The 285,567-nt window shown below is 43.6% G+C and overlaps 9 protein-coding genes and 3 long non-coding RNA genes across 35 annotated transcripts; 4 read left to right on the top strand and 8 right to left on the bottom strand.

Annotated features, from left to right (window-relative positions):
• Nucleotides 1-46,508: 46,508 nt before the first annotated feature.
• LOC102692892 (B-cell translocation gene 1, anti-proliferative) lies at nucleotides 46,509-52,428 on the bottom strand. Its single transcript, XM_006633050.3, has 2 exons — nucleotides 52,045-52,428; nucleotides 46,509-49,532 (listed from the first exon to the last, which is right to left on the bottom strand). The coding sequence occupies exons 1-2, from the start codon at nucleotides 52,187-52,189 to the stop codon at nucleotides 49,156-49,158; spliced, it is 522 nt and encodes a 173-aa protein (XP_006633113.1). The 5' UTR covers nucleotides 52,190-52,428; the 3' UTR covers nucleotides 46,509-49,155.
• A 51,004-nt stretch (nucleotides 52,429-103,432) lies between these two features.
• LOC107077944 (uncharacterized) lies at nucleotides 103,433-109,568 on the bottom strand. Of its 2 annotated transcripts, XR_001478918.2 has the most exons (5): nucleotides 109,321-109,568; nucleotides 108,573-108,698; nucleotides 107,621-107,768; nucleotides 107,076-107,298; nucleotides 103,433-103,886 (listed from the first exon to the last, which is right to left on the bottom strand). It is a non-coding gene; the product is annotated as an uncharacterized lncRNA (long non-coding RNA). The 2 variants fall into 2 exon arrangements; XR_001478917.2 differs by having other exon boundaries at nucleotides 107,621-108,698.
• A 1,317-nt stretch (nucleotides 109,569-110,885) lies between these two features.
• LOC107077958 (uncharacterized) lies at nucleotides 110,886-121,423 on the bottom strand. Of its 3 annotated transcripts, none has more exons than XR_011190132.1 (6): nucleotides 121,291-121,423; nucleotides 117,886-118,063; nucleotides 116,887-116,955; nucleotides 114,578-114,875; nucleotides 113,651-113,738; nucleotides 110,886-111,549 (listed from the first exon to the last, which is right to left on the bottom strand). It is a non-coding gene; the product is annotated as an uncharacterized lncRNA (long non-coding RNA). The 3 variants fall into 3 exon arrangements; XR_011190133.1 differs by lacking the exon at nucleotides 121,291-121,423 and adding an exon at nucleotides 119,413-120,697; XR_011190131.1 differs by lacking the exon at nucleotides 121,291-121,423 and having other exon boundaries at nucleotides 117,886-119,291.
• Nucleotides 114,647-175,398, top strand: stab2 (stabilin 2). Its single transcript, XM_069192912.1, has 69 exons — nucleotides 114,647-114,733; nucleotides 115,920-116,047; nucleotides 116,454-116,569; nucleotides 119,271-119,356; nucleotides 120,629-120,698; nucleotides 121,877-121,972; nucleotides 123,380-123,502; nucleotides 124,270-124,466; nucleotides 126,782-126,915; nucleotides 127,789-127,922; nucleotides 128,288-128,370; nucleotides 130,582-130,731; nucleotides 132,453-132,596; nucleotides 133,077-133,139; nucleotides 133,826-133,942; nucleotides 134,478-134,531; nucleotides 134,838-134,918; nucleotides 135,038-135,190; nucleotides 135,652-135,711; nucleotides 135,978-136,073; nucleotides 136,691-136,777; nucleotides 137,296-137,407; nucleotides 137,956-138,136; nucleotides 138,527-138,620; nucleotides 139,184-139,342; nucleotides 140,447-140,542; nucleotides 141,736-141,831; nucleotides 143,250-143,297; nucleotides 143,549-143,685; nucleotides 144,122-144,233; nucleotides 144,482-144,559; nucleotides 145,533-145,631; nucleotides 146,369-146,476; nucleotides 147,917-148,048; nucleotides 148,179-148,307; nucleotides 149,145-149,201; nucleotides 150,714-150,809; nucleotides 151,597-151,792; nucleotides 151,900-151,995; nucleotides 152,129-152,174; nucleotides 153,659-153,735; nucleotides 155,251-155,376; nucleotides 155,977-156,050; nucleotides 156,542-156,613; nucleotides 157,357-157,476; nucleotides 158,209-158,256; nucleotides 158,637-158,720; nucleotides 158,871-159,017; nucleotides 159,196-159,336; nucleotides 159,656-159,715; nucleotides 160,150-160,326; nucleotides 161,869-161,958; nucleotides 163,531-163,677; nucleotides 164,183-164,236; nucleotides 164,791-164,917; nucleotides 165,061-165,210; nucleotides 165,640-165,744; nucleotides 166,336-166,443; nucleotides 167,248-167,441; nucleotides 167,744-167,885; nucleotides 168,153-168,286; nucleotides 169,202-169,367; nucleotides 169,923-170,029; nucleotides 170,399-170,518; nucleotides 170,899-171,048; nucleotides 171,620-171,733; nucleotides 172,958-173,089; nucleotides 173,574-173,681; nucleotides 174,715-175,398. The coding sequence occupies exons 1-69, from the start codon at nucleotides 114,647-114,649 to the stop codon at nucleotides 174,772-174,774; spliced, it is 7,665 nt and encodes a 2,554-aa protein (XP_069049013.1). The 3' UTR covers nucleotides 174,775-175,398.
• Nucleotides 160,314-172,963, bottom strand: LOC138240845 (uncharacterized). 4 transcript variants are annotated; one of them, XR_011190127.1, is made up of 7 exons: nucleotides 172,170-172,963; nucleotides 171,546-171,721; nucleotides 171,252-171,411; nucleotides 170,855-171,165; nucleotides 163,398-163,724; nucleotides 161,767-161,981; nucleotides 160,314-160,394 (listed from the first exon to the last, which is right to left on the bottom strand). It is a non-coding gene; the product is annotated as an uncharacterized lncRNA (long non-coding RNA). The 4 variants fall into 4 exon arrangements; XR_011190128.1 differs by having other exon boundaries at nucleotides 160,320-160,425; XR_011190130.1 differs by lacking the exons at nucleotides 160,314-160,394; nucleotides 161,767-161,981; nucleotides 163,398-163,724 and adding an exon at nucleotides 165,139-165,322.
• A 1,200-nt stretch (nucleotides 175,399-176,598) lies between the features above and the next one.
• Nucleotides 176,599-199,251, bottom strand: nt5dc3 (5'-nucleotidase domain containing 3). The gene is made up of 14 exons (XM_015351973.2): nucleotides 198,840-199,251; nucleotides 197,307-197,491; nucleotides 196,236-196,310; nucleotides 193,495-193,550; nucleotides 191,993-192,083; nucleotides 186,808-186,945; nucleotides 185,820-185,880; nucleotides 184,743-184,845; nucleotides 184,196-184,297; nucleotides 183,141-183,222; nucleotides 182,532-182,618; nucleotides 181,857-181,997; nucleotides 178,592-178,656; nucleotides 176,599-178,030 (listed from the first exon to the last, which is right to left on the bottom strand). The coding sequence occupies exons 1-14, from the start codon at nucleotides 199,099-199,101 to the stop codon at nucleotides 177,769-177,771; spliced, it is 1,710 nt and encodes a 569-aa protein (XP_015207459.2). The 5' UTR covers nucleotides 199,102-199,251; the 3' UTR covers nucleotides 176,599-177,768.
• A 1,957-nt stretch (nucleotides 199,252-201,208) lies between these two features.
• Nucleotides 201,209-217,732, bottom strand: LOC107077953 (tetratricopeptide repeat protein 41-like). 5 transcript variants are annotated; one of them, XM_015351942.2, is made up of 17 exons: nucleotides 217,319-217,731; nucleotides 216,273-216,317; nucleotides 214,952-215,799; nucleotides 214,313-214,502; nucleotides 213,526-213,770; nucleotides 212,354-212,517; nucleotides 210,790-211,252; nucleotides 209,861-210,100; nucleotides 208,918-209,104; nucleotides 207,868-208,040; nucleotides 206,790-206,920; nucleotides 206,413-206,596; nucleotides 205,891-206,038; nucleotides 205,008-205,154; nucleotides 203,908-204,041; nucleotides 202,685-202,811; nucleotides 201,209-202,610 (listed from the first exon to the last, which is right to left on the bottom strand). In XM_015351942.2, exons 3-17 carry the CDS (start codon nucleotides 215,739-215,741, stop codon nucleotides 202,106-202,108), a joined length of 3,828 nt encoding a protein of 1,275 aa, XP_015207428.2. In that variant the 5' UTR covers nucleotides 215,742-215,799; nucleotides 216,273-216,317; nucleotides 217,319-217,731; the 3' UTR covers nucleotides 201,209-202,105. The 5 variants fall into 5 exon arrangements, with proteins under 5 accessions (XP_015207428.2, XP_015207431.2, XP_015207433.2 ...); XM_015351945.2 differs by having other exon boundaries at nucleotides 206,790-206,917; XM_015351947.2 differs by having other exon boundaries at nucleotides 213,544-213,770.
• A 19-nt stretch (nucleotides 217,733-217,751) lies between these two features.
• On the top strand, nucleotides 217,752-225,026 carry hsp90b1 (heat shock protein 90, beta (grp94), member 1). 2 transcript variants are annotated; one of them, XM_015351951.2, is made up of 18 exons: nucleotides 217,752-217,924; nucleotides 219,001-219,106; nucleotides 219,766-219,907; nucleotides 220,013-220,129; nucleotides 220,425-220,756; nucleotides 220,996-221,107; nucleotides 221,198-221,329; nucleotides 221,422-221,538; nucleotides 221,645-221,782; nucleotides 222,046-222,123; nucleotides 222,283-222,348; nucleotides 222,494-222,763; nucleotides 223,062-223,307; nucleotides 223,588-223,724; nucleotides 223,822-223,900; nucleotides 224,022-224,177; nucleotides 224,382-224,468; nucleotides 224,756-225,026. In XM_015351951.2, exons 1-18 carry the CDS (start codon nucleotides 217,876-217,878, stop codon nucleotides 224,780-224,782), a joined length of 2,391 nt encoding a protein of 796 aa, XP_015207437.1. In that variant the 5' UTR covers nucleotides 217,752-217,875; the 3' UTR covers nucleotides 224,783-225,026. The 2 variants fall into 2 exon arrangements, with proteins under 2 accessions (XP_015207437.1, XP_015207436.1); XM_015351950.2 differs by having other exon boundaries at nucleotides 224,753-225,026.
• Nucleotides 225,027-227,190: 2,164 nt separating this feature from the next.
• uqcc6 (ubiquinol-cytochrome c reductase complex assembly factor 6) lies at nucleotides 227,191-230,507 on the bottom strand. 4 transcript variants are annotated; one of them, XM_069192908.1, is made up of 3 exons: nucleotides 230,404-230,507; nucleotides 229,321-229,514; nucleotides 227,191-227,431 (listed from the first exon to the last, which is right to left on the bottom strand). In XM_069192908.1, the coding sequence occupies exons 2-3, from the start codon at nucleotides 229,426-229,428 to the stop codon at nucleotides 227,336-227,338; spliced, it is 204 nt and encodes a 67-aa protein (XP_069049009.1). In that variant the 5' UTR covers nucleotides 229,429-229,514; nucleotides 230,404-230,507; the 3' UTR covers nucleotides 227,191-227,335. The 4 variants fall into 4 exon arrangements, with proteins under 4 accessions (XP_069049009.1, XP_069049010.1, XP_069049011.1 ...); XM_069192909.1 differs by having other exon boundaries at nucleotides 230,199-230,466; XM_069192910.1 differs by lacking the exon at nucleotides 230,404-230,507 and adding an exon at nucleotides 230,087-230,170.
• Nucleotides 230,508-234,749: 4,242 nt separating this feature from the next.
• Nucleotides 234,750-249,540, top strand: LOC102682644 (G/T mismatch-specific thymine DNA glycosylase). 3 transcript variants are annotated; one of them, XM_069192900.1, is made up of 11 exons: nucleotides 234,750-234,892; nucleotides 235,252-235,319; nucleotides 238,442-238,590; nucleotides 239,289-239,515; nucleotides 239,811-239,880; nucleotides 241,129-241,264; nucleotides 244,229-244,311; nucleotides 245,138-245,232; nucleotides 245,554-245,725; nucleotides 246,029-246,157; nucleotides 246,271-249,540. In XM_069192900.1, exons 2-11 carry the CDS (start codon nucleotides 235,264-235,266, stop codon nucleotides 246,414-246,416), a joined length of 1,263 nt encoding a protein of 420 aa, XP_069049001.1. In that variant the 5' UTR covers nucleotides 234,750-234,892; nucleotides 235,252-235,263; the 3' UTR covers nucleotides 246,417-249,540. The 3 variants fall into 3 exon arrangements, with proteins under 3 accessions (XP_069049001.1, XP_069049000.1, XP_069049002.1); XM_069192899.1 differs by having other exon boundaries at nucleotides 235,248-235,319; XM_069192901.1 differs by lacking the exon at nucleotides 235,252-235,319.
• A 156-nt stretch (nucleotides 249,541-249,696) lies between these two features.
• Nucleotides 249,697-268,915, bottom strand: glt8d2 (glycosyltransferase 8 domain containing 2). Of its 7 annotated transcripts, none has more exons than XM_069192903.1 (12): nucleotides 268,828-268,915; nucleotides 265,908-266,078; nucleotides 264,600-265,463; nucleotides 256,866-256,906; nucleotides 255,753-255,845; nucleotides 254,221-254,401; nucleotides 253,628-253,745; nucleotides 253,346-253,430; nucleotides 252,931-253,043; nucleotides 251,569-251,735; nucleotides 251,237-251,349; nucleotides 249,697-250,545 (listed from the first exon to the last, which is right to left on the bottom strand). In XM_069192903.1, the coding sequence occupies exons 4-12, from the start codon at nucleotides 256,882-256,884 to the stop codon at nucleotides 250,373-250,375; spliced, it is 1,062 nt and encodes a 353-aa protein (XP_069049004.1). In that variant the 5' UTR covers nucleotides 256,885-256,906; nucleotides 264,600-265,463; nucleotides 265,908-266,078; nucleotides 268,828-268,915; the 3' UTR covers nucleotides 249,697-250,372. The 7 variants fall into 7 exon arrangements, with proteins under 7 accessions (XP_069049004.1, XP_069049003.1, XP_069049005.1 ...); XM_069192902.1 differs by having other exon boundaries at nucleotides 264,618-265,463; XM_069192904.1 differs by having other exon boundaries at nucleotides 264,724-265,463.
• hcfc2 (host cell factor C2) lies at nucleotides 268,896-282,399 on the top strand. 2 transcript variants are annotated; one of them, XM_069192897.1, is made up of 16 exons: nucleotides 268,896-269,097; nucleotides 270,681-270,829; nucleotides 271,600-271,760; nucleotides 271,966-272,174; nucleotides 274,989-275,073; nucleotides 275,592-275,698; nucleotides 275,964-276,164; nucleotides 276,956-277,138; nucleotides 277,572-277,654; nucleotides 278,156-278,240; nucleotides 278,718-278,788; nucleotides 278,897-279,013; nucleotides 279,769-279,954; nucleotides 280,306-280,588; nucleotides 280,871-280,937; nucleotides 282,257-282,399. In XM_069192897.1, exons 1-16 carry the CDS (start codon nucleotides 268,896-268,898, stop codon nucleotides 282,288-282,290), a joined length of 2,223 nt encoding a protein of 740 aa, XP_069048998.1. In that variant the 3' UTR covers nucleotides 282,291-282,399. The 2 variants fall into 2 exon arrangements, with proteins under 2 accessions (XP_069048998.1, XP_069048999.1); XM_069192898.1 differs by lacking the exons at nucleotides 277,572-277,654; nucleotides 278,156-278,240.
• The last annotated feature ends 3,168 nt before the right edge of the window (nucleotides 282,400-285,567 follow it).

Raw genomic sequence — 285,567 nt, 5'->3', positions numbered from 1 at the left:
TTGGTTTGGGGAATATGTCAAAATCCCATGCCCAGAGAACTTCAGATAGAGTTCGCGGAAATGCTCAGTGGACAACCCAGGCAGGGTAAGGATCAGCATTTCCAAACTACTCAGAGAATTTTTATTTTCAGGGATGGATTTTTAGCCCAATTCAAGTTGAAGAAAAGTGGTTTCGTGAAAATCGCAGAAAATTTTTTTTCAGAAACTCCGGGGTGCCTGGTGGTCGCGGTGCACCACGCGACAGTTGTATTCAAAAACCGAGTCACTCAGATCACACGAGCACCCAAGCATGCTTGAAACTCATTCAAATGCAAGTGCTTCTATCTGTTGTCTTGATTGTTTCCCACTCATTCCTTTTGGTTTGGGGAATATGTCAAAATCCCGTGCCCAGAGAACTTCAGATAGAGTTCGCGGAAATGCTCAGTGGACAACCCAGGCAGGGTAAGGATCAGCATTTCCACACTACTCAGAGAATTCTTATTTTCAGGGATGGATTTTTAGCCCAATTCAAGTTGAAGAAAAGTGGTTTCGTGAAAATCGCAGAAAATTTTTTTTCAGAAACTCCGGGGTGCCTGGAGGTCGCGGTGCACCATGCGACAGTTGTATTCCAAAACTGAGTCACTCAGATCACACGAGTACCCAAGCATGCTTGAAACTCATTCAAATGCAAGTGCTTCTACCTGTTGTCTTGATTGTTTCCCACTCATTCCTTTTGGTTTGGGGAATATGTCAAAATCCCATGCCCAGAGAACTTCAGATAGAGTTCGCGGAAATGCTCAGTGGACAACCCAGGCAGGGTAAGGATCAGCATTTCCACACTACTCAGAGAATTTTTATTTTCAGGGATGGATTTTTAGCCCCATTCAAGATGAAGAAAAGTGGTTTCGTGAAAATCGCAGAAAATTTTTTTTCAGAAACTCCGGGGTGCCTGGAGGTCGCGGTGCACCATGCGACAGTTGTATTCCAAAACTGAGTCACTCAGATCACACGAGTACCCAAGCATGCTTGAAACTCATTCAAATGCAAGTGCTTCTACCTGTTGTCTTGATTGTTTCCCACTCATTCCTTTTGGTTTGGGGAATATGTCAAAATCCCATGCCCAGAGAACTTCAGATAGAGTTCGCGGAAATGCTCAGTGGACAACCCAGGCAGGGTAAGGATCAGCATTTCCACACTACTCAGAGAATTTTTATTTTCAGGGATGGATTTTTAGCCCCATTCAAGATGAAGAAAAGTGGTTTCGTGAAAATCGCAGAAATTTTTTTTTCAGAAACTCCGGGGTGCCTGGAGGTTGCGGTGCACCACGCGACAGTTGTATTCCAAAACCGAGTCACTCAGATCACACGAGCACCCAAGTATGCTTGAAACTCATTCAAATGCAAGTGCTTCTATCTGTTGTCTTGATTGTTTCCCACTCATTCCTTTTGGTTTGGGGAATATGTCAAAATCCCATGCCCAGAGAACTTCAGATAGAGTTCGCGGAAATGCTCAGTGGACAACCCAGGCAGGGTAAGGATCAGCATTTCCACACTACTCAGAGAATTTTTATTTTCAGGGATGTATTTTTAGCCCAATTCAAGTTGAAGAAAAGTGGTTTCGTGAAAATCGCAGAAAATTTTTTTCAGAAACTCCGGGGTGCCTGGTGGTCGCGGTGCACCACGCCACAGTTGTATTCCAAAACTGAGTCACTCAGATCACACGAGCACCCAAGCATGCTTGAAACTCATTCAAATGCAAGTGCTTCTATCTGTTGTCTTGATTGTTTCCCACTCATTCCTTTTGCTTTGGGGAATATGTCAAAATCCCATGCCCAGAGAACTTCAGATAGAGTTCGCGGAAATGCTCAGTGGACAACCCAGGCAGGGTAAGGATCAGCATTTCCACACTACTCAGAGAATTTTTATTTTCAGGGATGGATTTTTAGCCCAATTCAAGTTGAAGAAAAGTGGTTTCGTGAAAATCGCAGAAATTTTTTTTTCAGAAACTCCGGGGTGCCTGGAGGTCGCGGTGCACCACGCGACAGTTGTATTCCAATATTGAGTCACTCAGATCACACGAGCACCCAAGCATGCTTGAAACTCATTCAAATGCAAGTGCTTCTATCTGTTGTCTTGATTGTTTCCCACTCATTCCTTTTGGTTTGGGGAATATGTCAAAATCCCATGCCCAGAGAACTTCAGATAGAGTTCGCGGAAATGCTCAGTGGACAACCCAGGCAGGGTAAGGATCAGCATTTCCACACTACTCAGGGAATTTTTATTTTCAGGGATGGATTTTTAGCCCCATTCAAGATAAAGAAAAGTGGTTTCGTGAAAATCGCAGAAATTTTTTTTTCAGAAACTCCGGGGTGCCTGGAGGTCGCGGTGCACCACGCGACAGTTGTATTCCAAAATTGAGTCACTCAGATCACACGAGCACCCAAGCATGCTTGAAACTCATTCAAATGCAAGTGCTTCTATCTGTTGTCTTGATTGTTTCCCACTCATTCCTTTTGGTTTGGGGAATATGTCAAAATCCAATGCCCAGAGAACTTCAGATAGATTTCGCGGAAATGCTCAGTGGACAACCCAGGCAGGGTAAGGATCAGCATTTCCACACTACTCAGAGAATTTTTATTTTCAGGGATGGATTTTTAGCCCAATTCAAGTTGAAGAAAAGTGGTTTCGTGAAAATCGCAGAAAATTTTTTTTCTGAAACTCTGGGGTGCCTGGAGGTCGCGGTGCACCACGCGACAGTTGTATTCCAAAACCGAGTCACTCAGATCACACGAGCACCCAAGTATGCTTGATACTCATTCAAATGCAAGTGCTTCTATCTGTTGTTTTGATTGTTTCCCACTCATTCCTTTTGGTTTGGGGAATATGTCAAAATCCCATGCCCAGAGAACTTCAGATAGAGTTCGCAGAAATGCTCAGTGGACAACCCAGGCAGGGTAAGGATCAGCATTTCCACACTACTCAGAGAATTTTTATTTTCAGGGATGGATTTTTAGCCCAATTCAAGTTGAAGAAAAGTGGTTTCGTGAAAATCGCAGAAAATTTTTTTTCAGAAACTCTGGGGTGCCTGGAGGTCGCGGTGCACCACGCGACAGTTGTATTCTAAAACCGAGTCACTCAGATCACACGAGCAGCCAAGTATGCTTGAAACTCATTCAAATGCAAGTGCTTCTATCTGTTGTCTTGATTGTTTCCCACTCATTCCTTTTGGTTTGGGGAATATGTCAAAATCCCATGCCCAGAGAACTTCAGATAGAGTTCGCGGAAATGCTCAGTGGACAACCCAGGCAGGGTAAGGATCAGCATTTCCACACTACTCAGAGAATTTTTATTTTCAGGGAAGGATTTTTAGCCCAGTTCAAGTTGAAGAAAAGTGGTTTCGTGAAAATCGCAGAAAATTTTTTTTCAGAAACTCCGGGGTGCCTGGAGGTCGCAGTGCACCACGCGACAGTTGTATTCCAAAATTGAGTCACTCAGATCACACGAGCACCCAAGCATGCTTGAAACTCATTCAAATGCAAGTGCTTCTATCTGTTGTCTTGATTGTTTCCCACTCATTCCTTTTGGTTTGGGGAATATGTCAAAATCCCATGCCCAGAGAACTTCAGATAGAGTTCGCGGAAATGCTCAGTGGACAACCCAGGCAGGGTAAGGATCAGCATTTCCAAACTACTCAGAGAATTTTTATTTTCAGGGATGGATTTTTAGCCCAATTCAAGTTGAAGAAAAGTGGTTTCGTGAAAATCGCAGAAAATTTTTTTTCAGAAACTCCGGGGTGCCTGGAGGTCGCGGTGCACCACGCGACAGTTGTATTCCAAAACTGAGTCACTCAGATCACACGAGCACCCAAGCATGCTTGAAACTCATTCAAATGCAAGTGCTTCTATCTGTTGTCTTGATTGTTTCCCACTCATTCCTTTTGGTTTGGGGAATATGTCAAAATCCCATGCCCAGAGAACTTCAGATAGAGTTCGCGGAAATGCTCAGTGGACAACCCAGGCAGGGTAAGGATCAGCATTTCCACACTACTCAGAGAATTTTTATTTTCAGGGATGGATTTTTAGCCCAATTCAAGTTGAAGAAAAGTGGTTTCGTGAAAATCGCAGAAAATTTTTTTTCAGAAACTCCGGGGTGCCTGGAGGTCGCGGTGCACCACGCGACAGTTGTATTCCAAAATTGAGTCACTCAGATCACACGAGCACCCAAGCATGCTTGAAACTCATTCAAATGCAAGTGCTTCTATCTGTTGTCTTGATTGTTTCCCACTCATTCCTTTTGGTTTGGGGAATATGTCAAAATCCCATGCCCAGAGAACTTCAGATAGAGTTCGCGGAAATGCTCAGTGGACAACCCAGGCAGGGTAAGGATCAGCATTTCCACACTACTCAGGGAATTTTTATTTTCAGGGATGGATTTTTAGCCCCATTCAAGATAAAGAAAAGTGGTTTCGTGAAAATCGCAGAAATTTTTTTTTCAGAAACTCCGGGGTGCCTGGAGGTCGCGGTGCACCACGCGACAGTTGTATTCCAAAATTGAGTCACTCAGATCACACGAGCACCCAAGCATGCTTGAAACTCATTCAAATGCAAGTGCTTCTATCTGTTGTCTTGATTGTTTCCCACTCATTCCTTTTGGTTTGGGGAATATGTCAAAATCCAATGCCCAGAGAACTTCAGATAGAGTTCGCGGAAATGCTCAGTGGACAACCCAGGCAGGGTAAGGATCAGCATTTCCACACTACTCAGAGAATTTTTATTTTCAGGGATGGATTTTTAGCCCAATTCAAGTTGAAGAAAAGTGGTTTCGTGAAAATCGCAGAAAATTTTTTTTCTGAAACTCTGGGGTGCCTGGAGGTCGCGGTGCACCACGCGACAGTTGTATTCCAAAACCGAGTCACTCAGATCACACGAGCACCCAAGTATGCTTGATACTCATTCAAATGCAAGTGCTTCTATCTGTTGTTTTGATTGTTTCCCACTCATTCCTTTTGGTTTGGGGAATATGTCAAAATCCCATGCCCAGAGAACTTCAGATAGAGTTCGCAGAAATGCTCAGTGGACAACCCAGGCAGGGTAAGGATCAGCATTTCCACACTACTCAGAGAATTTTTATTTTCAGGGATGGATTTTTAGCCCAATTCAAGTTGAAGAAAAGTGGTTTCGTGAAAATCGCAGAAAATTTTTTTTCAGAAACTCTGGGGTGCCTGGAGGTCGCGGTGCACCACGCGACAGTTGTATTCTAAAACCGAGTCACTCAGATCACACGAGCACCCAAGTATGCTTGAAACTCATTCAAATGCAAGTGCTTCTATCTGTTGTCTTGATTGTTTCCCACTCATTCCTTTTGGTTTGGGGAATATGTCAAAATCCCATGCCCAGAGAACTTCAGATAGAGTTCGCGGAAATGCTCAGTGGACAACCCAGGCAGGGTAAGGATCAGCATTTCCACACTACTCAGAGAATTCTTATTTTCAGGGAAGGATTTTTAGCCCAGTTCAAGTTGAAGAAAAGTGGTTTCGTGAAAATCGCAGAAAATTTTTTTTCAGAAACTCCGGGGTGCCTGGAGGTCGCGGTGCACCACGCGACAGTTGTATTCCAAAATTGAGTCACTCAGATCACACGAGCACCCAAGCATCCTTGAAACTCAATCAAATGCAAGTGCTTCTATCTGTTGTCTTGATTGTTTCCCACTCATTCCTTTTGGTTTGGGGAATATGTCAAAATCCCATGCCCAGAGAACTTCAGATAGAGTTCGCGGAAATGCTCAGTGGACAACCCAGGCAGGGTAAGGATCAGCATTTCCAAACTACTCAGAGAATTTTTATTTTCAGGGATGGATTTTTAGCCCAATTCAAGTTGAAGAAAAGTGGTTTCGTGAAAATCGCAGAAAATTTTTTTTCAGAAACTCCGGGGTGCCTGGTGGTCGCGGTGCACCACGCGACAGTTGTATTCCAAAACTGAGTCACTCAGATCACACGAGCACCCAAGCATGCTTGAAACTCATTCAAATGCAAGTGCTTCAATCTGTTGTCTTGATTGTTTCCCACTCATTCCTTTTGGTTTGGGGAATATGTCAAAATCCCATGCCCAGAGAACTTCAGATAAAGTTCGCGGAAATGCTCAGTGGACAACCCAGGCAGGGTAAGGATCAGCATTTCCACACTACTCAGAGAATTTTTATTTTCAGGGATGGATTTTTAGCCCCATTCAAGATAAAGAAAAGTGGTTTCGTGAAAATCGCAGAAATTTTTTTTTCAGAAACTCCGGGGTGCCTGGAGGTCGCGGTGCACCACGCGACAGTTGTATTCCAAAATTGAGTCACTCAGATCACACGAGCACCCAAGCATGCTTGAAACTCATTCAAATGCAAGTGCTTCTATCTGTTGTCTTGATTGTTTCCCACTCATTCCTTTTGGTTTGGGGAATATGTCAAAATCCCATGCCCAGAGAACTTCAGATAGAGTTCGCGGAAATGCTCAGTGGACAACCCAGGCAGGGTAAGGATCAGCATTTCCAAACTACTCAGAGAATTTTTATTTTCAGGGATGGATTTTTAGCCCAATTCAAGTTGAAGAAAAGTGGTTTCGTGAAAATCGCAGAAAATTTTTTTTCAGAAACTCCGGGGTGCCTGGTGGTCGCGGTGCACCACGCGACAGTTGTATTCCAAAACTGAGTCACTCAGATCACACGAGCACCCAAGCATGCTTGAAACTCATTCAAATGCAAGTGCTTCTATCTGTTGTCTTGATTGTTTCCCACTCATTCCTTTTGGTTTGGGGAATATGTCAAAATCCCATGCCCAGAGAACTTCAGATAGAGTTCGCGGAAATGCTCAGTGGACAACCCAGGCAGGGTAAGGATCAGCATTTCCACACTACTCAGAGAATTTTTATTTTCAGGGATGGATTTTTAGCCCATTTCAAGTTGAAGAAAAGTGGTTTCGTGAAAATCGCAGAAATTTTTTTTTCAGAAACTCCGGGTTGCCTGGAAGTCGCGGTGCACCACGCGACAGTTGTATTCCAAAACTGAGTCACTCAGATCACACGAGCACCCAAGCATGCTTGAAACTCATTCAAATGCAAGTGCTTCTATCTGTTGTCTTGATTGTTTCCCACTCATTCCTTTTGGTTTGGGGAATATGTCAAAATCCCATGCCCAGAGAACTTCAGATAGAGTTCGCGGAAATGCTCAGTGGACAACCCAGGCAGGGTAAGGATCAGCATTTCCACACTACTCAGGGAATTTTTATTTTCAGGGATGGATTTTTAGCCCCATTCAAGATAAAGAAAAGTGGTTTCGTGAAAATCGCAGAAATTTTTTTTTCAGAAACTCCGGGGTGCCTGGAGGTCGCGGTGCACCACGCGACAGTTGTATTCCAAAATTGAGTCACTCAGATCACACGAGCACCCAAGCATGCTTGAAACTCATTCAAATGCAAGTGCTTCTATCTGTTGTCTTGATTGTTTCCCACTCATTCCTTTTGGTTTGGGGAATATGTCAAAATCCAATGCCCAGAGAACTTCAGATAGAGTTCGCGGAAATGCTCAGTGGACAACCCAGGCAGGGTAAGGATCAGCATTTCCACACTACTCAGAGAATTTTTATTTTCAGGGATGGATTTTTAGCCCAATTCAAGTTGAAGAAAAGTGGTTTCGTGAAAATCGCAGAAAATTTTTTTTCTGAAACTCTGGGGTGCCTGGAGGTCGCGGTGCACCACGCGACAGTTGTATTCCAAAACCGAGTCACTCAGATCACACGAGCACCCAAGTATGCTTGATACTCATTCAAATGCAAGTGCTTCTATCTGTTGTTTTGATTGTTTCCCACTCATTCCTTTTGGTTTGGGGAATATGTCAAAATCCCATGCCCAGAGAACTTCAGATAGAGTTCGCAGAAATGCTCAGTGGACAACCCAGGCAGGGTAAGGATCAGCATTTCCACACTACTCAGAGAATTTTTATTTTCAGGGATGGATTTTTAGCCCAATTCAAGTTGAAGAAAAGTGGTTTCGTGAAAATCGCAGAAAATTTTTTTTCAGAAACTCTGGGGTGCCTGGAGGTCGCGGTGCACCACGCGACAGTTGTATTCTAAAACCGAGTCACTCAGATCACACGAGCAGCCAAGTATGCTTGAAACTCATTCAAATGCAAGTGCTTCTATCTGTTGTCTTGATTGTTTCCCACTCATTCCTTTTGGTTTGGGGAATATGTCAAAATCCCATGCCCAGAGAACTTCAGATAGAGTTCGCGGAAATGCTCAGTGGACAACCCAGGCAGGGTAAGGATCAGCATTTCCACACTACTCAGAGAATTTTTATTTTCAGGGATGGATTTTTAGCCCAATTCAAGTTGAAGAAAAGTGGTTTCGTGAAAATCGCAGAAAATTTTTTTTCAGAAACTCCGGGGTGCCTGGAGGTCGCGGTGCACCACGCGACAGTTGTATTCCAAAATTGAGTCACTCAGATCACACGAGCACCCAAGCATGCTTGAAACTCATTCAAATGCAAGTGCTTCTATCTGTTGTCTTGATTGTTTCCCACTCATTCCTTTTGGTTTGGGGAATATGTCAAAATCCCATGCCCAGAGAACTTCAGATAGAGTTCGCGGAAATGCTCAGTGGACAACCCAGGCAGGGTAAGGATCAGCATTTCCACACTACTCAGGGAATTTTTATTTTCAGGGATGGATTTTTAGCCCCATTCAAGATAAAGAAAAGTGGTTTCGTGAAAATCGCAGAAATTTTTTTTTCAGAAACTCCGGGGTGCCTGGAGGTCGCGGTGCACCACGCGACAGTTGTATTCCAAAATTGAGTCACTCAGATCACACGAGCACCCAAGCATGCTTGAAACTCATTCAAATGCAAGTGCTTCTATCTGTTGTCTTGATTGTTTCCCACTCATTCCTTTTGGTTTGGGGAATATGTCAAAATCCAATGCCCAGAGAACTTCAGATAGAGTTCGCGGAAATGCTCAGTGGACAACCCAGGCAGGGTAAGGATCAGCATTTCCACACTACTCAGAGAATTTTTATTTTCAGGGATGGATTTTTAGCCCAATTCAAGTTGAAGAAAAGTGGTTTCGTGAAAATCGCAGAAAATTTTTTTTCTGAAACTCTGGGGTGCCTGGAGGTCGCGGTGCACCACGCGACAGTTGTATTCCAAAACCGAGTCACTCAGATCACACGAGCACCCAAGTATGCTTGATACTCATTCAAATGCAAGTGCTTCTATCTGTTGTTTTGATTGTTTCCCACTCATTCCTTTTGGTTTGGGGAATATGTCAAAATCCCATGCCCAGAGAACTTCAGATAGAGTTCGCAGAAATGCTCAGTGGACAACCCAGGCAGGGTAAGGATCAGCATTTCCACACTACTCAGAGAATTTTTATTTTCAGGGATGGATTTTTAGCCCAATTCAAGTTGAAGAAAAGTGGTTTCGTGAAAATCGCAGAAAATTTTTTTTCAGAAACTCTGGGGTGCCTGGAGGTCGCGGTGCACCACGCGACAGTTGTATTCTAAAACCGAGTCACTCAGATCACACGAGCACCCAAGTATGCTTGAAACTCATTCAAATGCAAGTGCTTCTATCTGTTGTCTTGATTGTTTCCCACTCATTCCTTTTGGTTTGGGGAATATGTCAAAATCCCATGCCCAGAGAACTTCAGATAGAGTTCGCAGAAATGCTCAGTGGACCCAGGCAGGGTAAGGATCAGCATTTCCACACTACTCAGAGAATTTTTATTTTCAGGGATGGATTTTTAGCCCAATTCAAGTTGAAGAAAAGTGGTTTCGTGAAAATCGCAGAAAATTTTTTTTCAGAAACTCTGGGGTGCCTGGAGGTCGCGGTGCACCACGCGACAGTTGTATTCTAAAACCGAGTCACTCAGATCACACGAGCAGCCAAGTATGCTTGAAACTCATTCAAATGCAAGTGCTTCTATCTGTTGTCTTGATTGTTTCCCACTCATTCCTTTTGGTTTGGGGAATATGTCAAAATCCCATGCCCAGAGAACTTCAGATAGAGTTCGCGGAAATGCTCAGTGGACAACCCAGGCAGGGTAAGGATCAGCATTTCCACACTACTCAGAGAATTTTTATTTTCAGGGAAGGATTTTTAGCCCAGTTCAAGTTGAAGAAAAGTGGTTTCGTGAAAATCGCAGAAATTTTTTTTTCAGAAACTCCGGGGTGCCTGGAGGTCGCGGTGCACCACGCGACAGTTGTATTCCAAAATTGAGTCACTCAGATCACACGAGCACCCAAGCATGCTTGAAACTCATTCAAATGCAAGTGCTTCTATCTGTTGTCTTGATTGTTTCCCACTCATTCCTTTTGGTTTGGGGAATATGTCAAAATCCCATGCCCAGAGAACTTCAGATAGAGTTCGCGGAAATGCTCAGTGGACAACCCAGGCAGGGTAAGGATCAGCATTTCCAAACTACTCAGAGAATTTTTATTTTCAGGGATGGATTTTTAGCCCAATTCAAGTTGAAGAAAAGTGGTTTCGTGAAAATCGCAGAAAATTTTTTTTCAGAAACTCCGGGGTGCCTGGTGGTCGCGGTGCACCACGCGACAGTTGTATTCCAAAACTGAGTCACTCAGATCACACGAGCACCCAAGCATGCTTGAAACTCATTCAAATGCAAGTGCTTCTATCTGTTGTCTTGATTGTTTCCCACTCATTCCTTTTGGTTTGGGGAATATGTCAAAATCCCATGCCCAGAGAACTTCAGATAGAGTTCGCGGAAATGCTCAGTGGACAACCCAGGCAGGGTAAGGATCAGCATTTCCACACTACTCAGAGAATTTTTATTTTCAGGGATGGATTTTTAGCCCAATTCAAGTTGAAGAAAAGTGGTTTCGTGAAAATCGCAGAAAATTTTTTTTCAGAAACTCCGGGGTGCCTGGAGGTCGCGGTGCACCACGCGACAGTTGTATTCCAAAATTGAGTCACTCAGATCACACGAGCACCCAAGCATGCTTGAAACTCATTCAAATGCAAGTGCTTCTATCTGTTGTCTTGATTGTTTCCCACTCATTCCTTTTGGTTTGGGGAATATGTCAAAATCCCATGCCCAGAGAACTTCAGATAGAGTTCGCGGAAATGCTCAGTGGACAACCCAGGCAGGGTAAGGATCAGCATTTCCACACTACTCAGGGAATTTTTATTTTCAGGGATGGATTTTTAGCCCCATTCAAGATAAAGAAAAGTGGTTTCGTGAAAATCGCAGAAATTTTTTTTTCAGAAACTCCGGGGTGCCTGGAGGTCGCGGTGCACCACGCGACAGTTGTATTCCAAAATTGAGTCACTCAGATCACACGAGCACCCAAGCATGCTTGAAACTCATTCAAATGCAAGTGCTTCTATCTGTTGTCTTGATTGTTTCCCACTCATTCCTTTTGGTTTGGGGAATATGTCAAAATCCAATGCCCAGAGAACTTCAGATAGAGTTCGCGGAAATGCTCAGTGGACAACCCAGGCAGGGTAAGGATCAGCATTTCCACACTACTCAGAGAATTTTTATTTTCAGGGATGGATTTTTAGCCCAATTCAAGTTGAAGAAAAGTGGTTTCGTGAAAATCGCAGAAAATTTTTTTTCTGAAACTCTGGGGTGCCTGGAGGTCGCGGTGCACCACGCGACAGTTGTATTCCAAAACCGAGTCACTCAGATCACACGAGCACCCAAGTATGCTTGATACTCATTCAAATGCAAGTGCTTCTATCTGTTGTTTTGATTGTTTCCCACTCATTCCTTTTGGTTTGGGGAATATGTCAAAATCCCATGCCCAGAGAACTTCAGATAGAGTTCGCAGAAATGCTCAGTGGACAACCCAGGCAGGGTAAGGATCAGCATTTCCACACTACTCAGAGAATTTTTATTTTCAGGGATGGATTTTTAGCCCAATTCAAGTTGAAGAAAAGTGGTTTCGTGAAAATCGCAGAAAATTTTTTTTCAGAAACTCTGGGGTGCCTGGAGGTCGCGGTGCACCACGCGACAGTTGTATTCTAAAACCGAGTCACTCAGATCACACGAGCACCCAAGTATGCTTGAAACTCATTCAAATGCAAGTGCTTCTATCTGTTGTCTTGATTGTTTCCCACTCATTCCTTTTGGTTTGGGGAATATGTCAAAATCCCATGCCCAGAGAACTTCAGATAGAGTTCGCGGAAATGCTCAGTGGACAACCCAGGCAGGGTAAGGATCAGCATTTCCACACTACTCAGAGAATTTTTATTTTCAGGGAAGGATTTTTAGCCCAGTTCAAGTTGAAGAAAAGTGGTTTCGTGAAAATCGCAGAAAATTTTTTTTCAGAAACTCCGGGGTGCCTGGAGGTCGCGGTGCACCACGCGACAGTTGTATTCCAAAATTGAGTCACTCAGATCACACGAGCACCCAAGCATCCTTGAAACTCAATCAAATGCAAGTGCTTCTATCTGTTGTCTTGATTGTTTCCCACTCATTCCTTTTGGTTTGGGGAATATGTCAAAATCCCATGCCCAGAGAACTTCAGATAGAGTTCGCGGAAATGCTCAGTGGACAACCCAGGCAGGGTAAGGATCAGCATTTCCAAACTACTCAGAGAATTTTTATTTTCAGGGATGGATTTTTAGCCCAATTCAAGTTGAAGAAAAGTGGTTTCGTGAAAATCGCAGAAAATTTTTTTTCAGAAACTCCGGGGTGCCTGGTGGTCGCGGTGCACCACGCGACAGTTGTATTCCAAAACTGAGTCACTCAGATCACACGAGCACCCAAGCATGCTTGAAACTCATTCAAATGCAAGTGCTTCAATCTGTTGTCTTGATTGTTTCCCACTCATTCCTTTTGGTTTGGGGAATATGTCAAAATCCCATGCCCAGAGAACTTCAGATAAAGTTCGCGGAAATGCTCAGTGGACAACCCAGGCAGGGTAAGGATCAGCATTTCCACACTACTCAGAGAATTTTTATTTTCAGGGATGGATTTTTAGCCCCATTCAAGATAAAGAAAAGTGGTTTCGTGAAAATCGCAGAAATTTTTTTTTCAGAAACTCCGGGGTGCCTGGAGGTCGCGGTGCACCACGCGACAGTTGTATTCCAAAATTGAGTCACTCAGATCACACGAGCACCCAAGCATGCTTGAAACTCATTCAAATGCAAGTGCTTCTATCTGTTGTCTTGATTGTTTCCCACTCATTCCTTTTGGTTTGGGGAATATGTCAAAATCCCATGCCCAGAGAACTTCAGATAGAGTTCGCGGAAATGCTCAGTGGACAACCCAGGCAGGGTAAGGATCAGCATTTCCAAACTACTCAGAGAATTTTTATTTTCAGGGATGGATTTTTAGCCCAATTCAAGTTGAAGAAAAGTGGTTTCGTGAAAATCGCAGAAAATTTTTTTTCAGAAACTCCGGGGTGCCTGGTGGTCGCGGTGCACCACGCGACAGTTGTATTCCAAAACTGAGTCACTCAGATCACACGAGCACCCAAGCATGCTTGAAACTCATTCAAATGCAAGTGCTTCTATCTGTTGTCTTGATTGTTTCCCACTCATTCCTTTTGGTTTGGGGAATATGTCAAAATCCCATGCCCAGAGAACTTCAGATAGAGTTCGCGGAAATGCTCAGTGGACAACCCAGGCAGGGTAAGGATCAGCATTTCCACACTACTCAGAGAATTTTTATTTTCAGGGATGGATTTTTAGCCCAATTCAAGTTGAAGAAAAGTGGTTTCGTGAAAATCGCAGAAAATTTTTTTTCAGAAACTCTGGGGTGCCTGGAGGTCGCGGTGCACCACGCGACAGTTGTATTCCAAAACCGAGTCACTCAGATCACACGAGCACCCAAGTATGCTTGAAACTCATTCAAATGCAAGTGCTTCTATCTGTTGTCTTGATTGTTTCCCACTCATTCCTTTTGGTTTGGGGAATATGTCAAAATCCCATGCCCAGAGAACTTCAGATAGAGTTCGCGGAAATGCTCAGTGGACAACCCAGGCAGGGTAAGGATCAGCATTTCCACACTACTCAGAGAATTTTTATTTTCAGGGATGGATTTTTAGCCCAATTCAAGTTGAAGAAAAGTGGTTTCGTGAAAATCGCAGAAATTTTTTTTTCAGAAACTCCGGGGTGCCTGGTGGTCGCGGTGCACCACGCCACAGTTGTATTCCAAAACTGAGTCAGTCGGATCACACGAGTACCCAAGCATAATTGAAACTCATTCAACTGCAAGTGCTTCTATCCGTTGTCTTGATTGTTTCCCACTCATTCCTTTTGGTTTGGGGAACATGTCAAAATCCCATGCCCAGAGAACTCAGATAGAGTTCCCTGAAATGCTCAGTGGACACCCCAGGTTGGGTAAGGATCAGCATTATTACACTAGTGATAAAGTGATAAAGGTGATAAAGTGACTCCACTTTTCTTCAACTTGAATTGGGCTAAAAATCCATCCCTGAAAATAAAAATTCTCTGAGTAGTGTGTAAATGCTGATCCTTACCCAACCTGGGGTGTCAACTGAGCATTTCCGCGAACTGCATCTGAAGTTCTCTGGGCATGGGATTTTGACATGTTCCCCAAACCAAAAGGAATGAGTGGGAAACAATCAAGACAACAGATAGAAGCACTTGCATTTGAATGAGTTTCAATCATGCTTGGGTACTCGTGTAATTCGACTGACTCATTTTTGGAATACAGGTGTCGTGCTATGCGCCCCGACTGCCTAGGGTGCACCTTTACTACCTACTTCCTAGGGTGCCAACTGAACATTTACGTGATCTTTATCTATGTCTCTCTGGGCATCGGATTTTGACGTTTTCCCCATATCTAAAGGTATGAGTGGGAAATAATCAAGACCCTTGATCAGTGCTCTTAAGATCGCTATAAAAATTAGATTCAATAAAGCTTGAAGACAACTTTTGATCCGACCGACTCATTATCGAGATTCAACTATCATGCGGTGCACCGCTCCATCCAGGCCCCTGGGAGTTTCCGAAAAAAAAAATCATAAAGGAGGTAAAAACCACTTATTCTAAACCTGACTTGGGACCCAAAATCCAGCCCTGAGCTTAAAAATTGTCTAAGTAGTGTGTGAATGCTAAGCTTAACCCTACCTGTGGTGTCAAATGAGGATATCCGCAATCTATATCTTAGCCTCTCTGGGCATCGGTTTTGGAAAATATTCCCCAAATCTAAAGATCTGAGTGGGAAACAATCAAGACCGTTGATCAAAGCTCTTGCAATAAAATTAGATTCAATAAAGCTTGGAGACAAGTTTTGATCCGACCGACTCACTTTTGGGATTCAACTACCAAAAATAAATTTCAGGTAGGATAAAAAAATAATTCATCCTAAAGCTGTCTTGGCTCCCAAAATCTGGCGCTGATTGCAAAATGGTCTATGTAGTGTTTTACATTCGGTCTACGAAGCCCTCCAGTCATCAGATTTCAACGTTCCCCAAAAACTAAAAAAATTGTATGAATGAGAAACAATTGAAACCATTGAGGAAAGGTGTTCCATATTGATTAGGTTTGATAATGTTCCAACTTTTGATCCGACCGATTATGTTTTGGGATAGATTTACCAAATGGTGCATCCTGCCTCTAGGCAACCATACGTTTCCAAATAAAATGTTTCACATACAGTAGGAGCAATACATCACTCATCCCTAAAGCTGTCTTTTTCCTGGGTTTTGGTGGTTAGACATAGCACCCATACTGGGTCTGTGTGCAGTGGTGGTTCCCTTTTTTTGTGACGGGCATGGCGGCCACTCGGGCCAGCTTGCTGCCTTTCTTTTGTGTTCGGCTGGAGTATAGGGAGGGGTTATCCTGGGACCACTCGAGTGTTCTTTCCCGCTTAGATTTTTCATGGAAGCTGAATTGGGAGTATAAATTGCGGATATGAACTGTCTCATTACCTGGCCTAGGAACCAGGGTTTTGATGTAAGCTTTAAGCCTGCTGGTTTGTTGCAGGAACTTTGGGGTAAAGTATAAAATCAACTTGTAAATAGTATGAATAGTAATAATAATAATAATAATAATAATTGCTTACACTTATATAGTGCTTTTCTGGACACTCCACTCAAAGCGCTTTACAGGTAATGGGGACTACCCTCCACCACCACCAATGTGCAGCATCCAGCTGGATGATGCGACGGCAGCCATAGTGCACCAGAACACTCACCACACATCAGCTATTAGTGGGGAGGAGAGCAGAGAGTAATGAAGCCAATTCATAGATGGGGATTATTAGGAGGCCATGATTGGTAAGGGCCAATGGGAAATTTGGCCAGGACACCGGGGTTACACCCCTACTCGAGAAACGCCCTGGGATTTTTAATGACCAGAGAGAGTCAGGACCTCAGTTTTACGTCTCAGCTGTTTATGGTATAGTGTCCCCATCACTATACTGGGGCATTAGGACCCACATGGACCACAGGGGTAAGCGCCCCCTGCTGGCCCAACTAACACCTCTTCCAGCAGCAACCTTAGTTTTTCCCAGGAGGTCTCCCATCCAGGTACTGACCAGGCTCACACCTGCTTAGCTTCAGTGGGTTGCCAGTTGTGAGTTGCAGAGTTATTTGGCTGCTGGAGCTTGGGCAATGTTAACAGTCATAAAACCAGCAGACAAGCCTAGTGCAAAAGTAATTATGGACAGGGATGATTACCTAATTGAGGCAAAAAGACAACTAAGCAATCAGGAGCATTCTGTTTTGACTTCCAGTTGAGCTTTTTATGTTTGATTGGAATATTTTAGAATTGTCTTTCTAACTTCACAGTAATTATGTTGGGTTTCTTATATTTTGGTCAGCTTTTGCCTTTATAATTATATTTTTTTCTGTAAAAATGGCAAAATACTGTAGCTGTATGTAGACCTTCAATATAGCACTATTTTTATTCCTCATTATCAGGAAAATTGTCGTACAGTAGATAAATTGCTGAATTGGGAGTTGGAAAAACTGTTTTAAAAGACAAGTTATTTTGTTTCTTGTGATATATATAGTTTGTTGTGGTGTGTTTTGATTTGGCTGCCCAAAGAAGAGCAAAATGCCTGATAGGGCTAATAGCTACTGTTGTGGTCTATTGCATTATTGCTGCCAGGTTTTTGTTATTAATGTTATTTTTTTTATTGCTTTCACTTCTGTGAAAACAAATTCAATGGTTGGATTTAGAGAAGATTAGAGATTACTTGCATGTGCAATACTCTGTGAAATTATTTTAAAATATGTTATTTATGAAGATGCAAGTTTAACTTGAGGGTGCTGTAACCGCACTGAAACACTGTACAGACAGGGGCGTTTGCAACATTTGCAGAGGTCAAGATCTGAACCCTTAAAATGTGTATTTGACAAAGGTTAGTGTAGCTGGACAGCACTGTGGTGCAGTGGTGAGAATTACTGACTCATAGTGCTTGGGTTCTGTGTTGCCTGTGAGTAGATCTCTGGAAAGCCAGGGAGAGCTGTTTTTAGCTAGACAACTTCACTGGCCACCCATCAACATGGAGCATTTCACCTTGGATACCCTGCTGGCAAAAGCAGTCCTATCACACTGACAGAGCAGCAAGCTTTGCCAAAGTTGCTCTGAGGAATGGGCATGTTAATTATTCTGTGTTTTTTGATTGGAAGCAAAAAGAAATACATGTTAACGGGAAAGTTCATCTAAAGCTTTTTTTTCTGTGTAGAATAAATCAAAGAGATGCATTCTTTGTGATGAGGGAGAATGGTATACAGTTTGTGAAGGCTTCTAAAGGAGTGCAGAACCAACGAGGTACTTTTTAATAAAGCATAATTTGCCAAGGGTATTGAAGCAATTCAAAAGAAAACCAAGATAAGCCATGTTAACTATAAAAATAAAAAAATCAGACAAACAGAAAATCCTACAAAAGACCAGGCATCTCTTAACAATATGTTAATTAATAATAATTGCTTACACTTACAGTATATAGCGCTTTTTCTGGACAGTCCATTCAAAGTGCTATAGCTAATGGGGACTCCCCTACACCACCACCAATGTGCAGCATCCATTTGGAGACAATTTAATTACAAATTCTGTCAGCTTTGTCATGTAGTGACAACATTTGGGGTATAAAGCAGCAGTTTTCTGGCACAATATCGACTTTGTTTATAATGGTGGGTGTCTTTGTCCAGGTTTGTGTTTGTCTTTCTTCTCATTTCTATGAGCTTCCCCTCTAATCAATTCCAGCCAATTTGTCTGCCAAAATAGTGTGATAGTTGGCAATCAGCAAAGATTTCTTAAATTATATTTAATCAACGCAATATTGCAGCAGCACCCCAAATGGTATTTAATAAAGGGGACACCCTGAGGCTAGAACAGCCCCAGGGCAGAATACTGCTGTTCCTCCTCTGAGTGGGAGGTAAAACTAGATGTTTCCCCTGCAGCCCAGAGAAATCACTGTCCACCAGAGTGTTGAATAGTCCCTCACGATACTGCACAAAGATGTTGCAATCTTAGCTCATTTGGGTTTGGCTCTTCTGCAAGTAGTTAACAACTGTGACAGAACAGTCTGTCACTGTGGCAGACGGAACATGTTAGGACAGAGATGGCAGAAGTTAACGGAGCTTATGTTTTGAAATGGCACAAAAGAAACAAAGCATAGTGTAGAATGCCACTACCTTACCTCTGAACAGCACTGCATGAGAGGAGAAGCCAGTGCCTACTTGTTTGGAGGGGTCCTCAGAAAGGTCAAAAGGTTGCAAACACATAGGAGACTGGTTATATGCCTGAGAGCTAGGGGAACATACCATTGCTGGAATGCTGAGAAGCGAGGTTATCAGAGCCTAATGTTATTGCTAAAAATGGTAACCAGGTAAAGAACATCTAATGAATGTCTGTCCTGTGTATTGTTAAGGGTTTCATGTATTTGTGTGTCCAAGTAGTCTGGACTACTGTGCTATATGTTGTTTGTCTTGTGAATTTTATGTTTAACACCTATTGTATCCGTAATGGTACAACCCAAATCCTATTTTAAGGGTATGTTGAGCACTAGGGTTTGTTGGGAGTCAGAAGTTGGTTGTGGTAAGTTAGGAGTTTAGAAATAAGAGCAAGGTGTGAGTGGATATTATAAAAAAAAAAAAAAAAAAAAAGATTGTTCCTTTATTTATTGTTTTTATACTTGGTGAAGAGACCCAGTGAGTGTTTGTGTGGCCAGCTGCGTCAACTTCACCAAAACTGGCCTTTTGGTTTGTTCGTGTGCTGACTTGCCATCGTGTGTTTTGTTTTCTCTCTGTGAACAAAATGTCCTACTGCTAACACTTCCCACACAGGAGGTGTTTATGTGACAACAACAAGAAAGCTATGTCCATTACACAGTGGTGTGCTGGTGTTCCTTTGTGCTACAGCAGTGTCGGGAGTGGAACAGATCACCAGCACAGAAGAGACGGAAGAGCAAAGACAGACAGAGTTCCTGGAACCTGGCCGGCAGACAGACACGCTGGCAGACATCATGCCACAGGTTGAAGAGAGTGACCCAGCTTTCCCCCACCCTGCAGAGCTGTGGCCGCTCAGTTGTGGCTCACTTATGGCAGTTTTACATATTGTGTATAAGAGGCATTCTAGGCAAAGACACCCACCATTATAAGCATAGATAAAGTCAATATTGTGCCAGAAAACTGTTGCACCATACCCAGATTTTGCCACTCCATGACACAACTGACATTTTAATTTAGAAATGAACATATGATGTGTAAGAGGCACTCTGTATTCAATTCAAAATGTTACCACTGGGGGGAGCTGGTCATCTCCCACTAGCAGTGGAGAGCAGCGTGGCCTGCTCTTACTAACAGCGTTACTGACCACATTATGAAACCGATACTGATGCTCTGGAATTGGTCGGTAGAAGGGGACCTGACTGTTCTAGTTCCAGTCAATCAAGATCTTGTCATCCACTTAAATCTGGTCTCAGAGATTCCTGTGGCACTCTGAGAAGTTGTTGAACAATTCTCAGGCATTGTATGACTAATATCTGCATAGGCTCACAATAATGGATCTTGAAGTATTCATAGAACCCACATCAAGGTTTGGTCATTTTGGAACTCTTGTGTTGGTTGTTGTTGCTCTCTTTGTTACTCTTTCAGCTTTCCTTCCTTTTCTGTGAATGACCATGGCTTTGGTCACCTTGGCCTGCATGACAGTGACTGAGCTTTTATCAGTATTCTTAGACACCTTCCCATCAGCAGCTATTCTGTAAAAAAAAAAAGAAGCTGAAGAAGCTCTGTAACAGATGAATGTTTTATTAAGATCTTGCCTTTTGTTGATAAGAAGTTGAAGAGTTTTTAAATTACAAATTATTTTTAAAGTTTAACAAACAAAAGTTTTGTTCAAACAAAACAATTTTATGGCTGAAAGAAGTTAAGTGCAGGTTTTGCTGACATAAGTATGATACTAGTTCAGGTGGGTAGCTGCGTCAGCATGCGTAGGCTGCAAAGGAACAAGTAATAGGTTTATTCCATGCTGAAAAAAAGAAGAAAGAGAACACAACGTTTCGGCCGTGGAGCCTTCTTCAGGTGTGAGAGAGACAGGGCAGTAGGCAAAGGTAAAGTAGCGGGAGAACAAAGGTTGGGAGGGAGGAGGAGTGAGAGGCGGGAGCAGGGGACAGAAAGAGAGGCCAATCAAGAGGTGTGAAGTCAGAATGGGTGCAGAGAGGTGTGAAATGAAACTTCCAATGAATGGAGAAAATTTAAAAGAACAGTAATCTGTCGTTAAGGGAAGGGAGAATGTGTGATCCTAACTGCAGAATAATTTTAGTTTCGGTGGTCTTTCTGATGTATGAGTTCGGAAAACCGTCTTTGAGAACACAGACGGAGAGATTAGTGTGGTCGTGGCCGTCAGAGGTGAAATGAGAAACAATGGGCTTGGAGAGATCTTTAATCTTCACAGCCCTGACGTGTTCTCTGAAGCGGTCTCCGAGTCTCCTTCCTGTTTCTCCAATGTAGATGGCTGGGCATTTACTGCAAGAGATACAGTAAATAAGGTTGCTGGAGGTACAAGATGCTGTCTGGGTGATCCGGAATTGTCCTGAGGGGCCTTGAATGAGTGTGGTGGTGGCTGTGTACTTGCAGGTGATACAGCGAGCTCTGTTGCAAGGGAAAGTGCCTGGTGTGGATGGTTGTTGAGGGCGGTCAAGGGAGCTGTGAACAAGGAGGTTACGCAGATTAGGTGGTCGGCGATATGAGATGATAGGGCGATCAGAAAAGAGGGCCCCAATGGAGGGATCATCCTGTAGGATGGAAAAATTCTGGTTAATGGTCCTGGGGATAGGAAGTGTGTTAGGGTGGTAAGGAAGCACCAAGGGAATGCGGTTGTTACGGCGGGAGTTCCTAATCGGGTTGATGGTCCGGGGGGTGTTTTTGGCTCGGGCAAGGGCCCTGTCAATCACACTGCTGGGATATCCTCTGTTGATAAAAAATGAGTACATTTCGAGGGCTTGGTTCTCGAAGTCGATGTCGTCGCTGCATAGTCTTCGTAACCTAAGGAACTGTGAAAAAGGAAGAGAGTTTTTAGTGTGGTTGGGGTGAAATGAGCTGTACAGGAGGTAGCTGTGTGAATCCGTGGGTTTGTAATAAACTGAAGTGGAAAGTCGGGGGTAGTTGATAGACAAGTGGATGTCTAGAAACGGAAGAGTGGTGGAAGATATGTGAACTGTATATTTGAGGGACGGGTGGAAGTTGGTGAAATGGTGCAGGAAGAACTCGAGCTGATTGTTGGAGCATGTGGCGGCACCGACGCAATCATCAATATATCGTTTGTAGAGGTCAGGGACATAGCCAGTGTAGGAGGCGAAGAAGCGTTCTTCTACCCAGCCGACAAAAATGTTGGCATAGCTGGGTCCCATTCTGGTGCCCATGGCAACTCCACTGACCTGTTGGTAAAAAAGATTATTGAAAGAGAATGCGTTCAGTGTGAGGACCAATTCTGCAAGGCGTACCAGGGTGTGGGTGGGTGGATCAAGCACTGTGCGTTTGTCCAGCGTGTGCTTGAGTGCTGTAAGGCCGTCATTATGGGGAATGACGGTGTATAGAGATGTGATGTCCATGGTAAAAATGTGGCATTCGGTACCCTGAAATTGGAAATCATTGAAAAGTTGGAGCGCGTGGTTGGTGTCTTTGATGTATGAGGGAAGATCTTCAACCAGCGGTCTCATGAGGCTGTCGAGAAAGGCTGAGATGTAAGTAGTTGGACAGTTACATGCTGATACGATGGGGCGTCCAGGGGTGTCCGGTTTGTGGATTTTGGGGAGGAGGTAAAATTGAGATACCTGTGGATGTTCCATGATGAGCCGGTTCGCCTCCTGGGGGAGCTCGTTACTGCTGATAAGAAGGGAAATGGTGGATACCACTTCCTTTTGGTAGTCAGTGGTAGGGTCCTGTTGGAGAGGGAGGTAGGCAGAAGTGTCAGTTAGTTGTCTAGAGGCTTCAAAGATATATAGATCCTTACGCCACACCACAACAGCACCTCCTTTGTCCGCTGGTTTGATGACGATATCATCCCTGTTGCGGAGAGACTGGAGCGCCTGATTTTCTCCTTGGGTGAGGTTAGACCTATGTTTACTGGGTATAGAGAGTGCCTTGGGAGCTTGATTAGTGCATTGGTTAATGAAATAATCAACTGGTGGAAAACGGCCGGAGGAGGGAGTCCAACAGCTCTGTTTGGGATTAATGTTGTTAATGACATCAATAACCGGGTTGTTATCAGCTGCCTGTGAAGAGGAATTGTCGGCAAAATGTGCTCTGAGACGGATCCTGCGGTAAAAGCGGTTAAGGTCGACATTGGTCTGGGGGATGTCCAGCTTCCTGGGAACTGGTACAAAACTGAGCCCTTTGCTGAGGAGGGATCGCTCGTCCTGTGAAAGGGAAAGGTCAGAAGGTATGGTGACAACAAGGTTAGGGTTGGTGAGGGTGTCCGGGGTGTTGATGGTTTTCTTCTGTAGAAGATGACTGAGTTTTTTGTCCTTCTCTGTAGTGAGAAACTGGTAGAGTTTAGAGTTGAGAGATCTAATGAGGTTAGTTATGAAGGGAAGATGGTGTGGAGCTGTCAGCCGTAGAAATTCCTTAGCCTCACACATTATTATTATTATCAAAATTATTATCTAAAAACAGACATTCGCGTCATCTGGATCAGCTACAGTACATCGATGACATAACATCGTTTCTTGCTCCGATCATGGAGGATGATATCCGGTCGCTTTGCTCCAATGGTACGATCGGTGTTAACAGCGGTTGTCATACATGATGGTGATGTTCTCCGTCAGGCTGGAGATCGTACCAGTAATCAGGCACTGGTAGGCCAAGCTCCTGAAGCACTGACCAGTACAGGCAGGTACAGTAGCTAGCTATTCTATTGTGCTGATGCATATATTCTTTTGCCACTATTATTATTATTTGGTTTAAATCATTATGGTCTGAATAAAAACTAAAAAACTATAAAACTAAACTAAATAGCTGCAGACACACCAGCCCTCAAGAACTACTACATGATACAAGAGAAAGGATAGGACTGAGGTAAAGGTTGACATGACAGGAATTAAAGTCATAATTAATTATGATCTCCTGCGCCACTTCCACCAGATCTGCCGCCAGGGTGTCCCAGAAGCAGGTGTAGAATTCCTTGGGGAGTCCGTCCGGCCCCGGCACCTTGCCATTCTCCATGGACAAGAGCGCCGCCCTCAGCTCCTCGGCCGTGATCGGACCCTCCAAGTCCTCCCTCACCTCCTCCGGTACTCGTGCCGTCAGCCCCTCCAGAAAAGCATCGCCTGCCTCCACCTCCGTCTGCTTTTCTGAAAAGAGCTCCGTGTAGAAAGCGGTGGCCGCCTCTACTTTGTCGCTCTCGTCCAGCACTTCCTCTCCATCTCCCCGTCTCAGGCTGTGGATCACCCTCTTTTTCTGGGCTCCCCGGACCTGGTTGAAGAAATAGGAGGAACAGGTTTCATTATTTTCGTAATGCTCCCTCTGTGCTTTGACGAGGAAAGCCTTGGCTTTCTCCGTGTGCAGTCTGCGGAGCCTCTCCTTCAGGTCCCGTGCCCGGGCTGAATTGAAGGCTCCTCCCCCGTTAGCCGAGCTGTACTCCTCCCAGCGCTTAAAGACTATCCCAGCGCTTAGTGATTGTGTGGATCCATCCTGCCAGAGCATTTTTTCATAAGTGGAGGATCATTAGAAATACATTTTTGGAAGTTTCTGGATTACAACTTTGACAGGCATGTTGGCTTTTTCCTGCAATTCAATGTGATATAAAGTACAAGGCTGAGACATTTGGGGAGTCATGTGGGGAGTCATGTGCAGATTTACATTACTGATACATTTTCTTGAGTATGCAAAAATTTCACTATCCTTAAAAGTGAAAGTACATATAAATTCTGTTTAATTTTTAATTACATTAATGCCACAAAACTGAACACTGTGTTCAGCAGTTAATAATTCAGACACTTTGGGTCAGACTTCTTATATGCCTGTAAAACAAAACAAGTCTGCACATCTTTGTCCTACTATTTATTTAATTTAATTTTCTTTCAACAGATTATATTCAGGAATCCTAGGAAATCAATTCTACCTCAGCTTTAACTGCAAATAATACAATCTGAGTCTATCCCATTATAACAGCTTTATCTTTTTCTGCCAAGATGTTAGGGTAATAAATGTTGCACTGGGAAGAATAAAAAAAGACCAGGTGAAAACCACTTTCAAGATTTATTTTCTTTTTTCTAGTTTCTCTTACTTCTGTCTTTCCATCAGTGAAGTCTATATATATCTTGTGATAACTGTGCAGGTGCAATTGCTTGAAGAAGTATACTGTATCATTATACAGAAAGAAATGTGCGGCATGCTGTTATCATATAGACTGCCTCCTTTTTAACTGGTGGGGATCCTGCTGTGTCTCAGGTCTTGTTTCAACACTGCATGTTTCTCTTATTCCAGTGTGCAAAGAAAAAAAAAGTCAAACAAAAAAAGGAAAATCTGTTTGGCTTGCATTTTAGAGAAACTACAGAATTCAAAATCAAAAACAGATTTCAACATCAAGTGTTTGAGAAAAAAGGTGTGGATTATCTTGATGTAGATTTAAAAAAAAGATAATCCTGAGTGAGAGATTTAAAAAGGTTACAGTCATGTCCACTCCTTACTTTTGTTCAAGTGTAAAGCTGTGGTTAAGAAAATACACGCTATAACTGAAAACAGCACACTTACAGGATAGCCGAAGATTTCCACTGTGCAGATGTTAGTAGCAAGCAGGAAAGACTGTATATTTGTAAACGTCTGTATTCCTGGATGTGGGTTTACTGTCTGGTGGGAAGACAGGTGGCACAACAGGAAGTCGAAACTATGACTAAGATCAAAGGTGTCTTTTAAATGTGTCTTTACAGTCCGAATTTCTCAGAGCGGTTTTTAAATCTCGGTAACAAAATAATTAATGGTATCACAAAATTTTACCAATTTCAAATTAGGTGTCGCAAGCAGCCACGATAACATTCTAACATTTAACAAAGGGTTTAGCGTTGATCCTAACAATCTTTTTGAACTTGCGTATATATATTAAAGAATGCCTCACTCTCGAGCATTTTGCTTTTCAGAACATAGCGGCCGCACACACAAAAAAAAGTTCGGATCAGCAGAAAGTCAAACGGTTTCTTTTTCTAAGGGATATTCAGCTAGCCAAGAGACGGGTCATAAACAATGGGCATTAATGTTGGTCCTATTGACAAGTTTCTCGACAAGACTCGGTGATGTACTGTATGATCGAATGAGTACAGGTTGTGCAGCGATCATGTCTCTGCAGAAATGTTTCAATGAGATCTGCATGCTGAGTTAACAAGTAGTATTCGTCAGCAAAACCGTCCTGAACTTGATACGTTGAATTCAATTAATTTGCACTCATTCAAATCAGCTGTTCAGGTGGCAGCGCAGCAAGTCCTCCTAAAACACAAGTCCTGCTACAATTTTTCTTTTCGGTGTGATTTACCATAAATTAAACACCAATCATCAAGCAGTTTTGCAAAACTTGAAAATGAATACGAGTGTATTTGAGTTGGTTGTTGTTTTTTGGGCAATACTTAGATACAGCATCTAAAAAACATCACAGTATTTTTGTGAAAATATTTACAATTAATACAGTTGCGAAATTCGCTTGGTCTACAATGTGATAGGACTGCTTTTGCATCACCAGACGTTTTGTTGCTGCGTTGTGAAACAAAGACTATACCAATAGGGATCTACATATATACTGAAACTCGCTATTGTGATGTAAATCGGAGGTTGTACCGGGTACTGTGCACTTGGTAGTTTCATCGTGGTTTAAAATAAACTAATCATTGCCGATTTATTATAACCTCGAAATGTAAAAACAGTGTTATAGTTCCTCTTTAAGAGTAGTAGCTGAGCAGTCGCCATCTTGTTTCTGGAGCACCTGATGCTAGAGCGCCACCTGGCCGTCAGGGGGAAAGCTGCTCTCTCCTTCCTCATTCCCTCTGGTGTGAACCCTGTAGGGCAGTCCCCTATAAACGTCAGCATGGGAAACCAGAAAAGTCGAGTCGTATATCGAAAAGACGTATAAAGTGAAATTTTTCTGCATAAGAGCAGTGTTTCACGAGGAATTACAGCAGCCGGAAGGTTGGGAGAAATTAGAATCGTTTACTGGGATGTGAAGACTTGGTTTAACCCGCCTGGCTGAGGGCCAACTTCACGGCCTTTGGACTGGGAGGATAGGACCCCCATGTGACCAATTAGGCAGCTGCAAAGGTGGAGAGGGGGTGGAGGAGGGATGCGGAAAACGAACGAGGAAGAAGAGCGGGTGACGTTTGGTATATATGGAGACCGGTTGCTTACGTCAGGATTAGTGGGAATTGCAGCAGCTGTGTCGAATGAGCTCGGCTGCCTTCATTCCTCCCGAACTTTCATTAAAAACTCCATAAATATGGAGGGATCAGAGCCATAAAAGCGTCAACTTTGCCTGGTGACTTCAAGCAGGTGGCTTTACTCTAAGAATTAAAGGTGTAGTCGGGTTAGGGACCATAAACTAGTCTGTGTATTTCACTTGTAGCAAAGCAATTACAGTACAGAAAGTCCTGTTATAAGTCCAGGATTTGTAACTAAATAGTACAATGTATAGTGAAATAACTTAGAAAGGAGAATTAATTTCCATTAGGGAAAATGTAATTAGCTTGAGATATATTTCCAACATGTGTTTATGTGTAACAAGTGTTTATACTGTAACACAACAGGGGTTCAGGCAGGCGCCCTTTGCCGCATTAGGTCGGCCCCACACTGTCGGGGGCTTGAACCCGGGACTCCCACATCACTCAGCAGGGACCCAGCCTGGTGAGCTAAAGGGAGATCTCTCTACAGCTCAGTAGCTGTAGTCCTGCTATCACAGGGAAGGGCGGTGACGTCACCTGCTCTGGTAACCGGCTCTTACACAGTACCTGTCGGCCGTAAGCGTTACAATACAATCAATGTACCTATAACCCCTACTGAACAATAGCGTCACCCTCTCCTTTTTAATTGTGGGCTCATCAAAACCAACAAAGTCATTCGCTGCTTCAGGATAGACTTGTTCAAACATGTAAAGTTATTTCTCAAACCTTGATCAACTGGTTAGATAAGTGATGCAGCGCATGATGAGAAGAACTCAGCTTTAATTTTGGAACATAATGATTCATAATTCAGGTTTTATGGATCAGCATTGTGTACAAGAAAAAAAAATTGTTGCCCTTGGTAATATATTTTTCAGGTCTGTTGTTACTGGGTTTTGTTACCTTGAAGAATGACAAGCGTCTGGGGAGTGTTTGTGTCCAGTTTGTCGATTCGTCAACGATCCAAGTGAAAAATGAGACGTAGCAGGGCGACTTAAAGTAAATATTGAATTCTATTCCCGGAGAACCAATGTTATAATAGGCATCCTGACTTAAGTTTTAGACAGAGGAAAATAGTTTGAGAAAAAATAAAACAAATATATGTACAGTAAGTATGCACATATATTGGTAATTGCTTATAAAATGTGATTGTAAATAAGGGGCTTTTGGTTATTTTGTATTTGACCTTGTTCAGCAATAAGAAACTGAGTCCAGCTTTAGGGAAGCAGTTCTGTGACAGAGCAGCAGGAAGGCAGACCTGCAGGCTACACCATTCATTTATAGCTTGTTTGCACAGCATTTATTTGTTTTGCCTGTGGAATTCACTATTCTTTGACTTTTTCTGAACTCTGGAGAACCCTGGTCTGTAAAATAAAAAGAAAATCTTTTTTTAAATAGAGGACTACTCAGCTGACTGCTGTAGCATCCAGGCTAAAAGGAGGATCTTTGAAGAACCCAACAACAACTACTCATGCACACATTTGTAAATGTGATAGTATAGGGTACTTAGAAGGCTTTTATACACTTTGTTTTAACATTCAATCAACTTATTAATACAAATTAATAAGAAATAAAATGTTTCAATACCATTTCTGTACCATATATACAGTACAGTATATCTGGTAGCTGGAATGAATAACCCTTAATATGATGACTGTGGCAAAGTGAAAAAACACTGCGCCTTGAGCTCCTTCAGTCTGACGTGATTTCTGTGAGGGCAGAGCAACTGAACCTGCAGAGGGGCAGTGCTGTGTGTGATTTCCACTATAAAGCAACAGGAAGTGAACAGTTGAATAAGATCAAGCCTGATCAAGTGTATCACTATCCCAGAGTTTTTATTTGGATCAGTAGGTTCATCTTGTCTCATTGGGGTGTCTGTTTTCTGTGTCTGATTGTCCTGTAGTGGGTTACTTCATTCCCTAATATGGGCATAGGGATCAGATTACATTTATTGCTCACTTTTAAAAATGTAATACAAGCTACATGTAAGTCTGTCAGATACTTATACTGTGTGTATAAGACAGTATGATACAGTTATTAAACAATTACATTGTGCTGCAAAATAATAATTACTACAGTGTTAGCTAAAGTCATTATTTGTGTAAATCAGAATGAGTTTCCCCATTGTCTAAAAACATATGACTTTGCATAAGTATATTAGTAATAAATGTTTTATAATTTTGTTCAATTAAATGCAATTGCATACATTCCTACTAGGTAGTCCACAGGTGTGTAAATCTTTGCTGTAAAGTTCAATAGTTTGGTTAAATCCTAATGAATGTGAAAGAGAGACTGAGAAGAAAGGCTAGAGTAAATAAGCACACAGTATCTGTGCAGATATGGACAGGTGATAGAAAGGCGGGTGTTTTTTGACTCGTGCAGGGATCTGCATGAGTTGACAGACTGTATAACGGCACACAACCAGGTCTGTGAAAGCACTGTCATTACTGTTAGAGCTGTCAAAATATTTGCCAATAACAAGCCTTGGGTGTCTAAGGATTAAAACAAATGTGTTTAAATGAGCAAATATTTGTTTTTTTTTAAGGGAGAAGCCGCTGTTGTCAGGGAGAAAAACAAGGAGTCAAGATCAAAAATGAGGAAGGCTAAAAAGGATTTTAAAGACAGAGTTCAGAACAGCAATCTGTGTCAGCAATCCTAAACAAGCTTGGAAAGGGCTTAATGTAATGATGGGCAGAGGGGGTGGGAAAACACAGAACTGGAATTGTGCTGTTAACTCATCCTTTGAAAGAATTGATTTTTTAGATAAATGTAATGAGATAATTGAGGAGATTCCCATGCGTTCGACTATACAGAGGTCTATACACTATACAGAGACAGAGGCTGTTAAGTGTCTCTCCCAGACTAAGCCACACAAGGCATTTGGCCCAGATGGTTTGAAAGGAAAGGTGCTGAAGGTGTGTGCGAATCAAGTTAGGGGTATTCTAACTCAGTTACTTCTTGTATTGTACCATATATGAGGAAAGTTTCAACTATACTTGTACTTAGAAAACCTAAGGCCTAAGTATTAAGTGTTGTGGAATCTTTACCAAAGAAGAGCCAGGAAAGGTGTTCTCATACACTCAGTGAGGCATTTATTCACATTGTGCAATAGGGAAAAACGGCAACCACTGGTCTGTGCAGCAAGTGCGAGCTGATTTTCCAAAGTAAAATAGGAAAAGGTCCCTTATTTTATACACTTAGCTGATGCAACACCTCAACTTTTTTACTTCATTATGGTTGGTTAGTAATACAAAGACAGGCGAGACAGTAATTTTCCAGTCCTTATAGGTCTTAGCCTTGAAGGACAGAGAAGACAGCTACGTGCAGTTTTGTATCTGCCTTTTTTGCTGGGGCAGAGATAAACATTATTAAAACATCCCATGCCCTTGACTCGCTGGGTACAATCACACTTTGTTCATAGAATCCAGCTGCTTTTACAACACAGCTCTGCCTATAAACGACATTTTTAGTATAAAACACTTTTCTTCAGTAACTTTCCATTACATTAAGTTACTTTTGACACCATATTGGCTAAGTGCATGGTGAGGGTTATTTGTAAACATCTTACTCTCTCAATTGCAAATCATCTGGATCCCTTGCAATTAGCTTATAAAGAAGGAAGGGGTGTTAATGATGCAGCTTTAACTTTAGTAAATGTAGTTGGTGGTGGTCATCTGCAACAGCATCAGGCAAGGTCACATGCCTGTCAACTTTAGTTCAGCATTTAATACGATCCAGACCCATGTACTTTTGGAGCAGCTGTTGGATGTTAATGGAAGGTTTTTAAAATAGATTAAGGATATTCTAACATTGCCCACGGCGAGGTCTTATGAACAATATATTTTCAAAAGTATTCAAATAATGTTTTAATTACTATTGTTTACCAGGACTGTGTTTTCTCACCTTTACTATTTTCTATCTATATGAATTAATGAAAATGTGGGACGCTTCTATTTATTAACTTGTACAGAGGATATGGCTCTAATAGGATTGTTTACTGGGGATGATAGAGAAGAGGTGGAGAATTACTTTGAACAGATACAGTAAGTAAACTGAAAAGGTAGTGTCAGAGGAGCATGTTGATTAAATAAAAGATCTGGCACTTGTGACAGTGATATGTTACAACTCTCTCCCTTCTTAATCAACCTGTGGAGGTTGTTCAAAGTTTCAAATACCTAGAAACAGTAAGAGATAAACGTTCAAACCTTGCAGAAAAGACCAACTAAGTTATTAAGAAGCATCTGGGTTTACAGAGAGAGAGAGAGATTTATTCTGTTCTGTTTGTTTTATTTATTTCGGTTTATTTAGTTTGTTTAGGTTGTATTCTGTTTAGTTTTGAAGGCAGATTAATCTCTGTTTTTGGCCTGTATAGGTGTTATGTAAGAGTTAAATACTTAGTAGCAGTATATTTTACTATAAATGGAAAGAACAAAGAAGTAATAAACCAGCGAATGTATATCAGCATTGGACCTTGTCACTCTGGATAAGGATACTTTGATAAGGTGATATAAAATGAAACAGAGCAGTGATTAGTGATTAAATTCAATATTATTTTTTTACTGTCACATTATAATTTAGGTACACGTAGATGTAGAGCATATGAACATACTACTCTTATCTTTCATAAGGTAAACGACACTTATTACATTATAAAAAACTACTCTTCTCCAGGGAATCATAGTTTTATTAGGAGTAAATTTAAGCTAGTAGTGCAAACATACAGTAGTAGAAACATAAATAGTATGAAACAAAAAAGATATCAATAAGTAAAATTAAATTATTTTACACTTTCAATTACTGTGACTAGCTACTGCTCCATTTGTCATTCATTAACATTAATGTAGAAATGTTTTTAGTAGAAGCCTTTATAACTGCACTCAGCTCATACCTAGACCAGTTCATTGCTAGACTATGCCCTATGTTATCACTAACCGTGGCTGAAAACCTGATCAACACATTTGTGTTCTCCCAAATTGACTACTGTAACACACTACTCGCTGGGGTATCTAAATCTACATTGAACAAACTGCAGTATGTCCAAAATTCGGCAGAAAGAATCCTGACCAGGTCCAGTGCAAGTGATTACATTACTCCTATCCTGGAGTCCTTGCACTGGCTTCCAGTCAAATTCCTTGTGGCCTTTAAAATCCTTGTGCTCACCAATTAGGCTCCAATTAGCTTGGAACCTCAATATCTGTCATAGCTATTATCATCCTATTCCCCACCTCGCAACCTTCACTCTTCTAATTCTGGTCTCCTATCTGTCCCCCAAGCCCGTCTACACTCTAGGGGTGACAGGGCCTTCTCCTGTTGCGCCCCAAAGCTCTGGAACTCTCTCCCCAAGGATACCAGAGAGTCACCTTCTCTAAACTCCTTCAAATCCAGACTCAACTGGTTCCATTCTTTACCCCTCTGCTCCTACTAAGTACCACCATCCACGGTCTCCTCTGTATATTGTAATTGTGTTTTATCTTGTGTATTCTTTTTATTTATTGTTGTTGTCATTCTGTAAAGCACTTTGAGAAGACACCTTTAAAGGCGCTATATAAAATATGTTATTATTATACCTATGAATATTATTTTCAGTATTAACTCCTGAATTATTAGATAGTATTTTCTGAGGACTATCTACAGTATTTCTTAATGTTAGAAGTAATGATTATTAAATTAAATGCAATAAAAATAGTTCCCCAAATCTGTAAAGTAAAAAAACTATCCAAAAGGACGCTAAACCTCTTTGCATTAAGGAGGGGACCCACTTTTTCCAACATGGAAGTGCAGCACATACTGTACCTGGGTAGCATGTGGCAGCCATTCTGCACCAGAAACCTCACTATACACCACACCAGGTGTGGGGTAAGATGTTGTTTCACCAGTGTACATAAAGGAGTGCTTAATGAGAATGGACTACATAAGCGCAGAGTGGGATATCGCCAAGACACTGGGGTTCATATCTCTACCCTTGTAATTCACTGCTCCATATCCGTGAAGGCAGGACCTTGGTTAGTGTCTCTTCCATCATTGGTTTGGAAAGTCTGGTCCAATGGGAAGAGTGTCACCTACTGGACTACCAACACCATGCCAGATCTACTGGCCCTGCCAGTTGGTGTTTGGAAAATAGTGTTCTCATTTTAGTAAGGGTGAACACATACATTTTTCACAGAAATATTTTTGTAGCGTGGTGCTTTATTTCCTGAAATAAGTTTATTTACTTTCCCACTCATTTTGCATAAAAGAATTGAGTACAAATGCTTCGTGTTTTTTGCAGTTTTTTTAAAGATAAAGCAATCAGTATCTGCTTAAGATAAGAATGAACTTTAAAAAAAACAAGAAAGGGTTCACTTGATGAGAAGTAACAGCAGGGAAGGGGAATTCTTGGGGATGGGCGTGCTCATGACATCGCTGCTGGCCTGGTCACAGGGGATTCCCCTCGCTTCCCTCTCGGAGAACTGTAACAGAGGCCACTGTCTTTGTTCAGAGCTGTTCCTACCACTGAAAGAAGATCAGCGCAGGTTTCAGTCACTTTATCAGGAAACGCTCCCAGTCCCGCAGATCGTATTATACTCATGTTACAAATACCTTCCCAAACGTTCATCATATAACATTTTCTCCAAAACAGTTGTATTCACATGCTCAAAATATTAATGGTTTCTTAATGAAACACACTAAAATGGTGGAAATTGTTAAGATACTGTAATGTCAGTATTTAGGGATTTTCTAGTGTGTGTTTTCCTGTTTTCAGTACCTCCACTGGAATCCTTAGGATGTGGTGAAAGAAAAAAATAATTTGTTCAGGTTTATTCCTAGCACAGTTTACTTTCAAAGATTTACAGTAGCTGGATTGGGTTGGGGTCAGGGTTACTTTCCTTTAACAGCTGTATACCAAATGTTTGTATTTAGTTAGTGTGTCATTTCTGAATAATTTCTAGCATTACTTCTATTACTTTCTATTAGACTTCATACTTTGCCGTTAAACTAGGTCTCAAGAAACATTTTGTTATTGTGTTATTAGAATACGTAACCAATATTGTGAAAAAATATGATAAAAAGAAATTAAAACAGTAAGGAAAATTAAAACTTAATGTTTCAAACACATTCATCCAACTAGGTATGCATTTGCTGCTCTTTTGTGAAAAGTATTTTGATTGTGTAGAAAAAACAATTTCGGGCAGCATCTCCTGAGGTCTTACAGTAGTACAAAACCACTGCTGGTGCTGTCATTAACAATATACAAATTAAAGTAATGTTTCGTTCTCGTGTGGCAAGGATTGCTATGGAATGAGTAAATGGCCTCTTTTTTCACCATTTCAGTAATCATCCTAATAAGGCTCTTGGCGTATCTGAGCAACAACATTTCAAGAGCTCCCTGTGTGAAATTTGAGGGCAGATTTTACGCAACTCAACAGTGAATATTGTCAGCCTAAGAAATATCTGTATTATTGGATCTTAAATTAAAAACTAGTAATATTTTTAAGTACCAGGTATAACTTTGTAAGATCCAGTGTAATATAAAATTAAATGATTGGTCTATTTGTGATAAAACTGTAAGGAAAATTAAAACTTTACAGCAGATAAAACTGTTGTTAAACATGTAGCCCATGGCAAAAACAGGAACTGAGCTAATGATTCAGAATCCCAGAGTTCTCTCTCAGTGACAGTAAACTACTTCTGTGTTAACTTCGGGGCTTTTAAGGATGAGATAAGCCTTTGATGAAACTCCAGTGAACAGGAGAATACAATACACAGTACAATATGCAACACACAATACACACATCTTAACATCGGTTTTCAAATTAAGCACTTTTGTTTAAAAAAAAAGAAAGAAATATGTTGCTTATCTGTTGCCATTCGGCTGAACCTGTGACATCACATGAGTAAGCAATCTAATCTATTCACTCCGGCAGCTCATGTTTTGTGTATTCTGATTTTTTTCTATGTATACTGTAATTACACTCAAGCCACTCATTCTTAGAGATGGGCCTCAGCTTTCATAAAGTAGCTTCTAGTGAAACAGTAGCTTATTCAGTTCCAAATTAATGTGACAGCGCGTTGAAGTTTTATTACTGTAAGTATTGAAGATTCATTCAAACGAGAGAGATAAAATCACTTTATTAGTCATATACAATTCCTTGCATTAGGGATTTGTCTTTTCGCATGCCCCAGCTTGCTCTCCAAGACAGAATAAAGACAAGAGGAGAATGCTCAAAGTGGGTGATGTAATTAGCAAATTACAATGGGGTTTTGTACCAGGGCGACTGTTCTTCCTAACTTTCATCAGTGATCTAGATTATAATATAATCTGTAAATTAGTCAAATTTTAGATGGTTCCGAAATGGGAGGATTAGGACACGTTATAGAAGCAGCAATACATTTTTAGATAAAATTCGGATAACGTGAGTAATCACCTGCCAGACGATGTTTAAAAAAGTGCAGAGTATTACATGTACATCCAAGCAGCAGAAAAAAAAATACGAAATACGTAATGGAGTGAGTTAGAAGAGGCTACGAATGACAAAAATCAGATGTGTAAGCAGATGTATTCTAGGCCAGGTACACAACTCCAATCCTGCAGGTCTAGAAACGTTTCTCGTTTTTTTCCACCTGAGCCCTGATTACCTAATACAACTGATTATTTGCTTAATTATAAAAGCTGAAGCTTTTCCCTGTTCTTAAGAGCCTGAGGATTAAAGTGATCTATAACATCTGCTGGGCAGTGTCACTTGAGAATGTTCTCAAATCTAAGGAAGGCATAGAATTTAAATCGCAGGGTGTTGTGTTAAAATTGCACCATGCTCTAGTAAGAGCTCATTTATAATATTGTGTACAATTTTGATTACCATTTCACAACAGAGAAAATTGCTGCTTCTGACTGCTTCTGAACATAGAAGAGCAAGCAGATAAACCCCTTGGTTTAAAGGATTACCCTGTACTGATCGGATAAAGGTATGGAAGCTTTGTAGCATGGAACAGAAAACGGTATGAGGAGACCTGTTAAAAGCATTACAATCCTCAAAGGCACTGACAACTTAAGCCCAGTCAACTTTTTTAGAATAGGGAAATATGAACCCAAAATACTAGTGGAAATTAAAATACAATTAGAATACAACCACCTTATTGAATCCAGTACCCTGACTTCTTTAAAGCATTTCTTGGACCAACCTTACTGCAAAAAGGGCTAGATGACCCAAAAGGCCTCTTCTTGTTTGCAATCTTTCCTGTGTTGTATATGAAATGAAGCTTGATCTGAGAAGCATTAAAACACAAGACCCAGAAGGGCAGTAGTTTAAAAGTTTCATGTCCTTTACATGATTAAGAGAAAATATTTTTGCAATTAACAGTTTTCTGGAGATATTTGAAAGTATGCATTATCTAATCAAGACAATGTCTTTATATACTGTAATACTATTTGAGTTTTTTTGTGTAGAAAGATAAACATTATGGATCTATAATGGTGTAAGTGGTGTGGTGCAGGACAACAGAATAACGTCCTGATCTCATGTTTAATTTAGCTTTAATAAGAACACAGAACGTCCGTCAGAATCTTAGAGCAGAAAGCAAGAGTCTCTGTCTTGATACGCATAGCTCAGAGCTTCTTCAGAAGGAACAATTAATTATGAGAGCTGTAATAGTACGTAGCTCTGTTGCTTCATTGCTTGACGTAAAAAGGCCAATAGGAAACAGATGTTTGAGGAATGCTATGAACCAGTGCTCAGAAACTAACAGCTGTTAACGCCTTGAAACTCAGAGCCATCTGGGACCGGTTTGGATTCTATCTTAATAACTACTGGCCCTTTAAAAGAGCACTAGGGTAAGATTAAAAATTACCAACATATCTAGCTGCCTTTCTTGTTTAGCTTGTAAATTTAAAAAACTGGAATAGTTTTATGTAAAAACTGCCAAATGCTTAAAGAGTAAAGCCTACTTCATGACAACATCAATAACAACATTAATAATAACTAATACATTCAGATTTACGTTTTATTTATATGCTCTTTTCAAAAAACATTTAGCACTGTACAATAGTACATGTACAAAACACAACAGATTTTAAAGAAACATACTAAATACACCAAATAAAACCAAGTTTTACATGCCATGACAGTAAAAGAAACATGTACAGTACATACTGTATGTATCAGAGGCTACTCATGTGTATGCTGGTTATTTTATTTTTGCTTTGTAGTTGTCAGGTTTAATCTGGAAAAATAAAACCCTTTCCTTAATTATTAATTTTCTTGATATTCTATAGGGAAACAGCAGATGTGGAATGGCAGGATTACCCAGCTATCAAAAGTTTTTAAAATTATAGCAGACAGAATATTACAGGTGCAGGGGCAATTTGTTTCTTAAGATCAGAACACATTCTCACTATATAAAACATATTCAGTAACAAGTATATGTTAAATGGAAGTAAAAGTCCATTGTCTCAACAACCAAGCGAAAAGACAGATAAATATACGAATATATAGTTTAGGCATAGAATTTAAATAAAAAGATGTTATGTTATAATTGTACAATGCACTAGTAAGACCTCATTTAGAGCGCTGTTTACGATTTTGTTCAACACATTATAAAAGGATTACTGCTGCAATGGAATCAGTCTAAAGAACAGTGTCTACATGCTGTACACATTAAGAGAATGTCCTACACTCACAGGCAGAAGCAACTGAACCTTTGAAGTTTTAAACAAAGAAGACTGAAAGGAGTCCTGAATTCTCAAAGCCATAAGTAAAACCAAAGCAGTGGACATCTTCAGTATAAACAGGAAAAGAAAAATTAGAGGACATGAGTGGAAACTATATGAGAGTGCATTTAGTACAGAAAAGAAAATACTTCTTTGCACAAAGTGTTGTGGGAATCTGTAACAAGCAGTAGGAAGCAGGAGGATGAGAACCTTGGATCATTATCCGCTAATTACTAAACTGGCTAGATGAACTGAGAAGTCTTGTCTTGTTTGTAATCTTATTTTATTATGTTCTGAACCAGTGATTGCATAAATGAAATCTTAAAAACAGTTTTATGATTCATACACATAATACGATTGTATATCCTGGTGGATGAATTAAACAATTTAAAGCCTTGAAGGTTTTGTAAATCTGTTATGCGACTCTTGATCAGATGTGTAAGAGAAGTTAAGAATGATCATCCGTTTAATAAGAAGAATAAAATAGCCCAGATGTCATCACCACCATTTTGCAATGTTGGTGTTCTCAACAGGACTACAACAGAAGCATTATTCCTCCACATCTTGAACACTGCTCAAGAACAGCTGATCAGCTGTGCTTTAAAACCCTCAACATAAGTGCTGAGATTTAGGTATGTCTCACATTGGTGGCTTAAAAAGACAGAGCTCTGTATTCACTGTGCAGAAATAGGCACTGGGCTTAGCCATGAGCTCAAATGTCATGTTGACACCAAAGCAGATTGCCATCTGCAGCCAGCCTGACTCACCACCAGCAGCAGCCAAATGCTGGCTTGGTGTCTGGGAATTTCGATTGCTTTCTAATCACAACTTTATTTTAATTGATGCTGTGAGCAATATAACTATTTCACTGCCAGCACAAATTCTCTGCAAACTCCAAACCAAGGCTGTGTGCACCGTGTGGTTAGTTAAAAATTATATTCTGTCTAATGACATACTTTCTAAATTTAAGTTTTGGTGTCTAATGGATCCTTGATCATGAGAAGTGGCTGTATTATTATTAATACAGACAGTTCTGTATTATTATTCTGTAATATTGTTTAAGATGCCGTCTTAAGGCTTAATATGCATTATATTATAAGAAAACTTGCTAGTGAAAGAAGGCCATTTGATCAATATACCACCTGTTTGTTTGCTTCTGTCCAGAGTCTATCCTGACAAGCAATAGGTGCAAGGCAGGGTACACTCTGGATGGGACGCCAGTCCATTGCAGGGCACACACAGACACAAACATGCATACACTCATACCAGGGCCAGTTTTCCCAGAAGCCAATCAACCTACAGGACAAATACTGTACGTATATCTTGGGACTGTGGGATGAAACCAGAGCACCTGGAGGAAACCCATGTAAACACATATGGTGGAGTGGTGGCACTGTGGCTCAGGATCTGCGCCTGTGGCTGGAAGGCTGCCGGTTCGTATCCCGTGGCCAGCAGAGGAATCCTACTCCATCAGACCCCTGAGCAAGGCCCTTAACCCCAACTACTCCAGGGGCACCGTATAATGGCTGACCTTGTGCTCTGACCCCCAGGCATCTCTCCCTGTCTGTGTGTCTCATGGAGAGCAAGCTGGGGTCTGCGAAAAGACAAATTCCTAATGCAAGAAAATGTATATGGCCAATAAAGTGATCTTATCCTATCACACAAACTCTACACAGATAGCACCCCAGGTCTGGAATTGAACCCAGGGCCCCAGTGCTGTGCCAACCGCTTGCTTTTTTCCCCGTAGATAATTGATTCACAAGAAATCATCCAGTGGTCTTTTGAAAGAAGTCAAGGTATTGGCTTCAACAAATGTCAGATTGTTGTTTCATACTTCGACCACCCTTTGTGTATGAAAGGGTCCCCTGTACTCTGTCTTAAACGCATTTCCATCTAGTTCCCACTTCAGTCTCGTCTGATTCTTGTTTTGCTGATGCTTCCGATGAATCCATAGGATCGAGTTTGTGCTTTTGTCAAAACTGTTCTACTGTTCTAGGCAATGTGGGAAAGCAAATAAAAAGCAAATAACATATTGCTTCATATAAAAGCATAGACTTTAACTCAAGGCATGCTAAAATTGTATGACACGCTAGTCGTCATTTATAATATAGTGTACAACATTTGTCACCACAAGATAGATAAGAACCTGCTGCTGTGGAATCAGTCCAGAGAAGTGTAACCATGTGCAGTACATACCAGGGGCTAAGCGAATGACCTATGTTGACAGTCCAATAAACTGAACCTTATTAGTCAATAATTGGGAACTTGATACAAGGAAATGATAAAACGCACCAGAATGACCGAGGGATCATGAACCAGAGAGCACAAGTGGAAACTACGTGGAAGAACGTTGAAAACCAAAAACGATATTTCTTAACTGGAAAGGATGTGGTAGTCTGGAACAAACTGAGGTCCTGCTGTTAAAACTGGTATCCTGGCTTCTTTCAGGAAATGGCTGGATAAGATCCTTGGAGAAATTTACTACTAACTACCAGACAGGCCAGATACATAACATTCAGTGTTGTTGTTTTTCTGAGTCTCCATATCTGCACATGCTATCGGTAGCTGTTGTCTAAGTACTGTATATGCTTCCCCACAGACAACCCACTATCTCTCTCTCCATCTCCATCTCGCTCATACTGTGCGCTCATTTGTGTGAAGCAAGCACTTTGCGGTGTCTTCACGGCTCAACAACAGGAAACAGCTGAGCCATTCTGAACATATGTTGGGTTTTCAGTTAGCACAGAACAAAAGCAACACAGCAGCAACAACAACAACCAGGTATCAGCTGACTTGCAGCATCATTTACTAGCAGTCAGCTGGAAATAGATCTTAAAGCCACTTTGCAGGACCTTCAGTTCCTCCTCAATCTCTGCTGCCATCACAGACTCAGACTCGGGCTGAGAGAGCCGGACTCCATTCAGGAAACAGCTATATCATTTACAACAATGTTATTTTCTTATTTTAGATACAATTCACTGTAATAACTCCAACTTTATTGGACACTCCAAATCCTAAACTCCAAAATGTCAATCTTTAGACATCTCTCTGATATTTTATTGTTTTTTTTTTCCACAAGCATACTTTCTGTGTGAAAATCTTATCAGGTACCTGATTAGTGTACCTTAATAAATTATACCACATGTATAGATAACAGAAACAGATAGGAACCAAAATGTTAGTGAGGATTTTGAGAAAAGGATCCAATAATAATAATAATCAATTTAATGTATTTTACTGTCTAAACAGGATACATCCAATACAATAATGAAATCGTTTTTTTATTAAGTCTGAAAAGCTTATGAACATATTTTATTAATTTTAAGTTGATGAAAATACTGGAATCATTCAGTGGATAAAGTGCTGTCTCAAGAAACACAAATAAATTATGCTGTTGAAGCCACTGTAATATTCTTTTTGTGAAGTAGCAGACAAGTGAAAGTACTTAAATGTTTAAATCATAATTATTTCATTTCTTGATAGTTAGTTTCTTGAGCATCTTATGTCCCATTGTCTTTTGTACCTTTCTTTCGATTTTAGATTTTGTTTTTCAGTTTCTCCATTGTAGCTGCTCTGGTGTTGAGTCATCTCTTCCAAACACGTTTAGAAAGTCAAATCTGAGGAAACAAGGCTCTGGCCCAACAATACCAGCAGCCTTTGGCACAGATTTATAAAATAATCACATATGAGAGGATAGTATAGCTTCTTGGCCTTCACCAAACATCAAATTCCAAAAACACTTTTATAATAAACAAACCAAAAGATAGATGAAACAAACATTTTAATTGTATGACACCAGAATGGCAGTGCAATCAGGCATCATCCCAGGTTATTTAGCTATGAAAGCTAACTGACACACACAGAAGCCATTTGAGTTGACTTTATCAATGACTTTGATGATTTTGAATACGTGAATCAGGTCTTCTCATAGTATTCTCTGTTAAAGTTAATATATATATATATTATTATAGCCTGTCAGTAAAGGACATTCCATTAAATCTAGTAGATCTTTTCTGAACTGATTCTGTTGCATTATAGAAGTTAAGTAACATAAAATCCCCTGATTAATATTCTATACCTTTACTATACATCCCGACATACTATATGCCTTTTACTGCTTCCCTACATTACCTAGAGTCGGAGAAAAATGTGCCAACATAAAAACCTGTTGTCCACATGGTTAGGATCAGTGGTAGAAGATAACGCACTCTCCTTAATCACCCTGCATCAAGAATGGGCAATCCTGGACCTGGAGAGTCAGTGTATTTGCAGGTTTTCATTCCAACTCATCTCTTAACAGCCTTTTAGCAGTTCAGACACATCCTAATTAATAAGACAGGGAGACAAAACTAATTGAAACATATTTGGCGTAACTGCCCTTGGCGAGGGAACGGCAGCCTGCCCTTGAAGACTGGACCGTCCTTTCTTCATGAGGAATGAGCCAGGGAGCTGCTGTCAGGGTGAGTAAGGGGGTCTGCGAGGGAGAAGTGGGGGTGAGTCAGGGGGTATCTGTGAGGGTGAGTGAGGGAGGCAGAAGCACAAATAGGAGGAGAGATATTATGAGTAGGATTATGGGATCTGGAATTTCACCTCCTTCTTAGGGGGAGAGATATTAGATGTAGGATTATAGGATCTGGAATTTCACCTCCTTCTTAGGGGGAGAGATATTAGATGTAGGATTATAGGATCTGGAATTTCACTTCCTCTTTATGTTTTAAAAACATCGTAAATCAGCTCATTATTGGATTGATGGGGTTAATTTAACCACTTCTTCCAGCTCTTCAGATGCTTCTACTTTGAGGGGATCTAGATAACCTGCAGACACACTGACCAGCCTTGCAGGACCAGGACCGGACACCCCCACTGGACATGTACATTGTCATGTTCTATTCTATGTCTAAAGCTACACTATCCTGTGATTTTGTTTCTCTTTATTTGATTCTACTTAAGTGAAAATAACTCTCAGCAACTGCTCTGTAAGGCAGAGGCATTTCTAAGACTTTCTCAGACCAAAAATTGATTTTAAGAAAAATAAATAAAACAAGAGAAAAGTGAAAAGACAGACTGCTTCCTGATTAATGTTCGCTAGATCACCTACAAGGAAGAATGTCTAAATGACAAATAATCAAGATGCACTGAGGAAGACAAGTGATAAAACCATTAGAGAAATGTGATCATAATATGGTAGGCTTTAAAATATACTTTTTTAGTGTACATGCATCTTCTAGCCGCTTTTGCAAATTCAGGATTGTGGAGGAGCCAGAACCTATTTTAGCAAGCAGCTGACGCAAAGCTCACCAATCCATTGCAGGGCAGACGCACAGACACACCAGGGCCAATTTTCTCAGAAGCAAATTAACCTACAAGTATGTTTCTGGAACTGTGGGAGGAAAATCCTACAAACACGGGGAGAACAAACGAACTCCACACAGATAGCAATCCAGGTCCAGAACTTAACCTAGGACAACAGGTAGCAATGTTAACCACTGTGCCACCGGACTGCCTGTACCTGTACATATAGAGTCCAGATCAAAGGTTTGCTATTTCTAGAAGGCAGCTTGTGAAGGACTAAAGAAAGTTACCCTCCCCCGTGAAGACTGACAATTAATTTTTAGCTTTATTTACATTTTTGGTTCATTGTGCAACTTGGGGAGGTAGATATTTATTGTATATGTTAAAACCACTTTCAAGAGTTTTAAAATGGCAAACCGTTCCTCTCTCCTTCTTGAACAGAGACAAGATCAAGGTGATGCGTGTTCAGCAGACTAATGACAATGGCCTCAGGCTACTGAACGACATCACAGAAGAGGACACAATTGATTTTTGCGGCCTCTTTCCCTTTGTAGTCCCTCTCTCTGTGTCAGGAGCCAAGAGGGGCTCGGCTACGATTGTTTCGCCCGCAGTATTGTTGTGAAGAGAAGAGAACTGCATAAACCAGACGGAGTAAAAGTCCAAATCTATTCAAAAGAATCTCAAACGAATGAAAACAATTTTCAGGCCTAGAAGCGTTACATTAGCTTTCAGGGAAAAAAAACCCTGGCACCAACACCTGAAAAACACTGTAATTAAGACAGCTGCAAAGCCTTAAGTTATTTTGCATAACTGCCACCCCAGTTTAACTGGATTTCGTGACATTGCCAGGGCATGCCTGCTTAAAAAGCAGCTTGATTTGGGCTTGACTACAGACGCTTTAATAGCACAAAACCAAAGACAGAAGGTACCTACCGTATGTCAGGTCATGATCCTTCCACACAATTCAGTGCAAAATGTATTTTCCTTGGGAAATTCTTTTTTTAATTTTATAATCTCCATTAAAAAAAGTCAAATTATTTTACTTATTTTCACATTTTGAATCAGTCGTATTCGTGTGCGAGATTTCAGGACTCTCGTGCCAATCTAAATTATAGTAATGTCTGTGTGTCTATGACTATGTTACACAATGGATTTGAAATGTGACTGCACTCATTTTCCTCTGAAACATTTTTAAGGGAATACAATTGTTTTCATTTTTTTTTCCTGCTGTTTTGCTAGGAATCTCACACACTGCTTTGCTTTTTCAAGAAAATAAAACTTCCTTTTTTAAATGTCACTGAAATGAGTCACTGAAAATAAATTAACATTCAAGAGACACATTTTCATTTATTGTACAATTCATATTTATTGCGACACTGCCACTCAAGGTGTAAAGGTTTAAGCTGAATTGTGTTTTTGTAGAAAAGGCAACTTGAGAGGCAGATTCGTTTCATCTATTTAAATCTTGAAACCTGATCTGAAAATCTGGATTCAGGATAAACGGATATATTAACATTCTACAGTTTTGTTCATTACATTATTTTAAGATTGGTTAGAATGGTTGTTGAAAAAAGGTTCTGAAATCCACTCTGACTCCGGTTATATTTCAGGGGTTACAAAGTTTGGTTTTAGTGGATACCTGTCCTTTGCGTTTTTTATTCCACAGGATTTCTTATTTGACATATTTTTGAGGCAGATATTTGCCATTGCTTTTAGCTCCTAAAAGTTGATTGGGTTCCGTAATTATCAAAGTTGTAGCAATTTCTGAGGTTCAGAACCACCATCATCATTGTTTTGCCCTAAAGTAACAATTTGGACCTTTGGAGAAGGGGATTCACCGCTGTAGCATTTGATCCAGTCACTGGTACTGTTTTTTTTATTTTCTTCCAGCTGATGCAAAGGTCATAACTGTGAACCAAGTTCATCTAAGATTGTTTTAAATTAGGAGCTTACAAAAAGAATAGTCACACATTGAAAATATTCAGAGTGAATAAAATTCAGAACTATTTTGTCGATAGGGTGATTGCCATGCAGACAGCAAGTACACTCTAGGGAGTGAGAATTCCATCATCGAGAAAAGACCATGCCTTAAGGATGACTTTAATGGTGTTACCTCCACCTAACCAACCTCTTGTGATTCCTTCCGTATGACTTATTCAACAATTGTCAAAGAGACACAGATGTGGGAATTGGCAGAAGACCTCAGTATACAGGAGAAATTCTTCCATGTTAATGTTCAGCTGTTTTAGCCTGGTCACAATGAATCATGTCAAGTTTCACACTCGGGACCTGTTTTCCACAAAACCCAGCTGTATCTGCAACTAACTTTTGCTGTGCAGAAACAGCCCATTGGGGGTCCCTCACTGTGACAATCTCGTTATTTAATCATTGCATATGGTTGACTGGCTCTGGTCAGATCACAGGTGCTTCCTGTCAGTTAGTAGTTTGGCTGGAGAAATGGTGAACAGATGGACCCTGTACACCCTAGCATTTTCACATTGCGAGATTCCTGCTGTCAACATTCCCAGAACACATTCAGTGGTCTCACTGAGCTGCACAGCGTAAAGTCCGATTACCCACATATTTTATGATGTGAAAATAAAAAGGTTTCACCTTACAAGACATCAATAACATACTCTACATAATATCTAAAGTATCAGTATTGGATCAAATTTTAATATACTGGCACTGAAGTTCTACAGCGGTTATGACAGTTAAAAAGTAATGAATCAGCAGGGTTAATTTTCCCCAAATGAACCAGCTAGGAGGTTCATTTTCCCCAAATGAACCTCCTAGCTGGAATATTTAACTTACTTAGCATGGAAGCTGTCGCCAACAATTCTGAGAATGAATATGGAAAACCAGTTCATAAAGAGGGCAACATACCTGAACCAAAAAAACTACTGACCAATCTGCTTACTTCAGTTACTGGCAAACTTATACAAATTATAGTTACAGCAAAATTAGACTAACTTAGAAAATAATGGCATTTTAAGTGACAGCCAACAGGGATGTTGTTAAAATTGTATAATACTGTACTAAGACTTCATTTAGAACTCCATGTGACCATGTTACCTAAAAAGAGTGCTGTTTTGAAATTAGTCAATAGAAAAGCAAACTGATATAATCCTGGGCTTAAATGTTGCACACAGACACCCTATAAAGACCTGAATCTTTGTAGAGTGCAAGCTGGTCTTTGTCTTCAACGGCAAAGACCAAGAAGGCCAGATTCATGATCGCAAAATGCACCAAGCTGACTTCTGAATTCTGAAGGTTGACTCAACTGAATGGACTTCACAGAATCAACAGTGAATACAAATCACAGAATACCAGTATAAACTACATGGAAATGCATCTAAAACTGAGAACAGGAGACCGATTTTTATTTATTTTTTTATACAAGAGGTCGTGAAAGACTGGAACAAGCTACTGACCTAAGTTACTGAGTTTCCTCAGGAAATAGCTAGATGAGATACTTGCTTCAATTACCTACGAGCAACCACACTGGATAGATGTGCAAAATGGACTCCTCTCATTTGTATCCTAGGTTTTCAAAAGGTCTGAAGTATTCTTCAGAGAAGCAAAAAAGGACTGTAAACGACCTGGTATTAAATGTTTTCAGAATGCTTTTGATGTTATATATCCACAAGGACAAAATGACCCCTTCAGAGTGGATAAAAAGTGTGGGTTAAAAAAAAAGATCAGATGCACCACAAAAATGCGAAGATATGAAAGTTTTATTACAGAGGAAAAAAATCTCTTCCAAAATATAGAAATCTGTACAACTTTCTCACAATTTACATTGAACTGTACAAATTTACAGCAGTTCACAACATATCTAAGAAAATAAAAACAGACAGTTCACAAGGAAGAAATGCTTTGTCTTAACTAGTTTAGTTTAAAAAAAAAAACAGACAAGATTCAAAGATCATGAAAATTACCCAGATTTACCAAAAGAACTTACTTTGGTCCTTGCTAGCACAATGCATTGACAACATTGGCCCCTATGGCTTGAGTTTGGCAACATCTCAAAAATCAGGTTACAGAGTACTTGAAATGAGTAGGTGGTATATGCCATGACCTCTACATCCAAAAGTGAAACCGACATAACTCTACAACCATACACAACTGCATTAATACTTTTTAATGTACATTTAGGAAAGATGGACAGGTTAAACCTTTTACCATAAATGAAAATACATTATGCCTGTTAAGAGCCCTGTCAAGATATTTTTAGGTCTCAATTCGGAATGGATAGCATGTTTGCATATTCATGGTCAATGAACCAATGCGTTTATAACAGTCCACATTTAAATTTTATATTAATCAGTTATAAATCCCAACTATATTCAACTTGAGCAGGTTAACAATGTAAAGTAAAAGTGATTTAACATTTACAGATGTAAGAAAAAAATCTCCAAAAGAAAATTAATCCCATAATAACAGCACTAAAGCAAGTGTCCAATATAGATTTCTTTAAAAGTCCCCCCCCCCATTTGGATCTGTAACCTACAACTTATGCCACTTGTGCCATCTTTTCTGTCACCATTTAAGGCAGGCTGTAGCACAGGCTTCAGTAGGAGTATTGTCATGAACACAGGACTAATAATCACAGGTACGGAAACATTTGCCACTGACTGCTGAAGTCATTGTTAGAAACTTCGAAAAGTACCCAAAACCCAACTTGTTGCTATAGGGTTTTTCCTAGAGATCCCAGTTTCACATTGGTTATTGCAGACATTTTTATATTATATTAAGAGGGAAAAGAACAAGCTCAGTGCCTGCTGAATGCTCACTACAATCAGTGCAGTTATAAGAAAAGCCAGGTCATAGCTGCCCTTATCTGGCCAAAGGCTGACACTTCTGACCAAGGGGTGTGGAATGTGGCACCACACATTCTGTCCGAGAATTCACAGTCTAAACAGATGCACTTCAGCGACAGAAGAAGACCAAACACCTTCATTAATGTCTCAAAGGGGCCCAGGGCTCACATTAGTGTAGCCACCCAGCGAAACAGTGAAATAAAATGAGGAAAACAGCCCTCACAAATATAGCTCTTCATGCACCTCCTACACAAATTTGTCCCGCACATGACAGTGACTCAGAAGTGTGATGAAACCCTGGAGCCTGGCTCTCTGCCAGCCCCTCCTCTCTGCTCTCACTGGTGCCTGGACAAGGCAGCCTGAGAACACAGCCCACTGTTAAAGAAACCCTGCAGCAGGAGCCCCTTCTACTGCACTCAACCCCCAGCTCTCTCCTACCCCGAGTGCATGCACAGGAAGAAGAGAGTTGTGTACAGCACTGACTGAAAACATCCTGCTTTCGTGGCAATTTGACTTTAAAACTTTCCTGCAGCACCTCAATCACTCCACTACAAGAGCTCTACCCCGTGAAAAGCCAATCTCTGTGTATCTCGCAGGGAGAGGAGGAGTTTATTTCAAATTGGAAACAGAGGAATATTAAGCAAAACAGAAACCCTAAAATACAACTAAATCCCCAACTAGAAGGAACAATACAACAAATTTACGAATGGATTGTATAGTAATAGTAAGTTGTTTTGTCAAGCCTGGCCCATTTTCCTAAGTAAAAGGTAAAGGTTAAAACAATTCTACTATATGGAAGGTAAGGACTACTAACCTGTTCCACAGTCTGGAGGTCCAAGTGCACTCAAGTAACCATAACACTTCACTCTACCCGGGTTAAGGGGAACACCAACACACAAAGAGGTGGGAGATGCACACTAGACTTCTGAACTAGATTTAAAATCAGGGTTACAGGTATGCTGACATACGGGCATGAAAAGAACTGGTATTAAATCTCAGAGTAACAGAACTGCTGAAAAATGCACCATCTTCATAAATCATGGCAGAATTTAATCTATAGCAATCTTATATACACAAGGAACATTTCTGATTGACAGTATTCTGTAACTAAAGACAAAAGCGAAGTCCAATTTGTCCCAGGTACAAATGACCATCTGTGGTTTACGTACTGCACGGGAAAAAGAGGTTCTTCAATGACTAGTTGAAGCATCTAGGAGCGATGGGGTCACTCTCTGACCACAGTACAGAATACCTGCAGGATTTTTAAACCCGTTTTCTTTAAAAAATAGATTTCTCGACAAATAAAGGTATAGCAATATGCTGCAATGAATTCCTTACAAAAGACGACGTACCAAAGTGCAAAGTCTACAATTGTGGCAATTAGGCAATACCCCCCCACCCCCCTCAACACCACGAAAGCTGCATCTTAGATCTTCATAGCTGCACCACGAGAGTCCATGATCCTCTCCCCAAGGGAGCCCTCAGAAAGTCACAAAACCTCCGAGTTCTCTTCAGCTGGCATCTCCCCCGTCAGGCGGAGCCGCTAGCCGGACACCGTCATCATGGCATAGGATTTGGAGGGACTGGCCCCTCCCAGCAGCAGCTCCTCCTTGCAGCTGATCCGACTGTCCGCCATGGCCAGTCCGCCGCCCGCGGGGCCCTGGGCGCCGCTGCCACCGGCCGGCGGCGACTCGTAGAGCACGCAGATCGACCCGTCTTCCCCGATGCGGTAGGACACCTCGAAGGGGTCCACCCAGAGCGTGAGCTCGCTGGGCAGGAGCCGGAAGAGCTGCTGCGCGCTGAGCCCGACCCGCTGGCCCGCCCTGCCCACCAGTGGGTCCATCTTGTGGTTGATGCGGATGCAGCGGTAGCCGGAGCCCTTGCAGGGCCTGTCGGGGAACCAGTGGTGCTTGTACTGCTCTGTGAAGAGAGGAGAGGAGACGCTCTTGATCGGGATAACGCTGCCCGCCCAGTTACTGCTGCCACACGAGGAAAATAAAGCCAGCTCTCTCCGCCCCACACCTTGTTGTTATTAATTAAAACTGAACAAGAATCTTCACAGGTCTTCAGCGGCAGAGGACACCGCAGGCAATTCCTTTTGGACTTCTGAATCAGGTTAAAGGTTGAATTCGCAACTTCGTTTTGTGGTCGTAGGTACAAAAACGCCCCATTTTTTAAAAATCCATTTCAGTTGCGACTCATTTTACCACGACGGGATACTGCAAAAACACACAGCAAACAAGGACTGTCTGAGCTGGCTTTCGTCTATAAGAGAGATGAGCAATGGTGCTTTCATCAGGTATGAGAAAGCCCACGCGCATTTTTAACAGAGCGCATGTCCAGAAAGAACGCAATGATTAAATTCCCCAAGCCTGACTCTCTTATACATGTCTTAAAGTGATTTCTGAGTAAGTACAAATAGTTTTTTATTTACTGATAGCCTGCCAACTGCACTGGAAAGCGATATACAATAATACAAATGAAACTTATATACAAGAATAAAAACTACACAAGCATAACTACAGAAACACTACAATTTGAAAGAATTTGCACTGAATGTACACCTACCAGTTAGCCCTGACAAGAGAGGGCTAACTGTGACTAACACAGAAAGCATAAATTAAAAAGGGAGCTCCTCATCTCGAATGGAAACCGTTCGCCTACTGCCTGAAACTCTCACCATAGATTGTCTTCACAGACATGCACCCCTGTGAGCAATACAGTCTTTACTGGGCCTTTGCTGCTGGCTGCACCTTCGGAAACCAACCTCGAAAACCGAACTACCAGAAAGGCAAAGGCTGCACTGAATTCCAGGAACTCCTTTAGGGAGCAGTAACGCCTTTCAAAAAAATAATCTCACTGTACAACGACCCCAAAAGAAAATATGCTACATTTTTTACAAAGGGTCAAAGCCTATACATCTAAACACCACACAGATAAACAGTCAGTCCATAAACGCGTCTGTAAATAACGCTGATACTAACAGGGTGCAAACTGCTCCAGGCAAATTGTGTACTACATTTCAGAGAACCGTTTAAAAAAACGTATCTAGGTACATTAAGCTCGTCTTAAAGGTTTGGAGGGAGGCTTGATTTCTGCCGACGAAGCAGTTTACAGACGGGATCACAACTTTTCTACTTATCTGCGCAATCGAGGAGACATGAGCGGAAGCACAGGGTTCCGCGTTCGTGTGATCAATATGATTAACCCTTACCCTCCTGCCGCGGCCTCTGGGCTCATTTGTCAATCCTAAACACATACAAGCTTGCTACACGTTCAAGAGCGGGGTGAAAACGGGGCGGCTTTCTGTAGAAGTCTTCAAACAATCAAGGCGGCCGAAAATGTCCCCTAATGCCAGGTTACGATAAATATGGCCGAGCTTGCTCGGGACACTTGTGCCAGCGAAACCGAGCAACCTTCTGAAACAAAAATCAAAGTAGCTTGAGCCTGAGCTGGGAATTCAGTTTCACGCGTTATTACATTTCGATTTCGTAATCAGGAAAAACCCACCGCAGCGGCTAAATAAACTCATGCGTCATCAATTTAGCCTCTAGTTTCATTCCAGTTTCTCGGTCCTCCGTCGATTCTGAAATAAACACCTGATGCGACACAACAAGCTGCTCAGCTCGGGGCACCCAGGAAGAAACTGGGGCACAGGCTAATTAAGCAATTACAGCAATATAACAACGAAATCCCGCAGTCTCTCCAGAGCTGTATAGCTCACAACCGTGAAATTACAGTGAGAAAAAAAAACATTGCCGTAATATTAATCCACTTCTCTTATTTCCAGATCAAACACAAAATGGCCAGTCGCGTCTTAACCATAGAGAAACTCTGGTAAATAAAGGGCTACTTAAACAATAACCTGACATTTTAATTCTTGAAAACTGCTTCCGTCTGGATTATTAAAAGGGTCCTCCGGTAATATTAAACCTCCTTGTTTTAGATTTTGTCAATCGGTGAGCTAAGTATTGACGGAATTGTCAATCCAGTCTCACTAGTATTCACAAAAAAAAGTAACATCTAAGATCGACGGTTCATTTTTATAAAACTTCTGCTCCTTTCTGGTCTGGTCTGCTGGTCCGGAAGCAGCGAACCGAGCCCGCCCCGGCTCCGGAGAGACACTGCACCGCCACAGCCCGGGCCGAGCCGGGGCGACCGGGACGGACGGACACGCACACGGTGGACCACAACGTGGTTGTGCGCTGTTCCCGGGGGGACGGGCCGGGCCTCCACTGCTGCAGGCACCGCTGACACTACCACTATCCACACGGGCGAAGCGCAAAGCAGGCTTGACTCGGACTCCACCGACAAGCTCGGCGCCGCGCCGTCTCCCTGCGGCAGTGGACGCGCCACGTCGGCGTGGCTTGTGCGCCGGAGAGCCGAGCCCCGGACCCGGTTCGGTCCGGATCCGGCCCGGCCCGGCCCTTACCCGCCAGCAGGTCCTGCAGGCTCTGGCTGAAGGTCTGCAGCTGCCGGTCGCTCACGAGCCCCCGGGCGCGCAGCAGGTGCGACAGGAAGCTCGCGGCCGCGCTGATCTCCGGCAGCATGCTGGCCCGCGCGCACAGGGGGTGCATCAGGAGCGGAGGCGCCGTCCCGGGTTCACTGGGACCCCGTCCTCTCCAAGCCGAGCGCAGGTCCTCTTCCTGCTACCGCTGTCCTCTCCAAGCCGAGCGCAGGTCCTCCTCCTCCTGCTGCTGTCCGAGAGCGGGTTGCACCGCGCAGGGCACTTATTTCCCGAGGTTGGAAAGTTTGCCAGGGAGATCATGCGCGGAACGGGGTCGCTGTGTTGGTAAACAGAAGACTCGGGCTTGCAGGGCAGGCTGCTTTATAGCGGCCGGCCCCCAGCCCTGACGTCCCGCAACAGCTGGGCGGCCAAGCCTATCCGGGCAGCGCAGGGAGAGACGCCACGACGAGAGGCGGAGCTGTAGTGAGCATTGCGTCTTCTATCCCAAAATAAACCGTGAGCGGGCGGGTGGGGATTAATGCTGCGCCGCGGGTCAGCAGGGAGCGGGCTGTCCGGCCATGTTGTGGTTGTTCACCGATAACCTGTTTTCTTCCTAGCAACGATCGGCCGAGTTTCTTAAACTAACTAGCTGTCCGGCCATGTTGTTATTCACCGATAACCTGCTTTCTTCCCAGCAGCCATCGGGCGAGTTTCTTAAACTAACTAGCGACTGAGAAAAAAAAACACCAAAACAAATACGCCACACGAAAAGAATGCTCTCCTGTCGTTTACAAACAGCGATTTCCTGATATTCGATGTTACCCGGCTGCTTCTCCGATTTCCCTACGAGACAATGGCGATGAAATTCAGTGACATACAGTATACACGCCAGACATAAGCCTATCGTTGTCTCAGTTTTCTACGATCAAATATGTCTCTGGTCTATATGCGTTTTAGCAAACGAAATACGTGCATTCTACATATGCAAATGACATTAAAATTATACCTCAAGGGCGAGCTGTAACATTCTTTTGTATTATCTTTTAGGTAATAGACTTTAGATTTATTTAAATTTATTTTTTATATGTATATGTGTACTTTCTAAAATTCAGAAACATATTCTGATCTGTTGATCTGTGTTAAATGTGAGTGATAAATGTTTGTCCCTTTGATAAATGCTTTCCCAGTGTATTCATGAATTCCTAATTAAAGTAGTACACACAGAACGAGCTGAATGTCAAAAGGCTTCACGGGACCCGGGGATAATAGAAATTGAATATGTATGTACAGTATGTGGGCCGATGAATGGGACAGACGTCACAGACCTTCTTTGTGAAAGGACTGAGTGAAATTAACATAATTTCAACATAACATTCGACATAAACAGCATTAAACGTCTGTAAAGCAAAAATAAAAAAAAAACAAGATGTCGTCAACGCAGAGCATCAGCGTATTTCATAACTGCGGAAGAAATTATAAACGTGCTCCTTATGGATATATGAATCCTGATTAAGTACACAATATATAGTCAAGTGTAAAAAATATTTTAGTTTTTTTTTAATTTATGCAATTAACACCAAGCAGGATGTGAAGTCATAACACCATAAGAAACATTTTCATTGAAAAACGTATATTGTGTCAAGGCATTGTCTCCTGAATTCCCCTTGAGCAGTGTGGAATACATCCGTAAAGCAATACATTGTGGACTTGAACAAAGAAGAGCACGAGGGAACCTCATACAAGTGTTCAAAATCCTCAAAGGCCCTGACAGATTCAGCACAGTGGACGTATTCAGCGTAATCAATGAAACATGAACTGGACGACATTAATGAAAACGCCATGCAAGTACATTATAAACCAAGGCCACAGGGTATTCTTTACACAAACAATTGAGGGAGTATGGAACAAGATCCCCAGCCATGTGCTTGAAGCTGACTCCCTTTTAAGAAATGGCGTCAATACTCTTCTATTTGCCAGATGGGCAAATGGCCTCTTCTAGTTTCTAACCTTTCTTATGTTCTTACTGTGGATTAGAATGGAACTGTGAAGCTGTGATCCACTGTCACCTCTCCCGGGCCCCCTGGGTTCACACACATGTCAAAACCAATAAAAAAATATTAGCGGTGAATCATCACCACACTATTCATCAATAGATGATGAAATCATCTGTAAGAGCAGAACATGTGTATTTGTTAATGTCTGTGTTCCTGTGACCTATAACTGAAGTGTTTCTGTATGTTAAAGAATTAGGCCCAGACTATCATAGGCTATATTCTAGCCACCTTTTTGAACTGAAACTGGGTCCACATACAAATAAAGTGGAACCTTCAGCAACAGAAAATAATAAATTTCTGCTTTGTACATTTTAGTTCAGGTAGTGTACTGCTTTGTGTCTTAAGTTCATAGTTATGTCCTCCTTCCTATTGTCTTGTCTCATGTCTGGAACCTACATAAACAACCAGAACAATTTTCTGGTCAGTTCCTGGAAAGTCAGATCTTTTTTTTTTCAATTTATTTACTCAAACTCAAAGGTTTAGATAGCTTTAATTAATGTTTTTATTTAAAGCACAGATTAACAAAACTGGACTGTGTGTCTCATAGTGGAACTGGTTGTGTTCATAGTGTTTCAAGTAGAGAGCTGTGTCAGCATGTGTGAGCTGCAAAGGAACAGGTAAAGGTTTATTCCCTGCTAAAAAGACACAAGGTTCGGGCTGTGGAGCCTTCTTCAGGCGTGCGTTAGTAGTGTGTTTTTATTTTATTCTTTATTCCACTGGAAATGAAGTTGCAGCAATTCTCCTTCAAACACACATTTGGATCCTTGGAGCAATTTCTATCAACCTGCCTGCCACTTCTGGTCAATTAATTCTCTCTCATTTTGTCAGTCCTTAGTGAGAGCCATCACCCCCCCCCCCAACTTAAAAAATCTTTATGATGAGGTGGTAAAGGAGGACACACGTACCCATGTATGCAGTGCTGCTCTACATTCCTTACATCTACTGTGGGTGTAGAAGGAACCAAGTGTCATGAAGTGTTAATCAGGCCCTATGCACACAGCAGAATCTGGATGGGAGTGAAACAACCACGGGGGAGAGAAGACTAGGAGTGGGGCTGGTAGACGAACAAGGGGGGAGTGTCGACGGTGCGCTGGTGCTCAGGGGGCCGTGGTCCGGGCGCAAGTCCAAAGGGAGTCCGAAGGGAAATCCAGAGTGGGAGCAAAAGTCCAGAACCGGGTAATCCATCCGTGACAGACACGACAAAAGTTAAAAACCGGAGTGGGATCCGGTGCACGGTCAGGGAAATAAAAAGGGGGTAACGGGAGCCAGGCGCTCCCAGCCCCGGACCCAGATGATCAGGACCCCATTGCGAAGCCGATGCCGTCGGGCCACTCCTGGACCCACTGGTAGGCGGGCTTCCGGGTGTCCGTCTTCCAAAACTGAGCCCGGAATGGTCGGAGTATCTGGCTTATATACAGTAGGGAGGGGCTGGAACAGGAGGCAGGTGCAAGAAATCAATGAAAACGGAAAAGAGCCGGAGCACCCTTAAGAGGAGGGACTCACTACGATCATGACACCAAGGGTGTTTCACTACACTGACAGGCCGGCAAGCTCATCCTGTTTTTGGCGTTCAAATGGCTTCTGTCTGCGATTTGATTTCACAACATCCAGGAGAATATCTGACTCAGTGTGGAGGGCTTGGAGCTAAAAAAATAAACATTCACTACAACAAAATAAATAATGAACACTTAAGCTAAACCAGGCCAAAAGCAGCTTCCCAACAAAAACTAGCTAGCAAATAAAAAGCAATTTGGCATGTCTAGAAGATGTGTTAGATTCTCCAAGAAAACACTGCATAATTAAAATAACCAGTTGAGTTTTAAGTGATGTGATATGTGAAACAATAATACACAATAATACATTCAGCAATTTTTCTGTCATTGCAAATGAACAATTTCTAATGAATAGTGTTGCTGACTGGACTGAAAACAGAAACCTACTGTATAGTATCATAGGAAACAGCACATCTACATCACTTGTTACCATTGTTCTATTCTAACACACTGCTGACAAAGTTTATTGAAACAGTCCTGATCAAACAGGTCTGAACTGACTGGAAACATCACTGAACAGTGGATATTGAAAAAGACAAAAGTATCTACATTGATCACAGCGTGTGAGAATATAAACGTATTGAATTTCTGTTATCAAACTGTCTCCGTGCTCCTGTAGTTCAGACGAGTCTGTGGTGGCTGTCCGGTGGCATTGCACTTTGTGTCAGCAAGAAATGTTTTTCATGCATGTAAGCCAAATATCATTGTCATTTGTTAATAATAAACTGCGTTCATAGCTTCCTTTTCCATCTTGTGTGAAATTGACTTTGGCCGAGTACTCAAACAATACCAGACAGGTAAAAACTAAAAACAAGAAAATCAGGATTGGTTTGTCAGCAGAAGCATTTGGTTTTCCCTTTCAGCAAAACATTGATAAATTGCCTCTCAAATTGATTTTCTATTGAACTGAACAGCTTGCCCACAGTTTGCCCAAAGAGGAAATGGGGACCTTTCCTAGAACTACAAAAGGCACTGAAAGAAGGAAAATGTCTGTGGTCTGTGTTGCACTAGAAGCACCTTGCATCACTGCCATATTACTATGAAATGTTACACTGAAGTAGATATAATATGAGACTGATGGTATTTATAGCATTTAAAAAGAAATGAAGACTTTGATTTTCGCCTGCTAATCTTGAGCTGCGATGGGGTATGTCCCCAGATGGGGCGGTGAGCCACTCACAGAGAACTCGTAGGTCTCATGAGCAAGAGCACAGGGGAGAATAAGCTAGATTTTGATTGGTGGTGTCACCTGGCATTTTCCCCTGGTTGTGCCATCTTGAAATTCAGCTGTATGGCACATGGTGTTCTGCATTCTAACAGTAGATCTAGATGGAGGAAGTAGCACGTGGTTGGTGGGGGAGAGAGTACTGCTCTGTGTTAATGTTGACTCTGATGTACGTGAGCTCAGCTACAGCGAAAGACAGTAACCACAGGACACAAAGAACACTGTGTTCTTGGCAAGAGAGGTTTACCATAGTCCATTGGAAGGACCTGCTGCATTGACTAATAGTGATTAAAGGAATATAATGACAGCAATATATAAGTGTCTTCAATAATAAAGTGTTCAGACACCCACTCAAACCCCCACTATACTGCAAAAATAAAACCAAACAGCCAGAACACAAAACTATTAGTTTAATCTGATTTTAAATGAGATAATACAGTACATCAAAGACTTAAAGCTTCTGAGATCATATCCAATGCTGAGTATCATGTAATACTGAAATAAAGTTGCTGTCTGTGTGACCTATCTACATTCCGAGTATAAATACATAAAAATAAACAAAATAAAATTTAAATTTAATATATTTCATTAGGTTGGTTCTGAACATCCTTTAAATTTCAGTTGTTCCAACAAAACAAAAGTTTGCATTCTGAAAGATGATATCTTTACTCTGGGATTTTAGCCCTGCTTTGGCAAAATAATAATAAATACTTTAAGTCATCCGAGAGCAATTCCCATTTACAACGATAACCGGAAAAAATATAACCTATTTTCTAAGGGCATTTTCAAAGTGTTCCCGTTATTAGATTGTCTTTCACATACTCTTTTCCTTTTGGGTGCTGTTGAAATCGACTGGAGTCAGAGTGGTTTTCTTTTGCTAATGAAAGCAGTGTCTTTTTCGTGCCTTTCTGTTCTTTGTTTGTTCTATGATGTGAATCCTTAGAGTTACAGCCATACAGCCTCAGATGGAAGGGCCTAAGAAAAACACATCAGACAAAAGAGAACAAGAGGCCTCATCTGACTCGCTATCCAGGTATTTTCTAGCCAGGATCGACTGCTATATTTTTCCCAGAAGACCTTTTTAGAAATTACTATGGTACATCCAGGCTAATATGGAGAAACAATGTAATTTATTACAATCAAATTCTTTAAAGGGTCCTTCATTCTTCATTACCTCTCTTTTTATCTAGTTAAGAATATCCAGTTGATCTTCCTCTCATATTACTGTGAGATGTCTTTCTATGTTGGCACGGGACACCCTTCCTCTAAAATGGTCTTCAATCCATGAAACCGAGCAGAAGACGTAATGAGCATCCAGGACAACAGATACAACTTCCTTTCTTGCAATGCAACCTTTCTTGTATTGTTATTTTCTTCCCACAAACAGCAGTGTTATCATTTTGCAAACCGATCTTGTCATATCAAGCTAAGGATGGATGAACTGGCTGGTCAGTACTGGGAAAGGAGACATCTAGGGGAAATAAGGCTGGTGGTAGTAAATCAGTAGGGGGCACGCCTCCCTCTGGACCAGCTTTCCCAACCAATGGTGTAGGAGATGGCATCCTTTGGATGAGACATTAAGTCAGGGTCTTGACATTATAGGTGCTAACCCTGGTCAAATCCATTCCAGGCTTGAAGAATCTGGGTTCTCTAAGTTTCCATCTTTAATCAGTTGGTGAAGTAATTTTTACTGTGAGTTGTGGGTCTGCTGGTGCATACTGGCTGCCACATGTCACTCTAGCAGAGCCGTCCTTCACTGGTGGGTGAAGTGGACCCTCAGATCATGTCAACTGCTTTGAAATTTTTCACAGAGAAAAGTGACATTTTAATGCAAGGGAGGGTTAGTCTGAACTTTGCCATAATACCAAATTGTTCAATCATTTATTCCTTTAGTCCTTTTTAATCGCTTTCTCCTTTTAATTCTTTAACAGATGAAGACATTGAGCTACCTATTATTTTAACTTGAAATGTGTCACTTTTTAGAATCCAAAATAACATGTTAAAGGTCTAAATAGGTAATTAGGAGATTAATAAGGTGGTGAAAGCCCACTGTCAATCATGCTATTACCATCAATAAATAGATAATTGCATGATCAAATTAATCATTTTTACAGGATATTGCAGAATAAGACACTAACTTGCATTAACACTTGCACTTACACTTGCATTAACAGTACTGGCCCAAGTGGGGCTTTAGAATATGAGAACATAAGAAAGACACATTTCATTAAAGACACATAGTAATGGGGTGGAGCCGTGGCTCTGTGGCTCAGGATCTGTGCCTGTTGCTGGTTCAAATCCTGCAGCTGGCAGCTGGCTGAGCAAGGCCCTTAACCCCAACTGCTCCAGGGGTGCTAAACAATGGCAGACCCTGCACTCTGACCCCAGGCTTTCTCCCTGTCTGTCTGTCTCATGGAGAGCAAGCTGGGATATGTGAAAAGATAATTCCTACTGCAAGAAATTATAAAGGGTTAATAAAGTGATGTTATTATTATTAATAAAAATACCAGAAAAATGAAAACCATTATGATGGTGTAGAGGTTGTGAAAGGGCCATTAGGTACAGTATCTTGGAATTATTATTCTGTAAACCTGCCCTTGGTGGGTCTGCTAACATTAATTGGGAAGTACCAGTATAATTGCATGCTAAAAGGCAGAGTAATGAATGCGAACTATTCATCCTGGGTCAGAGTAAGGCAGGAAAGAATTTAAGGCTGCTTGTCGCTCGACTGAGACTGCTGAAAACGTCAAGTATAAGTTTTCCTTTGATTTGCTGTCTGTCAGAGCCCCCTCAAGACTCATTAACAGAGGACTCCTTACCTTGCTCAGCGTGGAGTTTGAGCTGTAAAGTGCAAAGAACTAAATTCAGTGCAAACTGTCTTGCATACTGAGCAAACATTATTGCATCCTGTCATAATAGGAAAAAAAACTTTAAATTTGATATTGCATTAATCAGGTTGATAGTTTTCTTTTCAGTAAGACCAATATCATCTTATATTATTCAATTATCATTTTTATACCATAGTCATTTCAGGGTGTCTGGGTAAAATATTTCAGAATCCTTAAAGCTAAAGAAGAAAACATCAGGCTGTGTTTTCCATTGTTGGTGCTAGAAACAAAAACAACTGTGGCTGAAAACTAAATACAATCATGGTGTGTGAGGCAGAACATACAGTACTTACGTGTACAGAGACAGATAAGACGAACACACTTATAATAATTCAATTATTTTAATCAGTATTATGAAAGCAAAAAAAGAAATGTACCCAGGTAATGTAAATGTAAATAAGGTAAATAAATGTAATGAGGGGCCCTGGAGGACGGATTTGTGCAAAACACGAGTGTGAAGGAGAGAAGAGGCTTACGTACAGCACTTATAATTTCTTATAATGTGAGGAAATGGCATCAGGAATGATTACAATTTAGAGCAGCTGAGACTGTTGTTTTCCCTCCTCAACGTTTGGTTGTAGGCTACATTTATAGATTGTTTGTCCCAACACATTTGGCAACCCTTAACCCTCACTCTCGATGAAAAATAGCCCAAACTTATACAATGAATATTACAGGTCAAATGCAAGCCTGTATCTTGCAGAGGGAACCTGAACCCCTCAGAAAATGTCTGTTCTTTCCTCCATAGCTCTCTGCCCTGACATGCAGAGCCACCTTGCATGGATCCAGTAACTGCTACAGATGTGGAGGAGTGTTATGAGCTTTCAGAGTTCTTTATTCTCCGTTTTACACTGAAAGTCAAACAATGGATTTGAATTTAATTTCTACTTTGCAAAATAATAATGCAATGAAAATGCTATAGCCTGCTATTCTTTGAGTTTTATACTGTGTCAATGGTAATCGCTTATCAGGTGTTCTTCTAAATTCCAAACCATCTGAGATCTGTCATTGTATAAGATATGAATGTACTTCAGCGTGATCAGAATTTGTGATTATATAGTTTTACACTCCACTTTGACATCTGTTGCATCTATTTATATTGAAATAGATCGAACAACAGCGATAGATTATCCTACACAAGCTGGAGACTTCAAAATTATTCAGTAATCACTTGAAGTTTGAAAACAAAGATGGACAATGAGCATCACTTGCATGAATAGCATTCGGCTTTCTCCCCCTTTCATCATATCATGTCTCTGTTACCTTTGCCTAGTGTGAGTCACAGAGGTGAAACTAAGATAAGATCACTTTATTGGCCATATATAATTTAATGTATTAGGAATTTGTCTCTTCGCAGACCCCAGCTTGCTCTCCATGAGACACACAGACAGGGAGAGAAGCTTGGGGTCAGAGTGCAGGGTCAGCCATTTATACGACACCTCTGGAGAAGCTAAGGCCCTTGCTCAGGGGTGTAGGAGTAGGATTCCTCTGCTGGCCACAGGATTTGAACTGGCAACCTTCCAGCAGGTGCAGATCCTGAGCCACAGTGCCATCGCACCGCCCCACTAACTAACAGGTTAGTGGTGAACCTCCTATCACCAGATAACCGGAAAAAGAATAATATCATAATTGAAAAAATACTTCTTACACACTCAGTTGCTTTACATTGCTCTAATTATTATTTGTTTGAGAAAATCAGTATGAGTATGATTCTGTTTTTTTTTATTAAAATTTTCTGTCCTTCCTCTTCTGGGTGCTGCAACAACTGCTGTTTTTGCATTTGTGTTACTTAAGTATTGAGCAACATATGAGTCAAATGTGAGCAGCAGAAGAAAACATACTGTATCATGTCAAAAACCAAGGAAAGCTGGAGCTGACTGGAACAGGAGACATCCTGCATCTAACCACCGCAAGCTTAACACCATTCACATCTACAGTTAGTGAAAGGATATACTGAACATACAGGCCCTCCAGAATTATTGGCACCCTTCATAAAGATGAGCAAAAAAGACTATGAAAAAATGTCTTTGTTGTTCATCAGCTTGATCTTACACTGAAAATATGAGAGAAATCTAACCTTTCAGTGAGGCAAAATCATTCAAAGAAAAAAAAGTGTAATAAAAAAATAAATATTTTTCTCAAAAAACACGTCACAATTATTGGCACCCCTAGAAATTCCTGTGAACAAACTCTAATTGACTTACAGTCCCATTCATATTTTATATTTTTTAAGCACATCTGAGTCTTTAGGAACTCCATGACTTTCTGTTTCACTGGGGTATAAATATGAGGTGACATGCAGGACGAACACCCTTAGTCATCCATCAACATGGGGAAGATCAGAGAATACACAAATGAAATGAGGAAAAAGGTTGTTGACCTTAATAAATTCCTATTAAGTGGAATTAAAAGTGTTATTTTGTTATATTGTTATTAGAAGGAATTAAAAGTCGCTTCCTACACTGGCTATGTCCCTGACCTCTACAAACGATATATTGATGACTGCGTCGGTGCCGCCACATGCTCCAACGATCAGCTTGAGTTCTTCCTGCACTATTTCACCAACTTCCACCCGTCCCTCAAATATACGGTTAACATACTGTATCTTCCACTACTCTTCCGTTTCTAGACATCAACTTCTCTATCAACTACCCCCGACTGTCCACTTCAGTTTATTACAAACCCACGGATTCACACAGCTACCTCCTGTACAGCTCATTTCACCCCAACCACACTAAAAACTCTCTTCCTTTATCACAGTTCCTTAGGTTACGACGATTATGCAGCGACGACATCGACTTCGAGAACCAAGCCCTCGAAATGTACTCATTTTTCATCAACAGAGGATACCCCAGTAGTGTGATTGACAGGGCCCTTGCCCGAGCCAAAAACACCCCCCGGACCATCAACCCGATCAGGAACTCCCGCCGTAACAACCGCATTCCTTTGGTGCTTCCTTACCACCCTAACACACTTCCTATCCCCAGGACCATTAACCACAACTTTTCCATCATACAGGATGATCCCTCCATCGGGGCCCTTTTTTCTGATCGCCCTATCATCTCATATCGCCGCCCACCTAATCTGCGTAACCTCCTTGTTCACAGCTCCCTTGACCACCCTCAACAACCATCCACACCAGGCACTTTCCCTTGCAACAGAGCTTGCTTTATCACCTGCAAGTACACAGCCACCTCCACACTCATTCAAGGCCCCTCAGGACAATTCCGGATCACCCAGAGGGCATCTTGTACCTCCAGCAACCTTATTTATTGTATCTCTTGCAGTAAATGCCCAGCCATCTACATTGGAGAAACAGGAAGGAGACTCGGAGACCGCTTCAGAGAACACATCAGGGCTGTGAAGATTAAAGATCTCTCCAAGCCCATTGTTTCTCATTTCACCTCTGACGGCCACGACCACTCTAATCTCTCCGTCTGTGTTCTCAAAGACGGTTTTCCGAACTCATACATCAGAAAGACCACCGAAACTAAAATTATTCTGCAGCTAGGATCACACATTCTCCCTTCCCTTAACGACAGACTACTGTTCTTTTAAATTTTCTCCATTCATTGGAAGTTTTATTTCATACCTCTCTGCACCCATTCTGACTTCACACCTCTTGATTGGCCTCTCTTTCTGTCCCCTGCTCCCGCCTCTCACTCCTCCTCCCTCCCAACCTTTGTTCTCCCGCTACTTTACCTTTGCCTACTGCCCTGTCTCTCTCACACCTGAAGAAGGCTCCACGGCCGAAACGTTGTGTTCTCTTTCTTCTTTTTTTCAGCATGGAATAAACCTATTACTTGTTCCTAAACTTTATATAGTAAGAAGGAGCACACCAAAACTTTTCCGAAATAACCACAGTAAGTGATTGAGTATCACAGATGTTGGAAAGGACGAACCGTTGAATGACAGGACAGCGAATAGACCCTATGCATAGCGGCGAGACGGGGGTTAGCCCGGGCTCAACTGTTCGGGGAATGCCGCATAGAAACCTACGCCTTCAGGTAGCGGACATGAGGCGACCTGGTGCTAGGCGGGTCTCGGGACATCCGAACGTCAATGCCGAGCGAGGCAGAATAAGTGACCCGGAAATATATAGCCCAAGAAAAGAGGGAAACCGGAAGGACAGCAAAGCAGGAAACTAGGGACAGGACAGAGTAGGAGCGCCCTCCGGCTGCAGAGGGCGTGACACTGAGACTTTGATGCAGAAAACATTTATAAAGAAGGTGGGATATGGTTGTGTACCTTATTTTCTATGTTTAGCTACCATTACCAGCTACTGTATGTGCATTAGATATATTCAATTTATACTCATAAACTAATTTATTTAATGTTTGATGTTCATCAACATTATTCTTCTTTTGTTATTATGTTCAGCTACCAAAATTACCCTTTTAGATCCGTAAATGGATCTAAAGATGCACAGTAGAGAAACAACTGTTTCACTAACATTGAACGCACCACATGTGCATCCTATCGATCATCTTTGGCCAGTGACCCACACAGCGAAACCACACACACGGTACTGAAAGTTGACACGCGTTCTGAGTGGCTGCATTGATAAATCCAGACACATGTGTCTCAGTTTGGGCTGTAGGGTATGACATTTCTTCCATATTCCAGTCAAACCCACTAAGGGAATAAGCAACCTTTACAATTTTGGTCTTGTGGATTGTTATTGAATGATCTTGTCTTGCATTGCGAAATAAAAAGAACCTTTTCTTTAACATGTGACTGCTTTGTGTGTCTGTTTTACCAACACCTAGCTATCAACATTTCTACTTATGACACCAAGGTGTGTAACACGGAGACTGTTTATTGATTTGTCACATCCGATTGTCTGCAGGCCTGGGATGAGCTTTGACTGATTATCTGCTACGTTTAGACTCTTTTTCCCATTGCATCATTGTGAAATAGTTTCCCCTAAAACTGCTCCCTGATTTCATGGATTTACTCTCTTATAAGGATCCTGGAAAGCATACTCTGCCTCCCTTACAAAGACAAAACCTACACAAACAATATTATCAAAGCATCATACACATTATATAAACAAGTAAACAGTGAATATATGTTGTATATGCACTTGAATCCCAGTACAATAAGTTCTATAAATCAAAAATAATTTATCCTTAATATATATATTAATATATAATAATATTTAATCCTTAAAAAATAATATTATAAAGAGTTACAATTTTCATTTTTGCCTACATACAATACAAACCTTATGAACCACAATCCTATGCTTTCCGTCAAAGGGAAGCCATCAATCAGAGAATACAGAGCAATGTTCTCTTTAAAGCTTCTGGGAAAACTCTTCTGACACACACAGACACACAAGCCTTCACACAGATTCGGCAGATGGACACCATTTGCCTAACTTGAGAATAAACACTCGCCAGGTGTGTATATAGAGCTAAATGTCTGTACTGGGGTAGACATGTGGCTCATATGTTTTTGTTCACGTCTGAGAAATTCAGAGCAGTAAAGGAAAGTCCCCTTGGGTGGCATGCAATGAGAGAAAACAGAAAATGTGTTTTTGAAAATGGAAATTCTCAAATATACTAAATACTTACAGGAACATACAGATACAGGAAACTAGATAATTGAACAAGCTGGATGGATGATTCTGGTAGTATTGGGTTTGTTCCCAAATTCTACATCCTCCAGGACTATGCCTTTCTGCTCTCCAAAACTGACAGGAGTTATTCTTAGAATCACCCTGCACATGAGATCTCTGTGGGAGAGCCATCTCCACAGCTGAGTGCCCTCCAACCTGGTGTCTGTCCTTCCTCTTCTGCTGGGATGGAGTTGATGTGACAGTGAGCAGGGGAACGGCTGCATGGCGGTGAGGAGACCATGCTTTCCAGTGGAGGGGGAACAAGGCAGGACAAGGGGCTGCAGAGCCATGATTGCAAACAAAGGGCTGGAGCAGGAGGATCTGTTGTGTGTTCTTCATGCACGATCAATCAGCCAGTCAAGCAAGTTTGGGACTCACCTCCGTCTTTAAAACCCATATATTGAATCCGAGACTGGGGCAGACTTTCTGGCTGCTACACACGCATTAATGAGACACTGAACAAAGCACTTGTGTTTCACCTGAAGAAGCACAGGACGTGTTCTGACATGCAAGGGCAGTGCTAAGGCGGGACTAGTCCTCAGTTGGTTAGTTTCATTCCAGCATGTTATTCTATCCCTGAGGGAATTGAGGCAGTAATTCAGAGAGAGCTGGCCGGGTTCCTGGGCAGTCAGAAAGCTCTTTGGCCTTGAACGAAAATAAAAGGTCTAAAAAAAGAAAAGTACAGAAAACAGGACATGAATATGAAAGGTCATAGTTATTTAGTAAAACATTGACTAAATTTAGCCAAAACAATTCCTTTTGCTTAATTTCTTCATTTCACCAGTTCTTTCATGAACATTATTTCTTTGTGGTTATTTTTCTTTCTTAACACTCTATAACTTCATCCTGACTTTCATCTGCAGGTTTAAATAATTATTTTAAGTGTTTCGAAAACACTTGAAATACATTGCTGTATTTCAAGAGATTTGGAGTGAGGCACAGAGCAGATTCAACTGCCTACTGTATGTTATTATTATTTGCTAAGCCAACACTCTTATCCAGGTGGCTAATAATATAGAAAACATACATTATGTGTAAATGCAAGGAATGATCTTGTGTGTAAAATGTATAATAAGTAACATGACAATGAAGCACAAATTGGACAAGCACTGCAAGTGTCATGCCAACAAGATATCAATCTAAAACATTTGTTGTAGAGCAGTAATGTAAGCAAGTTGCAGGTACTGTATACAGTATATGGATATTTATGCTTTGTTTATAGTGAACAAGTACAAGCAGCAATTTACATGACAAGTTAGAGTAATTTAAGTCTTTGGTACAATACTGAGAGTTCCTGAAAACTTTAGGTGTGAGCTGTAAGATTATGGGTGCTGTTTAAACAGGAGTTTTGTGAGCAATTGTTGAAAGGTATACAGGGACTGAGCAAGTCTGATTTACGATTAACTGACTCCATTCCTGAGGCACAAGAGTGGAGAATGTACAGGCTTCGGATGTGAGGGAGCACTTTTCTAAATACAATTTGATCGATTGGTTAAACAATGCACTGTGTTTTGTAAGTGAAAGTGTGTTTTTCCCAGAGCATCAGAACAGCTGGAAAGAGTTGTACGCGCGGCACCCAAGATCATCTGACTTGATTTTACCTCTGTTGCCTCTATTTACGAGAAATACACCAAATGGAAAGCTCAGAGGGTGTCCACAGACCCCATCGTCCAGCCAGCTCCCTTTTTATACCTCTCTCTTCGGCGAGGAGGTTCCAAAGCTTCAAATGTTGTTCTGCTCAGTTCTGAAATATCTCCATATCTAGAGGTCTTTAGGCACGTTAGTAAGTTGGCTGTGCAAGTGTAATATGTGTGTTTGTTGAAATGGCAATAAAGGTATTTACTTGGTTCTTTATAATCCCATAGTACTTTCTTGACTGGGAACAAAACCCCCAAGTATAAAATCCCTGTGATACGTTTAAAAGTCAAGGGCAGTTTAGAGTAGCTAATCAAACCTAACATGCATGTCTTATGGAGGTCTTATGAAGGTGGGAGAAAACCAGCAAACCTAGAGAAAGCCCTTATGAACACAGGAAGCATGCAAACTCCACACAGACAGGTGCCTCAAGCTAGAATGAGTCCATATCACTCTGGTGATATGGAGTGGTAGTTCTGAACAACATGGGCAGTATTGATTTCATTTAGAAAATTTTCTAAGTTTTCACATAGCTTCCAGTGTGTTTGCTAAATTCCAAATCTCATGCTTTGGATTTACATTTAAAACAACTGAAATCATTTTGAAATGAGTCATTATAGTATTTCCCTGAGATACCTGTGATTGTGGTAGATTTTTATTTCAGTTCACTGAATGAAATCCATTTAATTAAATAAAGTAACAAATATTTTGGGGTACATTGTATATAATATCATGTAGTTTTGAGTGTACATCGTTTCAATCTTTCCATATGGATCTTACAAACTTGGTATCAGAGTTCCCTGTTACCTGTATGAGCTCTCAACAGCACACAGTAACTGAGGTACAGTATTGTATACAGTATTTACTTACACTGTTTTCAGTACATTAAGGACATCCATTTGGACTGGACAGCCAAGAGGGGTTTTATTCTTTATATACTGCACAATGAGGTAGAGTGCTAATATGCAGTATCTGTATTGTTTTGTCCACTAGTATGTTAGTAGGCGTAGTTCAGGCACCAATAACATGAATCCTAACAAAAGCACAGAAATGTATACAGTCTAAACACAGTGACTTGCAAAGTTATTTAGACACTTCCTGTGGTGTCCCATTTCATTTATAAATTATAATTATAAAGCGATGCATACACATTTCTTTAAGAATTAACATTTTATTTAAAAACCGATTCCTTAAATTGATTAAACTGAAAACTTCTAAGGGTAAGATACGTTACTGTAAATATGACTGTAAAAACAATTTCTGCCCACATGTTTGGCAGATTAGCTCAAGCTCTTTCAGGTTCTTTGGGGATTGCTTATGGACAGACAATTTTAAGTCTATCCACAGATTTTCAATAAGACTAAAGCCAATAAGTTGATTCTGCCTTTCTATGACTTTCTTTCTTATTTTTAAGCCGGTCCAGTAAAAAGCTGGGCTTGTGCTTTAGATGATTTTCTTGCTGGAAGGAGACTTTTTGCCCCAGTTTTAGGTGTTTAGCAGGCCGAAAACAGTTTTCCGCTAGTACTTGCCCGTTCTTTGCTCCATGAATTTTTCCATCTTTGGTTTTTAATTATCGTTGCTTTTTAATGAGCTTTTTATTGACTTTCTTTGAAAGCTCCTTAGTCTTCATTGTTGAGCCTTCCGAGAAATCCACTACCTGACAAAGGAATCTCGCAGAGGTTATTTTATTGAGAAATCATGAGACCCACTATAATTGTACCAGAGGTCATTACATTAATGGTGTGGCTCATTAAGGTAATTCTGTGCAGCTAAATTAGGTGGGCCACAGCAGAAGGTTTGATTATTTATGCAGCCATAAGGCTGTTCCATTTTTGTTTCATTCTAACGGCCCTGGGTGGCACAGTGGTGCAGTGCTTCGCAAAGCTGGGGCCCGGGGTTCAATTTTGGACCTGGGATGCTATCAGCATGGAGTTCATATGTTCTCCCAGTGTTTATGTGGGTTTCCTCTGGGGGCTCTGGTTTCCTCCCACAGTCCAAAGATGGGCTGGTATTGTCACAGATGTCGGAAGGCATGCTGTGAAATGGCCAGGAGAGCAATAAAGACCGAATGCGTAGCGGCAAAAGGGGGAAACACGGAGGTTGGCCCAGGCTCATGAGGTCAGACGATGTTGGGTTGAAACCTGTGCCCTCAGGTCGTGGAGGAGATGACCTGGTTCTAGGCGGATCTCAAGGAATCTGAACCCTCAATGCTGAGCGAGGAGGAAAGATGACCCAGAGGTATATAGCCCCACACAAAGACACACTTGAAGGACAAGAAAAGCACAGGAAAACTGGGAACAGGATAGAGCAGGAGCAAGGACTGTATAGGTATTCCTGCAAGGCACTGTATAGGGGGTAAATACAGTAAGCAAACCAGAAAATATTTTTTTAATGCTAACTGGCAAATAAACATCTGCAGCCTGGCAATTAATTAGAAATATCAAAATAGGAATTACACATTATTTATACATGACATCTATTAAAACACAGGCAACAAAAACTTTACTTTTACAAATATCATACCGAACATCAAAGTGGTTTGCATAAATACCTCAATGAGAACAAGCTGAAGAAAAGAACATCTTCCACAAGCAGACACACATTCCATATATACAGCTCTGCACTTCCTGCCTGCGCCTCTTCTCTATCAAGCTCCATGTTTCAGGACACTCTGATCATAACAGAGCAACAGGGGGCTTTCTGTAACAGACGTTCCTGAAAGTTTAAAAGCAACTCAAAGCCACCCGTGGCACCTGCACTTTGATGACCTATCACAAATGTGGTGGCCTGGAAGTGCAACAGAATCTGAATATGGTACAACAGAAGGACTGTTTTTGCAAACAGCCCAACTGACAGTGACACACCTGTGTCATAGTATCTTCCTGCAGAGATTACCGAGGCTGCTGCTGGCATGAATCTAGAAGACTGTTGGGCGTGACAGGGTGGCCTTGCAGACACACCACAGCTCGCAAGTGATGCTGGTAAAAGATAGTCATTCAGCAAAATGTTGTATTCAATAAAATTTCTAAAGCTTGTGAAAATAAAGTTAACTAGATAAATGCATTAGCCTGTTACTGAGCCTCTGTCAGAGCTGTATGTCTCATATGGTAATGATGGCAGCCTTAGAAAAACCCAGTGTTCTCTTCCTCAGGAAATGTTTAATCCTACAAAAACTACCAAGGCAACAACTGACTTAACAATCAATTAATTAATGCACTGATGGTTTTGAAACAGTAATAGCAGACCTTAACTCCATAATTTAATATGGTGGTGTTATGTAACAACTTAATGTTGGAAATGATGTAAGAACTCATTTTCTGAAATTGGGTTGCAGTGTTCTGAACTGTGCTTAATTACATTTACTCTGCAGACAACATGTTCTTCATTCTGAAGTTTAGAATAGACACTGGAGAAAACTGATTGTGTTCTCTATTGTAGTAATAATACAATGCTATTTGTGAGCATAACCAACTCAAAGCACTGTATTCTACAAATCCTATGGAGATACTTCTGTACACAAACTCTTGTGGGAATATGGAACTAGTTTCCAAGCCATTTTGTTAAGGTTCATACCCTGATTCTTTCAAGAAACAAATGGATAAAATCCTCGGATCAATTAACTACTGTACTACCAAATTAGCTAAATGTCCCTTTCATTTGTAATCTTTCTTATATTCTTACTATTTGATTAACAATTTGGAAGGAGATTTTACAATTTTTACAATTGTTTTAGAATACGTTAGGGCTTTGCACAGACATCTCAGGTTTTTGTCTTTTAAAGCTTTGCATGAGTAATTTGTTTTAAAAGTTTTGAACTACCCAAGAATCACAAGAAAAGCATGCAGATAACAGTTGTGGGGTCAAAGTGCCTTTATTAAAAACAATCACACAATATGATATTGTCTTAGTGCTTTGGTGTGCTTCAGAGTAATGTCATAAAACCTGTCAAAGTCACTTAGAAATGTGGAATTCATGAAAAAAAAAACAATGTTTGAGAGAACTCTACCTATTCCCTACTCTGCAGATAATGATTGTTATATTAGGTCACACTTTGAAGTGTTTTAAATTATCTAAATGCAAAAATAGGAGGACATTTCAGCTAGAAGAGACTGAACTGGTTGCCCTTCCAGTGACTCATTCCGATTTTCTCTTCCAGCACTGTGCTTTATGGGTCTTACTTCAGCAGAATATGAACTCCAGACTGTAAGAGCCTATAATTCACTTACAAAATGAAAAAATAAATTACGTTTTATTTTTACTTATTATGTTGTTGTTTTTTATGGGATCCATTCACTATATCCAAATTCAAGAATACATCTAGCCTAAACTGAGTACCTTAAAAATCAAATTTAAATATCAAATAGAGTACTTGTTCTCAGAAGAACAAGCAGAAGAACAAGCCTACAGTATAAATGAGTCTAATCTCATCACCACCCTTGCCAGTTAAGGAAATCACTCCAGAAGCTTATGGCAGAGCCAGAGAGCACAGATGCTGCTCCTGTTGGAAGCAGCTTAACCTGCAGGAACCATCTTGAGTACAGACCATATTTTGATGTGGATCCAGGAAGGCCACAGGATAACAAAATGAAAGCGAATATGACAACAGAGTCTGAGGTGGCTGGTGAAAGACGGAGAGGCTCCTCATCAAACGTTTTTCCCTTTGTCATTCAATGGGGGTTGGGATTCATTACTTATTTTGACTATTAAAGTCTAGGGAAGGTGAAGAGATACAGTAGGCCAGTGTTGACATTTCAGAATAGATAAAAAAAATTAAACCCTTATAGCATATGTAGAAAATATAATAACTGTAGTAAAAATCTCCTGGGCACAATGAGGAACAGTTTGGGATTTAAGAGATGGTCTGCGTCGATACCACTGAATGTACATTAATGAAGGAAAATGGAACTTTGAACTTGCAAGTTCAGTAGTTGTAGTCACTGTACAGTATTTCCTCTTAATTAATAATAATAATAATAATAAACTTTATTTTATATAGCGCCTTTAAAGGTGGCTTCTCAAAGCACTTTACAGGATGACAATAACAATAAATAAGAAGACTACAACAATAAATAAGAAAATTTCACAAGACAGGACACAATTATAATTACAACAATACAACAATAACAATAGAGGAGACCGTGGAAGATGGTATTAAGAAGAGCAGAGGGGTGAAGATTTTGAGGGGTGAAGAGAATTATTGCTTTGATTGGGTGTGATCTGTGTGCAGTACCTTTATCTGTCTTGTGCCCACTGCCCCTGGCTGGTTTGGTTCTGTGCTGTGCCATGGTATTTTTCATAAGCAGAGCCTTCACAGTGTTTCCCACCTTACAGTGTATTCCTAGATTAGGTTATTGCTGCCAGTACAGTATGTAACACTCTGCTCTTGTGTACATTAAATGTTATCTGTCGGGTGTTTATCCAGTCCATTTGAATTTCAGTGCACTAAATCACAAGTGATAATAATTTTATTCAATAGTTATGACAAGATTTACCAGGCATGCATATGGAACATAGAGTTTTTGACCAACCAAAAAATGATAGAGTATGAGTCCTTCCAGGTTTAGGCACGTTAAATCACTGTTTCCTAAAAGACTAGTTGTTGTGAGTAACATTTGTTTCTGTGGGCGTAGATGGACAGTGAGGAGCTGACCGTCTCTGATATGTTAGGGGCCAGCATGCTCTATCACTGGACAGAGATGGTGTCTGGAGCATGAGGTGAAAGTGTAACAGTCACCATGCACGGTATTCAAAAACATGAAATGTTTAGGTTAAATGTCAGAAAACATTAAACTTTTTCTTATGAAATGGAAGAAGTTGCTGGTGCTGGTTGAGAATCGCAACTTTGAGAAAACAAAATCTAACACAACAGTTTCAAAGCAATTGTCTTTAAGTAATTGTCATGACAAACATTTAGCTGTCATGCCCTCTATACAGTAAGTACTGTAAGCAGCACTGAACCAGCTCTAGGCTGTCATTAATGGAAATTACCTAGAAATCTCTATTGCATCGGAGACGTACAGCCCCCGTACATTGTTTTATTATTCATTGTATTCTTATCAACTTTGTTTTTCCCTGCTCTCTCACTTCCACCTCATACACCGATGTATTTTTTTCTTTTGAATTCACTCATACTTTTTGTTTCAGAATGTGATCTTAGAATCCTTATTCTTTTTTTCCATTGTTTTCATATTCGGGTTTGCCTCAAAGGCATCTGCAGGGTTCAGGCATGTGCCAGCTGACTAGTGCCTTCATGTTTGGAAAGACCTCTTGGCATCTAATCTTTATAATGGGATGTAGTCTTCTTTACACTAGGAAATTAATCAGAGACACATACTGTAATATTCCTCACACTGATGTCACAGGTTGAAGCGGTAGGAAACTTCACTTTATACTGTAATTTACTTAGATGCTGTAGAAAATAACAGACAATTAATGACAGCTAATGATTCTTCCAGTTTTACACTTCATAGTTTTATCGTTTTATTGTGTCTTCTAGTTAATTAACAATTTGAAATTGTTCGTGTGCCCTGTGTGTCCTAGGAAACCGTCTGTGTTTGCAAAGATTTGTGCACTCGTTCATAGCCATTTCCCTAGCTTTAGACTTAGACCTCGGAGCTGTGCCTACAGCCACAGTTTATTGTGAGACGCTGCAGTGCTGTGTCTTAGCTAAATGACTGATACAATAATTGTCTTAACTCATTAACAATAACTTTATTGTTATTATTGATTCAATCCTGTGAGGATCAGCTAGCTTTCCTATGTTATAAGTAATTCATGGCAGAGTTCACCTGCACTCCTTGACATCAAATGTACAAAATTCGAATTTTCTTTGTACTTTAATGTGTGACATGAAATATGTTTAAATGAAAAGATTTTCCACTATGATATTATTTACAGTTGGTTATGTTTTACCTTTTGGCAAAGGAATGTTTCATACTGTATATAGGGGTCTAGCAGTTTTTCCTTTACCTTAAAGGGTTTTTCTGACCTGAACTGCAAATGATTGCTTTCATGTGGGTTCATCGCTATCAAATCGAGTGAAAGTGAAGTTTATTGACCGATAAAAATTAAAAGCAGCTTGAAGACCTGAAGACGTGAAGACAGCAGGGAACAGATCGCAGTAAGGGTAAAAATTCAGAACGTGGAGGCATCGATTTTCTCAGTGCCAGTCCTGGTGGCTGCTGCTGTTGGATGGATATGTGGTGCTTCTTGGGATGGTGGAAATTCTGTGACAAATTCAGCACAGCAGGACATTCAGAAGAGGCAGTGAAGCTTCAGCTTCCTCCATTACCCAGCAGTACAGTTGCCCACACGTCTCAGCATCACTTCTCTGATAAGAACAGGTCTTCTTTCTTACGAGAAGCAACATTCTTACAAAGCAAAGTAGCATGACCTTTCATCTTCCACATAGTGTGCCTGCGCACATTTTTGTTCACGTGTGCCAGTAAAAGGTGAGGTTAACAGCAATAACAGAATTACAAACATATAATAAAGTTTAAAAAAAAAAGCTATTTTAGTTTTAGGTACAGTATATACTGAAAAAAAACCTCAAAGCTGATCATAAACTATGAAACGCATAATATACTGTAAAAAACTTTAAAGCATGTTATATGAATGAAGATGAACATATAATTTGAAGTGTTTTGTTGTGTTTATGTGCAAGAAGACAGCAGCAACATACTTTGTGTTTTGATTTGTTCTATTCCTTTTCAGAATATGTTGCAGACTGGTAGTGCGGATTCTATCTTTAATAACACAGGACAAGCAATGACAAGACACAGCAGTTGAATTGTCCGAGCCTCTTAGAACTCTGATCTTGTTGATAAAAATATATTTTTTTCTCTATACTGCCAGGGACTGGATTTAATTAACAATATTTCAATATCTGTACATATGATTCTTCACAGGACAGGTTCACTACAATGAAGAATCCATTTCCATGCTGTTTTTTTTTAAGTACTTGCACTTGAAGTGATATTATTGACTTCCTAATTAAAATTAATTCAGTCAGTTCATTCTAATCTAAAAGAAAGTGATGGATCGTGAAAACTGCTTTTAAATTTTCTATTTCTTCCCACACAGCCACAACCTGAGGGTGGGGAGATATCTGAAGTTTTAAAAAAACACTATGTCATCTAGCATATAATGTTCTTATACTGCTCAGCGATCTCTAGTTTTACTCTACAGGGCTCTTTATTATTGTTTGTGCTCAGTTTTCTGAGATACTTTTTTGTTGACTAACATAATGTTATCAAATATTCTTCTTCTTTTTCAGAAAGTTAATCTGACTTTTGAAAAGCCTCTGAAGGGGTCTCTTCTGCTCTCTGAGCTTGTGCACACAATGATGAGCAGCGCACTACCCTGTTTTTTTTTAGTTTAAAAAATTCAGCCAAGCATTACTCTCATACTGTATGTGTACATGCTTTTAAAAAGTTAAATATTTAACAATTACACAATGGATTAAACATGCTTATACTGTATCACAATAAAATCAGTCAGGAATAATTATAATAGGATACTTGGCCTTTTCAATTATTACCTTTTTGAACTGAAAACAGTGCAGCTCATACTCTTAACCAAATATTTCATTATCCCAATCAATAGAAATAGTAGACAATAATAATAGTTAGCAATTTTCAGGCATAAATGAATGTCTACAGAAAATCCTGAATTTTGTATGGTGTCAAGGTCACATAAGCATTTGTTGTGTAAAAGTAAATCTTGTGCTTCTTTAATCTTTAGCTCTGTGCTCATTGCTCAACATTAATGCTAATACCACTTCCTTCTTCTGTCCTGGCTCTGTGGCTCCAGTCTGTGGAGTTCCCCTTGTGCTTTGAAAAGGTCTCATCTGTAATCTATAATTCCCAACTCACCACAGTTCTCTTTCTGTTTTACATACACTGTAAATATCAGCAAAGATATTGTTTATTGAAACTACAGCCCCTACTGACCTTTAAGTTCAGATACATACTACTGAAAGGAATCTGAATATTAGAACAGGCTTATGTGACCCCTGTTTTTGTGTCTTTGTTTCGCTATACTGTTGCAAGCTCAGTTCAATGAAAAACTCAAAATTAAAAAATAGCACCTTAATGTTATTGTAAGTTGGGAGAGTTCAATAGATATTCTGGTCATGTTTTAAAAAGATATCACGATATTTTTCTTTGTTTGAGGCCATGGAAACTGTGTTGAAACATTTCTGATTTTGTGAAACTTTTCTAGATCAACTTTGTTCAATTCTTTATTGACAACAGACAATGCTGCAGAGTTTTCAATGCTACACTTCAGTGGAGCTTTCTCTATGCACAGAACTCACAGAACATGCTAACTGAGACTTCTAAGAACGATGACTAGAAAGTTCCCTTTCAACTCTGTATTGATTCCAGATGTAACATTAAAATAGGATACATCGTACTTTCCTCCACCTATGTCTATAAAATAAGTTATAATAAAAATGTGAAGTTTTGTAAACAAATGTTGTAGTGTGGTCTATGACTGAAGAATTCATGCTTTGTGTGCCAAGACACAACTTAAAAAGATAAAATACTGACAGAATTAAACTATAATCCCAGAAACAAGTAATCAACACATAAATGATGTGTGACATCTTCAGTTATTCCATGCTGAAAAGAAAGAAAACAAAACATTTTGTCTGTGAAGCCTTCTTCAGGTGTGAAGGTGTTTCAGGTGTGAAACGTTGTTTTCTCTCTTTTCTTTTCAGCAGGAAATAAACCTATTACTTGTTCCTTTGCAGACTATGCATGCTGACGCAGCTCCCCACCTGAACTATCTTCAGTTATTTTGGGGTAACAGGTTGTCCAAACACACAACTGCACACAGCAAGTTTGCCCAACACGTCTGTGGTGGAAGGTCTTGGGAACTCTGTTTAGTTACTACAAAACAGCTCTGCAGATACCATTGAAAAGCTGGCATGCTCCAGCTGGTGGGAAATTAAACAGGAACAGTGGCATAATTTACTAGGTCCAGTAACAGTAAATACTGTATTCCTACATTCACCCATCGATTAGCAAATCTGTCAGGGGAGGAAAGGGGAGAAATTATCCAGAAGATTTATCACTTTTGAAAGCTACTCTGCTGTTCTCTGTTTTTAAAATATAGCATGGATTTCTTCTGAAAGAGTAGTGGAAGGTGTTGGCGACTGGAAGACATGCTGTATCCGGAAGAGTAGCCTGACATGGGCTTCCGCTTCCTGGGCTTGGCTAGATAGGATCGAATTTTGAGCTGAATCACTGAAAGGAACAGGAATATTCAATTCAATGCAATTTCTTTTTATATAGCGCCTTTCACAATAAGCTTGCCCCCAAGGCGCTTAACATTAACAAAGAATGGAAATTGTATTCTTTGTTATGTTACTGTTCTTTATTGTGTCAGTTTAAAAAAAACACATTGCAAGGCATTGCTGTGTCGTGCGATGGTTGTTGTTATACAACCATCCCTCTAACAGGTCCACAGAGCAGAAAATAACCATTGAATGACACTGAATCAGTGCAAGACTAACTTTCACAGACATGCTTTGGTAGGAAATATGCATTCATTGGCTTCAATCTGACTGAATATTAATAAATAAAGGGCACTTTTATACAAGTGTAGTTAAGTTCATGACTGTGAAGAAGGGGGGAATCCTGCTGGGATGATTCATTTTCTGTTTCTGAATTTTAATTTCCAGAGAGGAATTTGACATTATGCAGCAGACACAGGCAGTTTATAGACACAGGCACATAAATCAGTTATTGTACTGACTCTGCCCTTGACATTATACATGTAGATCAGCTCAGATAATACCTACTTAGTTTCCCAGTATAATATGGAAACTTGTTTAATTGTCAATCTGCAATTAACAATTGCAAGATGTTTGTTGTCAGTTCATTGTTATCTCCTTTGGGAGGAAAGCTGCCAATGAGCTGCAGATATTTCCTTTTTATGTCTTGCTGAGGTAAATTTGTGTTTTTAAAACACATCAATGTACAGCAGCACTCACTGCTGCCATGCTAAACCAAGAACTGAACCAGATTGTCTCGCTCACAAGAGAAATTTTAGAAAATATTAAAAGAAAACTTTGGATTATAATTTAATTCCTCTTCTATCCAACCTATTTTCCAGCACACAACATTTCAGATGATGAACAATAATTTCATAACAGAAATAAAGAGGTCAGCAGATTAGTAATATGATCATTTGTATCAGTGGTCTAGATTCTGGTATATGGCAGTTCGTAAAAAAAAGTCAGCTTTTCAGAGGTCACCAAAGTCGGTTGATTAACAACCACTATGACAGATGCAAAGAAATGTCAAACAAATTTAGATAGAATTCAAGACTGGGGAAGCATCTGTCAGATTAAGTTTATTTTTAGACAAGAGCGGGGCGTTACATTCAGGTAGTGTCACGAAAGGTATGAAGAATCCTACGCAGGTCGGGTAATGTACGAATCCAATAGGGCAAGACGAAATCGCGTAGGCAGGCAGTGTCGAAATGCCGGAAACTGAAGAAAGGGTTCGAAAAGAGGTGAGGAGCTCATGAAAACAGTAAACTGTTTGATACCAAGCTGTGAAATGCGGGTTGAGGACGGTTTAAATAGACGGTGCGGTAAGACGCGAGAGACGTGATGGAACGAGCAGGTTGTCCGCTGTCGTTTTCGGGAATGGGGTCGGGCAGGTGTCTGATTGACTGAGGTCGTGGGAATGCGCCGTCAGAATTAGAAAGGTTAGGTGACTGATTATGTGAGAGCGTGACAGGTAGCAAAAACAAAATTACAAATCTAGAATGACAAACACTGTTCTTAAAATGTATTTGTCACATCTTGTGGGGGAAAAAGCAAACAATGTTACCATACAGTGTAAAGGGATTCACCCTAATCCAATGACTTCCTTTTTTTGTAGATTTACAAATGATATATATATACACATTTTTAAAGTTAATGTAGTAATTAGAAACTTAAATTTCCAAACACTTTATGGGTGAAAAAAAGCTAAACTCCAGTAAAAACGTAATAAATAAAATCTAAAATAACATCAAAAACATAAATACTGTATCTTCAAGTTGTCTTTTATTGTCTTTTATTTAGCTGAATTTTAGGAAGAGGAAGAGCTTTTTCAGTTCCTTAACTTTTTTTATAAAAAGCCTACAAGAGATTTCACAATTATATCATCTTACATAAGTAAATATCACCAGAAAACACCTAAAAAGTGATGGTGATTTTTTTTCTAGAATGTGAAACTTACTACGAGAGTATTTAGATGAAAGAAAATTTATTCCTGTGCTTAAATGGCAAATTGCCAGTTACCCAATAATATAAGATTTTTTTACTTCCAGTTATTCTATAATTCATTCCTCTTCTTAGAAGCTAATGACATTTCAGGATCAGTGTTACAATAAGAATGTGGAACAAGAAATTTCACAAAACTCCACATTTTTATACAACTAAATTTTTACAGAATATGTATCATTTTTCCTGGTTCTCACTGTAACAAATAAAACATATGTGTGTGTGAGGCCCTCTGCAATGACCTTTCTTTCAAAGTGATTAATGCAAAATCACTAATAATCAATTAACTGATACAGAAGGATGGACAACCTTTTCCATTTGGATTCATAAATCAATTGCAGAATTTAAAACTGTTTTACTTTAATTTTTTACAATGTTATTTTTAAAACTTTAAAAATGTTTCATCTTTGTTTTTCCCAAGCACCAACACAGCCCAGACAGTCCATAATGCCCCACATCAGTGTATACTGGCACTGTGCCTTTATATAAAATAGGTGTGTCAAAGCAGACAGGACACAGTGAAACACAAAGTCTAAACATCAAGATATGATACTGTATGATATTATTTTCACTGCATTCCCTATGTGGCCTTTTAAAAGAATATCCTGCACTGACAGTCAAAAAGAAGGGATCCTTTTGAGAGTAATTGGGCAGTAAATATGCTAATAAGACATTTTCATAAAATTTAAGATAGGTGAATTCCTGGCAGATATAATTTAATATAGACAAATGTGGAGCATTGCATGTAGGTAACAAAACATAAACTGTAGATACAAAATGGGAGACACCAAGCTAGAAGAGGCTACTTATGAAATTATCATATATTTAATATACAGTAGTTCAGGTGGGGAGCTGGATCAGCATGCATAGTCTGCAAAGGAACAAGTAATAGGTTTATTCCATGCTGAAAAGAGAAGAAAGAAAACACAACATTTCGGCCTTGGAGCCTTCTTCAGGTGTGATATATTTAATATTCAGGTGTATATATTTAATATATAATAGTAATACAGATTATAATTATAAATATTGACACATCATTTACATAGTCTAAACAATGTTGGAAAGCAATTTAAAGAACACAATGTTATGATATACAGTATACATTAATACAGAATATCATTCAAAGGATTTTGTTTTAAAATTTACACGCTAGTAACGCCTAATTTGCAATATGGTGCAATGCACAATCGTTTCACAAAGTTATATAGTAAAAATATTGCATTTCTGAAATCAGTCCGGAGACGAGCAACCAGAAAAATTCCAGAGCTTGAGGGAATGTCCTACACTGACGTGTTTTAGTCTTGAACAGAGAAGATAACAAGTCTTCTCTGACACAACTGTTCAAAATCCTCAAATGCATTAACAAAGTCAACACAGGAGGCACCTTTTCACCAAAAGGTTTGTAGAAGTACGGAACAAACTGCACAGCCATGTTGTTGAAGCTCATACCCTGGTTCCTTTCAAGTACAGGTTTGAGAAGCTCTTTAAATCAATTAGCTACTAACTACCAAATAGGCTAGATTGGCCGAATACACTAAATGTGTTTCTTAATCCCTAAATCCCTAGCTGGAAAAGTTAGATGTAACAGAGAATTACCCCCAGTGAATACTAAAGAGCATATGTACAGTATAGACCTGTGGCGAAATGGAGTGGTGCAGTGCACGCTGGGAGCCCACGCTACAGTATGTTGGATTCAGTTCTGCTCACATACAGTAGTTGTATATCTCACAAACTAGCTTCTCAGAGGTGAGGTGCATACCTTTTAAAATGTGCATTTTTCTCTCATAGCCACTGCTTTATGATCTCATATGTCTTACATAACTGTATTAACTTTACAGTACATTAAAACTGCTTTAATGTTATTTTTATATCAAACTTTCTGATTGATATCCTTGCACTGCAGCTCAACAATACTGAGTCACACTTGCTCGTCACATTCAGCACTGGATCTAGATACTGTAAAATCGCCTGCTGTCCTGACCTAAGTACCTTTGCTTACTCAGCCCTTTGCTCTATTAATCAGCTCTTGCCCGGTGTCGGCAATAAATAGCTTCCACCACAAGAAAAATGGATAGCCATTCTGCTAAGCAGATCAGCTCTTTCATGGCTGGGATCGACAGCATCGCATCAGATGAACTCTGACCTGCAGTTACATGATCCTGTTTGGTGATAATTGGTGTATGACACAAATGCTTCTATGGCTGTTTTTATCCAGGGGCTGTCTGAAGTGTTAACAGCTCAACAGTTGGCATGACCAATACATCCTTTACCATGTTGTGTGCCTGAGAGGCAAACTGCAAACACTCCATCAACACAGAGACACAATTGCCTTTAAAAGAAATGTCTCTCCCTCTCTCTCTTCTCTGTCGCTGATCCATTACAATCTCACTAGGAAATGCAGTTTCATATGATAAGGCAGGGGGTCAGCTTCACAGTAAGTTTCAACATTCTCCCTAGTGCAGCACATGATGGAGAATTCCCTTTTCCTAATATCAAAGTTGAGAACATACAGCCATTACACTCACCATGCAACTGGACTGCATATGAAGGAATAAATTCAATTCAAGCTTTATTGTCTCTTTGGGAAAATTTGATTTACAGTACACTCCTGACATAACAACACAATACCAGACAAAATTTTACCAACCAAGAAGTCAATGCAACAATGTTACCGCATGATAAGGAAGAAGATAGTTATGATACATTGTTTGAAAGAAATGATGTTTATTGCACAAGGAAGACACTGTTCATGGCCTCTGCAGTGGGTGTGTCTGTCTCAAATAGGCGTTTGATAAACCACCCCAAATAAATACCTTTTTGCCAAAACCGAGCTGTATTTTGTTGATTTTGTAGAGTTACAGATAATTTAAGAGTAAAATTTGTTTAAAAATCTTTAAACCTGTGTTTCTCTTACTCATTAACAAATGTTTTCTGAGAACAGACAAAAATACAATAATTTCCTGGAATGCTTCCAAAACAAACAAATTCTTTGTTGCAGGTGTTTTCCAGCCAGTATTTTTAAACAAGCTGAGTAGTCCATTAACCTGCAGCTGTTAAATTTTACCTTAAAAAAACTTACCTTAAAAAAACTCACAGCTCCGTGTGAGTGCTGTACCAAGCCTACTGTCTGGGTGGGTTGCTTATTGTGACTGTTTATTAACATTATGTAGATGACCTGGAATTGCTTCTCCTTGTCTTGATATGTCAAGTTATTTTGGCAATGGTTATCACAATTAATGACTTGGAACCTTAAAATCACAATGATACTACTACAATGTGAAATACATAGAATTTCTTGAGATTATTAGATTTGATTATTGCCCCAAACTGCATTTTGGATAAAAAGAATTGCATTAATGGAGTAAACAAACGACCTGCACAATTCTGAGCTCAGATTTTCCCTTCAGGTAGAATAGAGTATGTATCCCAGAGTCTCCATCTGGAATCTAGGATACCAGAAACTGGACAAAACATTGTTATTTACAACGGAAGGATCTTTTTTATCCTGAGATGTGTACCCTTTGATATAGCATTTGAAAGAAGCAGTATGTCACAATCTTCATTCCTCGTCTTAAGGGCTCTCCAACCCTTTTGTATTTTAGTTGATTAGGGGCACCTGCCCTCTGTTTTGTGTCTCATTATTTAAGCCTGGCACTCTCCTTATTCTTGGTTCAGCATTGGGAAATGGAGGCCCGGAAGCCCGCCTACCAGCGGGTCCAGGAGAGACCCGACTGCATAGGCTTCATCACGGCCTCCTGACCATCTGGGACCAGGGCTCGGAGCGCCTGGCCTCGATACCATGGTTTTTAATCCCTGTTCCTGTTCCAGATTTTAACCTTGTTTGTCTTGGATGGATCTCCGGGTTCCTGGAACCTGGACTGCCCCCCAAATTTCCCCATTGGACTGTTTGGACTGGTTCGCGTGCGACATGCCCCACCGAGCACCAAACCCCCGTTGTCACGCCCCCGGTCTGTCAACCCGTCCTGATCCTCTACGTCTTTTCCCTGTTGTCCTTCTCCACTTACTTCCGGATTATACCGTCTGCATAGGATCCTAAACTACACTTCACGGGAGCCTGGACCGGCTCACGTTACAAAGTATGAGTGAAGTACCTTATTGGAGGGGACAGCAGCTGTAGCTCATGCAGGAGCGAAACCCACAAACGTCAGCCTAGACTCCAGTGTATCAGGGGACACCGATACACTGATAAACAATTTAAAGAACAGTCTTTTAAAATACTGTGAACTGTTCATGGCTTTTCCCACTGGGGCATTGTCACCAGCCAAGTGACCTAGCTTGGCTTAAAAGAAAAGAAACTCCCACAAGCAGTCTTCAAATGCAAACAAAACTGGATTTATTGCCAAAATAAAAATAAGGATAACAAAAAAAAACAGGTGTACTCTCCACACCTTTCCTCCAAGGCACCCTCCTCCATACTGAGCTCTCCAAGTCCCTTTTATAGCCCCTCCTCTTCTAAGGACCATCCTCTTAAAGGGACTCGCTCACATTTTTGTTAACAGAGATGGGCAGATTGATCAAAATAAAGTATTTAACCATCCCAGAATAACTTATAAATGTTAACAGAGTCATGCAACTGATATATATTCACTTAAACAAAACAACTAACCTTACATCGGTTATTTATAGATGGCTCACCAGTAACCTTTCCCTTTAAGATCATTTGTGTGATACTACAAACAGGAAAGGTGACTGGTGGCCATCTTGATCAACACAAAACAATACAATACTCCAAATGGGGAAAACACTGCAGTGCTTTTAGGGAAACAACAAAAGGGTAAGTATCATTCACACTTCATTTGTATCACATACACTCTCTCAAACATACCAGAAGGGTAATGGGAAGTATTGGAGTATTTCACATTCAGAAAGAAAGAAAAAATAACAGGCACTCTGTCACAGGCATGATAACAATTGGTAACAAGTGTTACAGAACACTTCAATTTCTATACTTTTCATCTTTGTCAAATGTCAGTACTTCTCATATGATTAGGAGGAAAAATGTACAGGATTGTTTCTCCTGACTCTGCAACGACCCCTACTGTACAAAGCTCTAAAAAGCCATGTGGGCACCACACTGGCTGAAGCCCACAAGCTGCGGACATAGGGCAACTTGATGCTAGGCGTGCCTCTGGGCATCCGTCTTCTAATGCAGAGCCCTGAGCTTTGGGGGCACGGGGTTTAATTAACGAATGGAAAAGGGGGGCAGGTGAACGTGATAATGAAACTAAAATCCAAAAGGGTCGGAGCGCGCTCTAGAGGAGGGATGACGATCGTGACATTTACTGAATAGTGCAGGCATGAGGATTCAAATACGCAGTGTTTCAAAGGAACGCTGATGGAGAATGAAATGAATGAGAAGCTGTATGACTTGATATGAGAGTAATATGACTGTATGCCAGCAGTTCTATCACCCTGCAACTCGCAGCTGGCAGCCCGTTGGAGCACAGCAGGTGTGAGCCTGGTCAGTACCTGGATGGGAGACCTCCTGGGAAAAACAAATGTTGCTGCTGGAAGAGGTGTTAGTGCGGCCAGCAGGGGGTGCTCACCCTAGTATAGTGAAGGGGAGGCTATACTGTAAATAGGTGCCGTCCTTCGGATGAGACGTAACACCGAGGTCCTGACTCTGTGGTCATTAAAAATCCCAGGGCATTTCTCGAAAAGAGTAGGTGTGTAACCCCGGCGTCCCGGCCAAATTTCCCATTGGCCCTTACCAATCATGGCCTCCTAATAATCCTCATCAGTGAACTGGCTTCATCACTCACATCACTTGCTTCATAGCTGATGTATGGGGAGTGTACTGGCGCACTATGGCTGCCGTCACATCATCCAGGTGGGGCTGCACACTGGTGGTGGTGGAGGAGGGGAGTCCCCATTACCTGTAAAGTGCTTTGAGTGGAGTTTCCAGAAAAGCACTATATAAGTGTAAGCCATTAATTATTATTATGACGCAGGTGATGGAAAACAAGTTAGTGAACAGCTGGCAGAACAGCCACCATACCCTACCTACTGTAACTTGTTTGAGATAGGAGCTCTCTGATGGGCAGTGGAAGACACTGGAGTGACCTGGAAGAGGAGCCTAAGGTGAACTGTCCTGTTGCAAAAGTAGAATAGAAGCCACTAGACAGTTATCACTTGCTAGGACTGAATCTGAATGGATGAGAACAAATTCTAGAGAGACTGTCTGGAATGATGTGGTGGGGGGGGGGGATTGAGGGCCAACACCACACCAGTTGGATACCAACAGAGGGAGGAACCCATCTCTGTAGCAGCCTGGGCCACAACAGGGGTGTGGGCTCCAGGCATAGCGAGTGCTGTGGATAGGGAGCCAGTGACTGTGGTGACTCTTACAGGGACAGTGAAGAGGAGCTCTAGGGAAATTGAAGAGACGAAAAAATGAAGACAGGCATGTCACACCCTCTGCAGCCAGAGGGAGCTCCTTCTCTGTCCTGTCTCTCATTTCCGGTTCTTTGCTGTCTCATTTCCGGTTCTTTGCTGTCCTTCCAGTGTTTCTCTCTTTCACTGGGACTATATATTTTCGGGTCTTTCAGTCTGCCTTTGCTCAGCATTGACGTTAGGATGTCCTGAGACCCGCCTAGCACCAGGTCGCCCCACGTCTGCTACCTGAGGGCATAGGTTTCTATACGGCATTCCCTGAACAGCTGAGCCCGGGCTAACTCCCATCTCGCCGCTACGCATAGGGTCTTTTCGCTCTCCTGTCATTCCACGGTTCATCCCTTCCGACATCCGTGACAGGCAGCAGCCATAGGCTCAGTGGGTTGGACACTGAACCAAAAACAAAGAGAAAAAAGGGGGGAGGGAAAGAGCAGACCAAACAGGGAAACTGTAAGAGGGGGATGGGTGTAGAAACAGCTGTTCTGGAGCTCCAGGGAAGGCTGATGACAGCAGGAAGGAAAGAGCACACAGCACGGCAGGAGCAGAGAGTCAGTTTCCATGATGAATTTGAGGACGAAGAGCAACTTTTTTGGCAAGAAGTTCACTGTCCTGGTAAACACGATAAAGGTAGGATCTTAGAAATGCTGAGCACAAGAATTTCTGACAAGATCAACACACGAGGAGCAGAAAAGCTGTCCAGGATGAGCAAAAGTGCAAGATTACAATGTGACCTCCTCCCAGACTTCTGTTTAGCAACACTGTTTGTACCCATACAGCTGCAGCACTGCGTAACCTGCTGAGGGGTATACACAGCTGTGCCTCATCCTGAATTTCAACACAACCCACACTGCTGCCAGGTTTGCACCCAGCCTTAAAGCTGGGTTCAGCCACATGGTGAAGCTATGGAGCTGGACAGCAACACTGTACAGTGAACAGCAAGACAGAGGTGCTGCAGGACTGTAGCTCAGCCTAATTCAGCAGCAGCCAGAGGTTGAGAAACTGTTACTCTTTACACAATTTGCCATATAGTAAAAAGGTGGATTTTGCCCATGCACCCAACCATTGTTGCTTACTATGCCCTGTCAAAACTGAGATACAATACGAGCAGTCATTTATTTTAAATGAAGACCAGATAAGTTCATTTTTAAGCTTACTTACTGCGATACTAAATCCATTCATACACACAAAAATTGTTTCTTTCTTCCACTGTAGCATCTTTTCATAAAGATAACCAAATAAAAACATGGTTCGGTAATTTATATTCATATACAAATGGAAAAAAAACAACTGGACTGAAATGAAACAGGGCATAATTTTGTTGATATACTTTTGTTTTGTAACACTGTCAAATGACTCTCAAAACATGGCACTGAACATGACACAAAAACCTTTCAGCAGAGACTGATAGTTAATAGAACACCACTCAATCCTTGTTGCATTATAATGTTAATTTAATTTAAATTAAAGCAGGACATGAATAATTAGCTGTCAGGAAAGATCACAATTAAGACAGATAAGCACAAGAATAGGAACATGTGGTTGACATGGCTGATTATATTCCAAGATTACTTCTCAGTAAACAGACCATTTAACCTTATCTGTAAAAAAGGATAAAACTCATCAAACTGCATCAAATTGTATCATGGAAAGTTACCAAACTTGAACAATTCCTTTCACTAATAGCTGCGCAGGCTCCTTTTGATATACATGCTTGATGGCTTGCCCCATGTCTCTTGCGTCCATGTTTCAAAAATAGATCTAATGCAGAGGGTTAACATAAATTTATCGTATTTGATAAAAGAGAACATAGTGTTACAAATGGGAGAGTTACAGAAATAGAGTATAAGCAGGAATTGACCAATTCCTGCTAAATCAAAATTCATTTTTATTTCTGCCAGAATATACCCAAGACGTTGATATAGTTGGGGGCAGATGGATTCTTTGTTCTCTGTCACAGCTTTGGTGAAAAGAGTAGTAATCCCAGCACACTTGGTTACATAAATGTTAACAATGACAATACAAACACTACACTGCGCACAACACAAACATACAATACACAAGTTACTATATTTGCAGTATGTACAAAGCATTTCAGAGGCCTAATATCTTAATCACTCTGAAACCCCAGACTGCTACCAAGTGTTAGACTCTTTAATAATACCTACAGAGGACAACAATACAAGTTACCATCTAAATAAAACAATCCACTATACCTGCAGTTAAATCTCCCTCTCTGCAAACCCGCATGCCACAAAATAAATAGGAGCCTACCTCTCTATTCTAAAAATGTAACCCTAAGCAGGAAAGGCTGTCTTTAACAGAGGTATTATTGACTTGGAAAAACAAAGTTCCCTAAAAACACAAAATAGCCAGCTCTCTCTAGCTAAGTTCAAATACTTATCAGGTTTTGCTCAGATTATGATGAAGTATTGTCTCTTGAGTGGTGCAAGCTTCAAGTTCTAGCTCCTCCACTTCTCTCACTTTTGTAGTCTCCCCTTCTTTCTCTTCATTTCCTCTTCTTTTCCCTTACCTCCTGTGTCTTTCTGGACTGTTGTTTGACACTAAATCGTTTATCCACAACCTGCACAATGCATTGATTTTTAATGCAATTAGTTGTGTTTACTCTATCAACTAGACTTTTTGTTACTCAATCCTTGTCGCATACATCCAAAGACAACTCAGTTAAGTTAAAATAAACAAGCATTGTCTTCAGATTTGGAATGGAATCATGGGGAACGTTGGTCCACCTGTGGATCCACAGTTATTGTAAGCGATCTGCTCCTTGTCACCTGTTACTGTATGTGTGACAGGTTGAAATAGTTTGAGGTACTAAATGTATTTTAATCCATTAAGAGTTAAAAGTTTAAAAATGGTTTAAAAGTTCTGAACACTGGCCAGTAAGGATCACTTCTGTATTAGGAGTTGATCTGCAATCGACTTGTCCAGTCCATGCTGCTAAAGCAGTTTGCAATTGATTAGTTTTGCCTGCCCATAAATTATAGGGGGAACTTGCGTTTTCTTCATTCATTCATTCGTAAAGCGTAAGTGGCTGATTTATTAATCATCTCCCCTTTTCAGGGGGTGCAACATATGTGCTGAAGTCATTCAAGGGCAGAGGAATCAGCAGAGGACCTCTGAAAACCTGGAAGGACAGGACAGGTTGTGGTGCTGCACAAACCTAGAGATGAAACAGGGAAGAATCAGAATTAGGTAAAGTTCTTTTAGCAAGAGGATACATTATAATTATTCAACAGCATGCCCCTGGGATTGTGCTGAGAATTTGCCTATCATCTCTCTGGCCTGTAGCCAGAACTGCTTCCCAGCTGAGTGGAATTGTCCAAGCAGACGTTCCACAAACTGCTGCTCATGACTTTTAATTACCTTTAGGGCAAAAACTGACATATGAAAGAGTAACAGCGCAGCATGACAGAAGTAATGATTTTCTGTGCTTTTATTTCAGAAACTAGGAATAGGAATAGTTCCTCCCTTCCATCCTTCTATTACAATAACGAGCTCCAGGACCAGGGTGCTTTTGTCTCTAGTCATCCTTTGGACAAGAACAGGCAACACAATAGTTATTCAAGACCCAAATGGGATAAAACCAGGTTGTAATTTAACAACAAAATAGCAGCTTGGGCTTGTGTTGCAGCTGTATTAAACATTTTTAGAATTCAAGTGTTCTCTCATGGCATAGAATAAAAATGCAGTATCAGTTTAGTGTGATTCAGTCAACAGCAAGTGTCTAAAATAAGAAACGCACACTGATCACTGAAAGAAAGATTAAATAATGTCTGTTATGTTCTCTAAATTTTATGAAAATACTTTAAACATAATTTCACATACTGTACATTTCAAACGTCAACACAAGTGTTTTTGTATGGATTTCTCCATTTTACATTATTATTATTATTATTATTATTATTATTATTATTATCATTACTAATGCTGATACGGCTATTATGCTGCTATTACGTGTTGGGGATTCACAGCATACTACTGCAAATCTGTCTTTTAAAAATAAAAAATCTACAGGTGAAAAAAGGTAGATTGTCTGATGTTCTTGGGAAACACAGACACGTTTTTACTCCAAAGTGTTTTAAACATAATATATAATATATATAATCATATATTTGTGGTGTTGCAGTTACTGTAAATGTGGAGCTCCGAGTTAACATAGCACCTAGTTATACAAGGCCAATTTTGCCATTAAGTTTATCATGTAAACATGGTGGTTAGGCTGTTACTTGGCTCTGTTATATTAACTGTATCTTTGATATTTTGTAACAGGCCTGGAATGACTCACATAAAACCTACATGCAACAAATTGAAACACTGAAAGTAAATTTAAGTTGCACTTTTAAAGGGAAGTTTGGCACTTCTTGTTTAAAAAGGAAGATGTATCCATACATATCAATACATTTGGAAGCTCATCTGCTTTAGATGACTGATTTTATTCATGACATGATTTGACATGGGACACATAATTACTGTAGTTTTCATAAGCTGTTTTTTTTAATTAAGCAAAAAAAATGCATCTATTCAAGGCCTATAGTTCTTAAACATGAAATAATCTGCAATTTTAAGCTTTTTGCAATCTGCACTATAATTGTATCACACATAAACCTATATTAAAAAAAGTGTTTTTTTCCAGCTAGTCAGTATTAGTGTCGGAGCTGTCGTTGTCCTTCTGTGAGGTTATAATCAGCTGGCCCCGGCACTGCCCATCAATAACCCTGCTTCTTCTAAGAGGTTCACATTCAAGCAGATTCAGCAGAACTGTTGATGGCTTCTAATTTAACAACCCTCCTCTTGTTGCTGCTTCACAATAGGTCATGGAGTCTGGCAAACTATCACATGTTCTTTCAGATTAACTATTGTCTTCTGTCTTATAAAGCAATGGAGTCACTAGTGTAACTAGATCACTGGGTCATAGTGCACTTCAGAGATTTTGGTCTCCAGCACAGCTACTAGACAGCTGCTGGCTGACAAGTAAATCAGTCATTTTCATTTCTTACAACATGCAAAGCTTTGCAAATACAGTCTGCCTTTGTGTTGTGCTCATTTATCCAGGTGTGTAAGAGCATGCTCAAGTTCCACTGCCCAGCCCTCTTGGCTGCATTTCTTCAGCTTTTCAATGATGTAACATAGACAGGCTGATTGTCTCTCCAACAACCCATCTTCTCGAAAAGGACACATGATCGGCACACCATTCTAAGCAGTTTCGTAAGCCCAGGACTTGGAAAACCAGTCTGCAAAAAAAGGTCCATGGCGCTGCGTGTTAATCCCACAGACAACACCTGCAAGTAAAATATTTTAAAGAGAAAATGTTTTGGAAAAAAAACGCAAAGAAAAAGGTCACACAGAACACTATTGTCATTTCAAAAATATAAAACATCAAAAACGTCACGGGTCAGCTCGTCTGTTACAGATCTCCCCCACTGCCAGTGCCAAACAGGTCATTTTGATTTGCCACAGATGTGTTCTCATTTTGTCTCAATGTATAAATTCTTACATTCTTAAAAAAAATGAAAAATAAAAAGTTCTGTTCTGAAACATTTCAATAAATAAGAAAATATAAAAGTTTTTTTTTTATACGTCAGTTCATACTACAGTAGGCAGGCAAGACAGGAAAGAAGGAGAACAGCTTCCTTCGTTCTGAAAGGTCCAGCACAGGAAACAGACAACAGAGGCCAGGATGGCAAAACTAACCAGAATATGATATAAAAATGAAGAAATAAATCACATTTCCTTCTACATAATTAGTTGTCTGTTTATCTCTCTGTCCTGAGCTTGGAGCCCAGAGATACACTCTCTTCTCAAACTTCTGTGTGCCCTTTGACAAATGAAGCCCACAGCTGCCAGAATAAAATCACCAGGGACACTCTGGAGCTGTTTTGCAAGCTGAGGTTAAATAAACAAATCTTGGCTTTTTCTGGAAAGGAAAATGTGGAGCACTAGAAAACCTCTGATTTAACTCGTTACAAAATCCAGCCAACGGCGAGAGAACACATTGTCTCAACGGGGTAATTTTTTCAGATGTATTTATTGAAAGTTCCAAAATGATTAACCTGTTCAACTCCTTTTTTCTTCAGTATCTCACCTTTTTTATATGTGATTTGCATTACACAGGGTTTGGTCATTTGGAGTGAATTTGTTTATTGTTCATCACAGGCATGACAATTTTGAACAGTGCCAGTTCTGACCCAATGGGATGGCGTGGTCACCTGAAGTGCAAACATATAAAACATTTTCAATCACTGTATCATACCCTGCCTACTGTAATATGAAAATATTCATACCCTTGCACGGTTTTCACATCTCATTGCTTTAAAGTTTTCAGTCATGCCATTTTGAAGAGGCTGTCATGTAAAAAAATCATTAGTATGAAAGAAAATGATAAAAGTCATAATTGCATAAGAAATGAAACCCACTGCTGTGGCAAACCTAAATTAATTTACAGTGCCTTGCGAAAGTATTCGGCCCCCTTGAACTTTTCAACCTTTTGCCACATTTCAGGCTTCAAACATAAAGATATAAATGTTTTATTTTATGTGAAGAATCACCAACAAGTGGGACACAATTGTGAAGTGGAACGAAATCTATTGGATTTTTGAAACTTTTTTAACTAATAAAAAAATGAAAAGTGGGGCGTGCAAAATTATTCGGCCCCCTTGCGTTAATACTTTGTAGAGCCACCTTTTGCTGCGATTACAGCTGCAAGTCGCTTGGGGTATGTCTCTATCAGTTTTGCACATCGAGAGACTGAAATTCTTGCCCATTCTTCCTTGCAAAACAGCTCGAGCTCAGTGAGGTTGGATGGAGAGCGTTTGTGAACAGCAGTTTTCAGCTCTTTCCACAGATTCTCGATTGGATTCAGGTCTGGACTTTGACTTGGCCATTCAAACACCTGGATACGTTTATTTGTGAACCATTCCTTTGTAGATTTTGCTGTATGTTTGGGATCATTGTCTTGTTGGAAGATAAATCTCCGTCCAAGTTTCAGGTCTTTTGCAGACTCCAACAGGTTTTCATCCAGAATGGTCCTGTATTTGGCTGCATCCATCTTCCCCTCAATTTTAACCATCTTCCCTGTCCCTGCTGAAGAAAAGCAGGCCCAAACCATGATGCTGCCACCACCATGTTTGACAGTGGGGATGGTGTGTTGAGGGTGATGAGCTGTGTTGCTTTTACGCCAAACATATCGTTTTGCATTGTGGCCAAAAAGTTCGATTTTGGTTTCATCTGACCAGAGCACCTTCTTCCACATGTTTGGGGTGTCTCCCAGGTGGCTTGTGGCAAACTTTAGTCGAGACTTTTTATGGATATCTTTGAGAAATGGCTTTCTTCTTGCCACTCTTCCATAAAGGCCAGATTTGTGCAGTGTAAGACTGATTGTTGTCCTATGGACAGACTCTCCCACCTCAGCTGTAGTTCTCTGCAGTTCATCCAGAGTGATCATGGGCCTCTTGGCTGCATCTCTGATCAGTCTTCTCCTTGTCTGAGCTGAAAGTTTAGAGGGACGGCCAGGTCTTGGTAGATTTGCAGTGGTATGATACTCCTTCCATTTCAAGATGATCGCTTGCACAGTGCTCCTTGGGATGTTTGAAGCTTGGGAAATCTTTTTGTATCCAAATCCGGCTTTAAACTTCTCCACAACAGTATTACGGACCTGCCTGGTGTGTTCCTTGGTCTTCATGATGCTCTCTGCGCTTTCAACAGAACCTTGAGACTATCACAGAGCAGGTGCATTTATACAGAGACTTGATTACACACAGGTGGATTCTATTTATCACCATCAGTCATTTAGGACAACATTGGATTATTCAGAGATCCTCGCTGAACTTCTGGAGTGAGTTTGCTGCACTGAAAGTAAAGGGGCCGAATAATTTTGCACGCCCCACTTTTCATTTTTTTATTAGTTAAAAAAGTTTCAAAAATCCAATAGATTTCGTTCCACTTCACAATTGTGTCCCACTTGTTGGTGATTCTTCACATAAAATAAAAAATGTATATCTTTATGTTTGAAGCCTGAAATGTGGCAAAAGGTTGAAAAGTTCAAGGGGGCTGAATACTTTCGCAAGGCACTGTATGTGCACTAAATTACCTTAATAAGCTAGACAATTAGTGGAATCATCTCTGTCTCAGTTCAGTAATAATAGTTCTCAAGCTTTCAGAATTAAAAAAAGATCAAATTAGGGATAAAGTTGTATTAAGGCATAAATCTAGAGCATAAAACCATAAAAACATTTCAAAGAGATCCTGAATTTTACAATGGCAAAGACAATGATTAAGAAGCGGGAGGCACCCAGACACTGCCCAGATCAGGTTTTCTTTCCAAACTGAGCAGCTGGGAATCTGGATAGGGATTCAGTGACTGAGCTGGGAGGAACTCTCCAAGAGTCAACACAATCCAAAAAGTGGGTTTGTATGGAACTGCAGCTCAAATATTGCAGGGGACTTAAAACAAGAAAGTGCAGTTGATACTGCAGATACCTGTGTGTGGCAAGAGGTCACGTGGTCAGTTGGAATAAACTTGTAACTTTCTGGTCAAACTGCAAAGCATTACATCTGACACAAATCCAGCATACTGCACCACTCCGTCAACACCACCCCTACCGCCAAGCAAAGTGGTGGCAGAATTGGGTTGTAGTTCTGCTTCTCTTCAGCAGGGACTGGGAAGCTGATTCAGAATGAGGAGAACACTGATGAGCAAAATACTGATAGAAAAAACCTGCTGCAGACATGGGATACAAAGCAGGACAATGACCCAAAGTACAAGGCCAAAACCATACCGGAGGAGCTTAAGAATAAGATAAGTGATCCAACAAGCAACCAAAATGACTCTGAACAAAGCTGCCAGTATGAATGGGGAAACACCCCTAAACTTAACCCATCCAGACAGTCCAGTGAGCAAAGGTAGTAAAGACTTAAAACACTGGGTCTCAGTCCTTTTCAAGGCACTGTAAATGCAAGGGCTTATTATTTCTTTATATAGAAGACTGCAGAAACAGACTGTTTAATATCCAATTGTTGCTAACAATTTAAAGTACGTTCTATTCATTAAAGTTTTAAGCTGGACTATGTCTGTCTGCAGTGCATTGTAATCACTGGATAATGGCAAAGCATCTTGTATACATAGTCATTAAAGTTAAATAGCTTTGAACAGTTTAAAGTTTTTTTTTACTCTTACGTTCTGTAATGAAACTAACTGGTGCTAAAAATGATCTACTACATGGCTGGACTTTTTAATATCGATGTATCAAAATGCAATATTGTTAAAGATGTTTGATGCTATGGAATTTTCCATTTCCTTAGACATATTTTTCAAAAGGCATTCAATAGAAATTTCAGTTTTCAAAGAAAAGTCCGGAACAAGTTTTCCGGCTGTTTTGAAGTCACTACCCTGGCTTCTCTTGGGAAATACCTGGATGACATCCCGGGATCAATTAACTACCAGACAAGCTCAAATTCCCTTTTCTTGTTTGTGACTGCTCTTATGACCTGCGCCCAGTTTTCACATCTGCACACATACAGTACATGTAGCTATAATACAACTCCAAACTCCTCGTGAAGGATTCAATCTACCAGAAGAAGACATACAGGGAGGGAGCAATTAGTGCTTTTAGTGTGTGTTGGGGGTAGAGAATGAATGAGTGTCAGTCACAGTGCTCTTGGTTCGACCAGTGTTCTCAATCGTCTGATGTGACATGTGTGACTAGATTAGTAGGAGCAGAGGTAGCCCTATTAATGCACTCTTTCCCCATCTGTACAAAAATGACATTTTCAGTTCCACTCACATGCAGCCCAAGATTTCCAAGCCAGTGTCCACATTGCTGGCCTCCAGCAGCACAGTGAAGAGAAGTCGTCGTTGTGGCAGGCAGGGACAGCCCAGGACCAGCCGCGCTGCTGCAGTCAGATCCTTTGCTCCAGGACTGGGAATGAAAACACAGCGGAGCCAGACGGTCCTTGTGCTGAGTGTCAAGCGTGACAGAGTGCGAGTAGCAGCAGAGGAAATGGCGACGAGACTGGAACGCCAAGACATTATTCAATTCAATTCATTTCAGTTTATTATTTATATAGCGCCTTTCACAACAAGTTTGCCCCAACCCCAATTAGGAGTGCTACATTACGGTCTATGAGCCTCATTTCAGACACAAATGTTGTGTTGTTTACCGTGTATTTTTATGGTATACAAAACCAAGGACAAAGTAGAAAGATGTAATGAAAGCACACTATTTTTTCCTGTGGAGTAATTAGACTGTGGCTGCAATTGGGTCTTTGACAGAATATGATTCCTTGACGTTTCAACCATCTTTCATGATCTCCAGGGTTACAGCATTAATACAAATTTAAAGATAAACTTAATAGCTTTACATTCCACATAGATCCGATTGCCGGTACTTTTCACGTAGGGGCACTTAAAGAGAGAACACAAACTGTTTCTGCCTTTTATTCCAGAAACCTGTGAAATAATTATACATTTCATCAGAAAATCAGGCTCTCTGTACTTAAAATTTGAATCACACTACATACAGTAATAGCGAGAGGGATTTCCTCCTCCTGTCAGTTCCCAGCTCCCACCTGTCTGCAGGTATAGAGGATGCTGGCAGGGCTCACTTGCTGCGGTTCCCACTATATTCAATTTTATTGTCCTAACCTTACCATTCCACTCGTCTCCTGTTGTATTAATACCTAATGCAAAACAAAAATCTTTAGTGCCCTGGATAAGAGAAAAAGATACACAGTCAAGTATGGCACAATACTTGGTGTATGAGAAGCCATAATGAGGATTATGGTCTCTCTGAAGGAAACACGGAAACTGTAAACAGTAGAAACTGTTGGTCTGTCTGATGTGGCAATGTTCAAGAGGGTGCTTTTGAGATTTGCGTAATTACAGCAGCTGGAAGATCATACAGTATGTCAACAGCAGCAGTTAGACACACAGCAGGGTACAGAAATGCCGTTTGTTCTCCTGAGTTGGATTTGCTTGTGTTTTACCACCACACCAAGATGTCAGGAAAGACAGGGCAAGGGTGCCCCCTGCTGGCCTGTCTTGGGTCAAGAAATATGAGGAAACTCCTATTTCTTTTAAACAGAAGGATTTCCCACTCTCTCCCTGGGCACCTTTTTCTACAGTTTCATTGATAGTAAAGTACTTGTTTTTCTCTCAGGAGGCCTCATGAGAAGATCTGGCTCTGACTGTCCCGAGGACACTAGATTCACCAGGAGCACCCTGTCAGCGTGGCTCCACCATGGAGGGTAACAACCCAAACATGTAACACACCTGGGTCCTCTGGCTACAGATAAGCATAGAATAAAAGTAGTGTTTTAATGGATCCATTTTCTTAACAAGTGCCTGTATCTTTGGGTCTGTGTCTCTGATTTTAACCCCTAGGAATTACATTTTAGTATTACATATTAGAATGTGTATATTCCTAATGTAAAGTAAGACATAAAGTGAAACATTCTTAAACTTATGCTCCTCCGTGAAATGTTTTGCTGTATCAATACATAGTGAAGCAGAAAACACCTCCCATTTTCTATGCAATTTCCTCAGCTGTTAGGGATGTTGCATCACTAACCACAACGCTCAGATTGATGTGTACAGAGATTGCAAAACAGAGTTAGGGGTCTGGTCTTGATTTCCAGCACAGAACATAACAACAATATCAAACTTCCTTCTCCATCCCCAATGGTTATGCTGCTAACGCTGATTGTGGGATTTTTCTGTGTTTCACAGACGGGATGTCTTTTAGCTTCCCAGCAGTCAGCATGGAGACATACTGTATTTTGGATTTTTAAAAAATATTAATCCAGAGAGGATTTACCTCTGTGTCAACGTAATATTTTTATAATGCCTAAAAACCAAAAGCACTTTATCGCGGAGCAAATCCATCCTCTCATTTTAACATAATTTTCAAAAAAAAACTAAAAAGTCGGATTTTGTGTTCCTTGAGGGGGATTATGGAGATAATGTTGTCTGTCTGTTATTTTTCGTTGGTTTCCATCACAAACAGTGAAAAAGACACATTTTTTTATTTCATTTTCTCTGAGATTCCCTGTGCTTATTTTGAATCCATTTCTCTTACATCAACAAGCAGCAAATTAATTTTTTAACTAAAATTCAAGAGTGGACAACCAACTGGCATATTACAGTATGTTTAAATTACTGTAGTCAAGTGCAGATATTTGCATGCAGACAGTAAAGCAAAAGTAGTAATAATTATAAAAATAATAATAATTGGCATAGAACAGGCTATATATGAAAAGGTTCAGGTGGGTACTACTGCCTACTGTCTTTCTGAGACCTGAAGAAGGCTCCACGGCCGAAACATTGTGGTTCTTTCTTCTCTTTTCAGCATGGAATAAACCTGTTACTTGTTCCTATATATGAAAAAGACTCACTGTAGGTGTTTATGTTGACACAGCCTTTGTATCTTCTTATTGTTATGGTTAAACAATTAAGCACAACGATACAGTAGGTCACATAGTTTGAAAGTTAATTTAATTTAAAGTTAATTTAAAGTGTTATTGTACGTAAAAGTTGTATAACACACTAGTACATCATCATTTAGAATATTGTGAACAATTTATGTTATAGTAAAAATACTACTTCTCCAGAATCAGTCCAGAGAGGAGCAAACAGACACATTAAGGGAAAGTCCTGCATTGACAGACTGAAGGAGCTGAACCTTTTCAGTCTTGAATGGCAAAGGCTATGAGGACACCTGTGTTCAGAATCCTCAAAGGCCCTGACAAAGCCCACTTGGCAGACCTCATCGAAATGGACAGTGGCACACGGACCTGAGGACAAACAGTAAGTAGGTGAACATTTCCTGAAATTGAGCGAAGGAGGCACTTTTTTATACAAACTGGTGCAGGAGTCTAGAAAGGTTCACAAACCATGTGGTTGCAGCTGTTTTCTTCCAAGGAAAAGATAGATAAAATAAGATAACTTTATTAGCCATACAAAATTTTTCACGTACCCCCGCTTGCTCTCCATGAGACACAGAGACAGGGAGAGAAGCTTGGGGTCAGAGCGCAGGGTCAGCCATTTATACAGCACCCCTGGAGCAGTTGGGGTGAAGGGCCTTGCTCAGGGGCCCAGTGGAGTAGGATTCCTCTACCAGCCGCTGGATTTGATCTGGCAACCTTCCAGTCACAGGTGCAGATCCTGAGCCAGAGAGCCACCGCACCGCCAGATGAAATTATTGAAATGATTTACAACTAACTACCAAGGTGGCAAAAAAGATTTAATGGCATCTTCTTTGTAACCTTTCTTAAGATGAAAATTCTTGTCTGAACTGCATTACCCAGAAGGCTATGTGGAATGATGTATTATCCTCAGTCACCTGACTGGTTGGTGTAATACAAAAGGTCAGGTGATAGCTAAAAAAACAGGAAGCAGAGGCTTAATTAGGCAACATCTGTTAAAAACAGAGGGCAGATCCTCAGATATACAAGCTGCACCTGGGGGAAAGGAAAGCCACAATCTGAGCAGCGACTGGTGAACAGTTGTTAGTGTGTTGTTGCGAAGGTATATGATCTCATATCTTACCTGTCCAGAGAGGGAGAGGCAAGCTGGTCTGAGGCTGACAGGTGAATCAGAGGAAAGGCAACGACAAGAGATCAAGCTCAATCTGCATTCCATAGTGCCCATGCCAGAAACAATTGTTAATGAAATTCCAAGGGAAAAAAGACTAAGCCCGTCTCTCACTCATTCCTCACACTGAGGTACAAATTAGATCAGCCTTTTCATCTCTGCATCAGCACCTTGCACTAGACCCATGGCTCATCCCATAATTCCGTGCATTTACAGTATATACAGTATATGTCAATAAACCTGAACTCGAATAGTGTCACATGTGGTTGTTTACTCTGTGCTCTTGTATTTTAATCATATTTACAAAAGAAAAAGACAAACATTAAACAAAAAAGTCAACTTTTGACAGTTTTCCAAGGAATTTCCCTAGTAGAAGTTTCAATAGTCAGGCCTACAATCACTCAGGTTGTGTAACAGCAGCACACAGATGAGGACACACCACAAAGACTGAGACAGGACTGGGTGCTCCACTGTAGGTGTCAGGATACATACCTTCAGCTACACCCTCAGCCCTCCTGATGGACAGGCGAGCCTCCATTTAAACTGAAGCTGAGGCCAGATCTGTAACTTGAATTAACAGGCTGGAACACACAGACTGTGGATTTGTAACTGTTAAGAAAAAAATACAAACAATATACAAATTAAATTAACAAATGTTTTTTTTTTTCCCCAACACATATAAATGCAAAGAAATAGAAGCTGACATGGTTCTTTGGTTTGGAATGACAAACCTAACAGGTAAGTAAATAACAAAGCTGAATTCATCAGAGGTCATGTGATGAGAATGTGCAACAGTTCTTTGTCACACCTATTTATCTTCATGATGAATCAATGCCTTTTAAATTGATAGGCCTGAGTGTTTCAGTGGTGTTAGAAAAGTAAACTTTAGACCACAGCTACAGTACCTGTTCTGAGTTGTACAAAATAGGCCTACAACTCCTGCTGTGATGTACCCCTATTAGATTTACTGCACTGACCACAAAATGGTACTGTATATGTGCAAAGGACTGCAGAAAAAAACGTGTAATAATCACATTTTGTAGCAACAGGGGAATTTAGTTAAGACTTTGAAAAATTAAATAACAGCAAAACAACTAAAATGTACAATGGCTGTGACAATCTTTTTTTTTTAAAGAATCCAATGCCAGTCAACACGCCAAATACCCACACAAAAAGAGTGCATACAAATTATTGTTTAAACACAAAAATTTAGCATCTGTTGATAAAGTAGTAGTTTCCTGAGGTCAGGCTTCTAAGTATGCCCTTGACTCCACAGGCCCTGCCACATCTACACACATGAAAATACACAGGGTTGTGGGGATTTGTTTAAAAATCAATAAAAAATACAATGACTTTTCAATACCTTTTTGCAACACAAAACTTTTGCCAACACTTTTTTATATCTCTGCCTGTGATGTGCAGTAGCTATTTCGCTAGGTTTACCCTTGTTTGTATTTCAGAGACACCTAGCACTGGAGTAAGAACTACTCTATTTTTAAGCCAGTTTGCAACATTCTGTAAATCTGATACAGCCCAGTACCCTCTAGTGGCTAATCGTTGTCATGGTCACACATTTTCATCCCCAGGCTTATTTTGACCTTTCACTGTTGCCTTAACTCTCTCTCCTCCTCTACCTCCTCCACTGCTTAGAGCCTTTGTATAATCTGTGCTCCCTCCCTTTCCTACTCACACCATAGTTCCTTTCTAGCAGAATGCTGTTGTCTTTTTAAAAAAAAAACATCAGTCCTGACCATGCCTCACTCAGTTTCTATTCTAAGCCCTTGTTCATTCTGCACAGGGCTGCAGAGCTCTGTCTAAGCTGGCCCTCTTGTGTCAGGAGACTACCGTCTCCAACACTTCCACAACTCTGACACAGCCTTAGGATTCACTCCGCCTGTTGTCTAAAACAACCCTGCAGACAGGCTAGTTAATGAGAGGGCCCGCTGGGGGAGGGATGCCGACCGTGACACACCTAGGAGAATGACTAATTGGATTCCTTCGTAATATATAATATATAATATAAATGGAATCATTTCAGATAAAAAGTGGCACATGTATACTGTATAAATGCATGTATTATTATAATTGTGAGTAGTGTAGTCTACTGATTCCACTTGGGGCAATGCAGGTTTTGTGCTTTGCTTCTTTTCTTGTACTGTGTTGAAGTATTTTATTAACTTTACATTTTATTTAATAGTGCTCTGTTTTATGTATTTGTGAACTCCTGTTTTGATAGCTGGAGCCCATCCATCTGATGAAAATGCAGTGTCACATAATGTCAAATACAAGTTGCTCATTTAAATATTAACTTAAATTATTAGAGAAAAAGAAGGACAGGAAAGATACATTTAGTGTAGGCTTCTGTCCCTCTCGAAAACAAGCACATACAAACAGCTGGAAATGAGACCAGCTGGCTATTCCTGCTCAGTAAAAGCATTGCTGTGTTATGTCTATAGGAATGCAAAGATTAGTGCTCATTGTATTTTTCCCTAATGTTTTTCCTATTCCTTTATTCTTCCCTTGTAAAGGTATTTCACCAGTAAAGATGTAAGAGACATGATTAGAGCTCTCCACTACTGACAACATTTGACAGAGGGCCGAGAGCTCCTACCCAGCTGGGGACTTCGCTGTTGTACAAAGGAACTTTACCCACTCTGCTCCAGCAGGCTCCGCTGTGAAACGAGGTATTAAATTTGAATTTGTACACAAAGACAGGTCATTGTGATCTCTGTATGTCACTTCAGATAAAAATGCCAGACAAGTAATCGTCGTATTGATCCAAGGATCTCATCCAGCCGCTTATTGAAGGAACTTCTTGCGTCACGGCGTCTTCTACCCACCCACAACTCAATCTCAACTCAGGATTGCTAAATCGATTTCTGACTTGTTAGAGCCAGGTGGGGCTGCACACTGGTGGAGGTGAAGGGGATCCCCATTACCTGTAAAGCACTTTGAGTGGAGTGTCCAGAAAAGCACTATATAAGTGTAAGCAATTATTATTATTATTATTATTATTATTATTATTATTATTATTATTATTATTATTATTATTATTATTATTACTTAAAAATGCAACAGCAGTACACACAGACCATACACTGTGGTGCATTTAGGTTTTCAGAAGGCTTTCGCTAAAGTTCAACATACAGTAAATGATTAAATTACAGGTAATAGGTATCAAATCAAATCAAAGTTTATTTATCAAATGCACAACAATACAGTGTGCAGCAGTAGTTACTGGCAATGAAATGTCTTTTCTGCGAGCTCACAAAAATCACAGAAATCACAAGAACACAAAAATCACAAAATTGAGGTTATGAAAATAAGGTTACATAATAATAGATGTAATAGAAATGGAATAAAACTCAATATGAGTAAAGCTGCTATGTGTCCATGGTGTATGCAACATATACAAGTAGTGCAGACTGTGTGTCCATGTAGCCATTACAGGTGATTTGCTAAAGGAGCTGCAGGTTGGCTGTTTAGCAGTCTTATTGCCTGGAGGTAGAAGCTGTTCCGTAGTCTGTTGGACTTGGACCGAATGCTTCGATACCGTTTACCGGACGGTAGGAGAGAAAACAGTTTGTGACTGGGATGACTGGGGTCCTTGAGAATGGACCTGGCCTTCTTCAGACATCTAGCTGAGTGGATCTCCTGGGTGTTTGGTAGCTCGCAGCCAGTAATGAGCTGCGCTGACTTCACCACCCTCTGCAGTACTTTGCGATCCCAGGCGGAGCAGCTCCCATACCAGGCAGTGATGCAAACAGTCAGGACGCTCTCAATAGTGCACCTGTAGAAGTTGGCCTGGATATGTGATGGCATGCCAAACCTCTTTAGCCTATGGAGAAAGAATAGGCTCTGCCGTGCTGTTTTGACCACGGTGTTGGAGGTTAAGTCCTCTGATCTCCTCCCTGGTGTTTTCTATAGTCCACAATCATATCCTTAGTCTTACTGATGTTTATATTCCATACATACTGTATATGAAAAATCTCAAAGGCATAAACAAAGTTAGCTCGTCAGAATCAGCAGTGAAATACAGATCACAGACAGAAACGGAGACTGCTTGGAAAGGAATTCAAAACCAAGAACAGGAGACACTGATTTACACAAAGGGTTGTGTAAGTATGAAACAAACTATCCTCCCATTATTCTCAAGCTGTTACAGTGGCTTCTTTCATTAGGGAGACAGTCTTTATTATCCCCAGGGGCCAATTTGTTTTACAGCAGCAAACAAAATAAAGAAAAACACACAAATAAACAACACACATACTGTTTACATGTCCGAGAGAATCACCTGCTGAGCAGGGTGAGGTCTAAATGAAAACTTGTTTGTTTTCAGAGGGTGAAGTCAGTAGCAGTTCAGAGGGGAGTAATCGGATGTTCTTAAAGGAAGAGTGCGAAGGGTCCTCTGGAATGGAATCAGCTTTGCGTAAACATGTGACTGATAAGATGTAGGGCCAGAAGATCAGTGGTCGTGACCTTCTGACACTGTCTGATGACACTCCCCCATTCCTGCCCTCCTCTGATTCAGATTCGCAAACCAGCAGATCTGTGTACACGTTAAGGCAGTTTCAACAATGACTGGTAAAATATGACCAACAACAAATTATCAGCCTGTGGTTCTTTAAGCTTTCTTAAGGACAATAGAAGCTGTTGTCCTGTTTTGTAAATGGAATCAAAGTTTACCTCAAAATGTAACTTGGAACAGTCCCTAAAGACTTTCAATTGTTCCCAGTTTTTAAATCACTCAGAGATTCTCAAATACATTAGCAACTAACAACCTAACAAATTAGATGGGCTGATTGGCATCCTCTCAGTTGTATGTTTTATACAGTATATGAACAATTGCCTCCTGTTTTGAGTTCATCCTCTCAATTTTCATTTGTGCCCCTTGGCCCATGATCCAGTGTCAGCACTGAAGTAGTATTGTGGGTTGAAACAGAAATGTGCTGTTGTGCGACAGGAGATGTACTGTACAGTGCCTTGCGAAAGTATTCGGCCCCCTTGAACTTTTCAGCCTTTTGCCACATTTCAGGCTTCAAACATAAAGATATAAATTTTTTATTTTATGTGAAGAATCACCAACAAGTGGGACACAATTGTGAAGTGGAACGAAATCTATTGGATTTTTGAAACTTTTTTAACTAATAAAAAAATGAAAAGTGGGGCGTGCAAAATTATTCGGCCCCTTTACTTTCAGTGCAGCAAACTCACTCCAGAAGTTCAGCGAGGATCTCTGAATGATCCAATGTTGTCCTAAATGACTGATGGTAATAAATAGAATCCACCTGTGTGTAATCAAGTCTCTGTATAAATGCACCTGCTCTGTGATAGTCTCAAGGTTCTGTTGAAAGCGCAGAGAGCATCATGAAGACCAAGGAACACACCAGGCAGGTCTGTAATACTGTTGTGGAGAAGTTTAAAGCCGGATTTGGATACAAAAAGATTTCCCAAGCTTCAAACATCCCAAGGAGCACTGTGCAAGCGATCATCTTGAAATGGAAGGAGTATCAGACCACTGCAAATCTACCAAGACCTGGCCGTCCCTCTAAACTTTCAGCTCAGACAAGGAGAAGACTGATCAGAGATGCAGCCAAGAGGCCCATGATCACTCTGGATGAACTGCAGAGAACTACAGCTGAGGTGGGAGAGTCTGTCCATAGGACAACAATCAGTCTTACACTGCACAAATCTGGCCTTTATGGAAGAGTGGCAAGAAGAAAGCCATTTCTCAAAGATATCCATAAAAAGTCTCGTCTAAAGTTTGCCACAAGCCACCTGGGAGACACCCCAAACATGTGGAAGAAGGTGCTCTGGTCAGATGAAACCAAAATCGAACTTTTTGGCCACAATGCAAAACGATATGTTTGGCGTAAAAGCAACACAGCTCATCACCCTCAACACACCATCCCCACTGTCAAACATGGTGGTGGCAGCATCATGGTTTGGGCCTGCTTTTCTTCAGCAGGGACAGGGAAGATGGTTAAAATTGAGGGGAAGATGGATGCAGCCAAATACAGGACCATTCTGGATGAAAACCTGTTGGAGTCTGCAAAAGACCTGAAACTGGGACGGAGATTTATCTTCCAACAAGACAATGATCCCAAACATACAGCAAAATCTACAAAGGAATGGTTCACAAATAAACGTATCCAGGTGTTTGAATGGCCAAGTCAAAGTCCAGACCTGAATCCAATCGAGAATCTGTGGAAAGAGCTGAAAACTGCTGTTCACAAACGCTCTCCATCCAACCTCACTGAGCTCGAGCTGTTTTGCAAGGAAGAATGGGCAAGAATTTCAGTCTCTCGATGTGCAAAACTGATAGAGACATACCCCAAGCAACTTGCAGCTGTAATCGCAGCAAAAGGTGGCTCTACAAAGTATTAACGCAAGGGGGCCGAATAATTTTGCACGCCCACTTTTCATTTTTTTATTAGTTAAAAAAGTTTCCAAAATCCAATAGATTTCGTTCCACTTCACAATTGTGTCCCACTTGTTGGTGATTCTTCACATAAAATAAAAAATTTATATCTTTATGTTTGAAGCCTGAAATGTGGCAAAAGGTTGAAAAGTTCAAGGGGGCCGAATACTTTCGCAAGGCACTGTAGGTTAAAATCAAAACTGTAACACACCAGCCTATTCCTTTGTCCATTTAAATATCCAAACTTTAGCTGTGGTTGTTGACATTTATGGTATGGGTTACACTGTCATAAAATGTTAAATCAAGGGAACTATTTTATAGAAGAATGGCAACATTAATTCACAAATTGATAAGAACTTTGATGGTACTATTTAGTGTATCTTGGCTAGCTCTAAATCCTCATCTAGACTCAGTTGGTCAGTGTTTTCTACTGAGCTTCAGATGATGTCATGACAGAGGATGGAGCAGAACATAATCTTCACAGAGCAGGACTGACACTCAAGGAAACAGATATTCAACTCAGAGGCAGTAACAAGATGAAGGTCTTCTATGTTTCAAAACAACCTTTATATTGGCTCTGTCGCCCCTGTATCAAACACACATTGGTATTGTGATCTGCGAAAGATAACAGTGTGGTGTGTCACTATTAAACAGACGCTGGAATCTCTTTTTAGGGCTCTGAGAAGCAGGACTAACAGGAGCCTGACCAATCAGTATTCTCCACTAATGCAACCATTCTTCTAAGTGTTGAAATAATGGACTGCGTCTCCAGTCACGTATCGATTTATTGTCATCATTGAAGCGCAAACAGCTCAGAACTATGTAATTCGAAACACTCTGTTTTTTTATACAACCAAAAGAGGCTAATTCACCAAAGATGTCAATGCATTATTTTTACAGACCTCTCATACCGACTACACATTAGAAGAAAAACAGAACATTTTATGTACATGCTTAGGGTTTATAAAGCTTTCTCTGTGATAATTCAACTAATTATTAATAATTGTTGCAAAATACTGTTTCTCAGATAATGCTATTCTCTTTTACCTGGGTCAGCTGCATGATACATTTTCCTGTCTCTAATCATTATGACTCGTTTGTAAATGAAACTTTTTGCCCCCTGTCTATCAATTGAATTTCCCCTGAAGTGCGAATCCCTCTGAAGAGAGGGCCTCTGACTGACAGCTGCTTTCATGCCTGGCTCTGGCATTTGCTCCTGGGACCAGAACCTGGAATTCTGATACTTTGAGATATCAGATTACAATAATCACCACAATTACAGCACAAGTACACATTTTGTTCTTTCCTTTATCATACCTGGATTGAGAGTGACCTTTAGGAGTGTAACTGCGTAGCAGTTGGACTAGTTGTGCATGCTGGCAGATGTCACACAGGCAGTTAAGGGTCACACAGGCTCCACCTGATTTAGTTTTCTGGTGGCCCTGATCTCCTCTGGGGCCGTAGTAGTGGCACTGCCCTCCTCCAGAGCCCTGACTCTCAGGTGTGCACAGGTAAGGAGGTCCACAGCACACTCACGGAACTGCCAGAGTCAGAAACAGGGATGTTTTGCATGTAAATACTGCAATACCCATGTAACATCATTCCTAAAAAGAAGCTGATTGGAGTATTCCTGCCCAATGTGCACAAAAACTGGGCTCTTCTTAATGTTTTGGCTCATGCTGTGACACCCACAGCTTTTCTCTGAATAATTGTGTATCTAAAAAATGTACAGGCCTCTTACTTATTAAAGACTTTGTAGGGTAATTAAAATGTATTTAGAGCTAATATTTAAACAGTATTCATTCGTCCTTGTACTCCATTTAGCATAAGCAGGCATGCCTGTCACAGAAGTTATGAATCACCTGCTCTCTTGTTTTTGGTCTGTTGTTTCCTTGTTGGCTCTTCCTTTCACTCTGTTCTTCCTTTCCGTCAGTCTGTTCCTCATTGTGTTCAGCAAACCATGAAAACCTAGACCAAGGCCATACTCCAAAGAGAATTCTTTAACTTTCACTACAGTAGATTAAAAACAAAATAATTTATTTGATATACTTATGTGTATCAGGGGTGATCTACAGTACTTTGTTGTACTTATCTATTAAGCCTAGGTAAGAAACATGGGATATGACTGTTGGACGGTCTTATCTTACATTAAGTGATATTTAAGCTGTGAATGGTTCCTGCAAACCGAGACAGAGGGGCTGTGCTCTGCTCTTATCTACAGTACCATGGTAAGAAGGAAGGGATATCCAGGATGTTTTAGTTTATTTCCTCCAACTGTTTCCTGCCTCCTTCGACACTTGTTCAGCTGCATAGTGAGGGGCCCACAGACAGACAGCTCAAACTGATATTTAATATTTTAAACTCCAGCAAGCTCATGTGAAACGGGTCATCTAAACAATGAGTTATCTACAGTATGTTTCTAACAGCTCCCTTAAACAAAGAACACACAGAGCTCTGAAAACAAGTGGTTCACTTTTTCCAGGAAGCCTAATTTTAAACAAGTAATTTGACAGACCGCAGGGCACGTATTTATTACATGATTGCCTATTTCTTTTATGGAAACAGCAAACAGAGCAAAGGGCCACAGCGTCTATTTGTGACTCCAAGAGACAAAACATGTCCTCTTGTAGCTTGGAATAGATCTTCTGAAACCCTCAAAAACTTCTAAAGCACTCAACTTAATGATCGTCCTACACTTTAATCAGGGACTTCAATCATCTTACATTCTGACAGACCACCATGGAAATATGATTCCTGTATATCCTTTAATCCAGCCAGTCCTCATCTATAACTGAGAAATTGTTTTTCACTCACCCTGACCTAACTGCTACAGAGACCTCACCCAGTTACTTCTCCCTTACTCAAACTCTCTCCATCCTTTGGGACCAAGTGCCAAACAATAAATCCCCACCACTTGTTCACAATGCAGCAGCACGGATCCTAACAAAAACAAGAAAGAGAACACATATCACCCCTGTTCTGAAAGAACTTCACTGGTTACCTGTATTATCTAGGGTAGATTTTAAAGTTATTTTATTTGTTTTCAAGTTCTAAACGGCCTAGCACCTACAGTATGTACCTTACTGAATGTCTGTCTTTATACGTTCCTATATCTGACCTGAGCAAATACTGGCCTTCTGCAAATACCACATGTGAAATACTGTACAGAAAGAGTGGAGAGGCTGCTTTTTGTTTTTATGCTTCTAAATTACGGAACTCACTACCACTTTTTATTAGGCAGTCAAGCTCGGTACATTGTTTTAAAAAACATTTGAAAACATATCTTTTTAATTTAGTTGATAGTTCTTTGTTCTTTCTTTTTTATTTATCTTTTATTTTTCTTATTGTTCTGTTTTTATTACGACTTTCCTCATTTCTATTTATTTATTTTTCAAGCATAAATTGAAATTTATGTTGCTTTATGTTTAACTGTGTTTTCCTTTACAACTGAAAGCATATCTCTTAATTTTAAGATTTTATTTTTGTGCTTGGTTTGTAAAGCACTTTGAGCTGCAATATGAATGAAAGGTTCTCTATAAATAAAGTTTAGCATTATTATTACCTCAGGAAGGAGAAACACGGAAAGTTTGTCTTGTACTGTATTTTTCGTCCCCTTAGCGTGCTTTCGCATGATCTCCCTTATACCGTATCAGTCTATTCATGCTTTAGATAGATACCTTATTGATCCTGTGAGGGAAATTGCAGTGCAACAGCAGCTTAGCACAGTCAACACAGCATAATGTGAAATGAAAATATACAATGATACAATACATACAATACTGTAAGTATAGTCCGTGAGAAGTGGACTTAAAAAAAGCGTTGCTCACAGCACAGAATATAGAAAAAACAGAACAGTACACAAAAAGTTGCATTGCACATTATAAATATATAAATATATATTGGGTAAGTAATTAATCAGTTTATATCAAGAACAATAGCATTACCTTGCGCAGGGCCTGAAGCGCATGGCCATAAGAAAATCTGATTTTGAACAGTGGAAGTAGGGAGCAGAAAGCAAAGTACATGACAGTGTAGATGTAGGTGCTTCAGGACCACTCCTCCCACCCAATCGCGCAGGAGGTTTGACCCCCCTCAAGCCCGTAGGAGCTCCACCCCAGGAGGCAGAGGAGACACACAAACACCAGGCTCTGACAGACCCTCCTTGTGCTCGGCACGAAGGCTCTGACAGGCCGACAGACGACACTGTACCTCTCAAAGGGCAGGACAGTCAACGTCCACAGGGACACAACACCTGGGGTAGGCAAACAGACCCTGCAGCCCCAGTCAGGCGAATAAAGTAATAACAGTCGATGGTTTCATTCAGGATCTTCGATGTGTTTCTCCTTATAGGACTTGAGAGCCAAGACAGCAATGTCACGCCCTCATCCAACCAGATTCCCACACGGAAGTGCACTCGTGCTACACTCCAGCTCTGAGCACTTCTTCTAAACGACACTGTTCCTGTCAATCAACCAACCATGATACTCCATACTATCAACGCACCTTCCTCCTCTCACGATATTTAAACCCTTGAAGACCCTCTGGTCTTTGCCTGGTATTGGTCGCCCCTTTGGAGCTCCTACCTCGCTGTCTATTTCTAGTCTTCTAAATAATTTATGGTACAAACTATGGAGCTTGCCCTTGACAATGTCTCTCGCCTAGCCCTCTCCTGGATTGGAAGCTATCTGGTCGTTCCCCTCTGTCTCCTGACCACCTGAGGTACCGCACAGGGTCCATCCTCCCGATTGCTCTACAGGTCACTCGTGACAAACACTGCTTCACCACTGTTTTTTTTTCCAGTAGTGAGCAGGGGCCCACATTTTTTTTTAGAAAAAATCAAAACTCTTTCAGAAACTATGAAATTCCACTTTTTTATGTTCTACGTTTTAAATCCATGCATTCATTACGAGAGAGCTTCTTATTCATGAGAAGGGTTGTGGAAGCACAGGCACAGAGAGGACTGTACTCATGACTGAGACCAAACTAGTGCTGGCTACATGCTTTCAGAGACACTAGTTGACCTAGCCAGGCAGTTATTGGAAAGAACATACAAATTCTACATAGAAGGTCTACTGTGTGGAAATATGATCATTAACTATAATGATGAGTGCAGAGAGAAGCTGCGAGGCAATACTGCTACCTGCTGTGCCTTTAGAGTAAAATACTAAATTGCTATATGCTATAGCCAAATGTGTGATTAACACTACAGTGCATTTTTGCGGCAAAATTGGAAATACTTAATTTAATAAATCACACACTACTGCAATTGTAGGGTTGGGGTCCGTATTGTTTATTAGAGATTCCGTAAATACCAAGACAAAAGTGGTGCCTAAATGAATGAAAATGCTAGCATTGTCAGCAGCAACAAATCGAAGCACCAGCCTGCCAGTGATTAAATAGTATGTCTGACGTGCAGAGGCAATTTCCACTTGAAGTGATGTCCCCTCAAACTTTTGCAATTTCTCTGGAAGTATAGACAGAAGAGATCTACTTTAGGACTTAAATTCAAGCTAAATGTGATTTTAAAACCACAATGTGTGGATATGCTGGAGTGTCATGTTTTTACAAGAAGATTTCTATCAAAATCTGAAGCCCCTCAATAACTAACATTGTAGTCAGCCATTTAAAAATAAACCTCAACACAGGTTGCATTGTGAAGTGGGCAGGTACTGCTGACAACCTAAACTAGCCAGCCAGTCAAGGAAAAAGAGCAAGAAAACTGCACACTGACAAGACATTGCAGAGAATTGCATGTCTTGCTGACCAGATTTTATATCTCCAAACCAGAAATCTGCAATAAAAAACGAGACACTTATAGTGAACAAATTCAAACAACATAAGAACCGAAAGAAGCTTGCAAATGAGCAGAGGTTATTCATCCTATCTTGCTCACAAGGTATGTTTGGAGCTACAGTACCCGAAACTTGAATGTCCTTATCGTGTGTTTATGTTGATATGTCATTTACCACTTACAGACAACATGAGGAAGCAAAACAAAAAGGCAAACAATGCTAGGAATATAGTTAAAAACATGGAAGTCGAATCAAGGGATGTTATGTTGAAGTTATGTAAAGCACTGCTAAGACTTTGTTTAGAATACTGTGTACAATTTAGGTCACCGCGTTATTGAACAGATGTTACTGCTATTGAATCAGTCCAGAGCTACCAGACACATCTCAGGGAATAAAGGATTAAGCCACACTGACAGACTGAAGGAACAGACCACAACGAGAAAACAAAACTGGGAAGAAAGCTTTCTGAATCCTAGCTTTCTGGTGCTGGAAGTGTGAACAGAGTGATATAGTAATTGCCTCACTCCTGTTAGCACTGTGTGAGTGGTGTGAACATTTCTTATCTGCGTCAGTCTGTGCACTGCTCACTGTCTGCTCTCACCCCAATTCAAACAGATGTTTGAGATTTTAACATTTTGGCTATATAAGCAGGGAGTAGGTCCACATAGTGTCAGACAGCAATTTTGTATCCAGATTTATATGTTTAAGACGTCGATAATGACACCTGTTGAAAAGAAAGTCTGAATAAGTCTTGTTGTTTAAGATTTGGTATTTATTTTCTTCTTTGCAAAATAATTCAGCACTAAATAAGATCAACAACAAAATTAGAATATACTCCAGTTTTACTAATGCCGTTCATTTTATATATGTATGTTGATTCACTCACTGTCTTCATCTGCCCTGTACTTGAAAAATATTATTTGAGACAAGAACTAATTTAATCTGCTGGCATAGACAATACTAACGAACTCTTCATGGAAAACATCTTACTCATTGTATGTTTGTCACCCCCTAGAGGGGTTTTCATAACTGTACTGCAGTGGACGTCTTGAGAAATACAACATCTTTGGTTATTTAGAGCCTTGTCTCCAATGTGTAAATGTGCTCAAACCTTAAATCTGCTCCTTTAAGACTTGTAAAAGGTTATAAAAGTTGGAGAAAGTTGGATGGAAGGAGTAACTTATCATATCTTTTCACACATCACTGTATATAGAGGAGTCAATCAAGGAGGAAAAAGGGGTAAACTGCCTATGGGGTCTAAAATGGCAACTTAAATCTCTCACTAACCATCCCAGCTCACTCTCTCTGCACTCCCCTGTCACACTAACCATCCCAGCTCACTCTCTCTGCACTCCCCTCTCACACTAACCATCCCAGCTCACTCTCTCTGCACTCCCCTCTCACACTAACCATCCCACCTCACTCTCTCTGCACTCCCCTGTCACACTAACCATCCCAGCTCACTCTCTCTGCACTCCCCTCTCACACTAACCATCCCAGCTCACTCTCTCTGCACTCCCCTCTCACACTAACCATCCCAGCTCACTCTCTCTGCACTCCCCTCTCACACTAACCATCCCAGCTCACTCTCTCTGCACTCCCCTCTCACACTAACCATCCCAGCTCACTCTCTCTGCACTCCCCTCTCACACTAACCATCCCAGCTCACTCTCTCTGCACTCCCCTCTCACACTAACCATCCCAGCTCACTCTCTCTGCACTCCCCTCTCACACTAACCATCCCAGTTCACTCTCTCTGCATCCCCCTGTCACCCCAGTCACCGTCTCTAAGCTGATAGTGTTTAATAATGTCAGAAACTAAAACTCTTCAAGCAGGTGGATATCAAGTCACCTGGTGGTTGTGGTTCTGTGATAAAAGAGCCTAAATGCCTGATTTCCTGGTCTAAAACACAGCTGTCTGCATGTAAATAGGAGACCCTGTAATATTTCTTTGAAGACCATTGAATAACTGGGACCAGTTAACTGCCTGACCGATGGAGAGGGCAGACCACCCAGCCAAATTCTACAGGGTAATGCACACCACAGGGAAGACAGGAAGGAATTCAACTGTTTTTTCTCATAGACAGGGAAGCTTCTTACTTCATAACACTTTTGTGCAGAAGGGCTCCCAGTTCTGGTCCTAGAGTCCCCAGATGAATCCCCAGATGAATGGGACCAGCAGATGAACCTGCACAAATGATGAATTAGACCTTCCCAATTATTTTCAGCTAATGAACAGTTCTAAATCTGACATTACAGATATTTTGGAATAGCTTAAAACTTAGATAGTGCCCAATGACTTTTATTGACATTTCCGATGAATAATAATAATAATAATAATAATAATAATAATAATAATAATAATAACTCTCTATTCTTAATCCCAGAGTTTTCAAACAATACAGCAGAAGTACATCTGCTTCTCCCTGTGGGCAGTGGGAGCACAGCCTGTCCTCTCCTGGTAGCCTGGTCTGCCTCTGTGACCCATTTTATTTGACCACATACTGTAAAAACACCTGTCTTGTGATATCAGAAGGGCATTTCTGACATGGCAATAACTGTTATGTGTCTTATCAGAACACAACAACAGTCAACGTAAGTAACAACGTAACTCCTCACCAAGAAAAAACTGCACCATGATGGAATCCTGCTTTTATCTAGTGAAAAGGTTTAAGCAGTATGAACGTTTTCTTTTTAACACAGAAAGAACATAAAAACAAATGAACTCATTATCTGTGTCAATAATGGCTTGAGATCAAGTCCATACCATCAAAAACACAGGTTCAGGAAAGTCTTAAGACATCTGAATATTTTCAATGGCCAAATTTAATTTATGTCCCAGGAAATCCTGCTATTCTGTTCTCTAGAAGTTGCACAGGTTTGTTTGAACAGAAAACAGGCACTTTTGGTTTTTCTTCCTGTCTGTTGGAAGAATCTGGAACCCAGGGGGTTGAGAGATTGGAGGGTATCTGGCACAGGAAAGCGAGGAGGATATTAAAGGCCAGAGGCTAGTGGACCAGTACTCACAGTCTGGCGCAGCTCCTCGGAGTCTCTGCACCACAGCGCAAGTCTGCAACCTGAGGAGGTACTTCAGCAATGGACCAGAAACGCAGATTTCACACTGTTCTGTATCTGGCGTTTTTATTATGGTGGCTTTTCTGTTCGCTTGCAGATGGTGTGAAGGTAGGCTCAACTTTTTTGGGGGTTTGAATGAAAACCAGGGTCTCCCAAGGCAGCTCTGAAAATGCTTTGTTTCAGTGGAGCTTGTATTCTTTCATCAGATTAATTTCGGAGTTTGTTCCTCCTTTATCCTGTTTACATTGGACTGCAAAAACACAACACTGTCTTGAATAAATCATCAGCATCTAATTTTGAGGCATGTTAGTGAAAAGTTATGAAAGATACAAGCACTCCTTTTACATAGTGAATGGAAAATCAAGTAGGGAGCTGCATCAGTGTGCGTAGGATGCAAAGGAACAAGTAAAGGTTTATTCCATGCTGAAAAGAGAAGAAAAGAAACACAACATTTCGGCTGTCGAGCCTTCTTCACCTGAAGAAGGCTCCACAGCTGAAATGTTGTGAATGGAAAATAACTGATATAGAATCTGATTTATCTTCAGTCAGACCGATATTCATTTTTACCCAACAAAAGTGTAGTAAGATATTCAGGAGATGCTACAAATTAAGTGGTCAATTTCATTAGTGTCAAACAATAAATAAATGTGATACAGTAATATTTTCACCTGTGCCAATGTCTGAGCCCGTTAGCTTGTTTTCATTTTGCTAGGGTTCAGGCAGGACATAAAGACAGGCATCTGTTTTTCTTAATTTAGGAAAATTGCAACCAATATTGTGAACACAGCAGGGAGACTTTCTGATCTGGTCTCCCACATTTTGCTGCTGCTTTAATTAAAAGGCACTACTCTGGAAACGAAAAGGGAAAACATCTCTCCTTTGAGAAAAAACCTGCAGTGTTACTGTTAAAGACCCCAGCAGGGTTGTCAAAACATTTTAATTTGCTAGTTTTGTGGTATTAATGTTCTCTGGTTTGTGACATTATATGTTTTAAAAGCAAGAATGTTTAAAATAATAACAATCTTCATCATTAACAGTTCATTTATAGATGTCTTTGTCCAGGAAGAAATTATAGAATTCAAGTTACAACAGTATTCATACACTTCAGAAACAGTACCCCCAAACCCTGCCTGAATAAGAAATTTAGCAGGTGCCGTGTGATTAATAAATTGCTGTAACATCCGGCTTTTATCAGACTGAATTAGAAAATAAAACTGCAATTAATAAGCAGAAAAAAATTGATGATGGTCATATTGTCTGTTCCTGCAAGTTTAACAATGTCTGCTATAAACAGAACAGGTGTGACAAGAAGACACTGGTGATGACAAAATCCGAGTGCCGTTCCTGCATCCTCAGCGCAAAGGTAGACTGTCCAGAGGGGTACAAGAAGATCTCTACAGGCAGTGGGAACCCAGACTGCAGGTGAGGCCAGGGCTTGCAGGAGACCTACAGCAAAGCCCCTTTTGAGCCAGGCAGGCAGTACGTGTCCCAAATATCAACTGAATGTTTCACTGGTTTTTCAGAGAAACGGGGAAGAGGAGGTTAAAGAAGCTTAGCCGTGAAATATTTGAAAAAAGGAGTTCTGAAAACACTTTTATTAGCATCCTTAGCTGTTCAGAAAGAAGGATTCAGTGATTTGTTTCGGTATGTTTCTGATGACAGCTGTGGATAAAGACGTCTACATGATCTTTCAAAAAGCTGCACATATTGCAGAATTTATCGTTTGCCTCGGAGACTACAATCAGAAATTACAGAGTAAATATTGACATGGGATCTACTGTACATGTTTTTGAATAACTTCGCAATTCATCTGTTTGTGTGCTCATAGGTACTTATATTCAGTGAATAACTACAGCCTATCGCTCCCAGGCTGTAGTCATATTTGCATCAAAGAGGTTATGGAGCCACAGTGCTGTCCTGGATACTGGGGGACCGACTGCATGGGTAGGTACACCAGGAACATCTGTTAGGTGGCTGCTTTGGGGCACAGCATTATTCTTAATCTTATACTGTACCTACTGTATTTTAATTGGAAGCAAGTAAATTCTGATAACTTTGCAAATCAGATCTGATCTTGCCAGTCCTTGAAGAAAACCGATGTATCTTCTTCAAAGTCATTGGCACGCTGAAATGGGGGTATCGGTGCAGAACCCAGCTGGTGTGTTAGTTTGCAATAGAAACAGTACATTATGTCTCTCCTGTGTGTTATGTTCAACTGTGTGTGAATGTGAATGAGCAGGAGAAGCTGTCTGTTTCCTTGCCTGCAAAGATGACCTTCCTCACTTTCCTGTATTTCCTTTTCATTCAACATTTCTCCTTCATAATTGCAGCTGCGAAGGCAATTAAAAAAAATCTGATTTATTTAGTGCAGGTTTTCAGTCAGAATCAGAACCCTTCAAGAAATGTTATATTTAAACATCACATAAATAGTAAAAAAAATATTTTCTATTTGGTTCTTTCTTTGCATTCTGTAAATAAAATGTTATTAAAGAAGGTAACCTGTGTTGTCAGCCCAGAAAATTCTGAAGTACAATGTAGTCATGATAATTAAATTAAAACTATTTTAGTTCTTCAATTTCTAATGCTTAAAAGAATTTAAACAATGGTTCATTTTATAATTTGAATTATTGAGGTTAAAGCCTGAATAAATTATCTATATATTTACAGTATATCACAATTGTTACATTTCATATTAAATACTGTGCAGGCATTTCAATATCTACTGAATCTGCAGAACTAAACCAGGTGTGATTTCATCTAAAATGTAGAGAGAGGTTTATAGGAAAAATGAAAAGACATATATTGAAATAAAAGGTAAATAAATTACTGTAATACACAAGATCTAAGTAAAGAAATGAGTAGAGAATGTGAAACAACTTTGACTGACAGACTTTCAAAAAGGAGAAAAAAGTTAATTGAAAGTATTGGATGTGGCGAAACAATAAACAGTTGTTGTTAAAATTTGGTTTGATTTTAAAGAAAAATAAACTGATAGGAATCGCAATGTAATTGAGTGTAAATAAAAAAAAACATTGCCTGATCCTTGAACAGTTAAACTCCTGCCAGACTGTAAAGAACAGACCAGAAATATGAAGTTCTTCAAAGTTTATTTTAAATCATTTACTTAAAAATTATTAAAAAAAGACACAGATACATCACTTTGACAGCCTAAATAGGAAAGTTTTAACACAAGACAAATGTCCTCTGCTTTGAGTGACCTGTATTGTTCTTTATGCCATTGTAATGAAGCACACACTCACAGAGGGATCTTTCAGAGGATACAGTACATGCCTGTAAATCCCAAAACAGATATTCTTCCTTCCTTCACAGTAGAGCACAGCAACCGGCAGCCACCTCCTGGAATGTGCTGACAGTCAGGATTTGGGGTCATATAGGTGTTTCCTCAATGTATCACTTCAGTGATAAATTTCAGCCTTTCTGTACAGATTCACAGCATGGAAGTAAAAAAAGTTCAGTCATTGTATTGCTGTCACTAAAAATGTCTGTGATCAAAGAGCCAGTGGTGAAATCTGAATACTCACTTCAAAGAAAACTATGATAATACTAGAGCACAATCTTTGTTATGAACAGGAGGTGTGTGATTATGAACTAAGATAAAATTAGACAAAATCAAATTCTCCAAAGATTAGAAACGCCAGCTCTGCAGGCGGAAACATGAGGCTCGTTCGTACAAAAGATTAAACACTCTCTTGGCATGGCTTGACACCCTGCTCTTCTCGGCCTTCCTCTCATTGCTCTGCAAGTGATAAACTGCTACTAAATTAATCTTTACTAGATCAAAACCTTTCCATCACTGTGTAACAGCAGAACACTTCCACGGTGTCTGTTAGACAAAAAGTGGGTTTCTTCGCAGCCTTGGTTCCTCCAGATAAACACTACATATCTTTAGTGCATTGGTTAATTAACGATGGAAGTGATCTTTATCAATTAATCAAGTAGTAATTAAATATTGGCATCTATCATCCGCCTGTCTCTAGGCTAAGGCACAGGGCTAATGCATTCTGAAATTGCTAGTCTATAAATGTTGATTTTTCACTGCTTAGACATATTTGTTTTTCGTTACACCTTCAACTGCAAGTTTCTTTGAGGACCTAGGACGGCCATGGATATTGATTCTCTCGCACATTCTGTGCAAAACCCAGAAACTGCTGACTCCAAGATCAGACCTGAGATCCAAAATTGGAGCTCTGGAACATTCCGTCTTGAGGAATTAGTTTGATGGGCTTCCAACAAACACAACCGCGGTTTTCAGAGGATGGAAGGAAGGAAATGCAGCAGAGTGCTTGAATGTTGAGAAAGACTGATAAAAGGGCAGAGAACAAAGACCCCATCAGCGAGAGAGGACTAGCTATTTCTGTCAGGCCTTCACAGAGGTCAGATTCTTGGTTATTGTGAGTGAGAAAGAAGAAAATGGATATTCTGGGATTATTTCATGGGCGTTCATGTGGACTGGTGCATAGTGACTCTCTAGAAGCATTGTAAATGTTGTCATTTAGCTGTACGCTTAACTCTGTGTATGTTATCACTGTCCTTTTATATGAGAGATTGATATAAACTGTGTATCAATTCCTTTCCAAACACACTGTAATTTAAAGGAGCTTCTTTTCCCTGTGTCCTGATGCAGAATGCCCGGAGAGAGCCGAGACACCCTGCAGTAACAGGGGGGTTTGCTCTGATGGCCTGTCCGGCAATGGAACCTGCAGCTGCTCGGTACGTCTTTCAGGACCCACTGTGTCCTCGAATTTTCTTCGGCACGTTTTTATTACCTGCATCTTCTCCGCCATCTTCTGTTTCACCTTACTTTCAGTAAGTGGTTCACAGTACCTAGAACACTGTAACTGGCACACAGTAACACACGTTAACTAGTTAAGCAAGAAGGCACGAGAGGCCGCGCTATCTCGTGAATATAGTCACAGTTAAAAGGCGTTGTTAACTGTGACTATATCCACGATATAGCACAGGCCTCAAGTGCCTTATTGCTTTTATTAAACGGTCCCTAAATATGCGATTGCTGTATAGAATGGATTTTAATTTTTAAAAAATTATTTAACACGAAAATTAAGCTGTTTAGGTTCCTCCGTCTGAGAATATAGTCCCTCGTTGCTACGCAACGCAGAAACACGGCCAAAGGTAACATTCAGTAGCGAAAAGAGGACATTAGCTAGCCAATATGATAATAAATGACTTGTTTTTTTGTTTATTTCTTTAGTACTCTTATTTGAACATTTCCATTGATCGTACAAGCATTGAAAAACTGTCCAGTCCCTAGTTCGTCAGTCATTTTGGTTTTCGCTGGCGCTGGTGTCGGTGCCTATCAGGATATCACTCCAGCGCTTTGTCATTAAAATTGGGTTTCCAATAACACCGTAGCGAACTCTCGCTATAACTATAACAGACATAATCTCCCTTGCTTTTAACCGAGCGTTTGATAATTTCTAAGAATGAGAATGATTAAAACTACGCAACACTATCATTCAACGAGAGCACAAAAAATCACAAGGATCCTCAATAGCACAACAAAGACAGCAGAAGAAGATACAGTACACGTATCAGATACCTGAGATCCAAGCTTTCTTATCTACGCTAAGAAGTAATCTTTAAAAGCCTATGCGATTGATTTGATTGACCGTAATTTATCGGTCAGCGCATTTATATTTCTTTTTCACACAGTAAAAAGTCAAAATTCCTTCCAGGGTGTGCGTAATCAGAGAATATAGCACGGCTTCGAAAGCGTGTCAGCCAATCCGTTTTATAATACATAGTAACTATTACACTGTAACAGGTACAAAGTAATTACACAGTACCTAGTACATTGTAACTGGCACATACTGTAGTAACTGGTACACTGTATCTAGTGCACAGTAAATATATCACTGTAACAGGTACAAAGTAATTACACAGTAACTGGTACACAGTGAATACACAGAATGTCCTCTTTCTCATGTATAGTAGCTCAAAACTCTACCTCCTTGTCTCTTTCAGGCAGGTTTTGGGGGAACTGCTTGTGAAACCTGTGTCGACAACAACATGTACGGCGCTAACTGCAGTTTAGGTAAGAAGGTGCAAAGCTTTGATGTGTTTTAAAAACATGCAAAGCAATGCTCAATGCCTCTTCCTTCGGTAAGCTTTGTTAGCCATTCCTAAGAAACATAATACAGGTTGAGAATCCCTTATCCGAAATTCCTGGGACCGAAAGTGTTGCGGATTTCGGATTTTTTTTTATTTCGGAATATTTTTATATTTGCATCTATAAAATAGGACAGCTTGGGGATGGGACCCACGTCTAAACATGATATCCATTTACATTTCATAATATAGCGTATACATTTACCCTGAATGTAGTTTTATATAAAATTTTAATATTTTTTTAACATAATACCATCAGAAAGGTAAGATATCAGTCTCCACCTACGATGTCATGTTTTGATTAAAAGGTTACAGTACACGTACGCCATTTGTATTTTATTTTTTACTATACAGGTATTAAACAAAGCATTGAATATGATTACAGCTAAATAAAATGAAAACTGAAAAAGTCATCATTTTATTTTTAAAGTAATGGACAAGTAATGACGCTAGTCAAGTTACACTCATACATGGAGGTGAAATTCAGATCTCACGTAAAAATAACGTTTTGTACTTACTGTACAAAAAAAAAAACATGATGATCACTGCTTCCAAACTTGAAGATGAACGCAGCCCCAGACATTACAACTACATCAGGTCCGAGAAACTTGAGGGAGAGGGTACGTCATCGATGACATCACAGTGAGCTGAAAGGTTAGTTATCAGTATCCACCTACGAAGTTGTGTTTTTATAAAAAGGTTACAGTACATAAAGCTTTTGTATAAAAACAAAACATGGAATTCGATTACAGGTAAATGTAATGAAAACTGAAAACGTCAGCATTATATTTGTAACGCAACAATTCCGCTAGTCATGTTACACTCATACACTCACTCGTTTTATGTGGAGGTGGAAGAGACGCACAACAGCTGTACGTGGTGGTACCATCCCGCACTTCGTGGCGTGTCATGTCAGCATTCAAACAACTTTCGGATTTTGCAGGTTTTCGGATTTTGGAATTTCGAATAAAGGATTTTCAACCTGTAACTGCAGGATAAAAATCAAACAGGACAATGATATTCTTTGTCTCCGTTCTAATTATATTTGAAGGAGAAGCCTATTCAGTAACAACAGTTTAAGACACTGTTTTCTCCATTCTGCAGCTTGTATCTGTTTGCATGGACTTTGCAACAGTGGAATGAAAGGCGATGGGACATGTACGTGTTTCTCAGGGTACAAAGGCCGATACTGCGATCAGCGTAAGTCCTGGGATGGGAACTTAAAAGATGATCATTTTTATGAACTATGTGACCTACAGTACTGTCCAGAGACCTTTCCATGATCTTCCATTTTGATATTTTCTCAACTGGCTCTAAGACTGATTGGTTATGTTCTTGCGTTGTTTGTTTTATTACATACCCGCCACATTTGAAACTGCCAGTTGTTTGCAACTTGGCTTACAGCTCCAGCTCCTGTACGTTACTGAGAGAAAGCCAGAGCCATTCGGCCTCGAACAAGCTCCATGTGCCTGGTGTCACAGGGCCACTGCTGCGCTCGGGAGCCAAGGAGGAGCTGACCAGCCAAGGCCCTTATGAGCCCAGAGATGCCCTGATGGAGTCGTGGTCACAGTGTACAGACATAACCCAGGCTACACCCCACAATGCCTGGACCCCAGGGCTGAACCAGTTCAGAGCCCGCTTTTATCTTGTCTAACCTACTGACAAGAACAAGAAACCTTAAAAAAAACCTCTTGTCCAGGTCCCATACTTCAGACATATGAGCCCAGGGAATTTGGAGAACAAGTTGTTAGAAGCGACAACATAAGCTTGAGGATTAATGCAGAAGAGCAAAGTCTTGTAAGGTCAGGTTAAGTAACATATTTTATAGGCACAGAAGCTATGGGATTTTCCAAAATTAGACAGGTATAGTAAGTGTCAACTCCGTAGTTTTGGCCCAGAATGATATTTACTGAAATCATCACGCATTGTCCTTTTTGTTGTAAAGTGGGATTCTGGATTGATGGTATAAAATAGATGATTAATGAGATGAGACCATTCAGCCCACCTGGCCCATTTGGTTGTTAGTAACTATGCCAAGAATCTCATCCACCCATATCTTAAAGGAGCCCAGGGTACTGTCTTCAACTATATGGCCAGGTATCGTGTTCCATACTCCCACATCCCTTTGGGTAAAGAAGTACCTCCTATTCTCATTTTTAAATGCACTTCTACATAGTTTTCATTTCACTGCCCTCTGGTTCATGTTTCTGAAGAAATCTGCTAGGTTGACTGTATTGATGCCTTTTCAAATGTCAGATCTCTTCCTACACTTCTCTGTTCCAGACTAAACAGATTCAGTCAGTGTTTATTCTGTCAGTGTGGGACCGTTAATCTCACATTCTCATATAATCTCATAATCTCATGAGACATATTAACTGTAATCTCATAAAATATTTCATATTAAGTTATTCTGTAGACATTTGTGATTGCATTTTTAACAGAGGTCGGAATATTTTAGCAACTTATTGTTTCCCCATTTGTTTTCAAGTTTTTTTTCCAATTTGTTTTAAAGGTTTTTTGATCCTGTTCAGGATCCTTGTACAATAGGAATCTTTTCAAAGCGAATCATGCGGAAATGTGATTTGGTCCGTTCCTCTTGCTCCTTAGCCATCCCTGAATGCGCAGCTCTGCAGTGCTCGGAAAACGCCAGGTGCATAGAACACGCCGGCACCGGGAAGCAGCTGTGTCAGTGTTTGCCAGGCCATCGGGGAGACGGGACTCACTGCACACGTAAGTGCTCAGCTGACAACCTGTATTTGTCATGATCATCATCCCTCCTCTAGAGGGCGCTCTGCCCCTTTTGTGTTTGTTTCATTATCACGTTCACCTGTCCCTGGATTCACCGGTATTATTTAAACCCGGTGTACCGGAAGCTCGGGGCTCTGCACTGGAAGGCCCACCATGCATTAAGTCGCCCTACGTCCGTGGCTTGAGGTCTTAGGCTTCCGATAGGCACCCTGACCCAGCTGAGTCCGGGGCTCGGAGCGCCTGGCCTCGTCATGGTGCTTTTAACCTCCTGTTCTGGATCCCGCTCTGGATTTTAACCCTGTCTCGGATCACCCGGTTTTTGGATTTTGGACAGCGCCCAGATTCCCCCCCTTGGACAGTCCTGGAGTTGTTCACCTGCGCTCCCCCCTTGCACCTGGATCACTGTCGGCACCGCCCCCTGTTCGTCATCCAGTCATTCCCTCACCGTGTTTTCCCTGTAGCCCTTCTCCAGTCTCTTCCGGATAATATTGTCTGCACAGGGTCCTAAACTACACACTACACGGGAGTCGGGACCGGCTGCCGTGACAGTATTGAGGATTGCAGTGAATGAATAACTCTGAAGCTCCCCCACTGTGATCCGCTGAACTGGTGTGGGCTCTGTGGCAATTTATTGTGAAGTCAGGTTAAGGCAAAGTCCAAGCCATATGCTGTGACGATCACCGTCAAATTAATTGGATTGCTTGAATTATTCAGATTTTCATGTTTTTCTTTTGTGACTTTTTTTCCAGCTATTAATCCCTGTCTGGAGAAAATATGCCATTCAAATGCTATCTGTACCTACCTGGGGCCGAATCGCCACAGCTGCACCTGCGCCGAAGGGTACCAGGGTGATGGGCAGGTGTGCATGGCAGTGGACCCCTGCCAGGACAGCTTTGGGAACTGCCCTCCTGACTCCACTGTGTGTGTTTACGACGGCCCTGGAAAGGTCTGTCTTCACCCCTCTGTGTCTGAGCAGCACTGTGTCGATTCATCAGTCTAACCTGAACCCCTCTGTGTCTGAGCAGCTCTGTGTCGATTCATCAGTCTAACCTGAACCCCTCTGTGTCTGAGCAGCTCTGTGTCGATTCATCAGTCTAACCTGAACCCCTCTGTGTCTGAGCAGCACTGTGTCGATTCATCAGTCTAACCTGAACCCCTCTGTGTCTGAGCAGCTCTGTGTCGATTCATCAGTCTAACCTGAACCCCTCTGTGTCTGAGCAGCACTGTGTCGATTCATCAGTCTAACCTGAACCCCTCTGTGTCTGAGCAGCACTGTGTCGATTCATCAGTCTAACCTGAACCCCTCTGTGTCTGAGCAGCTCTGTGTCGATTCATCAGTCTAACCTGAACCCTCTGTGTCTGAGCAGCTCTGTGTCGATTCATCAGTCTAACCTGAACCCCTCTGTGTCTGAGCAGCACTGTGTCGATTCATCAGTCTAACCTGAACCCCTCTGTGTCTGAGCAGCACTGTGTCGATTCATCAGTCTAACCTGAACCCCTCTGTGTCTGAGCAGCTCTGTGTCGATTCATCAGTCTAACCTGAACCCCTCTGTGTCTAAGCAGCACTGTGTCGATTCATCAGTCTAACCTGAACCCCTCTGTGTCTGAGCAGCACTGTGTCGATTCATCAGTCTAACCTGAACCCCTCTGTGTCTGAGCAGCACTGTGTCGATTCATCAGTCTAACCTGAACCCCTCTGTGTCTGAGCAGCACTGTGTCGATTCATCAGTCTAACCTGAACCCCTCTGTGTCTGAGCAGCACTGTGTCGATTCATCAGTCTAACCTGAACCCCTCTGTGTCTGAGCAGCACTGTGTCGATTCATCAGTCTAACCTGAACCTCTCTGTGAATGAGCAGCACTGTGTCGATTCATCAGTCTAACCTGAACCCCTCTGTGTCTGAGCAGCTCTGTGTCGATTCATCAGTCTAACCTGAACCCTCTGTGTCTGAGCAGCTCTGTGTCGATTCATCAGTCTAACCTGAACCCCTCTGTGTCTGAGCAGCACTGTGTCGATTCATCAGTCTAACCTGAACCCCTCTGTGTCTGAGCAGCACTGTGTCGATTCATCAGTCTAACCTGAACCCCTCTGTGTCTGAGCAGCTCTGTGTCGATTCATCAGTCTAACCTGAACCCCTCTGTGTCTGAGCAGCACTGTGTCGATTCATCAGTCTAACCTGAACCCCTCTGTGTCTGAGCAGCACTGTGTCGATTCATCAGTCTAACCTGAACCCCTCTGTGTCTGAGCAGCACTGTGTCGATTCATCAGTCTAACCTGAACCCCTCTGTGTCTGAGCAGCACTGTGTCGATTCATCAGTCTAACCTGAACCCCTCTGTGTCTGAGCAGCACTGTGTCGATTCATCAGTCTAACCTGAACCCCTCTGTGTCTGAGCAGCACTGTGTCGATTCATCAGTCTAACCTGAACCCCTCTGTGTCTGAGCAGCACTGTGTCGATTCATCAGTCTAACCTGAACCTCTCTGTGAATGAGCAGCACTGTGTCGATTCATCAGTCTAACCTGAACCCGTCTGTGAATGAGCAGCACTGTGTCGATTCTAATTCTAACCTGAACCTCGAAAGAGGGAGAGAGATCACGCATCCTCTACCTCTGCATTGAGGGAGGATGTTGAACAAAATACTCAAGACTTAGGAATTAAGGTATTAAAGATGTAACCGTAATTAAAATTGAAAATATTAAAATAATGTCTTCATATTTTTAAAATATTTTAATGTTTGGGTTTTGTCTTCATTGTCTTTCATGAATTATATGCATATGTTTATTATGAATTAGAACGTTATTTCTATATTTCTCAACCTGTTTTCTTGAATTCTGAGAAATTGTTCTACTTGCCTGGCTGTGGTTATTTTTACTTTAAATTTAATAATTTAATTTTATCTTGAGTGTCAGTTGAGAATTCAGTTACACAACCTTAATTCTAAAACATCCTTTCAGTCCTGTTGTACTAGCACTACTGTAACAGTTATGTACTGTATTCTGAATAAAATAACTGTGATGTTATTATTCAAGCAATCCTTGAAGAAATAATATATATATACTGTATTTCAAGGGAGATTAAAATGCAAAAAAACAATGTCAATAGTGGTTTAATTTAAAAAAATAATTGAGATGAAGAGAAATGAAGATTCAGAGTTCAATGACAGTCACAACTCTATGACATGAATGATTATTTTTAAACCTTTCAAAGTAAGAAATGCTTTCCTCTTAAAGAACTACACAGTTTTTGTGGTTTTTCTTTCCAGTCTCACTGCCAGTGCAAAGAGGGATTTGAACATCTGGAGCCAAGAGTGGGGTGCAGTCTTGTAGACATCTGCCTGTCAAACAACACCTGCAGTAAGGATGCTAGCTGCATGACTGCACACCCAGGAGATATTGTGTACGTTCTCTTGAAGATTTAAACAGATTTGATGGGGCCGTGAAAATAACTAGTATTACAAGATTAATTCCAGGGTTACAGTCCCAAGATTCACAGGGAATGGAAAACAGGCCTATTTGCTCTGAAATGTTCACTTTCACTGTGAAGTGAAGTACAGTCAGGTACAGCAGCAGTTATACTAAAAGCATTATAAATCATAGTGTCATACAAAACCATATGAAAACAAAGCAAAGTGTTGTTTTAAGCAAAATGAAGGAGTCTGAAAACTATCGGTGAAGATTTACACAGTGATCCAGTGATCCTCACTATTCCTGGTGGATGCAGGATTGTAGTGAATTTGAGAGACATTCCCATGTGATGTTCCAGATTTAAAGATTAGGATGAAAATAATGCCCATGAATTATTTTAATTCCCGCTCTTACTTTGTGTTCCATCTCTTAAGAGGCTGTGTAGCTTTTTGTTTATCAAGACAGCAACAGAGAAGATTTAAGTCTTTTTCCTTCGTTTTGTTTGATGGGATATTGCTTGACCTGTGCACCTACATCTCTCTACTTTTTGGGTATGAAAGTATAGTAGGATAGGCAGCTCTATGTGGTCTTTCCCATAGTTTTTTTTTGTGGTGGGTGTGTGATTCGACTGTCTGAGGGACTGGGGCTGTGTGATGTACTGTACAGGCGGCTACAGGTTCATCATCCATCAGAGGGAGAGTTTCTTCATGAGACACACTGAGCAAAGCAGCATTTTTACTCAGTCTCCTGCAGAACCTGTAAGCTCTTTAATCCCACTCTGAGAGGTGATCAGTCTATAAATCACATCTCCTTTCTAAATCTAAAGGTTTTTCCCGTCACGGAGTTCCCTCTGTGTCCTCTCCAGGTGCACATGTAACGAGGGGTATGTCGGAGATGGAAAGACCTGCTATGGAAACATTATGCAGAGGTTACGGGAGCTGAATGCAGAGCCTGGCGGAAAGTGGACAGGACAACTGTCCAGTGCCATCACACTCTTTGGTACGCAGGCTCAGTATGGGCCATCTGTTCGCATTGTGAGCTCTGAATGGCTTTGCAGTTGTATTATGGCTCTTTGTTTTTTGAAGGCTAAGTTTCTAAATGTCTTCAGTTTGTCATTCTCTAACTCACTCGTACTATCAGTCAAGGGCGTTGTTATCCCAGGCTGTGCACCTCATTTTCTCTCACTTCCTTATTTGCACATATTCAAGTCTAGCAGATTGCAAGAACTGCATACCCTAGAACTGAAAATCATCACATAAGAAAGCAAAGCTGCTATTTTTCTTTCTTATCAGCACTTCGTGTATTTTGAGATTTTAAGGAGTAGAAAATGAGGCACTCGGTACACTTTATTCTCTCGCCCTCAGACTCATCCTTGTCGTGGCCGCTGACTTCCCTGGGGCCCTTCACCATCTTCATCCCTACAAACAAAGGCTTCAAAGGAACATCTGTAAGTGCTGCTCAAAGAGTACGTCCTCCTGCTGTGGGGCAAGTATCCCAGCTCCAGGTCCTGCTCCCGCTGCGGGGCGGGTATCCCAGCTCCAGGTCCTGCTCCCGCTGCAGGGCGGGTATCCCAGCTCCAGGTCCTGCTCCCGCTGCGGGGCGGGTATCCCAGCTCCAGGTCGCCCTCCCGCTGCGGGGCGGGTATCCCAGCTCCAGGTCGCCCTCCCGCTGCGGGGCGGGTATCCCAGCTCCAGGTCCCGCTCCCGCTGCGGGGCGGGTATCCCAGCTCCAGGTCCCGCTCCCGCTGCGGGGCGGGTATCCCAGCTCCAGGTCCCGCTCCCGCTGCGGGGCGGGTATCCCAGCTCCAGGTCGTCCTCCCGCTGCGGGGCGGGTATCCCAGCTCCAGGTCCCGCTCCCGCTGCGGGGCTGGTATCCCAGCTCCAGGTCCCGCTCCCGCTGCGGGGCGGGTATCCCAGCTCCAGGTCCCGCTCCCGCTGCGGGGCGGGTATCCCAGCTGCAGGTCGTCCTCCCGCTGCGGGGCGGGTATCCCAGCTCCAGGTCCCGCTCCCGCTGCGGGGCGGGTATCCCAGCTCCAGGTCCCGCTCCCGCTGCGGGGCGGGTATCCCAGCTCCAGGTCCCGCTCCCGCTGCGGGGCGGGTATCCCAGCTGCAGGTCCCGCTCCCGCTGCGGGGCGGGTATCCCAGCTGCAGGTCGTCCTCCCGCTGCGGGGCGGGTATCCCAGCTCCAGGTCCCGCTCCCGCTGCGGGGCGGGTATCCCAGCTCCAGGTCCCGCTCCCGCTGCGGGGCGGGTATCCCAGCTCCAGGTCCCGCTCCCGCTGCGGGGCGGGTATCCCAGCTCCAGGTCGCCCTCCCGCTGCGGGGCGGGTATCCCAGCTCCAGGTCCCGCTCCCGCTGCGGGGCGGGTATCCCAGCTCCAGGTCGTCCTCCCGCTGCGGGGCGGGTATCCCAGCTCCAGGTCCCGCTCCCGCTGCGGGGCTGGTATCCCAGCTCCAGGTCCCGCTCCCGCTGCGGGGCGGGTATCCCAGCTCCAGGTCGTCCTCCCGCTGCGGGGCGGGTATCCCAGCTCCAGGTCGCCCTCCCGCTGCGGGGCGGGTATCCCAGCTCCAGGTCCTGCTCCCGCTGCGGGGCGGGTATCCCAGCTCCAGGTCGCCCTCCCGCTGCGGGGCGGGTATCCCAGCTCCAGGTCCTGCTCCCGCTGCGGGGCGGGTATCCCAGCTCCAGGTCCTGCTCCCGCTGCGGGGCGGGTATCCCAGCTGCAGGTCCTGCTCCCGCTGCGGGGCGGGTATCCCAGCTCCAGGTCGCCCTCCCGCTGCGGGGCGGGTATCCCAGCTCCAGGTCCTGCTCCCGCTGCGGGGCGGGTATCCCAGCTCCAGGTCCTGCTCCTGCTGCGGGGCGGGTATCCCAGCTCCAGGTCGTCCTCCCGCTGCGGGGCGGGTATCCCAGCTCCAGGTCCTGCTCCCGCTGCGGGGCGGGTATCCCAGCTCCAGGTCCTGCTCCCGCTGTGGGGCGGGTATCCCAGCTCCAGGTCCCGCTCCCTCCTCTGGGACGCGACAAGACTTGGGAGCAATTCTTCTTATTAACACGGCGCAAGCCTTGGGCACAACAACATGGCGCATCGCTGGCATGATCTTCATGTTCAATTGTTACTATTATTCATGAACACTTTTATTCTAGGTGGTTTATAGTTAATATAACAGGCTGCAAGAATGATTGTAAATCCTAGAAAGATGCAGAAAGTACGTGAGCAAACAACAACAAACTTTAACTGCCTAACCTTGTGGTTTGTCTACCAGAGTGTGAACTGGAGAGCTTAGTCTGGTCTTCCCAAAGTTCAGAGCTGGTTCCCCTCTGTCGGACTGAAAATATTGTCCTTATTGTATTATCAGAATGACTTCCGGAATATTTACAAATCTTCCTACTGAAATAGCATGAACAGGATGTCAGCAGTTAATATATTGTATTTCTTGGCATCAAAAGTTGGAATAGGACCAGTATTTATTACAGTCCAGGAGCAAGACTGCTCATGAGCTCAAATTAGAAACAGTCTTTCCTTGATGATTTGGTGCATCCAGTTATTGAGAAAGTTGTTTCATTACTGTAAATATTTTTATAGAAGTTGCTTGAACATGTACAACTTACCACGGCTTTCGAGACTGAAGAACTCTTATTATTTCGGGTGCTGTATTTGTTTCTGCAGCTTAAGACGCTTGTGTCTGATCAGCTGAATGCACGATACCTCTCCAAGCTGCACATGGTTGCGACTGAGCTGAGCTACGAAACGCTGAAGCGAGGCGACATCTACTACACCCTGACCGGCAAGTCGGGAGAATCGGTGATGAACGAAGAGGTAATCGTGGGCACAGCTCGAGCATCAAGGAAAAGCATGTTATATGTTACCACTTCATCATGCAGGAATGAGTCTCACCACTGCATTTCTTTGGGTTTAGAAAATGAGTCATAATTGCCTTCCTTTGAACGCCATTCAGTGCAGCACTAACGCCTCTAAGCAGCACTTTGAAAGAGTGAAAAGGCGACTGGCCCAGGTGACTGCTTGCTTCTGCATCAGCCTGGCCTCCAGACAGCGTTTTAATTGTAAGCTTACGCAGCTGCGCCTCTTGGACTATCTACTGTGTTTACACTACTTTTACAGGCAAAAATATAATTTGTGAAGGAATCTTATGTTTAAATTTAGAATCCCAGTCAGTGGTCTCTCACTAAACCCAGTGTTTGGGCACTAATGCAGATTTATTCAGCATTATGGGCCAGTGAGAAAGTATCCACACACTTAGCCTTCTACCTTGTAAAGAGTCCTGGAGAAAAGCTACAGCCTGATTGATGTGTAAGCTTATCAGACCCTTTCACAGATTTCAGCTTGACCATATGTCAGCAATGTCATGGATGCTAATCACAAACACCGGGTGCATACTGCTGTCTCTTCCACTTCATGCCCTCTTCCACTCTCTGCAGCAAGGAAGGAAGTGAGGAAGCTCTCCATGCTCGGCTGTGGGCCATGCTTCTTCCTGTCCTCTTCCTTTAAATGAGTGGCCTGTTTGTATTGGAAACCAATATGTATTTATTAAACATGTCAGGAAATGAGAGCACAAAAACAAGCATGATGATGGAAACATTTACGCAATTGCTTACATTACACGTGTGAAGACGCAAGCACAGCCTGATAAGTTGATTTTAAAAGCTTGTTAAGTTTTTAAAGTTATTTAGAATGGCAGTGCTGAAAGGGGGCTATCACTAAGCACATTAAGCTCAATAGCGGCCGGTAGCACAGAGGAAAGTTGCTGGAATTGTATTGAATAGAATCAGAATCAGAGTAAGACAAAGCAGCTGTAAGAGTGGTTTCTTATGAACAAAAAGTGTGTATTAGAGTACTCATCCTTTGCAAGTATTGCCCAGGTGTTATAGCTGCTCCACGTGAGACAGGCCTCTGTAAAATGTTGCTTTACAAAAGTGCAGATGTCTCAGATCTGGAATCAAGGTGGTCTAGATATATTAGAAATGAATCAACGGCCATTCAACGAATCTAGATAGTTTGATTAACTTATCTAATTAGGTAGTTACTAATTAATTTGCATGTCACATCCAGGCATTTCATTAAAGAAACCAGGGTATTGGCTTCAACAATATGTCTGGGTTCCAGATTCCCACAACTCTTCATGTAAAAGAAGGTGTCCTGTTCTTGGTTTTAAATGCACTCCCACATAGTTTTCACTTGTATCCTCTCTTATGTGCTCCACTGATAATTCTACAGACATCCACTGCGTCGCCTTGCCCTTAAGCTCTGGAATGCATCTACAGCCATTGTTTTTCCCTGGAGTGCTTCTAGAGCAGCAATATCTTTTCTGTAATGTGGTCCCCAAAATTGTATGGAATGGTCTTTCAAGTTCAATTTGTTTTAAAATACTGTGCTTTTAAGTAAATATACTGTCTAGATGCAAATGAGATGTTAACATCAACACCAAAGGTTTTCATTAGTCGCCTCTACAAGTTCAGTGTTTCCCAGGTTGTATCTTTAGTTTCTTATTGCTGCCTGCATGCAATTGTTCTGTATTCAAGGACCAACAAGTGAAAATCCGGATCCATGGGAGTAAGAAGAAAGCCAGCATTTTGCAGGGCGATATTGTGGCTTCCAATGGAGTGATCCACATCATCAATAAGCTAATGGACAGCGTAGAGCCCACTGTGGAGAGTAACAAAGAGGTCAGCCCAGTTTTCATCTTCAGAGAAGTGGTAGCAAAATACTGTTTGTTTTCAACTGTGTCTGCACGTTTGCATTTGAAAAACATGCATCAGTACATTGAGAAATGAAGAAGCCGTGCCAATGAATCTCTAGTGGTGATAACAGACAGATGCTGTGTGTGAGAGTCACATAGATGCTTAAACCAAAGTGGGCAATCAGGAGTTGATTGGTCCTTTGATTGCTGCCTCAAATGCATCAAGTCTAATGCATGTTGATGTTGTCATGTACTGTATGCTTAACACATTTTTATTTCCACATCAGTATTGTTTTAAAATTAACTTTGATGTGATTCAGCCCTGCTCCATCCAGACATTAGGTATTCCCTTGCTCTTTTAATATCAATATGAAAATAATCAAATCTACTTGCAAGGAAAGACTTACTGGACTGTACATGCAAACAATCTCTGAATATTAATTTATCTTTTATTTAACCTTTATAGGAGAACCTACTGACGATAGTTGCCAATAATGGAAAATTCAACAAATTCAGATCATTATTACAGGTAACTGGATTGAATCCACAATAAGAATTGTGTTTTGCAGCAGTGATTAGATGAAGGACTGAAACAAGCAGCTGTTTGTTGATCGGACAAATACTAGGGTGCACGTTCTCTTGGGGATGCTATGAGCTACTAGTGTGGACCCCAAACAGGACCTGCCAGTAGAGACGAGTGCTTTTCAGATATTAATTCACAAAGCAAACAACTAAAGGCATGTTACATTTTTCTAACGTGGAATATCTGACACTTACATCAATGTTTAAAACTAGATTAAACTCATGTCTTATACTATTGTTTGTATTTTACATATCTTCAACAATCTTAAAAGCTTAAAATAAGTTTTATTTTTGTTACTATGAACAACCAGATTTTCCCCATGAAAAAAGATTCCACATATAATCCAGGCAAAAAGAAAAGAGCAAGAGGAGCAAGGTGATAATACTTCAGACAGATACTGAGGTGTCAAGCCATGCAGAGTCTTATAGGTGAGCATGAGGATTTTAAAGTCCACATGGAAAAGAACAGAGCAAGAGGATGCCTGTGTGTGAAAGGTCTGGTCCACAGTGAGACCTGCAGCAGCTAGAACCTATGTCTTCAGCTGCCCTATTAGCCCAGGCTCGGAGTGGGCAGTGACATGAACTGCCCTCAGTCCTCTTGTGACTAACGCACTCTGTGGCTCTCTGGTGCAGAAATCAGCCATTGCTAATCTCTTGGAGGGACCTGGACCAATCACCATTTTTGCACCAACTAACTCAGCTTTGGAGAGCATGAAAGAAGGAACCCTTGAGTACCTGCTTTCTCCTGAGGTACAGTACTGATGTCCAGTCCCCTGTGGCCCAGGGAATTCACTTCAGAGAAAGTTCCCTCTCTACCGACTATTGCATTTACAGAATGTCAATTAGAAGCTGTGTTTTCAAGTGTACAAGGATATAACTTACAAGAAAAACCTACTATATGCTTAAAAATATATCCCATTGCTTACAAGTAGGATTCCTCCTTCAACTCTAAATATTTTGTTATTTGTTCGCTTTTCCAGAGCTCAGTTTCTACTGTTGCAACTGTGATGATCTGCAGGAACATTCTCTAACAGCTCATGTGACACAGGTGTAGCATTCAGGCTCATGTTGTATCAGAGACGGCACCTGTAGTTCCTATTAGTCAGTCACTGACCTCTGCTGTAGCTTGTTATGATCTAATTAAATTAACTCAATAGAAAGGTATGCTTTCAAAGTTGTTTGTCAAAGTTGTTATTACTCTCCAGTAAGCACTATGTTTATTTTTGGGGTGTCCAGAAGAATTATGTTATATTTATCTATATGATCTGTTTTTGTTCCATCCTAGGGTAATAATAAGCTTTTGGAACTAGTAAGAAATCACATCATCCCATCAGTTGAGGTATTTTTGAAGCTTATCGTCTTTGTCTCCCTTCCTACTGTACTGTATCTCTTCATTTATTCACTGTAAATTCAGTGTCCACATTTCATTAAACTTACTCTCTTTTTTGTGTTTCTGGAGAGGCTGCTGTTGTAAGTCTGTAATAAGTCTGTCTCTACTAAAAGCTATTCTGAAGCATTGCTATCTGTCTAGTACAGTCTAATGTCTGGAGATTAAACTGGCTGGAATATACTCATATAGAAATAGCCTTGTTGAAAAAAAACGCCTTCTCATTTTTTAAAGTAATTGTTTTTTTTCCACCTGTAGCTGGAAGTTGTCAGTATTGTGTCCTCTCCCCGTTCAGTCACCATGGCCAGCCAGGTTTTGACATTCAACGTCAGCAGGAATGTAAGTGTTTTCATGCACGTATTGTACTGTATCAATAAAGGGCCTCATTCCAGCATTTCACATGTGGATTCTTCGCACTAGTCATCATTTCCAAATAATTCCTCCTGGATTCTCAAAAGGGACAAATGCTTGTAAATGGGGAGGTGATCCTGGAGGCAGACGTTGAGGCGAAGAATGGCCGACTCTACTCGGTGGACGGAGTTCTGATTCCTCCCTCTATTGAGCCTGTGTTGCCCCACAGGTGTGACATCTCCGAGTCCAAGATTGTCGCTGTGAGTAGTGGCTCTGCCTCACGCATTCTGTATGATGAACAGATCGGACAACTGTAGCAGAATTAAGGTGTATTCCAGACAGCAATCTTCATTTTAACCTACTGTACAAATAAAAGGTTCCGATAACGTACAGCATATTGCAACATTTTTAATCTATATGGATTAAAAGAGATTACTGCATCACAACTATGGCTTTTGTGTTGTCATCTTTTTGCATTGGTGTCTCTACACCATCATTTCCAGGATACAGATTGAAAAATTCAATTATGATATTTCATAATGGTATCTAGACATAAGGTATGTACTGTACATGTGATACCATATTACATATGGTATGTAATGCATGAAATCATTCAGGTTCATGTTTTATAGGCTTGATCTTATATTGGTGTGCATAACAGGTTTTGATAGTTATGGTCTGTGTTAATATATGTGAGTTTAACTTGGCTGTTAATCTTCAGGGACAATGTGTCAGCTGTTTGAAGGTCACACGGACTTCCTGTGCCTCAGGGGAGGCTACAGTGAGTACAAAAAAGATCTGAACTTGTTATAATGGCTTATAGTTCTTTAAGAGGGTCTGTCTTTCTTGATTAATTTAGAAATAAATCCCAGTGTTTTTATCAGCAGATAGTTTGGAGCCTTAATCATTGTCAGTATCATGAGCCGCATGAATGATACTGTTGCTTGCTGTGTCCTTGATTGGCTGCACATTTTTGTGATTGTAGTTATTTTTAAATGTTTTAATTATATCCATATGCATTGTCTGAGTGGCTTTATTGTTTTGCAGGGCACATTCAAGCGAGGCTGTATTTACACATCCTCTGTAATAGGAGTCAAAATCCCAACCATAGGTTGCGCCCAGTACTGCAATCAAACCGTAACAGTGAGTACACAGATGTGGACACCCAGGTCCTTCCCACATACTCCATCATGCCACACCTCGGCCAGCCACTGCCTCTAACTGATGGCGTTGGCTGTGTCCCAGCTGAACTGGGGTTTGCGCTCCGAGCACACTGAAAGCATTGGATCTGGACTTGATTCCAGCTCAGGGAAAGCCTTAAACTCGGAATTATGTCATCTGCTGAAAGAATTATTGTGAACGGTGCAGTGGCTTATATCTTGAAGAAGCACCACATTATAAAAGGGGGAAATTATTATTTTTTTTTAAATAACAAAACGTGGAATTCCGTTACGTTTGTCTTGATCAAATGTATAGGACCTGCAGTTTTAGTTCAAAATGTGCTGGGGAAATTTTCATTGTGGGCCATCAATTCAATCAGGTAAGAAGTGTTCTGTGAATTTATTAACGGAGTTAAGTTGAAGTCAATATAGGACTTCCTGAGACTGGAATTTCTATGACTCTTAGAGTCCTAGTCGTCTTTCCATGTGAAGAAATAGAGACATTTCTCAGAGGAATGACAGCACTGTGAGAAAAGGCTGGTGTGCAAGTGTGGAAATCTGTATCAGTGGTTTATTTTTTCTGTTTTGGAAATATTTTAGAGGCCGCTTTGCTGCAGTGGTTTCTACGGACCTGAGTGCAGCCCATGTCCCGGTGGTTTCTCACAGCCCTGCTCTGCGCGTGGCCAGGTGAGGTACAGCTCTCGACCGCATGCAGGCTCTCGTCTGACGGCGGGGGGGGAGGGCGAGGTCAGGGCCCGGAGCTCGTCTGACGGCGGGTGGGGAGGGCGCGGTCAGGGCCCGGAGCTCGTCTGACGGCGGGTGGGGAGGGCGCGGTCAGGGCCCGGAGCTCATCTGGCAGTACAGTAGGTGGGGCGCATCAGGGCAGGAGGGAGCAGTCAGGGCCGAGGTGGGAGATCAAACTAGAGGTGAAGCTTGATGAGCCTCACCTCAAGCTTGAGGTTTTTTCTCTGCCGTATTTTAGCCAAGCAAAGCTGGCAGGGACAGCAGTAACAAGTTCTCAAAAAAACCCAGCCACGCACTTACGGGTAGTCTAGTCAGCAGGGAAAATGCATAGATCGTTTCAGCGACAGCAGCATCCTGGGGGGGGCTCTGGCGGAGGCCCGGGGTGCTCCTGTTACCGCGGCCTCAGCCCAGGGGCTCGCAGTGGAGGCTCCCCGCTCACAGCTGCTGCCCTTCTCCCGCAGTGCGTCGATGGCATCAGTGGAAACGGGACCTGCGTGTGCCAGGAGAACTTCAAGGGCTCTCGCTGCCAGTACTGCACTGACCCCAGCAGATACGGGCCCAACTGCGACAAATGTAACTGTTTCTTCTGTTGCTCTTATCTCTGTGAATGAGGTATTGGTGAAGTTACACTTAACAGCAAGCCCAATAGATTCCCAGATCTTGGACACCGTCTAATCCTAATATATATTACTTATAATCCTAATATATTACTTGAACAAAGTAATGTGACTTTCCACAGCAAAACTTGAGATGTGTTTATTCTATGCATTATGATTATGATTATTCAGTTAATTATTTTATGAGTAGTTTTTTTTTTCCATACAGTAACTATGTCAACAAACACCCCACTTGTCACACAGGATGAAGGCAGTCTGGTAAAAAGGCCGGAGAAAACCCTTTCCTCTGGCTTAGCTTCGCTGTGTCTCATTACCCTGGCTCACTGGAGTTCTGAGCACCGAAAAGCTTAGTTACATACAGGATACACTGTAAGAGTAATAGTAATTTGTCTTTTTTATTCAAAAACGTTCTGTGTAAGGAAAAGGTGACTAATCACCGGACAGTCTACAGCGCTGCGACGGCACTAACCGGCCTGCCCTTCTGTCCCGGTGCCCTCTCTGCAGCTTGCCCCTGTGTCCACGGCCAGTGCGACAATCGTCCGGATAGCGACGGCTCGTGCAAACAGGGCACCTGCCAGCCTGGGTACACCGGCAGGTTCTGCGAGAGACAGGCTCAGCCCTGTGGCCCGCGTGTGGACTACTGCCACGCACACGCAGCCTGCGACTTCAATGGAGGCGCTGTCAGGTACCACCAGCGTGCCCTGTGTGGCTCTTTACAGCGAGATGGAAACACCGCAGGTGGAAATATTGTGCACAACAAAAGCATAGACCGATATTCAAGCTAAGAGGGCCACTTTCCAGGATTTTACTAAAATATGTGAGATGCGCCACTAGGTCGGAGTGGAGAGGCGTGTGTTAGAGGCCTGTGGAAAACAAGCTAATGGTTAGATGAGGCTTCCTACAGAACTGTTACAGTGTTAGAAATGAGCGTGGGGCTCCAGGTTGCAGACCACGCTATGGGGGACGGTGTGAACAGGTCTCCTGCAGCGCCCCACTCGGTCCGGGCACCACCCCCCAGGTCAGCACGAGCAGAGAGAGCAACTCGTAATGGCCGCCCACTGCTTGTGCTCCTCAGGTGTGTGTGCAAGCCAGGCTACCGGGGAGATGGCATCACCTGCGTGGAGGTGGACCCTTGTACCCAGCCGGAGAGAGGGGGCTGCAGCGTCAACGTAGGTGAAGCTGGGGCTGCCGTTACACAGCTCACACAAGGAAGACCACTAGCTGACAAGCAAGTGGCTAGTTTCCTGAATGAGGAACGAACTTAAGACTAAAAAACATAAACGTGGACAGGTTTATTGCAATCGTGACATTCTGATGACATTACAAAATATAATTTTAATAATAATAAGTCAAACAGCTTTTGTAGCCTTTTAAAAAATGTATTCTTCTTTTTTAACGATTTATTGCCTTTCATAATGGGAGTGCTTATCTATTATATAACAGTGAAAACCTGGAATAATTTACTAACTCCTTTACCCCAGAAAGTTACTAGCATTCTTATTTACAGCCCTTTATGCCTAAAATTAAATGCAAATCACATTGTGTGTGTTATCTCAGGTATTTGCAAAATCTTACTGCAATTCCTACGGTGGCTTACTGAGCCAGCGCTTGAATTAGTAAACGAAACGGGCTGTTTTTAATATTTTCTGAAAGCGGCATTGTATGTGTGTCGTGGGATTATTAACCAGCGCCCCCGTTCTGCACTCTCACCCCCACTTGCTCTCTTGCTCAGGCCAAGTGTGTGAAGACGGGGCCTGGGGCCCACGTGTGCGAGTGTCTGGCAGGCTGGAGGGCTGATGGCGATGGGTGCCAGGAAATCAATCACTGCTTGGAGCCACGCAGGGGGGGCTGCCACCAGAACGCCAACTGCATTCACATCGGGCCAGGGCAGGTAAGAGGTCTTTAGCTGTGAGAGCTGTTTCAATGTTAAATACCATGTTGTACGCTTCATAGGAATGTACCATATACTCCTCTGCACTACTGAAGGATTAAGTGGTACTGTAGGCTCCACAGAGGAGACCACTTAAACCTAAATCACTGGGAATAATATGTATAATATGTGCCGTTCATGAAGTCTAGAAAGTAGTGGATCAGGTGTTTCATTAGTGTGTTATGCTATAGGAAAGGATTACAGTCAGAGGCCTCACAAGAGGCACGGATGCTGCTGAGCATGCCTTTGTGGCTTTACTGAAGGTGACGGCAAACCAGGCTAATATTTTAGTTCAAAAGCCTCAAGGACGCAGAGCACAGCCAGCGGAAAGAAATACACCAGTGGGAGACGCAATCCAGCTGCACGGAGCTGATGACGCCCACATGTCATGCAGAACAGCTCCTCCTGCTGGCTGACTGCTTCTGCATCTCCACACTGTTCTAGGAACACTGACGCCAAGACAGGCTGCAGGTGCAGCTGCCGCTGCCAGCCGTCGGCTGGGGCAGTATATGTTAAAAGCACAATAACAGGCTGTCCAGCAAATACAACTGTGAACGGTCTGGATGTTTGGAGGTCAGCCATCATGCGCAGTGTCAAAACTGAGCATGTGCACTGATACACTTCTGGCAGAGTGATGGAAAAGATGCGGACATGCTGTAACAGCCTGTCCAGAAGAAAACAAGTTCTGAGTGCTCGAGTTTTACATTAATATTTACTAATATACCTATATTTAGATTAAATATGCTGTATTTCAGCATATTTATGTTTACTAGTAATGTCCCATAGACTGCATGCATTTACTTGCTTTATTGAACATGATCAGTGGGAAAATGTGGAGGCCGAGTGAGAGTGAGGGAATTTAGCCCTATTCTGAAACTGGGCTAATAGACGCTGGGTGATGCCTAAATCACCTGATTCAAACATTTCACCAATCACTGCTCCCCTTTAGAGTCAGGAGAATACCCACTTGAGATGCCTCGTCTTTCTGGAAGGGAAGATATGAGGCAGCCCTGGCATTTGCCGTTGGTGTTTGGAGAGTGTTTCAGTTGTCTTTTTGAACAACAGAGTGACTGCGAGTGCAAGAAGGGCTTTCGTGGGAACGGGAAGGAATGTGTCGCGGTCAATCCGTGTGTGGAGCAGAGTGCGCAGTGTCATTACATGGTGAGTCTAGTAACCACTGTATGGCTGTACGGTATAACCAGAATGCAGTGGTCACATCTGAGAATTTAACTGTGAAGGCATTTTGCTACCATTAAAGTTTCTAGAAATTAAAATCCCAACAGTCAGGGTGCATTGATGTGTACTGTACAGTATATTAGGTCTCACTGTGTCAAAAGAGAGTCTTGCATGCTGCAAGTACAGTAATAATAATAATAATAATTGCTTACACTTATATAGCGCTTTTCTGGACACTCCACTCAAAGCGCTTTACAGGTAATGGGGTCTCCCCTCCACCACCACCAATGTGCAGCATCCACCTGGATGATGCGACGGCAGCCATAGTGCACCAGAACACTCACCACACATCAGCTATTAGTGGGGAGGAGAGCAGAGAGTAATGAAGCCAATTCATAGATGGGGATTATTAGGAGGCCATGATTGGTAAGGGCCAATTGGAAATTTGGCCAGGACGCCGGGGTTACACCCCTACTCTTTTCGAGAAACACCCTGGGATTTTTAATGACCACAGAGAGTCAGGACCTCGGTTTTACGTCTCATCCGAAGGACGGCACCTGTTTACAGTATAGTGTCCCCATCACTATACTGGGGCATTAGGACCCACGTGGACCACAGGGTGAGCGCCCCCTGCTGACCCCACTAACACCTCTTCCAGCAGCAACCTTAGTTTTTTCCCAGGAGGTCTCCCATCCAGGTACTGACCAGGCTCACACCTGCTTAGCTTCAGTGGGTTGCCAGTTGTGAGTTGCAGGGTGATATGGCTGCTGGCCATACATACATACATACAGTATGTGAGTAGTAGTGCCATCTCACAGCGCTCACATCTCCAGCCCAGGGGGCTTCCCTCTGGGCACTGCGAGCTGATTCCCTGCTGGTGTTCCTGAGAGACAGGAGATCACATCCTGCATAGAGAATCCGCAGTGTTACAGACGCAGTAATTAAAACACTGGTTTTATTTTGTAAATTCAGTTAAGACAAAATCTTAAGTCCGTGCTATATCTATTAATGGACTTTTCTTAAAGCCGGTGTACTGTGGTTGATTTACAAACGTGACCTGAGGTATACATCCAGTGATCAGTCCAGCTACAGCACGTGTGGCTCTTTAGATTCTGAGTACTAAAGCTGGTGATGCCACAGGAATAATGTTCTCGTTTGCGCTTGTGGTGTTTGAACAGGCGACCTGTCAGTACCTCTCACCTGGCTCCTGGAAGTGCGTCTGCCAGGAGGGATATGCGGGAGACGGGACTGTTTGTTACGGAAATGTGGCGACGGTGAGCAGAGCCTCGTGGGTTTCAGCTTTTCAACTATTTATGCATGTCTCACCCACCCTCTCAAACAGTGAGATTACTGAATGAGTCTCCACTATGTCAATCCGGTATTATAGAGATGGGTAGGATCTTTGGCAGAAAACAGAGTGCTTCCAATTAAAGCCCTTTAATTGAAATAGTATTCAGGGACAAAGTTTTCCTTTTCAGTCTTTAGTACATTGTACAATGTTCATCTATTTAGAAGTGTGATTGGATTAACACAATGAAAACAGCGCCTGGTTGTAAGCAATGTAAACAATGATGGACCTTCTTAAACAGCTTCTTAAGGTAAGCGGGTAAGATACAAAGCAGAAGTCATGATCCTATCAATGATGGCAAGACAGGGTCTGAGTCAGCAAAGAACCCCCAAACAGTGATACCCCCCTCACCATGCTTGTTCGGCAGGATGAGGCTCTTCTGTTGGAAGCTAATGTTTTGCTATTGACACACAAAACGGGGCCCAAAAGTTCAACTCCAGATAATTTTCATCCAGTGGTACTATGAATCAAGGGGTTCTTTGGTGAACTGCGATGTTCTTTTTAGAATTTTTTTAGGTTTCTTCTTGGCTATCCTTCCATTGAAACCACTCCTATTCTGTCTTTTCCTGACGTGGAAGGCCTGCAGATCTTTAGATTTTATTCTGGGGTTCTTTGGGACTTTGTGCAGCTCAGTCCTTTGTTTACTTGTTATCCAGTTATTTAACCACCTGATTTATCATGTTTATTGTGCAAAGTAGACCAGGGGCTCACTTATCATTTCATATACTACTCTGATTCTTCATTTTCTATACTTCATATACCTTTGTGTCTGAAAAACATTGAATTGAGAAATATAAACCTGTTTGTTTTTTGTAAGGAAAGACCGGTTTAAACAAGGTTGATGAATGGCCTTGAGTTAACCAAGGGTAGGAAATTGTAATTCCCAAAATTATGTTCACTATTTTTTTTTTGCCATTACAATGCTTTATAAATGCATTGGATTACTATAAGTGTTATCACAACATTGTCCAAATGGAAGTCAACTGAGAGCACTTTTGCTGTGTGGGTTCAGAGCAAGAGCAGGTAAATTAATATTCCATTGTGATGCACAAACCTAGTCAATATACTCAGTTCAGATTAAAACTGCATTTTACTATCATGCAAAATATAGCTTATATGTCTACAGAAACATTAAGAAAGGTCAATTGTTAGATCAAGACTACATGTTGCTGGAGACTGCATGCATTTCAAAACATAAGGGGTAAAGTAATGGCCTGTGTAAAATCTGCAAAAAACAGGGAGCAAGGTTAATATCTGTCAATTATTATGCAAGATTTGTCATCTTTTCTAAAGCAGTTGATCACATCAGTTAGGTTGTTATTTGTTTGGTTCCTTTTTCTTCAGGAGCTGTCCACAATACCTGATGGGAGTGAATTTAACAAGTGGGTGAACGTAAGTACAATAGAAATATGTTCTTGTATGTATGGCCTACAGCTGTTACAGTGACTGGTGAGACGCTATCACCACTAGGTCAAAGATAAAGTTACAGCAATAGTTTTAACAAATGGACTATCAAAACATTGCAATGTATAGTTTCGTTTTGCTTTTCCTTGCTTTTGTTTAAAATTTCGAACCTTCAGTGAGGTCATTTGTGTGATTGCGACTGATCGCTGATCCAGTCACGAGTCTTCGTGGTTTTGCAGGATTCAGGTCTTCACCAGATGCTCTCAGAAGGTCCCAATGTGACTTTGCTTGTGCCTTCCACACGTGCAGTGGAGAAGATGGCCAAAGAAGACAAGGACTTTTGGCTGATGCAGAAGAACTTACCAAGCATTGTGAAGTAAGACGCACAACTGTCACGACCCTCTTCCTTCCCCTAGAGGGCACCTTCCTGTCCCGTTCCTAGCTCCTCTCTGCCTGTTCTTGTGCTTCTGTCTGGTGGTGATGTGCTCTTTATTTCTTTATTTATTTCTCCTAGCCTTTCGGCCTCTACTCTCTCTCCCCAGAGGGTAGTGAGCTGTCTGCTCAGTCTTTGGACACCTCTCAGTCCCTGCTCACCCGTAGACAGTACCTGTGACTTCTCACACCTCAGTTACACGCTTCTGTCACTCTTACACCACGTTGCACTAATGTCCTTATCTCTCACACTGGGAATGTCACTCACGGTACTTAACGTAAATTTTATATTTTGTACATCACCACAGGTGATGCACCTACTATACAAACTATAATAAATTACACCTCAGAGCAAGCAGCTAACCTGACTCGTCTTGCAGGTTTCACATAACGCAAGGCATTAACCAGCTCATAGATCTGCGCAACACAACATCCGGCCTGCTGCCCACTGCCCTGGGCAAGACATCTCTTCGTGTGTCAAACATCAATGAGGTGAGGTGCCTCTGTCAGGCTAAGGCTCATTACTATCTGTCCTGCACCCAGAAATTATCAAATTGTTTGTAAGTAAAACTCACTGAACTAGTTAAAGGTTTGGACATGTGTGTCATTGTCAAGATGTTCAACATCTTGAAGATTCAGCCTCATTTAGGACATCCTTAGTCCAGACATCAAATGTAAGTCCACATGAAAAATGTTCGGCATAAAAGACTTAACTAATTGTTCATTTTTATTTTTCTTAGACAGTTATAATTAATGGGGGCATGATCATTTCTCCTAATATTGCGGCAACTAATGGAATTATTCATCTGATTGATAAGGTAAAACATTTAAATCAATGTGTGTGCGTGTGTGTATGTGTTTGGGCGCGTGTGTGCGTGTGTGTACTATGTGTACCATCATGTACTTTTATGAATCGTGACTGAACCTCATGTGAGTCTGGGAAACACTGGTGGCTGTATGTCCTGGACATTACAGAACATTATATCTAAAAATGTGTCAAGTAAGTGGGGAAAAGTTCAAAAACCTGCACACAAGTCTGTGAGAGTAGCACATTATTTTTTACACCAACATCTGCTCTGTGGCCAAACTCACTCAAAGTTTCTTTGTCCGCAGTCTGATCTCTTCTGAGGCTGGAGCTGTAAGAACAGCCCTTCTGAGGTTTGGCATTGAGGGGACACCTGAACTGCTCATGACTGGTTTTGGGGATCAGGGTTAAGGGGACCCCTGAGCTGTTCGATACTGGTTTTGCGGGTCAGGGTTGAGAGAACACCTGAGCTGCTCATGACTGGTTCTGGGGGTCATGGTTGAGGGGACCCCTGAGCTGCTCATGACTGGCTGCTCACTGAGTGAGAAGGAGGCGTGTGCCTACAGTCTCATGCCAGTTAATCAGCCAAATTAGCTTCTCAAGGACACCAGCTGTCCAGCCACAGTCACAAAAGCTCTGGGTGTCCCCAAGTGCCACACACCTGTGTACATCTTAACAATCATTTCAAATACAGACAAACCTCCGCGGACCACTCCTTATTCCTTATAAGGCAAGACGACCGCTTCATCTTTCCTGTGAATTGTGTTATGGGTGGAGCCAAACTGGCACATGTGCACATTACAGTAGCTGGACTGTACCTATAGTATACTGTACCATACAGACTTGAACTGCTCCTCAAACTCCCGACTTCCTAACCCCCGACTCCGTGAAAACAGTGTGGTATTGCAGTTTTTTTCCTGTAAGTGCTGAATTTGTGAAGTATCTACTGTAACACGTGCTAACCTTTTTTTATGATTTGACTTCAGGTCTTAATCCCTGATCAGAAGATGAGTGAGGGTCTTCCTGACCTGCTCACCCAGCTGAGCCAGATGCCCGAGCACTCTGTTTTCAGAAGCTACCTTATAGTACGGGAAAGTAATTTAATCTACATTAGTTCTTCTGAATAAGCTCATTTGCAAACATTTTAGAGGTATCTGAACAGCTGCCAACAAATTCCACGTTTAATTTAAATTGATTTAGAATATGAGACTTTGAGATACCAAACAGAATTCTATGCAATCAAATGTAAAATGATTTTTTTCTGGCTTTATTAATGCATAAACCCATATGAACTTGTCACCACCTTTAAAGCACGGTCCACTAGACTCAAGAACGGTTTCTATCCTACCGCAATACGCATCCTCAACAGCTAACTGCAGGGCCTCAGAACTCATTGTACATCTGTGCTCTGCACTTTTTGAACAGACTACCATGTTTTTTTTAACTCTACCACATATTTATTGTTCTCTACAATGTATTTATTGTTCTGGTCGTTATTATTTATTATGTTTGTAATGTACTGTCTACATTATGTGGTGTCGTCTGCTGTACTGTGATTGTCTTGAGAGATTTGGCGCAAATAAGAATAACAATGTACATGTTAATACATTCCTCTACTCTGCTACTACGAGTGTAGTTCCTGACCTGGCACTGCAGTGACTCTAATTTACGTGGAAAAAAAGAATGGAGATTTGTGAAAGCGTTTTGTTCTTTAAAAATCCTGAAACCACCAAGCAATGCTTTTATTTGGCTGATCCTAATTGCGTCTTTGAGATTTATGATTTTTGCAGCATCACTCACTGATCAAAACCTTACTTTTCAGCAATACAACCTGACGGAGGAAATAGAAGCAGCTGCTGCATACACAGTGTTTGCTCCGAGCAACGGTGCCATCACTGCTTTCCTGAAGGAAAATGGCTCTGCCACACTGGTAAGAACCTCGCTGGTCTGCATTGCTGGACCTTAAGGAACAGGTGTGATATTGACCAGTGGGATCCAAGAGTCCTGTGACTGATCTGGAAAATGTGGTCTGCTTTCAGCTTCATGATGCCTGCTAGTACAATCCGTGATCAAATACTTGCTAGAATGCCATGTCGTTCACAGGTAACAGGAGCATAAAGAGAGTATATTTTTATTGTATGTGACAGCGGAGGAGCTCTTTGCTCATAGGCGTTAAACTTTGGTAAAGACATTAGTCAGTCATAATCATGAATAACGATAGCGAAGAGCTGCAGGCCCTGCACACAAAATTGCAGAATCATTGAAAATAACTCAACACCAAGAAAAAGACGCTTAAAACATTTTCTCAGATATTTCAAGCCTAAAACGCAATTAGATCTTCATACTGTACATGCCTCAATACAACATGAAGATAAACTGATCGAACATCTAACTCACAGACATAAGATATATTTGAATTATGTGACCGAATGAATCAGCAGGAAACAGCCTTGTGTGGATAAATCTGTCAACACTCTTATTTGGAAACTGCACAGCAATGACTCTCTGGGATCTCTTTCTTTACTAGGTGTGGGTAGAGCCACCATGATCTTGAATAGTTTCCATTTGTAGACTATCTAACAGTGGTTTTGTAATCCTCTGCTGACTGATGAGCATCACCTACTATTTAACTGTTGATCATGGCATGAGGGATTTCCACTGTTCTGTATGGTGAAGACCTACCTCACATAGTCTCTGACCATTCTAAAGGACAGGGTTTCCCAAATTTGGTCCTAATTTGCTTGTTAAAACATAATTTAAAATAATTGGTTTTGAGTAATTAAGGGTAGAGTGAAAATAAATTGTAATTCCCATGATTATATTGGGTGTTTACAAAATTTTCTCAGCACTGCAGTTTACTAATTTATCATTCCTGGTGGATAATCCATCCAAACTACACTATACCTGGAGATCAGCTAAACGGCTAGTTCTCCTAGTTTATTCATATAAAATTATCCTATAACATTTTAAATCCAAAATTAAATTTGTTATGACCCTTTCAGAACCTGGACCTTGAATAAGTAAGTTCTAGTTTATAAGATTAACACCTTGCAAAATGTTTAACTTGAACTTAATAACTTGTGAAATTAAAGCCATCTTAGCAGCCAAAGTATTTGCCAGCCTGTGGCTGGAAGGTTGCCAGTTCATATCCTGCGGCCAGCAGAGGAATCCTACTCCGTTGGGCCCCTGAGCAAGGCCCTTAACCCCAACTGCTCCAGGGGTGCTGTATAAATGGCTGACCCTGCGCTCTGACCCCCAGCTTCTCTTCCTGTCAGTGTGTCTCATGGAGAGCAAGCTGGGGTCTGCGAAAAGACAAATCCCTAATGCAAGAAATTGTATCTGACCAATAAAGTGATCTCATCCTTTCCAGGAAGAAAACACGATCAGGTACCACATTGTGTTGTCCGAGAAGCTTCTAGAGCCGGACCTGCGGAAGGGGAAGCATCAGGAGACAATGCTGGGATTCTCCTACCAAGTGGGATTCTTTATGAGGAACAACCAAGTAAGCCACTGGGCTCTCCCCAAAATGTGTCTCAAGATAAAATGGTGCGAGCCTCAGAACATTGTGCACCTTAATTTGTGTTCCTCCTTCAGGAGAGGCTCATAAAAGTAACGGCTGGCTTACTCAACAGCTGTTTGTCAACGACGCGCGGCTGAACTTCACTGATGTGGAGACTTACCAAGGGGTGATCCATGGAGTGGAAAAGGTCCTGAAGATCCAACAGAACCACTGTGGCAAAAAATTGAAGGATATCGTCCAGGTACTGTTCCCCTGGGATGCTGCTCTGCAGAAACCCGGCAGGCGAGAGTCCAGAGACAGTGTCCAGCATGAAGCTGTGTTTACACGCACAAATCACTATCAGTCCTCTGCAGTATGTAGAAAATACACTATATTACTGTAAAGGAACAAGTAAAAGGTTTACAGTTTTCCATGCCAAAAAGAGAAGAAAAGAAACGTTTCGGCTGTTCAGGTGCAACACGTTTCTTCTCTTTTCAGCAGGGAATAAACTTTTACTTGTTCCTTTGCAGCCTATGCATGCTGAGGCAGCTCCCTACCTGAACTATATGACTGCATACTTGTATGTGTACTGTATATGATGCATTCAAGACAAAAGAAATTAGTCATTTTGTTCCACAGAATAAATGCCGTTGAATAAAATGATGAGAAACCCATTTTTAAAATTCCTGAACTAATACACCCAGTGGGCCACAAGCCAGATTTGATATAGAATAAAATGAGTTTTGCAAACATTGAATGTACCTTCACAAAATATTCCCTGACTCAATCAAAGTGGTTTGCCGCTTCTAACATCAAGGAAGGTTGCTGACCCTTATAAGAAAATAAAGAGGTTAATTAGAAAGTGAATGCAAACTTATCGCGTGGGCTACGACAAACTGCCTGATTCTTAATAAATCGTTTAATACAATGGTGTAGCAGCTCTCTAAGCATAAGGATGTTTGTGAAAAACGGTAGATGAATCATATGTTTCAGCATAGGGTGGCTAGGAATCTAACCTAACGAGCATTTAAGCCAAAGCCTATAATGATTTTATGTTGCTATGTTCCTCAGTTGTTTGTGCTTTGTGTTTTTCTTGAAGGGAGAATGTGGTTCTTGCTCAAAAGAAAATCTCTGTCCTAAAGGAACATCACCAGTGGTGAGTCCTGCTATGCAGCAGGTGTGCTTTAAGACATTTCCATATGGGAATATTCTTCTGTGCCACCAGAATCCTTCACATCCAGAGTCATACTGAATTGTGACACCAGACTTAAATAGAGTGTATGACTGTGTCTGGGGCACTTTCCATTTTCTTTTGCAAAACAAACACACTGGCAGAAAGAAGCAGTTCTGGAATTTGAGGGAGCACCCAGATTTTATTTGTCAAATTCCTGGATCTCCATGCGATCATCATATAACTAATATGTTTAAAGTGCAAAACACTTTAAAGAAGATCATAATGAAATACACAGAAAGTATAACGATGCTCAATGAAATACTGTAAGATTATAAAATGGTCTAAACAGCATAATGGAACATATCTCTAAAATATACATGATACAATGTGTTGTAACAGAAAAATAAGTTCTGGATCCCGAGATGAAGTTAAACAGATGAGTTTATTGTATGCAAGGAACAATAAAACTGAAGTCTTGTTCCCGCAAGGAACAACAAAACCGAAGTATTGTTCAAAGTGCCGGTACCAAACTTCCAGTTTATATAGCCCTTTCCTGCCGCTTCTGACGTAGCTCATTATTATGGTGAAGGGGGGAGGTCACAGTATTTGGACAGTTCACAGACTTTTGGCCTAATGGTCAGGGTTTTAGATTACCCTCCCTGGGGTTTCCTAGCTGGCATCTGGAATCCTTATCAGTCATCCCCCTTTCCTGCCATAACTCTAGCCTGTTACTTAGAAGTCCAGTCCTCATGCAGAAAGGAATCAGTTAACTCCTTCTTCACATCTTGTACCTTTCTTCAAATGTAACAGAAAGCTGATTTTAGGAAAAATGCATCTGTGAAACTGTTTTCTTTAGTTCACATCATAGGTCTTATACTGGACTGCTGTCTGAATTGGTTCAACAGCATTGTAAGGACTTGTGTATGTCTGGTATGGACCAAGGGTAGTGTGTAAGTGAGCCCAGTCACACTTAGAACACACAGCACATGGGTTAAGTACATTAAACCTTTAAGGTCTGAATTTGTTGAGATACAAAATAACTTAAACTTAATTAATAAGGTACATTTATATAGTCTCCCCCCCTCTTCATATTCATAAAAGTATACATCTTCCTCATTTTGAATGTATATAGTTTGCTTAAAAGTGATATAATTGTAAAATACAATGGGAACAAATAGGAAAAGGCCATTTTTGCTTGTGATGTATAGTCGAATGTGTATTGTAGAAGTAAGGCTGAGTAATTGTAATTATATGTAAATTGGTTTTGTTTGTTCTCTAAAATAAAAAATAAAAAAAGAACACACAGCACACCAACCGCCCAGCTTCAGTCACAAACCTTCTGCCAGGAGTGAGAGACCTCACTCCATTTCCTATTGATTTACATGTGAATGAAAACGCACTGTAGTCAGCCTAAAGGAAAGGGGAATAATCAATCGTTTCTGATGGTGTGGTCACTTTCCCTACTGTACTGATGTCTGCATGTCTTTTCACTAGTTAGGAGTCCGGAACAACTGCCTTAACAGATACTACATCCTGGGCCAACGTTTCTTCAGCATTGGATGCAGGCCAGCGTGCGCCAACACAACCGTGGTAAGTCCCATGAGTGCCGACCTCCTTCCACAGGGCTTGCACAGCCCTGCTCTTCAAAAAGCAAAAGGCTTTGGAAGACCCAATGGACTGGACAGGCCTAATGGCCTCTTTCTCGTTTGCATCCGTTCGTCTGTTCTTATGGCCTATTTACTGAATATGCAGTTATTATTACTCCTTTAAATGATTCCTTTGTTCAAAGCAATATACAGTCCAGATTGATTAATAAGCTGTAGAATATAACCTCAAAAATACACGCTATATTCAGTACATAATAGTACATGCATACTGAGAGGCATCAAAATAGAATAAATGGTATTGGTTCCAATGCTTGTATCCATGTGTTTTTAATCCCCCTGAGTGCACAATAAAAACAGAGTATTTTCGTGTCGTACCAAGTATCAGTGCATAATGCAGGACAGGTGCACATAGGCCATCTGACACATTCACATCTCACCTTGGGAAGAGCCTGCTGTTCCACAGCTTGTGCTCTCCTGCCCATTCCTCTTTGAGCTCCCCTACCACGGCGATGCGGTTCAAGCGATCGCTAGATTCGCGCATCAGAATCGCCGAGGTCTCCTGCGTGCTGCCCAGGATGCAGGGTGCAGTCCCCCCTGGCACACTCGATGCACGAATGAAATGTATGTGAGGTTTGGGTCTGTCTGGTACAGGAAGTATGTCAAGGAATGAGGCTTGTCTAGAGCGTCACCTGGCTGTCCTGAACTCAACGCTCAATGCTGTCAATTCAGACACGGGGCGGCCCGGGTGACCCAAGCGACTTGCCTTTCAGATCTGGGACTGCTGCGAGGGCTTCTTTGGGGCCCAGTGCGAGCCCTGTCCTGGACCGCCGGGCAAGCCCTGCTTCGGCAACGGGCTGTGTCTGGACCGGATCAACGGCTCAGGGGAGTGCCAGTGCCGGCCGGGCTTCAACGGAACTGCCTGTGAAGACTGCCAGACCAGCAGATACGGGGTCCACTGTGACCAAGGTGTGACCGGCCCGTCTGCACGCTGGCGAAAAGACACTGGGGAGAAAAAAACACAAAACACCGCATGAGGAAAGGGAGGATTGATCCCTGTGCCTTGTCGCCCACAGAGTGCGCCTGTGCCCACGGTATCTGCAGTGCTGGGGTCTCGGGCGACGGCGTGTGTGAGTGTGAGCTGGGGTGGAGAGGCGTGCTCTGCGACAGCGGTAAGGAGCACGTTCCCGGGTTTTCACCCTCACACCTTCCGTCGGCCGCCGGACCCGGCTCAGCTGCGGGCTGATCTACTGCGTGTCGGTGCTGTGTTATAACCAGGGTCTGTTTTCTTTCTTTTTGTTGTAGAAATCACGCAGGATTCATGCAACGGTACCTGCCACACAAGCGCAAAGTATGTAGATGTTACTCCTGACACCAGTGCTTTAACTTTCCCAGCTCCCCTGTGCTGCGAGTGCTGCAAGGCCCAGATAATGCCAGTCTAGTCGTCTAACAGGCCCAGTCTGAAGTCGTTTGGCATGTTTATCAGGCCTTCCTTTTTATTCTTCTAGAATCACCACCTGTTTTTATTATATACCCACCTGGTCTGGCGTTGCAACTTTGCCATTGAGGGCAGAATGCCTCGCAGAGCCTCTGCTTTGTGCAGCAGCAGCTGGCAGGAGGCTGGGAGCAGGCCTGTCGCTCTCTGGCGTACCTGTGAGCCTGTGAGTCTGCTGGAGGCTGCAGGGGCCCTGCCCCTGACGCCACTCTGCGCCACCAGCTGGGGGAGTCCTGGTTGCTGGTGGCTGCAGACATGACCCAGGCTCGAACCCCGTTGACTGCACAGCCCAGGCCCTACCAGCTGGACTGGTTGACCCCCAGTTTAAGGTCCTACAGCTCTTAAAAAGTGATGGGTCTTTTAAGATAATAATTAAGAGTTGTTTATCTTTTGAGATAAAAAGCTGCCTGTTCAAAGAGCTACATACATTAAGAGGGCTGCAGCAGGGGAGTGGGTGTGTGACTAAAATTTATGTTTAGTCTTATTTTAAAATTACGCTGTCAAGATTGTTTTGCAGTACATTGTGTGACATCTGTGCAGTGGTATAAACACTGTTTCATGGAGAGCACCTGTGGCCCAACCAGTAGGTACACTATATACAGTATGAAAGGTAACAATCAAAAGGAGCCATTTGGCCCATCCAGTTTGTTTGGTACTCAGTAGCTAGTTGAACCCAAGTCCTTTCTTGAAGCCATTACTTCAAGAAAGTCAAAGTAATGGCTTCAACAGCATGGCTGTTAGGTTATTCCTCACTGCTACAACCCTATGTGTAACGAACTGCATCCTGTTTTCAGTTTTAAACACACTTCCACATAGTTTACACTACAAAGGAAATTATCCAAACGATGAGTGTTAGAGTGGTGCGGGAACTAGTGCAGCAGCCTCACACTTCTTGGGTTGTGGGCTTGATCCCAGATGGCGTTGGCTTTGCTTCTTCTCCCTGCCCAGATGAGTTTTCTACTGGTGCTGCAGATTGTTCTCATTATCTAGAAACATGCTGTCTGTGTTTCGTAGTGTTTCCACTTTGCCCAGGGTATAATTCTGCCTTGTGCACTGTGCACTATGACCCTTACCAGAAGTAATACAGTGGCTTTCTGATAGTTCATCAGGCGAAAACAACTGAAAAGCTATGGTGCCGCTGTGGCACTGGAAAGCAAAGGGAGCTGCAGAAGGATGGTACAGAATTGCAGAAACCGGGCGGCGATGATCTGACTAGACCTTTTCTGATGTGTGTCTCCTGAGGTTGATTTGAATGGAACCGGTGATGAAAGCATTGTTAGAGAAGGGCGAAGTCTGCAACAAAGCACAAAGCACTCACATTACGAATGTCTCGTTCCCAGTTGCCTCGTCCGGTCTGACGGCACATCGCATTGCAAGTGTGCAGCTGGCTTTAGAGGAAATGGCACCTTCTGCTCTGGTGAGTACTGAAAGACAGAGCCTCATTAAGGCTTTCTAATGTCTAATCCAGTCAACCCTTTACAGGACTGGAGCAGAGGGTCAGTGCATGCCTTGTGCCTTGTGTTGTACTTTCAATTGAAAGTAAGAGCATGAACCAAGCACTGGAGTGGTGCCAGACAATTTTAACACTGCTGCAGTCCAACCAGTCTCTAAATAACCTCGAATGGCTTTGGATGCTCTAACTTTTATTTGAATTAACACTCCTCAGCCCATATCAAACTGGCCTTTCCTTGTGAAGATATAAGAATGTGCTTTTTCAGTACAACTAGTCATCTCACAGTAAATAAACATTTTTTTTTAAATACCACTTTTCAAATCCTGTCAATCTACTTTAGATAATTCCACAAAACTGATACTGTTCCTACTGAAGTTGCTAATTATCTTCTTATAACAGCTAATTTTGGTGCTTAAAACTTTTGTCGCATTTAATACTGTAATAACATGACAGGTAAATTACATCCTGTCTTCTTGGTCACACTTCTCTGATACTGTCCTTAAATGGTTGGAATTCACTTTTTCTGAAACTTTATTTCTTTTTTAATTCTGAAGTTGGGTTTGTCACCTCTGTTTTTCCAGAAGGCTCCATACTGGGCCCTCTGCTGTTCAGTAATTACATTTCCATTTCCAAATACTAAAATTCTGTGGAGATGATACTCGGATTTATACCCATTCTAAACCTGATGCTAAGGCATCTGATTCAGTTTTCTCTGTGTTTCTGTTATAAAATTTTATAATTTTATTTTATATCACTTTTTTGCAAGTACAGTAAATTGTGGTAAGACTGAGATCACATAAGTGATTTTTCTCACCAGTTATGTGAAATCGGTGCTTTGACTTGTCAGGTTCTGATTCAATATGAAGAGTTTGAGGATAATTTTTTATCCTGAATTGACTTTTGAACCTTTTGCAGATTATCTTAAAGAGAAAAGTACATTTTGTTTTTCCATTTCAAATATATTGCCAATGTGTCTCTCTGTAGCAGAAAAATTGTTTAATGTAGTTTAATTTGAAAGTAAGAGCATGAATGTAGATGAAAGATGAACATTAACTTTTCTCAGACTGATTGATGTAACACCCCACTTTCAGAATTCTCTATGCACTATGTTGCAGTATGTTCAGATGTTGTCACCTGAAAACCTGTCTAGGTCTCAGGCACATGATCACATTACTCCTGTCCTGGAGTCCTTGCACTGGCTTCCAGTTAGGTTTTGAATCATCTATTCACGCTCAAGCTTCTACATGGTATGGCTGCTCAGGTGAAATGTTATCTGTTTACTTCCCTTTACACTAACTTCACTTAGATGGTTCTCATTTACTTCAAGCTCCCACCACTCATCTCCACTCTTGGACTGAGATGGCCCTGTGTTTCTGTGCTGCCAAGATCTGGAGCACCATCCCAAAAGAAATCAGGGGCTTGGCCACACTGGGGCTTTTAAGTTTGAAACATAAACGTTAAACACCTTTCTCCTTTCAGCTGTAGATGCCTGTGAAATTAACAATGGTGGCTGCTCCTCTAATGCAATCTGCAGGAGAACCACTCCAGGGAAGAGGCTGTGCACCTGCAACACAGGGTACTCTGGCGATGGGGTGGTGTGTCTGGGTAGGTGAACAATACATAGTAACATGGGGCGTCATTCCTGACATGCATGAAACATCCAACGCACACTTCTTTCCAATGTAGCTGAAGGTCAAAAAAGGGAACTCACAAGGATTGCTCAGTTTAATGGCCTATTTGTCACAAAGGAATCCAACTGTTTGAGTAACTATAGCACAAAAATATTTCTCAGTGATGGGTATAAGTAGCAGAGCATGTCTACTGAAAACTACTGATGGGACAAAAGAGAAACACTAAAAATGCTGAGTGCTGAAATAACTAGTTTTATGTCACACTACAGTATCTCATCATTTAGTTACCTTGCTCTGTATTGCTTCTTGGCTCATTGGATTAGTGTGACACTGTTTGCTACTTATTTTTTATCCAACTGTTCAACAAACAGTTTTGTTCAGTAGTGGGTCTGAATGAGTTTGCCTGTTCTCCTCTAGTGTTCAGTAAAAAAAACATTGGGCTTTAGGAGGGGGCAGTACAGTATCTAAATATAAGTCTCTGAATTGCTACTGGTGAACAGCTTTCAAAATGTTCATTGTGCACTCTGTACAACTAGTTTGATTGTATTTTATTCACGTTCTTGTATCTTTACAGAAATCAACCCTTGTTTAGAAGATAATGGAGGGTGTCAGGAAAATGCAGAGTGCACCCACACTGGCCCGAACCAGGTGAGTGTTGGCGAGATGAGGCCCTGGCACCCTTCTATAGTTATAGTATCTCTTCCCTTTGCTTTGCCAGTGGGCTCACTCTTCCCACGCTCGTCTCAGCAGAACGGCAAGTCTTTCTGGAGTCCGGTCTCCCTCCTTTCCAACTGCACTTCAGCTCAGTTTATACTGTAGTGTGATGCGCTTAAGCGCTCAGTCCTCTTTCTGTAACAGTCCGTTTCTGCTTATGTCCAGTGTTTTGTTTCTTGTTTGTGTCTTGGGGAAATATTCTAACCATTCCTGTAGAGAAGTAATGGGGTAACTAAACAGCCATTGAAAAATGGTTTCACAGTTAATGCAGGGCATTACAAAAAACACCTCAAAGGTGAGAAAATCCCTATCTGCAAATAAGCATGCGTGGCAGAATAGAGTGGTCTCACCGTAATCTATTACATGGGATACCAGGACAAAACAGATTATATAAAACTGTCTCTTTATAAAATTCTTCTTTGCAGTCAGCTTGTAACTGTAAAAGTGGCTATTCTGGAAATGGAAAGATGTGTAAGTCCATCAACCCCTGCCTCAAGGTAAGTGGGCTTTAATATTTGTATCACAATATCTGAAAATATGAATAAGGGATCTTTCCATACCAAGACTCCCATTACACTATATTTCTTGTATATATTACACATTATTTTAACCTGGCAGCTCCAGATAAAATTAAAACTTTTTTTTTAACTGTGAAATTAAATATGTAAGTCAGAAAAAAATGATAATATATTATAGATTTTGTGTTTAAATTGTGGATAATATATACTGGTGCACATAAAAACACAACAGCCTTAGTTTTACATTAACAATTTATTTGGTGCAGACATGCTATTAATTACATTTTGAAGTGTGAGCAAATTGGCTTACTAATTGTTAGAGCACTACTGCTCCTTAGAGTAATTAAATAAGTACCTTGCTCAAGTTATGTTATTTGATAACAATGTCAGGTGCTCAGTGTCTGAGGTTTCCGTTCAGGTAAAACTTTGAAAACAAGCCATCAGACTGGTTGCGGAGATACAGGAAGTATGGAAGTAAATACATTATTCCATTTTAATGGGCACTTAGACAAGTTCATAGGGCAAAGAGTTATGTTTGCGTTTAGTATCTGCAGATGTTATTTGAGTACTGTATGCAGATACTTATCAATAAATGACACATTCCAAAAACATTTGCATATGTACAGTAACCAATGACGGTGAGTCTGTCTGAGAGATGCCTTCAGCAGCATCACTGGCATTACTGACCTGTGGCTGCGTCTTTGTTTAATCTTTGGCAACAGAAAAATGGAGGCTGCAGTGACTATGCCACATGCACCCACATCGGACCAGGAGAGAGAAACTGCACCTGCAAAAGAGGATACATGGGGGACGGGCTGAAATGCAAGGGCACCTTGAACAAGGTACAGTGCAGCACAGCAGCACGGTCACCCTCAGGGCCAGTGTCCAGCACAGCAGTAAGGACAGCCTGAGGGCCAGTGTCCAGCACAGCAGTAAGGACAGCCTGAGGGCCAGTGTACAGCACAGCAGCACAGTCACCCTGAGGGCCAGTGTCCAGCACAGCAGCACAGTCACCCTGAGGGCCAGTGTCCAGCACAGCTGTAAGGACAGCCTGAGGGCCAGTGTGCAGTACAGTCACCCTGACAGCCATACAGGATGTTCAATTTGTATTTTTGCAATACTTTGATTTTTATTCTGCCTTGTAACTGGAGAGTAATCGTGGTTCTAAGCAGAAGAAAACAGTAATCCGTTGTGTTGGAAGATGGAATCAAAACACTATAAAATCTACAAATGTTCTGCACTTAGAAGACTGCTTGTGAATGTTATCAGTGTCCCAGTAAAAAGTAAGAATGACTAACATCTGTGTTGTAAATATACATGATAAAGAGTTCCTGATCAGTCAGAATGTGCTCTTACAGCTGTGGTTTTAGGTGCTCTTGCGGTCTGACAGACACATGGCCACTCTGACCACAGTAGAAGCCCCATGACTGGTCTTTGTGATGTGATGGCTAAGGCTGACCTCAGTGCCTCACATGTCTGGCAGCCAGGTGTGCTCACCTGACACCCAAGATCAATGTGGTGCTCATGTTGAATTCATGCTCTGTATAAATTGTGCTATTATGTTTTCCCTACAGGAACTTATTGTAAACACCAACACTAAGGAGTTTTATTTAAAACTTCAGGTACATTTTTTTTTACTTTACTACTAAGTAGTGCAATCTTGTGTATTCTAGTTGTTTTTTAGCATGCAGTATTGGAAGTGCTGAAAGTACAAGGCCAAGACAACAGTAAATTCGCTGAAAAATGAAGAATAAACTGATCAGAAATGTTTACTCCTCACATTTTAGAGCATTTAGGAGGATCCTTGACCGCATTTGTTTCATGATTGAATAGATTCCCATTTCACTTTAATCCCAAACATCAGCATGCTCCACAGTGCATGCTTCATTCCTTCATTTTTATTCGATTTCATGCAAAGAGAAAGTTTTCTGGAGATTTATCTTAGCCATCATCCTACCTGCAAGCCCAGTGAACCTGTAGCTGACATGACTTGTCTTTTCAGCTTGAGAGAATCAAAGACTTGGATCAGGATGGTCCTTTTACTGTGTTCGCTCCCAACTCCGATGCCTTCAGAAAGGAAGGGAATGTGAGTAATATGTCTGATCACTTTCGCTACACCAGACTGTCTATATCTGGTCTCAGCAAGCAGTTAAATGTGATGTAAAGCCAATACCATCTACCTGGCAACGAGGTGTGTGGATGAGAGCAAGCTGCTTTGTACTGTTTCCTGTTTTAGCTGGCAAAGTGGTCTTCCAAAGGCTTGCTGTCCCAGATTCTCCGTTATCACCTGGTGTCCTGCCACGCTCTGCAGCCTGGGGAGCTGACAGCCGTGCAGAACGTCACCACCTTGCAGGGAGAGACCATAACCATCACCTCTTCCGAGGTAACGTCCAGACAATGAGCACATTTACTCAGCTCACCGCCAGCTTTTTAGAAACCACCTGCGCCTCGATTGCAGTGCATGACACCCTCGTCACTACAATGCAACACATGCGGTTCAGCCATTCTTTTCGGAGGAGCCAAAGCCACTTGATATCCTATCCTTGTTTCTCTTTTCACAGGATACAATCTACCTGAACAATAAGGTCAAGGTCGTGTCTAGTGACACCATGAGCATCAACGGCATAATTCATGAAATAGACACCATCCTCGTGCCCAAGAACCTTCAGGTCATCCCGAAAACCTACTTCGGCATCATTCCGGTAAACACGCAAACACTGCCTCCTGGATGTCAGCGTTTTGCGTGTTACAGATATTCATTTTTCATGTTGGGGTATTTGAGGTTGTCTTCAAATAGATGTACCTGCACAGTTCAGTGTTTTTTTTTTCTTTTCTACATGAATGTTTTTGATTGACAACCTCTTTCTGCAGTAATACTGCATGTTCCTAGAATGAAGTCACTGATTAATGACAAAGATTAAATGAGGCTGTTGCTAACGAGAAACCTTTGACAAAAAGCAATACATTTCTTGACTTTAGGTTTCTTTAATATTAAACAAACAAAATCATCTCTTTCAACAGGAAAACCTCACCTCTGTGGCTGAGCAGCAGGGTTACACCACCTTCAGTAAACTACTGGAAGTGAGTACCACTGTGCTATTCAGTTGCTGGGCTCCAATGAGGTCTCACTTTTAAGGACTGTCTGTTTACTATAGTTGTACAGTCAATCTTCCTAGCTGTTTGAGGGGCTAATTGTACCTTCTTTTTAACCAAGGAATTTTTAAATCATGCATTCCTCTTAGCAGTTTATTTTGATGATTACAACAATGTAAACGCAAAGCTTATCTGCTTTACTGCTTGCCCACATACAAGGAGGAAAGGTTTCACCGGTTTGGCAAGACTTTTTTTATTTTAAACCTCTGTTTATCAAGCCAAGGCGATTAAGACTAAATTTCCATTTACAACGAAGACCTGGTGATGCATTTGTTCGGCAGCAGCACCCCACACGGTTGCCGTGGCCAGCACCCTCAGAAACGCCACTTGCACCTCAGCTGTTCTGTCTTCGGTCTTTGCAGGACACTGATGTCCTCAGCCTGGTGGCTGATCCAATCCACCAGCCCGTCACCCTGTTCTGGCCCACGGACCGCACCATGGCTGCCCTGCCACAGGAGCAGAAGGACTTCCTCTACAGCTCCGACAACAGAGACAAGCTGCTCGAGTACCTGAAGTACCACATCGTCAGGGATGGGCAGGTCTGTTTCCTCAACTGTTTTCATAGCAGCAGTATTTGGAAGTATTGTTCCCATGCACTAAAAGTCACCTATTCAATGAATTCAAGGAAATTAGGGGCCCTTGTTGCGGGGTGAAGGGGGAGGGGGAGGAGCAGAGTGAAGAGAAGACAGGGAGGGGGCGGGGTGAAGGGGGAGGGGGAGGAGCAGAGTGAAGAGAAGACAGGGAGGGGGCGGGGTGAAGGGGGAGGGGGAGGAGCAGAGTGAAGACAAGACAGGGAGGGGGCGGGGTGAAGGGGGAGGGGGAGGAGCAGAGTGAAGAGAAGACAGGGAGGGGGCGGGGTGAAGGGGGAGGGGGAGGAGCAGAGTGAAGAGAAGACAGGGAGGGGGCGGGGTGAAGGGGGAGGAGCAGAGTGAAGAGAAGACAGGGAGGGGGCGGGGTGAAGGGGGAGGGGGAGGAGCAGAGTGAAGAGAAGACAGGGAGGGGGCGGGGTGAAGGGGGAGGGGGAGGAGCAGAGTGAAGAGAAGACAGGGAGGGGGCGGGGTGAAGGGGGAGGGGGAGGAGCAGAGGGAAGGTCTTGGTAAGACTATAATGTAGTGACCCGAATTATACACCATATTATATATTTTAATTTTAACACAACTTCTTTTGATTTAAATTAGTTTTCAGGTTTATATTCTAACATTTTGCTTACCATCTTAATTGATTCTCCACATTGCCTGCAAAATGTAGATGATGTGTCAAAATCCTCTTCTAAGTCTGTGATTCATTATGTGTTTACAGATTATGTTTTTACTATCAGCATACAAATTCCTGCTCTTGTTCACATTAAACATTAGCTCCCAAGTGGTTCTCCAGTCTTGACATTCCTAAAGATTTGCTGCTACTTGCAATGTTTGCTAACCTCCTAATATGTTATCATCTGCAAACTTGACTGGTTACTAACTATTCCAGATTTTAGATCATTGATCTAAAAGAATAAGACCAATGGTCCTAATACAGATATGTATGTAGTACAGTCTATTACATAAGCCTTTATTATGGTTTTGAAGTTATCAAAGCATACAAATACATACTGCATACAAGAAGTTTGCAGTGTCTCTGCTGGTTTCAATATTGTGTATTTGTCACATAAATGTGTCCCTGAACTATTTCAGGTAATATCTTGAAAAACTAATTTGAAACTTAAATTTAGTTGTTTTAGTCAACTGAAATTAACAAGGAAATAATAAAAATGTCGAATCCAGACTTTTTGTCAACTTTCTTGAAAAATGCTGTATACTCTGAATCCACTGGTAAGATGGCAGCAAAGTTTTTTTTATGCCCAAGTTCTTTATTTATTTATTGAGCTGAAAGCCCACTTGGACAAGCCTCTCCTGCCTCAACATAGCAGTTGCCACCAGTTTGGGCAAATACAGATGTCCACTAATGTAATTGATTGAAAGAACCATAGTCATCCGTACCTGTATGGCACGCTTTTCCTTCTAGGGGTTTAAATTGCTCATGAACATGACATGACATGTGTGAATATGCTGCTTCCGTAACCAGTGTTCTCTTGTCCTCAGATTCTGGCTTCGGATCTTCCTCATTCGTCAGCGCTGGTGACCCTCCAGGGCTCTGAGCTGCAGGTCCGCTGCGGAGGAGCAGGCAGGATAGTAAGTGCTGTTTGCTCTGTGACCTGAATGTATGGAAGGATGATGAGGCGGTGAAGTTAGAGCACCCCATACATAGCACTGCTTGCTCCCTAACAAAAACAACACAGTGACGCTGTGCCATGTGAAATTAACATGTCAGCCCTAATACAGGAGTCCTGAAGGAGTCTTTTCGTTTCTTAGTCTAGAGGCAGAATCAAGCCTGGCAGGCAGGAGTCTGGTGGCCATTAAGATTTCTTTGCAGTTCTTTGATTCAAACATTTCTACAAGTTGGAGTTACTCATCCCCTGAAAAAAAGTAATTGGTATCAGTCCAATGTGATTTATAGGCGGGTGAGTGGCAACAGGTCAGCTCCTGTCTTACTGAATGCTGAACTGGCTATTTTAATGCCTTTGGTCTAATTTGAGATCTGCTCACAGCACAGGGACAACCTCAGTTAAGGAGGTGAAAGTTCTCCTGTTGGATGCCAACTCAGGATTTCCAGCTTTTCTTGTTCCATTGTCCTTGTGGCCTCATTCCGATTTGACGAATCATGTATTTTGTTACATCAGTAAGAGTATTAGATTAAGCTCTGTGGTACAGTATTAAAGTGGTTTAGCTGTTATCTGTCTGACCAAAAATAATTTGTCACTTTGGGTGGAATTAAGTTTGATGCCTGCCTTATTGCTTCTGTTTCCTATCAAGGACATGGGACAATTTTATTTTTATATCTACATATTAAACTCTCGATAATTAGCTATTGTGATGTTTGTGGTTATGCTAATGACATACAAACATATATGCATATTAAATCAATTGTTTCTGTGGCTTATTCTGTATTTAATATGTATCCAAAGGATAAATAAACATGGATACAACAAAAAAATTAAATAGTTGTGAATCTTTTTATTAGTTTTATTAGCAGTTTTATTAGGTTCTTTAGTATCAATTCAGTACATTTGGGGATTTAAGACTGGTAGCTGATGGTAATGACCTATCCTGTATGAAACCTCAGTGTCTGCTTACATTGATTTAAATTATTTTGCAAATATGTAAGTATCACAAAAGGTTTCTACTGTATATCCCTAAGAGCTAGAAGATGTATGCATTTTACACAACTGTGAATAATGTTACTCTACAAATCATTTCAGTTGGATTAATTACCTAATGTAACTAATCAACATATTTTTAAAAAGCTCAGTTTAATTAATTGGTTTTTATAACATTTCAAACTTGAAGTGCATTTTGGCACAAGCCATTTTATGTATCTTTTTCTTTTTTCCAAACTGGGCCTCCAGCACGTTGATTGAGTCTATCTTAAAATTAGGTCCACTTGTAGATTATGCAGTAGAAATAATGTCTCCTTAAAGCTCGTTCTAGCTCAGTCTCAGAACCGTGTGGCTCTGTTAGTCTTAGCTGTTAGCTGTTTTCTTGGATATTATTTTTTTCTGAGGCAATTTCACCTGCGGACATCAGGTCTGCTTCACACACTGTTGACACGTCTCCACTCGTGCTGCGACGCTCTTTGTCTGGATCTGGCCGTGCTTTGCTCTTCATCGGCCTCACTCTGGCGTTTCCGTCTCACGCTCATCGCAGGGGGACCTCTTTCTCAACGACGGGAAGTGCAGGATAGTGCAGCGGCAGCTCGTGTTCAACGGCGGGATTGCTCACGGCATCGACTGCCTCCTGAGCCCTCCGAGCTTCGGCGGCCGCTGTGACACCATGGACACCATTGACATCCTGGTCAGTGATTTCTCAGAGACGGCCTCCCGCCTGGTGCTGCCTCAGCTCTGTTAGCCAAACACACCACTTACTTCATTCATTCTGGTTACAGTTAATCGTTCATTGAAGACAATTGTAAAACCAGAGAGTCAAGTTCAAGATTTAAATTAAGATAAGATTACTTTATTGGCCATATACAATTTCTTGCATTAGGAATTAGTCTTTTCACAGACCCCATCTTGCTCTCCATGAGACACACAGACAGGGAGAGAAGCTGGGGGTCTGAGCGCAGGGTCAGACATTTATACAGCACCCCTGGAGCAGCTGGGGTGAAGGGCCTTGCTCAGGGGCCCAACAGAGTAGGATTCCTCTGCCAGCTGTGGGATTTAAACCAGCAACCTTCCAGCCACAGGCACAGATCTTTAACCACAGTGCCATTGCCCTGCAATCGCAATTGCAACGAATGCCCATCCAGAATTCTAGGGTTCTCTGCGGTTTGTGGTAACGCGAATTGTTTCTGTGACAGGGACGCTGTGGAAGGTGCTCCAGTATACCACCCTGCCCCTATAACAGCAAGCAGGTAAACACCAGCCTCTCCAGTCCTGCGCTGAGATCGCGTGACATGCAGGGCAGCTCCTGGAGGCTTCTGAATATCTCTGGTTCAAGTTTCCATCGCGGCAGGTCCTCACATGAGCTGCTATTCCCAAAGCCACAGAGCTGAAAATCCTCCTTGCACAAGAATAATAAAGGTTACGGCTGGAAACAGGCCACTGGATGTTTCTTGCTTTTTTGGCTGTACTGTAGGTAGGCTTATTAATCTGAGGTTGCTAATAATGCTAACAACCTTACAGAAGCAGGAGAAGGAAGACAGGATGTAGTAAGAGTAGAGAGGATGAGAGGGGAAATGAGGAGGCAAAGCAATGAAGAGAGGAGATAGGCATCTTGAATGTCATACAAGCAGAAATAAGCAGCACAGAGGCGGGGACCAGGCAAGAGGTAGAGAGAATGAGAAAGAAGCGAGCTGTCGCACTGTGGGTGGATGGAGAGGCAGGGAGACCAACAGGATGTGAGATCCTGGAGAGTCTAGAGGAGGCAGAAGAGGATTCACTCTCCGTCTTCTTGCTTCTCGTTCAGAGGGCAGTAAAGAAGTGTGACATCTTGACGTCTTTCACCTTCCTGGACCCCGGCTGCCAGCACACCTGTTCCGTGGTCCTCTGGCGGCCCAAGTGCTGCCCCAGCTACTTTGGCCGTGACTGTCTAGGTAATCGCTTTCAGACAAATTACTGAATCGGTCATTTTTACCTCCCATCCGGACTGTGGTCTATTGCAAAACCAACACTGTGAGCTGACTTTGTGTTGCTTGTTTACGGTCTGGGTGTTTCTCTGTGGTCTGTGTGTTCCCAGCCTGCCCCGGGGGCGCTGGGGGGCCCTGCAGTCTCCACGGGAAGTGTGACGATGGGCGCAGTGGAAGCGGAAACTGCACCTGTGAGCCAGGATTCACGGGAACAGCCTGTGAGCTGTGTCTCCCTGGACACTATGGCGCCAGCTGCCAAGGTCTCTCTCCATTTCACACTCCGGCTCTTACACTGTCAAATACAGGCCAAGTGTGTCTCGGTAATCTCCCTGCATTCTGCTGCTTTTCTCCATGGATTCATGATGTTGGTAGCTGACAGGACAGTAGCATCAAGGCTGTGCATCAGTGGTGAAAGATAATTCCCAGCATGCTCAGACACAGTCATACCACAGTAAAGTAAGAGCCATTCATGGCATAAGTCTAGCTAAAGCACCAGGACTGCAAAGATGCTGCTCAGAACATACAAGATAAACTGATAACTCTACTTGCAGAATATCATTACTCCATCACTCTGTTACATACAGTACTTACATCAAGGTCAGGCTTTAACAATCTTTTCATTTAGTGTGAACATGTGCTGCTGTATTTTTTTATAAATGATTCCGATTATCTTCTGTTTGTTTCTGTAGTCTGCAACTGCACCGAACATGGACAGTGTGATGAGGGCGTCACAGGAAGTGGCACCTGCTTCTGTGCCGAGGGCTGGACTGGGACCACCTGTGAAACTCAGCTAGGTAATCACTGCCCTGTGTGCTCCCTGTGATTGCCCAGGTGCGCCCCCTGTGATCGCTCAGGTGCGCTCCTTGTGATCGCTCAGGTGCTCTCCCTGTGATCGCCCAGGTGCGCTCCCTGTGATCGCCCAGGTGCACTCCCTGTGATTGCCCAGGTGCGCTCCCTGTGATCGCCCAGGTGTGCTCCCTACAGACACACTGCCTGCACAGTTCTCGACAGCAGCTGCTTAGCTCTGTGAAGTCTTTAACATGTTTTCAATGAGTCCGCATTCCTTATGACAAATTGTCTGAACTTTTTTTCTATACATACCCATTCAGATTCAGAAGCAATCTGCAATACGGACTTATTGAAAAGGTGTTAAAGACCTCACAGGTTGACAGACTTATTTTTTTGCCACTTCTTGAGGAGTACCAGATTGTTAGCTTCACCAATGTATTTGGCCATCTTGTATCAAAATCCTTAATGCACAGAGTAAAAACAAATCCTTGTTTCAATTTCAATTTCAATTTACTTCTGCTTGTGCTCCTCTATTCTTGTTTAGCCATTAAACTTGAAGTAGTACTGAGTACTAAGCACAACACTGTGTCTCTTAGCTGTAGAGCCTGTCTGCTCCCCACCCTGCTCCCAGAATGCTGTATGCAAAGAGGGCAACAACTGTGAATGCAAGCCTTTCTACGAGGGAGATGGAAGAACTTGCACAGGTCAGAAAATATCATTATAAGTTTTGAGAAAGAGGAAGCTGTTCAAATAGCTTCTCATGTACTGTAGATCCCCAAACTTCATCCTTCCTGGGGGGACCTCAAGTGAGAATCAAGGCCTAAAAGTCCTAGAAAAACGGAATTGAGAGCTATTTGGGCTTGAGCGCCTACAGAATATTTCCTGTAGATCGTTGTCTTCCCTGACAGTCAGAGACGTGAAAACTGGTTGACAGAAGTGTAAGCTACCTAAAAAAACAATGCTGGTGCCTTAGGGGTCTTCATTTCTGTTTAGGAAACAATTGAATCCTGAGCACCGTGTTCATGATTATTTTAGTGCTGACATGAACAGTACAGTCAGAGAAAACGGCACTTTGGCCGACAGTATTATCTCACACAGTGGCATCCTGCGAGATTCCTCTTTCTGGGGAGTTAAACTGCACTTTAAGGTAAGATCAGATCACTTTATTAGCCATATACAATTTCTTGTATTAGAAATTTGTCTTTTCGAAGACCCCAGCTTGCTCTCCATGAGACACACAGACAGGGACAGAAGCTGGGGGTCACAGTGCAGGCTCGGCCATTTATATGGCACCCCTGGAACAGCTGGGGTGAAGGGCCTTGCTCAGGGGCCCAACCGAGTAGGATTCCTCTGCCGACCGCAGGATACGAACCGGCAACCTTCCAGCCACAGGCGCAGATCCTGAGCCACAGAGCCGCCGCTCTGGCCCTTTAATAAAGAAAGACAGGCTGGGAAATGCAGTGGTGGTTTAGGAGCCCTGTCCTGATGTTCTGATTGTCGCCATGCAGTTGTGAACCTATGCCAGCAGCAGAATGGGGGTTGTGCCCAAATCTCAAAGTGCACGCAGAAAGGGGTGGAGGTGACCTGCACGTGCCCCAAGGGCCACTCCGGCGACGGCTACGACTGCATCCCCGTCGACCCCTGCGTCGAGGATGACAACGGGGGCTGCCACGAGCACGCTGTCTGCACCATGACCGGGCCGGTAAGCCAGCATCGCCCCCCTGTGTCCCCCACGTCCAGCTGATCCCCACAGTTTGGCTGAGCACTCTGCCTCTTCCCTGGCATGTGGAGATATTTTACTGTCAGTTGCTGGTTTGTGTTCTGTTTTCAAAGCAAAAGGAATGACGTGATGCTTCCTGAGTCCGGTCAAGTACAACACCCTGTGGTAGCAGTGGGGGGCAAAAGATGAGGGGAGCGGTGATATGGGGTCACTCGGAGGAGGCGGGCTAGAATGCAGGAAGGTCTCCCCCTGCTGGCAGAGCCGACACTGTTGTTCTCTGGCAGGGCAAGAGGAGGTGTGAGTGCAAGAGCGGCTACATTGGCGACGGGCTGGACTGCGAGGTGAAGGAGCTGCCGATCAACCGCTGCACACAGAGCAACGGCTGGTGCCACCCTGACGCGCTCTGCGCCGACCTGCACTTCGAAGGTGAGTTGCCTCTCGCCCCCCAGAGAGGGGGAAGCTGCTTGCCATCACACATCCACAGTGTCCTCTGCCCTCAAGCTTTCTTAATGAGACTTTTTGGATGAAGTGTGAACGTCTTGTTGTGCCTAGCAGCGCTGTCCTCGGTTGTTCTGTCAAAAAAAAAAAGAGGAAAATCCGTCTCCTTGGCTGTGTCACCTAGAGTGCGGGTTTTAAACGGGTCCTGGTCCGCCTGGCTCGCCTGTGCCTCATGTGAGATTGATTTCCTTGCAGACAAAACGGTGGGGGTTTTCCACCTGCGCTCACCCAGGGGCCCCTACAAGCTGAACTACGCGGAGTCCCAGGAGAGCTGCCGAAAGCAGGAAGCGACTGTCGCCACCTACACCCAGCTCTCCTACGCACAGCAGGTGCTGCCCTCACATCGCCGGACAGACATCTGAAAATGCCATCTTCTCTCCCCCTTCGCCTAACATTCAGTGTATATTCGCCTTTTAAAGCTGGAGCCCTGCGGGTTTGTGAGGAAACACTCTGGCAAGCGGTACCGCACTGTTAAAGCAAGGACCACTAGACTCAAGAACAGCTGCTTTCCCACTGCAGTACACATCCTCTAACTGCTAACTGCAGAGCCTCGGGCTCAATACACATCGGCACTCTGCACTTTATGCATGGTCTACCATGGTTTTTTTTCTCACTGCCACACTGATGAAGAATTCCAGTGTACATGTATATATGGCAATAAAATTACTCTCTCTACTCTGATACATTTTAACACAATTAGATAAGACCACTTTATTGGCCATATACAATTTCTTGCATTAGGTATTAGTCTTTTTGCATACCCTAGCTTGCTCTCCATGAGACACACAGACAGGGAGAGAAGCTGGGGGTCAGAGCACAGGGTCAGGCATTTATACAGCACTGGAGCAGTTGGGGTGAAGGGCCTTGCTCAGGGGCCCAGTGGAGTAGGATTCCTCTGCCAGCTGCGGGATTTGAACTGGCCACCTTCCAGCCACAGGCACAGATCCTGAGCCACAGTCCCATCACCCCGCCCTTTTTTTTTAGATAAGATAAATTTTGGGCCCAATTGTCTACAGTTTGTCACCTGCAATAAGCACACATTCCCACCACCACCATAAAACAGAGTAGATTTATCCAGTTTCCCTATAGCACATCCACACCCATGTCCAAGCCAGTGTGTGGTGTGGAGACTCTTCGTGCTGAAGCACAACTTCATGGGCTGTGCAGGTCTCTGGTGAAAGTGCAGGCTGTGTACATTGGTGTGGAGCTCATCAGTATGAGAAGCCTGTTCTCCTCCTCCTCAGGCTGGGTTCCACATCTGTGCGGCGGGCTGGCTGGCTGGCAAGCGGGTAGCGTACCCCACCGTCTACGCAAACCCCAAATGTGGGTTTGGGCATGTGGGCATGGTGGACTATGGCATCCGTGTGAACCTGAGTGAGACCTGGGATACATTCTGCTACAGGATAAAGGGTAAGGTCTGGGTCTCACCAGTAACCCAATGAGGGCACTGGGATCTCACCAGTAACACTGATAGAGGACTGGAGTCTCACAGCAACACAGAGAGGACTGGGGTCTCACCAGTAACTCTGACAGAGGACTGGAGTCTCACCAGTAACACTCGGTGAGGGCTGGGGTCTCACCAGTAACCCTGACAGAAGACTGGGGTCTCACAGCAACACTCAGAGAGGACTGGGGTCTCACCAGTAACCCTGACAGGGGACTGGGGTCTCACAGTAACACTGAGACCAATTAGAGCAGTAAATTTCACAGCCATTTTAATTATTACTTAAAGGATTTGCCAGAGGAGAACACCTTATTGCGAATATGGCTGTCTGGACTATTACATTCCACACAGGTTTTGCAATCTGTTTTACTATTCTCAAATTAAGAGACACTGGAGGACTACAGGTCCTGAGATAATGATGTGTGCTCTCTTGACAATTTCACAATGCTTTCAAAGTCTCTGATTGTCTCAGTGTGAAGTGTTGTATGCTGTTGACCCCATGCTGTGGCTGTCTGCTGTAGATGTGAAGTGCACCTGTAAGCCAGGCTACATTGGCGATGGCAGCTCCTGCAGTGGGAATATTCTCCAAGTACTCCAACTGAAACCCACCTTCTCCAACTTCCTCAGTGTGAGTAGCCCAGCTCACTGTGAGACCACTGAAGATGCATTAAACATCTCGCTGTAAGATGAAGATTATTCAAAGTAGCTGCATCTATGTGCTATAATACTCAGTGGTACAGTTACAGAGAGGTCAGAATATACTGTAGGCAAGCCTGTATTTGTACTCCGCATTGCAGGTTTTTGAGTTAACTACCACAGACCTGAAGAGCAATGTCTGCCTGGAACCAGTACCCTCAAACATTGTGTGGTATATCTGTAAGTATAGACAGTAGAGGCCTAGTTCAGGGCATTAATCCATCATACAACCTTTATTTGATGTATTTATATAATTTATATTCTGGAATTCATAACATTGTTTTTCTTTTTTTTCTTTCAGCAAATCCTTAACTATTCTAGTAACTCACACCATGGAAAGGACTTTTTAAATCATTTGAGAAATCTGACAGTCCACTCCACTCTCTTTGTGCCTGACAACAGTGCCCTGCTGGACAATGAGGTGACAGCTGCTGACAGACGTATTTAAAGCCTGAGCTTTAAATCCACAGTTTTAGCTCTTAAAATAGCATGGATTTCCAAGTGTAGAGCTCTGTCATTGTGCAGAAATTGTTTCTTGAAAAAAAATACATTAACTTATATTGCTGAGACATTAAATGATTTCTGGGTACTAATGCAATACCTGAACAAGCAAATCACTCACTTAAATCATCATGAGAGTGACATTATGCTTTACATCTTTTCCCTTAAATGGAAAGAAATGGTTGAACTCATTTTTATTGTGTTGGATGAATGTCACTGAGGCAGACTACAGGTTCTGCATTGTTCATTTCCTTACCCAGCATGTTCCGGAGTGTAACTTGTCTCCTGTACTCTGCACAGACTCTGTCCGGACGTGACATTGAGAACCACCTGTCGCCAGGCAGGACACTGAACTTCCAGGATCTGACCAATGGTAGCAGAGTCCTTACAAGGCTGGGGCACAGTCTCCTCATCTCAGGGTTTGGAGATCTGAGTAACGGCAGTGTTGGGGTGAGTCCAGGAGCCTCCAGCCTCTCTGGGCACTGAAGCACTGCCAGGTCTGCGCGGTGCTTGATGTATCCTGATATATTTATCTTCTGTAAACTCACGAGTCACAAGATGATGGGCCTAGCAGGGAGATTTTCATTTTAATTTATACAAACAAAACAATGGAAATAAAGCAAAGTAATTCTAAACTTCTCCACTTGAATTACCTTGACATTTTTGCAACAGTTCAACAGACAAATTATGTTTTTGTGGAGTGTCAGTTAAATCTCTGCCTTTCAAAAATGGGATCTGTGCGCTGAGAGTAGCGTGGGGAGTGTAGTGGCGTCTCTTTCTGCTGTTCCGTCTAGCCTGTTCAGATCCTTGTCACTTGGCAAAGCAGACAAAAACAAAACAAAAGTCACAAAAATGTCCAGAATTCGATTTTTTAAATTCAGTGAGCAGCATTACTGTACTGAAGCCCTGTGATTTTACACACTACTACAGTATATACTGTGCCATACCAGGGCATGTTCTGTATGAGGACACAGAAGGTCAGTCACTCCTGCACAACATGTCTCTTTCCCTGCCTCTCCAGACAGCTTCTCGCTATGTTGATGGCCGGTTCATTGTGGATTGGAACATCCGGGCGTCCAATGGGATCATTCATGTCATCGAGAGTCCCCTGCGCGCTCCTCCACTAGAGACAATGGTAGGAGAAGTTTAACTGTGTGTCCTCCATTTTTATCACAGCACAACCTTATTACTAGACAATAAAGAAAGAGTAATGTTTAGATAAGATAAACAAGCAAAACGTCCTGAAAGTTGAGTATCAGGCTTCCAGGTACTTCCTGAAAGCCTGCGAGTCATCTGCCATATTAGCCCCTTCTCCAGTAAGGTAGAAGACTTGTTTCTCTGTGACCGAACAGCTCGAGTGCAATGGGGGTCACAGTACTTGGCGTTTTGATGGAAGTGCTCCACATTATTACTGTAGCGTGGGAGGCTGCTGGCAGTGCCCTTGAGCTGCTGCTTCTCTCAGTGCTATCTGCTCTTGGGAAGACCTCCTCAGCCTTCAGGCGCGCTTCTTTACACTTTCCAATGCTCACTCACACATCCAGGTCATGTACACGTGTGAAATAATTACAAACCGTGCTACTCCAGGGGTGTCCAGCCACGTGATCACTTCAGTTTAGGTGCAGTTCAGGAACTTCCTGAAAACCTGGCAGGTAGTGACGCGTGTCCTGCGATGGACTGGCGCCACATCCGGCCTGCAGGTCTGCCTTGTGCTTCTGGAATGGGCTGCAGGTGCTCTTTACTAGCAATAAATGGCTTTAATGGGCAATATGGTGCCACAGTGGTTAGCATTGCTGCCTCACAGCACTCAGGCCCTGGGTTCAATTCTGTATCACCGGTGCTGTCTGTGTGGAGTTCAGCAGACAGTGAGTTGGGCTCAGATGGGATGATGCGTGTTTGTTGGGAGAGTAAACAGGTTCTTTTCCTATATTCAGTTATCGATAAATTGTAATATATTACAGGGGGCATTACAGGGGTGCAGTTGTTAGTGTTGCTGCCTCACAGCGCTGGGGCCCTGGGTTCAATTCTGTATCTGCAGTGCCCTCTGTGTGGATTTTGCATGTTCTCTCAGTGAACACATGGTTTCCTCTGGGTGCTCTAGTTTCCTCCCAGTGTCAAAAGACATACAGTACTGGTGGGGTAATTGAGGAGATGAGTGCTGAGGGGCTCTGTGGGGAGGGGGTGAGTGCTGAGGGGCTCTGTGGAGAGGAGATGAGTGCTGAGGGGCTCTGTGGAGAGGAGATGAGTGCTGAGGGGCTCTGTGGAGAGGAGATGAGTGCTGAGGGGCTCTGTGGGGAGGAGATGAGTGCTGAGGGACTCTATGGGGAGGAAATGAGTGCTGAGAACATCTCCTCTGTTGTAGCTGCAGGCTGGACACAAGGCTGGCATTGCTATGGGGCTCCTGCTGCTGGTCCTGCTGATTGCCGGGGCTGTCTTTGTTGGCTACCACTTCTACAGCCACAGAGCCAGGCCCTTCCAGTTCCACTACTTCAAGGTAAGGAGCACTTCAGTGTCCGGTTGACTGCAGCATGAACAAAGGCTACATACGTTTGAAAAAATTGGTTTGGCAAGAGAGCCTTTTCATCTGTTCAACCGGCTTCCATGGGGTTAAGTCAAAATACATCGTCATCACTCAGAATTCATAGCACATTTCATGCAAATTCAAAACTGAGACAGGAGCCACTTCTTTACCCAAAGGCTTGTGGAAGTGCAAAACAAGTGACACAGTCATGTTTGTGAATTTAATAACCTGGTTTCTTTCAAGACACAGCTGTAGGTGATCCTGGTTTAAATTAAAAACTAATGACCAAACAGGCTTAATAAACATTATTATTATTATTATTATTATTATTATTATTATTATTAAACACTGCAGGGTTGGAGTAACCCTTACTGGGTTGCAATCAGGATAGACGGACCCAATGGCTTCCTCTTGTCAATAACCTTTCTGACGACATGTTTTTGGCTTCCTTTTGTAGTCTGATGAAGTGGACGATGCAGCTCCTGTGGAATCGAACCCCAGCATCTGCAACCCCATGTATGAAGCCTCCCACCCTCCGCAGAGCTGTGGCTTTGCTGGGCTCATGGTGAGTGGGCGTGCAGGGTACTGTCCTGTAGTAGGAGGTGGCTCAGTCTTGTCTCTCACTTTCCCCAAATGCAAACTACAATCTGAGTGCAATCCACAGCACCCCCTGGAGGGGCTGTAGGAACCTTCCGTTCAATGGTGTTTAGGGTTTAAATGCTGATGTCTTAGCCTCTGAGAGGTTTAGTGAATGATGTGCAGCTCTGATGCTCATTTAGCCTGCAAAGTCTGTCTTGGGGTGGTGTCTGCATGCCTGCACACATGACTAACAATATTATTCGCTGGAACTAAACCAACATCAAAGCACCTCGTAATTAGTTTAATCCAATGCTTGTCTAGGTGTTGCTGAAGCAAATGTGAGGCCACTGAACATGAGATCCACATAATAACTTGAGTGCTTTATATTAATGATTGGAAATTAAGTTATTTAGGACATCAGTGCCACTTCGTACCTTGTGCCCGATGGAAACATTATCATGGAGTGAGCAGACATTTAGCAAAAACTAAGTTTAACATCTGCAAGGCAGTAGGAGCTCGAGTTCTGCAGTGATGAGTCTGAACCGCAGAGGGCTATATACAGAAGAGATCTGGATATTTATGTACACTTCTTCAAAGATCAGATCAAGACAATATGCTAAATCTCTTTAATCTTGAAAGGAGGTCAACAGGAAATTTGACCAGAATATTTAGGGGTCCGGAGAGAGTACTACCCCAGGGTACTAATCCACACTTAATTGTGGAACAAGGACGTCAGGACCAGATTAGAGACCAAGAAGTAATTCATTTAGGACAGAATATAAATCACTTCTTTACACAAAGAGTCATTTGGGTTTCATGAACAGGCTTCCCAGCAATACTGCTGTGGCTCAAACTCTGAGCACTTTTAGGAAACAGCTGGATGAATATTTCTAAACTAGAGAGCTAGCAAGATGGGCCTTACGAGCGCCCTGCAATCCTTCTCTTGTTCTGACCAGTCTGTTTGAAACAGTAGCACTTTGTGCCATTTAATATCTGAAGCATGTCCTGTGTGATGGCAGGACTCTGACAAACACCAGGTGGTGAACAGTGGCCCCTACGACCTGTTCCAGGACAGCTGAAGAACACTTCTCTCCAGCTGAAGACACCGATAACCCGGCTGGGACATGAAGTTGCACATGTTGCCATGCGGAGACAGCACCTTCTCTACACCTGTCCTGAGTGGGAGGAAACCTGGAGCAAAGCTGCCAGTTCCCTTCAAGAAACCTTCTCTGAGAATTTACATGAAAGTCACTGTCTGAACAAAAAATTGATTCTCAAGCTTAATCGCTTTTTCACATTATCCACATATCAGTATTTTTGGTAATATATACATTTTCTTTTAACTTTAATCAACACACTGAACAGTTGAGAGCATTCCACAGGTGGAAACAGTGGTTTGTACCTGGAAAGAGACTATTTTATTGTATTCCTTTCATGATTTAATTATATAAAGAGTAAAGGTCTTTGAAAGTACTGTACTTTTCATACATCACACGAGTTACACTGAATGGGTCATGAAATTGTAATTTCACAATATTAAAAAAAGGCACAATTCTGAAGACAAAGATCAATACTTAATTTGACTGTACAGTTTGAAAAAACAAGCAGAGGACAACAAATCACAATCTCTTCATCTCTGTTGTATGGTTTCATAACGGTCCACCTGGACACGCACTGATTAAATTAAAAGTTTTTTAATTCAGCATGGTTGTGAAATTATTCAAGGCTCTCAAAATGCATTTCATAGACTGTCTCTGAGCAAATTGCTTGATCTGCCGATAAATTCTTGTCTCGACTACCTCCATATTGGAATCTTCCATTTCTCTGTTATGTGGCCGATGTTCTGCAGCGTGAGTGTAGCACCCACCTCCCTGTGAGTGAAACAGGCTGGGCAGAGGATTCCCATCAGAGCAGTAAAATCGACTGCAGCGTAGCAGCAGAGCTCAGCCTGGAACAACCCTGTTTCTCTGGAGGGCTTCAGGGTTTCACTTCATTCTATCAGTACCCGTTAATCAAGTTCAAGGAACAACCTCCATGTTCAGTGCGGGGGGGAAGTATAAATACTGACCTACTCAATTAACTTCAATTAAGTTATGAATTCCCTGCGATATCTTAGCACTTGCAAGGAGAATGAGTTACAAGGCATTCATTCATTTTCTAACTGCCTAATCCAGTTCAGGATCGCAGAGGAGAGCTGGAGCCGCTCCCGATAACCAATAGTGCAATGCAGGGACCACCCTGGACGGGACGCCAGACCATCACGGGACACGTGCAGATACAGATACCCACACCAGGGCCAGTCTTCCCAGAAGCCAACTGACCTACCAGCACATCTTCGGACTGTGGGAGGAAGCTGGACCACCCGTGGGAAACCCACGCAAACACGGGGAGAACATGTGAACTCCACACAGATAGCTCCCCATGTCCACAATTGAACCCAGGGCGCCAGCACAGAAAGGCAGCAATACTAACCACTGCACTTCTGTGCCACCTGCTGTTACAACCATGGGTTGTAAATGATCTTTAACTGAATATAGGAAAGGGACACAAGAACAACTCTCCTCGCCAACGCGCACCATCCCGTCTGAGCCCAACCCACTGTCTGCTGAAAGAAGCACCTTGTGGCCTTTGTGGGGGGAGATTCTGACTTAGAGGCGTTCAGGTCGTTCAGTTATCTTCGCATCACAGGCTCTTCATTCAAGCACCCGTGGATCCTCTCAGACTGAGCAGGATCGCTACAGCAACCACATGTCACCAGAGGGGTAAGACCAACCTCATCTCGGGGCGGCCCAGAGGCTCAGACACTGCTGCCAGGACAGAGAACGACACTGACTGGGCGAGGAGGGCTAATTAAATTAATAACGCAAGGCAGAAGAATAAACCTCTCTGCCACACAACAGCAGTTATCTAATCAACCCGTAATTTATTTATAATACAGAATTCTGAATGATTAAATCATACAAAGCTAACAGACCCGACAAGCATTCTGTGAACAGGAAACGCAGCAGAATGTCAGGAGAATGAAGGCTTTGCTGTGACTATACGTTGACAACATCTTATATAATACAGTCCATGCAGAATGTAATCAAAACAGCATACACATTGATAATCCACCATAAACCAAGGTACTAAAATAGTAAAGGCATGTTTCATAGAGGTTTGGGGGCTAATTTACTGTATATTTTAATTAAAATCATCTTCATGTAAATAAAACATTACCGTTATACAGTACTGTACATGCCCACGCTGTGTATATTAAGATGTAAAATGTGTGATTCGCCTTTGCAGCATATACAATGCACATAAAATTCAAACTCCAAACACATTTCAGTCATTAAATAAAACAATAAAAATGTAAATAGGCAAATGATCTACCTCTTCCTTATAAAAATAACATATTTTACATTCTGTTTTAATAGCCTGAATGTAGCATGTTTAAAGTAAGAAATACAAGTCTAAGAGAATAAAGGAGTACAGCCCTGTTTCTCCCTGTGCAAAACATGGCCTTTTTCACCCCAGCAGTGAAAACAGTGCGGCTGTTTGTTGAGTCAAACACAGAAGGCAAAGCATTAGATTCAGGAAAGAAGCAAGATTTAGTTTCTGTGTTGTCTATCCCAGTGACTTTCACCTCCTGTTAAGTCACCATTTTCTTTCATGTGTTCTCAAAAAAACTGATTAGCCCCTGCAAGCTTCATCTTTCCTTCATGTAAAGATTGTCAGACACAACAGGGATAAATCTAATCATGTGGCCTCCATCCTCTGAGATGGATTTCCACATAGCGTGATTTTTCGGACCCATTTACAGTGGAAACAAGGAGTCAAAGTCCGTTATCCAGCCTATCGAGAAGGTGAGCTGGTTCTACAGAGCTGTTGCGTTATATTTAAAAGCCACAACATGCAAACAGGCACAAGGCTTCAAGAGCACAGCAAGTAGCCACACTACGGAAAAGGAAGCACTACAGCGACCTGCACAAGATGTTAATGGACGGCTCTTCTCTCTCCCGGCCTGTCCAAGCACAGCTTGAGGGTACAGGCTTGGCAACACCATGACCGTCTCCCAGCCTGTCCTGTCTCTACTTGGCCTGGGCCACCTCTGCCAGGCATGGCGTCTTGAAGAAGCCGGCGCCCATCTGGCCAGGCCAGACCGGGGCCTCGTGCTGCAGAGGGGTGCGGCAGGGGAAGAAAGTGTGGTGCAGGTTGTAGTTGAGCAGGCAGCTGAGGGAGGCCATGTAGATGTCCGCAAACCTGGAGAGGCGCCGGGAGAAGTACGTGGGGTTGTGGGAAGTCCTGAAGAGGCTCCCGAACTGAGGGTTGAAGATGTCCTTCGTCCTCGACCTGCCAAAAGTCCAATGAAGGCAGGTCTGTTTAGTTTAAGTGCTGTCTGTACCGATAACTGCCTATAAATGGCCGAATATGGAATGTCAACACTTATATCTGTTGGTAGAAATTTTCCTCACTTCCCCCTTAAAAGACAGTCAAGAGTGTCTCGGACGTTAAGTTTTTAGTTCCTGTGCATGGGAGCGAAACACACACAGATGCTTGGTGTAGTTTTCCCCACAGTAATTAAACTAGAGCAGTCCTTAAATATTTTTCTTTTATTTATCTTGCTTCCCTGTGCTTACAAGATTGGCAGACCAAACTCACAAAGTTTCTGACCATTATAAAGGGCAGGGCTGTTCAGACGTACTGTAGTACCTGTTTATTTGTTAACCATTTAACCACTTTCACAGACTACAGCATCTCAAAAACACTGAATTATTAAATACAAACCCTTTTGGTAATACACTGTTTCTCAGCACTGTATCCCAGCTCAGACTGTAGTTGACAGGATATAAAAAGTCACTTCATGAGCTATAAACTCTACCAAGTTCTTCCATGAGTCTCAGCCTCAATCACCTCATAGCTTCTCTCTCCTTGATCCACTCCTGCAAGACCATCTGTGACTCAGCATCTCTGTGCACCTTGGAGCAAAGGCAAATAATAATGTCAGATAGTGCCCTTCACAGTACATCAGCACAAAGCACTGTACACTGTACAGTCTAATTATAGAGACGGATATACAAAAATTAAAATGGCAAATAAAACAACTGCAAACTAGAGGATAAAAATGAGTGTTGACATGGGATTTGAAAGTGCTAACGTAATTAGCTGCTCTACCAGTGTTCAGAACCTAGTTCTGAGAACTGGAAGAAGACCAGTTGGCAGAGCACACAGGATGTGTTGGTGTGTTAACAGGAACTGATATAGTTTAGAGACTATTCAAGCCCTTAGAGGTATGTAGCTCTATTCTGAATTTTAATCTGGAATCCAGTGCAAGGAAGTTAAATCCGATAACTGCTCTGCATTTTTAGTTTTGTTTAAAATCTGGACTGAGTAATGAAAGTGCTGCAAGTTAAGAATTAGTTTGGAAACACCAGCACACACTTCAGTACAGTAAGGACACCTGTAAAAAGCAAGAGCAGGCATTAGCTGTTCTGAAGCAGACAGATTAGACCATTTGGCCATCTAGCTGGTTTTGTAGTTAACACCAGACTGATCTGAAGATCTCATCCAGTGGTTTATTCAATGAAGCCAGGATTTCAGCTTCAAGAATGTGGCTGGGTAGCTGTTCCAGATGCCCATAAGCCCTTGGGCAGAGAAGAGCCCTCTATTTTCAGATATAAACGCTCTTCCACATAGTTTCCACTGGTGTCCTCTGGTTTATGTTTCACTGTTTATCCCTCCGCTGGGCTGAATTTGTCAGTGCCTTTGAGGATTCTGAATACCTGGATCCTGCACTCTTCTAGTAGTCTCTGATTAGGACTAAAAAGCTTGAGCTTGAGCAGGTCATTCCCTTAAGCCCTAGAATGTGTCTGTTTACTTTTCTCTGGACTGATTCCAGAGCAGCAATATCTTCTTTGTAATTGTAGACTTTACACAATATTCTTAATGAGGATAGCGCACTATAGCGTTTTAGCACACGTATCCTTTATATCAGGTGTATGGATGTTAATGTATATATTTATGTTTTTTCATATTTGCAACATCTTCATAAGACTGCCAACATGAGCTTCAGATGCAAGGTTCAGGTCCAAAATGACCTCATGCCTCCTGACCCGAGTACTAAGACTGACTTCAGGAACATCAACAGTCAAACTAGGGTTGACGTACAGTTTATGTGGAGTCGATATGAAGATCCACTTAACATACAACACTGCTCAGTAACTTAAGGGACAGAACCACTTTTGGGCTAAGAGACATTTACCTCTCAAAAACAGCTTTCTTCCTTGGCTGTGAATATTCACATAACTCAACAAACGGTATTTAACGCTGAACAACAAATAGCGCTACTTCAAATAATGCCAGTTACAGCCTGGGCTGATTTTAAACAAGATATCTAAATAATACCTAAATTATTTGTTATTTCTTTACACTAAGACATGCCGAAAATGTGATTCTAGTTCCCTGTATTCTGCAGGCTATGCTGGTCTTTTTCATCTGTATCTCAAGAATAAAAACAGGAGAGCAGTTCTTGGAATGAGGTCAAGGTTTCATGGCAATACTCTGCCAGAATGTTCCAGCCCATAAAATCAATTTCAGGTGACTTGATCCTGTGCAGTATCTTTCACTGGTGCAGATTTTCAGGACCAATTTCTGACATAAGAGGTGTGGAGCCTGATTCCCTCAGAACAGAATCAATGAAGAGAAGGATCTCTGCACTAATCATGAAGCAGAGGTCTCCGAGTACAAACACACAGGAGGCTTAAATTAAATACACAAACTTAAATCCACTCACTATATAAACTGAGCTGCAGCAATGATTTAATAAATAAAAATGTAAAAATGTCAAAGATTTCTGCAATTTGAAACTACCTTTTTCTGAAGCCAATAACTGATGAGGCGAAGTGAATGAGGCTGACTTTATTCACTTTATTCTAGGGATTTTTAATTTAGTGCATCGTGATTTGTGATGCTGAGACAAAAATCCTCAATGAGAAATGTTTCTCACAGCAAAGACAAGCTTGCCTGTGTACACCTGTGTGACTAAAGATTGACCTTTCCAACATTGCGCCATCATGTTCTTCCAATAATAAAATGTTTGCTTTGGCTGAACAACAGTTTAGACCCATCTTCCCTTTCTTGGTTTGGCCAAAGCCAATAAACTCTACAAGATTACCAGTTTCCCTGCTGGTCTGTACAACATCATTACCAGACCAGTCAATCTCTACAGCACTTACCCGTCTCGTACTGTATGCCTAAAGCACTAAGCAGAAATAACGCTGAGTGCTTAATTAACAGATCTCTTAGTTTTAACGATGTAACATCTTCAATAATACTCTTTACTCTCTTTCTGAGAGAGTAAAGAAAGCAGAGCACTCACTGTGCGATACATCTCCCAAACATCTAAAAGGACGTTTCGAAATCAGTCGCGTACAAATCCTTGAACCCTTTATTTTTGGACAGATTTTTTTTATCAAACAATACTAAAATGTGGAGCAAATTCAGTTCTGAAGATGAGAAAAGGTATCTGATAACGCTGTCAAAGTCCTTTCGCTAGCAAAACGTAATCTGACTGTACTTAAGAGCATAAAAATGGTTAAGAAAAGAGAGGATCACACTTGGCCTATCAAGGCCGTTAGGTAGGCAGTGGTTAATTGATCCAAAGATCTTATCCAGCCATTTCTTGAATGAAGCCAAAGTAGAGGCTTCATTCTTTCCATAAGACTCCCTCTACTAAGATAAGACAAGATGACTTTATTGGTCATATACAATTTTCTTGCATTAGGAATTTGTCTTTTCGCAGACCCCAGCTTGCTCTCCATGAGACACACAGACAGGGAGAGAAGCTGGGGGTCAGAGCGCAGGGCCAGACATTTATACAGTGCCCCTGGAGCAGCTGGGGAGAACGTCTTACCGCCAGGTCATTTTAATGGGCCTTTTCAATGGGCCTTTTCCTGCAAGAAGAGGCTACAGGAGACGTTTTGATCTCTTTGAGAAGAAAAATTGAAAAATGCCAACGTGGCATGAAGCCAGCAGTAATCCCGCACGGCACCTTTACTAAGAAAACAAACCCATCGACAGAGGGGATGGATTTCTTTTAGCCAGTTACTTTTTCCCTTCTTTTCTGGGCGTGTTTAAAGCACCAGCCTGCACCCACCAGCTGCCCTGCAGCTGTACTGACCTGCATGTGCTCCAGCAGCACAGTGAGGCCCTGCAGCCATGTCACCGTGTGAACGTACTCCTCCGTGTTCATGATCTTGATCTCCTGCCGGAGCTCCGGGATGATGGCGCCAGTCCTCCAGCCGTGCTTCAGAGTCAGGTCCTGGAAGTGAGGGCAACAGAGCTCTCAGGACACCCTTTCCCTGACTCTACACCCCCTCGTGCAGCGGCAGTTACAGGCATCTCCTGTCAGCTCACAATCACAAACCCAGAAATGAATTGGTTGGACCCTGCTGTCATTGCTAAAAACCTGATCTTATTAAAGCAGGCTTTCACTGTCGCGAGAACTAACATAAAAAATGGATGCAATTAATGGGACAAATAGAGAAAATGTCATTCAAACTAATACAATAATATAGGTTTATTCCATGCTGAAAAAAAGAAGATAGAAAACACAACGTTTCGGCCGTGGAGCCTTCTTCAGGTGTGCACACCTGAAGAAGGTTCCACGGCCGAAACGTTTTGTTTTCTTTCTTCTCTTTTCAGCATGGAATAAACCTATTACTTGTTCCTTTGCAGCCTACGCATGCTGACGCAGCTACCCACCTGAACTAATACAATAATGTTACAGTTTTATTCAAGAGCAATACAATATTTCATACAATAAATACAGAAATCATAAACGATCTGCACTTACGGCCAGATCACTGTAGATGTGATCCCCAAAATACAGCACTTTGGATCCTCTCCAGCCTGTCAGCCTCAGAAACTCATACAGGTTGCCCTGCAGGGAGAGGAGACAGTTCAGGAAACTGAAAAGGACCCGAGGAGCAAAGCTGAAAACACAAATATAATCAGCAAGGACTAATCCACTGTCAGGTACATGTAGTTAACAGGCTAGAAATCTGAGGTCTTGAACGTCTTGGAGTAAATCTTCATTACTGCAATGAAGCTCCAGCTCATGCATTAAATCTGAATTAAATGCATGATTTCCAAGCGGTAAAGGGATGATTTACAAAGGGCAAACTCTTACTGCAATGCAGAGGATTGCATGCTGCTTGCCAAAGCACTGAAAATTAAGCAACATATTCCCACAAACTATTTACGAAGCCGTATAACAATTGTGTAGATCAAAAAAAGAAATCGAGAAATAAACCGAGTACAATTACATTTCCAAAGACGAACTGGCAAACTGCTGTTGCCTCTCTTCTGTACAGACGTATTTCATTTTGGTTTGGCCCGAGTCGGGCGATCTCCTTGGCGTGGTGCATCTCAAGGAGCACGGCGACAGCAGAGGGGGTCTCACCTGTTTGTAAATCTGTCCCTTCTCCAGACGGTGAATCCTGTCCCACAAGAGCACCCCTTTATCCGTCACCCTCCGGAACGGCCTGCAAGGGTACCGTCATCGTTACACAGGACCCGCAGCGTACGGGACAATGGGCAGAAGTGCAGTGGAACCCCAGATTAAGGCACCCCGCTTTGTGAATCTGTCACAGCTTTTCTTGGAAAGGTTGGACGGATTGGATCTTTTACAAGTTTATGGAAATGTATAAGGGAAACTAGTTTGTTTGAAAGAATAACCAGTTCAATGGATATTTTGAGAAAATAACCCCGGATGCAAAAAAATATATAACTACTGGCAATGAAACTGTACTTGACAACTTCAACTCTACGTAATTTTCCGTGCAAAATCGGTTTATGCAAACCGAGAGAATGTGCCGTTTCCCAGATCTATGCTGTCGTAATATGTTATTTATCATAATAACTGTAACTGCAATCACTGCAGCGTCTTAAACAATAGGTTCCTTCAGTAGCCCTGCAGCTGTAAAATGGAGCATTTACTTCACCAAAAATAAAACACTTCAAAATAGACAGCATTACGGAAAGATTTTAGGCTTTCTTACGTTTTTTTCCATATTGATTTTTTACGATGAAAAACGTATGTAATTCTTTTGGAAGGCGCCCTGACAGCAGCTTGCGGGTTTGCTTTCATACTCGCTCAAATCGCTGGTCACAAGCCAAAGCCTGCGAAAGTGAGTGATTTCCGCAAGGGAAGAGCTTCTCTGGGAGCAAGCACTCCAGGAGGAGCGGACTGGGGTCCGCAGGGAGGAGAGAAGCTGGATGCAGAGAGGCCCGTGACTGAACGTGACCAGAGGACTGTCCAGGGACTTGAATACCAGTTCCTCGCTCCCACTCCCTGTTTGCCCCTTGATTCCGAATTGTGCAGTGTAGACAGCTTCCTCCTAAACAACATTTTTTATTCTTGCTTAACTACATGATACTTCAATAGATGAAAGGAACTGCTCCATTTTAGAACTGAAGAGATCTCCACATTGGTGTAAAATCTAGTCACACACTTACTTCCTCCTGTCATTGAAAAAGCCAGGCTTGTCTGCCTGTACGATGACGACATCAAAGAGGTCTCTCCAGTCCTTCCCCACGATGTAGTTCATGCCTCTGTCCCTAGGAAACAACACAAGAAAAGTTTCATGAACAGGGTGGGGCAGAGATGCAGCCTGTCACCTCTCCGACAACCAGTCAGGAAGTGCGGAATCTACAGAACACACCCATAGACACAGCATGCCTGCTCGTGCACAGCTCAGACAAGAGCTACCTACAGCAGCTTCTAACTTCTGCAAGATTTTGGTTTAATTTAATTCTATTTAATTCACCGCAAAGCATGGGAAATATCCACACAAATGTCTGTAAAATCAACAGTTTTTTTAAAACTCACATTTAAGTAAATATATGATCAATTCAATTAAGAAATATGTCACGCAATACAACACTGGTTTCATGTTGCTTCCACAAACAGCCATGCAAGGGTCTGTTAAGGATAAGCAAGTGAAATACCTCAAACAAACATCTCATCAAGTTATAACACAACAGGCATAAACTTTACACTTACACAAAGTCGAAAGGACTGTTAGTTATCAGAAACATCTTCTTCCCGTTCTCTGACAGCTTGCTCAAAACAGCATGGGTCTGCTCACCATAGCAGATGTACTTTTCTAAACAGAGGGACAAAGCCAGTTATGCAACAACCCTGTACCAGCAAACAGCAAAACCTCCTAAAAACAACATTTGGATGTTCAGCTTCATAAGAGCATTCTACAAAAAGTACAAAGGCAGAATAAGAGGTCGACTGCAGAATTTTAAATGCAGAGCCTTAAAGCCTTAAGAAAAGTCGTGTCCATCTTTCTTATTATCCCTGTACACAGAGGGCACTGAATGAACATCACTGTTAAAAACATGTAAAGCCAAGTGTACCACTACTATAAACTGATTTTTTTTTTAAAGGAATACAAACTGTTTATATTACATGTTGAAATGACCAATTGCGTGTTGTTCAGGTCTCTGTTCACAGCAACAAGCAGGCAGGAGAGAGTGAGGAGGTGGAGTCAGACTCCTCCCACCCACCTGTGGGCCAATCATCTTTCACCACGTCACAGGGGCACAAGGAAAATCACCTCCAATTGGAGGAGAGGCACATCCTTCACCTACAAACGCTTGGTCACCTCAGGAGTTCTGTGTCCTGTGTCGCTCAGAGCCTATTGCACACTCTGATTTGGGCCATCTCGGTCCCAGCCGGCTAGCGACTTTGGCCTGGGCTTGAGCCTGCGACCACAGAGCTCAAACTGAGCTCCGACAGGGAAAGCCACTCACTAGGCCCACATACTGCAAGTGTATCCTGCCCCTCACATCCCTAAAGGCTGAGGGATCCATCGAGGATTTTACAGGTCACAAAAAAAAAAAACAGACAACAACACTTTTAAGATACCAGACTCTGAAATTCTCAAAAGTTCCCCCTTCAGCATAAATTTTATAAACTGATTTTTGTTTAAAAAAAAATATGGCTATATTGCCATAGCTCACACACGTTCTACAGGCCCAAAGCCCCAGTGTCACCCGCTGCTGTTTCCAGCTCCGGGAGAACAATCCCAGATCCCAATCCCAGTTCTTCCACCCCCTAACATGACGTTACCAATATCTGCTTCCACAGCCCGGTACATGATGCCTTTCACATGGACATCTCCAATCGCCTCCTGGTCAGCAGAAGGGAAACAAAATGGCATCAGCCAGAGCAACACTGCCAGCTGCTGAGTCACACAGGGCAGAGAACTGAACATGCAGCACAACCCTACCATCTCCCACAGCTTGTATGTGAACTAACAAAAACCACCACAGCACGACTGACCGGCAGGTTACTGAAAGCGTAGTGTATAAAATGTAGAAACAAGACAGATGAAGCACTTTTGTACCAAATGATCTTTTAAATTCATAAACTGAGAATATATTTCCATGAAATGTATAAAAAAAGATCATCTGAATTGCAATGATATTGCTGAATATACCAGGCATCTGGTGTGGTTTGGGATTTGTATGCTATTGGCCAGACACAATGAACATCAGGATGACAAAGAGCACAGACATGCAGATTGTAAAGTGACAGTCCGTGTGCTCATTGGCAAGATGCAGGCAATGGACAAGTCTCAGATCAGAGGATGTTAACACGCAATCTCACTGAAGGACGTTCAGATACGCGTCTCAGTCTCAGGGCCTGCAGAGGCCAGACTGCAAGGGAAGAAGCTGTCTGCTACAGGATTACTCACACAGCTGATGTGAAATGCGAGAGCATGTATGACCTGCTTATTTGAAGAGGAGTCAAATTCATTTCCTAATTAAGTGAAGGTCAACTTTGCTCCCAGATGCGGAAACTCTGGCAGTTTTCACCATAAAAATGTAAAAAGAGGGTGTGGTGTCCAAGCAGGTGGTGGTGCCAGGCAGTACTTTTCTACTACAAATAAATCCCTCACGGGATCAATAAGTATCTATCTATCCGAAAGGCTCCTGTGCTAAAAATATAACAGTTCAGCACAGGGCTATGAAAACAAAGATGAGAAGATTTTTCTGCTACTCTAATGTCACTGAAGAAATCTGTCACAGAGAATGTGTCTCCCACAGTTTAGCACCTTGACATCCTTATAGAGGTGGACAGGCTCGTAGTCGATGTTGTGCTTCATGAAGTAATCGTTGACGCAAGAGAGCAGAGTCATCTCAGGCAGGGAGAAGATGTCCATGAACTGTTTCATGGTGTGGCCGTGGGAACTCTGCAACAGACAAATATAATTAAACTGAAGCAATTCTATTCAATTTATTTTTATATAGCACCTTTCACAACAAGGTTGCCCCAAGGTGCTTAACAATGCAGGTGACCATACATGTGAATACATAACAGAAAAGACCAGAGGACAAATGGAGGAGAGGAACCAAAAGGGAGAAAAAAGGAGAAAACAAAACTCTAGGGGTCCAAGGTCAACTGGTTGCCCAACCCATTTGGGCATGCTAACATTAATTAAAAGAAAAGGGAAATAAATTAGTTTGGGCATTAATCCATCCATACATCATGTCTTCTATGTGTTAGTACTCCATCCAGATCTCTGTAGACCAGTAAAATCCTCCTAAACGATAGCTATATTGCTACTGCCAATGATTCTGTTTTATTGTCATCTTCCAGTTTTCATTTTCAAACCTTCCCTACACAGCAGACACACTTGTTTTAGAGCCTTAGATGAACGATCAGCTTACACAAGAGAGCTGGAGAACACCAACAGACGATAAATAATGAGTCTCTTCACCATCTGTTGAGCAACATCATGTCGTCAAGATGTCCACAACCACCCGGACTCAGTCAGTGAGGCCAATCACTGAACACTGGTGCAGTTTCTCATGCCACTATCTAGTGTCGAGGGCCAGAAATGGCTCACCCAGTGAAGGTCTCTGTGCTGGGAACAGGCGAGCCCTGAACAATTAAGCAGAGCCCACCGAGTCCCTGGGGAATGAGAAACCACTGAACTGGCCCTCTGCCCCCTGAGCTACAGGAGCTGGAGTCAGCAGGGGAACTCCTGGCTCGACACGAAACCAGGCAGCCCACATCATCAGCCCTGTGCCCCTAGCCTGTGGTTCAGCAGAGCAGGACAGGCATTTCACAGCTGAAACCTATGGATTTAATACTTTTCAAGACAACCGTCAACTTAAAAACAAAAGAGCGGGTCAATCGCTGGAGCTATTACCACAGTAACTGCAGACTTCAGATTACAAGTAGGAGAAGCCTGTAGTGATTTTAAAATGTTTTGCAAAATGACGTGCTTCACATGCTGCTCCTACTCAGAACAGTGAGCTCCCAACTCCTGACTATGCAGTTAATGTCGAAAGGGGATCCTATTTCATCGATCAAGGCTGCCTGTCTGCCATTTTACTTCTAAGACTTCAAAACAACCACTGCCACAGGAACCACTACATGAATTCACCTGTAGCCTGTCAAGCTACAACACTCCTAGATCTGCTTCAGACCGGCACCTCCCATGTTGCAGTAATACTTGACGAGACCTCGGACAGCTAACATCGCCATCTCTTCTTCAAAAAGCTATTTGGCCAATGAACTCCTAGCGAGGTGGGTATCATCATATACTTGACCCTTCGTTTATTTGAATGGGCAGGGACATGCTTAGAAGCTTTCAAAACTGCCTGCAGCTGTCTGGATTAATTATATTTTTGGTCAAAAATTCAAATTACACAAAGTTCTTGAATTACATGGCAGATGGATTTCTGACAGATTCCTTCCGTGTAACTCAAAACGACATAATATAAAAACGAATTTTCCGTAAGCATGGGAACATGACTTATTCATCACTCCCTGCATCACTGGGATTCTTGCTTTCTCTCTCCAGGTCATAGACTGAGCAGTGGTATCTCTCCTCTCTACCCCCAACATGAGCAGCACACACATATTAACCCTATGAGCCCGCACAACTGCTTTCCTGCTTCTCCATCCCTCACAGACACAGAGGGGAAAATAAGAGAAAATCTCTGCAATATCATGAATGATGATTCACTCTAAGTGTTCACACAACAGCCAAGAAATAGTTGCTTCCAAATTACGTAAGATTATGGTGACATAAAGACTTCAGGAACCAAACCCTTACATAACTCAGGGAGTGGGTGTACAGATATTTTTTCCTTATTTAACCTTTTAGTTGATTATTAATTGTAGACTGTTTTGTTTAATCCTTTTACCAAATGTTAAGATTTGTGATTTTTTGGGTTTTAAAAATGATTTAAAATGTTTTATTTACAAATTCCACATAATGAAGCTCTTTTTTTAGGACACGGTAGCTTACTCTGTTCTGGTTTTCTTGATTTTATTTTAGATGTTATACTATATAAACACAAGGCACAGCCTAAGATAATAAAGGTTTTAAGGTCGTATTTAATAAGTGAGAGACGAGGGGAGTTGAAGGGTACCTGTCTGTGTACCTGTCTTAGTAAGGGCTGGGTACCTTACATGTCAAGAAGCTCACGCCCTATAATATTCTATCCTTTTATTTCATTCTGTTGCTGCATGTTTTTGCACATCTGATGTTGTTTTTGCACATTACCTGTTACCTTTTGTTGTTTTGCACATTGCCTGTTGTTGCTTTTGCACACTGCCCGTTGTCTCTGTCTTTCTTTTATTATACAATTGTATTGTTGTTTTTTTTGTACTACTTATCATCTGAGAGCTAGCTAAATAGCATTTCGTTATACCATATACCTGCATATGAGTATAATGACAAACTTGAACTTGACTTGACTGCGTCTCCCAAGCGATTCTATTGATCCCACCACAAAGCTGGTACGCCCCTATACTGTCTAAACATTATGGCAGGTTGGCTGTTGCTTGCTGCGCCAAAGCACATTAAAGTGAGAACTAACTCATTATAAACTATGAAGCAGTATATATTAAACCAAAAATGCTAAATCAAAGTAAAAGCGTGTAAAGTATCAAACTATTTGTACCTGTTTTTAGATTAGATGATGTTTTGAAAAATACTCCTTCATACCTCTTAACTCTTAAAGACTGGGACTGCTCATTATTAAACTGTATGTTATTCATAAGAAACATTCTTACAGAGAAAACCTCTGAAGTAAAATGAGTTAAAATAATGAGTGACCAGACTAATGTGAATAGCATAATTGTGAGCATGATAATCTGAGCATCCAATGGATCTCATAACAAATTCAAAAGGTTGTTGGGAAAATGTTAAAATCTGTATTGATTGCATGCAGTCTGACATTTACTGAATAGGCATTACATATGTAAATGAATTCCACTGGCTAACATTGGTCACGACAGCACTGATCAACCAGGGGTTTGCTGTGGTCTGGTCTGCAGCATGTGTTTTAGAATCAAGACCAGCCAAGGCCAGATTTAGGTGTTCGTAGGCCCTGGGCACTTTCACTCTGAAATGTGCAAAAAGAGTGGTGAACACCAATTGAATGACGCTGATTGACATGATGCACTTTAAACTATTCTCATGCTAGACCACCTGATTGATGGAGTGAGTCGAGTGACCGTCACTTCGATACTTCTAGTTTCTAGAACAGCCGCTAGATACTGTATGGTGATTGATCTGGAGCACCTTGAGTCGAATCGCAAGCGGGTTGTTTCAGTTTGTTTCTCGTGAGTCACTAGTGTCTCCCTCCTTCGTAGGCCCTAGGCACTGTGCCTGCAGGGCCTGATGGGAAATCCGGCACCGAGACCAGCTGCAGATACCATCGTGTGGGATTCTGTCCCCTTGTTCTCAGGCAGCCTGGACAAGCAGGGGCTGTTCCCTGGTCTCTGAGCCCCAGATGCCACATCATCCCAACGCATCCCACTAAATGGCAACAAATGTCCACACCGAAGCGGTGGCATTCTCATCTTGCGAGAAAGCGTCTATTGAATAAATGGCAGAGCACGTAAGAAATATCCAGAATCCATATCCTTTATTGTCTAAAACCATACATACCGTACAGTATATAGAGCACTGTTTGCTTATTGCTCACATTACTGCTCGTGGATATTCTAAGTCCCAGTGTCATTCTGTCTATTTCCATATTCAACTGATTAGTTTCTTCATTCCACACAAGCAGTAAACGCGAGGGCCGCAGAGTGGTTGTCTGATTGCACAATCACTTCCGTCACAAAGGCCAAGGGGACGCTTTCCCTGCTCATGCAGCTGTTACCTCTCCACATACCAACTCTAATCCCCCGACATGACCATACCTCCTTTCAAATCCTGCCTTGGCTACAGCCTCATATATCACCACGCTGACCTTTCACTGACAGGACGGCAGGTCTAAAACCTCCCGTCAAACGCAGCTCAGACTCAACACCCTCTCCCCTTAGGGGCTGAACTCTCCCGGCAATTTACAGATATAGCTCCCCGACCAGCTCAGAGTCACCATGAAGTACATTTATTCTGGGAAATACCGTCATTAAAATGTATTAATCTTTTTTCCCATATTTCCAGATAAAAGAAAATGATTGCTCATATTGTAATAATCTGTAAAGATCTGCCCTCTTTCACGGCAGGTGTAAAATAATGGACATGCAGGGCATTCTCACCCTTTATTTTTATACTGCTTTTTTACTGTCGACCTCCTATTGCTTCTTACGGTCAGTCTTCTAATGTTAGACACAGGGATCTGCTATTCCCCTCACTTCTGCGCCACTGTGAGTTCTGCCTCATCCATTAAGCTCAGTTTAGAAGCGACAAAGATCCCAGAGCCCAGATCTCAGTCCTGCATGTATGTTACCGCACTGTTTTCACCCGATGTCGAACAAGACATCCTGACAACATTCTCTTCAATAGAAAGGGTACTAAGTATATTGTAGAATCACAACTACAATATTTAAAATAAAGTTAATGAGAGAAACATTCTTTTCCCGGAGGACAATGGATAAACCTGCTAAGCATACTGGGACCCAATGAATTCACAACGAGAGGTAACTGGCTTTGAAAGGCAGGTTATTTTTAGAAAATAGATGCCGAACTCATGGAACACTAAATACAAGACATTTCGGACTACGACATATTAAATATGAATATAAAAAAATTCTAAGTACTCAAGCAAACTGTAGAAGAAATAACTTAAAATTAATAATGAAATCCTCAACTGATTTAATTTTGAACTTTCTGTGCCGAGATCTCGAATTACTGACAGCAGAAGTACAAATTGAATTGTGAGCAAACTGCCCCTCGGGGGTAATGAAGACGCTCTCCTTCTCTCCAGTGTGCCACGGTCAAACGGATGTCCGCCCAGCCATGAGGGCAGGACAGCTGACAGACTCACCTTGCCGTAGAAATCGCTCATCTGCTCCAGGGGCACATGGGAGCCTTCGTACATGGCGACGACCTCCTTATCCGACACGGGGTGCAGCCCTCTGGAGAGAACAGGACTCTTTCACATCGCTGTTTACAGCAGCTGACAAGTGCTCAGAGCCCTCAAGCTCCCTTCTATCATTCCGCCATTAACACTCTCGCAGAGAAGGCAGGTGTCACAAAGAGAACCAGCATGAAATGAGAAATACCTTCTTATCTAATCTAATCTCACCTACAGCACAAATAAGCACCCGCAGAGAGACAAACAGGAACATTTTAGTTTTGACTCCAGGAGCCATGGGATCGTAGGCAAATAATGGCGTTTTCTCAAAAGGATAAGAGTAATACGTGTTAATGGATTCACATTTCACAGGCAAACCAGCTTAAAATAAGAATTAAACTATGACAGTAACAAGAACTTAATTGACTCCTTACCAATTCATGAGGCAGAGTAATAATAATAATAATAATAATAATAATAATAATAAATAAACTTTATTTTATATAGCGCCTTTAAAGGTGGCTTCTCAAAGCGCTTTACAGGATGACAATAACAATAAATAAGAAGACTACAACAATAAATAAGAAAATTTCACAAGATAGGACACAATTATAATTACAACAATACAACAATAATAATAGAGGAGACCGTGGAAGATGGTATTAAGAAGAGCAGAGGGGTGAAGAATGGAACCAGTTAAGTAAAGGCTTTTCTGAAGAAGAAGGTTTTGAGTCAGAGTACGCCTGTTCCTCAACTGTAACACATCAATTTCCCTACGAGATTAATAAAGTCTTATCTATCTATCCCACTTATCACAGAGTGCTATGGTATGTGGCTCAGAAATTGTTTGCAGTTTGTTTTAAGCAATACACCTACTGTACTGTATACTGTGTTGAATTGAAGGAAGCTCCCGGGGTTGTATCAGTTCATTTTAAACCTTCCTAAGGCCATGCAAGCAGCCTCTTTGTGCAATACTGGGGGCTTCATAGTGCAGTACACCAGTCCTGTAGTGCACATGCCACCTTTTCCATCATGATGGAGAAAAATCTGATGATTATACGAACCTAACAGGAGCCTGAGACGGTTCAGGGAGAATTAAAGATTTGTGAAAGAGCACAACGTATTAAAAAAGGCAAAAGATACTGGTAATGTGCTGAATTACTACTGATTTCTCAAAAACTGAGAAAAAAAATTAAAACACTTTCAGGCTTCACATGCATTTCCCCAAAAATATCTGCTTGCTGTACTGGCATGAGAAAAGGATTGAACTGCTGAGTAACTAGCATCATTGCACACAGATTTCTGAACCTGCTGATGACAAATCGAGTTACAGCCCACGACACTGGGTACCTGAGGGAGGTTTACTACACTGATTCTTATATCCCTGACCTTCCCTCAGATTACTGAGGACATGAGGACAGGAGCAGAGCTGGGGTAAAGCCCATCACACAGCAGCACACACCCATACATACCTGTACACAGTTCCTAACTGGATGTAATGAAAGGCATCGATCTTCATCAGCAAAGCCTAAGACAAAACAACAGTGATGCAATAGAAAGTCAGATATTGTTCTGGCTTATTCATAGAGATTCCAAGTAAATAAGGAATAATAGCACCCAAAAGCAGCCCTGAGAAATGCAATGGCTTATAAGTAGTACTCATAAGTATTCACCCCCTTGGACTTTGTTACATTTTATTGTGTTACAATATGGAATCATAATGGGATTTTATTGGGATTTGTTGCCACTTATTTGACTGTTCCTGAGAGAGCATAGCAAATAAGAAACCCACTGTACATGAACATATGGCAAATAAACTCCTCTATCTACAAAACACTATAAAGCCAACAAAAACTACATTATGAAGACAAAGGAACATTTACCGTAAATGTAGGATTGTGTTGTTAAAAAGCACATATCGGGAGAATGGTACAAGATCATTTCCAAGGTAGCAAATATAATCGAAAGCACAGTAAAGTCCATGACAAGAGAAATGGAGAAAATATGGCACAGCTGTGAGTCTGCGCAGAACAGGGCATCTTCAAAAACTGAGGGCAAGAAGGGCACTATTCAGGAGGCCACCAAGAGGCCTATTACAACTGTAAAAGAATAACAGTCTCGCACAGCTGGGTTTGCACTCGACATAATGACCTGGGTGCTTCACAAATCCAGTCTTTGTGGCACAGTGTCACAACAAAAGCCATTGTTGGAAAAAAAAAAACCACACAACAGATCTTGGCTCGTGTTTGCCAGAAGGTACGCAAGAGACTCCGAGACCAAGTGGGAGAAGATTCTATGGTCTAAAGAGACCAAAATTGCCCCTTTAGGTATCAACACTAAGCACTTTGCTTGGGGCAAGTGAGACGGTCAACAACATCCTGACAACTCCGTCCCTCCTGTGAAGGACAGTGGGGGCAGCTTCATGCTATGAAGATGCTCCGCTGCATCAGGGCCTAGAAGATTTTTGAAGGCAAAATGGATGCAGCAAAGTTCAAAGAAATCCAGAAGGAAAGCATGCTGTTGTCTGCAAGAGACCAGGGACTTAGGAGAAGATTCATCTTGCAGCCAAAGCCCCACTGTAGTGGAATAAAAACAAAAGTCAATGTTCTGGGGTGGCCCAGTCAAAGCCCAGACCTCAATCCCATGGAGAATCTGTGGCAATAGATCAAAAATGCTGTTCACCACTGGTCCCCATCCAACCTAAAAGAGCCCGAGCAACTTTGCTCGGTAGAATGGGCAAAAACTGCAGTGTCCAGATGTGCAAACCTGGTAGAGATTTTTTCAAGAAGATTCATGGCTGTAATATTGACTCAAGGGGTGGGGGGGGGGGGTGAATACTTATGCAATCAGTTGTTTTCTGATTTACATTTATAACTAATTTAGGAAGATCTGTGGAATTTTGTTTTCCCTTTGACATTATGGACTGTTTTATGTCCTTTCATCGCAAAAAAAACAAATAAACATTACGATTCCATATTGCAACACAATAAAATGTGAAAAAGTCCAAGGGGGTGAATTATTTTTGAGAGCCACAGTCCCAGGATACGTCTCACGCTGGGTCTCAACAGCACCTTCTTCCTCTGACTTATAAAGCAGCCTGTGCCCCACAGTCACATATCTGAAATATGGAGGAAGAGTCAGGTCCACAATCTTTGGTCAAGAGAATTCGAGGTGGGGAGCTGAAGACAACTGTCCTACTTGTGGAGCCCTGGAGAAACTGATCTACAAATGGAGTAACTGCAGAACTGAAGGCTGTGCACGACTCTCAGGCTGTCACTTTTACTTCTGTCGCTTTAAATCTTTACTCTTGATCATAGGTCTCAAACTCAGCCCCTGAAGGGACTACGGTCTTCTACATATTACTGCACCTGAGATCACAGTTAAACAATGGGTTTAATTACTTGATAAACTGCATCATTGCAAAAACCTTGACCAGACTTCAAGAGGAGTGTGACAGATAACTGTACCTTGAGTGAATATCTTTTTTTTTTGCTCTTAATGACTTTTTAAATAATCTGACAAACAAAATAAGTAGGTTAACTGTTAATTGACTACTTATTCTGGAACAAAAACCAGGTGACAACAGGCCCTCCAAGAACAGAGTTTAAAACTCCTGATCTAGATACTAGTCATTACAACTGTGATGGGTTTTGACCTATTAAATAGTTTGAACCCCCAAGTCTAAAGCACTACATTCTCACCGGGCTGTGTTCAGCGGTCACGAGTCACAAGTCTAACTGCACTGCCTATTTATATGTGATTCTTTTGAACAGGGGCAGAGGCATGGGCAAGGATATTTATCAGCAGGCTCACCGCATGCTCGCATGAACCTTTAAGGGCGGAGTGGTGGCTCTGTGGCTCAGGATCTGCGCCTGTGGCTGGAATGTTACTGGTTAGTATCCCGCAGCCAGCAGAGGATTCCTACTCCGTTGGGCCCCTGAGCAAGGCCCTTAACCCCAACTCCTCCAGGGGTGCTGTATAAATGACTGACCCTGCGCTCTGACCCCCAGCTTCTCTCCCTGTCTGTGTGTCTCATGGAGAGCAAGCTGAGGTCTGCGAAAATACAAATTCCTAATGCAAGAAATTGTATATGGCCAATAATCACTTTATAATGTATTATTTATTAAGACAAGCATGTTCCATGGTGGGCAAAACTAGACCACCCAATCAAGAAGGGTCATATGCACTTTAGATCATATGTGTCAGTCCTTACCTTCTGCACATCATAATGAAGACCCCTGATAACAAAATCAGGAATATAGTCGTATTCCCGCAGGCCCTCTGGATACTAGGAGAAAAAAAGGTTAAAAAAAAACCTTAAGATTTGGCTTTGTAAAGACTTTCAGGACTAACAAACACAATTAAGTCATTCAGCCTATTCAGCCCATTTGGTAGTTAATAGTTAATAATAACAATATTAATAATTATTAACATCCAAGGATCTTATCTGGGTTTTTCTTGAAAGAATCCAAGGTATCGGTTTCAACAACATGGCTGTTGTTAAATTTGTGACATCAGGCTCGTATTTCACTGTTGATACTGAAGATGTTCTCTGGATTCACTTCGTAAGTGAAAAAGAATGTTGGAATTTGAGCTTTTAAGACCTTTTTTTTCTTACAATGTCTGTGTTGGAAGAAAAAGGTCAAGTCTGTTACATTACCTAGCTTGTCTGAGAAAAATTCAATCAAGATGACCCTCAATGGTGGCATTGCTGAGCATTGCTGCCTCACCCTGGGTTCAATTTCAGACCTGGCGTGCAGTCTACATGGAGCCTTTTCGCCACCGGTTCTGTGTGGCTTTCCCCTGACTGCTCCATCCCACAAGTTTCATCCCACAAGCTTCTGGAAAAACGAGCTCTAATGTGAGCACATGTGTGCCTGTGTATCTGCCCTGCGATGGACTGGCGTCCCATCCAGGGTGTATCCTGCCTTGTGCCTGTTGCTTGCTGGGATAGGCTCCAGCTCCCCCGCAACACTGAACTGACTGGAGCCGTTGGAAAGGGGATGGATGTACGAATCCGAGATCATACGGATATGCATGGATCAGAAGTCTCAACCCTGAAAGTGTGAGTTGTGAAAGTTGAAACACTAAGTTCATACTGATCAAAATAACAAAACTCAGCGCACATGACTATAGTGAAAAGCCTTAAAAACACAGGGAGAGACAACAGTGGAGATCAAATGACCTTCACACCAAACAACACTGTTCCCTGCTAGACCTAAAATCATGGAAAACCATTTTTCTAGAAGCACGAAACGTCAAACAGAGGGAAGCACACACTTACCCTGTGCTCCTGAATGAGGATGTCTCTGGCTATGTTAAATATCAGTGTGTGCAGGTGGCTGGAGTAGAAAGCCAAGGTGTAGTCATAGTCAAAGCCATAGATTTCGATGTCTTCTAGGCTCATCTCGTTGTTGGCAAAGATAGCATCTGGGTTTAGGAAATTACGTGCAATAGCTGGGATTAAATCTGGAATAATCAAGAAAAAAAACGGAATCCAACAGTTTATTATAATGAAAGTCATACAATACAGTACTGCATTTATCTTGCTTTTCTGCAAGAGTAATTAAATAGGACAAAGATAAAATGAATTAAGGACAAACCTTATACTCCACAGAGCTCATTGCTTACAACAGAACCTGTTTCTACAGTTCTGAAGATTTAAACTATGGGTTTTTTGTTACGGCAGTGCAGTATCTTTGAAAGGTTAGCTGAATTAATCTCTGTATTTGTGAAGTGGGTCCCCTCCTACAAGTCAAAAGATTTGTGATCCCTGGGCAAGAAAAGTGTTCTTACACACAAGACGTTACTGCACAACCCAAGGTCTGGTTTTGTGTGATGAGTGAGGACTCCGAGGGGGGTCATGAGAAGCCGTTTCTCCTTGTTCTCCTTAGGATTTCTGTTCTGCCCTCTCTTAACTACTTCACACATTGAGCAACACCGGAATGCACTCTCTGAGATGAAGTCAACTTGTACCTTAAGCAACGATTTCCACATAATGTATTTTTTTAATACAGTCTGTGGTAAAACATCTAAAAAAAAAACATTTCACTCCATGGACACCTGTCAGAAACACAAGCAAACGATTTCGACATGAATTACTCATGAGGCGACATGTCCTTCGGAGACAGGAAAGTGCTCTGGGTTACCATCAGCGGCTCTTGTCGAGAGGTTTCTTGAGCAGCGCTTGTGAACAGTTCTTTCGTCCTTTGCCGATACTCAGCGGATCCCCACATTCCCCGCGGCGAGCTGTGCACATACCGCTGGCCACGGCCACATGATGGCATGATGCTGCCAGTCAAACAACATTCACAATGCGTGAATCAGACCTTGCCGCTGCTTAATGAGGGCGAGGACGCCAGCAAGCTAATGAGCGAGGCGAAGCCTCGGGAGCCCCGGACCCCAGCCACAGTACAGCCCCTGCACGGCACCAGCGGTCGTTAATACTCTCTGGCCTGCGTCAGCGGGGACACTGTTGCGAGTACCAGGCTCTTCAAATACATGATGTAGTGAGATCAAGCTGTCAGATAACACGTGCATGTATAAAACACATGAATATGATCAATAAAAACCAGACTTCACTCCGTCAAGGCATACCCCCGGAGTGATATCTGTCCGGAGAGCCGTCTGTGAATGTGAGCCCCTGATCGCTCCCAATCTAACACATTCATAAATCGGGGGTCTGCCTACAGTTTTAATTTGCAGGCACATCCGCTGAGCTGGTTTTGTTTCAGAAGGTAATCGTCATACCGCTTCCTCTCCAGTATACAGTTTATGCTTCACTTCGCTTTAGACAAAAGTTGCAATGCAATCTCACCTTCCGTCTGCTTTTTGGTCTCATTGTAAAGTGCCCAAAGCGAGCTGGTCATGTCCCGGCCGCTGACAGAGGACGTGCACAGAGGTCTTGTGCCCGGAAAGCCGCGGGACCTCGCCGAGACCGACCCGGCTCCCACCGGCGCACCGACCTGCTGGAGCCGCGCAGCCCGGCGGCCTCCGCTATGCAGAGCCGTGAAGCCCCGGATCAGTGCCTGTAAACCGTCTCTGCCTCCCAGCCTACTTGACAAGGACAAGAGCGACATGGCTCCTGGAAGCCAGCGCTTTTGAGCACACAACAGCCCTGCTACACGTCTCCCACCGTCATGCCCGGCTGCTAGCGTGCACAGCGCCGCGAGCCCCCCGGCAACCAGCAGGGAGCAGCCTCGCCCGACGTCACTTCCGCCTGTGAGCGAGGCTGGGGACTCCGGCGGGTTGCCACAGGAGCGGCCGGGCGAGTCTCGGCATGTCTAGGTGTGACGTTTCCAGTATTTTCCTTGCGACCAATGCGTATGGACGTGTTAAAATGCACCGAACTGCGCAAAAGCGAAGTATAACCCGCGAAAGCAAACTGAAGTGATCCTTTCACGATCCTTTTCCATCAAGATTCCAGTTTCCATCGGTTGTACTGGTGTAGTAGTGACACCAGAACAGGCTCACGACCCGGTATGGTAGAGCTGGTCTGGACATCTGCTGCGGAGGGTAGCACTTAAAGCTCCGCCAGACGTCTTACTGTTGGTAGCTGGAAGGTTCAAGCATCAGGTGTGATGCTGCTGTTGTCCTCTCCAGTAAGGTGCTTCACTAAATGTTCCAGTTTTGTCTGTGGGCGCAAATGTAAGATGTTATGGATAAAAGTGTGATGGTAACAGTATTCATGAAAGTTCTTCATGCGAGACAGGCGAAGGTTCATACTACTTTAAAAATACCTAATCTTCATCTTCCTATTAGTTTAGTTTTCAATCACAACAAATGAGTAGGCTAAACTTGCACTTTACTTAAAACTCAGATTAATTAAAACACCTGTAAATTACAAACATGTAAATTTACATACTTCTATGTCTGACATAAAATGTTTTATTATGCAATCGTAGTGATTTCTTTGCACATAAAGAACAATCATGTGATGCTGTATGTGACGCATGCTCTCCGTAAATTTGGTCTGATCATGCACGGTATTTCTGGGTCAGTGTGGATAATGTGTACATGACACTGAAGAATTACTGTACCAAAACACACAAAACTAATAATATAGGTCTTTCATGGAGACTAGCAGTTTAGAGTTGCAATGGAGCAGACCTTCATTACAGATAAGGGTGTTCCTTGTTTCAAAGTGCACAGTGAGTTGTAATAAACTTGGATCTCATAAAGTTATTGATATAAAACCCCACATGCTTGTTTTTTCAACTTTACAGCCTTGCATATCTCAGTGTTTTCTTGTGGTATTAAAAAGATGTGCCTTGTTAAACACTGAGAGAGATTTTACACATTCTTCACCGAGCTTCACCAAACACAGGGAAACAAATTTATAAAATATCTGCACAGGTTAGTACATTGACACATAGCTTTTCCACTGCAGGCTTCCCTGTTTCAGGAGTTTTCAACATTTACAGCTTATAAAGTGATGAACTTTGTGAAAAACTGCGGAAGAGTTTTATGACAACAATAAAAAACATGTTTGGCAGATAATTGACTTAAAGTCAAGTTGGCCAGCTGATGTACAGTAGCTGGATGAGACACAAATTGAGTTTTTGCACCGGCAACTGAACTTCTCCCATGAAACATTTGTCCAATGCTTAAGTCTGCATGACCTTGAAAATGTCAGGAGGTTAGTCGGAGTGAATTTCTGAGGTTAGTTTTTTCACCTGAATTTAGGAGCTGACCATCACGTGAAACAGATAAACTGGGATGTTCGGAGTTCTGAGGTTCAGCAAGATCTGAACAGAAGTGCTTTACAAAAAGTGTGACCAAGACAGACACAGAGCCAGGTCACTGGCAGTTTTACCTCCAGTCAACACCTTTCCTCACCTGATCCAGGACACCTGTGTGTTACAGCAGGGTCTTATGGTCTGTGAGTGGGAGGCCCAGGCACCATCACAGCAGGTACCAAAGGCTGCACTGAATTTGTAAGATCATTGTAAATTACATCATCACAAGCAGGAGTTAATTATTTTTTTAACTACCAGGTTAGAAATTTACTTTTTCCACAGCAAATTAAGAAATTCTGTGTTAGCATTCACAGGTTAGGTAACACTGGTTTCTGAAATCAATTTAAAATAACAATGTGACTTAAGCCTCAATAATTAGGAATACCAGCTCTAAATTAAAATATTTAAATTGACTACATTGATATATCATAGAATTGTGAAAAGGGGTTTATTAAATCTTTGATTACAAGCACATACAATATTTACTCAGTCATTGACTAAATTCTTCTAAACAATTTTGCTTTTATTGAACTATGAGCTGAAGGGTATAACGTATAATTATTTTAATCATTCTATATGAGACAAAAGTCACCCTTTAGGGGGGAACATCTGTTATCATTTTAATAATGGCAAAGAATCATAAACTGTGTTCTGATTAAAGGGTAACACACTTTATTACAGCTGAATACGCAAAATATCTTTCTGTACATATTTTCCTAAATGTTATTCTCTGCCAAATATTCAAAAATAGGTTTATTGACAACAACAAATAGACAGTCCGAAAGAACTTAACTGTTTTAGTGCTGAACAGAGAAGACTGCCATCTGACCTGGTACTGTACAAGTATTCAGCATTCTCAAAGAGATCGACACAAGCAGCTCAGCGGATTTTTTAAGAATGACCATTGAAATACAAACCAGGGGACACAAGTGGAAACTTCATGGAACTGCATTTATAATAATAATTCTTACACTTATATGGTGCTTTTCTAGACACTCCACTCAAAGCTCTTTACAGGTAATAGGGATCCCCTCCACCTCCACCAGTGTGCAGCCCCACCTGGATGATGCGACAGCAGACAGAGTGCACCAGTACACTCCCCACACACCAGCTCTCAGTGGGGAAGAGAGCAGAGTGATGAAGCCAGTTCATAGATGGAGATTTTTTTTTTAATCAAGAACAGGAGACCCTTTTATTTATAAAGGATTGTGGGAGGGTGGAACAAACTGCACAGCCACACTGTTGAAGCCAATACCTTACTTTCTGTCAAGAAACAGCTGGTTGAGATCCTTGGATGAGTTAGCTTCAGAGTACCAAACGAACCAGAAGGCAGAACATCCTCTTCTCATTTGTGACTGTTCTCAAGTTCTTTTCCGCCCGGTATTTCTCTGGCATGTCTGAAATGATTCTGAAAGAGCCTCTCACTCGGCCCTCTCGCCTGGTGCAGCCTGGGAGGGAATGGCTGTTGAAGAGTGGGGTATCTCCCGGGCTCATGGTACCATGCTGACCTGTGCAGAACTCTGCAACTGTCCCTCGAGTCCGGTTTCAGAGACAGAATCAGATTCTTGATGTTGCTAGAGGGTCCAAATATCGAAGTCTGGCAGGCTGTCCAGGGCCTGTAGACAGGGCATTTCTCAGTATGTGTTGTCATGAATGTCCTGCAGCTGCTTGAGGCTGATCTAAACTGGGAAACGTTTTGGGGTCTCTCCCTCAAGGCTATGTGAGACCGTGGCTTGAATTTCTGTGTAAGACTCTGTGCTGCATGATAGGGCTCCAACCTTTGTATGGTCTGTCTGGGAAATATGACATTGTGCGTAATGCCTGAATCGTGAGTCTCTTTCTTTAATAACCTGAAAGAAAAAAAAATAAAGTTGGAAAACTGAAAAAAATGGAAGAAAAGCCCACAGGACAAAGCAAGTCTCACCGCAGAGTGTCCCTGGTGATCCGGTCGTCGGGTCCCAGCAGGCTGAGCTGCAGATCCCTGGCTCTCTGCAGGAGTCGGATGGCTTCTCTCCTCTCCTGCCGGTCAGAGCTGGTCAACAGCAGTTTTCCTGGGAATCAGTAGAGATGATCTAGTCTTTGAAACAAGACTGCAATTTCTGCACAAGAAAACAATTTCTGAAACTGGAAAGTGGGCTTCCATAAACATTTTTTTTAAACGAATGCTTGAAAAACATCTGCTATTATGTTTTGCCTTCTCTTTCTGAAATGTTTACCTATTTCCCCACACTGCCAGCACAAGCTCTTCTCTTTGCCTAAGGGATCTTCCTTACATTTTCTACTTTTACCATTTCATTATCACTATCACCGAGTGTGTTTTAAATATTAGTTTGGGGGAAAAAAGGTAAGATGTGAACGTAAGCTTCATTTAAGTATTGATATGGAAGTTTGTGCCTCATGGTTCAGAAAACCTTACTGTAAACTCTGCATCTGACAAAAGCAACTAACATTTAAACCACTACCAACTCCACTTCTTGGAACAGATAACAGATTAGAAAGTTGGAAACCTGGAACATATACCAGAACAGAGAGTCTATAAACACTACCAAATAAAGTCTTCTTTTGCTAAAGAGGTTGACAATGAACAAAGTTCCAACATGTACAAAGTATAAAAGGTAAATTTTCTCTTGTCCTCTCTGGGAACTTGTGCCTGAGTGAAATGAAGTCGTGTCCACCCCTCGACAGCAATGCCTTCGCACATGCCAGGTGCCTGCCAGCCCACTCTGAGCATTCTGGACTGTGAGTAGCTGAGCTGACACACACACCAGAACACAACAGATGGCTATCATCAAGCTGGAAAACACACTAATGTTGATATTTTCTATCTTCTGATAATTCCGGTTATATTTCTATGTAGTTTTCATTAATTCATTAATTTCATTTAACAAATTCTTTTACTCAATAAGGACCTTCTAATTTGTGCATCTGCGAGGGTTCTGACTTACTGTTTAAAAAAAAGGGTCGCCTTTCATCTAATGATTTTTACACGTTTGCCTTCCTGTTTATCTGTTAATCCACCCCGTTTTATCTTGGTCACAGCGTTGGCAAGCTTCTGCAAGACTTTCGCTTTCTGGAACTGTCACGTCTGTGTCTTGGACAAACAACACTTCTGGGCCCCCTGCCTTGTACACAGGAAATTGCAGTTACCCAATTGGCAAAGAGTCAACGCCAGGCTGCATCCCAGTGGCTGTGCCAAGTGTGGAGACAGTGCAGAGACCCTCTGTTCTTCTTTAACTTTGATCACATGTTGGTAGAGTTCCACCACGTGTCTTTTGCCCGTGCTGAAAATAATTACATCAGGGTCAATAACTATAATAATTTGTTCCTTTTTGGACGGTTGTATTTTGTATAGTTCGTTTCATCCTGGCAGATCCCAAAACCTTCTGCTTGTTGGATGTTGGACCCTCTGCTGAAGTGCTGCCCCAACCTGGCTGATGTTCAACACACATTCTGTGTCAGCAGCTCACTATCCAGCAGAGACCCTGAGATCAGGTAGTTCATCAAGCTGCCTAGTTCTGTGCAACAGCTGATCACTCTGAGAGGTCTGTGGAAATAACACGCTCTCTCCAGACACTTGGTTTTCAGTGTTTTTCTCTTTATTTTTGTATAATCCATCCATTCATTTTCTAGCCTGCTAATCCAAGCACTGAGTACAAGGTGGGACAGACCCTGGACTGGATGAAAGTCTTGCGCAGGGCACAACCGCAGATAAAGACACAGCCACATGCACTCACACCTGGGCCAGGAAACCCATGTGAACATGGGGAGAACATACAGACTCTACACAGACAGCACCCCGGGAATGGAACCCAGGGCCCCAGCACTGGGCGGCAGCAATGCTGATCACTGCACCAACGTACTGCCCCCATTTCTGTAGCATGAAACTCACACACTACCACGAGTTTTCGAAGGAAGGTTGAATTGAACTGTGTTCAACATTTACAAAGGAATCTCTCGACCAGAAATACACAATAATGAACGGAATGGGCAGCGAAGGATACTGCAACCAGTCCTAAACGCAGCAGAGTATCCCCTCACTCAAAGCGTAGGCTGAGCCCCATGTCCAGTTATCGCTGGCTGGAGCCTGGGCCACGTCACTACCCGACTGCGACTGGGATTCCCACTGTCGGACGAGCCCACATGGTGGAGCGTCACCTGCTTTGGTTTTGCTGGAAAGCTGGCGACTCCAAACTGGGTTTTGCAGAACAGTGTAAAACGAAGATGGCACCAGGCTGGCTCTCACTCACCCCATCTCTCTGGCCTGACAGAGCAGGTCTGCCAGGTGCTCTTCTGCCTCAGCCACCTGGGGGTGCTCAAGGCCATACCAGCGATGTCTGATGCTCAGGGCTTCCTGGTAGCAGGCCTGGGCCTCAGAGGGGTCACCCTGAGCAAGCCTGGAACATCGGAAGACTGGGCAGTGAGGTACTGTCCACACCTGAGCCACCTGCATGACCAGAGCGATCGCTGACAACACCATGTGACATCCAGGGCTGTGCTTGTTTGAGGGAATGTCCTATCGTCTGAGGTCTTAATTTTAGTCATGATTAATGCATAACGTACTAGAACCAAACGTCTTCCTAATTTTACTGTTACATAAAAAGCCCACATCCTGCACACCAAAGTTAAACCTAATGCCTGTTGATATCATGACGATAGAATTTTATAATGGTAATTAAAAGGCTTTCCTTGAGCTAGGAAATGTTTATAATTATATAATGTAAACTGAGTTTCCGGCAACATTATCCAGGAGCAAAAAATATTTTCCGGATGTTCAGTGCCAGCTTCTGACCCAAGCCTGAATTAAGACAGGCCAAGTCACGGGATGCCAGGAAAGTATTCTAGCGCCCTCTGTGGGTTCTTCTGGGTAACGCACTGCTTTGCTATCCTGCACCAGAAAAGGCTTCTCGAGCCAGAATCATGGATGTTTCAATTTTCAGCTAGTCACCATGACTAAAAATTAAAAACTACCATGATTAAAAGGTAGAGGAACAGCACATAGCTCCTAACAGACTGGGCAACCCTGTTTTACGTCACAGACAAAGGCAAGAAAACACACACAGAAACAGAAAGACATCAGCACTGATACTCAGAGTGTTAGATATCAGTGAGGACGATTAGGGCCTCACCAACCTGTGCATTCCCTGAAGGAGCTTCACGGTAGCCACCCTGGAGGGGTGGGTGCTGGCATGACTGAGAGCACTGATCTCGCTCAGAATGACACTGACATCAGGAGACCCACGTCCAGCAAGCAGGTGGCACAGCCTGCACAGCACCAGGCCTGCAGCATGCAACAATGCACGGTGTGGGAGGTGCAGCGCACACTCTTCCCAGAATTAATACTCTTTCCTACCTGGATGTCTAAAATTATTTTTGTATTATTATTTTCCTTTCAAAAACCACAAAGATCAACATGAGTGCAAGGATGCAAGATACATTACATCAGAATTAATACTTTCTTTATGAAAAGAACTGCTTTGATAGTGGAAAAAGCAAAATTCCATAATGATCTATAGATTCTTTTTAGAGGATAAAAAAGTACTTTTATTCGTGGAGAATGACATAGTATTCCATCTGATTATTATGCGTCTCAGAGTAAGAGCATCTGACACCGCTGCCCTCATTGCTCAGGAAGCTTTCACAAGGAAAGACTACCTCTTGCTCTTTCAATGTGATCGCTGCTGTCAGGGTGGTGTGACAGGCAGGTCTCCGCAGTGCTCAGAGCCTTGTGACAGTACATCTCAGCCCTCTCTAGCTGACCCATTGTGCTGTAGAGCTCTGCAAGCCTCTGCTCCACTCTCAGCAGCACTCCCATACTTTTTCTGTCTTTCAAATCAGCCTTCAAAGAAAGAAAAACATTCTTTTTGATATCTGCTTTAAAACTGAAAATGCCTTTCAGTTAACACAAAAAGGTGCAGTCATGATGCTTACTCTGTCTCCTTAAAATTATTCACAATTGCTGCCAATTCAGGGAGTTTCTCACAAACTGTAATGTTGTAACATTTTAAAACTTTGCCCTTTTTATGGTTTACCTCTACAAGACGTGATTCAGCCTCCAGCAGTAAAAACTCGCTTTCCGGTGTCTTTCCCAGGTCATTTAAAATGTCAGCAGAAAAAGCCATCAGCCTTGCTTGAACCCAGGTCTCTGGTAGTGGTTTATCTACTGCAGGAATTGGGAATGGTTACTTTAACTACTTCACATCATTGTATTTACACACATTTATATGTCTAAAGCAGGTCTAAATAGCTGATTTTCCACTTTCATATACAGTAATATTTATAATACGTGTCAGGGAGAAGGCTAGGGGTCAGTTTTAGGGTAAGGGACTCGGCTAGGGGTCAGGGTCACAGTCAGGGAGAAGGCTAGGGGTCAGAGTCACAGTCAGGGAAGGCTAGGGGTCAGTGTTAGGGTCAGAGAGAAGGTTAGGGGTCAGAGTCACTGTCAGGGAGAAGGATAGGGGTCAGTTTCAGGGTAAGGGACTCAGCTAGGGGTCAGAGTCACAGTCAGGGAGAAGGCTAGGGGTCAGTGTCATGGTCAGAGAGAAGGTTAAGGGTTAGAGTCACGGTCAGGAAGAAGGCTAGGGGTCAGTGTCACGGTCAGAGAGAAGGTTAGGGGTCAGGGTCACGGTCAGGAAGAAGGCTAGGGGTCAGTGTCACAGTCAGAGAGAAGGTTAGGGGTCAGAGTCACTGTCAGGGAGAAGGCTAGGATTCAGTGTTAGGGTCAGAGAGAAGGCTAGGGTTCAGTGTTAGGGTGAGGGAGGTTAGGGTTCAGTGTTAGGGTCAGGGAGTAGGCTAGGGGTCATATAGGTGGTTCTTAAAGAATCCCAGAGCTTGGACTTCAACCCCATGTCTCTTCCAGTCATCCACACCTCTTTGTATAAATAAGTTTTTCCTACTATCTGTGCTAAATGAATTCGCTTCTAATTTCCAAATGTGTCCTTGTTTCCTTATTTCATTACTTACTGTGAAGAAGTACCATTTCTTTCACCGTTTGTTCTAGACTAATGACATTTAGTTATTTTAACCTGTGTGTATGAAAATCGCCTGAGGAAACTTAAATCAAAAGAAAATAATGAAGTGCAATACCGGTTAGTATCATAACTGTTGTACCTATAAATGTAGCTGTGCTCTTCCTCTCCTCAGATGCATGTTTCAGGCCACACAGGTTCAGGAGAGACAGGAAGGGATCACACCCTCTTCCTGCCAGCAGTCCCCAGTACCTGACCAGGTCAGCCCTCAGCTGCAGAAACTGTGCCGAGCTTCTGGACAGGATGTCAACAATCCTGAACAAGGCAAAGTAGTCTCATTCAGAATAATCATGACATCATAATGTAGGAATAATGGTACAAGTGAGAGGAGGCCATTCATCACATCTAGCCTGTTGGGTAGCTAAAACCTAAACTCAGGATCGAGCTATTTCCTGAAGGACGCCAGTGTATTGGCTTCAGCAACATGGTTGTGTTATTCCCAACACCCACAACTCTATGGGTACAGAAGTGTCTCCGGTTCTCTGTTTTAAAGGCACATCCACACAGTTTCCACTGTTTGTGTGCGTTCTGGTCTGTGTTTCCCTGTTTACTCTAGAGAAGCCCTCTGGATCCACTTCATCACTGCTTTTGTTTGCCCTGAGTCCCTGCAGGTCAAGAGCCACAAGGCCTTTTTCGGTATCACCTGCAAACTTGCCGAGTTTACTAACTGCTCCAGAATACGGATACACTTAGGTCTGATCTGCAGCTCTGCCACAGGGTGATTTCTCCTAAGACCTTTCTTGACAATTACTCCTTTTATAAAAATGTTGTGATTTAGCACTTAACAACAGCTTTCGTGTAAATATCCTTCTTGGATGCATGCATGGTTATTGAGATCAGATTTCAGAATTGGCATGTGACCTGATGGCTTTTAACAAAATCAGCACTTAAATGTGAATACCGTAGTCATATGCACAAGTGACATATGTGTTATTTTATTCCTCCAAATACAGGAATTACTTTTATAATTGATTCGGTAACTAAAAGTGCAATTGGAGTACAATTCTCATTGGAAAATAATTTTTTTTTTGCTCTATCAACACTTTCTCCGCTGATCCAGAAAGGGCAAAGCCATTTCTGAAATGCACATTCCCAACACCAGGTGGAGGCCCTGTGAGAGGCGGCGACTGACCCAGGATCACACAGGAAGGCGCGCAGCTCCTCCCAGGACTCGGCCCGCTCCAGGTGCCAGGGCACCTCCAGGAACACCCTCCTGCAGGGGGCGCCATGCAGCTGCTGGAAGAACTGGGCCAGAGCCCTGTGGAAGGCCTTCCTGCTGCCATCACAGCAGCCAGACTCCTGCCCGGCAGGCTCCGCTCCTGACAGGGGGGAGACAGACCTCAGAGCCGAACCAGAACGCTGACTCCTGACCTCCTCAGCTTCGCACCTTGACGCATCGGCAGTTCTCAGGACTCATGACCCACTGCGTGGCTCCCCTGCCTGTGGCCCTCCCCCACTAGAGAATGTCTCCCACAACCAGTTCCTCATTTCTTCAACCTGTAATGAATACAGTCAAAACCCCCTGCTTGTGCTGTGTGTGCTGCAGGGTAGCAGGGAAGTGAATTGGAAGGGCTACGTGCTGAGGAGCCTTGCACTACTGCATGTTCGCTTTGCAAATAAGAGCGGCCATCAAGCCACTCAAAGAGTCAAACGCCAATTATTTTCACTAGCCCACCCAATGTGGAACTGGCAGCGCCGCCCCACACAGCAGGTTCAGTGCCCACTGGAGGAGAGGTGTATCCCTCACTGCCTACACTCGCCTGGGAGGCCACAGGGGGCGCTGTGGTGGCGGCAGAGAGCCGAGAGAGCTCTGACAGACTGATCCCGCCCTCAGCCACTTGTGTGCAACCGCTCGGGGAATCGCAGTAACAGTCGTCTAGTGCTTGAACCCACAGCCAGGCTTGAACCCATGGCCAACAATCATCAGTGGAAGCAGCCCTGTCGTATTAGGACATGCTCTGAGTGGAGGACGATTCCCTGCCCCGGCCCTGTACTTTCAAGGCCCTGGCTTGCTGTGTGTGTGTGGCAGCAGAGAAAGACGGAAGGCAAGGGCAACGAGCAGCACGGGCCCTTACCCAGCAGCTGGAGGTCCACCGCCTGGTGCAGGGACTGGTGGGTAAGGCTCAGCAGGCCGCTGGGGCCCTCCTGGATCCAGTGCCAGGAGGCTGAGCGGAACAGGGCCCAGTCAAGCGGCAGGACCTTCCGGGCTCCGCGGTAGCCCAGGGTGTGCAGCAGGCTCAGCAGCTCCTCCTCCCTCAGCCCGCAGCGTGCCAGGCGCAGCAGACACAGCACGGCCCACACCCAGCCCCGCGGTCCTGCAGCACGGAGGACAGACCCGCACAGGTGCAACAGGTATCGCAAGACAGGCGGCCAGCGGCATGAGGTATCAGGGTATCACTCGACAACCCTGCGTTAGTCCCTCCGGAAACCCGACAAACATACAACATAATACAATCTTACAGTAGTTTTAGGAAGTACGTTTTTTCTGTAATTTAGGAAACAAGGAAGGGCATTATTAACGGAGTTTGCACAAATAAATCTGGCTTTTGCAGAATTCTGGAGGAGCTTTTTTAATACAAGAATCATAAATCAATGATACTAAAGAAAACTGCAGGCCTTGACATGACACTTGATCCTCCAGTTTTTACAAAAATGAGCTTACTAAAGCCTTCTGCAAACTTAATTTTCTGTCTTTTTCTCCAGATTCCCAAAAAGTGACAGGTGTCAAGTTTCTTTTGTTACCATTAAAAAACGGAAAAGGTTCTATTTAACCACTAGTACAGTTGAGAATTCAGTAAAGCTCACCGGGAATGAAAACCAGGACTGGGAAACCTGGTCTTAACACGTTGCAGTTTAATTTTCCTGCAGCACGTGGCACAGGGCTTTCCTCGGCTGATTACTTTGTGTGCGCATTCTTATCGGAAGCTTGGAAATTTGAATGCAGGTGCACATTTGGAATGTCTCTTGCCTACAGGAGAAAACAGCAAACCGGCAGGTTACCCACCTGCCTGTGCATCTCTAGCTGGGGCTGCTGCCCTCTTCCTGCCCCGACGGGTGGTGCTCTCACAACCCCAGCTGTAGTCCTGGACCCAGCGCTCTATCACCAGGGCCCACAGCTCCTGGACAGACCACACCCCCAGGTACTCCTCCAGCTTCTGCTCCTCGTCCTGCAGTGCCCCGCAGGTGCGCAGCTCGCCGCCCACAGCAGACAGAAACACCGGGAGGAAGCTCAGGTTTTTTGCCAGCAGGCCTTCCAGCTGAGCCCCCAGGATGTGTCTGCAAGGCAGCGCCAAGTGTTTCCGCACGATAGCTCCCCTCACGGCGGGGTCAGCTGGGCTGGGGCAGTGCAGCACGTGCACATCTGTGCGAGAGCTCAGGTACTTGCAGGAGAGGTCCGCGCTGCTGGAGGTGAATATCAGTTTGCACCGAGGAGGCAGGGGGTCGGGAAGCCATTGCAGTTTTTTCACCTGCGTCAAAGGAGCACATTAAAAACACAAACACACAAACACGATCTACCATTGAAAGCTTCCAGCTGTCTGCTTGCAATGTAGCATAACACTGACATTAACAGAGAAGACTGATTATTTATTCAGAATCCACAAAACCGCTGCTTGTGGTTCAAGGACATGGTAACGGATAAGTACTAAACCACAATGCGCAATGCTGCGTCTTCCTGAGCTACAGGAGACTGCCCTCCTACATTACAGGCACAGCGATAAGGTACTGATAAGGCTTGTGTTCTATTAAATCCTCTAGCACACTTGTGAAATATAAAGGGCCCTTTCTTTGCCCTACATGAAGGAGAAAAGCTCAAGGGTAAGCTAAAATTCCTACATTTTATTTATGAAGGACAAAGCTGAATTGGCTTTTAAAATACAAGCAAGAATGTCCTCTCTGCCTCTTGGACGATCTGGCATGTACCCTGTCCTGCTCTGTGTTTGCACTGGAACATTGCACTCATTGGAAGAACAAACAGGACAAAAGGGCAGAGAAAAAATGTCAGGTTTGCATAGCAAAATGGCTTCTGAGAAGACAACTCCATATTACAGCGCATCATGTCATCACAAGAAAAGAAGGAAGAGAAGGAATCAGTAGAAATTGTATTTACTGTGTAATCAATAACAGCCCCAACTAGCTCTGTTGGTAGAGCATGAGACTCATAATCTCAGGGTAGTGGGTTCGTGTCCCATGTTGGGCACAAGGTTCTCTGCTCCGTGGAAAGCGAAAGGCATGACAGAGCACAGAAAGGTGTCATGGCCATCCATTGCAACCAAGGAAGTCTCCAGTCGTGACGACAACTCGTACCGCTGGACCCCGGCTTCTGAGGTCGAGAGAGTAGGACTGCCCAGTGCAACAGCCTTCCCACTTCTAAAAGCTCTCCTGCACAGCTTTCTTCATGGAGCTCATCTTCCACACAGATGAGCTGCACAAAGTACAAAGGTCATCGTCGGACAGGACAGACGACCATCATAATCAATAACAGAACACGCCCTTAACCTGGAACCCTGAAATAAGCCCCAACCCCAGATCAGCCAGCCCGCGGCTCTGCAAGAGAGCCAGTGGTATACCTCCTGAGTCGACAGCCCGAGGGTCCCTTCCAGTTCGTCCAGCCCGTCCAGAACCAGGACACAGGGCCTCAGTCCAGCCGCTGCAGCAAAGGCCTGGACTGCCTGGGGGAAAGACAGGGGCTCCGCCGTGGCCTCAGATCCCCCTCTCCAGGCACCCTCAGCCCCTGCAGGTACAGCACCACAGGCTGACTGGGGAGGCAACTGGCTCCTTATCTGCCTCTTCCCATCTGCTCACTTCCCTTCTAACAATGCTCTTTTTTAAAATAAAATTCAGAACAGCCAGTTATATTGTGTTATAAGCACCCAAGCTGGGCTGGCCAGCTGTGTGTTTCTTACATGTTGGCTCACAGACACAAGTTCTGTGCCAGCTCACAGTGGAGAGCAAGGTAGTACACGCAGACTCCCCACCCACCAGCCCCTCAGTGCAGAACAGCTGCTGTGTCACCCCTCTGCCTGGGGCATCCTGGGCATAGCCAGCTAGTAACATGACCCAGGCTCGAACCCGTTACCGCAGCTCTCAACCTGCACTCCACTGCTTTCATCTATTGAGCCACTCAGTATGCCCCTCAATCATTCTAAGTAAATGAATCAGAAAATCAACTATTTTAATAATGTGTCCTCATTTCCTGAACCATGGTTTCATGCTCAAGCTGGTTCACTCTGGAGTTGTCTCCAGAAATGCTCCTCCATAAGGATGTTTGCAAATTGTGCAAAATGGTCCTCTTGGAAACACTGAAAACAATAGCCTTTTAGGGTATTTGTTATTTGAGCTGCATCTGTACACATTTTGCACTGTTACACTGCAATATTTTGAAGTTCTTATTGTAAGTCCCAGTGAGTAAAGACGTCCGATAAATCAATTAAGTAATAAATAACATCAATCTATCCATCTGTTTTCCAACCCTTTTATCCAATTCAGGTTTACAGGTGAGCCTAACCCGGTCAATATACAAAGTTCATGCAGAGAGCACTCAAGGGCTCCGAACTGAGAACTGACCCCAGGGCCCCTGGACTGCGAGGCAGCAATGCTGACCACATCCTAATAACAATTATCAACAATACAGAAAATAATATTCATAACACAGGTTACAACATGCTGTCAAGCTTCCAGGTGCCCAGTAATAAAACAGCTACAGTATATTATTGCACAAGCATCACGCCCTACTCCTCACAGTGTCTCGGTACACTACCGTAGCTTGCACAGCGAAGAGCTGAGGTGCAGTGGCTGAGAAAGATCCTGACATCAGCGCTGGCGGGACTGGCTCCCACGAAATAGGGTACGACCAGGATTCCGGAACTCTTCCGACAGAAATCCCGGAGCCAGCTGGCAACCATGGATGACTTGCCACACCCCCTGGAGCCACAGAGCAGGAGGATGGATTTCTGGGCCGGTTCTTCTGTCAGCTGCTGTCCTGAGCTGAAGAGAATATACAAAAACATATCAGTGGCCTCTTGTAGCTCAGTATTTCCCATTTTGTATTTCAAATTTATGTTTTAACTGCCTGTCTGCACTTCCCTGTACGTTTTCTGCTTTAAACATCACTTGCCACAGTATGCCCAATCTTGAATTTTATCTAAATCTTTTTTTAATTTAATTTTGCCTCTATGGTGTTTTCTGGTATTAACTGAAAACCTGACTAGTTCACTAAACTACCCCAGATTCTGATCATTGTCATAAATTAATAAGAGTAACGGTCCTAAGAGATCCCTGCAGCAGTCCACTAAGTACATCAGTGAATGTAACGGTGTTACTGGCTTAATTCAAACCGTTTTTTCTCTGGGTACTGGAGATGCACAGGGACATGAGAGATCACAGACGGATCAAGAACTGGAGTGGAGCACTCCCAGGCTAGCCTCAGAGTGAGATATCTCCTAGACTGAGCACTGAAGGTTAAACAGAAAAGGTCACTGAAAAGGGACTTTGAAATAACTACTCCAATCTTTTTTGGTACATTTTACCTTGTATTTTCAGCTTTATCAGTTCCCCTGGGAAGGACATTATCCTGGGTCTGGGCGTCGGTAGTGGCAGAGAGTGCAAACGCGTCGAGTGAGTCCGAGACCCGGCCCGACTGCAGCCAGGGAACGAAGCTCCGACAGCAGTGCTGTGCGAAGGCCTGGTGATGTGCGTGAGGGGGGCTGTGCTGAAGGCCTGGACAGTTGGCAACAAGGGCATTGGTTACTCTCAGCACCTTCACAAGCCTCTCTCTCTCTTCAGCCTTGAGCTGAAGAAGACAACAAGGCAGTAAGATAAGATAATATAAGATCACTTTATTGGCCATATACAAATACTTGAATTAGGAATTTGTCTTTTCACATTCCCCAGCCTGCTCTCCATGAGACACACAGACAGGGAGAGAAGCTTGGGGTCAGAGTGCAGGGTCAGCCATTTATACAGCACCCCTGGAGCAGCTGGGGTGAAGGGCCTTGCTCAGGGGCCCAACGGAGTAGGATTCGAACCGGCAACCTTCCAGCCACAGGCGCAGATCCTGAGCCACAGAGCCACCGCTCCACCAGCAAGACAATGCAGAAAAAAAACAGCACACAACGAATTCACAGGCTGTAAAAGAGAACCACATGAAGTATCTTAAGCCGGCTTACCAACAGATGTATTAACAGTGTCTAGAGAACAAAACTGTTTGATAATTGTTCTCCAGTCTTCAATCACTTGCTCTCCCAGCTCTTGCAGACTTCTGAAGAACCTGACAGGCAGACACTTATTAATGATCTTGGTCTTTAGTTCCCTCACCCTCTGCTCTTCGAAAGCTGTCTGCCTGGACATGACGCTCAGCAGTCTCTCGTTTTCGGCATCGGAAGCCCCATCATCGTAGGAGTAATCTCTGAAGTAGAAAAAACACCCAGAGGAGTCCTTGAGGGAAGCAGCCTGGGTGACCTCCAGCTCTGTCAAACTGCAGGTTTGGTTTCTGCCCTCGAGCACCCAGGGATAACCATGCTTGCTGGCAACGTAAAGATTTTTCTCCACTTCAGACAGGCCATCTAGACTATCTATGGAAGCTGGCAAAGGTGCAGAGCTCTCTGGCCGAAAAGCTCCATACCGTTGGCCCAGCAGGCACATGAAAACAGAACAACAACTGATGTAATCCAAGCTGATCTTCAGCTGTTGTGAGGAGACGAGTTTGCGGTGGGGGTGATGAGGAGACCAGTTCTCTGCTTCTCCCCTGTTCCACCGTAGGTTCACAGGCTTGAACCGGGCTCCTCCGGCCTGACATATCCTGTCAAGCTGAGGGAGGAGCTCTCTCTCCAGGTAGTTTCGTTCTGGCTGGAGATCGTCAGGAACAGTACACAGGAATGTCCAAACGGACGCTTCACGGGAGAAACAGAGGCAGGTCTCCTCTTCATCATCTTCATTCAGGGCACCAAGCCCCTCCATCTCCTTCACTCAACCTCACTGAAGTGACTTCTTGTACTTCTTGTAGTGATCTCTGTGCCTGGGAAAAAAGAACAAGTTACAGTATGTTAGCACGGCAGCTGATATTATTGTTAAAGGAAACACAGCAAGGTGTTAAAATCCAAAACCCTTTATGATAGCACAAAGTTTCCAGTCATCTTACATCTGTTCTTTTCCCTAAATTAAAATAATTAGCCAATAATTTGTTTCCAATGTATAAGAAGTGTCTGTGGTCTTTTAAACAAAAACAGATGCACTGTTCTATTCAGTGAAAATCTCTGTAGTGTAAAGGCAGCTGCTGTTTTACTAAAACATATATAGTTCTTCAGTAGTTTCACGAGCAGCAGCTGTAATAAAGGTGGACATCAGGCTCCATCAGTTCACCTCATAATCTTCTTTAAGCCCAGGAATTCACCAGGTTAATCCTCACCATTGTGTATAGCACAGCAGCAATATTCTTTTGTATTTTCTAAACTTTTACACAGTACCCCAAATGAGGTCTTCAAATTGTACCTTTCAAATGTGATGCCTTCCAAAGGTATCCAGCGCCTTCCAATGCTGTCCAAAGATAAGTTTGTTGAATAACAAATTATGAAGACAGAATTTTTAAAAGTGAATTTTTAATCAACACCTGAAAGCACGAACTATACATACATAGGTTAAAAGAAGAAGTCAACTGTCGCCACAAACTAAAAGTAAAAAATCCTAAACTACAACACAGTATGTTGATTGCATACGTGTTCACCCCCTTTGCTGTGGCAAACCTAAATTAGTTCAGAAGCACAAAACCACTTGGGCAAGTCAGACAGTTAGTTGAATGGTCTCTAGAGCATACAGCAATGGTGGTCCACGTGAAACTCAGGATTAACACTGCAAGGTTCCTCGGTCAGGTAATGAGTCAAGCGCAGATCCCACCGCGAAGTGCAAGAGGCTTTCAGAACAAGTCAGGAACAAAGCTGGAGGAAGGCACACATCGGGAGAGGACACATCCACAGACTGAGCCTCTCTTTGAGCGTGGAGAGGCCTGTCTTTAGGACGTGGAAGGTGTATCGTACCACACAGGCGTGGAAACAGGGGAGAAGTGACTGTGAGGCCAGTGTCTTCAGTGACTGAAGTGGGAGAACAGGTACATGTACAGGACTGCACAAGAATGAATCAAATAAGAATACCCTTTTCGGACATTTAATTTAAATTTTATTCTAACTACACCGGTTTCCGGGCTTAGCACTGGTTTCACTGACCCTCTTTAGCACTAGCCGGACCCTGGCACTAAACTGACACCAGGGAGCCCGGCTTGACTTCTCCCCACAGTCTGCTGAACACACTGGAGTGACACAAACGGTTTACTCAAACGGTTCATGCTGTAGGCTGAGAATCGCTGAGAGGCGAATCGCGGCCAGAGTCGCGGGGGCTAGAGACGTCCTCCGTTGATGAGCCGGATTGTTTTAAAGTGCATTGAATCATTACTGTGTTTTCAAGAGAACTGAACAGACTGAAAGGTGTAAACTGTCTCTCTCTCGCTTGTATCCTTCTGTTACAGCTGCGTCGTGTGAGCTCACCTGCGCGAAACCGGGACCCCGGACACCGCGGAAGAGAAACCAGCCTGGGCTCCCGTTGTCATAGCAACAGTGTCAAAGTGGTTGCTAAGGTAAACGTTGCAAGGTTCCCGGATGTTCAACCTTCGCACCGCTCGCGATAACTATTTCCTCTAGTTCGCAACATATCGCATTTAATCAGTCACTTTCCGTTCAAAAATGAGTCACCTGTAGCTATAATAAGTCGTTAAAAAGAAAACTGTGGAACAATTATTCTCTCTGTAATCCAACGAGGACTGCTGTTTATATCAGCCAATTGGAGCGAGCCACGCTCCCGACGTATGAAGATGGACATGGAAGGCGGTGATTGGCCGAGCGGGGCAGCGGCTCCTCCGGCCATTGGCTGCTTGTTGTGCGTGGTGTGCGCTGATTGGCCGGCGGGCGCCTCGGGCCCGCGCGGGTGCGGGCTGTGATAAAGGCTGGCGAGCGCTCGCCCGCTCCAGAGTTCGGTGTCTTTCTCGGAGAGTCGGGCTGCGGGACTCGGCGGAGCTGTCGGTTATATTGCACGGTTTTCTGTCAAAATGAAGAAGTTGTGGATGGTGGGGCTCCTTTGTGCTCTTTTGGCATTTAGTAAGTACCGCCTTTTTTGCGGAATATCACTGTCCTGGACTTTTGAGTTTGTGGGCTCTTGTTCATATAATGCCCCTCAAGTAGTCAGTGCTTTTTCGTTTAGCTGCACTGTTTTAGCTAGTTCGCCAAATACTGCACTGCACGCCTTAATGTGCGATTTCCGCATGTGTTTTTCGGCACGGCGAGGGCTTTTTTGAGGTCTTGCAATGGCTCATATGCTGTCTCTAAATCCTTATTATTAAGTGCGTTATACAGTAGATAGAACTTCTACAAGAACAACAATGGCTCTTAATCGTCTTTATAGAAGCAAATGAGGCTCACTTCACTGGAAACGGGGGCTTTTCCATGTTGCACAGGCCTATTTCGAGGGGTGTGTTTTGTTTTAAGCGAGCCAACTGCGTCTTTCTAGAAAGTTCCTCGCGAATCGGTGGTTTCTGCACCCGTCTGTGGTGCTGAGGTTCTCGTGTGCGAGTCTTAGATGGAGCAGGGGCGCCGATGCGAGATTCAATATGGTTTTCTTCCAGTCGGCCCCTGCGATGCGCTCTGGGGTCGCCAGGATAAACCTTGAGAGCGGGCTGGGGGTCCGCGTGTCCGTGGGGCCTGCTGTCGCGGGAGGCCGCCGTGTGTGCAGACAGGTGCGCTCGCAGGTGTCCGTCCTGTGCAGGTGGCCTGGAGGGGGTCTCCCCTGTCCCCGGCCGGGGATTACGACTGCATCCTCCCAGCGTGACCGATGTCGCCTCTGGCAGCGTGTGCGGAATCTTTCCCCGGTAAACGTACAGAAAAGGGGTCTGATGCAACTGTGGGACATGCTAGACCAATCCCACCTGGGACTCCTCCTCATTTGCATCTCTGCCACAGATGTTCCGGGGTGGCTTGTGGGTCTGCGAGGTCGGAAACGGCCGTGCAGTAGGTTTCGTACTGCAGTGCACAACTCCTGGTTGTGGTGAAGAAACTGGATACACATGTCTCTCTCTTTTTAATTAGAGAGACAAAGTCGAGTAATTCACGAGGGCGCAGTATGTTTGCTCCCCCCGTGCAAGTTTTACTTCATGCTTAATTCCTTTTGTTCTCTGCAGCATCGGTTCGCGCCAGCGACGAGGAGTTGGACGTGGACGGCGCTGTGGAGGAGGACTTGGGCAAAAGCAGGGATGGATCCAGGACAGACGACGAAGTGGTTCAGAGGTGCGTGTCTAAGCGCACGCGTGCTGGTGTACTGAGCAGGACGGGTGCTTTGTATCTGTCTGGAGGCCTGCTGCAAGAAGCCACTTCCCTTCGCGATGGCTGTCTTCTGGGCCTGTGTGCATCAGTGTGCTCTTAATCGCTAAATCAAGACTGACCCAGCTGCCAGTCTTTACGGCTTATAAACCTGCTGTTTGATGGCAGCTACCTCCATTCCAGACCACAGCCCGAGGCGGTGACGAGGCCCGTCACTGCTGCTTTAATTTATAAATCTGCTAGTGCCGGGTGGCTGGTCCATCCCTTTCCCAGTAAGGAAGTATATTTAGAAATGGAATATAAGTTTTCAAGCAAGCTTCCCTGGGGGTGGGGGAAAGTCAGACCTATTCTGCTGCTTTGAAGGAGAGGGAAAAGTCACTGCCCACATGACTTCCTGGTGATGTTGCGCCGGAAGTGGCTTCACCGCCTGTTACACAGTGTAGCCGGCTGTACTTGGTCCCTATTGTGAGTGATGTGACTGGTGAGATGAGGGGCACCAGCAGCAGTGATGGGGTGGGGGGGGGCCCTCAGTCCACACCGCATGGTAGCCCTCTGGGCTCTAGATGCTGTGTTTACCGAGTATCGCAAGTGAGGCTGACAACTTTCCTCCTGTTTCCTGTGTGCAGGGAAGAGGAGGCGATCCAGCTGGATGGCCTGAATGCGTCGCAAATCAAGGAGCTGCGGGAGAAGTCGGAGAAGCATGTCTTCCAGGCTGAGGTGAACAGGATGATGAAGCTGATTATCAACTCCCTGTACAAGAACAAGGAGGTAAGTGGTGTCAGCCATAACTCCAACAGTTACCATGACTGCAGTGTGGCTTTTGTTTTTGTTTTTTTCCCAAGTTTGTCTTGGCTGATCCTTGCTCTCTTTTAGATCTTCCTCAGGGAGCTGATTTCCAACGCTTCCGATGCCCTGGATAAGATTCGGTTGCTGTCCCTAACTGATGATGATGCTCTGGCTGGGAATGAGGAGTTGACCATTAAAATAAAGGTTTGTTAAGACAACATCTTTTTGGGGATTATACCTGAATAACCCAGCAGAGGATCCTTACTAAGAGAACTTAAAATGTGATTAGGTGTCTGAGACATGGAGTAAAAAGACTTGGTGGTCAGACCTTTTAAATTCTATCTATATAGACACTCCCAACTTACCTTTAGAGAGTGCTTGAGTTCCCATTGCAGCAGCACTTCTGCCACCCCTTTTAACTTTTAACTAGAGAAGGAACTCGGTTTCTTTTATTGTGATGCCTCGGTAGAGGCAGCTCATGGGGAAGCTTGTCTTGCAGTCTGACAAGGAGAAGAACATGCTGCACATCACCGATACTGGCATCGGAATGACCAAGGAGGACCTGGTGAAGAACCTGGGTACGATTGCGAAGTCGGGGACCAGCGAGTTCTTGAGCAAGATCACAGAGATGCAGACAGAGGGCCAGTCTACCTCGGAGCTCATCGGCCAGTTTGGTGTTGGCTTCTACTCCGCCTTCCTGGTGGCGGACAGGGTCATCGTCTCATCCAAGCACAACAACGGGACACAGCACATCTGGGAATCTGACTCCAACGAGTTCTCCGTCATTGAGGATCCCCGCGGGGATACACTGGGCAGAGGCACCACCATCACGTGAGTTAACCAGAAGTTTTGCGAGTAAATCTGCCAAATTTGCCAATTTGAAACAGCGATAAGAACATGTTGCTAGTTAACTCCGATTGTAACTCTTGCCCCAAGTTATAGCCGTATGTTTAAATAGTCAACGGACAATTACCTGAGTATTTTCATATTTGGTTTTCTAGGGGACATGTAAAATGTCTTGGTTTATGTGCTTGTTCATTGACACTTTTTGCTTTGCTAATTCTTACCAGATTGGTGATGAAGGAGGAGGCATCCGACTTCCTTGAGTTGGACACAATCAAGAACCTTGTGAGGAAGTACTCCCAGTTCATCAACTTCCCCATTTATGTGTGGAGTAGTAAGGTAAGACGGGTTGCTGTTGGTTTAGCCTGAAGGTTTCACCCACATGGTGCAGGGGGCTGGCCGTTGCTGAAGCACTGCTGCTCTTTCCAGACTGAGACGGTGGAAGAGCCCATTGATGAGGAGGAAGCGGCGGATTCAGACAAGAAGGAGACCACTGATGAGGAGGCAGAGGCAGAGGTGGAAGAGGAAGAGGAGGAGAAGGAGAAGCCAAAGACGAAGAAGGTATGGTAATCGGCATAGAGGTCACTTCAACAGCTGCATGGGTGTTCTGCCTTTTGGGAGATCCTCCTTACATGGCTCCTGTCTCTCTGCAGGTGGAGAAGACTGTGTGGGACTGGGAACTGATGAATGACATCAAGCCCATCTGGCAGAGACCAGCCAAGGAAGTGGAGGAGGAGGAGTACAAAGCTTTCTATAAGTCCTTCTCCCGGGTATGATGGCTTCTTATCAGATTAGAGTAGATTCAGGTTGACTAGGATTCTTTGCCTTTCCGTAAGGCAAGCTTAAAATAACTTTTTTTTTAATATCCTGCTACAGGACTCTGACGAGCCGTTGTCTCACATCCACTTCACTGCTGAGGGAGAGGTTACGTTCAAATCGATTCTGTTTGTTCCTAGCGCTGCTCCTCGGGGCCTCTTCGACGAGTATGGCTCCAAGAAGAACGACTTCATCAAGGTGTGAAAGCTTTTGTCTTGAACCACCAGTCTGGAGTTGGAACAAAAGATCTTGAGGGCTTTGGCTCTGCACTGCTGCGTTGGATTGCTCCCAGGATATAGAGCATATGTAAACTATTTAGGGATTTATAGAAGGTTTATGAATTCTATATAATATTTTTGATGGAACCTAGGAACTAGAGCTTAAAGATGTTCTCCCAAAACACAATTACGATGTATAAATCTTCTGTTCAGCCGCTAACTTGTCCTTTCCCTTGCCTCCAGCTGTTTGTCAGGAGAGTTTTCATCACAGATGACTTCCATGACATGATGCCTAAGTACTTGAACTTCATCAAGGGAGTGGTGAGTCATGAATACTCTGGGATGGACATCTTAAATTTGGGCTTGTTCTATCGCTCATCATTTTGTTTAAAATATCTGCATTCTTTTTGTCAGCACACTAAACCCATTACTACTACAGAGTGAATTATGTTCCTGATTGGATTGTAACCTTCTGTGCAGGTTGACTCGGATGATCTTCCCCTGAATGTATCCAGGGAGACGCTGCAGCAGCACAAGCTCCTGAAGGTAAGGTGGTTTTTCTCAGTTTCTTAAAATCTCTTAATTTAACCAACTCCTGTGGTTCTTGAAAAGGTGGGACTGAGAACGCCCCTGTTGCAGAACTGCCAGGGACGCTGTTCTCTGATGCCAGTTTGGGTGATTGTTAAAACAGGTAATCCGTAAGAAGCTGGTGCGCAAGACCCTGGACATGATCAAGAAGATTGCGGAGGAAACCTACAATGACAAGTTCTGGAAGGAGTTTGGCACCAACATCAAGCTGGGGGTGATCGAGGACCACTCCAACAGGACGCGCCTGGCCAAGCTGTTGCGCTTCCAGACCTCCCACAGTGAGAGTGGATTCAGCAGCCTGGAGCAGTACACGGAGAGGATGAAGGAGAAGCAGGACAAGATCTACTTCATGGCTGGAACCAGCAGGAAGGAGGTAGGAAGACCTGGTCAAAGCCTCCGCAGTTGCACTTCAATGGAGTGTGAAGAAAAATGTTTAGGGTCTTAATACTTACACCTCACAGTGGGAATGCCCGGGAAACCCACTTCTAAATCTCCTGATTTCCTACAAGGAATTGTTTTTCTGTCAACTTTCAGTACTTTGTGTTTAACGTTTATCTTGGATGAGTCATGGTGTGAATGATCTGAAAATGCTATTGTGAAGTAGTTAGCTGAAGGACAGGGTAGACGTTTGCTAGTTTCACAGCCTTTAACCCAGCTCCCCCCAACTGTAGGCAGAGTCCTCTCCTTTTGTGGAGAAGCTGCTGAAGAAGGGCTATGAAGTGATCTATCTGACTGAACCCGTGGACGAGTACTGCATCCAGGCGCTGCCCGAGTTCGACGGCAAGCGCTTCCAGAACGTGGCCAAGGAGGGCGTGAAGTTCGAGGAGAGCGAGACGGGCAAGGAGAAGAGGGAGGCCTTGGAGAAGGAGTACGAGCCCCTGACCACCTGGATGAAGGAAAAGGCACTTAAAGACAAGGTAAGGGGTGAGGCAGGTTGGCAGCTGAAGAATTCGAAGGTGTGTTGTGGATTTTAATACCAACTATTGCAGAAGTGAAGATGAAACCTCATCCCATTTAATTTGTCCTTTTTGAGATGCTTGTTTTTTTTTTCCTTTTCTGTGACTTCACTGTATAACACTAAATGTAACCTTTCTAGTAGGTTTCCTTGGCTTAACTGAGCATGTTCCAAAATGCGCTTTGTGAGGCAGCCGGTCCTGATGCCTCCTGTGCCCTGAACTTGTCATTCCTGCCTTCCAGATTGAGAAAGCTGTCCTGTCCCAGAGACTCACCGACTCTCCCTGCGCTCTTGTCGCCAGTCAGTATGGCTGGTCTGGAAACATGGAGAGGATCATGAAGGCACAAGCTTATCAGACAGGAAAGGACATTTCCACAAAGTGAGTTTTATCTTAACTTGAAAATGAGCATAATGCAACATTTTGACCCTGGAAATGCAGATACACTTTCTAATTCTGTTTTTTTTTATTCATCTAGCTATTATGCCAGTCAGAAAAAAACCTTTGAGATTAACCCAAGACATCCTCTCATCAAGGAGATGCTGAGGCGAGTAAAGGTAAGTAACTTGAAGTTCATCAAGCTCTGCTGAACCAATATTGCAACATTAAACGGACCATCCTGTTATCTGAACAGTAGCAGGCTGGTATGATGTTTAAAGACGTACTTTGTGTTTCTAGGACAATGCAGAAGATGAGACGGCCTCCGATCTGGCTGTAGTGCTGTTTGAGACGGCCACCCTGCGGTCTGGGTACCAGCTTGTCGACACCAAGGCGTACGGCGATAGAATTGAGAGGATGCTGCGGCTCAGCATGAACGTGGACCTCGCTGAGGCGGTATGTTTACCCCAGTGGCCTGGTGACCTGTCTGTCCTGGAATGAGATTGTCAAGGGACCTTTATGAATTTGCTCCTACTGGAGGAAAAATCCCAAACCCATTGTGCGTTTTGGTCATATTGAAACGGCTCGCTTTAGTGAAAGGTTACAAATGAGGAGGCCATAAAAATATTGGTGAACTGAAATATCTCTGGTCTTGGCCAGGTGGAGGAGGAGCCGGAGGAAGAGCCAGAGGAGCCAGGGGAGGAGGAAGACGCCGAAGAGGAGGTGAAAGCAGAAGATGAAGAGACGGTGAGTTGAATCTCTTTACTTTCCTGTCAAGAGGCAAGGGAAGCTTCAGCAGAAAGAACCCAGCTGCCCCACTGGTTAACAGCAGATCAGCTGGGTTGGCTTCCACCTGTACTGGTCTCGTTTAAATGGCTCAAGATAAAACGGTCACAGCTGTTTAGTTCATGACTTTAGCCTCCATGCCAAGTAGAATCCCTTTAGTGTGGGGGGGTAGAGCATCTGTCCTGGTCGAGTTTGTATCTACTTTCGGATCGTCTTCATCAGTTTTTCTCTTCTGCCCCCTTCAGCAGACATCGAGCGAGAAGGACGAATTGTGAAGCACTGAGGGGGCGGGGAGCAGGCTGGGGCCGTGAGGGGGAGCAGTCTCCACACCTGGAGCCGGCGGGCCAGAGCGCTCTCTCTGCACAGGGGGGGACTGGGGACTGGGGGGTTTTTTAAAGGACTTTTCTTTTGGGGTTTTTTTTACATTCCTCATGATTGTAAATTTGTTAATATTTAACTGACTGTTTATGGAGTGAAACCATCCTGTCACGTGAACCATTAAATGTTTCCGGAAAGGGATCTGGATGTCTGGTCTTTTAAAGCCAATATGGACTCCGCTGGGGCAGGATGTGGGCAGCTATTGGTTCGGAGATTAACGTCGCAGACGCTGAAAGGGACTCCTCGGGTGGAAGAGGTTGCTAAACGTGAAGATCTCCCTTGACTCACTTCTGAGGATTTTCAATTCTGCTCATGCAATTTATGAAAAACTCCATGGGAATTCACACCCTTGCTTCCTGCACAGATTCAGCGTAGGTGGACATTAGTCAACCTGAGCATCTTCCAGAATGGCCCTTCACGGGGAAACGCCATCGTTCGATGCAGTAGTAAGTCCTGCCCCACTTAGATTATGGGGCAGAAATGGATCACCTCGGAGGTTAAGAGATTTAATACAGAAGCATTTAAAGGGCAACTGCAACACTATTTTCATATTATGGGGTTAGAATCATCATTGAGTGCATTTCAAACTGCAATAGTGTAAATTTTACAACCTCCAATTTGCATCACAAAATGGACAACTTCCAGGTATGTGCAGTGTCATAATTGTGAGATTCAGAACAAGGCAAAATAACTTCTGGCGACGAACACAGCCCTCTGCCAAGCAGGTGTGTGAAGAGGTCTCTTCTAATCCAATAGAAATAATTGGATTTAGAGTTTTGCTGACAAATTACTTGTTTACTCTGCACGCAGATCAAGTTAAAACATGGTGAAATGTCGGCTATACAAGCGCATAAATTCAGGTTCTGTATCTCCTTCCATTAGTCACTAGAGAGACTAGGGAGCAGGAAGGGTTACTTCACATCACAATTTGTGGGGAATTTGAACATAAGTTTGCAACAACATGGTAACTTACAGCAGTTTCACAAAGCTCATGATTTTCTGCTTCAAAATGTGTACTTTTTCTAGAATATCAATGGATTTTGTTATCGGGATTCAATAACATCTGAGAAACTAGGAATGCTGTCCTCATTCAACAAACTTTAAATCTTGGAAATCTCCAGGGATTTTGTGCTGCTGGAGAAGGGCTTTGATAAAGCTGCAGTTTCTTCTTTAGTCAGGCCCCGAAAGGTAGTACAGTCAAAAAGGAGATGGTTAGCCTCCAGAGAAATGCCGGTCTGCTGCAGTAAGTAGTTAGTGGATCAGTAGGTGGTGTGCTGCTTCTCTCTGGAGCACATTTTCTTGCCAGCTGTAGGTGGTGCAGTTCTTCAGGTTGATCTGAGTGGACATTAAAATGACTACCTGGTTACTACAGACATGTGGCACTATAAGCGTAACCCTGCTCTCCTGGCTTCAATTGTCTCCTTAAAGTGCTTCATCAATTAAAGTGATGAAGCAATTTAAGAACATTAACTGTAAACAAGCCTGGTTGGTAGTTAATGGATCCAGCTACTTCTTGAAAGAAGCCAGGGTACTGGATCCAACCATGTGACGGGGTAGCTTGATCCACACTCCCACCATTTCGCTCCAGCAGAGCCTTTCTTACCTCCAAGGTCCCCCTGAGCTGTTGTCATGTTGAAACATATTGTTCCAGTCAAAGTATTCCATGTCATAACTATATTACAAAGTTACTGAAAGTAATCGAGGCAGTGGCAGGGCTGCTAGTGCGTAATGGACACTGGGTGGGATGAACTGGGTTGTTTCTATAGGTACAGTGCTCTGCGATTCCTTGGTACGATACAGACGCAAGCAATTAAGTCCCAAAGATGTCTTTAATGTTGTGTATCAGGAGTGTTGAACCCGAGTGTTTGTTTTTTTGTTGTGGTGTATGACATCTATTTTGATGTGATAACAGCACAGATCCCACTATCAGAATCAAGTTAATGTTACAATTTCTTCGACACAAGTCTTGAATTCTAAATCCCATGTGTTTCAGATAATGACTCAGACAAATTTAATTAAAAGCCTCTGTTAATAACACCTAAACTAGAGGACAACAACATGTACAGAGAAATACATTGAGAGGTGAAGGTTATTTTATTAGGGAAACAATTACTAAACTGCACAATGGCCCTTATCCTAGTGTACTGCTAAACAGCAGATTACAGAACCTCTTAACCTCTCAGAATTCAGAAGGCACTTTATCACTATATCTTTCCCTCAAGGTTGTTGCAAACTCACAGCTTGTTCATGCACACACATTCTGATAAAACAGTCGGACAGCTTTTTTCCCACAATGATACAGAACTTTACCACTCAAAGAGTTTATTTCATAGTGCAACAGTCACAGCCCTGTTGAAAAAGACTGTTCCAGGCAAGGTGTCCCAAGCCATAACGACACAAGTGAAAGCAGGTGTCCTGAAAGGCCTGGAAGAGCTGTGGGTCCTGTGGCTTCACGGTCTCTCTGGACCCGGTTCTCCCTGCTGGCTCTTCAGTCCCAGCAGCTCTGTTCTCAGCTCTCCGGGCTTCGGGGGGACTTCAGGGATGGACTTCAACAGAGCAGAACGCACAGGATTAGGGAGCCAAGACCCAGCACAATATTAAAACAAAACATTGTTTAAAAACAATCTAATCACGGGTTTTAATTGCTTACACTTATATAGCGCTTTTCTGGACACTCCACTCAAAGCGCTTTACAGGTAATGGGGATCCCCTCCACCACCACCAGTGTGCAGCCCCACCTGGATGATGCAACGGCAGCCATAGTGCGCCAGAACGCTCCCCACACACCAGCTCTCAGTGGGGAGGAGAGCAGAGTGATGAAGCCAATTCATAGAAGGGGATTATTAGGAGGCCATGATTGTGAAAGTGCAATGGGAAATTTGGCCAGGACGCCGGGGTTACACCCCTACTCTTTTCGAGAAACACCTTGGGATTTTTAATGACCACAGAGAGTCAAGACCTCGGTTTTACATCTCCTCCAAAGGACAGCACCTTTTTACAGTATAGTGTCCCCGTCACTATAATGGGGCATTATGACCCACATGGACCACAGGGTGAGCGTCCCCTACTGGTTCCACTAACACCTCTTCCAGCAGCAACCTTAGTTTTTCCCAGGAGGTCTCCCATCCAGGCACTGACCAGGCTCACACCTGCTGGGCTTCAATGGGCTGCCAGCGGTGAGCTGCAGGGTGATATGGCTGCTGGCCATATCACTTTTTTCAGGGCTGAAATTATGCATAAGCATTCATGCATCATTGCCAGTTTGCAAATCAGATCATTTTTTTATCTATTTCCCCAGGGAAACATCGAAAACAAGCAACGACTCCTCTGCTTCCCTGTCACTGAGGCTGAGCAGGGCTCCACCCTGAAGACGGCCACTTTCTCCACATTCAGAATAGTAACAATCATAATCAGCCATGTCACCCTGCAGCTCACAGCTGGCAGCCCCCTGAAGCCCAGCAGGTGTGAGCCTGGTCAGTACCTGGATGGGAGACTTCCTGGGAAAAACTAAGGCTGCTGCTGGAAGAGGTGTTAGTGGGGCCAGTAGGGGGCGCTCACCCTGCAGTCTGTTTGGGTCCTAATACCCCAGTATTGTGACGGGGACACTATACTGTAAAATAGGCGCCATCTTTCGGATGAGACATAAAATCGTGGTCCTGACTCTCTGTGGTCATTAAAAATCCCAGAACAATTCTTGAAAAGAGTAGGGGTGTAACCCCGGCGCCCTGGCCAAATTTCCCTCTGACCTTTACGAATCATGACCTCCTAATAATCCCCATCTCTGAACTGGCTTCATCACTGTTCTCCTTCCTGCTGAGAGCTTGTGTGTGGGGAGTGTACTGGTGCTGTCACATCATCCAGGTGGGGCTGCACACTGGTGTGGTGGAGGGGATCCCCATTACCTGTAAAGGACTTTGAGTGGAGTGTCCAGAAAAGCATTTTATAAGTGTAAGCAATTATTATTAGCATACTGACGCGCCGGTTTGTAAATCCTGGCTCAGATGGAGGAGTCCTAGTCCAGCTCTATTGCCTAGTCCAGCTCTAGCCAGCGAGATTTCCTTGAGGCCTCCCTTCCCTGTACTGGCCAGTACTGACCAGGCCCAGTCTCGACGAGCTCCCAGGATCGGATCAGGCCGGGATGCAGAGATGTCAGGATTGCTCCTGTATTGTAAGGTTACATCCAACTAACAGGTCCAATCAAAACAATGCTGTGCAGCACCAACTACCGAGTCTATTAAATTATCACACACTGCAACCTTAAATGTCAAACAAATGTTTCAGATACTGAAATAGCTGATGGTATTCATGCTTTCATTAAAAAAACATTTGCAGATCTAAACTAGTTTAATTGGCATGGCCCCTTTTCTTTACTGTTGCGGGATACAATAATCGCCAGGCACGGAAAACTACCGGACATACTGAGGTATATTCTTACCAAATCTGGTCTGTAGTACCTATGAACCACCTGGGCTCCCGCGAACATAGCTAAAACACTCGCCCCCAACATGCTGAGGTAGCGAGGCCAGGACACGCCGGCGGGCATCTGCAGACACGGCCGGTCGCCGGGGTCAGAGGAGGCGCACCGCAGTCGGGCGGGTCCGGGAGACGGGTCCGGGTTCAATACTCGGGCTAAAGTGAAAACAGCGACAGTCACAGTCCGCTCTTGTTCAATTGTGAACTAAAAAAAAAAGTATTGTTTCACAACACCTCTCCGGTTTCCATCTCTTACGATAATGACTTCGACATTTATATAACACTGCATAAAAATGATTTTACCAGTTATTTAAACCGCTTAGCTTTTGTATGAAAATTGTGTAATAATGTTAACGTTTAGCCCAACAACAGTGAAGGCGATATGGATTTGTTCAATTACACACACTATATTCTTACATTTTATTTCCTTAAAACCAGTATTGGAATTTCATCTTGACCTTCAGAAAATGTGTCTTTTATTACGCAGCGGGGCACATTGTCACTGCCTAGTGCTTTGCCTCTCTGCACGTTTATAATCCCAGTAAAGGCACAAATTGACAGACGATTTAATACACTCATGCATTTAAAGTGTTAGTTCCCGTGTACACAGCTGTAGACACAATTACACGTCCAACAGCTGCGATCTGTCTCTGGATTATCCAGTTCCTACCGAGAAAAAACCGGGGTACGCGCAAAAAATTAACAGCGTTTAAAACCAATGGCGTCACCTATCGGAAAGACAACTCTTCAATACAGAAGAAATATTTTCCATTGAATCCGTCCTTTTCCCATGTACGTTTTGTAAGGTTCTGCTTGTATAAAATCTTAAAATAAATGTACCTTTTAGACACAGAAATCTAAACTGGTTCGGTATTTTTTGGGATTTATCGCCTGGCTGATCTAGTGTTTAGCTTCATTAAAGGTTACATGATGACACAATCTGGGTATCGATCTTCTAAGATTTGTCGGAAAGGTGCCACTCCTAATTTGAAACACACAACGAAAACACGAATAACATCCAAGCTGCATCCCGCAACCAAACCACCTTTTTGTGACTCCTTGTTCTTTAAACTACACTATCGCTGCTTCCTTTCCCACGGTGTCCCACAAAAAAGGTCCGTCGTGCAACTGACGTCGTGAGTAGGCGTTAGTTCCGTCCAGTAATGTCGAGTCTCTGTAGCAAACTTACCCTACAGTACCTCCGTCACCAGTTTCTGTGCTGATCAGAAAACACCCGAATGCATTACATGAAATCAGCCGTCCATTGTGATTCCTGCTTCTTTGAAATTTTGCAAAGGGGACAGAGTGAAATTAGTTGGTCAAATCTAATGGGACAAATGGGTCAAATCCAGCAGCCATATCACCCTGCAACTCACAACTGGCAACCCACTGAAGCTAAGCAGGTGTGAGCCTGGTCAGTACCTGGATGGGAGACCTCCTGGGAAAAACTAAGGTTGCTGCTGGAAGAGGTGTTAGTGGGGCCAGCAGGGGGCGCTCACCCTGTGGTCCATGTGGGTCCTAATGCCCCAGTATAGTGATGGGGACACTATACCGTAAACAGGCGCCGTCCTTCGGATGAGACGTAAAACCGAGGTCCTGACTCTCTGTGGTCATTAAAAATCCCAGGGCGCTTCTCGAAAAGAGTAGGGGTGTAACCCCGGTGTCCTGGCCAAATTTCCAATTGGCCCTTATCAATCATGGCCTCCTAATACTCCCCCTCTATGAATTGGCTACATTACTCTGCTCTCCTCCCCACTGATAGCTGATGTGTGGTGAGCGTTCTGGCGCACTATGGCTGCCGTCGCATCATCCAGGTGGATGCTACACATTGGTGGTGGTGGAGGGGAGTCCCCATTACCTGTAAAGCGCTTTGAGTGGAGTGTCCAGAAAAGCGCTATATAAGTGTAAGCAATTATTATTATTAAATCCGAAATGATAGTTGCGTCTTCAAAACGGGTCCCCCCTCCATCCATGCAACCCTTTTTCTAATCCCTTCATCCAACCCCGGATCGGGGCAGAGCAAGAGCCTATCCAACTGCCAAGACAGGATACATCCTGGACGCGAGGCCAGTCCATCACTGGGCAGAGAGACACAAACACAGGCTCGCACACACACTCACGCCAGTGTGTCTTTCGACGGCAGGAGGAAACCAGGGCACCCGGAGAAAACCCAAATGAGCACGAGGAGAACATGCAGACTCCACACAGACAGCACCCTAGATCTGGAATTGCAGCCAGAGCCCCAGTGCTGCGACGCTGCTATACTAACCCCTGTGCCACCATTTTAACGTTTTACTCATTTTAACTTAGCAGAAACAGAAACTATCAAATACACAATGGAAAATGACGGTTTATGGTTTATGGATTACTGTTTTTCAGTGAATAGAAGAGGCTACTTTCAGCCTACAGAAATGGCCGAATGAGATCCTTGGATCCACAAGTTGCTAACTACGGCACAATAACCTCCGCTAGCGTGTAACATCTGAGGTTCTTAGGATAGCTGTGTACAGCCCTGCTCTGGATGCAAATAATAACTAGGGAAGGTAGGGAAGATTTCTAAGACAAGCTCGATCAAAGCACTTGTGGAATTCCAAGAAGGGAGACTTCATACGCTAGAGGTGAAAGAGATTTCGGTCCCTGCAATGGAACGATTGACAAAGAAAAGATCTGGAAATATCCATGTTTACGGGCCAGATAAAGATGGGCAGAGCACAACAGTTGGAAAACACCAGTTAGTGCGAAAGCACTTTAATTTTCTTCACTGGGAAAAAAACCAACATATTCAAAATTAGGTCAAGAATACAGTTCACGGTTTTTTCATTTGCTGTGAGCAACATTACCCACACAGAGATCAGGAAACAATGCTACAGGAAATAAAATCATTATTTTACATTATTTAAAAAGTGAGATTGCAGAGGGGTTGAATGATTTCCTATTTCCATTACACCTGGAGGCACAGAGGCGTCTCCCAGATGGGAGTAGTGTAAGTCCTGAGTGATGGGGGGTGAGATACACACTCATGCTCTTCTCTGGGCTCTGTTTAAAAAGTGCTATTAGGCAGATGTGGTTCACTGCATTTTCCAACCTAATTTCAGTACCAATGTTACCAAACCAACAGGTAAGACAGTACAGTATGTTAAATGAGAACATAAAAGACATGTTTCTACCACTTGAATTTTACACCACAGAGCACAGGACTGATGTAACACTAATGATTTGGTTATCAATTAGCTTATTGATCGAAAGCGCAAGGTTTTCTACACAACGCAGAGTGACCCAAACCTTAAGCAGAAGAAGCTGTGTCTCTGGCAGGCAAGAGCATAAACATCTTACTGATATCAGTAATATCTGCAGTTTTTTCACTGCCACAGGGAATGTTTAAGACCTGAGTAAAGAAGGTCTAGTCCCTTTGAGATGCAAAGAAGGGTAAGACCTAAGCAGTTGACAACTTTTGGAAGGAGTGTGTTGAAGCTCTTGTTAATCGATACTCATCTGTCAATGACATTATATTCAAATCCATCCACACAGCCCCCACTTAGAAAAGATCTTGGAACTCTACCAACGTTTAAGGTGGTGATAGAAATATTACAATTTGATGCAAATAGAGATTAATAAAGTAGCTGAAGGTGATGGAGCTGGCACTGAAATTTTTAAGTGCAGTGAACAGGAACAATACTAAATGCTCTCATCATACAGCTCAGCAGTCAAGAGGTTATCCCGAATGAGTGTGAGGCTGCCATGGTTGTGAAAATCTTCAAGAAAGAGGAAAAATCCAGCTGTGGAAAATACAGGGCAATTTCTCAGCTGTCCATCACTGGCAAGCTCATGACAGTGAGCTCATGACAGATCCTCTGGATCATCTCATCCTTTGTGCTGAAGAACCTCTCTCAGGTCCAGATCAGATTCCAGATTCCAGATAAATCAGGTCCCAGATAAAATGAATTTTAAATTAAATTTAAAATTGAATTTAGGAGTGCTGTACTATTCTGATTCCAGTCTGTGTGTCTAGCAGTCCTGTTTTACTCTAATTCCATTTCCAGATTGCAGTGACATCTTCACATTCTAGTTCCCTCTGAGAAGTATTCTTTTAATTTGCCATATATTAAAATAATATAGATTCCCCCATCCCCTGCAGCTGCCACTCTCCCACACTTCCCCCATTAGCACCGGCAGCGCTGACAGTGCTATCAGCACCATCCCCCAGTCCAGGCTGACCATCACGGCCGACCAGGTGGAGAGGGCATTGAAGAGGCTGCACCAGGGTAAGGCCACAGGACCAGACGACGCCTGTCCCAGAGTTCTGAGGGCCTGTGCTGATCAGCTGAGCAGAGTGCTCCAGCGACTGTTCAACCTGAGACTGCGCTTGGAGAGAGTCCCTGTGCTCTGGAAGACATCATGCCTGGTCCCGGTACCAAAGAAAGGGCGCCCCTCTGTCCTCAACGACTATAGACCGGTAGCGCTGGGCAGGGGCAACATTGACCTGTTTTTGGACTAAACATGAATTCTCTGTTTACAGCTGGTTTTCCTGTTTAGAACTGATTTTTGTGCAATATATGCTGGGGATTTGTGCAGTATATTTAAAATGTGCAATACATCTTTTTGTGTACTGTACATTCTGGTTTGTTTTGTATCTTCTGTACTGTGAGCAATTCTGTATACTCCTTTTTGAAACTTTTTACTGCGTTTCTCACTGAGTGTACTTACTGTACTGTATTGTGTATTATTGATCATTTCGTTACATTGTTCTGTGTTGACTGTGCCAGGCTGCTATTGCACTGCAATTTCCATCACGGGATTAATAAAGTATCTATCAATTTAGTAATTAAAATTTGTAAGTATTGGACCTGTAGTAAAATATTTAAGCAATCAAATACTAATTTTTAATAATAAATAATGTTTTAATTAAATAAAACAAATGGACAGCTAAATATTCTGTGGGTTTATGGCTCCTCAGTGAATATGAACCTGTCATCCCAATCCCAGGAACAGTTTGTCTGAGCAGGTTCTCGCCTGCAGTCACACGCAGTCACCCATGCCCCCCTCCAAAACGGGTGTGCCACGACATGAATTCGGGTAGGGAAAGGATGACGCGTCTCGCTGCACGTGTTCTCTTCTCAGCCAATCGCTAGGAGCGCCGGAGTTCAAATGTCTTACGACTACAATGACAAAGAACAGGGAATGAAGGGGGGGGGGGGGGTCATTAAATCTTGTTAATAGCACCTCAAGAAAAACGTAGTTATCTGTTAAAAATAAACTGTATAAAATAAAATAAAATAGAGGATCTTTAGTACCTGGATGATTGTTTTTGCCTGGAGTAGCCCATGTCGCCCGGGAGAGAGATAGGAGGGAGAGCCCGATCCCCCCACCGTGTGGGAGTTGGTCTGACCCGGTGTCAGGGGTGACGGCTGCGCGGTGCAGGCTCGCTCCAAGTCTTTGTTGTCTGCGGTAATTCGCGCTCGGTTCGGGCTTTTTAATTGAGCACAATCTGTGGTTTTTAACGAAGGAATCCCATTTTCTCACGTCACTTGAAGCAGGTATGTTATGCATGCGCTCAGCGCAATACTTTGTGGATGAAAGCGGGCTGTTTTCCTAAGCGTAACATATCTTCTGCTTCCTGTGTAGCTAGGCCATGGCGAGCTTTTCTGTAGTGAGTTTTAGATCCGAATTTTGAAAGGTGGTGGGAGGGGGGAATGTAATTTTAGATTAGTATTGCTATAGTTTTAACTGCTGTCACCGTGAGCGCTGAAGATCGACAGTCTCGATGTTAAACGTCGGTACGGTGGTTTTGTGAAGTAGCTGAAGTCCTTATGACTAAGACTGGGGGGGACGTGTCAGTTTTTAAAATACACGTTTCTGCTTGCTGCTGTCATTATTATTAATCTGTTTAAGTAAGTCCAACGTAAAGATGGAAGAAAAGCAGTACGCGTCTTTGACGGTGCCTACGGAGTACCTACAGCACTGGTGAGTCTGTCCCCTACACGTCCATCCAGACGAGTTTGATTGCCTTTTCTTCACTCTCTCTTCTCATAACTGTAACAGCCTCGGCGGAGCCGGCGTGAAAAGTCACCCCGCTGTGTTGCAGTTAAGGTGGCGCAAATTCGCCTCGGTGGCCGAAAACACTTTGACCGCCCGGAGTCATCGTGCGGTCAGCCGGTAGACTCTCTCTGCCCTGCTGGCACAGCGGGTTAAACCTCTTTCTGCTGTTAAGCAGACGGATACGTGAAAGACGAGGACAGCATAGAAACTTACCTGAGTTTAGTGCTCAGGTCCGCGTGGTCCGGTCCAGCTGCTCATGGAATTAATGATGAAATACAGATGTTTTCACTGGCGTGGTGCGCTGCCCTCCATACATCTTGCCATTTGATCAGTGGAAACGCGTCCACTGGCTGGTAAACACGCACCACACTGAGTTCTGCTGGAGTTCAACAGCGTCTTCTGTGAGTGACTGGATGGCTACATCGAGTCTGATGATAAGATAAGATCACTTTATTGGCCATATACAATTTCTTGCATTAGGAATTTGTCTTTTCGCAGACCCCAGCTTGCTCTCCATGAGACACACAGACAGGGAGAGAAGCTGGGGGTCAGAGCGCAGGGTCAGTCATTTCTATGGCGCCCTTGGAGCCGTTGGGGTTTAGGGCCTCGCTCAGGGGCCCAACGGAGTAGGATTCCTCTGCTGGCCAAGGAATTTGAACCGGCAACCTTCCAGCCGCAGGTGTAGATCCTGACCTACAGTGACACCGCTCCACCCCTGATTCAGTGGACTGTAGGAGAAACGCAAGCTGATAGATTGCGGATGTGTGCTGTTCACACTGAGATCACTCAGGATTCATACCTGATGTGGCTCACTGTGTGGTTGAGTGTGTTTTGTGTGATTGTGGAAGACACATTTGCACGTTTTCCCAAGTATCCAACTTTTTTCTTTACCCATTGTGAAAGGTTACAGACTAGTGGTCTCATGGCCACAGTACTGTAATATGGGAGGAGCCTGAACTCTTTCTTGAAGGCCCCTTGGAGTCGGTTTCAGTCACTAGTCCCAGAAGTAGGTTTCAGGTTCCCACAGTCCTCTGTCTGTGTCAAGAGGTTTCTCCTGTTTTCAGGCCCTAAACCTCATTTTCATTTGAGTCCCAGAGTCCCTGTATTGCTGTGTGGCTCATTCGAATGAAATCCCTTGTATTCAGGGTTCTGAATACATGCATGAAGCCCCTCATTGTCTTCTATGTTCCAAGACAAAACATTTGGCTCCCTTAGTCTCAGTGTGATGTTCCATTAAGGCCAGGAATACATCTGGTTGCTCTTGTATTATCTCTAGAGCAGCAGTGTCTTTTTCATAACGTGGTGACCAAAACTGAACTAATTGAACACTCATTAGTTCTATTTTGAATGTAACTTGACACGATGTAACCCCACACTCTTAACAACACATCTGTGTATTTTGTTAGTCTTTGTTATTGCTTCCCTACACTATCCTCGATTCTGGAGGACTTGTGAGTCTGCAGGATGTCTGGGGCTCCAGAGCCCAAAGCTGAGGAGCGTGGACAAACTGATAACTTTGCTCCAATTAAATGAGCTGGGTCAGACCAAGAGTGCAGATGTACCGAAAAACTGCAGAGAGACACCAACTGTCCAAGACCAGTAGTTTCAACTCCTGGTCAAGTTAAAAAAAAAGCGGGTGTACAAAGTCTTTCTCACTTCAATTACTTCTTTGGGTTCAAGTATCATCCATCTGATATTTGAATTTTACATTTGTGTTTCCTGCATGTTCTGTATTACCTTGCACATATCCACTTTGTTTCATTTGTCACTTGTCTGCCCAGTCCTGAATTTATTCTGTTAACACTAAATGCAACATCACCTGTTCTAGTATCGTCTGAAAACCCAGCAAGCTGAAAAAATTGTGCAGCAGTCTGGATTAGTTTTCCAGGCCTGGTCTTAGACTCTTCTGTCTCCTCTGGTTTTTCAGCTTACTTCCTAATAAGTTATTGAAAGCTTAGTTGAGAAAATTGATTGTTATATTGCACTCAGGATGTAGCTTTACGAAAAAATTTTTATAAGCTATCATTTTTAAAGGAATCTAGTGATCAGGATTCAGTTGTTGCTCCCCAGTAGCTTTCTGAACGATTCATATCAGTTAAAGCCTTGCAGTCACAGGTAAGAGTTACACTCTTATAGACAGTTCTCAGTGCTGCTTGGGCCCATTGGTTCAGTTCTTCAAGTCAGGGAAACAGTAAACCTAAGAGGAGTGCTGAAACCCCACCTACTAGGACCGGTTACATGCTAATTTCTCACCTCATTTTATTTAAGAACTAAAAATGCTATACAAGTACAAGAGAGCAGTTCCCTTTAAAGGCTTAATGAGCCAGATCAGTGGAGGGAAAGCCTGAGAACATGAGAGCATCAGGACTAGAACACACTGATGTCGATCATTGATAAAGATGGGAGGAGCTTCATTCCTTGAATGTATGCCATTTATTTACAATGCATACCAGTTGTTCAAGCCTGCTTCTGTAGTTCACTGGCTGTGGTTTATTCTCCTTTTTTGTGATTGTCTCAAGGAGTCATTTGAAATATCCCGGTCAGGTTTGTGAATAACTTTCCTTAGGTCTTTAAGTACAAGTGATATTCTTTTGTACCACCTGGACAAGAAAGCTTAATATTGCATGTACAGGATTGTTCCTTGCAAATTTTTATGTATGTATTCACAAAGCAAATTCAGTCAAGGAGCTGCAGTCTGTAGAAGGATGAATGATTTTATTAATTAATTTATTTTACATTCAGATGTCTGGGTGTCTAGTTCTGCGGAGTGTAGCAACAGCTGCAGCAGACATTTATTGTGAAATTTTCTTATTTATTGTTGTAGTCTTCTTATTTATTGTTATTGTCATCCTGTAAAGCGCTTTGAGAAGCCACCTTTAAAGGCGCTATATAAAATAAAGTTTATTATTATTATTATTCAGTCTCTTTTCTGTACAGAGAAAATATAAGCGTGGTCTCTCCAGTGTGCGTCTTACAGAAGCTGACATCACGTCAAGTTCCCTCGTATTTATGCATTTTGTTTGTTTTCGCTTCTTGTTTGTTTGAAGGTTTCAGTCCACTCAGCAGATCCAGGCCCTCCAGGCAGCCCAGTATCACCAGATGTCCACCGTGCCCCCCTTCGTAGACGGCACCAGGGAGGAGATGGAGGCGCACGAGCCGAGCGTCCATCAGGAGCCCCCTCCGGCCCCCGTGCAAGGTACTGGGCTGAGGACGCGGCGGGGTTCGCATCGATCGGCCGGAAAAGCCGGTGCTTGCGCTGAAGCACAGAAAGCGATTAGGCTGCATGTGAAAATGCTGTGTTCGTCGCTGCAGGAAGCTCACCCTGCCGTGTGCAGGTTTCGTACGAGGGAGTGTTTTGCCACAGTGTCCACGAGTGGGGCTCTCAAGTTTGCCTCCGACGTGGGCAGCCCGTGTTCATGGCGGTGCCTGTTGCTGATGTTGTGGAATCGGAGGGGAGAGAGAGAGATCTAGAATCAGTACTAATGGGCAAGAAGGGCAGGAGCAGAAACTGGTTGGGGGGGAGAGAAAGAGACATAGAAGCAGTATTAATGGAAATGGAGGCTTTGTAGCTGATACTGGGCAGGGAGAGAGCGATAGTAAGGGCGTACCAATGCGTATGAAGGATGTAGAGCTAACGTGGCTTGCGGAGAGAGAGACACACAGGCAGTACTGATGGCAATGGAGGGTTTGGTGCTGCCACTAGGTCGTTTTGCCACAATGTCCACAAGTGGGGCTTTCAAGTTTGCTTCTGATAAGGGGCAGCCAACGTTTATGGCTGGCCCCATTGCTGAATGTTGTGGAACCACAACAGAGGGATCGTGGGGAGCTGAGTTCCTCCGGTAACAATGGTGGGAAACGCAGTAACAAAATGGCGTGGTCCTTCTCTGCCTTCAGCCCCCACAAAGGGCAAGCGAGGGAGACCCCCGGGCAAGGACCCGAAGAAGCCTGGAGCCAAGAAGGCGAAGACGGCGGAGGGCTCCGCGGGCGGCAAGCAGGAGAAGATCTCAGACGCCTTCAAGAAGGTCAAGAGGAAAGTGGACCGCTTCAATGGCGTCTCGGAGGCGGAGCTCATGACCAAGACACTGCCCGACATCCTGACCTTCAATCTCGACATCGTCATCGTGAGTGACCGCAGACGGGGTTCGCGTTTTGCACCCAACTCGTTTCTGGAAAGTGCTGCCGTATGGAAAAGCTCAAAGGAATTAATCCATTGATCTTGAATTACAATTGAATTTAGGCAGAGTAGCTGATCTTGCACAGTATTGATGTTAACACATTATCAATGACAGCATGCAGTCAGTGACGGACTAATTAACAGTGCAGAACAATGAATAACATGTTTGCTGATTGACCAGTAAAATGTTTGTATTCGTGTTTGTTAGTGAGTGCTCTGTTTTTCTTATTTTCCATATACAGATTGGTATTAACCCAGGACTGATGGCAGCTTATAAGGGCCATCATTACCCTGGCCCTGGAAACCATTTTTGTAAGTTGTGTGAAAAGTATCTTTATTCAGCACTGTCTTTGTGCTTTGTGCTGTTCTTGCAGTACGTTGTTTGCCGGTCCTGTTAAACGCCTGTTGCAGGCAGTGCTGCAGTCCACACAGGCAGCAGGCTCATCCAAGTGCCAGGCCTGCCTTTACTCCAGGTTTAGAGTATTCCAGCGTAAAACATGTGCTACAATGCTTTACCCTTTCCACTTATGCCCAAAAATTTGTCAATTACACATCAAATGGAGATGGAAAATACTCTGTTGGTCAGAAGATTATAGATCAGATCTATGTGATCTAAGGTGATCTCATTTTTAAATGTTTTGACATTGTCATTTCAGTGTATTTAAGCCTGTTTTGTGTTGCATTTAATGCAAACTGAATGAATATAAAGTATGTATTTTGTTTGGGATTATTGCATGCAGACCTTGGTTTGGGTTGGTTTTGTAGCTGTTAGACCAGGTTTGACTCTAATGAGATGAACTTCAGAGTTTGCTGTTTGAAAAGTCTTTAAACAGTTTACCAGCTAAGACATTGGCAATACCCATGTCCTGAGTGTGAGGGATTAAGACACAAAGAAAATATTTTATGCAACATGTTAGGAAGAAGAGCTAAATCAAATGTATGGTATTGGATAAATACAATGTGTGGATAGTTAAGATAATCTTTTAATTACAAGAGTGTTTATAAAGCTTGCTATTAAATGTCTGCTTTCATTTAGCAGCCATATTACCCTGAAACTCACAACTCGTAACCCACTGAAGCTCTGTAGGTGTGAGCCTGGTCAGTACCTGGATGGGATACTCCTGGGAAAGCTAAGGCTGCTGCTGGAAGAGGTGTTAGTGGGGCCAGCAGGGGGCGCTCACCCTGCGTTCTGTGTGGGTCCTAATGCCCCAGTATAGTGACGGGGACACTGTATTGTAAAAAGGTGACTCTCCGTGGTCATTAAAAATCCCAGGGTGTTTCTTGAAAAGAGTAGGGGTGTAACCCCGGCCTCCTGGCCAAATTTCCCATTGGCCTTTACCAGTCATGGCCTCCTAATAATCCCCGTCTCTGAACTGGCTTCATCACTCTGCTCTCCTTCCCACTGAGAGCTGGTGTGTGGGGAGCGTACTGGTGCATCATCCAGGTGGGGCTGCACACTGGTGGTGGTGGAGGGGATCCCCATTACCTGTAAAGAGCTTTGAGTGTCCAGAAAAGCGCCATATAAGTGTAAGCAATTATTAATTATTGTTAATTATTTAGGGAAGTGCCTTTTCCTGTCTGGTCTCAGCGACACCCAGCTGAATCACCTGGATGACCAGTCCTTGCCAGAGAAGTATGGGATAGGTTTCACAAACATGGTAGAGAGGACGACTCCAGGAAGTAAAGACCTGTCAAGGTGAGATGGGTGAGAAGGTGAGCTCTCGATTTGTGAGGCAGCCTCTCAGGCATGTCAGTCTGGCCAGTGGCTCTTTTCCCGAGATTGGCCACTTCTTGCGTGTTCTCAGCAGCCCGTAAGGTGTACCAGCATTAATTCTTTTCATCAGTTCTCATCATTAATCACGAATGCTGGATGTGCTTAAAAAAATATATTTTAACACATCTATTCCTACACTGTCTTTCTGTTCCTCTCAAAGTCTCTGATGCTCTGAACGTGCCTCACATTGCTGTGAGCAGCAGGCGGGTCCCGAGTGATGACTTCCAGGCAGTGGGAGGTATTCAGATTGCCTGGAATTCACACTGGACAGAAAGAAGTATCCAGTGATCCTCATAAGAACAGCGTGAATGAGGAGGAGGGTCCCTGGTATTTTTACTGAAGTGGGTTTCTCATTGGAGCGTGTGAATTGAGAGGACCGGTGAAATCTGTATTCTGTAGACAGGGATATCCAGGATATCACTTCAGTGGTAAATGTGATGTCGTAACAGCGTTCTCCATTTGCACTGTGAAAGTTAGGACCAGCCCCGCATCAACACAACCCACTAACCATGAACCTTTATATTTGGCCCACATCCAGAACTAGTGCTGAGCCAACTCAGGCTGCAAATGAGTGGAATTTCAGCCCATCAGCTTGTTTAATAGATTAGAGGATCACAGCTGGATGCTTCTTGATGAAGCCGATATGCTGGCATCTGTCAAGGTGACTCGGTAGCTTGTTCCAACAATCATACGCAAAATGATGTTTTTATTTTATTTCAGTACATGACGTGAATCGGAAATGGACTGTGAAGTTTAAAATGTATTTATTTTTATAGTTAAGGGATGTAAAACTATCAACAAGAGAAGTAGTGTTCCCTGAAAGTGATATTGTCAGGTACACTTTTATAGTAGTCTTTTCCAGTGCTGAGGTTGTGGTCTAAAAGCCATCTTATTTACTAGACATGTATTTGTGTCGCATTCCTTTTATTTACTGGATTTGAGAAACTGAACTGCAGTAATTGACAAAACGGTGACAGAAAGTCTCCTCTCCCAACATGACTGTTAATAAATCTTTACTTTTGCCTTTTCTTAAATATGATTTAAATCATATTAATAGCCAGGTTGTGCTTGTATACCGCTACATGCCAAGGTGAAGTGTACTTGTACTTGTGGCCAGTAGGCCTTGTAGACCAGGTGTCGGACCATCAGACCAGTGTATCTGACTCCCCTCCTGCAGTATGAAGAGCATGAGGTTTAACTCAAGCCCTGCAGAGCAGACACTGGGACAGAGGGCTGGTCAGCAACAGAGGCAGTGAATGTTTTATTGAGATTGCGGGCGAATGGTAGTCCTGATGTCTTTCACGGGGTCTTACATTAAAAATCAGTTTTTACAAAATGGGCTGTGGTAGAGCTTATTCTGTAAAAAAACGGCTTCTCTTAAAAACCGGTGTTGGGGGCATTCACTCTTAGAATAAGAAAATATGCAAAGATGTTAATAACATTGGAAAATAAAAGATCTAAGCTAGTTTCTCCTGCATTAACAAGCGCTACTGTGTGTGACTGCTTAGCGGCAGTAATAGATTTTATATATTGGTGTGGCATGCAAGAGAATTGATGCGGTCGGAGAAAACGATCCGTTACAAATAGGAGGTCATCAGAAATAGCCAAGCGGATCAATCCATAAGTAAATTAATCCTAACCCCCCAACTTGTAAATGATTTTTGGCAAGAATATATCTGAGCGGTTGGTATAATTAGAGGCACCCGAGTCCTTTGTTCTCTGGCACAACTTTTGGCGGAAAGAGTAATAATTCAGGCACACTGAATTAAACAGGTATTTGTTACAATGACGACAAACTAAATAACACACAATATAAAGATACAACACTGCTGTCTTCCTGGACTCTGGATTGACACTTGACCATTTACCCAGAGCTTAATTAACTAAGGTAAATCAAGGTGGGCATGACAACCCAGTCTTTCTTGCATTGGAAGAATGGCACTACATCTGCTCCCCAGCCAACGGGACTTTGAGAATTGTAATGAGGCTTACTAACCAAGAGGACTCTCAGCCCACTGTGATTAATAGAGCAGTGATGGCTGATTGCCCTAGAGTTGCTCTTGGCTGTTCCCGACGGGCCCCAGGAGCCGTCTTCAGCCGTGTGGTTGGGTGGCTTGTCCCAGGCACCCGCTCGTCCATGGGATAAAAACTGCTTTCTGTTTCAGTCTGGAGTGTGATTTCACTTTATGTTCAACGGATGACTCTGGAACCTCATTTCGATGCTGGCATAGTGTATCAGGTACACATTAAATACTTCAGTAAAGTCTTGTCCTGAAAAGATCGTTCCCCTGAGCTGCCTGTGAACAACTTGCCCTTATTACTTTCTTTAGATGAGCAATGTCCTTCATGTAGTACGAGTTTAACAAGAATTTAATACAGCATTATAAGTCATTAATTACTTTTGACTTCTGCATTTACTTTATGTATCAAACTTTGTCACTTTACGTACACTCCAAAAGAGGGCAGTAATGAGTCAGCTTAATCCTGTTTTCTTTATTCTTAACATTTCAGACAGTCTTCCTCCTTGAAATGTCTCAGAACAGTGGTCATACTATTTTTCTGCATTGGGCTTTGCTTGAGCAAGACTGTGAGGGTGGACTTGTTCTATGACTAGATGACTTTTAAGCATTTGCTTCGACACAACCTCTGAAAACTAAAGAAGAACAAGATCATTGCCGAAGCAGATGAATATTGATTCTCTTGCCAAAACTGCAAAACATTGTAGATCAGTTCTAAAGTGTTTCCAGATGTATTTGCTCAAGGGTCTACACTGCATCACGCAGTTCTTTATTTTCTGTTTTCTTTAACACATGCTCTAAATTATGTCAACAGAATTATTTTTCCATCGGTGATAGGTTATTGTTTGTTTTTTATCACATCTTACAGCAAAGAGTTTCGTGAAGGTGGAAGGATTCTGGTAGAGAAGCTGAAGAAGTATAAGCCCCTGGTTGCTGCTTTCAATGGAAAATGTGAGTATTGAGACTGAGGTTTAAATTTTACATCTTTAAGATACATCATGGGTGAACTGGCTTCTTGTGCATTACTTTAAAAAGTTAGCATGTTTGTGAGTGCAGGTTGTATATCCTTTGTATCCCATTTGCAAACTGTTTTTCAAAGATGCAATCCTTTGTTGAACCCTTTATTGAAGGATTCGTAAAACTAAAAATGAGTGAGTTACCCTTAAAGGCATGATTTCCGAGAAATGTTAACAGCGGTCAGCCCTGTTCTTCATGGTCTCAGCGTGGGCTTTTTGAAAAATTAAGCCGAGGACTGACGTCTCTGGGCACTTAACTATTGCAGTCAGGCTAATCGGCTCAAATTAAATGTCTCCGGTTCTATAATGAAAGAGAATGTCTAAGCTCTGCACACAGGAAGAGATTGCTTTGTTTGTAGCCGTTTTAATTAACAAGGAAGATGGGATGCATTTGCCTTAGGCCTGGAATGACGTCCATGCAGTTCACACTAATAGATTGAAAGCATCAAATAATGTTAGTTTCAGAATGCCCTTTTATCCCCTAGATTTCTGATGATCTTTTTTATGATGTCAGTCAAAGCTATGGATTATGGTACCTGACATTGTATTTGTTCTTTGGGGGGGGGGGGGGATTTTAAAAGCCATGAAAGGTAAAATAAGAAAACTTTCATTTGTCCTTGGTTTTCTCTGCACTGTTGCAGTCATCAGTGTTGGCCAGGTGTTTTATTCAGTTAGTTCTTTTATTCCACATTAATAGAGGTAGTTTCCTTTTGATAAATGTAACGAACAACTGTCTGCCTTCATTTGTGTTTTGTTTGCAGGTATTTATGAAATATTCAGCAAAGAAATATTTGGCTTCAAGATCAAGAAATTTGAATTTGGTTTACAGCCTCACAAGATCCCGGAAACTGAAACAGTAAGCGGTCTCGTCTGTTAAATACAGTGCTGGTGTCGGAGGCAGGAGGTTTTTAAAACGAGGAATTTCTACTGATTGTTTCCCAAGTTCCTCCTGAAGTGGGGAATGTGTGGTGGTCACATGACCCTTGGGTTTCCAGGGCTCTCCAGCTTTGAGAGACCCTTCCTGTGTTCCCAGCAGTGCAGCACAAGACTGTTCGGAACGTGCATGGAGGCTGATGTCAGCTGAATACATAGATGTTTATGCTATAGTGCATGGCTGGATTGGACTGCACACGTCTGGATAATGGATGTGCATGTTGACCCACGCTGCCCCCTGCAGGTGTGCTACGTGATGCCCTCGTCCAGTGCGCGGTGCGCCCAGTTCCCCCGTGCGCAGGACAAGGTGCACTACTACATCAAGCTGAAGGATCTGCGGGACCAGCTCAAGGGCGTGAGCGTCCCCGAGGAGGTGCAGGAGACGGAGTACACCTTCGACCTGGAGAAGGCCAAAGGTACAGAGCCCAGGCCATCGTGATGTTCGGAGTCCTCCCGCTCAGGAAGAGGCTGGTCGTTTTCAGTGATGTGAAGCGAAGCGGCCATCAGTGCCGGGCTGTGATCTCTGGGGCGAGCCCGGTGTCGAGAGGGCGGCAGCGAGGCCCGTGCAGAAGCGACCGCGTGCGCTCGCTCGTTGGCGTAGCTGGCCCGGCTGCCGTAAAGCGCTGGGTTAGCACAGACCGCTGAGCTGCCCGCCGCCGACAGGCCAGACGGGCCAAGGGACCTCGCGTTTGTGACCTTTCTCTGCTTCTTCCCCGCAGAGGATGCAAAGAAGATGGCCATCAAGGAGGAGCAGTACGACCCAGGTTACGAGGCTGCTTTTGGAGGGGCGTATGGGGAAGTGGGGCCGGAGAGCAACGGCCACTGCAACTTCTCATCGGTCGGGCCAGGTACGGTGCGGAGAGCGGCCTCCCCCTCCTGGGGGCGCTCCCTCGTCGCGCGGACAAGCGGCAACGGGCGGGGGGGGTCCGGGGGCTCTCGTTCACGGCCGTCTGTGTTGCAGAAGCCGCCAGCGGGGGCGCGGTGCCTGCCCTCGCCGTCGGGCAGCTCCCGGACGGGCAGTGGATGACCCAGTCGTTTGCGGATCAGATTCCGGACATCGGCGGCTGCGGTGCTCCCCAGCCGCGAGGCGCCGAGGCCGTGCAGTGAGGCTGAGCCCGCGGGCCCCGCGAGAGCACGGCGGGCCTGTCGCCGCGACCAAGACACCGAACCTCAGTTCCCCAACTGAAGAGTCATTGTGCCGGGACTGTGTTCATACCGATCAGGTATCTCGTACTGCATCCATCCGAGAATTTATATAGTGAGCTGTTACACGATGAATTTTACGTAGATTAGTCGATTCTATGGAAACTACTATTTAAGGATGGTAGGGTTTTTTTTTTTGGTTTTTAATTGCTATTTAATGTAAATCATACATTGTCATTTTTTTTAATGGAAATTTTAGAGGATCAGAAACTTTTACAGAAAGTGCAATTTTACTACTTCTCAGTCTTACATTCGTAAATGTAATAGTGCTCCTGACTTGATTTTTTTTCCACTGGTTTGTTTTCATAGACACAGAAAATCAGGGTTCTCCGATGATACTTGATTGGTGGTTTTACTAGTGAGGGCTTTATCAGGGGAAGTGCCCTAGTCCTGGATTTGATGTTTAAGCTTTTACTTTGCTTTTTTTAAAGCAAAGCCAGTAGTTCACATAAGGAGTACTTTATAAACAAAACACTTCATTCTGTTTTCTGCCTGCCTGGTTTTCTTCTTAACAGCATTTTTACCAGTTTTACACCCAGGTGTAAGACTGATGACCACATTGGCTGTGGAACGGAGTGGTGTTTAAGCTGCTGACCAGGACAGGGTCCCAGAATAGTCTTGTCACACAAGTTACAATTCTACAAGTAGGTTAAAGATCTCAAAACGGTCATAAAACTGCTATAGAAACCAATGGTTGAAAAGAACAGTCTTGTTTTTGTGTAAACCAAGTTAATAAGTCTGCCCAAGAGGATGACAATACCAAATCTCTGATCTAGAAATAGCCTGCTAGCTGTGCTGTGAGCGTAGCTGTTGAGCACAAGGGTGAAAACCCATCAGCTGCCTCTTTCTTTTGTTGCCAAACAGATTGACTGACTTCCGCTTAGTGATCGATTAGGGTCGGCTTGGTCACTTGAAAGATCTCATCATGTACTGTGCCTTTTATAAGAAAACGGCAAATGATTTTGTTTTTGAAAACCGTTTGGGCAGCTCTGTTATTCTCAGAAGCTGTTTGGAGGCTCATGAAGTGTAACGTATTTCTCCACTTCGTGGTATCACATCGCGACAGCCCCCTTTTTTGACAGAGGTGTGAGAAATGGTCTGGTCAGTGCAGCAGCCTTTATGTTTACTTGTCAGTTTTCGGGTACTGTATTGTTTTTCCTCCGTGTTGTGCAACACATGAAACTGTACTTTTTATGAAGTAGGGGTAAGGTTTTACTACCAGTGTAACAAAAAGCCTTGAGGGGAGGGAACACGTAGGGGTAGTGAGTTGTGACAGGGTGGCTGCGTGGAGCTCAAGGTGCAGGTTTATTTACAGCCAGGTCACACCCTTGCAGTCCCCCAGTAATCGCCGTGCAGGTCCTCAAGCACCTGGCCAGCACTGCTCTCCAGGTGGCCAGGTCCTCCTCGGCTGCAGCCGTTCGCCTCTCCGCCCTGCTCGGGCGGCATAGCTCGTCCTCCCCTCGTGCTGCTGCCAGTGTTTCAGCTCAGCACCAGGCAAGCTGCTCTGGAATGTCTGAAAGCAGCAGTGCCTGCAGTTGTGTAGTCTGCCCAGCCGGTGAGGCAGTCCTTTGGTTGGCTTGTTGACCGATGGGGAACATGGGCTGTTCTAGACAACAGTCCTGCTAAGAGAGCTGCCCAGTGCTCCCACAGCCATCTGCAAGTCCCTGCCACTTGCTCCTAGGATGAGAAGTGGATATTGTTGTCTTCGACTGCACAAGCTACTGCAGGTTCTGGCCAGTAATGGCGTGTGGGGTTCGCGTCTCTGCGTGCGTTGAGGTGAATCCCTTCGCCCAGTCTGCTTCCATTTCCACTGAAGGCCCTGCTCTAATGTCGGCCATCGCTGGGCCTGTTCCACCTGGTTTTTAAAAAAAACGTCCTTCATATTCACCTGGCATCCCGCTCTGATGCTGCTGAGAAATAAACCTGCACCTGCTCTGCGGCTTGAATCGAGCGGTGTGGACCGTCCCTGCCTACGTCCAGGACCTGCCAGTCGACGGGGGCAGCCGGAGACTTCGGAGATTTTTCTCTCCCTGACCCCAGGTCTTATCGGAGGACCTGGGTGCCAGTTGGTCAATATTTCCTGAGACTAATGCTCTCCTAACAACCTTTTTACAAATTCGAGAGACCTGTTCCCTCAAGTTGAGAGATGAAATTAAATTGGAAAGGTATATAAAAAGGAAAAGGAGTTTTAAGGCAACCAGAAGAGAGCTCTATGCTGAAGTTGCTTAAATATTGCCTTGTGGTGTTCATACTTCCACAAAGCCTTTTGACACAGAACTTCCTGAGCCAGTCTAGAATTTTTTTAAACAAATGAGCAAGCAGTTTTTAGAAATGAGATCATCATAGCTAGATTGCCCAGTTTTCATTACATTTCATCAAAAGCAAATAATGCTGTTGGGTTGAAGTAAATAGAATAAGTCTCTGGAGAAATAATTCTATATCAGTTGAAGCAGATTTTTTTAAAGAAACATTCCATATTAATAATTCATGTTATTTACAGAAAAACTGTGAAGGCTTATTAAGAATTCACTCTTTGTCTACAGCATTTTAAATAAGACACACTCACATTCTTATCTTTAATGAATCTGTGGTGCTCTAAAGAATATACACTCTGGAAACAGTGTTTCTAAGGGAAAATGCTTTGTTTTGCAGTCTGTATTTTAGTGTTCTAAATGTTGACAGGCTTGTGGCGTTTTGTTCTGTATTTTTAAATCTGTGGATCTGTGGTGCAGAATTGTGCTAATGCAAACCAGATCCATGTGGAGCTTGGTGGTTCGTGCTGTGGAGGGTCTCCCTGTTCCACTGGTGAATTAGGAATGAATGCAAACCAGTGTAATTACAGGACTCTCTATGCACAATTGATCATGGTGCTCTAAAATCCAATGGCAGCTATTTAAACTCTTGAGCTGTACTGTCTGTGTACATTATGTAAAGGTGTATCTTAATGTGTTGATGAAGATCGGTGTTCAAGCACATGAGCAATCTGACCTTCCAAATAAAGGTTTTGCAAACCCTTAGTCACTTCAAACATTGATGTGTTTTGTTTGAGTCGAGTAAAACTGGTGACTTTGTCTCTGTATGCAGTTTTGCAAACTCAGAAAAATATCTAGTAGTTAAAACCCTGTACAATTTTTCAAATTTTATATGTGGAGAAGACACATTTCTTCTGAATTGAAGTAATCCATTCTTGGTACATTTTTCATCTTCTTTTACTTTCCTGAAAATTATTTTCCATAAATGATTCATCCCATTTTCATTTTTGCAACATGATGCATGCCTAGTAAACGTGTCCTGCAGTGCTGATAATGGCGAAGTCACTCATGCACATCTAACTTTAAACACAAACCACAGCAAAATATTTTTTTACACTGCCGCGTGGCTCTCGAACTGAAGTTTCTTCACAGCAAGTCACAGCACGGTGGTGCCTGGGGGCCTTGAAAAGCTCTGTTCTGACTGTGGTTGCACAATAATGCAGGCATACTGCTCAGAGGCATAACTGAATGTCTGGGCTCCTTGTGGCACAAATACCTGAGGGCATAAACAGAGATGGGCGCCACCAGTCCTCCAAAGCCACAAGCTTCTCTGGTATTTGTACCACCCCTGACGATATTGAATGCATTGAAGTATTTATATGAATTATGCATCAGATCATCCCTAGTTTTTGCCCTGGATCAGCTGCTAGTTGAAGGCTCTCAGGACTGGGACGGCCTGATCCTGCTGCACACGATAATGGCGAGCTTTTTAATTGACAAGACGTAACCTCCATTATCGAGCCCCGTCTGGTGCCACACCCTCCCTTCAGAGCTTGAGGACCATTTTCCAGGCCAAACCTCGGGGCTGAGGGAGGGGGAGGCGCAGCTTCAGCTGCTGGGCCTGACCAGCACGAATTTCCCCATGGGGTCTGGGATGTACCAGCGCTCCCACAGCTCCATGTGCACACAGGGGTAGTCCCAGGGCTTGAACCTGCCGTTCCAGTGTAGCAGATGGGCCTCCTGCAGGAACTGGTCTGAGTACCGCGTGTCCGGACTCCAGCCTGGCCAAGAGAGAGGGCAGTGAGGATGAGGTTGCGCTCTTCAGTCGGCTGTTCTGTTTGTTTGCAGGGATGCTCCTATATAAATTGATGTATGTATCCTGATTGTGCGATAGCTTTCAATAATTAGAAGATGTTGCCAGGAAAATGTCATCTCTCAGTTTCAATGCAGAATTTATACTGGCCACAGTGGATATTCCCATTCTGTTAACATTTAATAAATTTGCGTAGTATGTTTGTTCCGTTGCCAGAAAAATCAGCTGTTTTTAATTTCTTTAGAGAGAACGGGCAGCTTGGCTCACAGAGCACAGCTGTGGAATTCAAAGCCACATTGTCTTTGTATTTGGTGGATTCAGTGTTGTCCAGATTTTTTAACTAAGCGAGTCACATAAACCTTTAAAAGTGAGTGTCCTGATTTTTTACCCTTAAGCTTAGCACCAGGTTTAGGGGTGCTAACGTTGTTGTTTTTCAAACTGATAGCAAAACGAATCGCATAAAAGTGAGCCTGATTGACAAAGATTCCTTGTCCTGGTTTGAGTTCTACGCCGATTTAAATGGTTTTCAAAAGTACCGGGGGTTTTCCCTGTCCTCGGACAGCCAGGGGAACCCTTTGCCTGCAGTGCTGCAGTTGTAAAAGCGGGAGTCTGTGAAGGGAGGAAGCTGGTGTTCTGAGGGCGGCGCGAGAGGCTCTCACCCAGATGCCGGACGTGCCACAGGGGGGCGATGCTGGAGTGTTTCTGGTAGAAGACGATCAGCATGGGGGGCGTGGCCACCCCTCCAGCCATGGCGCTGCTGTACAGGTTGTCTCTGAAACACGAGGGGAATCGGCCCAGTGAGCTGCTTGAGCATCCCCATGACATTTCCCCCCCCCCCCCAGAATGCTCCAGTGACATTTTCTAACCCTTATCAAGAGGCGTTCATAGGCACCTGTCTCGTCTAGCAGAATTCGGTTTTTAATCGCCCTCTCCCGGAGGACTGGAGGGGGCTGGGTGTGGCTCAGGTACGGCACCTGGCCGATGTTCTGACCTGAGGTTCTGCTGCATCCACTTCTCGAGCTGCTTGGTGATCCTCTGGCGTCTCCACTCCGTGACGTTGGCGACCATCACGCCAGGATTGAAGGAGCAGGTGCCGGGGCTGATGCCCAGCTCGCGCACCTCCGGCTTCCTGTAGTCCAGGAAGCCCATGTAGGTTGTCTGGGAAGACACGGACAGAAAGGCTTGTTTCCCCTGGAGCTGGGAGCCCTGGGTCTCACTACACCTGCAGCTGCAGGAGGAGTCTCCATGCTTAACAGACAGGAGGTACACGTTTGGATTGAAATTATACAAGACGGAGTCAGCATTTCAAAAGTAAAGCAGCACTGATCTTACATCCTGTTTCATATACACGGGTCATATACTGAAGAAAGCACTTGACACTGAGCGCTCCAGTAAAGTCCCTGCTGTATAAATGGGTCAAAGTCATCATTGTAGATGGGTGTTTGCTCTTGACTTACGTGGGGGAAAAAAAACACGAATAAAGCACAAAATAAGCAAGATGGGGCAAATGTCATCATCGTATCTGTACTCTTTCAGTTCTTGGTATGTGTCAATACCTGTTGTGTTGGCCTAGCAGGCCAGCGTTCAAAGCAGCGCTTTGACTCAACGGAAACTTCAACAGTTTGTTACAGGAGTGTTTGCCACTGACAAGTGAAACCGTCCGCTCCAGGAGTTCTTCAGACAAGGCACACATGATTTAGCTCAGCAAGGTGAGAAACAATTCTTAAAGTATATATTAAAAAAAAATGTGATTCTCACTAGTTTCTCTTTACTCCACATATGTTAGAGTTTCTAAAGTCTCAAACTGCCTCCTTGTTCAAAAAAAAAAAACCCATCATACCCTGACTGTAACACTGATGAATATTGCCCAGCAGCAGCCACGATACGGGCAGGTACACAAACCCCAGAGACGTTCACCAGTCCCATCACACGTTTCTGTAACGCCAGCCATTGCCGAGAAGAGCCCTGTTCTGTCTCTCCCGTCTCACGAGCCACTTCAGTTAATGGCTGTAGGTATATAAGTGTGTCCCACACCACACACACATATTTCCTTGTGAAGGTCGTTGGCGCTGATCTTCCAGCCCTCTCCTCCATCTATCACTCCTGTGTTTTGTGTAAAGCAAAATCCGTCTAATAACTTCCATTTACTCCCATCAGAACACCGGCTCCCCAACTGCAAAACCAGCAGATTTAAGTGGTCATACCTGTAGCCATATCGTTGCTTAATGCTTGACTACAAAGTACATGGTTGTTCCTGTTTTGCTTTTTCTTCTGGCCATCTGTACACCAACACTGCTGCTGTAAAAACAAGTGCCCCCCCCCCCCCAACACGCGTGTGCACAGCTGGCCTCACCTGCATCCCCACACTGCGCACCATCTCGTGGGTGGACGGCAGGTCGCAGTCAGAGGCGAAGGCGGCAGCGTGGCCAGGCTGCAGGCCGGTCCTGTACAGCTCCTGGATGTCCCCTGGGGGCAGAAGCAGAGGCCGCATCAGCAGAGTCTGGGCCCCATCGCCCTGCCCTCGTCGCCGGGTTACGGCCCCTATCGCACTGCGCTCGGAGTCAAACTGCAAGACAGCGGTGAAACTCTGTCCAGGGGTTGCTAAGCTCCCCCAGATAGTGGATTCCAGCAATGTCTGACCCAGGAGAGCCTTTAATCCTTTCACCCCAGAGAATGTTTTAACCCCCATCAGTGAAGGTGAGAGAGGTGTCTGCGGTATGAAAACCACACGCCTGATCACCGTTACCAAGTTCAAATATATTTTGTACCTTGAACAATGACGTCGTCGTCCAAGTAGATGACTTTCTTGTGTTTGGAGACGAGCATTGGGAGGTAGAAGCGTACAAAATTCAACTGGAATGAAGAAAAATATGGAAACGATGAAGGAATGCTTTGTGCATGGTACAGTTTACAGATGACATACCTGCTTTATTACAAAAAGCAGTTGATGACTGTGTTTTTTACAGTGAACGAGGGTGAAAATTGTGCTGTTTTGCAGGAAGAGCCATGAGCTCTCCCGTCTTGCCTGTTGCGCGGCCTGCTCTACTCACAGGGTGCAGAAGCTCAGGTCTGGAGGAAACTGGCCGCACTTTGCTCTTCAGTATCATGGGGTTGAACTCCAGGATTTTAAACTTGATTTCCTTTAACTCGGAGTTCTCAATCCATTTCCTGAAAAAGGGAAAAGGACTGTAATCCAGCTGTGTAGAGGCAGTCTCTCTCAGAATGAACCGTCCGGGGTTTATTTTGAATGACTTCCCAGGAGAAACATTTCTCTGTCACCAGTATCTTTTGAGCAGCACACATAATCTGTTGGGCTCCTCAACATCGCTACACAACAGTTGCTGTAGGGCGCCAGGCTGCTCGTGATAAGTGATATTTATAAGCAGAGTTCTCTCATGGCAAACACTTATTTTTGAAGCAATAAAGTGTTAATTCACTCTGCACCAGTGTATATGAAAGAGCAAACCAAATATCTATTAAGTGCCAACTACTAGCGTCAAGACGTGTTGAAGTGCCGCAGCTGGAGATCGCCAGTCTTGCTCACTGTGTCGCTGCGGGCGAGGGGGAGACCGGGCAGCGGCTGTTGGGCAAGGAAGCACCGAGCGCGACCTGGCGGACAGTGGGACAGGACGTGTCACCGGACCTGACATGGCTGACGGAGTCCCGCAGCGTCACGACGTAGAACAGCAGCGGGGCCTCAGTGTTGCTGTACACGCTGTTGATGGCCGCGATGGTGCCGCCCATTCGATCCTCCGCCGCGCAGATGACCACCAGGATCTCCTGGTCGGGCCCGTCCTCGGCGGCGCCGCGCTGGTTCACCTTTCCTGAAATGACAGCAGGCGCCACAGGCGCCCCGTGAACCTCCGGCGTGACTCACGCCAGCCCCCAGCCAGGGGGCACACGTGACCCCAGTAGACCAAGAACAGGGGACACTCTTTACACACATGGTTCATCTTTGGATCAATTAACCACTCAGTACCAAACCCGCTAGACGGGGTGAATTACTTCATCTCATTTGATACTGTTCTTATGTTCTTCACCAGCCTTAGGACAGCACTGCTACAACCCCTCTAATTAGAGTCACATTACAATACAAACCTAACCACACTATCTCACCGACTGTGACACAACAATACAAACTGGAGAGCAACCGGGACCTATACAGAGAATACACAACAACCAGGGTGAGGGGCAACAAGGAGAAAGAGACCATGATGAAGTACAGTGTCCACAGCCTGGCCATAGACACTGGACACAGACGGACCTGGCTGTCCAGAGAGGACAGGCACAGTGAACACTGGCCATACTATAGAAACTGGGTAACACAGACAGGCCTTGATCTCCCCAGAACTAAACTATCACATAATTCTTTGACTTGTTCTGTTAATTCCGAATTCAGAAAAAGATAAATGTACAGTTTACGTAAAAGAAAATCAAAATATATATTTATGTACTCTATATATTATCAAAGACAAAATTAACACTACAAAATAAACAAGTGCAGTCATTCTTGAAGGACTGTATGCAGTACTGTATATTCCTATCTTGTGATCCCATGCCAATAATGTTTTTATATTCATAAAAAGATGTATTATTAAGTGCTAGGTATTTTCATATTTTGAAGTACTTTGATTATAAAACTGTGGTTCCTCTCTAATTCCATCGGCTGATTTCCTGTCTTGGTTCAACAAGCATAATTGCTTCAGTCTGTTAATCAGTCCCTCTCTTTCCTGAAGTCACCTGTGCTCTTCTGACAGTACAGCCCTTCTCTCATATGAGAACTGAACCTTTACTCCTTTACTGGGGAGACAGACCTCTTCAAAATAAATGTATGTATGTATGTATCCATACAGTTAAGAAAGGAAGAGATAGGTAAATGAACTCTGGCTTCCCAGGTGCCTGATTAGGCTGTTTTCAAAGGCAACCTGATCTTCCCCGGCAGCTCAGACTGCAAGAGCTGGTCCTGCTGTACATGGCGGCCCAGTGATCTGAGCACGGCCAGTAGAGAACTAGACTGGTTTACTAAGGAAGCTCAGAACCGCCTGCTCGTAAGTCTAGCAGCAGTTACTTAGAATAACGAAAAAGAGCAGATATGTCCCAATACAACAGGATCAGTCTCTCTGTGCTGCACACGCGACGCTGCCTCTGCGCTGTCCTCTGCCATGCTCGGCGCACCTGGGTCACTGCTCTTGGGGGCGGCCCGGTGGACTCGGCTGTACAGGACGAAGCCCAGTAGGAGGAGCAGTAGCAGCACCAGGAGCTGGTTCACTGAAACACAAGAACAGGAGGTCAGCAGCAGCAGGAGCTGGTTCACTGGAACACAAGAGCAGGAGCAGCAGCAGGAGCTGGTTCACTGGAACACAAGAGCAGGAGCAGTAGCAGGAGCTGGTTCACTGGAACACAAGAGCAGGAGCAGCAGCAGAAGGAGCTGGTTCACTGGAACACAAGAGCAGGAGGTCAGAGGACAACTAGAGGTCAAAGAGCACAAGCACACATTTCCAGTGTTTTCGACAGTATTACACTCTTACTTTGTCTTATTTAATTCTGGACATATTAAAATTTGCCCAAGCACACCAGAAGCAGTGCCAACCCCCTCGCAGCCAGGAAGGAGGGGGAGGGGGAGATCTGTTGCTGTTTCCCTTTGTTTCCTGCCACGGGGGGGGGGTGCACGATCCACAGTGAAAGATATTTTGGAAAGAGGGGAGTCTTACGGCACACTCCCCCTCAAGCCCACACTGCTCTGTGCAACAGACAGGCCCGGCACTGAGAATCCTGGATCTGTGGAAAACACGCTGCTTGTTTAACAGCAGGCGCAGGAGGTGAATTTGAGTTCTGGCAGTGGGTTAAGCCCCAGGGAACGCAATACAACACCACCAGATCCCGGCAGCAGGCAGTATTGGTCTCTGGAATACAGCCATCTCTTCTGTACAAGGCAGTTCAAGTACAAGTCTGTCCTGCCCAGACAGACTTAGACTGCCGGATTGCTGTGTGCACGTTCAGATTTCCTTCACGCCCCGGGTGTGCATGTCTTACAAACTCTAGTGTGCATACAGCCCTCGGTCTCATGTTTCCTGCAGCTCCGGCCATCAGCAATGCTGGCATCTCTTCCATCAGCCCCCACACGCAGGCTCCGTGCAGGACTGCCCTGTTGTTACACCCAGAGCTTCTCTGCACCACAGAGTCTGACACCATCACTTCACCTCATCAAACAGATCACACTGATGTGGATTTCAGGAGCTGAGTCCAATTACTCAGTACCAGCCGGGGTTCATATGAAAAGTAACTCACCCTTTCTCAAAAGAGGCATTTCTTCCTCTTCAGTGTACAGCCTGAAAAAGAAAAATCAAATATTAGAAAGAAAACTGTCTGCATCAATGAGGGTAACCAGAAGGAGTCTGGAACAAGCTGCCTAGCTGTGCAGGTGAAATTGATACATTGGCTTATTTAAAAAAATGGCTGAATGAGATCCTGGGATCAATTAGCTTTTAATAACCAAACTAGGTGTTGTGTTGACTGGCTCGCTCTCATTTGTAACCTTCCTTGTGCTTTTGTGTTACTGAGCTCGCCGTCTGTGTTCATTAAGACCCTGCAGCCAGAGCAGCCCAGGTCAAATCCAGTTCTCTGTGCATCACATCACCAATCAGAATCAGAGATCATAATCAGTCATCGGGGCCTGGAGAATTCCCCACTGACAAAAAGGGTGAGAAAGCAAAACCAGCTAATTCTAGTCCAGGGAGTTAACTTCAGTTACATGTACAGAAATGGGAACAAATTATCGGAACAACTAGAATCAAAGATCATCACCACACCTCATCACCAATCATCACCACTAATTATCACAAATCTCAAATCCTTTGTAAGCAGAGGCTCCCAGCACTGTCTTGAGACAGTGATGTGTTTTAAAACCTCCAGATTATTATCCAGGCTGTCAAAACCTATATCACCGCTGACTCAGATATACATCAATTTCCAAATGGCAAGGAAGGGGGCACAAGTGGGGCAAATAGACACAACCGTACACCAAGGCAGATTTCCCCAGAAGCCAGTTAACGTACCAGCACACCTTTGGACTGTGGGAGGAAACCGGGGCACCCAAAGGAAGCCCACACGAACACGGGAGAACATTCAAACTCCACTGTTCCAGCATGCTGCCCCCTATGATAATACATTCTTAATAACATATTTTTATCCCCCCCCCCAAAAAAAAAACACATTCATTAAAAACAAGAAAGAAGCAAAACCTCCCTCCCCCCACCCCCCCCATCCCCACCCACAACGGCAAATCACACCTTCAGAGACGACAAAAACTATCAACAATCCCACAACTGCAACAGTGACAACAGTGATACAGTTCTGTGACTTTGTCTCATCTTCACATTTCAACCCACCATTTCCAAAAAAGTGCTTATGATAAGCTTAAGTTATATATACTGTACAGTTAACTGAAACGCAAAGTATAACTTACAGACTAGTATTCTTCTATCATAATGTCAATTAGGATTTCGCTCATGATCTCTGAGGCCTATGTGGGTGTGGAAATCCGTTTGATTCTGTGGTTTATTCTCTCTATATGAAGTGGACAAAGTAGGAGTCAGAGTGAAAGCTGTTTCTGAGCTGGCGTTGTGACATACTTGGACTGAAAATCAATCAGACCTCATTCTCTGTCTCGACTCAGCTCTCCAGCAGTTTCTCTCAACTGGAAACAGTTAAAGACAAACGGAGCACAGGACCTGAATAAGGAATGATCTGACAATCCTAAAGGCTAAGAGAACTTTTTTCTCTTTTAACTGCCTTCCAGTGCTTGACGTTTATATTTGCTACAGTTTCTGAAATTCTGCAGCAATAGATTTTGAATCTCCTAATTTAAACTGTAAACAATGGACAAAAAAATGTCAGTAGAGGTGAGTCCCATATGTTTGGCATTTCAGTAGAGTGAAGGTGAGCAGAAGAAGCTTTTTGTGAATATTATGAGAAAATCTTGGTTTACATGACGATAAGCAGACACTCTAATTTAGAGAAACTGAATTCAGGGAAACTCAGCGCCAAAACAATCTTATCGCTGCTCCTGTGACACGAGCTGACAAACAGTATGTGTCATCCGTGCTCGTGCTGTATATACTGTGCACTTGTTAAGAAAGAGGTGAAAAACAGCACCCGGACTGGTCAATGTGCTGTCATTGCGCTCCGGGCTCATGCGTGCAAGAGGCTCTTCCCGACTGGAACCTCATTCCCTTCGGAATGTCATTTCCCATCTCCTGGACGCGACAGCAGATGCTTGTACTCCATTAAGAAATAAGAGAAGAAACAGAGGGATCTGGGAAGTATAGGTAGAGCACCTAATCTTGCACATCACGTCACGGCTAGGCTGGTCTGCGGAGAGCAGCGTTGCTCATGCAGATGCACTGTAGTCCTTCTCTTCAGTGCTTCAGAAACACATTGGAGGCCCAGCTGTCCTGAGAACAGGCGCATGCATCAGAACAGCAGCTAATGCACCTAACAGACTCTCCGTAATTTATTGACGTGTCTTCCTAAAAGGCTTTTCTGAGGATTCAGCTGTCCAAGATGACTACATGCCAATATAAATTATGCGATAATGTTTTTTGCTCTCCAGAAGCTTGTAAAACAGGCTCTTTTTATGACAGTGGGCTGTGTTTTCTAGGTTTGGAATCCACACGTGTTTTAAATGTCAATCACGGGAGGTATGGTTCTCCAGGATGACTCACCCTTGAGCACAGTGGCTGCCACACTCACACACTCACCTGCACATTGGTCAACCTTTTAACAGTTGAAAAAAGTGCAATCCCATACATTTGTTCTTCTTCCAAATAGACTATATAGTACATGTTGAATGCACCTAAATAATTCTATATTCTGCATGCCCCTTGGTGAAACAGCCAAGAAGAGAAACCTGCCTAGTGAGTGTCTGTCTCTGGGACATGGGACATGGACAGAGAGTTTTTCAAACACTGGAAACCCTACTACATTTTTAAACATATACAGTTTGTGTCTCATTCAAAACACATTGAGAGATTTATTATTCGCAAACCTGCAGGATAACCAAGAAACTTCAAGTGAAGCTTGATTTAGCTTAATTCAGGACAAGAGCAGTTAAGACACAGCAGCATACTGAAGCTTGAATTCCTCTTTTAGAACTCTCTGCCCTTCAGTGAAATTTTCATTTTTCTGTGCGCAGAGTCGTGTGCTGAGCTTTTAGGAAGAACAGCTTCTGTCTGACCGTAAGGAGACTCTTGAGGTCACTGTCCAGCAATCACTCAAAATGTGAAGGCCTCAACTCGGACTCTAGTTTGTCGTGAACAAGACAGACTTCTGTTTTGAAAGTTAACTGCTTTGTATGTTTTACACACAGTTTAAACACAACTATATGGAATCCACTTCAAACATAACACTACCCTCTCAAAGTGTAACTATCCATTTTGCCCTCTGTCTGTTCCACTGGGAAATGCTGTTGTGCGGTTTGTGAGCGATTCATAGCCAATCACCAGCACTCTCCAGCTCCATTCCATGCCAGGTGTATTCACCACAATACCATTCTTTACATTGCAAATAGCACAATATTTTTATAAGCCCTTTTCTTCAGAGTGTTCCAGTGACAGAGGGACGTTGACAGAGGAGTAGCACTGTAGATCAGAATAGATATATACAGTATATACACTGGATATATACAATATATAGTGTAGATCAGAATAGATATATATATACACTATACAGCATATACACTGTATACATTATATACCAGCAGCCATATCACCCTGCAGCTCACCGCTGGCAGCCCACTGAAGCCCAGCAGGTGTGAGCCTGGTCAGTACCTGGATGGGAGACTCCTGGGAGAGCTAAGGTTGCTGCTGGAAGAGGTGTTAGTGGGTCCAGCAGGGGGCGCTCGTCCTGTGGTTCATGTGGGTCCTAATGCCCCAGTTACAGGGACACTATACTGTAAACAGGCGCTGTCCTTCGGATGAGATGTAATATGGAGGTCCTGACTCTCTGTGGTCATTAAAAATCCCAGGGCGTTTCTCAAAAAGAGTAGGGGTGTAACCCCGGCATCCTGGCCAAAATTCCCATTGGCCTTTACCAATCTAACCTAATAATACCCATCTATAATTGGCTACATTACTCTGCTCTCCTCCCCACTGAGAGCTGGTGTGTGGGGAGTGTACTGGTGCACTATGGCTGCCGTCGCATCATCCAGGTGGGGCTGCACACTGGTGGTGGTGGAGGGGATCCCCATTACCTGTAAAGCGCTTTGATTGGAGTGTCCAGAAAAGCGCTATATAAGTGTAAGCAATTATAATTAATTAATTATACAATATACAGTGTAGATCAGAATATATATATACTCTATATACACTATATATACTGTATATACAATATAGATCAGAATAGGCTTTCAAGGCTTCGACCTTGTGACCTTTCAAGGCTGAAGGCTTTCAACCTTGAGGCATCAACAGGCTCAGAATCCATATACTGCCTGTCAGACCTTTAAATACAACATTCATCATTCAAAGAGTTCAATGTTAGAAGGGTGCCACGGACCACCAAATTCAGATTGTAATGCAAAATAATCAGGAATTTATGCAAAAGGGAAGAAGTGGTCATCATGAAAGACTTTACTGGGAGGGACCATCCGGGATACCAGCAGTTGAAACTGAAATGGCACACATGGCTAACTCAGTTTGTCAGAGCTCCTAGCAGAGGGTACTGATCTTGTCTTTTCAAACAATCATACATTATGTACTGTAGGCTTTGGGGTACATTTTCAAACTGTATAGGCAGAATCCAGGACAAAGGGTTACAACATGAGGAAAGTGGACCTGCAGACAGAGCAGTGCTGAAGGGGAGCAGGATGAATCAGCATGTGTAAGGGACCAGCAGGGAATCGATGGAAACAGTCTCTAGATATTCCTAGTAAATCAGAGGCCTGAAAGCAGGGGCCAAACTGTCTAATGACTCAATATGAACAATCAAAGCAGAAAAAAGCACTCTATAAAGTCTCATAGAAACTCATTTAAAATAGAAAAAAAGGTTAAAGAGAAGCAATAGAATAAACAGCAAGCAGAGGTTCATAGAGATATTATAGAGTGTGAGAAAAGAATATTGCCATGTAGGCTAAGATATATAATCATGTTTTACCAGTAGTAAAACTGCAAATAAAAGAAGTGTCCTGGAAATAAAGATAAATAAACATTTAGACAAAGAGAAGGATATAGCGGATGTATTTAATGAACATTTCACTAAGATGTTCACCAAGAAAGAAATTCACAACATGTAGAAACAGAATATTTCCCAGTCTGAGGCAGGATTAAGTTACTTAACGGTACAGTCAGAGTCAGTGTTAAACGTAAAAAAAGACAAGAGTCAGAACTGTTACAGATTACTGAAGCACTTCAACAAATCTTCAGGCCAGACAGAATTCTATTACAAAGGAAATCAGAGATTTCAGCTATAGACCATTAACACCCAAAAATGGAAGACAAAACCACAACAATATGTCTAATTATATTGCCTATAAGAATATTAAAGTTAATTAGAATAAAACTAGATTACCTATATAGCAATAAGATTCTAAGGAACAGTCAGCATGAATTTAGAAAAAAATCGTAAGAGGTCTTAGCTAACTTCCTAGAATTATTTGAACAAACAGCAGTATATGGATGTACTGATGTCCACCACATCAAAAGCACATGTAGGTTTTTGAAGGATGTTTGATAAAATTCCACGTAAGTGATTAATTCTTAAATTGAAGGTCTTAGGCATTCATGCTAATGCATGCATTTGTCTAATGGATTTGAAACAAAGAGTACAGAATAATAATTACAGATGAATGTCAATTAGGAACTTTAGCAGTGCTGTAATTAATGCAGTACCACAGAGATCAGTACTAAGACCACTGCTCTTCCTGATTTATATCAATGATCTATCTTCTGACACAGTGAGTAAACTAGTCTAGTTTACACTTTACACTTACGTATACCAAGATACGTACTGTAAGCATTAGCTAACATTGTGGGAGCTGCAAAGAAAAAGATCTAGATAAAATTCAAGACTGGGCAAACACCTGGCAGATGACATTTAATATGATAAGTTCAGGGTGTTACAGAGCAGAAAGATGAACAATAAATATAAAATTCGAAATTCTGATCTAGAAGAGGCTACTTAAAAAAAAGACCTTGATGTTAATGAAGGAATTTGATTTTAAAGATAATGTTGGAGCAATAAATAGCTAAACAGATTGTCAGGATATGTAGCTAAAAGTGCAGAATTGTAAGAAAGAGATGTTGCATTAAAATTGTGCAATGCACTAATAAGATCACATTCAGAATACTGTTTGCAATTGTGGTAAAAAGAACTGTACTGAAATCCTCGAAGGCATACACAAACGTCAACCCTACACACTTCTTCAAAATCAACAGAAAAACAAGGACCAGGAGAAAGAAATGGGAATTAAGATGAAGCATGGAAACGAAGGTTGGGCACCTCTTTACACCAAGAGTTGTGGGAGTCTGGAACACATTGCTCTCCATGAAATCAAAGGTGATTCCCATGTTCATGTTCCATCCCATTAAACCACCTGCTGTCCCAAAACATTTCAGACTGAATTACATACACAGCAAGCAAGGGGTTGCCTACAGCCCCACTCGTGCAAGGAGGAGGTCCTGGGACGCCCCTCTTCTGAGGACCCAGGCCCTGCGCTCCAGGGTCAGTGGAAGACTTCTCCAAAGCAGGGCTCCTGAAAGGCCCTGATCTCTGACCCGAACCTCTCTCGTCCCTGTCATTTCCCCGAGCATGGCCGACGGCTGTCAGGCTCACCACGATCATCAGAAAAGTGAATGACAAGAGCGCTGTTCCACCCCCCTTCCTCACAGCAAGAGCTGCTACCTAATCACACTCTCACAGTCCCGCAATCTCATCCAGTCGTTCGTTCAATCCTTCGGAGCCCCTTTCTGCAATATGAATACCCCTGCTCTCGAACCCTTTCAGCAACTGCTGAGGACTTTGACACAATGGGAGCCCCTGTGGAAAGCTGCCTCCTCTTTTCAGACCTCCGTGTGCCTGTGCTCTTGGCTCTGAGCTTCACAGGGCCTGCGAAGCCCCACTATTGCGTGGGTAATACATGTTCTATTCTAAAGTCTTCAGATCGATTTCTAATCCTCTTGTTCTCGGGACTGAAGAGACCAGCTCACTCCCCGACCTCCCTATCAGAGTGACAGCCTTTTTATAAAGTGGTGAACGATACTGTACACAATATTATACATTCGATCTTCGCTTGTAAATGTAGTCCCTTGCATTCTCTTGATGTGAATACCCCACATTTCATTACATCTCCAGGTGCTCCTCCTATTATTCCGTTGGGTTTTTTTTCTTCCCTACATGCGGTTGATCAGAAAAACTGAGCCAACCTTTCCCAGCACATAAGTTTTCAGAAACTACTTCATCCACATCAGCGGCACGGATGTTTATGTTTTCAAGATAAATGATCTTGAATGAGCTCGATCACGCCAAACGAGGAAGATGCATCATTATATTAGAAGCAAAACCCGTTTGCTTCAGGACTGCTTGATATTTTTTGAAGCACAAATGTGATTCATACGGGTCAGTGTATCAATGGTCGCCAGAGAGGGCTTTTGCAATGTTCAGAGCCCAGGGGAAGAAGTCAGAATCACAGCTGAAGGAGTGTTGCTAAGTGGTAATTAGAGCTATACAGCTAATATATTTTAGATAAATATTTCGAGGGTTTGTAAGCAAGAAAGAAACATTTGAATTAATCGAGTTGGCAGGAAAATTTACCAGGACGTTCATACTGTATAAAATGTAGGAGACAAACTTCTCCTAAGAATGTGACGACAATCGTTTTTTCCAACCTAACCACATCAAAGAACACTTTCCAGGACATCCAGTAAATCAATCGTAAATGTTACTCATCTATAGCATAATCATACATTACACTTTTTTGGGGGCAAAGCTTGCAACATTTTTCCCTCAGTTCTGAAAAAAACTAAATCTTACGGAACACGAGTTCTGTACCAGCTGTGTCTCGGTGTGTCTTCCTGTTCTCGGGTAACAATTCTGCATTCCACAGCGCAAAGGCAGATCGGCTCATGCAAGAAAAATCAGAAAACACGTCACATACCAAGGGTTACGTTTAAGATGAAGTCAACAATTGTTCTGTCGGCACCCAGTGTACATCAAAACATCCCAAAACCATGAAAGCGCAATTGGTTCCGCGCTGCCATGTGAGAGGTCCTGTGCAGAGAGCTCTTGATGAGGGTGCCGAAAAGTCGCACGTCGGAGCTCCTCTTGGTCTGAAAAAAAGATAGCTCGCAGGAAGTTCTTTCCAGATGTCTCCAGTCTTTTGCACAACCCCTGGGCTTTCAGCGAACTGGATATATGACTAACCTAGCAGCCTGCAGAGCCCAGCAAGTCAGAGAGCTGGCGCAGGGCTCGCAAAATGACATGCAGCCCGGCTCTGTTTTGACAGAGCGGCGAGAATCAGGGGCGCGCTCGGATGAACAGCTGCAAACATAAGACAAACATCTGTGCTGAAGAGATGCCTTTACCCGCATGTTGTCACGGCTCCGAAAGCGCGGGAGGGGTGTGTGCGGTGAGCGGCGGACCGCCGGGGTCCCGGACAGCCGCAGCCCGCAGGTCTGACTGATCCCCCTTACATGTGCGACGTGCGAAGAGAGCTTTGAGTCGCTTCATTACGTTGAAGAAATGTAACTCGGAACTGACAGCCGTGGTCCTTGAGGGCTACGGCATTTTTATTTCGGACAAGGTATACTATCATATCATAATCTCACATCACCTTCCAGAACTGCTTATCCCAACCAATGTCGCAGGAGAGGTACAGCCTGGCCGAGACCCAGGACCCTGCAGAGCAGACGGCAAAACACACAAACTCACGCCAGAAAACAATTAACCCACCAGCAAGGGCAGGAGGTGTCCCTGGCTCACAGCTCTGTGAGGCCCCAATGCTGACCCCTGTGCCAGCCTAAGGTATCATACAGTATATAAGAGGACAACAGTGCAACAGTCTGCTCCCTCAGCCAGGCACCCAGAGACAAGGAGACAAGTAATCTATCAAAACGTCATGACAGCTGTAAAACACGGGTTTTGTTGAACAGCCTGAGTACTGGAGCTGTGCAGCTGAGCTTCTTAACCACGTTGTTGGTTCGCCCAGACTTTAGATGGAATGAAAAACCAAACCGAGCACAAACAGAGCCGAGAGAAGATGTTGGTTGGTCTAGCTGAACTGGTATCGCGGCTGTATGAGTTTGTTGAGTTCGGACCTGAATTGAAAACCCACAGACTTACCTCAGCTCCAGGACCAGGACTGGACAGTCCTGACCTACAGGGCTGTGCACCTCATCGGCAGAGTATCTCCCCGTCCTGGTCTGCCTGAGAGGCTGCAGTAATCCCTCAGTCGTCTTCTGCACTATCAGCAAAACCCTTCAGCCAGCGACCACGTCCGGTGTCCCTCTGCCCCTGAGCAATTCAACACATTCATGAGTCTTTTACCTAGAAATACGTAGTTATAATAACCAAACACGGCACATACCATCCGTCGTCACGACAACTGCTCCCTCTCCTGCGTTCACAGGTTCGAGTTTCTCTCCTTTCTCTCCGCTGTTGATGCTGCCTGTGTGACTGGGCTGGGAGCTAAACCAGGAGCTGCTACCCGAGTCCTGCGCCCAGGTCTTGAGCCCATTTCCAAACCTATCTGCCCTGGTGTTTTCCAGGACGTTGCTCTGAAACGAGCAACTGAAATCTGGAAAAGGTCATATAGTGTTTGGTCTCATTCTTATATTTAAAGTCCCTTCTCTATTAAAAACAAAAATCAGGTCGGTGCAGAGATTATTTTCCATCTTGTTTTAAAAGCAGGCCACTAGCTCTGTGACTGTGTAGTAATTAAATCTAAGAAGTACTAAGTATTTGCATGTCTAGAATTCAGAAATATTCATTTTGTGATGGTGTTAAAATACACATTCTTTCCAAATATATGCTTTTCCTAACTTAAAGCTTCAATCTTTACAAGGAAACACAAAAGCTGTTACTCACAAGGGTACTGTATATAGAGTAAGAGGGAAGCCATTTGTGTGAAGAGATTTTTTCTCCCGTGGTTGGATCTCAGATGTGCCTTCGTAATTAACATATTCTAAAACTACGTTTGCAGTGAAGATATTCATCCTTTGTCAAACCCTTGACAAGTTACGCCAAACTGCAGCTCTACACCAGTCCCACAATGTACTGGACAAATGGGCGGTTTTACCCTGCTTTTACTTTTGTTGCTATCATGTGTGCTATTGTACAGAACCTTGTTGTTTGTTGACTCAAGGAATAGTAAGCATCAGAAGAAACATCACTTATTAGTGGAACAAATTAACCCCATTATTTTCAGGGTAATGAGAAAATCCTTTTTGTTGAAGATGATGCACTGACACTATATTGTACAGACATGACATACTGTAGGTACACTGTTTTTGTTGTTTATCATCGTTCAACCACAGCGTTGGTTATCAGGAAGTGTAGTGTGAAAGTCAAAGACTAGCAGTGTGCACAGTCACTGTTAGGATACCCTAATGAGGAGATATGGATCCTGTGCAGCCGCAGGAGTAGCCAGTAGACACGGCAACAATCTGAATCGAGAGGCGAGATCGTGGTCAATGGGGGTAAGGAAGGTCGAGATCCAGGACAGACACCGGAGGCAAACAATCCAAGTTGAGAGGGGAGATTGTGGTCGAAGGGAGAAGGGGTAGTATAAAATCCAGAGTGACACAAGGTTTAGGAATCGCCAGGTAGAGCTCTCAGGGAGTAAACTCAATACCGAGCAGCGGGAAGCGGGTCTGGATGGTTTAAATAGCGCTGCTCGCTGCGCGGTACAGCGTGTGCTGATGGATCAACACGCGCGGCGGCGCTCGTTATTATTAACCTTAAATAACCTTATTATTTCAGTGCTGTTACAAATTTGGAGAGTTAGAAAAATAGAGTGCTTATGTAAAATGTGAATGTCAAAAATGCCCGATTGGTAGGTTACAATTTAACATATGTACCCAAACCTGTATTGTAGGAACGTATAAAGAACGTAAGTTCTTTATATTCACTGACACAGCTGTAGCAACAGAGCAATAAAATAACAGACTTGGACAAACATTTATTAACAATGAAATAACAAAACACAAAACTGTACAACATTAAACGCTGCACTATATACCAAACAGTGCATCTCAGAGGCCGATGTACAGCCCCAGACTCCCAGAATGCAGACCCTTTAACCCAGATATCTCATTTTCCTGTCCCCCAGCTGAATAATTAAGACCTCATAACACACTTGTGTGCAAGCACTTGGTATTACAGTTTAATTCGTACACTTGCTGAGGGGGAAATGAATTACCTGCTTTAGTCAATATGTCCTTGGGAAACAAGTGTGCCTATACTGAATGTTCTTATTGAGTGAGCTTTTTGCAGTCGTTTTCACTTAATAAATCTGGGCCTGAATACATTTATCTTGAACAGAGTAGACTTGGAGTGCTTCTGAATCAAGTATTTAAAACATGAAAGTGCATTAAGAAAGTCAACCCAATGGACATCCTCAGGGGGAAAAAGGGCACAAGCTGGAACTTCGTGGAAATGCTTTTGCTTTAAAAAACGGGAACCTGGGAGTACTTCTTTACACAAAGGGTTGTGGGGGTGTGGAACAAGCTACCCAGCCATACTATTGAAGACGAGACCCTGGTTTCTTTCAAGAGATGTCTGGATGGGATCTTTTAGCTATAAATACGAGCTGGATGGGCGGACTGGCCTCTGTGTCTAACCAGCGTGCTTGTGACAGACGCGTCCGCAGTGTGATTGAACACAACTGTGCGGCAGTATGTGCCTAACCCGTCTCTCCGAGAGCGCCACGCGTGAACGGTTCACTTCCACTGAACAGGAACGTACCGGCTATAAAGGGGGCAAAATAAATAAACCAGACGACTCTCCCAGACCCCCTAGACACCGAGCGCAGCCACGACCGCGCACAGCCGATTTTACCCTCGATGCGGGGGCACGGAGCGCCGGGGAAGCCGGCGAGCTCCTCACGGAGCCGCGCTCGCAACGCCCGGCGCTAAAGCTGCTCCACTCCGCGGAGGAAGGAGCCGGAATCCGCCGACCCTCCGGCTGCTGTCCTGCTCCCATGTGAGAGCAACAGCAGCGGCGGGCAGAGCGCTCGGAGCAGAGGGGGACGAGCGAGCCCTACCATAGAATCGATCGCGGTGACGTAGGCCCAGTTGCAATGTGGGATCGGGGCGGACCCAGGCGCCGCCGATGTCCCCCCGTCCCCCGGCGGAGAGGGAGAGCGGCGGGACGATGGCTTCGCAAGGTCCACTCTGGAGGAAGGTCCAGTCCTTCAGCGGTCCCGTCCCACGGTCCCGGCACGGCCACCGGGCCGTGGCCATCCGGGAGCTGCTCATCGTGTTCGGGGGCGGGAACGAGGGCATCGCCGAGGAGCTGCACGTCTACAACACCGGTACGGGCTGGGCAGCTCGCGCCCGCCGGAACCGCCGCAGCCGGGGGGCACGGGCCGGCCGCCGCGCGGGGCTGGAGGGGCTCGCGGGGCAGAGCGGGTCGTGCACGGCGGACCTGGCGCGTGTGCGCGCGTGCACCACCCATTGTGTGCGCGGGGCGCTGGCAACATGTGTCTTTGTTTACACGGGCTCGCCTGCGTCCCGCTGTGGTCCAGGGGCGCTTTGGGGTTTTCAGGTGGTCCTGCCTGAAAGTTTGCGTGCGATAGTTGTTTGTTTTTAATTCACCAGCTTCATAAATAAGACTTTTAGCAGCACGTCGTCGCCGCCGCTCGACTGTCTGTAGATAAGACTTTTTGTTTTATTCCCAGAAGAAATACCCGTCTTTAAATTGAGTTACACATTCGCTCTCGCAGTCTTAGCACAGCGATTCATTTGCTTGTTTTACTGCATTATGCGAATTTCAGAACAAAAACTCTTAATCTCGATGGCGGCGTTTCATTCATCAGGGGTGCCAACAGTGTAGCGCGAGCAGAGACTCCTGGGCCTGGTCGTTGCCCGGCTCATTCTGCACATTCATGTAATCCGTGTGCATGTAAAATGTCCGTTTCTGTGGAGAACATAGTATTAATCTAAACGCTTTTGTTGAGCATTTCGTGCCTGAATGGAAGCTCCTCACTGTTCACTGTTCTGCACGTATAGAAACGCCCCCACGCTGTGAATCTCAACTCACAGCGGAATGAATAGTCACTGTTTTGTAAAGATTTGTACCAGGATTACGGTGGATAATGTCGATAAAAAAGACATTTCTCCGGAAGTTTAAATCGTTTTTGAAAATAAATACTAGATTACTAAACTGTTTGGTAGAATAGTGCAATTCCCGAATCCTGGAAAGTCTTCCTTGAGCACAACAGGGTTATTTCCTGTCCTTCTGATGACCCAGTTTGCTGTCTGGGCACTAGATGTTGAGCACAGCGAAGGCTTGAGGTCTTTTATGGTTGTTTTCATACAGTGAGGGAGCGCGTTTTAAGAGTTCCCATCTCGGAGCATTCTGCAGTAAGCCACTTGGCAAAAACCGCTGACAATCGTCAGGTCCTGTTCTGAGATCAGAAGTTTTAAGTCTTTTTAAAGTGTTACAGCTCAGATGCAATTTAGAAGACATTATTTCATGTTCTGATGTATCATAACTATCTTCATTAATTAAAATGCACTGGTTATATTGTGCCTTACAGTCCTTTAAGCAGAAAGATATAGCAGAGTATAAAATGTGAAGTTCCATTAGGCAACTGAATTAAATAATAGGGGTCCCCAGCAGGACAGGAGGGGTGTCCCTGCAGGGCAGGAGAAGAGGGGTCCCCTGTAGCTGAGGGGTGTCCCTGCAGGGCAGGAGAAGAGGGGTCCCCTGTAGCTGAGGGGTGTCCCTGCAGGGCAGGAGAGGAGGGGTCCCCTGTAGCTGAGGGGTGTCCCTGCAGGGCAGGAGAGGAGGGGTCCCCTGTAGCTGAGGGGTGTCCCTGCAGGGCAGGAGAGGAGGGGTCCCCTGTAGCTGAGGGGTGTCCCTGAGCCCCTGTGGTCTCTGTCCTGCTCTCAGTGTCCAAGCAGTGGTTCCTGCCAGCAGTGCGTGGAGACATCCCCCCCGGCTGCGCCGCCCATGGCTTTGTCTGCGAGGGCACCCGCATCCTGGTGTTCGGGGGGATGGTGGAGTTCGGCAAGTACAGCAACAGCCTCTACGAGCTGCAGGTGAGTCCCCCGTCCCAGCACCTCTCCGGGCCTCCCGGTGACGTGCTCACCCTCCCCCACACGAGCCTTGATTTGGGAGTGTTTCGTGTGAGGCCAGTTTCCTCAGTCTGAAAGGGCGCCGCTGTCACCTGGTAGCGCGGCTGCGCGGAGAATGGCCACCGCGTTCTTGGGTCGACTCCGCCGTCCTCGCCCTTGTCGCGCGCAGTGAACGCACGCTCTTCACACGTGCAGCCGCGGCCGGAAGTGGAGCAGTGAGGTAAAGGGTTCGGACTGGAGATCAGCGGAGAGGCTCAGCGTGTTCCTGATCACATGGGGCACTGGCGTGAGCGTGTGTGGTCTCTGGGGGTGCCTGGAGTGTGTGTGTGTGCGCGTGCGCTCTGGGGGTGTCTAGTGTGGGGGTGTCCAGCGTGTCTGGGCTCTCTGGGGGTGTCTAGTGTGGGGGTGTCTGGCGAGTCTGGGCTCCCTGGGGGTGTCCGGCGAGTCTGGGCTCCCTGGGGGTGTCCGGCGAGTCTGGGCTCTCTGGGGGTGTCTAGTGTGGGGGTGTCTGGCGAGTCTGGGCTCCCTGGGGGTGTCCGGCGAGTCTGGGCTCTCTGGGGGTGTCTAGTGTGGGAGTGTCTGGCGAGTCTGGGCTCCCTGGGGGTGTCTGGCGAGTCTGGGCTCTCTGGGGGTGTCCAGTGTGGGGGTGTCTGGCGAGTCTGGGCTCTCTGGGGGTGTCCAGTGTGGGGGTGTCCGGTGTGCACGCTCAGTGAGTGCTCCCACTGTCCTCTCAGGCCAGCAGGTGGCTCTGGAAGAAGCTGAAGCCCCGGCCTCCCAGGAACGCGGCGCCCCCGTGCCCCCGGCTCGGCCACAGCTTCACCCTCTTCGGAAACAAGTGCTACCTGTTCGGGGGCTTGGCCAACGACAGCGAGGACCCCAACAGCAACGTCCCCAGGTGGGGCCCGCACACTGGGGCTTGGCTGCCTTCCGCTCTGCAGCGCGGGCGCAGGGGGGCGGCGTGGAGCGTTGTGCGTCTGTGTTGGCGGGCTGCGACGTGCAGCTGCTCTGAGTGATTGTGCGTCTGTGATTGAGGACTCTTGCGGGGGGGGGGTCTGGTGCTCGCAGACGCTGGAGAGAGTTGTGACGCTCGTGTTCGCCAGGTACCTGAATGACTTCTTCGAGCTGGAGCTGCAGGCCGTGTCCGGGGTCAAGGGCTGGAGCGTCCCGGAGACTCGGGGCGCGGCGCCGTCGGCGCGGGAGTCCCACACCGCGGTGGTGTACAACACTAAGAGCAGCGCCCCCCCCAGACTCTACATCTTCGGGGGCATGAGGGGCTGCCGGCTGGGAGACCTCTGGCAGCTGGACTTGGGTGAGCTGTCCGTATGGACGCATTCGCTCATGCGTGTGCTTTCCTCAGATACTGCTGCTGTATACACGTGTGTGTGTGTGCTTTTCACAGATACTGCTGCTGTATACACGTGTGTGTGTGTGTGCTTTCCTCAGATACTGCTGCTGTATACACGTGTGTGTGTGTGCTTTCCTCAGATACTGCTGCTGTATACACGTGTGTGCGCTTTCCTCAGATACTGCTGCTGTATACACGTGTGTGTGTGCTTTCCTCAGATACTGCTGCTGTATACACGTGTGTGTGTGCTTTTCACAGATACTGCTGCTGTATACACGTGTGTGTGTGTGCTTTCCTCAGATACTGCTGCTGTATACACGTGTGTGTGTGCTTTCCTCAGATACTGCTGCTGTATACACGTGTGTGTGTGTGCTTTCCTCAGATACTGCTGCTGTATACACGTGTGTGTGTGTGCTTTCCTCAGATACTGCTGCTGTATACACGTGTGTGTGTGCTTTCCTCAGATACTGCTGCTGTATACACGTGTGTGTGTGTGCTTTCCTCAGATACTGCTGCTGTATACACGTGTGTGTGTGTGCTTTCCACAGATACTGCTGCTGTATACACGTGTGTGCGCTTTTCACAGATACTGCTGCTGTATACACGTGTGTGTGTGCTTTCCTCAGATACTGCTACTGTATACACGTGTGTGTGTGTGCTTTCCACAGATACTGCTGCTGTATACACGTGTGTGCGCTTTCCACAGATACTGCTGCTGTATACACGTGTGTGTGCTTTTCACAGATACTGCTGCTGTATTCACGTGTGCGCTTTCCACAGATATTGCTGCTTTATACACGTGTGTGCGCTTTCCACAGATACTGCTTCTGTATACACGTGTGTGCGCTTTCCACAGATATTGCTGCTTTATACACGTGTGTGCGCTTTCCACAGATACTGCTGCTGTATACACGTGTGTGCGCTTTCCACAGATATTGCTGCTTTATACACGTGTGTGCGCTTTCCACAGATACTGCTTCTGTATACACGTGTGTGTGTGCTTTTCACAGATACTGCTGCTGTATACACGTGTGTGTGCTTTTCACAGATACTGCTGCTGTATTCACGTGTGTGCGCTTTCCACAGATATTGCTGCTTTATACACGTGTGTGCGCTTTCCACAGATACTGCTGCTGTATACACGTGTGTGCGCTTTCCACAGATATTGCTGCTTTATACACGTGTGTGCGCTTTCCACAGATACTGCTTCTGTATACACGTGTGTGCGCTTTCCACAGATATTGCTGCTGTATACACGTGTGTGTGTGCTTTCCTCAGATACTGCTACTGTATACACGTGTGTGCGCTTTCCACAGATACTGCTGCTGTATACACGTGTGTGTGTGCTTTTCACAGATACTGCTGCTGTATACACGTGTGTGTGCTTTTCACAGATACTGCTGCTGTATTCACGTGTGTGCGCTTTCCACAGATATTGCTGCTTTATACACGTGTGTGCGCTTTCCACAGATACTGCTGCTGTATACACGTGTGTGCGCTTTCCACAGATATTGCTGCTTTATACACGTGTGTGCGCTTTCCACAGATACTGCTTCTGTATACACGTGTGTGCGCTTTCCACAGATATTGCTGCTTTATACACGTGTGTGCGCTTTCCACAGATATTGCTGCTTTATACACGTGTGTGTGCTTTCCACAGATACTGCTTCTGTATACACGTGTGTGCGCTTTCCACAGATATTGCTGCTTTATACACGTGTGTGCGCTTTCCACAGATATTGCTGCTTTATACACGTGTGTGCGCTTTCCTCAGATACTGCTTCTGTATACACGTGTGTGCGCTTTCCCCAGATACTGCTACTGTATACACCTGTGTGTGTGTGTGTGTGCGCTTTCCACAGATACTGCTGCTGTATACATGTGTGTGTGTGCGCTTCCCACAGATACTGCTACTGTATACACGTATGTGCGCTTTCCACAGATATTGCTGCTTTACACACGTGTGTGCGCTTTCCACAGATACTGCTGCTGTATACGTGTGTGTGTGTGCGCTCCCCACAGATACTGCTACTGTATACACGTGTGTGCGCTTCCCACAGATACTGCTGCTGTATACACGTGTGTGTGTGTGCACATGTGCACTGGGGATGTCCAGGGCCCCTGGTAACTCTGTGGCTTCAGAGTTAAAGATCAGGCTGCAGCTTTAAAGACACAAACATCTGTTAAAGAAACTCATGAAGGAGACGATGCAGACATCTAATTTTTCACAAATATTTCCACGAAAGTGAGAATTCCTGTGCCCAGCCTATCAGAACTAAGACCCAGCCCACTGAGTCTCTGTATGCTAAACAGACCCTGGAGTGCAATGTCTGTATAAAGAAGAATAAGGGACATTTTCCAAATTTCCATTTTGAGTCTTCAGATCTTAATTATCTCCCAGGCCCAAAGCAGCCATTCCTGGCCTGTCGAAGACTCAGACTTGGAGGATGTCATGTCATTGGAGGAGGAGAGTCAGTCTTCATGACTGAACCCGGCAAGACACTCAGCTCTTATCCACAACAGCTTTCAAACAGCCATTGCTGTCACCAGAGATATTTCTCTCGGAATAATCTGAAAGAATGAATCTTTAGTTGCGCATTAACATTTGCGGAAAGAAATCATGTTTAAGTGTCTACCACGCAGAGACTGTCAGCTTCTTTTCTTTTTTCGCATGCAGTTTAGCTGGGTGTGCCTGTGCGTGTGTGCTTATCGGGAGCTGGTGACTGTCTGCGGAAGAGCGCTCATGTTCTCTGGCTGCTGTGATCTTGCGTTCCCCAGAAACCATGACCTGGTCTCAGCCGGACACCCGCGGGCCTGCCCCGGCCCCCAGGAGCCTCCACTCTGCCAACGTCATAGGAAACAGGTGAGCCTCGCTCGCAGAGGACCTGTCTCCTGCTCTCCGAATCGGCAATGGGCTGAGACGCGTGTGTGGCCAGAGCCCCGAGCCCCTTCTCGGCCGCGGGTGGTCGTGAGAAAGTGTCAGCGAGCCGACAGAGGCAGCTGTGTGCATCTTTCTCTTCCGTAATTACCCAGAGGTGTGGAGCTGCCGCTGAGAGTGCCAAGTGACGTAAAAAGCTGCTCTGAGTCTTCAGGGAAGCCAGCACTATGCACATTGGTCAAAGCTACAAATTGTGTTACCTAATTAATAGCATCTCAGGTTTCGTTTTGGCCGAGAGCTTCAGCAGTGAACCCATCTTTGTAAATTGTTGTGCTGGCGTACTGTAGCTCTTACTGAGCCGTTACTACAAGCAGCTTTTAAGGCGACATTAAAGCACGCGTGATGCAGCTCGGCCTGATGCACCGTCGGTTGTGTTTGCCCTTGGCAATCCCAGCCAGGCCTTGCTCCCCAGAGCTGATGCGTCTTAACTCCCCTGCTTGCAGAATGTTTGTGTTTGGGGGCTGGATCCCGGTTCTGAGGAGCGAAGACAAGCCGAGCTCGCTGGGCGCCGAGTGGACGTGCACCAACTCCATGTCCGCCCTGAACCTCGGTCAGTATGTCACGGAGGGGGTCGTTTGCTAGACTTTAAACGAAGAGGTATTTTCCCCGTTTTCAATGAACTTTTTTGTCTTGTGAATTTTTAAAGCAGTGGTGCCTTGGCGCAGAATATAGCGTCTCGAACCCTGGGTCTGATAGCGGTGTTCCTGAGTGACCTGTGTAAGCGCGCTCGCGAGCGGGCCCAGGGGTGCGCTCTCCCAGCGATGCCCGGTACCTAGCCCAGACCCCTCTGATGTGAGCCGGCACTCTCCCCGCAGACTCCATGACCTGGAGCTGCCTGGTGTCCAACGAAGACGGCCAGGAGGAGGGGAAAGGAGCTGGCAGTGGCCCCAGGCCCAGGGCAGGGCACTGCGCCGCCACCATCGGCTCGCGCCTCTACATCTGGAGCGGCCGGGACGGCTACCGGAAGGCCTGGAACTCCCAGGTGTGCTGCAAGGACCTGTGGTACCTGGAGACGGGTGAGCCATGCCGGCCAGCTGGGGGGTCTCGAGGGTCTGGAGCCGTTCAGCATAATGTCGCAGCAGAGAGGTGACCGGCCAGCCCATCTGCTCCTCGTGGTTGCATGTAGCGGGTAGACCTCAGGATTGAACTGTGTCCCCAAGGGGAGAACTTACACTGTCACACATTGAATACATCACAAAACCTTACATTCATAATTCTTTACAACAGAGTCACAACGTAGTTAGTTACAAACACAGTCAGTACTGATCCAGTTGCGTTTACCCTTGCTGTTGAATTGTATTAATTGCTGGGAACAAGTTAATATGTGTGTCTGTGAGATCTACACAGGGAAGAAGTTGGTATGCAGTATTAAGAATATGGAAAGGATCTCATACAATTGTTTCTTCCGCCTGTCTAATCATGTATTGTTAAGAAGTTGTCTGCGAGGAGGAGTGCTGATTCAATATTTTCCTGATGGGCCGTCTTTAACAACACAGCTGCGGGATTTGTCACACGCACACACATGTTGTTAACGCTCAGAGCATTGCTTTGCACCGTGCAAACGTGTGTACAGTTCTCACTCAAGATAGATGGAGAGTCCGTCTTTGTGCAGGAGCTCTCGAGACAGTCCTGGATCATCCGCTGCTGTCAGCCCAGCGAGCAGGAGGGGGAAACGCCTGCCTCTTGCTTTGGTTCAGGGGTGTCGACGCCGGCTGATGTTGACGTTCAGCAGTGCGGGAGCAGGGAGGGGGTGATGCATCGCGTGTGATTTCCTTCGCAAACGGCCCGCTGTCCCATCTGCCTGCAGAGAAGCCCTCCACCCCGTCGGCGGTGCTGCTGGTGAAGGCCACCATCAACACGCTGCACGTGGCCTGGCGGCCCCTCCCTGCGGCAGAGGCCTACCTGCTCCAGCTGCAGCCTCTTTGCGCGGGACCGGCCCCCTCCCCCGGCCCAAAGCAGCAGCAGCCTTCGTCCGAGGCGCCCCCTTCAGGTGAGTGTGCGAGCGTCCGTGTGCTCACAGACTGGAGGCGGCTGGCTACAGCACAGCTGGGCGTCTGTCTCGTTCCAGGCTCCCACAGTGCTTTGCATGCGGACGGCTTTCCCGCCCTCAGTTTTAAATGCACCGCCCTGGAGTCGCTTCTTTAGAGAAGCAGAGCGGTTCGATACTTCTCGAGCGCTCGCACTTTTATCTGAAACATAAGGTAAAACGAAACGCAAACCGCCTTTGACTTTGGTCTGAAATCATTGACTACCAGACAGAAACTCCCCTGTGGGTCTGGGGAATAAACGTGTCCGCGTGTCATCCAGGACCAGCTGGGTCTCGAGCAGCGGGAGCTCGGGGGGTTTCGTTCTCGGTGGCGCGGCACAGGGGGTGTGTGACGGGCTGCAGGTCTGACGTTGGGGTTTCTGCTCGGGTTGTGCAGGACCGCCGGCCGCCCCGGACTCAGGCAGCGGCCGGGCCCCCGGCGAGAGGCCCCTGGGAGACGCGAGTCCTCGCGCGCGCCTGGTGAGTCTCATGCCCCCATGGGGCGGCGGGTTTTGACACGGGAGCTGCCTCTGGTCCAGGAGGGGCTGCAGGCCAGCTCCTGGAATCGCTGCCATGGAACCAGTAAAGGGTTCCCTCATGTGCTGGAGAACCCAGCTCTGAGGCTGGAGCCCGCAGCAGGCCTGGTCAGCCGCGTGTTCCTGCAGTGTCCTGGTCGAAGACGTGAGCCTTTCACGTCTTCCTGCTCTGCTGGGGGGATTTGTGGAGTCTTCAGTCTTACTCAGGGGGCAGTGGGCTGTCCTTTCAGTCTTTCTTCGGTGTGTTTAATTCAAGAGCCTAACAGAGGTGACCGCCGAGGGGGCATTCAGCCTCGGTGATGAGTAGCGCGTTGCTCGGTCTGTAGGGCCGGGTAGCTTATTCCAGACCCGCCCAGCCCTCGTCGGGGGTCTTCGTCGTCCTCTGCTGAGTAGCCAAGCTGTGGCAGAGCCCCGCCGGAGTGACGCCGCTCTCTGTGAATTCCAGGAGGCCGCCCCTCCGGAGGGAGCCCACCTGGCGCACCGGACGGACGACAACAGGCCCGCCGGCACCCGGCTGCCCGCCGCCATCTGTAAGCGGTCGCTCCGTTGTTCCAGGGCGCCGTGCTCGTGAGTCCACGCGGCCGTGCCCGGCGAGCTGCTGGCTGCCCCACGGCCGCGGGGAGACGCCGGGGAGACCGGGGGAGGCGTCCTCGGCGGGAGTCGGAGCTCGTTAGGGGCTGGTGTCCTGCGGCGCCGTGCCGAGTCTGAGGTCCGGTGAGGGGTGGGCGGTAGAAGGGCGGTGTGTGTGTGTGCGCCGCGCGGTTAGACAGCTCGCTGTGACGGCCGTCGGCGAGGGCAGGGTGCCGGGGTGTTTTCCGGGAGCAGAGCGCAGGTCCTGGGTGGGACACTGCCGCCGTCCCGCTGGGAGTGCATCGTCACTCTGCCTGGCTAGCGGGGCCGCTTCGAATGAAAGCGTCATCAAAATGAATTAGTAACAACCGTGCGAGACTGCGGATGACGGGTGACTTTTTTGTGTTGCTGCTGGTTAATGACAAACATTCTTGCAGTTCTTCCAGAGCGAGAGTCTTCCCCAGCCCCAGCGTCCCCCTTGCCTACTGCCAACGGCGCCGCAGACATGGTGAGCTGAGCTGCTGTTTGCCTGCCTGCTGCCGGCGGTGCTGTTTTCTGTGCTCTTCCTCTCTGAGCCGCTGGATTTTTACAGCGGTCCTGATCTCTCTCGCCGCAGGAGCCCGCAGAAGAAAGGGCAGACCCTCCCCAGTGGTACGATGTGGGAATTTTCAAAACGCTCTTCTCAGAGGTGACGCACTACTACCTGCCGCCACCAGGGGGCGCCCAGGGGCCAGTAAGTAGCATTTCCTTTGTACAGCCACATTGGTTTGTGCTGGAAGACAGTGGTTTTAAAAAAAGCTGTTAATAATCCAGCACTGTATCCACCACTGACGACGGGTTCAGAGTGGAATTGTCCTAGATGACCAGTGGGCATGTGTTTTACTGTTTAATTGTACCCATCCTGAGTGCAGTTTGAAAATCCCTAATCCTCTGGTAATATCTGTAGGCACGTGCGGTTCACTGCTCCACCAGCTAAAGTCTGTACTCTGTCCTGTCCGTCCTCCCAGCTCTGAACTCGGTATTCAGAGCCTGACCTGGCAGGACTGAGGAGGGAGTAGTCAGTCTGGGTTGTTCATAATGGATAGAGATATGTGTGCTTAGTTGTTGCTAATGCGAAGTATATTTTGGATTTGGAACTTCAAACTTTGTTCAGCTATAGAATTAAATGTTCAGGTGGGTAGCTGCGTCAGCATGCGTAGGCTGCAAAGGAACAAGTAATAGGTTTATTCCATGCTGAAAAAAAGAAGAAAGAGAACACAACGTTTCGGCAGAAGGCTCCACGGCCGAAACGTTGTGTTCTCTTTTTTCTTTTTTTCAGCATGGAATAAACCTATTACTTGTTTCTATAGAATTTAATGTATGGTATATTGATGTATTGTCGGAAAAAGTATTTTTTTAAAGCATTCAAAGAGCAAGTATTGATTAGATATGTCTGTATGATATCTCTACTCAATACCGGGTATTGATTAGCTAATGTAATGGATCCAGGTTAAACCAGCTGATGTGCAGGACTATGGGGACCGGAAGCAGCAGCCGCTGACCCCCGGCGCCACCTACAGGTTCAGAGTGGCAGGGATCAACAGCTGTGGCCAGGGGGGGTACAGTCCTGTCAGCGAATACAAGACCTGCCAGCCGGGCTTCCCTGGGGCCCCCTCCTCCGTCAAGATCACAAAGGTGCGTCTCCGAGCAGCAGTGGGGCACTTGTTCCACACCCCCGCCACTCGCTGCGCAGAGCAGCGCCGCCTGTTTCCGTGCTGTAGGCTCCCGGAGCTCCTTGCTCTGGGTCTTGGCATCATTGTTGATTTTGCTGTTGTCTCCTGGATCGATTCTTTTTAACTTTAAGGGTGAAGTTCATTGTTTTCAGATGTACCTAGTTATAATAATACAGGGCTTTGAGAATGTGTGGTCGTGCCCATTCCAAGAGCATTCGTTTCCCAGCCTGTGGTTTTAGTGTCGGTCGGGGGTTGAGACCCGAAGGTGCTCTGGGGGTGTCACACCACTCCGTGCCTTGCTGCCCCCCCCCAGGCTGCAGATTCCGTTCACATCACCTGGGAGCCGCCCAGCTCTCCGTCCGGTCGGATCCTGGAGTACTCCATGTACCTGGCGGTGCGGAAGTCCCGCGCCAGCAGCCCCGGCCCGCTGGCCTTCATCAGGATCTACCGCGGCACCAAGACCTTCTGCACCGTGTCCTCCTCGCACCTGAGCAACGCGCACATCGACTGCACCTCCCGGCCCGCCGTGGTCTTCCGCATCGCCGCCAAGAACGAGCAGGGCTACGGCCCGGCCACGCAGATCCGCTGGCTGCAAGGTAGGGCTCGCGCTCTGCACGGGTCGGTCTCGGGGCTCAGTCGATACCCGTGGTCACCCCCCGAAGGGGTGCTGCTGCCACTGCTCCTTGGGGGCGGGCTCGCCCCCTCACAGGAGCGCAGGGGGGTCGGGACGGGCGCGGCTACACCTTTTTACACACACGGATCAAATTCCACAGCGTCGCCTTGGCCCCTGTGATCAGAACTACTGAAACGGCACATGGAGAACCAGGTCACTTCCTCACTTTGACCGCCTCTCAAGAAATATGTTTCTATATTTGCAGATACATATAAACAGAAAGTGCCACAACCTGAGACCTGTGAGAAACATGGACTGATGATGCCAGACAGGTTAGTCTGATTCTTGTGTTTCAGCAGGTTAATGTTGGATGAGCAAACCAGGCCCAAGCTATAAACTGGTGGACCATGGGAGAACAGCTGCTGTAGCCGGTGTATTGAACTGTGCTGCTGTGCTCTGTTGTACTGGAGCAGGTGTTCAAACAGCAGATTCATTTGTTCTCCCTTAAAACCACTCTGCTCATTGAGGAGCAATACTACAGGCACATGCATTGAAGGTGATTATCTGAAAGTGCAGTTATATATTCTTTATAAGTGCTAAACTTTGCCATCTTGTTTAAAAAGTGTTTATCCATTCTCCTATGCTCAGAGCTGTTTCTGAACAGTTGGCTAAAGGTGTTAGAATCTTTTTAATTGATATTTTGTGAAAAAGTGGTAATCACTTTTTTTTAATTATGCAAATGAGGATTTTGAAAACTGTTTGCATTTGTCCAAGTCTTTAAAACGGCTGAACTTGAGGGTGATTTTTGTTGCACTAGTACTGATCGCATCAAACCTGCACGCAAAGCTGCATCATTTTATTGGAGCACACATGCAAAAAAACATTTTGTTGCACTTGTGCATATGAGAGCCAAACTGAACTGTTTAACAAAGTCTGGTCAGAAATGTTGCAGCTGCAGGGCACTGCGGGGATTGTGGTAAATGTCACTGAGATGTCTTCGAGTTCCTGCCCTCTTGACAGCAGTTCTGATCTCAGCACAGACGTTACTGATACACTTGCAGTGATTGGACATGATGGCCAAACCTGCTGTTAATTATCCAGCTGTAAAGGAACAAGTCATAGGTTTATTCCATGCTGAAAAGAGGAAAGAAAACAAAACGTTTCGGCTGTGAAGCCTTCTTCGGGTGTGAAGAAGTTGTGTTTTCTCTCTTCTCTTTTTAGCATGGAATAAACCTATTAGTTGTTCCTTTGGAGACTACGCATGCTGACGCAGCTCCACACCTGAACTACATCATACCCTTTTATTAACACACAGAGCTGTTAGGTGTGCATATGCACTAGATCCAGTATATAATATGAATGATGAAAAATGACTCTGGGGAAAAAATGCATCTGCACAAGATAAATTGTTGCTATGTAACTGTTACCTTGTCTAAACTTAATGAGATGTGTTCATATATAATGTTTTAAATATATATATAAATGTAAAGCTTTCTATTTTGTGATTCTCTGTATTTGTAAAAAGAAAATATAATATGAAGCAGCTAGATGTGTGCAGGACTAGTTCTGGACAGTTATACGTTTACCAATCTGTTCTTGGGAGAGGAATAATGGAAAACAGGCACTAACGGATATTCTTGTTCTCTTGTAGCGCTTGTTCTGAGAAGACAAAGACAGAGACCTGAGCCTGCACGGGAGAAAACGCACGTTGTAAATCTAATAGTTTTCCTACTTATTTTTTTATATTTGGTTTTTGTACATATTCTGTATACATAAATATATTTTTTACCAGTTCGGGATCACGATTGTAGTTTATCATGTAAACCACTTTGTTCGCTTTCTTTTCTCCTGGCCCGAGCGTGTGAGAGTCCAGCCGGGCTGTACCGAGACGGATTCAATGCCTTACCCTTCCACACCGGCGAGAGCTCGTACCCGTGCCTGTCAGGATGCTGGTTCATCTTAGGCCTGGGTGCAGCCCTGATGCATGTGTCTCCAAGACACAGCAGAGTGCCGGCAGAGGGAGCTCGAGCCCACAGCCCCCTGTGGAAGAACACTTCCATTCCAGAACATCAAGAGGACCCGCCGTGCGCGGTCCATACTGGTGGCACTGGATACAGCCCCCACCTCAGAAGGAAGACACTGGAGAGGGACAGATTAAAATTGGGAAGGTGGGAGGACACTGGACGGTCCATGGAGAACATGCAAACTCCACCCAGACCTGCACCACAAGATGGAGCTGAACCCTGGGTGCTGGCGCAGTAGTGCTGACTGCCAGGCTTCTGTGCTGTCAGGGGAACGGGGTGCTAGAGCACCTCAGGAGCACCCTGGGGCTCCACTGACCAACCCGGGACGGGAGAGCCCAGAGGGGATGTGAAATAAGACCTGTTCTGCTGGGATTATTGGTGATTTCGGAACTGGCCTTAAAAAATCAGAATCATACCGTGTCAACAATAATGAAATTAAGTCATTAGTGACGGATCAAAATCTATAATTCAAGTGTTACGTCAGAAGTTTATTTTGTAATTACAAATTGTGATATTTAAGATTTCAAAATGCAAGTATGTTTTATAGAAAATGCACCATTGTTGTTTTTATCAACTAGTTTATTAATATTAAATTTATGAGTGCTAAAAATCATGGGTCATGAAATCCTAAATCGTACAGTGAGGTCCTTCACGTTTATCTTCTGTGCCGAGATGAGCAGAGCTGAGGCTGGTGTAGCGATCTGTGTCAGCCTCAGCCAACTGCAGCCCTGGCAGGAGGTGTGAGCAATCTAGTGAAGAGCTTTCCCCATTTCAGTTTTATGACTTTAGCTACTCAAGGCAGTTTCTGTCTTTTAATGATTAGTTTAGAAGGTTACACGTGCAGGCAAGGCAATTTCTGGAGCTCATTGAAAGCATATCTAATGATAAATTTAATATAGTTCTCAGCGGATCACACAAGCTTATCAAAGGTCACAAGCAGAAAGGGTCAGGTGCTCTCTTCATGCCTGTGTTATTAATAGTAATTAATTGATCCCAGGATCTCATGCAGCTGTTTCCTGTGAGAAGCCAGGGCATCAGGTTCAACAACATGGACAGGCAGTTTGTTCCACACTCCTGCAACCCTTTGTGTAAAGACGGGCCTCCTGTTCTTGCGTTTTACATTCACTTGCCATTTAAACTGTTGAGCAGAAATCTGACTTCGTGGAGTATTTTGTGAGCGGCCCTGATGTAGGCAGTCCTGCGCTCCAGTGAACAACGGGTCGTTTTGTTGCCACAGCCTGATTTAGTTGGAAACAGTGTGATCTTTTGGGGACCAGGAGTGAATACTTCAGCATCTGAAATACTTTCTCTTGATTTCCAGAGTAAGAGACTCAATGTATAACAGGTGCAGGCTAGTGCACAACCTCTGTTAATTAATTTTGTGAGCTATGCACCAAGGGTTAGTAGTTTCTGAGATTCCTGGCACCTATGGACAAGCACGGATTGAATTGCATCGTCTGCCCATCTGCTGTTTACAAGAGACAGTGCTCAGTACCCAGTTTATGCCATTTTCTTTCCCTCTGGGAAACTACCAGTGAGGCTGTTTGTTTGTTGTGTGATGAGGGGTGGGTGGAGCTTGTTTGACTGTGGGGCAGCGGCTTGGAGACCCAGGTTTTACCTTCTGATGTTTGGCTCCTAGATCCTACTGAGGCTCACGGAAAGCAAACTGAGCCCTTGACCTACTGTTGGTGCAAATACCTCTATTCCCTGAGCAGCTCAGTTGCGCAGCCCTTGAAAACCTGAGCTGTGTAAGGAATGATCCTGCATTTGCAAGCAGATTTGTTTTAAAGATCAACTTGTACTGAGTAGAGTAATATTGCCATGTAGACTTCAGCCTCTGCTTTCTAGAGCACAGCAACACTCGGAGGGTCCTCAGCTTCAGACACTGGGCTGCTGCTGTTTCCAGCAGGGAGAGACCATGGAAGAATGAAAGAGTCATTTCCTTGCGGTCTGGCTGACCGGCCGGCAGTGCTCCTGGTCAGATGACCGTGTGGTCAGGCTGACCGGCCGGCGGCGCTCCTGGTCGTGCGGGCGATGACCGTGTGGTCAGGCTGACCGGCCGGCGGCGCTCCTGGTCGTGCGGGCGATGACACCAGGCTAGGGCTGTAGGGTCCTCTGCTCCTAATTCCAGCTTAACTGAATCAAGTGTGTGGAGTCCTCATATCATGCTTTTTGTTTTTATTGATAAATCCTTTCAAATTGTAGCTCCACAATTTGGTGGATATCTGTCCTGGAGCTTTACTGTGCTTATTAATACTGATATCTGTTAGTACAGTGGTTCTTGGTCCTTGACAAATGTGTTAATCGGCTTTTTAGCCACAGTCAGCAATAACATAGGACGTAGTCTAGCGATATTTTTTAGATGAAAGATGTTTTGACTATGTTGCACATGTGGGTCGAATGTCAAGCCTGAATCAAATATCACCCCAAAGTTTTTCAATTTCAACTGAAGTTCAAGTACAATACCATTGCTTAATACAGTACTGATTTACAGTGTCACCAGAAATCACAAGTAGTCTCTTCTGTTTCCCATTTTGTATTCACAGTTCGGTTTTATTACCTGCATGCAATACTCGGCACTAGGCTACATTAAATGTCACCTGCCTGTGTTTGCCCAGTCTTGAAAATTATCTAAACATTTTTGAATTTCATTGGCTTCTCACGGCTTCTGTGGTGTTTGCTAATTGAGCTAATATGGTATAATCTGCAAACGTGTTGAATCTAGATAATTGATCTAATTCAGGAAGAACAGCTGTCCTAGTACAGATATCTAATTAAGTCAATCTAATTTGAACATTTACTTCTCTATAGTTTTTCCTATTAACCAGTTCTGTCTAACTGCCCACATTTCTCCAAGAACCTTCCACCTGTAATTTAGGAATTAATCTTTTAGAAGGAAATGTATCAAAAGCCTTTGAAAATCTAAGTACACCATATC

Source organism: Lepisosteus oculatus, chromosome 7 (assembly GCF_040954835.1).
Source record: "Lepisosteus oculatus isolate fLepOcu1 chromosome 7, fLepOcu1.hap2, whole genome shotgun sequence".
Taxonomy (NCBI): domain Eukaryota; kingdom Metazoa; phylum Chordata; class Actinopteri; order Semionotiformes; family Lepisosteidae; genus Lepisosteus; species Lepisosteus oculatus.
The sequence above is the reverse complement of the archived record's forward strand: the minus strand, read 5'-3'. Positions and strand labels throughout refer to the sequence as shown.

What these genes read in the sequence shown, in the direction of transcription:
- hcfc2 (XM_069192897.1), top strand. Translation starts at nt 268,896, where the DNA reads ATGTCCCCCCGTCCCCCGGCGGAGAGGGAGAGCGGCGGGACGATGGCT. An exon ending in CCCAACAGCAACGTCCCCAG is followed by an intron (nt 271,761 to 271,965) that starts GTGGGGCCCGCA and finishes CGTGTTCGCCAG; the next exon opens with GTACCTGAATGACTTCTTCG. An exon ending in GTCCGAGGCGCCCCCTTCAG is followed by an intron (nt 277,139 to 277,571) that starts GTGAGTGTGCGA and finishes CGGGTTGTGCAG; the next exon opens with GACCGCCGGCCGCCCCGGAC.
- LOC102692892 (XM_006633050.3), bottom strand. Translation starts at nt 52,189, where the DNA reads ATGCACCCCCTGTGCGCGCGGGCCAGCATGCTGCCGGAGATCAGCGCG. An exon ending in CCTGCAGGACCTGCTGGCGG is followed by an intron (nt 49,533 to 52,044) that starts GTAAGGGCCGGG and finishes CTCTCTTCACAG; the next exon opens with AGCAGTACAAGCACCACTGG.
- stab2 (XM_069192912.1), top strand. Translation starts at nt 114,647, where the DNA reads ATGGACCAGAAACGCAGATTTCACACTGTTCTGTATCTGGCGTTTTTA. An exon ending in ACATCATCCCATCAGTTGAG is followed by an intron (nt 134,532 to 134,837) that starts GTATTTTTGAAG and finishes TTCCACCTGTAG; the next exon opens with CTGGAAGTTGTCAGTATTGT. An exon ending in ACCTGCCACACAAGCGCAAA is followed by an intron (nt 152,175 to 153,658) that starts GTATGTAGATGT and finishes TCTCGTTCCCAG; the next exon opens with TTGCCTCGTCCGGTCTGACG.
- uqcc6 (XM_069192908.1), bottom strand. Translation starts at nt 229,428, where the DNA reads ATGCCCGCCGGCGTGTCCTGGCCTCGCTACCTCAGCATGTTGGGGGCG. An exon ending in GGTACTACAGACCAGATTTG is followed by an intron (nt 227,432 to 229,320) that starts GTAAGAATATAC and finishes GCTCTGTTGAAG; the next exon opens with TCCATCCCTGAAGTCCCCCC.
- LOC107077953 (XM_015351942.2), bottom strand. Translation starts at nt 215,741, where the DNA reads ATGGAGGGGCTTGGTGCCCTGAATGAAGATGATGAAGAGGAGACCTGC. An exon ending in TCACATTGAAAGAGCAAGAG is followed by an intron (nt 206,039 to 206,412) that starts GTAGTCTTTCCT and finishes TGCATGCTGCAG; the next exon opens with GCCTGGTGCTGTGCAGGCTG. An exon ending in CTCCTTCAGGGAATGCACAG is followed by an intron (nt 205,155 to 205,890) that starts GTTGGTGAGGCC and finishes CCGATGTTCCAG; the next exon opens with GCTTGCTCAGGGTGACCCCT.
- hsp90b1 (XM_015351950.2), top strand. Translation starts at nt 217,876, where the DNA reads ATGAAGAAGTTGTGGATGGTGGGGCTCCTTTGTGCTCTTTTGGCATTT. An exon ending in AGTTGACCATTAAAATAAAG is followed by an intron (nt 220,130 to 220,424) that starts GTTTGTTAAGAC and finishes CTTGTCTTGCAG; the next exon opens with TCTGACAAGGAGAAGAACAT. An exon ending in TGAACTTCATCAAGGGAGTG is followed by an intron (nt 222,124 to 222,282) that starts GTGAGTCATGAA and finishes CCTTCTGTGCAG; the next exon opens with GTTGACTCGGATGATCTTCC.
- nt5dc3 (XM_015351973.2), bottom strand. Translation starts at nt 199,101, where the DNA reads ATGTCGCTCTTGTCCTTGTCAAGTAGGCTGGGAGGCAGAGACGGTTTA. An exon ending in TCCTCATTCAGGAGCACAGG is followed by an intron (nt 196,311 to 197,306) that starts GTAAGTGTGTGC and finishes TTTTTCTCCTAG; the next exon opens with TATCCAGAGGGCCTGCGGGA. An exon ending in AACAGTCCTTTCGACTTTGT is followed by an intron (nt 184,298 to 184,742) that starts GTAAGTGTAAAG and finishes GTTGTTTCCTAG; the next exon opens with GGACAGAGGCATGAACTACA.
- LOC102682644 (XM_069192900.1), top strand. Translation starts at nt 235,264, where the DNA reads ATGGAAGAAAAGCAGTACGCGTCTTTGACGGTGCCTACGGAGTACCTA. An exon ending in TCAATCTCGACATCGTCATC is followed by an intron (nt 239,516 to 239,810) that starts GTGAGTGACCGC and finishes TTCCATATACAG; the next exon opens with ATTGGTATTAACCCAGGACT. An exon ending in TGCTGCTTTCAATGGAAAAT is followed by an intron (nt 244,312 to 245,137) that starts GTGAGTATTGAG and finishes TTTTGTTTGCAG; the next exon opens with GTATTTATGAAATATTCAGC.
- glt8d2 (XM_069192903.1), bottom strand. An exon ending in CCCCAAGAGCAGTGACCCAG is followed by an intron (nt 254,402 to 255,752) that starts GTGCGCCGAGCA and finishes CTGTCATTTCAG; the next exon opens with GAAAGGTGAACCAGCGCGGC. An exon ending in TGCGCAGTGTGGGGATGCAG is followed by an intron (nt 251,736 to 252,930) that starts GTGAGGCCAGCT and finishes GTGTCTTCCCAG; the next exon opens with ACAACCTACATGGGCTTCCT.